This window comes from Poecilia mexicana, unplaced genomic scaffold, assembly GCF_051168715.1.
Source record: "Poecilia mexicana isolate PSO_F unplaced genomic scaffold, ASM5116871v1 scaffold_10, whole genome shotgun sequence".
NCBI classification, from domain to species: Eukaryota; Metazoa; Chordata; class Actinopteri; order Cyprinodontiformes; family Poeciliidae; genus Poecilia; species Poecilia mexicana.
The window spans coordinates 20806720-21092513 of record NW_028263379.1 but is presented as its reverse complement, the minus strand read 5'-3'; the positions used below and the strand labels follow the sequence as shown (position 1 = coordinate 21092513).

The following is a 285794-nucleotide window of genomic DNA, read 5'->3' as shown; positions in this document are numbered from 1 at the left end:
CTTAGAAATGACTTTGAAAACATTTCCAAGGCTGATTGATTTCAATGACTTTGCTTCTCATCTATTTTTCCATTTCTTTAGACTGCAGCAGGATGTCTTGTATTTTAGAGATCTGTAATAATCAGGCCCTGGTGTGGCTTTTGAAATTAAACTGGAAAACATTTAAAAAGTTCGTTTTAGGCAAACGTGGGGAAGTCAAAGTTAATTTATGATTAAATTAGTAGGACCTAGTTGTATTATTATTTTTTTCTCTTCTAATGATTGCTTTTCATATTTAAATATTAGGACCTGGTAGTAAAATTATTTTCATGAATTGAAATATTTAGGTGTGACAACATTTTTAGTTTGTGTGTTGCTCTGTGACAGGTTTGGCCCGACTGTTGTGCACCAAGCAGTGCAGCAGGACACCAGCACTGGGCAACAAACTACGCACTGGAGTTCTTGTTTTCCTTGACTCTTTTTCAAAGAGGCAGGGCAAAACAGAAGCGGAAAGAAACTGGAAAAACAGCTCCATCTTTGCAGTTTTCTTGCTCCGTATTCTGTCATTATTTCTACCAATGTCTCGGTTTTTCTTCCACGTTGTTGCTCTACAAACTAAGTGTTGAAAACATCTCAACTTTGGTTTTTCTTTCCCAATTTTTTAAAATATCTGTGTTGGTGGATGTCAGGGCTCTTCGCTCAAAAGGGAAAATTAACAACCAACTCTGCACTTTTGAAGTTTTAATATGAGTATTAAATTGTTGAAAGTGTTTTCAAAAGGGGGTTTTGATCTATTTTAGAACTTCAACATATCTCAAAGAACTTTGACAGTCATAAGAAAATGTCACATTTGGTGAAGCTCCTTTCTCTGGTTCAGGTAAATTTAGTTGATGCTGCTCTGAAAATAAGCACAACCTGTTAAAAACGGTTTCTTCTTTATTATTTATTTATATATTATAAAAAAGCATCAAAGTACTTCTTATTTATAGAGATAATTTCATTTTTAAGTGCTTTTTGAAGTGATTTACCTTATGAGAACCTTCCGGTCTTAATGAATAATTTCTGAACTCATACTGAGCTGCGTACCATGACCTCCCTTCAAAGTGTGCGCTTTTCCACATTTATGCCCAGAAAAGATGAACAGTTCTCACAATAATGGTGCAATTTAAAACATAAATGTATGGAAGGTTAAAATGGTGATTAAGTCCCTGTGCATGGGTTTGATTTAAATTCAGGACGACCTCTGACACTTATTATTATTCCCAGTAGCAGGGGACATGAGAGGTGACCCTAACTGTAGTAGTTCACTTCAGATTTCACCTTATTCTCCTGCATTCTCCATGTTTCTCTCAGGCTTTAGCTGTTGAGGTAACTCTCTGCCACATTTTAAAAGGCTTTTAGTCACTCCTCCTTAGTCAGTGAGGTCTGATTCTCTGTTAGTAGGCATGAAGATCAAAATTGTGGACAGCTAAGAGACTAAAAACAAAGATTCTCATTCAAATGCAGCTTCACGATTCAATTTAGCATGGCCACACCTCTGTCGTTAGGAAAATCAACTAATTTAGAACAATGTGGAGGATAAACCAACTGTTTTAGTTGCATATTTGATCCATGATAGTCATAAAAACAAAAACAACGCATTTTTGCCATCATTATTGGAAGTCAAACCTGTCTGAAACGAGATGATCCAGAGGGATTTTACTGCATATTCCCATCTTTATTATGGTAGAAGGGCCCAAAATATCTCACTACAGAGCTTTTCTGTTTCAGAAATAGCTTCTCTGGATGATCATTTAGATTAAGAATCTCGCGGTCTCTCTGAGAATGTGTTCAAAAGCTAGCGCAGCAAGAAATAGCTGTGGCTGGAATATTGCTGAATCAGTCCCTGGGTAGTGAAAATGAAAATGCTTCCCAGGCAAAATCTGTTGGCGTTGGTGTTGAAAGGGTTTATAAAGTTAGTATGTGAAGAATGTGGCTTTACTAAAACCTTGTTCAAACCAGACTGGGCTCAAATAGCAGGGAAAAGAATGGCTACTATATTTATGGGGGGAAAAGAAACTGATGAGATTGCACACGCTAATGCTCAGAGACGGAGGCTGGATGTGACAGATTGCAGGCTCACAGGAAGCACATTGACATCTGTAAAAAAAAAAATAATCAAAACATTTCCATCTATTCTAAGAAATTGCTGCATTTAATAAGTGAGGACAAAATGTAAAAAAGTAACATCAATTAGCTAAAAATAGTTTCTGGCCGGTTCAGTCATTGGGACTCAGGATGTTGTATTTATCAGTATCCCTTTATTACTTTCGCCACAGGAGAAAAACATATAAACCCAGAGACAATCACGCTACAACACTGACGAAAGAGTAAATATAAGTTGTAGAAACATGTGTGTAAAACAAGCAGACCAAAATGACAAACAATCAAGTCCAATTACATTTTATATTTATCTGAATAACGGCCTGAGGAACAAAAATTTATCCATCTGTTGGTCCTTAATTTAGGCCGTCTGGATATCTTTCCAGATGAAAGGAGTTATGATTGGGAAAGCAGAGAATAGAACGAGCCACTGGAAAAATGTAAAGAGGAAACAAAATCAACCTAAAGATGGATCCATGAGGAACTCCAAGACGACGAGGCGCTGCTGAAGAAGAGAAATTGACCATTCAAACACAGTGAGAGATACTAGCAGAAAGTGAATCACTGAAGGATAACACACTTTCTCCTCAACCAGACCTCCAGAGATGACATATTAGGATGGCGTGATCAACCTTCTCAAAACCTGCTGTGAGATCTAACAAAATCACAGTTGCAGAAGTGCCACTGTTTGAGGACAGGAAAAGGTTACTGTAGATCCTTTTTGTTTGTTTGTTTGTTTTTTTGCTGCAGTGACAGGTGCGGTTGCCGCACAATTTCTCCATAATAATATCATACTTAAAAAATACAGATGTATGCATAAACATTTTTCTTTCTGATTTTAGAAAAATGGCAGCTTAGAGACTGACATCGTTATTTTTTTGACCAGTGTTTTTTTTGTGTTTTTCTGTATTATCCATTTAGTGTAGAGCCAATGATTACCAGCTGGCCGTGCACAGTGACATTGTGCAATTATTATAACGAGGTCCCAAAAAACACAACTATCTACTGTGAGATAAAAATGATGTAAAAATCCTCAACATGGACATTTCTGTTTGTTTGTTTTGTAAATTTAGATTATTTTATGTCATTAATATTGAGCTCTCGTGTGACACTAATCATTCATATGTATTTTACACAACCTATTGAACATCATTTTGGAGTAAAAATATGAAGACAATTAAGCAGTGCATAAAAAAGATGCATTTAGGAAGTGTAAAGGAAATAAGAGGGAAAAGTCTGATATGAAGAAGCTTAATAAAACAGTCATCGATCCTCTTCCAACTTTAATTTGTTGTCAGCATGACAAGACAAACTGAAGTACTTAGAGAGGTGAAAAGTCTCACAAAAAAAAGAGAGAATCGTGTTTATGTAAGCAAATGTTATCGGTTTAGGTTTACTTTTTTTTATCTATTTCCCCAATTCCTCTTAGCCGTTTATTAGTCAAAACTAAAAGTGAGTTTGACTCAAGTCTGTCGTTATTTTTACAGACTATTGCTGAGCTGCTGAAATTCAAGTGACGTGAGAATGTTGCTGCAGCAGCATATTTCTGTCCTGCAGATGATGCTCCGGGATGGGATTCTGCTGCATGTGCAATCCTAATGATGATCAGTTCCTGGTCTAAAATAGAATGTGTTGCATTCAGTATCAACAGCAGCAAGCCGCTGTCGTTCAGTGATAAGCCGCTCGACACAACTTGAACTTTCCTCCTTTTTTTCATTTGCTCACAGTACAACAAAATCAAATTTCTAATCTGAATTTCAGGCTAACAATGAAGAGAAGCTGAAATTAAATCACACAAAGGCGGATGTTGTTTTCCAGGTACAATTGGTCACACTAAATCTTATTAAAGGGCATCTCCACTTATCGATTATCCACTTTTTTTTGTGCTGTCTCCCACACATAACCCCCTCACCCCAAAAACAATCCAAAAAAAAACACACACACACATTTAAGCCCGTGGTTGCATTTTTGACAAACTGTGAAAAAGTCTTCTGAATACTTTTACGAGGTGCTATACCGTACATGACAATTTTTTAACATTCCTAAGTGTTGAAATATCCAAAACATGTTTGAAGAAAATTTGTGTATCTTTCAGCCTTTTCAGTGTTCACAAAGACAACGCAGTGTTGATGACCAGATGGCTATAAATAAAAATCATATGCTTTCAACTATTGCCTGCATTATTTATTTATGTATTCTAGCTGTGAAAGAAAAATGCTTTTGAAATCAAATTTTCTCTCTGGTCAGCATGTTTCTTTTTTATTTTTTTTTCTTGTGAAATGTTTTACTATGAAAATTTCAATAGATCACTATAAATATTTCATCAACCTCCTGCTAGAACTGTGCAATCGCTCTACCGGCTCCCAAAATCCGGACATTGCCATCGAATTTTCACACAGACAATTCGGTCGCCGGTAGTAAAGCAACACTTGTCTGTGGGAAATGATTTGCGTCAACGTTAACATTTTGCTGTACGGTTAGTGTTTTGTCACTGGACCAGTTGGACCAGCTTCGTGGCTGAAGACTCACTGCAAACGAGAGTTGTCGACTTTTCTGAAACACATGATCAATTGTTAGTCTGCAAACGAGAACAAAGCACAAATTCACACATTCTGCGACGCCTCCCAAATGAAATGGGCACACTCGCCCACTCTGTGAGCACACACAAGCGCAGCCAAAAGACACAGACTGCAGCACAGGACACACGGACGACATCATTCATGTGAAGATGCTCTTCGGTTCCTTTTAGCAGCTGTGTAAATCCATTCACCCAGAAATAACCTCAGATGCAGATCAAATTTGAACAGACAGCTTACATCATCACAGCCTTTCATAAGCTCCATATTATGGTAATTGCACCTAGTTTTGTTTTTTGTTTGTTTGTTTGTTTGTTTGTTTTTTCTCGACAGATCTATTGCTGAACTGTTGTAAATAAAAATTAATTAGGAGAAAAATTACAGAACGATTCAGAACCCGTATGAATACAATAACTTGTGAACGTCACTCACGTACAAGAACAGAAAAATAAACGATAGATTTGTTAATTGCTACATGTTAAACGTCAACGTTTAGCTGTAATAATAGAAAACATGGCATAACGGACTCGTTCACTACAGTGACTGATACATTTCAGTTCCTTGATCCCCACTCAGTCGGTTTCACACCACTTATTTCAGCTTGCTTGCTCACTCCAACGCTTCCTGGTGCAGGTATTTCTCTGTTTCTTTACCTCAGCGAGTAAATCAGGAGGCCAGGTGCTAAGCCCTCAGCTGCACATCTTCTAGCATCTGTTTTTCTCTTACTGAGTCCATCTGGTGATTTTTCTCGAGTTTTATCTGGAGATCATTTGATAAAAAATTGAATTTCCAGTATGTGTATTTGGTAGTGCTACCAGTTGAGCAAGCAGCCAAGGCATGGAACACAAAGATCTTTTTTGCAGCCGTCCCTAATTTGCATCCTGGCCTCATCACCCTTTGATGGATGTCACTTCTGTCTCTTTGAACTTGCATGTCTCTCACCTCTCAAATTAAATCCATAGAGGCTCCTAAATTAACGGAAAAAATAGTGTTCCTTCGCTGTTGTCGCACGTACTAATTGAGAGGAAATCTTTGTAACATTTCAGGTCTATAAAACAAATAAAACAGAATTTGAATCATTGCAAAAAATTTTGTTCATTTCAAGTTGTGTTTTATTTGATCATGAAAACGGACAGTGCCTAAGTACTCAGTTCTTTATTGAGAAATGTTGACATTTCTGTTTCTAATCTTAAATCATCTCTGAAAAAAAAAATCGCTATAATTAAAAGGTAAAAGATTATAATGTTTTACTCATTTGTTTCATCGTAAGATAAACACAAATGTGTTTTCTTCAGGGGGGGAAAGTTAGGACACCCTACACCCTATCGGTAAGTGTCGCCCCCTATAGCAAGTGAGAGAAACTGCACATCAATTATTCAGCAAATAAATATAATCTGAAAAATCTTTTACAGATATTTGTCATATTGGATATTTTTGATGGCTTTAATCCTCCTAAACATGCTGAGAAAGCATAGAAAAGGCAACTTTAGCATCTGTCTAAATAACAGTTTAATATGGTTGAAATATGCCTCTTGATGTCTAAATGTGGTTGAAAAATTTGTTAGGGCCACTGAAATGGCCAGTTCTGGCTAAATTTAGATTGATCACAATGGGCCGGGAGAGCCTAATATTCTTGACAGCTTCACGACTGAAGTGGACATTTAAACATAATAATCTGCATTTGAATAGATTGAAGACTCCACCTTTTAAATATATCACAGCTGAAACAAGCTGAGGCAAGATAACATTTCATACTGACTATTGTTTGACTTCAGAAAAAAAAGAAAGCTTCTATTGTTCCTCCTTGTTTGTTACAAATTCGAGATTTCCAAAGGACAGTACAAAATGCAGTTTGTTCTTAGTCCAACTACAGTGGAGTACTGTTGCACCTCTCCAAGCCTTTTAATTTGAAAACCGGCACACCTGGTCTGATCTCTTCCAAGCAGTCCAGAACCGGGTTATTATAAGCCAGCTGTTCTTTCCTCTGGGACGAACCGGACTCGTCCTGTGTTCTGACAGACGTTGCGTGCGGTGAGATCGGCTCTTCGTCCTCCTTCTCTTCGTTCTGACCTGCCTCGCAAGTGAAACTGCAGCAGACAGTTGCCTTCGTTATCAAGCGGTCAAGAGGTTTGAGAGAGTGCATCCACTTGGGCAGGAAGTCCCAGGTTCGGAGTTTGGTGGGCAGATGCCGGGGGCTGTGAGCCTGCATCGTATTTACTACAGCAATGAAGAGAGTGATGCCCAAAAACGGACCCCCAACTCCAGCCATCACCTGCCAGCCAGCCAGGGAAAGGCCCAGCACCAGGGATGGAAGGAGCAGGAAACACAAGAGAAGGTACAGGATGGCAAACCAGCGGTATTTGGCCGTGCGTTCCCCCAGAACGTAAGCCATCCTGATGGGCAGACGCATGAACGGAACAGGATACCACAGCAGGATGCCAAAAACGTTGAAGAGGAGGTGACACAGAGCAATCTAGGTGGAATAAAGGCAAACAGTTGAAAAGCAAGGGACCAGACGTTTCCTCTTTCTTTACATACATGTGAAATAAAATCCTACGGTCGTATAATTTTTGTTTTGTTTAGTTGTCTCTAATAAAACAGAAGCGAACCTGGATGGAAGCTACTATCTTGTTCCCAGGACTGGCCAGAGCTGCCAGTAAGGCGGTGGCAGTGGTGCCGATGTTGGAGCCCAGTGTGAGCGGATAGGCCCGCTCCAGACTGATGACACCAATTCCTACCAGATAGGACAATAAAACATGTAAAGACAGAAAAAATAAAAAAATAAAAAACACCGCAGAAATTGTGTCAGTGATGCCTCATTGCTCTTCATTTGCCCGTTCGGTTTTATTACATAATTCCGCATCGCGTTAGACAGTGATTTCACTGGGATCTGAAATCCAATATGCAGGACAAGCAGAAATCTATGTTTGTATTAAAAGCTGTATCTTCTTATTCTTTTTGCCTTTTCATTTTATGCTTGGTTAATTACCTCTGTTGGATGTGGGGATTATTCTGATCTCATATTTATCACTGTGTTGCAGGCTGATGACTCAGTCATCACTGATTTTATATGGTTCCTTTAGCCGTCCGCAGACTGCGCTGCTGATGAAAGGTGCTCTTGCAGATTTCATCAGACTCTGTCAGCGGATGTATGCAGTCATATGTGTTTATATTTATCTACAAATCAAACATAAAATAAAATAAAAAAAAAAAATCTGATATTTTCTTTCTCAAAAATAACTACATATTTCACAGGTAGTAAAAACAATAAACCTGTATGTTGGCAATTTATTGCTTTAAATGTCCTTTTAGAGGCCATGGCGTTAAAATGTATATATATGTACAGGAAGCTTTGGCCTTGGAAGCAAAAGCTCAGTTTATGGGCTGTTATATTTCAGTATATACTTCAAATCCAAATTACTTTAGGAACCTCTGTGCCTTTATGTTGTTGATGTTCTACCTATTTAATCTTTTAATAGATCAAAGGTGTGCTACATTGTTTTTTGTCTCTTACAGGGGAGACGATTTCATAATGGAGTACATGCTCAAAAAGTTGTAAGAGTATAGGTTCTTTAATTAATTACTATATTTTTGCAAGTTGTAAAGAAAATGCTGAGTAGGAAAAGAAGATGTATTTAAAAAAAAAAAAAAAAAAATAATAATAATAATAATAATAATAATAATAATAATAATAATAAAGATAGAGATTAAAGAGATATAATAATCTTGACTCAGTGTACAAACCAGCCTTGATGTAACTGTGAACAATTTTAGTCAAAAACAGCTTCGCTTGGGGGCAGGGTAGCTCCAGTTTTGAGGTCTACGTGGGAGGAATATGAAAACATATCATATGCTCTAATATCTTATGGGTTAGGAGCACATATGCAGCAGGGCAAAAGAAAAAACAGAGTTAGCAGGAAGAATAAGAGTGAAAAACATATATTTCGGACAGATTTGACCTCATAAAAACATTTTTTTTGCTGGATGAGTGGTAAAATTATTGCGTATGTCAGTGGTACATAATATAAAAGGTGTGGTGTGGGTCTCGGTTTGCTGAGCTCTTCAGAAAGTAAATAGGAGTTTGGTGTAGATGTGATGTTATTCCAGCCCACACCGTCTAAAAAAGCCTGCTTAGGTGCTCTCTCATGTCGTTTTTTTATTGCATCACATGGAAATTTGCTGCATTTCTTATCTGACGCTCCAAATTCATTTCCCATGCTTCCACTAAATTATAAAACCATATCCTTCTGAGTGTGCTTTATGTAATCGCAGCAACAACAACAACAAAAAAATACAAAGGGTTTTTGATTATTAGCCTTTAAATAAGTATCTGCCATTTCTTTTCGCATTTATTCATTTCTGATTCATGATGTGCAGACGTCTCACTTTAAGTCCTGCGTTGCTAAGCACATCACACGTCCGTTTCCATAATTTCTATCATTTTACATTCCCAGTAAATTTATGCAAAAGTAACCTCGGGGGTGATTGAGAGCGACTTCAGCATCTTGAACTGACATAGACGTTGCATTTTCTTCTATTTGTAATGCAAAGTCATTCCAGTTCACAAAGGAAGATACATTAATTTGATGTCCCCTTGATAAGAGCATGCAAATAAAGCTCACCAACTAGAGGAGTCATAGCTGAGGTGAAGACGGAGCTGCTCTGGACGACAAACGTAACCCCGGCGCCTACAGACATGGCGATGTACCCCGACAGCCATCCGAATGGATGTGGCAGGTCTGGCCGCAGAAAAGCGAGAAAAATTAAATGCACAAAAAATTACAGCCGTCAAGAGTTGCAATCTTCTAAAGGATGAGTTACACTCAAATCTGCCTGTAGGTTAACACAGCCTATAGATCAACAATGAAGCCAAACTGGAATAGAAAACCCAATCTACCTTGTATCGTTAGAAAAATGTCATTGTTTTTTCCATTAACAGCATGAATACAGCAACATATGAAAGCCTGCAGAGTGAGCCCACCTGTATTAATGACTTTATGGATGACCTTTGCCATTTGACCTTGAAGCAGAGAATTGAGCAGCTTGACCAGAAGCAGCAGACATGTGCAGAGGACGGCCAGAGAGGCTGCTAGGAGAATTAGCCCCACCGTGAGGTCTGACAGTTCTGTAGAAGCAAACAAATGTCGGCCTGCAAAGAGACGGATCCCACAAACTTTAGGGTGTTTTATTGTCCTGAATTTCATTTTCATATATAGATATATATTAAATAAATAATAATGTGTTACAGCAAAACTACAAACCCACACTTGACATGTGTTGAGGATAAGTGAGAGCCGAGACCACAGTCTTCAGCACTTTTATTGGCAGCAGACTGCAGAAAGAAAGACGGAGCTTTACGAAAGCCACACTTAAACCACAGAGTGTATCAAACTAGTCATTACCAAGGCTGTGTCGGCCCGGCACCACTGTTTCACCAGGCTCCGGTTCCTCAGGACCTCATCTCCCATGGCGATCCCTGTGATCACACATTTGTCCAGCTGATGGGAAAAGGATACTTTTTTTTTTTTTCAGCACATTTCAGGGCAGTAAGGTTAAAGAATGGGAAAAAAATTTTTTTTATAACATCTACTGCTTTAAGAAGTCAGTTTGAGTTCATGTTGCTGTCAATGAAAACGTTGATGTGTCTGCTAGGTAAGTATCACCATCTTTTTGATGAAACAGTTTTCCTCTTTGGGAATATCCAACAGTTAACTCCAAAATTTGGAATATGTATGTTAGTGTGGGATACTAAACATTGATCTAACAAAGTCCAATCTAGACAGAAAAGATTTATTTAAATGGTTATTTGGTACAACTATTCAATACTTAAAAAAATTAAATAAAATAAGAGCAAATTCCTGTCTGGAAAAACCTGTTACAGTCGTACTTTATCACTTGTGAATTGATTGTCAAAGTGCGTTGGAAGTTTGAGTTTAAACACAGAAAAGATAAAAAGAAAATCAGAATAAACTGGAGCAGAACAGAGAGTATAATGATGTGCATCACAGACTCATCCTGGCTCCAATGAGGGTTTGTGCTGCCCCCCTATTGTGTGCTGCCCTGGGTAGAGAATCATATGATTCTATATGATTTTATATTCCATGTATTTGCAGAAAAACAGGGGGGAACTCAGGTAAATTTCGTTTGAGATTTTGGTGTAGAAAATTTGGTATAAACCCGCAAACCAAATTTTCATCCTGCAATGAGTGACGTGTTGAAAGGTTTTTCTGTTAGTAATGTGTAACGATATAGCGAGACAAAAAAAAAAAAGACAATCATTTTACCAAAGAACGATGTCTTTAACAGTCATCTCTCTGCGCTCCATTTCTCTGGTGATCTATTACAGCTACCACTGAGTGAAGAACATCCTGATGCTTATTTGTGAGCATCAGGATGTTCCCTACTTTCGTCCTCTTAATATCTCAACACTTTTTGCAAAAAAAACAAACACAAAAACACTCAACTAATGAAGGACGACGTGGCACCAACTGTTTATTGGACAGGATATTTGCAAACGCGAGCAAGCGAAGGTTTTTTTTTTTTTACCTGTATAATGAGCTTGGTGACCGGCTCAGTGATGACCTTCAGCAGCTCAGGTGCTTCCTCCCCAGGCTGCAGTCTGAAGACACTGACCAGCCACTGGGACAGATGGGTAATGACCCCGCTCGCCACCTCCAAGGGCAACAGCACCAGCACCGACAGCCAGTTGAAGCAGTCGTGGACTGTTGCTCCGGCGAAGGCCCTGCCGAGGGTCGCAGTCATTAACTCTGCTCACCAAGGTCACCCAGCATCAGGCTGACCATCTCACTTTGAACAATAGCTTGTTAATCTGATTTTTTTTTTTTTTTTTTTTACAGAAGCATGTCTGTTTTGACTGTGACGTTGTTTATTGCAAAATGTTGGCATAAATAATTATTTAATCATGCAGATAAAATAATACGCCATCTGTTCGGCATGTTATCATTTCATAGCAGATTTTTTTGCCGGGGTAGAATTAGACTGGATGCATGCCATCATTGTCACTTTCCCACTGAAATGGAGCTTATAACGCAGCAAGCAGCTGCCAGCGCTTCCTCTTCCACCTCCTCTGCTTTCGTCCGGGCAGTTTTCTCCTTTATACCCCCCTAATATAATCATTACTTGTCTTTTTTCAGTTTCCTCCTCCCTGCTCCTTGTGTTTCCTTCACTCTTTGACTCACTGCGTTTGCTCACTCACCGTTGAAACTCGTTTCTCTCTGCGGCCTGCATCATGGCTACGATGGTGTTTGTGACAGAGGTTCCGATATTCGTGCCCATGATGACTGGAACGGCCAACTTCACTTTCAACACTGCGAGAGAGGGGAGACAGAATAGAGGTTTTGTCACGATCTGCGTCAAGGTCATTACGACGCAGCGCCTCACACACGCACAACAGGTTTTGCCGCGAAACGTCCAAGTTATCAAGGGGAGCCATTTACGGCAGCAATAATTATGCGATACATGACCCACTACTTTAATGGTGATGAGAGATGGCAGTGATTTCCAAGTGAGAGGAGGCAGCTTTATGGGAGAGGTTAATGCGGAGAGCATCTTTAAACAGAACAGAGGGGACACACTTCATGCAGGCACACATCCTCTAAGTTTGGTCATTATCAGCAATCTTATTTATTATTATTTTTTTTTTCTATCTTTTAAAAGGGGCAGAGAGCCAACTTCTGTAGCGTGATGTCACTGATTTTTACAGACTGAATGTGGAGCCTGAGAGCAAGAAACCCTGGACTGAATGAAAGAGAGAAAACTCACAGTTGGCATAGTGCGACCTGACATCATGCAGAGCCACTTTTTCACATTCTCTCACCTTGTAACCACAAGCAACATATCTTTTGGGGACTGTAAGTAGTAGACCGACACAAAATACTATATTTTTGTGATGCAGTAGAAAATCTATAAATTTAGTACTTTTTTCAAAGGCTTTTTAATAATAAAATTGAGGCAGGCAGTATTGATGCAATACTTTTTGCTGTATTTACATCAGTAAGTCTGTTTTTTTATATATATATATCTCTGCAGCTTTGCACTTCTACTCAAATGCTTGGTTGGAGACATGAGTGAGCAACAGTTTTCAGATTTTTAAATTGATTTAGGTCTGGACTTTAACTAGGCCATGGATATATATCTTGATGCAAATCACTCCAGCTGCAAGGCCAATCTACGGCCGGGTCATTTGTAACCTCCAACAGGTTTACTTCCAGGGTGGGCTGCATGATGCTGCCACCAGCATATTTCAGGTGTGTCTGTTCTGCGTTAGTTTTGATGCCCACACACTCCAAATAACATCCTTCAAAAAGTTCTGAAATCCTTGGTCTTTATCTTCGTCCACCCTGACAAACTTTTACCTGGACTTCATGTCTTTCACAGAGAGGAGAATTTTATTCCTCCCTCTTGTCTCCTGTTGTTTCGTTGTCATCATACAGGAGTTGCACTTCCAGCTGCTACGTTCAACAGCGGAGAGCCTGCTGGAGGTCCTGTTATGACATTTTATTGATTTTGGAGACTTTTAGTATTTGGCCGTTTTCTTTCAGGGTGGATTTGCTTTGACAGCCAAACCCGTGTTCTTTTGACAGCTGTTTTGAATGTCCTCCACTTGTGAACTATTTTCCAAACAGAGGGATGACTGATTTCAAATCCTTTAGAGACATCTTTAAACCTCTCTTACCTTGCTATTCACTTTCACTTCAATAGTCAAGAAAACACCAAACTAAATATCTAAGGTTTAAAAAAGGTAAACCTCGCTTTTTCATTACAGAAAATATATATGAGATAATTTTTTTTTTAAATCCATTCTGTTTTTCTTTTATTATTATTATAGTTTATTTACATTGTTTCCTCAGCATTGTTAGAATTCATTGTAAATGTTCATTATGTCCAAACTTGCAAGAAAAACACATAACTATAAATGTTTCGTAAACCTATGTTGACTGGTAGAAATTAGTTTCTGCTATCAGACCAATTCTCACATCTTTTTTTTTTTTCTCTGAGTTTTTTTTCTCTGTATAAGGTTACTGGATTTGTTAGAAAACATTTCTTAGTGTGAACCTATGTAAATAATCAGAAAGTTTGGTACAGGTATGCAGTTAATGCTCTTACACTCACACAGCTTCAACTCAGACAGATTTGATCAAAGCTAATCAAAGTTTAATAAAGGTGCTAAAAATGTTCAAGTGATTGAGAAAATAGAGATTTACTTGCCAGTTTATGTCCTCGGTTATTTTTCAAGATAGAAAATGTAATTGGCTCTGCATCTGCTTAACACCTACTTGTAGCACTGCATTCATATAAATGTGAACAGAATCTAATCTACCTCTTTCACCTCATACATATTTTAATGCGGGCTGATTTCGCTAAATTAATCTAGATTCCATTATCTATGCCAATAGCAAATCAGACAACGTAATGCGTCGCCTGCAGTCAGTTGGGTTTCGAAGTCGATTTCTGAGAAGCTCTATTGTCGAAAGTGTACAAAGGAAGTTTCCAATTCCCAGGGTTCTTTGCTGTATGAATATTGGTCCATTTATTGTAATATGTATGCATGCAAAGTAAACACGTAATATATTAATATATATATATATATATATATATATATATATATACACACCAGGCCGGTTATCTTTCTCTGTTCCCTCCATTTCAAAATCTTATTTTTCAGTTTAAACCAGCTCGTCTTCCGACACACAAACATTTACACAGGTTTTTGTGCGCCTACTCACATCCCGAGGCCACCAGACTGACAACAATGGAGGTGGAGGTGGACGAGCTCTGAACGAGGACGGTGACCAGGATCCCCACCACCAGTCCTGCCACGGGGTTGGACAGCACGACATTGTCCTGGAAAATGTCCCCCGCCACTTTACCTGGTTAAATATCCCACCCACGTACACAGAGGGGAAAGATACAAACACAGACAAAAAAAAACAACAACAAAAAAACACAAAATTGATTACTCTGAGGAATGACATATGGGAGCTGTGCAACACTCGCACTGCTTATTTCCTCTTCTTCCTCAAGAAGGTCACCAGATGATGGCTTGGCAGTAAATGATACAGTAGGACGGTGAATTGTCCCTCACTGAGTCACTCTTTTGTCACACATCAGCTAGCTGAGTCACAGTCAGCCCGCAGCGAGGGCTATACTTACCCCCTGCTAACTGGAAGGCAGAGCTCAGCGTGTCCAACGAGCAAATGAAGAGGAAGAGGAGGATGAAAAGGAGAGGGAACTTTGATAGATTGATAAGACGCTGCTTGATCTTGCCTGGACTCAAAGCTGTGGTGTGCGGAGAGTTTTCTGTTGGAAACAAAGAGCAAGGGAAAGGTTTAGACTTGCATCAGGGCATAAATAGCTTAAGACTGACCTATTTTACCCATAAGAAGAAAAAAAAAAAACAGACAAAATGCAAGTTTCAAGCTTGCGCATCTCCTTTTCATGTGAAATCTGGCTCCTGAATATAAAAATGTAGTACTTGTATGAGAACCAGGCTTTCAAATGTACAACATACACAGTGAAGCTGAGTTACCGGGGAGACAGAAAATCCCATTGGCATTTTCCCTCTGTCTTGTACATGTTCCTTATCTACAAGCATTCCCCTTTCTAAGGAAATCAAACCAGCCTCCACACCAAGAGATGAAAGTGTTGATCTCCTCTTGATGCCTATACCTTTTTCTCTGTGTTCACTGCCTGTGTTTATCGACAGTACAGTCGGGAGGCGATTGGGACGTTCATTGTAGCACTCAGAGCTGCCAGTGAGGTCAAGAGTGGATCCGATGCCAGACTCCCTGTCCTCCTCCAGAGAGAGTTTGGGCAGGGAGGAAAGCTGAGCCGCGTGCATGTTCAAGCCTGAGGGAACACGGAGATCACATTTAGGTTCCTAGTGGTGACATTAAAGCTTTTCAAAAATATGTACCAATCAGAATCATATACACACTCACTATGAACATGGACGTTGTCTTCAGTTTAGAGTTGTTTTATTATTATTTTAACCATTCTTTTTTCCCAGAAGGAAAGTAAACAAATTGCATTTCAAGTGATTTTTGGGAACAGTAATTTATACACAGGTTTTAATTTATAATTTTTTTTTCTTTCAATCCAGACATGGTCAAAATTAAACATACATCCTTAAATACAGACAGTAATTTGCATCTTGATGACACACGTTTGCAGCCATCACCACTTTTGTGGCTGGACATTGATGTTAACCTGCGTGACTTCCTGGCGTGTTTCCACAGCTAGCTAACGTGTGTTTTTGGGGACCATTGTCCAGCAGGAACATCCAAAAGGACTGTAATCGTTGCATGAAAGAAAACAGGTTTAAATCTTCAGGAACAACCAAGAGCCACAAATCCTTGACACAATGACAACTGGAAAATACTGGAGCACCATTGTTATTGTCCACAGTGAAGAAAGTTTAACATCAACATAAACTGGGAGCATGCTACCAGGAATGAAGCTCCTGCTCCAAAACTGATACCTTTGAGCAAACATAAATTTTACAGCTGCCACGTGGATCTACTAAATGCTGGAGAAAGTTTTTATGGTCACACAGGACAAGGATTGCTTGCTGTTAGCTATGATGATCAAACAATACAATATCAAGCATAGAAATATTTATGAGTTTTGTCAAAATCAAAAATTATGAACAAAGCATTATCGGTGCTCAGCTCAATTGGTTGAAGTAGGTGGTACAAATCAGTTTTCCATTTTAGTCAGAAGATAATATTCCCTTCAGTGAAGTTGGAGAAAATTACATAAAGGTTGGTGGAAGCTGAAGGTTTCGCCAACATCAAAATCCAACATGGCTGCTTCCTTACACAGGCAGCCAAAAACTGTCTATTTGCACCCCTGCTGGTTTATTTCTCATTAAATCATTCAGACATCTTCAAAACATTACAACCACCTTTAGTAAACATGTTGCTACAGTGTTTGAACACAAACACAAACATTATCAGCTCGAATTGCTAACACCAGGTAGCGATATCGTTGACAACTTCAGTTAACATGGTTTGGTTCGATGTCATTTCCAGACCCAGGTTCTCACATTAGAGGTTTATAAAAGGTGGGCACTTGTTTTCCATCGTTCACTACGTGAAAGTAAATCTGATAAATAACTAAAGCCAAAAATCCTTCCACCATGGAAGTATATTATGGTCTTCTTGTCCATGATGAGTGTATGTAAAACTGGAAAAAGGCTTGAATGTTTCCACGGTGAGTGAGACCTGTGCCCCGTCCACAGGGCTCTGCAGCTGAGGAGGGAGGAAACATGTGGCACTCTGAGAGCCGTGTAAAGATGCTCAAGTAATTAAAATCACAGGATGGCACCACTGCAGAGGAAACAGATGAGAGTGAATGTGTTTATCAGCCACCTGCAGCAGTAAAAAGAAATCAGTGGAGACCAGCATTTCTCGTATATGAGCCCATCTCTCACAGAGGCGCCGAGACCGGCAGCAGACAAGCAATTACAAAAGAACAAAAGCCACCCACATTGTTTCTAAGTGGCACCTTTTTCTTGATTTGAGGTCAGATTGAGTGCCACACCTCCTGGCAAACGAAAGCGTTTTCAGAATTGGTGAGAAAACATCGGCATCAGTGTAACTTGTCCCCTGTTTCTACTTTCTCAAAGGCACCCTTCACCTCTCAAAGAGCTACGTCTGCCTTTAAAGAATTTCCTATTTTAAGCTTAGAGTGCCTGCTTTTCCCTTTTTACACATCAGCTGTATTTTAGAGCCTTCGAGGCAGAGAAAAAAAAAAAAACACAAAAATCTAAACGTGTCCCTTAAAAGCAAAGAGGATGGAAGTAATTACAGCAGGCAAAATCACAGTAATTACAGTCACTGCATCATTAGCATTGTATGCGACATCTTCCAGCAGTTCCTAATGGGTGGAGAGGCCTTGTTAGCATATGTACATGTATATCTGTATGTGGGAGGGGGTGAAGCAGCTTCTACGGATCACAGCTAAATAGTCTCTGGTAATATTTTGTGTTGGTAAACGAAATACTGAATGTTACCTGGCAGTTCGCCACTCGATGTTTTTCATCCGCTGGCAAGTTTTTCTTTAAATCTGGTCAGAGAAAAGCATCGAAATTTCAAAGGTCTTCCTGCAGCAGGGATGCTACAGATTTGCTCGTTGAAAGACAAATAATGAGGTACGGCAAGTTTTAGGCCCGTACAAGTGTTGCTATAAAAACTTAACAACTTATGTCTAATCTGAACTGATGGGACATGAGTTGTAAAATTGTGAGCAGCAACAAAAAGCATTGTATGGACACTGTATCACTTCTTCTGCTTCTTCTGGACATTGGACAACCACACACTTTGCTCTGAACCAGAAAGTCCTGAAGAGGAATGTCTGCTCATCACTCACTGACCTCGAGTTCAAGCACACATGGATTATTCTGCAAGACAATGATTAAAAGCACCCCAGCAAGTCCACCTCTGAGTGGTTTCCAAAAAGGAAGTAGTTGTCTTGTCTAACTCTGAAATAAGTTCAATTAAGATGCTGTGTCGTTGCTTTAAATAGGCCATCAATGCACGCTCTGATGGGGCTTAATTCCTCCTCGATGATAAAGAACATATTGCTAATTATTCCAAATGTTTGATGGCACAATAAGTTACTATTTATAACTTCAATTACATTGTCACAGATTGGTTTGAGTAGATATTTCCCTTAGTAAGTGAAATCATTTGAAAACCTCATTTGCATTAAAATCTGCACATTTGAGTGCAACCAAAACAGCAAAAGTAAGGAATATGTAAGGAAGCAAAACATTTTCTTTCACACCGCTCCACGTGAAAAAAATAAAATAAAAATAGGTAAATCAAACTTGACACAAAGATCATATTTATTGATATTGTTTCTGAAGAGCAGCCTCTTACCTGGTGTCAAACAGCGTCTGTGTGAGACCTGCAAAGCAAAGCATCGAGCTGGGGAGTAAATCATCTTTAAATACGCTCTCAGACCTGGAAGTGTTGAGAAGGGCACCTGCTCCTTTGGTGATTAACTTGAGACAACACTGTTAATCAATAACACAAAGAGATAAGTTAATGATGCATTAGTAAAAAAAAAAAAAAGATGGGTAAGTAGTGAACTCTGTAATGATTGATGCTCTCTCAGACTGTCTAATTTTCACTTGATTCGGTGCCAGATAAGGGGATTTAAAGACGAAGCTGCCAGTGTGATTTGCTCCAACATGAGAACACTGAGAGAAACCTGACCCCTAGTGGTGAATCTGGAGGAATGCCGCTGGCTGTTTTGGTCCTCACGTTCTCACACAGCCGTTTTCATCCTCCTGTGGAAAACAGCGAAGATTGGAGACGGTGTATTAGCTGACTGTTTCTTTTTCAAGATAAGCCAGTGAAAGTAATTCAAATGTTTGGAGAGCAATGTGCTCTCAGCTGGTACAGGTACTCCCCTCAACCCTGGGCGCTTAAGTTTTAAGTATGTTTTGATTGGACAAGAGCTATCAGGGGGATTTTTTATTTTTTATTTTATTTTATTTTTTGACAGCCTCACACACAGCCCTTACACTCCACCGCTCACAGACGGTGTGTTCTTCTCAGAAACAGAGTTGGCCTATGTAACAGGGTGAGATAATTATTAATAATTAGTTCAGCTTGAGTTTTCCCCCTGTCAGCAGTTCTCCTAACCAGATCTGGCGAACCTGCTGACCTCATGCCTGCATCCACAAACCCAGTGGAGCAGAACTCAACAACACCCTCAGCAACGCTTTCACTTGCCAAATGATGATGAGAGCAGGGACAAAAAAAAATAAAAAAAGCAAGGAGACACATGAGACAAGCTCTGTTGTTGGTGTTTTTCAGCCATTTGTTGACTACAGGGGTGAAATCCTTCAGATCTGGTAACACTGCAGGCCGAGAAAGAGTGAAACACGGATATCCACTCACACGCAGTCACTTCTAAAGCCACACGCCCGGCTAAAGCTGTGCAACAGCTCTGAGGCCCTTTGGTTAGAAAGCCCTCCATACTGCAGTTAATCCCCTCTCCAAATGCAGAAGTCGTTGAGAGGATGCTGCCACCTGTCATCCCGGGGATAAACAAACCGAAGCGACAGCGTCTTCATCCTGCCATTCTGCACACACCTGTCGGTCGGCCATCAGTCCAGCTCTAAGCTCGCTCTAAAGAAGGCCAGATAAGGCTTTAGCAAAGCGCACAGCCCTTTTTTTTTTTTTTTTTTTTGTCTGCAGAGGAGTGATTTGCCGTGTGGGATACTTTGCAGCATAACAGGACATGGCATTGCTTTGGCTAATAATTCATTGTGGATTGAAGAAGCTAAACAGATTGCTCAAGTGCTTCTCTTTTTTTTCATCCTGAAAAATAACTCAAGTTTAATAACAAATGAGACCCATTAGTCAGAAGCAACACTCTGGAAAAGTTTTGCTCTAAACTGTTGACATCTGCATTGCAAAATAAGCTAGATTTATTGTAATTTATTAAGTATTCTTAAAGTTTATCATCTTCCATCCATACAATGTTTCAACAAATAAAAATCTTAAAAGTCCTGCATCGAGCCCCTCTTCTTTGATGCCCTTAAATAAAAACCCAGCATAATTATTTGTCTTCAGAAATCATATAATTTCAATTTAAATAATAGGTTGGAACAAGAACAGGTGATAAAGTTCTATCTTGTCATAGATTTTCAAGAGCCTGGGCTTTGACTGGGCCATCCCAGTTTAGTCCATTGTAGTTCTGGCTTCATGTTTGGAGTTGCTGTACTGCTGGGAGAACCACCTTCTCATAATCAGTTGTTTTGAATCAAAGAATTCCCACAGCATGATGCCGACATCTCCATGTTTCATGTGCGGATGGCGCTTTCATGGTGTTGGTTTTCCGACACACAAGGAATTTTGCTTTCGATAAAGTTCAGCTTTGGACTCACCTGTTGAGAATCCCTTCTTCCGTGTTTTTCTTGTCCCATGTATGACCTTCCCTTCATCGTATTTGCAGATTTTCCAGCTGATGGAAGATCACTTTTATTTACACACAAAAAGTTCACTGTTCTTGCCCAGCTCCCGTAATACTGCACCAAGAGTTTTATCATAGATCCCCGAATTAAGTCCCCGAATCGTTAAATTTAAATGTATTTGTACCCTGCAAGACTCAGCTGTCGCAGTGAATAAAAACAGAAAGAAAAAGCATTCATCCAACAACATCGCTTTACTTTTACTACACACATATACATCAGTCACAGCACAATGACACAGCTTCATCAGATGTGGACTTTCGATAAGGTGGAGTCAGCATGAAATTCACAGCTTGAGTAGATTCTAGCCATCTATGATCATAAATGTTCAGCACTTTCTTTGTTGACACATTTTATATGCGTAACTTTGTGGCTCGACGTTGACGCCGTTTGTCACTTCAGCTCTTCTGTGGAGGACGAAGGCGTGTCGGAGCCATCGGGACGCTCCTGCAAAACCAGCAGAGAATTACCGACGTATCAGAATAAATGTTAATTACCATTGCAGTGGTAATTAAGACACTGTAATGGTAGAAAAGAGCAAGTGAACAAATACCACACAGGAAAACAAAACCTACCTTCACTTTCTCCAGATCAGGCCTGCCTGGCAGTGACTTTTGTGAGGAAAATGCCTGTTAAAGAAGATAAAAAAAAAAAAAAAGTAAGATCAGCTCTAACCAGAGACCAAACCTTAACGCGTCCAGCTGCTGCTCACCTTCCTGGACTGCTGCATCTCCTCTGTGGATTTAGACCTGTTCTTCATGTGCTTCTGCGGAGAGGTAGAGGTGGGACACTATACAGAGGAAGGATCTGGTTAAGACCAGGTCTGCATAACAAAATGCTGTAAGTCTTTTTTTTTTTTCTTACATACCTCATTTGTCTTCTGCTCCATGGCTGAGTGGAGATTGTTCTTCCAGCTCAGTGCTAAAGAGTGGCCTTGTGCTTTTGAAAAGTCTTCTTGTAATGCTGAAAGAAAAAAAAACAAACATTTTTTATTTATCTATTTATTTGATTTTATTTCCTGTACTGTAAGAAGTGATTAAATGCTCAATCAAACGATCTATAAGCAAGATGCTGAGTGTGTAGTTGCAGGTTCTTGCCACTAGATGGCCTTTCTGACTCAGTTTTTCATTGCCACACTCATTTTAATCACTGAAGCATTACCAAATGAATTATTTCCGGTTTTTAATGCTCACAGTCACGATGGGAAGCGAACAGATTTTGCCTATATTCTTACTTTCACTTCATTTTTTGTAAGCAAAATTAATGCACACTTTATATTACTCATTGAAATAGGTTTTCAATTTAAAAAGACATTCTTTTATGTGTTCTGAGTGATGCTTGTAGCTTATAATATGTGAAATGTCTACAGATTTACAAACAGCAGCATTTGAAAACACAGGTATAAATTTAAAGTCTAACCCAAATGCTGCGTTTAATGTGCATGGGAATCTTCATCTTGAGAGAGCACAATCACCATCCTGATTACAGCCAATAATTAAATTCATACATTTTATATACTAATCCAGCCTTTTTTTCAGGACAATGAATTCTGCCCTGGTTTCAACATTCTGCAGAGGAACAGTAAACAACATGCAGACGCTGCAGTTCCTCTTGATGTTTCAGCAGGGAACGCCGACCTCGACGATTCAGGTCCAACTCGTTCACACGGAAACCTCACTGATGCATAAATCGTATCATTTAAACTTTCACACCCAGATGACATGATGCATCATTTCCAGGGCTCTCTACAACTACTGGACTCGAGTTAAGATGTGTAAAAGGAAAAAAAAACTAAATACATTTGTTTTGCAGGAGCAAAATCTGACACAGAAAAATCAAACATTTATTTGAAGCATCCGAGTGAAAGATATGTTAAGCAAAAACATTTTTTTTTTTTAATAAAAACTGGATGGAAGGGGAGGTTTGTGGTTGTGGAGACGATCGTCTCTTTCAACGTTTCACAAAGCTTCCTCACCACATTGAACAACTTTCCCTCCCAGCTCACTGGAAAAACTCGTCTCCAGCATGTCTGAACACTTTTTTTTTTTTTTTTTTTTTTCCCCCCCCCAAGTAATCATCAAAAGCCTCGGGGCGGTTCGCTAACTAGGACATTTCTCTGACACTTTTATTACTGCTATGGATGTTTGATCACTTTACTAAAAACCTGTTTGAGTTTAAATGTTTTCAGTGAATTGTCCAATATGCTCTTTTGTCTCTTGCTCCTCTTTCTTCGACTTTTTCAAACTATTTCATCAACATAAGAGACAAAGAACTAGACATCCAGGCCCCATATTGTTTTCTCAGCAAAGACACTGCTGCTCGTTGGTTTTGCCCAGAGGCTCAAAATGAGTTGGTTTTTCCAAAACACATGACAGAAGACAGACCAGGTGGAGCAAAACCTCCAAGTTTTTGCTTACAGGTACCAAGGTAATGGAAACATCTGACCACATTTAGTTTACTCTTTTAAAAAGTTTCAAACTGTCTTGTTCAGTAAGATTTTTTTCTAGGGAATCATATTGATTTGAATCTTTTAAGACCCATTTTTTTTATTTTTTTTTTATTGTGTGCTACGTTATCGTCTCTCTTTTTTACCGTTATGGCACTTTTGCTTTTATTTATAGCTACAGTGATTTGTGACAAATTTCTCAGTGAAAAGCATGTAATAATAAATGTGTTGCTTAACTTATTTTTGCATTCTGAAGTTGTACTCAGAACCAGTTTTCTACCCAGCAGCATGAATTGCAAACACTTGTGATTTTTTTCCCTTAGTCTGAAGATTTTCCTCTATTGCTTTTAATGATCTTTTGTTTTATGGCAGATGTGCATAAAAAAAAATCAATCTTAGTCTCATATAGGTTAAAGTTTGTATTTTTCTAAATGTTTCAGTTTGTGCCTTTACTACAGCAATTAAATATGAACTAGATTTAAAATTTTAATCGCTGTAAATTTCATTTACAGCGATTAAATTTAATTGCTGAGATTTTTTTTTTAACAAAAAAATGTTCAGGGGTTTTAACAACTGTAATAAGTTTCTGTAATAATTCACAGCTTATAACTTAATTTTAATAGATTTGTGTTATTATGGGACCAAAAAAAAAAAACACAAAAATACTTTGTTTTACTTTTAGCTAAATGGCAATCTTATTTAATACGTTCAGATAAAAAGACATCACTACTTCTATGTTTTCCTGTGAGCTCATGAACGCTAAAACTATCTGAACACTGCACCATCCCAGCTGGATTTTTGAACTGTTGAGATTAAAAGGTTTTTGAAGGGGAACATTTAAGATTCAACACACTGAACTGAAACAATCTGAGCAGCGGCTGCAGCAACTTAAAGGCAGAATACTAAGCACCGTAATTTGTTCCAAAGTTACAGAGGACAGAATATAATGAATGGATTAATCACGCATTCAACTTTCCAATTGTGTCTGTAAATGAAAGTTTACAATAATGCTCACGTTTAGTTTAATTACCTCATTAAAAACCTGAAATCATTATGCAAGACATTATGCAAATAGGGAATAGAAATTCTTGAGATGCAGATTATAATGATTTTATTTGCTTTGGAGACATTTGAAAGGAGGAAAGGTTTTCTAAAGGGGGGAGGGGGGGGGGAGAACATTCACTCATGCACACCAATGCAGCACAAACAATGAGTCCCAGAAAAGCCGAAGTCTACAGTGAATACAAAGCAACAGTCACAGCCAGAGGCACAGCTGGCGTCAGGAGCCCTGCTGCCAAGGGACTAAACACCTTGGGGTTTAGGTCACGGTGTGAGAGACGGCTTCTTTACTTCAAAAAAAACAAAACAGACCGACAGTCTCTGTTCTCTCCGTCAGTGCCCGCAAGGTCCATCTAAAACGCATGGGTGAAATGTTATTGGCAGGTCAGAGTTCACACTTGAAGATGTGGTTTATTGCAGACGTCTACAGCATCTAGATCCGTCTGACATAAGGAACCTGTCAAAGTAAAAAAAACTTCCAGTAGGTCTGTATTTCTACAGCTTTTCATTTCAACGTAGGACCAATATTAGCAGATTAAGAATAGCTTCTGAGCTCAGGTTCTCTGCAAAGCTGCTTTGGTTGGGGGAAAAAAAAAAGCTAACATTTTAGCATTCCTATAAAAGTACAAATAATGCCTTTTTCCATCAAGGTGAACTATAAAGTTTTACGAGAAATGAGCACAATTTGTGCTCGCATTTAGAGCACTTAACAGTAAATCTGTCATTTATTAGGTGCATAAAGTTTTATGGAATAGATGCAACTCTTTAAGTGAGACCTCAGAAGAACATTATCGGAATAAAAAGGGAAAGGATTTGACTAAAACCCAACCATCACCCTGCTGCTCTGTTCAGGAGCTTATAAAAAATGAATGGCGACCGATCGACAGGAGTCCCTTCACCCACTGTGACGACTGACGTCAGTGGTCACAGCCGGTTAGCATTCGATGCTGCAGGGAACTCTCCAACACAAAGGCATTATGAAGTGGAATATACACGGATTGGACCTGCCTGCCATCTAAAACATGCCAACACAAGTGACTCAGTGGAGTGCTCTGACTATTTTTTTTCCCCCCCACACAGGCTTCAGTTAGCACACCCAGGGGTAAGAAACCAGCAGCTGAGCTCTGCACACTTCCTCTAAATGTGCATTACGGGGCTTTGAAGGAGGCAGAGGAGAATAACTTCAGCCTTGATGGAAGGGCAGGCATTCAGTAAGTCCTAAGTGCCGTCTCTGGCCAGCTCACTCAGGGAGATGACCTAAATAAAAACGATTTGTTGGCTTGTTTCACTTTCCGTTTGTCTCCATAAAGAAATTATCCATTGTATATGCAAAGTAAACATACACAGAGGTTGGACTGAGGGAAGGAAAGTTCTCATTTTCAAAGAGGTACAGAAACATATTGAGAAACATGTCACTGATGAAAGCTTTTGAGCAAAGTGCAAACATTTAATAGTCGCCATTAGCTTAGGAAGGGATAAAAATTCAAGCAATGGTCTGCAAAAGTAAGTAGACATCTAATAATGTCGCATTATAGACACTTCTTACAGCTGTTATTTACATCAATAGACTTTTATGCGACAACAAAAATCAGAGCATAATTTTGAAGTGGAAATAATTACACTGTTTTTGAAGATTTGTTGTTGCAAATAGTCTAAAAACAAATTATTTCAATTAACCCCATTTATTTTGATTGCTCTAAAAAAATCCCCTTCACAAGTCATCTAATCCACCATCTCTACCACAAGTTTCATGTATCATATATTTTAAACCAACTGAATATTTAAAGTGGCAACACAAAGGCGCAAATGGGAGCAATGGTGCTTTGCAGCAACAAGGTAAGGAGTTTGAATCCCAGTCTGAGGTCTTTCTGTATGGAGTCCACTCTCCAGTCGCATCCTTTAGCTTAATTGGTGTGTGTGTGTGTGTGGGGGGGGGGGGGTGTGTGTGTGTGTGTGGAGGGATGGATGCATTTGTGTTGCTCTCGCATGTACCCTGGCTCCTGCCTGATGAAGGAGACCCTACAAGGACAAGCCAGTGCAGACAATGGCTGGATGGAATATTTACAGCTTACCCTTTGATAAAAAATGCTGTACAACTTTTACACAGAAGCTGCAGATGAACTGTGAGGATATGGAAACGCTATGGCCTCTAAGAGCCAAATATCTGAAATCAAACATCACTTTGATGTATTGCACTCTATTGTCCAAGACAAACCCAGAAAGCTTCATGCTGTCCTTGGAGCGTCTTTTCTGAGAATTAATCGGAAACCGTTTTTCTCAGTCAAGAAATGTTTCCAAAATTTGACTTCTGCTGTCAAAAGCTGAAGATGATCGTCAACGCCTCTTTATGACTGTGTCTTAATTGTTGCGACAACCTCTTTAAGTGACTGAAAAGTCGTAACCGTCTCCAGTGACTGCAGAATGAAGCTGCAAGGCTTTTCACCAACAAAACGAGAGAGACTCCTATTTTACTCTTCTCACATTGGCTATCATGATATTTTAGGACTTATTTTATAATCTTAGTTCTCACTTTTAGAGTGAATCTATAGCTAATATCTCTTGCTTTTTAGAGCTCCACACCTCCTCTCAGTCTCAGATGTTCTGGGAAGAGGATCTTAGTGGTTACACACACATATTTGGAGACAAGAGGAGATAAGTCTTGTAGAGCAGTGGCTCCAAGCTCATGGAATGAATTGCATTCATCTTTCTGCCTGTGAAGAAGCAGCTAAAGACTCATTTATCCAGACTGGCTTTTAAGCAGATTGGGGCTGTATCCTTTTTTTTCCCTGTTTTTGTATATACTGATTTACCTTTGCACCCTTCTGTTTTATTTTCCTCAGAAAATAAAACAGAAGAAGACCTTTTTCTTTTTTTAAATCGCCATTATTATTCTTTTAAGGATGCTATGCTAACTGCTATTCTATGGTGGCCTCAAAGGTTTATTTTCCACAGCTTGTGGATTACTGTTCAATCCATCATAAAATGAAAAGAGTGTGGCAAAAATGGCATCCAGGTCATTACCGTCGACCTTTACTGACAAGGCGTTCAAGGAAAGCGTTAATTAGAGAAGCAAACAGGAGCATTTCAGGGTGAGAGAATGTGTTAACAGGATATTTTGGAAAATGGCAAAACGTGCAGCCACAAAGGGAGCAGCGGACAAACAAGGCGCCCTGGTTAGGCAAGACTGAAACATTCAAAACTTTGTATTGGAAAAACTACTGCACACACAGTGAAAGATGGTGGTGGCGGCGGCGCGATGCTGTGGGGATGCTCTTGAGCAGAGATACTGTTGGTGGGGATGGAGTGGTGGAAGGGTTTAGATTGACAAAATTTGTGTTCAGAAAAAATAAATCATTTCAATCTGAGCACGAAATAGCTCTGAGAAGAATTAAAAGGTAAAACGTTTTTAAGCCGAGCCCGTATGTCCTTTTCCTCCCGCTTCAAAATTCTGCACAGGGTTGTTTCATTACATGAAATCCCAATAGTTTATGGTCTTGACAGGTAAAATTTGTAGATGTTCAGAGTGAGCATTTCTTTAGTGGCACCAAATGTTAGAAGACAGCAGTCTTTCTGGTTAAACACTTCCTCCTACCAACACCACTTCTTCAGAGACAGTTTGAGGAAGATAAAACTAAAAACAAAGTAGAAGCTTTAAGACTCTTAATAAAATACTCGTAGGATCAAATTTAAATGAAAACCTAAGCTGTTCCAGAGATATTGCCCTGTTTTTTTTTTTTAAAAAGAGTGAGGTCAGCAGGAATTAACTCCCCGGCCAAGAATTAAAATACGAAGGAAGTGGTTGAGCTTGAAATGAGTGATTAGCTTCCTGTAGTCATAAAACTCTATATTATAGCTCCTGGCGGCATGGAGTAACTTTCCCTTAAATCATTTTTCTCATGGCGCCTTTGAATAAAAGTGTCCCAACATCCAGACTTCTTCATACCCAACCAGCCAGAGTTCATTTTATTAATTAAAAATTAGCTTTAGAGGAAACTGTCAAGACAAAGAGCTCCCAACCTCAGTCTGACATCACTACCTTACAGCGCACAGAGATGATCGAGCTCCAAGGTCAGAAGGCGGCCAGTAATTCTGACAACACTGTGAGAAGACAGAAACCGATCGTAACCAGACATTTGTTTTCCCACGTTCAGGTGAGCACTCAGCACCCTGACCTCGCACCCCAACAGGATGAATTTAGTCAGTCGCCCAGCACAGCTGCTCCCTGTCCCACTAACATCTGGGCCACGTGACTTTCACCCGAGAACTGCTGAACTGCTAAAAAGAATATGAAATGATTTTAATCAGTCGGGCATCCGTCACTAAGTGCAGAACAGATTTCTCTTCATTGAAAGCCCTTCTTCATCCATCATTAATACTTTTAAGTATTAAGAGTTTCAAATTCAATCAAATAAACCAAGCGATAAACTCCATCCCAATGAAGTCGTGAACAACAGAACAACAAAAAAAAAAGAGAAATGACAAACCATGATGAGGTTCGTCAGATAGGATAAATGCATTTCATCAAGCTCAGTTATGTGCTGTGTGACAGACAGGCAAGAAGGATGAGAGATGGTAGTGACAAGGACAAACACACATACACTCTGCAAAAGCAACCTCTAGAAATCCTGTTAGAAAGTAAGAAGTAAAAACAATCATTCTGGGGGAAAACTCAAAACGCTCACCTCCTTCTCTCCCCCTTTGTCTTCTTTCCTCTCAGCAGCACAGCAGACATGCAGTGGAGTAGATGGCACTCCTCATCCCAGAGCTGTGACGGTGTGTGTGTGTGTGAGAGAGAGAGAGAGAACACCCCACTCTGCCCATTCATAGCTCCACCGACGCAGCACTCACGCACGACTAGACGTGCAAACACACAAACACGCAAACGCCAGGTGTGCCACTGTGTCTGAACACTTTGCACACTAATGTGGTGCCGTTCATTCTCTCCAGCTTAATTACGACCATAACAATTGCATGCAACGGTCTAAACAAGCATGATAGATGGGATGCATTCCAAAACCACGTGCTGCCACATACTATGAAATATATACACTGCTGACGTCATCCAGGGGGATGAGATCATCCATGAGTCATTCAGTAGGTTTTGTAACTCGCATAATGCCTGCCCATCACAGAAAAATGGCAAACCTCCATCCAGCAACAAGTCTTGGGAAATATAAAGCAGTTCATTGGCTACAAACCTCTCCAAGGGTCCAATCGTAACTCTGCAAAGATCATCATCACTGACGTTACATGAACGAGGAAGTTTTCCTTTATCAGGATAAACCAAAAAAAAAATGGATGTACAAAAAGAGTTTGCAGGTATTCACATGTATTGTTGTGAATGACTCATCCAGTCACTCCACTGAGCTCGAGTCGTCTTACAGCACACTGAATGTATAATTTAAACCAAAATCACGAACCATTTCTTTCAGGCAGAAACAGACCTCGGATTTATTGAAAAATAAAACGCCTTTCATAGCAAACAAATTAACAGAGTCGGTTAAAAGTTTTTGCTAGGTAACATAACACTGAGTCTGTCACCCTAACAACACTAATAATCCCAAAATGCAATCAGAGGTTGGCAGGGAACGAGGCATGACCAGCGCTTCACAAAGTGCCTTCACAACAAACCATGCAAAAAAAAAAACAACACAGATCACAAATAAACAAGTGCGCACACCAGAAAACACATATTTCAAGTAATAAAAGCTCATCTTCATAAAATATTTAGAAATCATAAGACACAGACATGCAAGGCACGTTTCAATGGGCTACTCAGAACAGTCCATGCTTCCTCTGCAGACATACACTCATGCTTTAGAGTCAACGTTAAAACACGACTGCAGGTTCAAAGGTGAATTAATCTGTACAGCAACATGTTTCAGGGTGCAATTTCAAGGTTAAACGTTTTATGCATGTATGGGTGCAGAATAGATTCGTAGCAAACATTCTCCAATGAAGATCTGTAGTGTTTTAAAAATTACACAAATGCTTGCCATAATGTTTTCACCCATCCATCTAGACTTGCCTTCGAAAACCCATTTGATGAAAGGCTGAGGCCAAAGAAAATACTGCTGAGTGTGAGCTTATTCGTTAAAGAAAGTGCATCTGGACCAACAACCATCTGTTTACATAAATCAGATCACATTTCTGTTAGATATTCAATTGGGTTTTAAGACTTTGTCTTTCCACACAATTCTGCATCAAACTGTTGTTTCCCTCAAGTCTTTAGATTCAGATTTAGGAGCATCAGAACTTTCCTCAGATTTATTGGCTGGAGCTGGATCTGGAACTGGAGCTGGATCTGGAGCATCCGAGTTGTCCCCTGACTCTGGTTTGGAGTCGGTAGTGGAAGAGCTGGTTGCACTGGAATCGTCTGTATTCTGTCCCTGGTCTGAAGAAAGCTGCAGGAATGAAGGGATCTCTAGCTGTTCTTTGGTCAGAAGGCCTCGCTGGTCATCTACTCTGCAGCACTGAGCTCTGGTCAGCATGTCCAGAAATCCTGAGGCAAATCAAGACAATCATGTTAATTTTGGAGGTTATTTGTCAGAATCGGTGTTGAGAAATGTGCATCAGAATCATCATTTGGCAAGATGTAAGTGATGTAAGTGGCAAAGCACTCTGCAAAAGTATTCTATTTATAGCTTAGGCGATGGACAAACAGAACATAGTTCAAGATTTTGACTTGGGGGTCAGGGGGTAAAATTAATTCAAAAATGTTTTACAAATAAAATTCCAAAGTGTGCTAAATTGTACTTGCTTTCTAAAATGGCCGCTTTAATTACAGCTGCAACAGTTTTGAGATGCAACATTACCAACTTTCATGACAAGAGATTTTTTATCTTTTGTTGCTACTCATCACCTCATCCATACAGTAAAAAACTGGTAGAAAAACCAGCAGGAATCATTGATTCCAGAAAAAAGATGGGATGTACTGCACACCACACCTTTCTTATTTCTAGTTGCACTAGATTTTGACAAAACATAATTTGCCCACATGCTCTACTTCATGTCGATCAATGTTTTTAGCTGTAATGAGAATTAAAACTTCTGTTATCCACCCTCACGGTTTCTTTTCACTGGATCTCATCTTGACCTGACTTTGATTTAATAAAGACAGTAAAAATCACTAGCATAACATGAACCTGTCTATAAATGAGCTCCAGTGATCCAGGTGTGAAATCATCTAACAGCATGTGGTGTGATACCCAGCTACACCAGACCCTGGTGATGTGCCTTACCGTCCATGTCGCGGTTCTTACTGGGTCTGTGCTGCGTCCTGACTCTGTCGGTCTGAGTCGACAATTGAGGCTCCAGGCCTCCACTCCCTGCTCCTGGCTGAGGACAAAAGCAGATCCGAGAGACATGATGCCCTTTTCACTTAAAGAAAAATTTATATCCAAGAAGAATACACGAGCATCACATTTACATCGCTCTAGGCGTAAATTAAAAAAAATAAAAACAACAAATGAACATCTGAACAAGACGTGACCGAGCTTTACAATTAAGGATGTGGTTCCAAGAAAACAGCTTTACAGTCTAGCTAAATATTATTAAAACAACAACGGCTTTGTGTCCAGTGGACAGATGGACCTGAGATCTTGTCTAGTTTTAATTAACAATGAGGAAGAAGATAAGGGATTGTTTTTTATTTATTATTTTAAAGCTCGCTGTTGGGGAACTGCTGAACAGCATTGTGGGTCCCCAAACAACAGTTTGTGTTGCTTAGAGACAGCTTGACCCATATTTACTGGGATGTTCAATAATTGTGGCGGAAACAAATAATTTGCTCCATCAATCAGCAGCCATGGTTCCTAAAACTAATCAGACCTTTCACCCACAACAAAGTAATAATCTGCAGTGGAGGACAAAAAGTGATTTAGTCTTCCAATTTACAAATGCATTAAAGCTCTGATAAAATGGTAATAATTGCATTAATGTCAGTCTCACCTGTGCATTAGGAGAAGAACTCCCTCCTCTGGAAATAATGGCCTGATCTTTACCTATTTTCAAAGAAAGATAAAAATTTGTAACACCACTTCGACGTAAAATCTCTTTGCTCTCCCTGAACGCAGGGAAAGGAGCTGAAGCACAGACCGCGGCTCTGATGTGATGTTGGAAAATGAGATGAGAAAACTGAAAATGACACGGCGTTAAACAAACCAAATTCACTGCGACACATCAAACCCATAGAAAAGAGCAGAGAAAAATCTCAGCAAGTAGTCAGCGTAAAGAGAAAGGGACATGTAGAAAGGAATTTAGAGAAACCAGGACAGTAAGTTACTCTACTATGTTCAAAGAATGAGAGGCATAAAAAAACACCAGAGAAATAAAAGAAAAATAAAGTATCACAAGTTAGAGGAAAGAGCATAACATGATGTGTGTTACCAATAGCGTATGGAGAGCAGCGTTTAATTATCACTTTGAAATAAGGTTCCTCGACTACACAGGCTTGTTTTCTTCACTGTTTTTCAGGAAGCTGAGAAGTCTACTGTTTAAATTATTGTAAACAGTCCATTTTGAAGCAAAATGATTGGATTTTCTAAAAGTAAAGCCCAGCATGTTTACCTTTTGCCTTTTCCAACCGCAGCGTCTTATTGGCTAGTTTATACACAGAGCAGTTCAGGTTCACAGGCACGTCACTTCCAACCTGAAACAGAAAAAAAGAAACGGAGCCTGTTGAACTGAGTCCGACAGTCAGTACTAGCAACCTCAACATATGCAGTGATAGTAAATTAGAATATCAATGAAAGGTGGAGTCATTGCAGTAACTCAATTCACTAAATAGAAGATAATTACATTTTGAAACCTTGACTTTTTTTTTTAGTTAGGGTGGTTAAAGATATGACTTTAATCATCCTAACTAAATGGCTGAAGATGTCACATTTAAAATCTGAATATTACACCAGACGAAAAAATAAGTAAAAATATTTGGAAACGCAGAAATACGGACTTATAAAAATGAACTACTTATAAATTAGTTACAATTCTAAATAAATAATTTATAAAATAAACAGTATAAAACATTATTATGAATTAAAACTAGAATATATTTAAAAAATATAATTTCATTCAAGACTTATTCAGTTATTCGTTTCATTTTCTTATTTACTTATTTCATAATGGTCTTTTATTTAGTGACACTTATTTTGTAAAGCTACTTCGTGTATTTCATGGACGTATTTCTTAGCTCCGTTTTTATTTCAGGCTCTTTCACATTCTTATAGTTAAATCAGAGGCCGGAGTTTGCTCAGGCTCAGGTCAGAGTGAAGCGAGTTGAGAAACGGCGAATTTGAAAAAAACATCTCAATGAAGGGACAGTCGTTACAAGAATGTCTCTTTGCATCTTATAAAAATAAAAAAAACTCTTGAGATCTGAAGTAAGAGGCATGAAATATGTTGAACTATTTGTCACCAAAAAAACTGTTTTAAAGAAATACATTATTGTAAATGTCCTTTTGACATTTAAGTTTATTATGTATACGTAAGCTTCCAACTTCAAGCTGGACAATACTGAAAGAGCAGACTAAACAAATGCATTTGACAGAGCCAGAAAAACTGTGATACTGTTTCTCAAAATTGAGATGACAATATTAATTACAATTAATCCAAATTTTCCAGGCTTTTTTCTTTGTCTTTTCATATATACAATGTTCCTACCTCTCAATAAGTTTTTGCATTTTTACCACTATTACTGCACACCCAATGTGGCCACTAAGGGCAATTTATCACATCTTCATACTTTGCAGAGCATGAAATTTTAAGTACCAAATATTGTGGTGTATTGCAAAGCACTGCTTATATTTCAATGGCAGTTATGACTCAACAAAAGTAAAACTGCAAGTTTAATTGGCATAAGTGTAAATTATGTTCTGACAACTGCAGGGGGAAGTGTGTACTGCTAATTCTAGCAGGTATCTATTCATGTTGAAGTTTTTAACACATTTAAAGATAAAAAAAAAACAAGTTAATTGAGATTGTTAAGCACAAGTAACCGCTCCTAAGTAAAAGACTGCTTTATATATATATATATATTAAGGTGTCAGACATAACCACTTACCATGGTTACCACCGTCTCTTGCGGCTTTAGATTATGTTTCTGCATCACTGAACAAAGGGCGTCCTGCAGTGTTTTACTGGACTTCGCCATGATTCCCACTGTTTTACCAGTAAAGGCATTCTCCAACCTGTGACATGATTGCATTTTCAATAATAGCCCACACAAATCCTACTGAAAACAATGCTGATAGATAAAATGAAAGTCAACACCTAATGACCTCTTCACAAGAAACGGAAATTTGACCTAATTTGGTCATGCGTTTGAAGAAATCTTAACTAGAAGGCAGATGATGTGTCCCAACATCAGGATTTCCCCCAAATATGGTGAGATGTGACATGCTGTGTGGTGGCATAGTGGGTGTGAAAGTCTGCTAATGGTGACTAAAATGGCAGACAAAAAAAAGAACAAAAAGGAAGTGACTAAGATGACTCACGCAAACGTCACCCTGAGCTCAAGAGAGACCTGTTGATCTCTCAGCACGGAGCAGTCCTGGTCCAGCGACAAGGGCTGCCAAAGAGAGAGAGAACAGCATGAGACAGGAAGAAACACCAGTGATTTTTTTTTGTCTTTTAACAACAACATTAGTTTCAACAAAAGGTTTCGGAAACGAAAGGCCGAGATGAGACAGAGGATGTTGGAACAGGAAGAGGTTAATCGTCTCACATGTTACCAAACATGGTTAAAGGCTGGCACTGCAGCTGGTATCTTTATCTGAAACAGCAAGTGCTGCAGCACACAGAGGAGAAGCTCTCACCTTGTCCTTGCCATGAAGGTAAATCATGACATCTTTTAATGGGAAGCCCCTTTTCTCACACAGGCTGGCCAGCATGTCCTTGATGGGCTGCCCATTACGTGTAGGGGCCAGGGAGGCGCTGCCGTCGGGCAGGTAGACACAGCAGTATCCCCCCTCCATCCCCAAGCGGCTCACGATGCCAGCAGCCTGATCGCGGGAGGTGGGACCCGGCCGGCCGTTCTACGCAACAGATAGGAGAGCAAAATGGGAATATTCAGACGGATTTCCCAGCTTCTGGTCTACATTTTATTATTGTGTGCGTTTAACCACTATCTTACGTAATTAATAATTTATATGATCTGCAACATTCCCAGAATGTTTGTCACAAATGTACTGACCTCCATCTGTCTGCAGAGGGAGCCAAGCTCCACACTGCTGGTTGATTTGATCGACATGTTTGACTGCTTCAGAGGACCTGAGCCTTGGCCGTTAGATGCATCTATGAGTCAAGACAAAAAGAGAAAAACTGAAAATACACAATTAAAAAAAAAGAGAAAGAAACGATTTGACATATGACCACTACTACCTCCCCAGGATCCTCTTTTCTGTCGCTGTTTCTCTGAGACACTTTTACCACTTGGTAGACTATTAGAGTCGGACTTCCTGTTCTGTTTGACAGATTTAAAGAGATAAATCAAGGATTAAAAGGAATAATGGGCTTCCATTGCCTTGTCCTTTATGCTATTCACCTTCTTGTCACTCGAGGGGCTCTTGTTGGCCATGTCGTCCCATGACCCCATGCGGACGGGCTCCGTCGAGAGCTGAGGTAGAAGTTTACCTTCTACACTTGCCAAGGTGCATCGCTGATAGAGAGGAGAGCGCACAAAGCGCCGGTAGCTGTCCATCTTCATCAATTTAAAAATCTGATGCAAGAGAAGCAGTAGAGCTGGACTCAGAGTTAAGCAATAAGTACATGTACCAGTGATTACATGGGAGCGTAAACGTTCTGCTAACCTGAGCCTGAGCTTTGCTAAACATGTCGGGAGTGGGTTGCTCCAGATCCTTCTCCTCTGTCTTGGCAGTGTCATCGATGTTCACACTGTAGGGAGCGCAGTCAGACAGGTAGGTGTCGTAGATGGAGCGAGCTGCTGCTTTCAACTAAAAAGAACAGGTATGCCACAATGAATCAATGGAGATTAGACACACATCATTTGTCACTTAATGTATTTAAGCTGTTGAATATGGAAATAAATGTTTTCTACTTTGTAAAATACAGTAGAACCAAAACATTTTCAGTGGTTTTACCTGGCAGAGAAACAGTAAAGCTTAATCAACTGCAAAGAAAATGTCATTCTCAAAGTTTTCACAAATAAAAATCTGAAAACAAGCATGACGTGCATTTGCAGAATGCTTACTTCACTTTAATATCCCAAAGGATCTTCCAGTCTAACCAGTTGCCTTCAGAAGCAATTAGTAATAAGTATACAGTGCAGCTGTACATAATGTAACCTGTGCATAAACAGAGGTGTCCTGTGACGGCCTCAGAGGCTTGTTCATGTGTTATGAATGTTAGGGCACACCCCAGTTCAGGGAGACGTTGCGGAGAAGTATTAAGAATATAAATTGCAGAAAAACTCATGATAAGGTCTGTTTGTCGTTTCTCACAAGCTCTATGTAGGACACAGTAAACATGCTGAGGAAGGTTGGATGGACAAATGAGATGAAAAGCTCAATTTTGGTCTCATCCTCTGGTCATGCCACTATGGGGATGTTTTTCTTTAACAGTGGCATAGAAACTGACAAGGGTGGATGAGGAGGTGGGCGGAGCTAAATGAAGGACTGGTGGAGGTTCAACTTCCAGCAGGACATCAACCCTTAGCATATAGCCATGTGTACACCTGTGTCTGAGTCCAGTCCTCGAGGACTACCACTTTGCAATGCATCACTTCTCCATGAATCAAATGAATGGCACACTACCAGGCCTCTATCTGACATTTGATTCAGGTGAGTTGGAGAAGAGACGCAGCTAAAAATTGCAGGATTGTAGATCTAGAGGACAGGACTTGTGCATTCCTGACCTAAATGATGTAGCAAGTTTCTAAAAAAGATGCTTACCATCCATCTTTGCTATATTTGACAAATCTTGACCATTGTTTAGACCATTGATTAGATTGCTCTCTGGATGTAAAAGGTTGATAAAGACATACTTTAGAGGCATGTAGCTGTAAGTAAAGTGAAACATGATCATGTAAAGCAGGGGTCCCCAAACGTTTTCCTGTGAGGGCCACATAATTTTTCCCTTCTCTGGTGGGGTCCGGAGTCAGTTTGTAACAGAAAAAGTGTGACGTTTGCAGGAATGCCCAAATGTAAAAATTAACTGTTTTCCAGAAAACACAATCAAATAACATTCTGTGGGTTCTTCACAGAAAAAAAATCCAGGAAATAACACTATTTATGAAATAAATACTGTATTTTCTGGACTATAAGCCGCACCCCCAAAGTTTTTTAAAAAAAAAAACAGTAAACATACACATATAAGCCGCAGATATCTCTGCCGCTCCAGGTTTTCCACAAAGATGCAGCAACAGCAGAGGGGGGCGGACACCCAAAATTTGAGTCATAACAGGTCAATTGAATATTACATTTATTATGGTTGAAAAATAAAAAGTTGCCAAGTTTAGATTTAACAGAACTGATGATGGTAGTTTCCGAACGGTAACTGTAACAGTGAAAGTGCTGATCCTTCGTGTCTGCTACTAGCATGTGCTAAATAAAACAAAAAATCTTATTTTCCCCCTCAATGCTATTTAACTGATCAACAACATTCTCAAATTTCAATTCCTTATTAAAACCTAATTCTATTTTAATGGGCGCTTTCTTCTTTTATTTCCAATTTTGACTTCCAATGATTCACTTCCTGCTAAAGAGCCCCCTGGTGGTTGAAGAAAAATCTTCATATAAACCGCACTGGACTATAAACAGCAAGGTTCAAAGCTTATGAAAAAAAGTAGTGGTTTATAGTCCGGAAAATACAGTATATGAAAAAAAAATCTAAATGTTCTCTGGTATTGTTCAGAGGGCCGGATCAAATGTGGCCGTAGTTTGGGGACCACTGATGTAAAGTATTTACTTAGGGGGACTGAAAACAACAAATACACAATTTTGGTTTTTTTGTATATATTTTTTTTAACCCAATCATTTTTTTTCCCCACAGCAGTAATTATATATTACTCGAAAACAGCCAAACCCACAAAAACTGAATAAAAATCAGATGTTTGCGATTGTCAATTGACAAGGTCAGCAAAAATGCTTAAGGGTTATAACTACTTTTGCAAGGCAGTGCAACAGCCGAAGGCCATTTCCTGTTCATTTTAAAATGAACCACCAAAACTTTAAAGGTGAAACCAGAGGCTTCTATAAATAAGCTGTGTTTTACTAAGAGACTTAAGCTTCCACAAAAGCAAAAACTTGTGATTTTACTTACCAATTCATTAAATGCATTTCTCTTTGAGTTTTTTTGTTTTTGTTTTGTTTTTTATCCGATTAATCCACCTGAACAATTCTTTTCCAACATTGAAATACTATACTTAGCATTATGTGTGTTATTTTCCAAAGCTGTCTGCTTGGCTTGTTAAAGTGAATATAAAATATACATATTAGAAAACAGAGAAGTACACACTAAAAGAAATGACTCAAATACATTCAGTGGCTAAAGAGTGGCACCATACCCGATCCAAAGATGTGGCTGGAATCTTCCTGAACTTTTCACATTCTTGCCAGAATAAAATGTTCTCTGCACTCACTTCGGACTTCAGAAAGGCCTGCAGAGAAGCGAGAAAGAAACATGAACAAACACGCCTAGCTTAGCAAGAATACCTTCAAAAAACACCAGTGAATAGCCAAAGCGTTACTATCCCAATAGTCCGTCTCACCGTAAAGTAACTGACCCCATGGGGGTCTTCCAACAGCTTCTCAAAAGAGACGGCCCAGCTCAGGACACTGTTGGCGGAGTTGACGTCCCCTCCTGGGGTCCCTGGAAGGCTGGAGCTGCTGCCTCCGCAGCCCCGCGCAGTCATGTTCAGCTCTAAAAACACAATCACACCTACTTTATGAGAGCTAAACAGAAAGCGGGAGCTTGAGACTTAATCAGATCTTTTCATGCTCAAACATGTTGAGATACGTAAAAGGATGGTCATGTGCATGCTTACCTCCATCTGACACTGCCTGACTCTGGGAACAAATAGAGAAGTAAGTCAGGAGGCGTTATAAAGCAAACAAAATGTAGGAAAGAATATTTTACTGCAAATCAATTTTGCTGATCCTTTCTTAGACTTACAATCTGTTCAAAAACAATTTCTGAAATGAGCCTTTAAAAAAATGTGGCTCCAATTAATATTATACTTATTGTCTAATCATAGGAGAAAGCTTAGACAAAAATCAACATTTCTGCAACACCTATAAAGTGCATTCAACCACATACAATAGACACATTTACAAAAGGAAATGTGAACAACAGCTGCATGTTTTTTCTGCATGTTCTGTCAGTGTAGCGCAATCAGCCAGGACAATTTTCACAGGAAGTGGTTGCAACACTGATGACAACAGCTCTCATTCAGCTTTCAGAGCACACAAAAAATTCATATCTTGCAAAAGTTCTCCCACAGTAGCTGACAGACAAGAGTTTTGTGAAACTCCAGAATGAAGAAAACAAAGATTTGGCTAAGAAATTACTTTTAAATTTTATAAAATTGTATTTCTATTTTTAAAAAATAAAAAAGATGAGGGGGATTTGTGAGAGGCATTTATGTTTTCCTGCCTGGGTTTCCTAATGTGGGGGCTCTGTTTCCTCCCACAATCTACACATGTACAGGTTGGTAAATTAAAATTACTGAGGTGTGATTGTAGCCATGTCTACTCGTCTGTACAGGATATCACTCTAACAAAATAAAAATAATTCTAAAAAAACTTCCCCACCGACTATAAAGGTTAATGTTCTAGTTTATAAATACACTGATATAATTACCATAGATTATATCTCACTCTCAGTTCCCCATCATTGTTTGCTAGTAGTCAAAGCTAAAAAGCTCAAACTGCACAATCTCAAGAAAAGATGTTCTGGTTGCATTGTTTTAACATTTGCTTTCATTTTTTATATCTTCCATTCACTTTAATTTTTAGGCTTAGATTTACACCAAGCAGCCACTTTTTAAAAACACCTCAGTAGTTACAGATTAGACCCCTTTCAGACATTTAAAAGTGCCTCAATTCTTCAAGAAAACAATTCACCACGACTCTCAGATGAGATGTCATGGTGGTGAATAGTTTTCCAATTACTCCTCTGAGAATTTGCTTAATCTTGAAATTATAGTATCATGCAAATCCTGGAGATTCCACACCAGTTTGAGATAATTTTTGTGTCATTTTGCATTTCATTTTAAGATACGTACACTGTGGTAATGAAGGGATGTAGCTCCCCAGCAGCATGATGCTAATGCTGTGGTATTAGCATCAGTGACATTCGTCCCAAAACATTCAAAACTCTGACCCCATCATCTGAATGTTTCAGCTAAAACAGAGCCTTGCTGAATGTTTTTCAATATACTATTCTTTAGTTTTGATGAGCTTGTGTATGTTGCAGCCTGAGTTATCCGTCCTTAGCTCCCAGGAGTGTCTGCTACTGTACACCATCTGTTCCAAGGTTTGATGTGTTGTATGTTCAGAGCTGGTATTCAATACACTTTGGTTGTAACGAATGGTTATGTGAGCTACAACTCCCAATATCCTTCTCATCCAAAAAATAATTACCATTCAGTAGACATTTTCTCCTTTTTCTGACCAGTCTGTGTGTGAAAAATCCCCATAGATGAGCAGTTTATAAAATTCTAGAAATTCATTGTCACCTAAATCCATCCATTAACCAACAGGCTCATCCTTGCGGGATCACGAGACATGCTGGTCCCCATCTCCAGCAGCCCACAGGCGAGAAGCGAGGCACACCATAGACAGGTCGCCAGTCCATTGAAGGGCAACACAGAGTCAAGCAACCATGCACACACACATTCACGGCTACGGAGAATTCAGAGAGACCACAGTCATGCTTTTGGACTGTGGGAGCAAGCCGGAGTACCTGGAGAGATGCAGAAAGACCCCAGGGTGGGACTCGAACGTAGGGCCGTCTTGCTGCAACACAACAATGCTACCAACTGTGCCACTGTGAGCCTAAATCCCTTGCTCTGAATTTCATTAAATCACCATGTTTGGTTGATTAAATGCACCGAGTTGTTGCCATGTGATTAGCCAATTCACCATTTGTGTTGAGCAACTGAACTGTTGTAAATGTTTCACTTCACAGTGGTCACATAAAATGACCACTGCGAATTTTTTTCCTTAAAAAGACAATTTTAACCATTAATGTAACTGTGGTTTAGCATCCTTAGTTCATGATGAATGAAGCTGGCTGAACACGGTTGTGTTTAATTTGAATAATTATCAATCATGATTCTAATAGTAAAAGATTAAGCTAGGTGTGGGAGGAATTCCTTAAATTACAGCATTGTGCATTTTGTATCTTCAGTTGTTTATTTCAATAAAACAAAAAGCAGCTTCTTATATTAGTCTAAATTAAGTCTCTTGTCAATAAATAAAAGGCTACAAAAAAGCAGAAGGGTTGAAACCAGTTTCAATCCAATGGATTTAACAGGACATATTGCATGTAAGATGTGATCTAAATCACTTTTTGTGTCAGATCAAACTACCAATAGAACTAATCACAATGTGTCTGAGCTATTCAATTGCTTCTAAGAGCATTTTTCAACAGTAACGTGCTGACTTTTGCTGCAACCTCACTCCTCGTTGACTTCCCCATTAAAATTTTTGTCCTTTTTTTGTCTGTCTGATCTGAAAAGCCACCAGTCGGCTTTTTGGCAGAAGGAAGTCAAGAATAAAAGTCAAACAAACGTCAATAAATTAAATCAAATAAAGTGACATTATCTGGTTTGCACACATTGTGTTTTCTGAACTTAAGCAGAAACAGGAATGCAAACATAGAAGGGAGTTGCCAAATTAGAAATAGAAATTCTTACATTTAATGCAAAGCGGTAATTTGTGATAAACATTCAAGACATTCGAGGGCATCTACAAAAAGACACTTATTCAAGAGCTGAGCCATTTCAGGAAATGGAGAGTGAATTCAAGCCAACTCAGCCTACACAGGACAGATTGGACCACATGCATGACTCGCTTTATGCTTCTGGCTCACAAAGACCGGCCTGTCTTCAGCGGCGACCAACTGTAGCCACACAGCCTTATTGGCACTGGCTTTGCATGGAAGGGAAGTCAGGCAACACAAGCCAACATGGGACAACTGTTCATCAACCCGCTAAATGTCGACTGACACTGGTATCAGGAAGTATTAAAATGAAGGTTAGCACTTAAAACGATGAAACCTACAGATTAATGGGTGCAAAGCGCAAAAAAATCCACGACACAGATAAAATCCACAGAAACCTGTTTAAACCTAAAAACAGTGGTACACGCTTACCATGTGGGCAAGAGGAATCCCTAAAGAATTGCAGTTCTTCGCCATTATGGCCTGGATAACTGATTAAAAAACACCAAAAACCTCTGTCCTCTCCGTCAAAGGGATACAGCGAAGTGCTCCACCCAAACTTGATGAGTCCTCTTCATAACAAACACTCAGACATCACTTGGGTCTTCCTGTCACTTCCTGCCTTGAAGGGAAGTCTCGCCATAGCAACAAGCCACAGAAGAGGAAGTATGGTTACTATGATCAAACTGTTCTCAACCTACATCTTGAGAAACTCTGTGATGTGGGCTCATAAGCAGACTCACTATGCTTTTAATGCAGCTCAGCTGCTGTGCACTTGGAGATGCATGCAGTCGAGTTTTAGTTTTGACGTATGTCACAGTTTCCCACAAGGCTGTTGTGTGTTTTTGCGAAATATGTCACTTCAAAAAGTCTGCATACAATGTAAATGCAAACAAATGCATACAAGCAAACGATCCCAGTTAAAATAAAATAAAAATATGTAGTTTATATTATCCAGGTATATTTTTATCTAAATATCAAATTCGTTTTAGATTAATAAAACCAAGACATTTTTTATGACAAGCTTCACAAATAAGCGGTCAAATTTCACCTGCTTTCTGGGTTCTTTTAATAAAGCTAAGCTCATGTAAGAAAAGTTAATGAGTACAAATAAAGATGAGGCAAATTAATCACAACATATAGGGGCACCTGTAATTAACTCACCTTTCTCCCCTCTCTGTTGCAACGGGATAAGATGTGCAATTTCTTGTGTTGCTTCAGAGAAACGTTTTTTGCCAGGCGGGAAAACTTGTGAAAAAATCCACTGAGAGCCACCATTTTTGGAGAGAGGAAGAGGAAAATGTTTAACGAAACCACAAAGATGACAACATCCAGCACCTCCTCGGGACAACACCTATTCTCAAGTGCGCAACAAAACTACGCAGGTGTCACTGGCTAGTATTAATTAATGGCGGACAATTTAGTCTCGCACTCAGAGAACAGTTTATTTATTTTTCTTTCCACAACATTGGAGTCGATGCTGTAAATATGTGGCACCAGGAGATAAACTTATTTTCAATTATGCTTATTATTTCAGAAATATCTGTTCTTAAAACTGAAACCTGGAAAAGGAATACCTGCACACAATGAGCTGCGATCCAGTTACCCCGAGAGTCAGAACTCGGAGTTGGGTTTAGCGTCACACCAGACATAACAGCGTAACGGAGATAGAAAAGTACGTATTTCAACATGGCGACGCTCGTAGATGTGGCAGTATCTTTGGAATATCATGGAAACATAGTTTTGAGATTTAATTTCCATAAACAAACACCACTTTTAACTTATTCTGTTTAGACTTGTGGGTGGTGCGAGTAACTTTGATTTTAGATAAACTCTTACATGTGTGTCTTGTAAAATAAATACATTTGCCCCACAGGTTTTTTAATTTTGATATGAGGAGCGGCCATGTTGAAATGCAAAGTCGGTCTTGCAAGCTGTAACTGGGATTAGTCCAGTGGTTCCCAAACTTTTCTTCTGCGCCCCCCCAGTGGTTTCCAAACATTTTCTGCGCCCCCCTATGGATTACAAATGGCTGTCTGGTTGAAAGACGCGTGTCGGGGGGAGAATCGACTTTTTGGGGCAAAATGAATGTAAGTAGCTGAAAATAGACACCAACATCGGTAGCCTACAAGGTACTTGTTAAGCTTAAGGTTCTGTATTGATATTAGCTAGTCATCTTTTAGCTAACATTACCTGCATCCAACAGCTTTACTCAACTCAGTCGGTTAGTTTGGAGGGAAAAACTGTGAAAAGTTCTTTGTGTTTTGCTGGTTTGCTGCCGTGATCCTAACACACCTGTAGCTCCGCACAGCAGCAGCAGGTCTCCTTCACAGGTGGAAACCCAGCGCGAGCGTCCTAGCGCTCATGTTGCGTTTAAAGGCGGCTCGGAAAAACAGGTTACAACATGTTAACAACAGATTAAACAGTTTTAACTGCTGATAAAAGTGACAGGGCACAGATATGGGAAGTGTGGAAGCCTCTACTGTATCAAATTGACATAGGAATAACAGAGAGTTGGCCATTCTAAGGTAAAAACCCAGCGCATACAGTGTTCATGTTTTGTTTTGTTTTTTTCATCCAGACGGCTTCCCGAGCCCCCCCTGCAATGACACGGCGCCCCCCCCCCCCTAGGGGGCGCGCCCCACAGTTTGGGAACCTCTGGATTAGTCAGAGTTGCTTTCCCAGTGGGAAATTCCAGTTCGGAGGACATTTCAATTGATTTTTTTCCAACTGGAACTCAGCAACAGATGTGGGCCTCTGTGTTACTAAATGTAAACAAAACGTTGTCTAAATAATTAAAATTACACATTTTATAATTTCTTTAAGGCAAAAGAAAGAAATGTCTTCAAACTAAAAAAGATTGGCAATAGAGGACTTTTGGACTGATCCAGGCAGAAAGCTCATTATAATGAAGCAGATAATGCTTCAAAGAATAAAATTAACACAAATTGCGGGGTTTATTTTACATCTGTGACTCGTTTGGGATCATGCAAATATGAGGAAACAAATAAGGAAAGAACTGGAATGAAACTTCAAAATATAACTGGACACAACACAATTACACTCAAAGATTCTCAGTGACACAAAATAAAATGCTTACACAATAAACCCCAAAACAACATGCATGGTAAGAAAGGTCCTAGCAGCCAACCTGTTCCCTATGCTGTGTGTCAGAACCAACTCCCAAATGGGGCACTTAGATCATTGTAATGAGTGAAATGAGCAGGATTAAAGGTCCCTCATAAGCAGCTAAAATGACTGTAATTAACAGAAAGCTATTTCAAAGCTTGTAGAGGCCTGTGCTGTCTCGATTCACTCCATAAAGACTGACAGCAGCTCCTGATGTAGTTATTCCTCAACCCCACTCATTGTTTCAGCGACTCATTTTTCCCCGTTGCAGTATGGAAGATGATTATGAAATCTGACATAGAAAAGTTTCTTTTTAACCAGCTTAGATGTAGAAAGAAGTAAAGCATCACACTTTCGTAAAAAGCAGGTTCCCTCTTTTCTGTGCTTCCTTATGTTGTGGGCTTGTTGCTGGTGAAAAGACATGGATCGTGCTGGTGTCTGACATGAGTTGTCACTGGATTAGATTTTTGCTTTCATTTTAAAATGTCAGAGCACATAAACTAAAGAGGAAATGGCAGCAGAGTGCAGCATGTATTCAACATGATTTTCATCACATGGACCAAAGTGTGGAGATGTGACTCGCATGCAAATTAAAACACACAAAGACATGTCTGTTAGTTTCTGCATGGTCACCTTCTCCGTGTGTTGTTTCTTTAAAACAATCTGGTGCTTAAATTGCATTTCAGTGAATTTTTGCTTCATTTCCACTTTTTTGAAGCTGTCTCTGTCTCTACTGTGCATAGTTAAAAGAGCTCCAGAATCCCATCCACTCAAAGAAGTAACAAGGAAACAAAAGATGATCTACAGCACTCTCTAGTGGCCGCTCTATAAATAGATGTCTGACTGTGAAGACCAAGTATGTCTTTACTGAGTGTGTGTACTTAAAATTAAGTTATCTTTTGTTAATGCATGTATTTCTAAGTAGGAGTATCCTTGATGCGAGTCTCTTTGTATGCTATGTACTCAAGGGAATAGGCCTTTGCATAGAAAAACATTTTTTTCTGATAACAGGCTGTGCTTATGTACTCCTCTGTGAGTGCATGTCTCACTTGACCTCACATTTGTCTTTTTTTTTGTTAAAAAGAAATATACCATACAAAACGTAAAATATTTGAACAAATTTGCATTAATCAGCACCCATACTGCGATGGCTGGCTGTCATCTCTGCCTTGGAAACAGATAAACAGTGGCAGTGTTTGTGATGCCAAGTTCCAGGAATGAAATAATTTGCATCCCTATCTGTGTTTATAATCCGTTCTTCCAAACTTTTTCTATTGCAGAGACCTTTAGGCTAAGCAAAGCAGAGGAGATCAATGCATGGGTCTGTGCCTTGAGCGACAAACCAGGTAAAATCAAGACATTTAAGCTTTATAATAATGTAATCGTGGGCAATATTGGATTATTTATGTCATTGTATCGTAAGTATAAAATTCACTGGATGTTCTTTGCACTTAAGTCTTAAATTGATCACTTTTGGTTGACAGAGAATGATCAAAACAGGGAGAGAGCTTTTGCTTGGACTTCTTCTGGGTAAAAACTTACTATATTTGATTATTCACTATTTTGGCAGTCTGGGTATCAAGTATTTCTATTTGATTCTGTTTAATCTCCTCCGTGTTCTATTTTTTTGTAGTTTGTGTCTTCTCTTCCTCGGTTGCTGCTGACTGTAAGGGATGTAATATTACAAAAGGTAAAAATAAAAGTTACTTATGGCCAGAATTTCATCAAAATATGACAGAAGTGTTCTAAATAAGTGTTTTTCAATTATTATTTCTCTGTAGCTTGCTGTGAGGGGAAACATAACGTCACTGAGTGTTCTAATGGTATATCTACTCTTTCTTACTTGTTTATTTTAAGATAAGAGCTGGGAGTTTTACATATGATTGCAAATGCTGTAGCTTTAATGTCGTAAGATCAGCAAAGTCAAACAGAGGTCATCAAAAACGTGGTAGACTCAAAACATTAACTAAAAATGTGTAACTGTTGATATTCCTTATAAATATTGACCACATAGACAAGGAATGAGCTGAATAGCTAAATGTCTAGAATATATGAATATCTAGATGTTACTATAAACTGATAATCAGAAGTAATATCATTAACATCCAGAAGTAAGATCCTAAACTAAACTCTTTTTCTTCCCAACAGACTTCAAAGCAGAGGTCAATAGTTCTGTAACCGCCATAAAAGAGGGCGATGACGTAACTCTAGAATGCTCCCACAACATCCCTGCTCTGAACCTGAGCTATGGATGGTTCAAGGACGACACAAATATTGATGGCAATAACAAAACAATTACTTTTAAACGCGTCCTTTCAAGCAGTAATGGCAAATACAAATGCTGTGTGAAGACCTCATGTGGCAACTGTGAATCCGTCGCATTTGATTTCAATGTAGAGAGTAAGTAGACGTCATGATTCTACAATGGCTCTCAATTTTTATTTTTTATTTTTGTAGGAAAACAAGGTCAAAGGTTTTAACTTTTGATATTTTTCTTGTTTTTGTTCCCTGTGACTCTCCATGTCATTCAGACAACTCAATCGTGATCCTCATTGTCTGTGGAGTTTCAGCTTTGGCCCTTGTCCTAATAATGGGGGTGGCTATGAAGGTTAAGCTTCAAATGGACAAGAGTAAGAGCTTTATTTGGATTGTTTAATTCTCTTCTTTCTTTTTAAAACGTTAAACTGACTGAAGGAGCAGTAGTCTTGTTTCAAGAAACACAACCAGTCAGCAGTTGCTTAGCATAACAGCACAAAGACTAAAACATGGGTAAACACCTACACTCCCTCCATGCAAACATAGTAAAATTCCTGGCGGCTTGTTAACAAAGTTCTTTTAATAAATTTCTGATGAATGGTGTGTATTGGATTTACAGAGCCATGTGGATTCATATGACTACAGCCATGCAAATCTGAAAACAACCCCTTACTCTCTGACAGTATTTAAAACTTTATCTAAAATAAATTAATTTCATATAAAAGAGACTAAATTACATGGAATTTGAATGTTGCACAAAAATTGATACAAATTTAGATGTTAACAAATTAGCAACATCAGTGCCTAAATATGTTAAATAATGAATATTGCTACATAGAGCTTTTAAACTGAGTTATAACATGTTCCTCTTTTTTTTTTTAATTCATTCTGGTCTGTAAAAGAATTTCAAGTACAGCTTTAGAATAGAAAACCACAACTGAGAGTTGTTCAGACTTTGGCCACCAGATGGCAAGAGTTTCTATTATGACCCAGTGTTGACCCGGTTCATCGTTAGCAAGAACTAGTTCTTATTGTAGTTCATTCACGTTAAAATACACACATCGTAAAAACAAACAAACAAAAAAAAAACACCTAGATATTTTTAACTGAGCTCCTACACAAACTAGTTCTTGTTCATTTGTCGTATTTTGATGTGTTGAAAAAAAATATTGGTAGATTATATCATTAAGAAATAAGCAAATGGGTTATCCCACTGCCTCACACCTGTTTTATTCTGTCTTATTTTCTTTGCTCTCCTCCACATTATTTTATTATTGCTAAATTTCCAAAATGACTGACATCACTTACAAAAATAGAGACATAGTCATATTCCACCAACTTAAAATAATACTGATGCTGCTTTGGAAAGCTAATGTAAGCAAGCAAAGTTGATGTGTTTTTTTTTTTTGTTGTTGTTTTTTCATGACCTCGAACATTTGACCAACGATTTTCTTTTTAAGCTTCAGATTATTTATTTTACTGTTAATGTTATCTTTTTACTACATTTTGATTGCATTTAAATAAGATACCTCTTAGTTATTTTAAGCCATACCCCAGACTCCTTAAAGCGTTCCCCGTAAACATTATTTCTCAACGCACAGTGTTTCATCTGTGTTGTTTTTCATCCTTATCAGTTGGTGAGCAAACATGCTTTTCATCATAAGCAGCGTGAGAAGATTTATGACATTTTGGAGTTAACACTCATTTGTCTTTTCGCCTAGAGCTGCATTGTAAGATAAGGGTTTCAATCAGATTTGCACATGTTTTAAACATTAAACTGTAACAAGACCAAACAAACTAGATATGATGTGACAGTCTGATGCGTTTAAAGGTCTGGTTGATTAATTCCTTTAGTTTTGGTCTGACTCAGCTCTGCTGTTTCCTGCCTTTGTGAGCATTTGTATTTATTTAGAAGAGATGCATGTTATAATGATGTTTGCAGATCTTAAAGCTACATATTATGAACCTGCTCAGTGCTTATTAATCAGCGTTACCCTATACCTATTGGCAGATCAACACAAGGAGAGGATGAGGCAGAGGGCAGAGCAGAGGGCACAAGAAGCACAGAATGCCGGTCCGATCCCATTTGCCCGAGGATACTGAAGAAAATGACCTATTCCACATAACTGTGATGAATGAATGCTAAGCTTCCTGTTATAATGTACTCCTACTGTTCCTTTATGTAAATAAAACGCATCCAGTTTCTGTTTGTGTCTCTGTTGGCAAATAAGAAATTCAAAGTTGAAGAATATATCTGGGTTTTTTTTTGTTTTTTAGATTTTTTTTCTCAGGTTATATATTTCTGAAGAGGTTACTGTCAACATCCCCACTAGATGTTTGCAAAAACCCCAGTAATGAACTAAAATTTGGTTTACAATGTTAATGTGAATTAAAATAACGTAAAGTTCAAATACTCAATGCAAGAGATGTAAATATAAATAATAAAAAAGCTAAAAATCTAACTGGAATCTGTCAAAACTTATTTTGATCTGTGTAACGTAATGTCATCTGGTTTAGTCCCCAAAAAAAAAAAGGTGTCTCATTGTCATGGTAACCCCCACAAGCAACCATGTCACTGAGAGTAATAACAGGCTCTCAACACCTTCACAATGTCATAGTTGCAAAACATACTGATGTCTTTTGTTAGACACACTTCTGAACTTCTGATTGTTTCAGTCAGCGCTGTCGTGGTCATAATCCAGAAGTGGGAATATCTTTTTACCATAACCTTTCCCAACTCTTGCAGCGAGAATCAAACTAATGTTTTCAAAGTTGTGTTGTTTTGGGTTTTTTTCTCAAAACGCACAATTAGTTCACTCAACCACATTGCTGTGGATGTAGACTAACTGTGCAGAAATCCGCAGCTGAAGAAAATGTTTGTTGCATCTTGTTTAAAGTTATCAGCAGAAGATTTGGACAAACCAGTAAAGCACAGAAAAAATAACACATCAAAAATGTCGTACCATCAGTGATGTTTGGAGGTGAAGGCATCATGTTCAGGGGTTATTTTTCAGTAAATGGTAATGTCAGACTTTTAACTGGAGGGAGGACAACTGGAGAAACGTAATCAAACATGTATGACGGAAATCCAATCCCAAATACTCTGCGAAGAAAACAGCCTGTTAGCATCAGAGAAAGAAAGCTAGATCGATTGAGTCAGTCAACTGACCTGAATCTGCTTGAAAATCTGCGGACAAAGTCAAAATTCAGCGTATTGGCGAGTTGTCCGCAAAATGTTTAAGATTTGAATTACAGCTTGTGTGGAAAAAATGGACAAAATAACTCCTGACCAATACATCCCAACTAGATGAAGCCATCATTGATTAAAAAAAAAAGAAAAAATGAAGGATAATAATTGTGTTTAACTAAGGTTGTTCAATCTGCTAATAACATTCCACTGTTCCAATATATATATCTTGATCTCTGTGGGTTACATGGGTTTGTTTGTGGGCCCATTTGAAACGCATAAAAAGTCGATGTGTTAAATACATATTTTCCCCACTGTATGAATATTTTTCATGGCGTAACCCTCCTTCCACGTCGCCCTGTTTAGTTGAGGAAAAAGAGCCTAGAAATGTTTTAATCCAAATACAGGACAGAGATTCCCACTAATCCTCCTGGATGCTCTATTCACAGAAGCACACTCTACACAGAGCAGCTTAACAGTGGCTAGCCTGTAATGGATATATTGAACAATAAATCCATCCAGTCCCCCTCTAAAAGGCAACCATGTGAGGAATCAGACTAAAGAAAGCAGAAACAGTCTCCTGGTTCAACGCTCTGATTTAACCCTCGAATATTTACATGTTAACCTTGTTCACATTAAGAGTGTTTTGCATCAGCAGCAGTCATATGGGTGATCATTTTTTTAATTTTTTTTAAATTATTTTTTTCCAATCTGTGTATGTGAATGGGTTGGGAAGAGCTGTTTATTTAGCTGCCTCCTACAGCAGGTGGCAAACGGATAATCCAGGTAAAGCCACTGCAAAGTGGAGAGGGAGGGATGGACCAAGGTGCCGGGGGGGCAGGGAGGAAGGGAGGAGGATGGAGCGGCCTCTGCTTGGACGGCCAGGGCTAATTCTGGCCTCCTAATCCTAGTCCCCATCCACCCTCCCCCTCTTCCTGCTCACAGTGGCACTAAGGAGCTGTTGACGCCCAGGTAGACATTATCACATACACACATAACACTTAACCTAGACAAGTTTTCAGAGAAGGGGAGAGGGTAAAAAAAAAAAAGAAAGAAAGCAGCGTTTGCAGGTTAATTGTCTGGATAGATACTCTGCGTGATCTGGATTGCTTACACACCCGTGTGAGTGTCACTGGAGAATGTAGCTGCAGCCTGCTAGCCAGGCCACAGGACACACACCAACATGGGAGAAGCTCAGAAGGTAGGTGATCTTGATCTGCCACCACAGCAGGACACAGAAAGTCAAATGTGAGCTTACATGTATTTGTTTCTTTAGTTTGGTTCTGACTCCTAAAGGATGAACCAGTCAGGATTTTAATTTTTTTTTTCCCTCTCACTCTGTGTTATTCTCAGTCAGAATGGATTATCCAAATTCCTCAGGTTGTGTCAGTTCAACTCTGATTGTACCGTTACATTTGTCTCTTTGATGAGGAGTAAATCACCACAAGCGTCGTCTTAAGTGTTGAACTCTTGGTGCAAAACTGTCAGCATATGTGGCGGTCCTGCTACGCCAAATAAACTGTTGCGCAACCTTTCAGACTAATCACATTAAACAAGGTTCTATTATATGAATGGAGCGTCTGATGCCAGCGCTTTTCTACATGCAGCATCAGATCATTTTTTTCTCAGGATGGGGGGTTAGGGAGGGGTGGTAGTCACAACAAAACCGTTAACATGAGTTGGAAGAAAAGCTTTAACCACAAATCAGAGAGAGGTCAGGGAGGGTTTATTAGTTTACTGATAGAAGTCATGTTTGGGTTTTTTTCCATTAGCTGTTCAAGCAGTTTCTGCTCCTTGACTCCCATTACAAGTATAAAAAAAAAAAAAAAAGACCTGCTGTCGTGTTACGGGTGTAAACGCAGTTCACTCCTTGCCGTGTTTTTTTTTTTTTTTTTTTTTTTTCTTTTTCTGTCTGACCTCCTGCCCCTGACACTCACCACCTTGCAGGGCTTACTCTCTGTCATAGAGAAACTGAAAGGATCCACAGAGCAGGAGGTCAGGATAGTGCTGCTGGGTTTGGACAACGCAGGCAAGACAACGCTGCTGAAAAGCCTCGCCTCGGAAGACGTGAACACCATCACACCAACGCAGGTACGAGGGAACGATTAAGAGATAACAGCGTGCAGAGTGCATGGCCTGCTTTCTTATAACAGAATCAGACTTTTTCATTGTATGTAGTAAAAGTATGACACATAGATGTCATCTTTACATCCTTTAAATAACATTTCATAAGAACATAAACCATGTTTTGATTTGGATCTCCCCAGCACGCTTTCTTGCAAGATATACAAAACTGAAGCAGAATTCTCCTTTTTTTTTTTTTTTTTTCCCTATCGTCTCGCTCTGATGCAATTATCTAATCTCTAATGTCATTATCTGATGCCCTTATCTGACTCTTCCAAGAAAATATTAAATGTACTGCCAGGTCCTGGACCATTGTGACATCTCTGCGGGCAGGGAGGATGTCAACCAGTAAGACGCAGCGACAGTGGCCGTGAAAGTAAATCAGACTTGACACATCAGCCCATACTCTTGGCTTGATCCTTCTGGTCTTATCCTCAGATTTGCTCCTCGGCTGCCCCTCAGGATAACGTTGTTACACAACTTTGCCAAGTGAAACACGGGGAGAGATGTTATGAAAATCAGCTTGCAGATTAACACGCCGGACGTGTCTTTCTGAAGCACGCGTCGCTTTCTCACCGACGCATAACGTGTTTGTAGCTAAGAATGACAAAGCAAAGAATACTTTATTAGTGATGTGTTTCAGGAGGCTTCCGCTCCGCTTTCAATAATAGGTTGTGACACTTTGCTCCCTGCGGTTTCTTCCAGGGCTTCAATATAAAGAGCGTGGCCTCTCATGGCATGAAACTAAATGTTTGGGACATTGGAGGACAGAGGAAGATCAGACCATTTTGGAAGAAGTACCTGGAAAACACAGACCTCTTGGTGAGCAATGTTGATTTAACTCAACCCATTCTTACATGTTTCCAACATCCAACAGGTTGTACATATTTACTTACAAAAATATCATAATGTCCAAATGAAAAACAGTGTGTGCTTTGTTGATTTACAATATTATGATCAATGGTAAAGCTAGCAGAAAGGGAAATCCACCAGCAGATTGAAATATTTCAGCAATGAATCCTGCATATAGCACATTCTAGTTTCTTAGAGACAATAAAATTCATGGTGATGCTGTTAAGAGAATAGACTATTTTTTATGTTTTCTTCTCTTTTTTTTAGATTTATGTTATTGACAGCGCAGACAAGAAGAGGTTTGAGGAGACGGGATTGGTGAGCTTGGAAATTCATTTTGATTCCCACCCCACAAAACAGAAAAAAAAGAAGCATCACAGTGTCTTAAGATATCACGTTTGACTTTTTATGTGTATTTAAAATTCCTTGTTGATTTTCAAGCGGTTTCTGCAAAACCCGAGTAAGATAATCATCTCAGTTTGCTTAGTGAGTTGCCCATATTTTTAACTGAAATCTTGAGAAACCTGAAATACAGAAAAGAATATCAACACAGTATTGTCTTCTCTTAATCTATGATGTCCTCCTAATTTATTGATAAGGATGATAAGGAATGGGGGGAAAAAATCAAAGGTTTACTGTTAGAAAACCTGCAGCAAAACTGTTCATTGTGAGATCATGCTACTGCACTGAATAAGGAAAGGTGGAAGATGCTGCTATTGTAATAATTACACCGACTTGAAAGCATCTGCTGGGATGTTTTGAACTCTTAAAACTTACAATGACAGAACGATTTCAGAAAGCAATATTTCAGTCATTCTCTGACTACAAAACTATGTCATGTCTGATTATATAAAATTATCTTGCCATTTTCATGCATACCCCGTTTTGTTTGCTGTCTTACAACACGAAGTCTGACTTATCCGTCGTTGAAAACTGTATATTTGTTCTGGCAGCTTAAGGTACTTTTCTAATTATATACCAGGATGAAAGCTAGCATAACTTTCATCCCTAACCAAGGAACTAAAGATAGTTATCTGTGTTTAATTTACCACTTTGGGATCGGTGATGTCCTTTCAGTATCCTACATCAAACATTTTACTTTGACAGTCTGCATGACTCACAAAAGCTGTTTGTGCAGGAGCTGTCTGAGCTGATCGATGAAGAAAATTTGAAGGGCGTTCCGGTGCTCATCTTCGCTAATAAGCAAGATCTGGCCACAGCATCACCGGCTAGCGAGATTGCTGAGGGGCTCAACCTGCACACATACCGGGACCGCGAGTGGCAAATTCAGGCATGTTCGGCCATTTCTGGGGAGGGAGTTCAGGTAAGGAGCAACAGCTGATTATTTAGTTTTTTTTTTTTTGTTTTTTTTTTTGACACATTACAACCATAAATATTTCTTATCTCATCAGGATTTTATGGGACATAAAGTCCAAAACATAAAGAAGTGAATATTTGTAAAGTGGAATTAAAATAGCACACAGTTTTCATAATTACGCACAAATTCGAATCAGGGTTAGGTTACAAGTCAATGTCAATAGCATTGAACTTACTACTGAGTTCTTTTCAACCCATCATATGAAAACATGAAGAGTCTCTGCAAAAGCACAAACACATGAAATATCACCTAAACTCAGAGACTGGACAGGGAGGGCATTAATCAGAGAGGCATTTGTATAGAAGAATAAAGTGTTGTGCTCAGATGAGACCAAAGCAGAACTTTTTTGACGTGGAACACGGTGGAGGCTGCGTCATAATGTGGGAATACGTCAGCAGAGTTATTTGGAGGATTATAGGGCAACTCTAGAAGGAACCCTGCTACTGGAAAATGAGGTGAAGGTTTCCCTTCTAGCAGCAGCAATTTAAAACTGTTAGGACTAAAGCAAACTTTAGACCTCAGTGATATTAGAAGTTTGTGATTAGGCATGATAATCTATGTTGACAGCGGCTTCCTGTGACGTCTGACAGCAAATCTTAATTTGCAGAGTATGATGAGCAAAAAAAATATATATATATCTTTAGATGTGCAAAGCTGGTTAACACATTCCTAAAGAGATGCTTAGCTGATAGCAGCAACAGATGGCTCTGCAAAGTATTGACTAAAACAAGGATGAAATCAAATATGTGCCACGGTTTTCAGATTTCTATTTGTAAAACTATTTTGTTTTGAAAACTGTTTTATTTTCCTTCTACATGCCAATTTTGAGCCACTTTCTATTGGGCAGTTATGGAATATCCATGCTAGATATATCAAAGTTTGCGATTGCGGTGTTGCAAAATGCATAAAAGGCATGACTACTTTTGCAAATAATTTTTGAATAAACATCTACTGAAAAATCAAGACAACTCTGTTTACTTGCATGAGAGTAATTTGAACACACACAATTACTGTCTTAATTTTGCCAACAGGACGGCATGAACTGGATTTGCAACAACATTGTGAACAAGAAGAAGTGAAGACCAGTCCCAAAATAACACTGACCAGAATGAACCAGCGCACCAGCGTCACAGAATGTGATTCATATCTTTCACTTCATCTAATTATGATGCATTCAGCTGACCTCATAGATTGGAATGATTCTGTTTTTATGAATTTTTATTTTTATGAATGTTTTACAAAGGTAGTCGACATAAAGAAGAACCTAGTTCTAATAAGTATCAGTGTTTTAAGTATTAACATTGTTTGGAAATTAAACATTTTGGTTTCATCCCAAAAAGGTTTGGTTGAATCTGTCTGAGTTCCTTAATGCTGCAATTACCAAGGAAAGTGTGTAGCATTGCAGTAGCAGTTTTTGCGTGGGTGTGTGTAACGTGCACATTTTGACAATAAAATTAGTCATTTCTGCTGTGTTGTTACTTGTTTTCAGATTAAAGCCGTCCCTATGTAATCAAAGTGTCTTTACATTCACTTAGCACAATACAGAGAGAGGAGGTACAATCCCGTAAAAAAAAACAAAAAAAAAAAAACAACTGTCACTGATGGACAGAAACTGCATTAATGTCAATGTACATACTTCATTGTGAGACAACTACAAGTTAATCTGACAAGTGCTAACATTTTGCTGTGAGATGGAGACAAACTGAGCAACAAGACTTGCAGAAGAGACAGCTTAAAATTACACACTTATGTGGCATAGCAAACAAGATATCAAATCTTAATGGCATAGCAGAGCAAACAGTGCAGGAAATTACACACAGAGCGAGACTGAGTAATTTCGGCATAGGCTCTTTTCCATGAAACGTTTTATATGTTAATTTTGGAACCATTACATCGCAGACTGCCCGTCTTGCAGCACCGTTTCTGTCTGTCATCATCGGCTTTGCCACACGACGCCTCTCGCTTCCAGCTGTGAATGCTGTTTGTTCCTCAAGCGGAAATGCAAATCCTCTAACAAAATCTGAGCAACTGGGACGGAGAAAACCTGTTTTTTACATTCTTTGTAAGATGCGGTCAGACCATTGATTTTTTTTTTCAGAGCTCTGTCTTTGTCAGCTGTCTCTCCTGGGAGGATAGCCGTCAGAGACCCTCCAGGCATTAGGGCCCACACACTCCTGTGATTATTCTGATGTTGTGTTTTGTTTGACTGACCTTGGTGTGTGCTAAATCCTTCATTCATGCTCCCCCCTTTTTTTTTTTTGGCTCTTCCTAACTGCATTTGGATGTAATGGATCCTTTGTTTCTATTGTGTAAAGCTGCAATTAACCACCTGAAGCCACTCTGAAATTAACAGCTAGCGAGGTCCATTGTGTGCTTTTACACATTAAATTGTGCTAATGAATACTTTTATCATTTTTGTTGTTGTTGTTGTTATTTCTTGAATCTTTTGACGGAGAGCTTTAGGTTTCTCAATAGATGTTCATGAATTTAATGATTTTCTTCTTGCAGATTTTAATCTGAGGCAAGACTGAACATTTTTAGTCCTCAGTTGCCTTTGAGCACCCCCTGGTACTTCACCGGGGGGGGGGGGGTGGCGCACCAATTACAAGTTGTGAAAAATGGATCATTATGGTAGTTTGAAGGAGGCAGACAGCGAAGGCCCTGGGGGAGGGGAGGTAAGCTGGTATTTTGCAATGTGCATTGAGGGTTGTTTTTTTTTTAAACTAACAGGTGGCTGCACCAAAGGGTCTGAATAATCTCTTAGCCACCAAGGAATCTGCTTGCTTTTATCCTGGACCTTCTGGTCAGGCAAAGCCTTAATTCCTGACAGTGTGTCAATAAATTATAGGCTTCACTGAAGGCCACATTGTTTTAGCTTTCACTTTGTTTGTGCTTTAACTATACTCCTCTTTCTTTTGTTAAAAATTATCTGCACATAGATATAACTGTATATCATGAATGACAGCACGTTGAGGGGATGTGATGTCACTGTCACACAGGCGGCCCCTAAGTCTGCGTTGCCATGGCAGCCCTCTCTATTATTCCTGGTCCTCCAGCCACCTCTCATCTCCATTGCTCTCCAGCCCTCCCTCTCGTTTTTTATGATACTTCCCGACCTGTGCTCACCAAAAGCAAACCAAGAATCCTGTAACGGAAAGACTGAGTACGGCGGTACGGCTCCTGAACGCAACAGGTAAGCACAAAAGACAAAGTCAGTGCAGTGTTTTATGCAATGAATAAAAAAAATGTTCTAAAATGAATAGTGTTAAGCTTTACATAGTAAAGTATGTCAAATGGATAAGGGTGGCATAAAATAGTCTTATGCAGATTATCAGCACTTTAACATGCTTATCTTGCTATCAGACTCAATGTTTATGGTGTTTTGCTTGAAGCTGCACATTCCTTGGGCTTCATCCTTTTCTGTGGTGTGAGAAGGATCGAGCAACTGAGCAAAGGCTATACAAGTGGCAACAAAAATTACTGCCCACTTAGCTATCAGCTATAGCTCTAGCAATGAAGCTCAGCTAGCTTTAGAAGAAGAAGTTAGAAAAGTATCAGTTCAAAAGTGTGAATGAGTTATTTCTTCATACATCATGGTGTTGTTTATAATTGTTTTCATTGCTTTGTGCCAATCATTACTTGGATTGTTGTTTTAGTAACACAATTCTGTACAACCATCTACAGACTGTGCGCAGGGATATTTCATTGTTCATAATTTGGTGTTCAAAGTGGGCTTTATTATTGCCAAATTAAACCAATACCCTTCTGCAGCAACCAGACTCTTCACTGCCCTGTCCACTTTGCTTAAAAGACCAGATTTTATTATTTAAAGTGGACAAAATGGACTCAGCTCATCCAATCTTCCTCGATGTTTGTCTCTGAGAATATTGAAAGTTTTTCTTACGTTTCAGACTCCATTATTTTGTATGTACAAAAACAGTCTGCAGCATAAAGGATGATAATCATTGGGTTTCTGTTTGATTAACACTATCCATAATCAAGTTAGGTGCAATACTGAATTAAATGCTTTTTCCCCCCCAATAAATAATCTTCTTGTTCTCCTTTGTAAATGCAGTTTTTTAACTTCCTCAAGAGGTCAATAATTAATCTTCAGCTGAATTAACCTTATTGATAATCAATGTGATTGACTGGGTTCTGGACAGAAAGTGAGACTGGTTGGTGTCTGGATATTAAGGCCATTTAAAGGACCTGGTAGTTATTACAGTCCACACACCACTGAGTTACTTAATAATGTGCCTGTTTGAAAGTGACTTCAGGTAGTTGGGACTTGATTCTGCACTGAATTATGTGTGTTTTCTTTTTAAGGTATCATCAAGCCTGCCCAGCCTACAAAAGAAGCACCCCTTCTCATCATGTCAGTAGTCACACACTTTACATCCGTGGAGTCGTGGTTTCCCAGTTTCAATGCTACCCCAGCAGCGTTGAGCCTCATGACCCCGGCCACACTTCTCCCTGAGGAGAGGCACCACATGGAAATACAGACCATTGTGATTATTGTCATTTTCTGTGTCGTCTGCTTCCTTCTCCTGCTGGCCTTCTTTTATGCCTCCTGCTTCCACTTTTCCATCGGTTCATCTCGGAAGGAGTCACGGCCGGCTAACGGATGCAGCCTAGAGCCAGAGGACACCACATACAGGCGCAGCTCATTTGAAATCCAGTCAGTGCAAAACGTAGTCTGACTGATAAGAACAGTAAAAGTAATAACTATAGGCTTTCTTGTCATTTTGACTAAAAGCTACGCCAAAAGAAAACTTTGCGATAAATAAAAAGGCACAGGCTTGATGAATTACAGAGCTGAAAGAAAATTACACACAAAGAAGTGTTGTGAAAATTTTCAATAAAATTAACTTCACTTTGTCCCTGTGTACATATACAACATTTATTTAATATTAATCTATAGCTGAGTATAAAAATGCAAAATAAAAGATATAAATCATATGAAAATGAAAACATGAGTGAATTATGTCGTCGAGGATCAAGAAAAAAATAAATGTGTCTGCACAGGGATTCATTTCAGCCTCCGATATCCTCAGTGAAGTGACAAATGATTTCCTCTTATGAGTGGAAGGACGAGCTTTTGAATAATACAGACATATGAAAGACAAGGAACAGAGATGGAGAGGAGAGATCCATAATGATGAAATGATGGCATCCACGCGGTGCAACAGAGCAAACAATAACATATTATTATTTGTGCTGTGCAGCTACATTACAGGAGCATATCAGGACAGTGTAATAAGTATTATCTAAAGGAAGAAATGTGTAAAACAAATCTGAATCAGTCCAAGTATCATAAAACCCAGTTTTGCAGCAAACGGATCTAGGATTCTTTAAAAAAAGAGCAGACTATTACTTGCACTGTTCACATTGCTTTCATCACGTTTCTAGAAATTGCCAACATGCTGTCTGGTAGTTTTTCAGGGTAAGTTGTTTTTCCCCATATAAATTGAAGCCAATCACACAACAGCTGCTCATAAATGGTTTGACCCATTTGACCAAACAATTTCCGAGGGTTGAGGCTGGGATACAGGGTTGGCCGTGACAAAGCTAAGAGCACGCCGTCAGTCTCTTTCATTGCTAAGTGGGTTTCTCCTGTCCTTGGTGGTTGTTGAGGTCCATTTTAATCAGGCGAGGCATGTTTGAGGATTAGTTCCTACAGTTTTTTTTTTGTTTTTTTTGTGACACTGCAGGATGTGAAACTTCATCGGTTTTGCTTGAAGTGATTCACCTACAATACACTCACTGTTTATTCCACACGCTATATGGCTCTCAGATTATAAAGTAATGATTTATCTGTTGAGTTGAGTCTGATGTTACACATCACCAACCTTTTCTGTGAGGATGTTGTTTGACGTTCGGCTCAAAAAGTTGCTTTTTTTTTTTTTTTTTTTTTTTTTACCCATGAAGCTGTAGTCGAATGCCCTGAAGCCCTGTTCTAGTTTTCAGCTGAGTCTTTCCAGGTCCCCTAGTGTGGACTTTCATCCAGGCCTCCTTCAGGCATTTCTGCACTGCTTTTACAGAAACTATGTTAAGTCATAGGTGTTTTATTAATATAAACAGTCTGGAGGGGGAAAAAATTTACCATCTATTACCCAGACTAGATGAGGAAGTTTACTCTTTCTAGGAAGTTTCTCTGGGCTTCACATCATACAACGTCTTAAACTGTATATATAAGGTGATCTAAGTGATGATACACATATTTCTAAGTGTTACCGAAATATGCCCTCTTACATATTTCGGTAACACTTTATTTGACTGGGTGTGCATAAGACTGATGTGACTGTCATGAACATGACCTAACACCTGTCATGAACATGAAAGAGTCTTTATGATTGTCTATGACATGTCATGAAGTGTCATTCGGTAAATAATGGCACGTTAAATGCAAAGTTGCCTTAAAAGTTGCATTAAAAGTCTATTAAAAGTGCCAACTTTGCTTAATTTTGTAAATAATGACAATCTAATGCAAAGTTGGCACTTTTAATGGACTTTTTGTTTCTTTTCCCCCACGTAGTTGTTTGTGAACGTCAAACAAATTTCAATTTCAGACAAAGGTAACCTACACTCACCAAGCAGCTTTCAAAATGTAATTTTATTTGTTGAAGAGGAAAAGCAATTCAATCTAACCATCATTAGCTGGCAACGACTGCCATGTAGCATTTGTAAGCGGACAATTACTTTTTACGACACCGTGGGAGGATTTGACCTCTTCTTTTTGCTTTCTTCACTTTTCTAAATTTTCAGAATTTGTGGATAATGGTTCTCACTTTAGTTCTCACCATGTCGTTCCAAACCATTAAAACCATTAAAACTGCATTTGGTACTTATTCAGTTTGTCTGTCTGGTATTAAAATCGATCTAAAGCATTTTAGGGGTGAATACTTTTTGACCGTATGCATCTGAACATAGACTATCAGTTATAATTTGATACAGAAAATAATATGCAATTACGTTAAATGGCACGTCAGATTTCAGCATTTCCTTGATTATTGGCCTCCTAGTAAAAATACATTATCACCAAGAGAAATATAAATTGCTGTGCACACTTAACTAAAGGGCCATGAAATGGACTGTTTAGAGGAGCAAAGCACGCCAGGTTGAAATGGAAACACCTGGGTAGAAAATGAAGGCTAGAACTGGCCAAGGGGCAAAGTGACCTGGAGCCAAAGCCAGCTGTTGTGAGGTAGAGCATAATCAACTCGTGATGAAACTGGTACTCAAAGCAGCAATCTCCAGATCCTGTCATGGAGACTGTCCAAATTTTGGTGGGATTTGTGGAAGCAAAAGATGCAAAGATGTGTCATCTTGCCACAGTAATCTGTCAAGAGTGACAATGAAAGTTAACTGTAATTTTAGCAAAGCGGACATGCTATAGACTATTTTTCTAGATTTACGAAAAGAGATTTCTTTCACATTAAACTCTGCTTCAAGTTTCTTCAGAAAATTGAATATATTCTCCATTTTTGATATGATATGTTTCTCTTTATTGGTGTCTTGATCAGACAGAGGGAACCTCAAGCAATCAGAGATTTTAAAAAGTTGACATTAGGTCAAGCGAGATTGTTTGCGGCTCAGGGATATCTCACTTGTAGCAATCATTTACATTATATAGCAGTAGGACCTTAGAAAAAGACATTATTGATGAACTAGGTTTAGAGACTGAACATAATTTGGACAGTATTTTTTACTTCTGTTCCTTACAAACCGCTTATCATGCAGTGCATATAAATACACAAGCTTAGATGCGAAACGCAGCATTCGCTTTTCTATTCCCTGACGACAGATGGATCACTCTGGTGTTTTCTAAGATTGGCACCTGCAATCAGCTACCTCCAACACCTTCGGGAGTCGCTTTGCTGTTATCGCTGAATGTACAGTCACAGGCAGAGTCAGGCCTGCTGATAAAATGTCACACTGACAACCAAGCTGCTCACACAAGCAAAGAATTTTAAGTGAACAGGGACAAAAGATATCTAAATATTGACTTTAAAGATTAGGTTAGATTCTGTCTGCAGATATGATGAAAAACAACATAAAGTCTGAGTCATGGAATCATCCTGAAAATGTTTTTTCTAAAAATGTTACTAGTAAGGAGAAATATGCACCAATGTCCATGTTTTAAATATGTCCAACTGTGCATTTAATGATGTGTTTAACTAATTTATTAGGTTCCTTGATAGAAACTGAAAATGGTTTTACTTTTAACAGAAATCATTAATATTCCAGCAGCAAAGCAAAAAAAAATGTAAACATGAAAGAATCTGCATACAAAATAAAGCTCAATATATAAAAATATCACTCATGTTAAACAAATAATACAAAATCTTGAGTCAGAGATCATTGATTGTAGTCATAAAAAGCACGAATCAATATCTTCAATGATGGTGATTAATCATGGCTCTGTTTCAAGGATGCACTGCCTTCCTTGGGAGTGCTGCTGAGCAAAATGTTCATCTGAATAAGATCAGGTCTGCCACACAACTACTCACATTAGAAACACGTCTCACCAAATTAGAATTTCATCAAAAAGCTAAATCATTTCGTCAACACAGTTGAAAAAGACAAACGTCAATTCACGAAACGCGCGGTGACATTCAAAGCATTTATCTTAGCAAATGTTGACGCTTATGGCTATGCTCATAAAAATGCAAACGTTCCACTTCTCAGAAAGTTAAAATACAGCCTCAAACACACAGTCATGGGGAAGACTGCTGACGTCTCAGCTGTCCTGCAGACAGTTACTGAGTCCCCCACAGAGAGAAAAACTATGTTTCTAAAGCTTGCTTTTTTACAGTATCCATGTATACTAATTGTCAAGTGGATAGATGGATGGATGGATGGATGGATGGATGGATGGATGGATGGATGGATGGATGGATGGATGGATGGATGGATGGATGGATGGATGGATGGATGGATGGATGGATGGATGGATGGATGGATGGATGGATGGATGGATCCAGAGACAATGTCAGAGGAGCCTTACTTGGCATAAGGAGAAGAAAACGGATTACAACATCGCTCAGTGGTCCAATATAACTTCTCTTGCTAATTTTGCTTTGAATCGATCTCCCGTAGTCTGGAAGAAGAGTAGAAAGTCACAGAATCCACCTCGTTTAAAGTGCAGTGTGAAGTTTCCACTGTCAGCGATGATTTTGAAGAGCAATGTCCTCTGCTGGTGTTGGTCCACTGTGCTCTGGTCAAAGTCAGCGCTGCCATCTACCTGGAAACATCAGAGCTGACGACTTTATGCTTCCCTCTTTATGCTAGTTTCATTTTTAAAAACTTGCTCAACTCACGGTTTATTCCACATCTCTGGTGTTTTCTTATGCTCATTTTTAGGATTGTTTCTTCTTCCCTATGTCTCTCTGTGGTCCTCCAGTGCTGTTTCTTTTTAATAAGGATAAAGATACAACGCAAAACATTTAGATAGTCACATGACGTATTTACCTTTGGCACTGTTAAGCAAAATTAGCAGATCCAAACAACAAAAGTGTCATCACGGCAACTATGCTCCTGTCTTCACGACAGACATGACTTGTCTTTGATCTGGCTTTCTGTTAGAATTACTTTGGGCCAATTAAAGTCAACCATATGGGGGACGACGATGTGCCTTTAATATTTTAGGCAAGAAAACTTGAGTCCAATGAAGACGATATGAGAAGAATGTTAGAAATTGCAACTTTGATCCAGATTATCTATTATTAATGACTGCAGACTTCTGAAAAAAAAATCTTCAAGAACACTGCACAATAGATATACTTAGAAAAAAAAAGCCAAGGAACTTGGTTTGGAAAAAAATTCCAGCAAGAGTATGAAAAAAGCACAGCATGCAATTCAGACCGTACAAGCGTTGACAGAGAGTTCTCCTTTGCATGACTTTTTATCCAATTTCACAGAAATCATCCTGGACTGGACTTTAACCAGATCTTTACATCTTTCATTTCAACAGTTATGTTATGTACCCAGAATGAATGGTGGAACAACAAATCATGAACTCGGATCTACGGGATTTTGGACTGCAAACAACCACAGACACATGGCATAAAAAGCAAATCTAGGCTGCCAAATGGGCTGATCAGACATCAGAAACAGCACACAGTGTGCGGACACGCAGTTTAGCCACATTCCTTTTTACGTCTCTCCTGAAGCCATGTATGAGCAGGTTATTGATGTTCAGGCTGGTCTTTAACACTTCAGAGAGCTTAGACCCTACTGTCTCACATGAGAGAGCACAACGAGATAAATCGATCATAAATAACTCAATTTTATAAGAAAGGATCAGGCAAGTAGAAATCTAATATAACAACACAAGCTCTGCCCACAGCATGTAATGTGTAAAAGGACAGATATGACTGGCTACGTCCCGTTTGGCATGCTGCAGCATCGATAATGTCAAAAAATAAATAAATAAAATAAAATGCATGCCGCTGTTAACATTTCTGTAGCCTGGTCCATAACAGCCTTCAGAGCAGCAGAGATTTTTTGCTTGCATAAGAAAATGTTTTCAAAGAGGAAGGAGATGTTTTGGTAATGCACTCTGAGGAAAACACTCTCACTTGCAAATGGGTTCCCATTAGGCTCACAAGAGCTGCACTGTTTGATTACAAGCTAATTAGCAGCTCATTTCATGCATGGTAAGTGCTGCTAGAATGGGGCCCTGATTTGATTCGCTGCCCAGGCTTTTATTTCCCTGCTCCTAATTCATTTTAGCTCTTGCTGCATTTTTAGAATGTTTTACTTTTCAGCCATGGCCTTTTTAATAAAGATCTGTATCACTATAGTGTTTGTGTGTGCGTGCGTGCGCTCGCGTGCGTGTTCATGTGGACCGTTCAGACAGTCGTTTCCAAGAAGATGATGGGTTCCCACTCTGGTATGTATCTCATTTGTCCTTTTCGTTTGAAGCCGTGGCTCCACTCGTCCCAGCTCTTCTGGATTTGGAGCTTTTACAGGAGCAAGCGAATGCAAACAGGACAATACTTTATGAAGTGTGCTTTTTAGATTTTAGCAGGTCACAATAATTGGATTGTGTTAATGGAGCTTTCGCAGTGAATTTAGCTTTTTTTAAAATGGATGAACTGTTGCTCAGTAGCTGGGAGCAGCTGCTCATTGGGATAGCTTAGTGTAAAAAAAACAAAAAACATTTAAATAGCTGGAGAGGCTAAATCAAACTGCAATAAATATCTTACAGCATCTGAAACTTCCGAATCAAATGTATGCAATGAATTTAAAAAAGTTTGATCAATTTTGGAATGTAGTCAATTCTCATAATGAATATGCAGCATAAAAAACATTATTGCTAAAATGAGGATCAAGGATCAATTAAATGGGTTAAGCAGATATTGAGTATAGAGAACACAGACATGCTGAAATTGATTTCTATACATCGAAGGAGATGCAGCTACCTATTGTAGCCCCGCACAAGCACACCCAATAATATCAAGCGCGCGCAGTGGAATCCTGTCGATCTATTGGCTGGGACGGTTGCTAGGCGACGACGGCACTCCTTGATCGCGAAGGGGCAGAAAAATAATTTGCAAGCGAGCAGTGGGGTTTGCGAGCGCAGATTTAATCCGCGCAGAGAGAAAGTTTGCGCACGAGGAGAAATTCTGAGGGAGAACAACAGAGAATATTTGAAAGACAGCAGATGCTTTTAGTGGAAACATTGCAAGTTTTGAGAGCAGAGACGACATCCGACTTTCAAACTGAAAAGGTAACATTTCCCTATAAATATGTACCAAAATCTCAATATTTTGGTACATAGATTCAACATTGCGTTGAATCTGTGTCATTAAGAATTACACTAAATGCTAAAGAGAATCAAAACCCAAATGCAGTAGAAACAAGAAACACGGCAGATAAGTTAATCTTAAGGCTTTTATTTATTTTTTTACCATGGATGCCAATAATCATGTAATGTGCTGCAGATCCTTTGACCACCAGGAGTCAAGGTTGGAGAACCATAACAATTTTCACCCAGTGAGAATGTTCCCTGGCAGATAAAAGTAGAGGCAACTGGATCCTTCAACCCAGGAGGGTAAACAGTTTGAATGGTCGGTAAAAAAAAAAAAAAAAAAAAAAAAAAAAAAAAACTACAGGGAAACAAACTTGAACTGTCTCCTCCTTTGACAGCAACTCCGTATCATTTGGTTTGGAAGGAAAAAAAATATTTTAGCTCCTCATCAATTTTTTTTAAATGCATTTATTTATTTACATACTTTCTTTATGGTTCCTTCACTTCCTGCACACTTCTCATGTTAAATTAATTCTCAAAAGAGTAGACACAAGGAGCCCGTTTGCAGAATCGCCTGCTGTAAAACCATTTTGACGTTTTCATTCACGTTGACTTCTTTTTAATGTATGTAGCGCACGTTTAGAAAGCACTGAACATTTCCCCCCCTTTTTTTTCAACCTTCTGGATCATTTTTAAAGCAAACTTTCCTTTTAACCCGAGGAATCCGATTCAGCGGGAGTTCATTAGCTGCACTGCAGAGTCTCTAACGCGGCTGCCTTCGTGTTGCTGGAAATCAAACAGGTTTTGTGCACCTGCGGAGGAAAACACTTTGAAAACCAGCCTCTTTTCATTGAAAGAGTAAAATGAAAGTTAAGAAGTTGCCGTGCCACGCCGGGCTGTAGACACACATCGGAGAGATTCATATTCCATGCGTGTACATTATGCCGTTTCTCATTGTGAACGTTTTACCTGGTAGGTACCTACTCACTCTCTCTCTCTCTCTCTCTCTCTCTCTCTCTGACAAGCATGCAGACATCATCGCTGTGTGACTCCTTGATGAGACTCTCACGCAGCGGTTCGGCTCTAAATTGAAGCTCAAACTGAGCGCCGTCAAGCCGACTCCCCATCTGATTGACTTCCAGCCGATCTCCCAAAGGCAGTGAGGAAAAAGTTCAGAGTGTGATGACTTCTTCGGTGCTGCAAAATGAATTTTAATGAGTTTAGCTCTCAATGCGTAAGAGATAAAAGGCCCACTTAATTTCTCAGCTTTTGCTCTCTCTCTCTCTCTCTCTCTCTCCCGCTCTCAAAGCAGCCAATAAGGTCTTATCTCATGGCCAGCAGGGCAAATCCTTTTAAAGGTGGTCTTATTGCAGACGCTTCGGTCTCATTGTTCTTGTGTCAGATGTCGGTGCCCGGTGGCTTTTCACTGCTCGCTATGGGACATGAACACAGAATCCTATTCATTTTCTATATGCTTATTCTCTGACATCAAACACGTTGGCTTTCTCCACTAAACGCTGTATGTGCTTGGGTTTTTTTTTTCTTTCCAGAGATAAACTGAAAAGCATAAGCTCTTTATTCTTTTTTTTTTGTGTGTGTGTGAATAAATTTTATGCTAAACAGATGCAAATTTATTCAGAAACAAACTCTGTATTATTTATTTTATCCTCTTGTGAGAAAACATTGCAAATTCTCATCTCTAACAATTACGACCATATTTAGATGTCGGCCAAGAAAAGACCAATTCTTTACAGAGCCTCGCTTTTGCAGTATTCTGTGTGATTTTTTTTTCCTTCTCGTTGTCTCATCACAACCACAACTGTCAGTGGATTTTATTTGCAATTTATGCGATTGAACCAAACAAACAAAAAAAATTGGAAGAAGAATAATTTTCTTCTTATTTTCCATCTGTCCACCCAACAGCTCCACTGTCTAAACCCGCGGGTCCAGGCAGGTTGCAGGGGGGCTGGTGCCTCTCTCCAGTGGGACGGGGAACCAGTCCATCACTGGACAAGATAGAGACCCAAACCCACAGACACACATAAATATGTTTATCCATAAGGTGGTTTTATTAGTTTTTAATTGACGTTTTCATATCAAATGTGGGGTTGAATAAAATCCAAGATATAGATTTTATTTGCAAAAAAATAACTAAACCTCACTCATTTTACAATGGTGCTGCTTTGTGTTGGTCATTCCAATAGAAGGCACTAAGAAATCCACAATCTCTTCTCAGCCGGCTATGCTTTGGTCTACGCAGTTCCTCCAAACGTCAGCCTTGAGTTTCTGCCAGTTCCGTTCCCAGAACCGCGGTGCGTGTGGGCTCCAGTGTCAACAAAGTGCCTTTTTATAGCGTGCAGCGCGATGGTCAAGCTACATATCTGTTAGAGGCTGTCAGTAAGCTGCCCCTCATCCAGGGAAACAAGGAGCCTCCGCTGTCATATTTAGCATGACTGGCGTGGGGAATGTCTATAAATCCAGCACTCATCGCCGTCATCATCTTGGTTATTCCATGCTTCACTGAGGCCCCGTGCAATATTTTGGCACAAATGCGATCGTAAATATTTTAGTCTATAAACACAGAAGGAAATGTTTTTTTGAAGCAACTCGTCCTATTTTGTTTAATTGTTACTTTGCATTTGTGTTGGCAATTATTAAGCCCTAATAAAGTCATAATTGAAGGTTTAAAGAATAGTGGCAAGCAAGACATCAAAGCTAATTTCTTAATCTTTTTTAATGTTGATTTTTGTTTCCTGTTAGTCAAAATTAAAGTCAGACTTTAAAAAAAAAAAGAGTGTGAGATTATACCACTATAATAAAATGTTAATTTATTTTAAGGCTTCACATATTTATCAGGAATGGGAACGAAATGTTTACGTGCCCAATTTGTGACGCCTGAGGTCGGTGAAATAATGAAATATTATGAAATATTTAGTTTTATAGAGCCTCATAAATGCATTGGAACCCACACAGCGATTAGAAGAATGCATGTTTTATTTTCCTCTGGTTATCCCCTCACTGTCCTTCTCAGAAGTCGCTTTCTCAAACACTGGAAATTCAACAGTGATTTGTCGTGAATGCGATAACTCCACGTGTCACAAACCGCTAAGCAGTGAGTCTGAATAAGCTGAAGGGGAAGTGACTGATTCAGTTTGATCACAAAGGCGGAGCTGCACAGAAGCTGGGACGTTCTTTGGCAAAATGCTTCCTCTACGAAACAATTCTCCTTAATAAACCATTAAAGAGCAGCAGCATCAGCAGATGAATATTTGTGACTAAGAATGACTTAACGTTTACTTTCCGAGGCCAGGAGGCTTCCCACTGGGAGACGGAGGCAGGCCAGGGCAAAATCAATTTCCAATCTCAGCAGAGATAAAGACAAAGTTTTTTTCCCCCCACTAGGCTTCTGCTGAGTTCAGGGAATCAATTTGTGAGAAAATACAACGTGATAAAAAAACAAAAAAAAAACTCACTTGAGTTTAAACAGGGCAACCAAATTTAGAAGTCATTACTTAAAAGGTGAAGCTAAAGCAAATTTGGAGTTAATCTGCATTTGTTACATGGCGGCCTGAACAACTGAGAGCTGTGTAATCCCAATAGCTCAGGGTGGGAAAGGTCAGAAAATGGAGGACCAACCTGCCTAAACAAGAAAACACAGCAATGATGATGATGATGATGATGATAGCTACCTCATCAATTTCAAAGGTGCCTCCACAAAATCACTTGTGTGTTTGTTTGCATCTATGTTTGCAGTGGATGCTTGGCCTTCCTGTGATAGTGTCTGGACAAAGTTGCTGCAAGCTCACACAAGCACACGCGCGCACGCAGAGGAGATTCGGTTTTTACAATCAAAGCAGCCCGAGGTCAGGATGTAAATCTTTGCACTTGCCCCCACCACCCTAATCACCTTTTTATAACCCCACAAAAACACCCCCTCATTTTGTCCTTACTGCCTTAGCTCTCTGCTAAAATAAACCCAGTGAGGTAAGTGCCGGAGGCATCCTGAGATGAGTTTTATACAGTCTGTTCCTTCAGGGCTGAGGAGTGTCCGAGCTGAGCGGAGAAGCATCCCAGATCCGTAGTGGGACGAGGAACAAAACCCAGAAGAAAACGAGAAGGAAACACAGGTAAGGCTGCAAATAAAGGCTTTCTAATCATTTGTGCGCTTTGACATGAGGCACGATTAGACTTAACAGAGTGAAATGTATCCAGGGACACCGTGTGTAATTTTTGACGCTATCTGGTCAGAGAAATGTTAGCGAACAACATGCATATGTCATTAAATAAAATTAAAACCGATATACAACTTCATACCTGAGGCAAGTGTTTGGCACCAACAATAACGTCATTCTTCTTGAAACTGTTAAAGAGATTTGCTCTATTATTCAGTATTTATGTAACACAAATCCCATTTTAAAAAGTTTAATTTGCTCAAATTATGTTTAAGGCGTCAAATAAACAAACTGTTACCCGAGCACATACGGAACATGTTTTTGTAAGAGAAGGAGGATATAACTTAAGGGGTTACTCAAACTTAAGGGTTCGTAATATTCACACAACAGGAAGGAGCTTTTGCATTTCAATTCATGGTGTGAAACTATGGAACAAATTAAATGAGGAGTTAAAACTTAGACATATGTAAACCCAGATAAAATGGAAAATTAATTAACCGATGTTTATTTGTTTCATTTTTATTTGATTTAATAACGAGGGTCCATCTGAAAATATGGTATGAGTTTATGGAGTAAGGAGTTCATAAGTTTCTGACCTCGACCTCCTTTTCGAGCAAGTTAAGATTATTGTGGTACAAAAATGTGTGTCTTTTGCATTTTTTTTATTCATGTGTGTGATTTTATACTTCTATCATCTTCAAAATACATAAATAAACAAATGAATATTGATTATACAGCCTGATCATGATTAAGTCAAAACCACTGGAGATGCATTCTGGAGTGGATGGCTTGACGAGGCAGAGGATGCTGCAAGCCAAAGCGCTGTCTCAGGAGGCCAGAGGAGGTAAGAACTTAAAGGACCGACACAAGGGATTTATGTTCACTGTTGGGTTTTTGGGACAATATGGCCAGGAGGGCAGCAGAAGCACATAAAACACAGAGAAGTCCTCTCTCTGTTGCAGCTCAAACAACTTTTTTAAGACCTTATGTCCACGTCAGGTCAGTAGGAATATGTTATGTTATGCAGTTTAAAAACTTTCCAAACTGTGAGGGTACCTGGCTCTACACCACAGCTGGCTACGATGATGTTGCTACTGGAGCTTAATTAATTAATGTAAAATTACTTATTTTTTATAGAGACTGAACTGCATATGGTCAGCGTCGATTCAAAAAATAAAATAAAAATACATAAACTCGTCTGTCTCTGTCCTGAAGATTACTTTTTTTTTTGTAAATCTAAAGAGGAAAAGCCGGAACAGGTCAACGCTGTTCAGCGAACGCAACGATGGGACTTGAGGCACAGCTGCCTGTGAGCACATATGACCACTTAGCACTGAAAAGGCTACAATTCATTTAACTCCTTGTTCTGTCAGACATAAAGTGAGATCACAGCTGGGTGTGTCAGGTGTAACCGAACCAAACATCAAAGGGTGTAGCTTCTCTTCTTGGAAACAAGTGGACACTGATACTCTGAAATCCTCGGAGTGGTAACGCCTGCATGGCCAGCTGGGACTATCCCAGCTGGGCTGCTTGCTACTCCGGTCCCGTCCGCTAGTAAGGCTTTGAAAATTATTCTCCTAAACTCAGCAAAACGTGACTCCCACCGCTGAATTATACACAGGCTGATCAAAGGCAGCTCCTCTAGGGTGGCATGGGCCCAGACTTCTCCCAACACTTATCATGTGCGAGTAAAAAGGACCATCTGCTCTGACACAAGTCTTTCATCCAAAGATCCTATTTATATGCCCAGTTTCCCATTTAACTCTGGAGCACAACAAACATTACACACCACTTGACATCATCTCGAGGCTATTTCAGGCCATCCATCATGCCGCCATACAACCTAAGAAGGGACCCCCTGAGCAAAAACTGCATGGATACTTAGTGACGGCACACATGCTTTGGCTTTTAAATATCAGTCCAGCTCAGCTGTTTCATGTTGACAGAAACAAGAAGAGCACTTGGGACTTCATGACTTGCCAAGTGTCCTTTTTTTTCCCCCCTTTCTGCTTTCCCTGTCTTTGTAAATTGTTGGAGTTAAAGCTGATTCAAATTTATGAATTGAAATGTGGAAGTACTTGTGTTATGAGAAAAGTCTGACTTTTTCAAAGCTTTAAATGATTTCAGACAGCAGGAAAAAAGTCATTTTAAATCCTGTCGTTTGATTTGTAAATAAAAAAAAAAAAAGCTGTTTTGCATTTAAGACAAGCAAAGCCCTCCAAGAAAGGATAAGGCAAGAAATACTCTACTCAAACTGAGTAGTAAAAAAAAATCTGTTTTCTGAGAACAAAATGAACAGGGAATCTTCAACATATGAGTGGATAAATAAATAATGATACAAAAACAACATGAATAAAAAAACTGAACAGGGTTTCTATATATGTATTACTGTACAATGAATATAAGTACAACGCTGAAGGAATCTGGATGCGCAAATAGAGGATGACTGAACTTAAAACCATTAGTTTTCAGCCCCATAACAAATAATGCATTACAATTATATTTATTGTTGCCTCTTTATAAAAGGCAACAATAAAGACATAGATTTACATTAACTACCATAGATTTAATTTTAAAAAAGCACATGTTCACCTTATAGCCAAAGAATTAATTCTGATGCACGAGGGATGGATGAACCATTAGATGAAGTTTAAAATATGCCATGCTTGTTGTTATGAGTTATATGCCCACTTACTGTTTGGGTTAGAGATTGCTTTTAGATCTTATAAGCTCTTGCAAAGGACTGAACATGATCATTTCTATTCATTTGTGGCAACCTAAAAGCCACAAATAAATTAATGTATGCACTGCTACTTGCTTCTGACAGATCTGAACCTGGGGAAGAAGATCAGCGTACCAAAAGACGTGATGATGGAAGAGCTGAACCTTTCCTCCAATCGAGGCTCTCGCATGTTTCAGGAGAGACAGAGGAGAGCCGAGAAGTTTACGCTAGAGAACGCTGCCAATGGACCTTCCGACACAAACGTAAGAAATAGAAAACAACAGACGCATTGTAAAATGCTAAAGTATTCTTTTTTTTTTTCCTGAGTTTATGTGATAAACTACGCAAAGAGTATTATTATTATTGTGATTTGAGAGAAAAACAACACATAGTTTTCATTCTTTTTGCTCAAGATAATCAATTTTAAGAGTTTGTTGTTCACTCCATGAATCTGGTCTTTATGGGAGAGGAGGAAGAAGACTAAAAGAATGGATAAAATATTTATTTCATTTATTTCCTTCGGCCAAAAGGTGAGGTATAAATTTGCCATTATTTCAAAAAACGTTTTAATATTGTTTTGGGGTACATTTCTTGTTCTGCACACTATGTGACCAGTTTTGAATTTGACATAAATTCACCTGTATCCTACCCCGTAAACTATCTGTTTTGCTGTTTTGTTCAAAGTGGGTGATGTGTTTCTCCAAATCTGCACACATTTAAAGTTAAATATAATGAAACCAATGAACCTGATGCGTGGCTCAGAAGAAAACCATTATTCCTGTCTCAGCTTGTAGCGCGTTATGTCAGGACACAGCAAGCCCCAGTACTCCAGTCAAATTAGACCAAAATAGAACATTGTGGTCAAAATGCTATTTATGGTAGGAAAATAAGTCTGTCCATCACCCCCGCCATGGTGATGGCTACGACACACTGTGGGTATTTTTTTGTCACAGTAGGGACAGTGAAGCTGATCAGAGTTGATGGGAAATGGGTGGAAGAAAGAGCCTGCAAATGATTTAAGGGTGGAGGTTCGCCTGAAAATGATTAGATTAAAGCTTAGTCGTGTGTTAGTTTAGTCCAGTCAAGTCCGGACATAAGTCCAATAGAGAATCTGTAATAAGACGGCACAAATGAATTCCAAGGTGATCTTTAGCAATTTCATGCACTGGAGTGAAAACCATGTGCCATTTTCCTTTCACTTCACAATTGCAACCTACTTTGTATCGCATTATCCCATGAGGCTCTACATTTTTTTTTTTGGTGTCTTATTAACAAAGCAGATTTTTTTTTAGCTATGTTCCAATCAAATATTCAAATAATAAAAAAAAATGTATACAAATATACATTAAACTCAGGTCTGCATTAGTTAGTATTTAATGAGTGGACGTCTTTGGTAGGCGTATCGTATTCCTGAGGTTAAACATTTGATAAGCTTTCCCACGGTTGCTGTTTCAAGCAGAGTAGCATCACTGTTACAGCCAAAGCATAAAGCCAGTCTTGTATACATTTACAGGAACCCTAATCAGTGTGTATCCTGTAGGCTCATCTTGAACTCAGTCCCCCCCTGCAGTCAGTCTCCATGCCGCAGGGAGGAAAAGAGAACCAGGCTTTCTCCATCCCCGGTAAGCACAGCCTGGTCATGAACCTTCAGAAGACTGTAGCAAAGAAGGGCAATCCCAGTGTCCTGGCTCCAGGTAAATGGTAACACGCTGCGGAAAAAAAAAAAAAAAAAGGACAAGCTCAGACTGCGCTTTCAGCATTCCCGGCGCTTGAGGAATATGCATGGACACTGTTGCACCACGACATGCCAGAACTCACCTTTCCAATCGCACTCCCAGCACATTAATTTGTTTTATTATAATCAGAGCCAGGGGAGCTGGCAGTTTGTGGAAAGCAATTATCTTGTGAGCATCTTTGCTGAGGGCTGTTGTATATTTGGCCTGGCAGAAAGCACTGCTTCCAGTCTGACTGATGAGCAACTAAGCTCCGTTTATTATCAGGGATTCACACTGAGGTCTCATTACTGTCATTCCTATTGCTGACAGGAGTGACATCAGAGAGATTTGTATGTAAATTTTTATCCCCATGCGCTTCGAAACAGCATGTTATTTTTATTCAGGGTGTGGGGGTTGAATTTAATTGAACAGTTTCTCAACTGAAAGTACTCGAAATTACTCAAACACATCCTTGGCTTTACTTTGGGTTGGATCCTGCTTCACTGCTATCACGTTTTCTTTTTTTTTTTCTTGGCCAGGCTACTCTGGGCCCCTAAAGGAAATTCCACATGAGAAGTTCAACACAACGGTAATCCCCAAATCCTACTGCTCCCCATGGAGGGAAGCTTTGGGAGGCAGCGAAGAGCTTCTGAATACGCTCAACACCCAGCTGCCACAGCCCCCACAAAGACTACAGCCTGCTAACTACAGGTGCTTCAACAGGTAAATCCTTCCCTCCATCACCTGATAGGTCTCTGCGAGTGAATCAAACACATAAGTTTTTTTGAAGCACGGACGCCGAGGCCCATCCGTCTCCAAATAGACCCACGGATGACCTAACCAAAGAGATCCATTATCATCTGTTCCCCCGGCTCCGGTCCATGTTTCCACAGGTTGAAAATGAATCCAGTGTCTGGCTTTCAGCTCCTTGGACTGTGGCAGCATGGTGGTTATTTTCATCTCTGGGCCTTGACAGATGATCCACAGGAAGGAGGGGAGAGCGGGGGTCTACAAGCTTTCATGACCCAATAAGACATATAGCACACGGAAAGGGAATCGTCTTTCACATGACATGCGTGCAAGACAGAGCAAATGTGAAGCCAAGGCAGATGGGGAGATGAGGCCGGCAGGCGAGACAAACTGAAAGAAACGCTGTCAGTCAAACTGATTCAGTCAGCCTGTGAGGAGGAACTGCACCCCCTGTGGAGAGATCCTCTTACATCCTTAAGATTATTATGAAATTACAGCGTCTTAAAGCTGAACTCTATTCGTCGGGAAGAGAGGTTGAGTTCAGGGCGCACCCAGTTTTACTGGTGTTAAACCCTGGTGGGTTTAAAAAAAAAAATAAAAATCTAGTTTGAAGCAGTGCATATCATGTGTCATGTAAAAGATTTTCCCTGTTACCTCAAGCAGAGCTACTTGATATAACCCTCTTTTATCCACCTCCCTCCCCCCCACCATTTTCACAGAACTCCGATGCCATTTGGCGGCACAACGGCCAGCAAGAGAGTCATCCCAGTTATTGGCTTTGAGGCCGTGGAGCCCCAGAAGCTTCCCGGCGTCGCCCTAGACCGCATGTGTCGACGGCCAAACTTCAACAGAGCGCCGAGGGGATGGGGTCTAGACTACAGCCCTGAATCTAATGAGCTATGAGTGACTTAAGCACAAGCCTCTCTCCTCGAAACGGTCCCTCTGTTGATTGCAACAATTGAAAGGAGAAGTTGGAAGAAAAGAAAATAAGACTCCAGCATAATAGTGGTTTGCTACCAATGAGTGTTGTGAGCATACAGAGGCAGGCGATGATGGGCAGAGTCACAGGTTCACAGTGCCTTGCAGAAGTATTCACCTTCACCAGGGATAGGTTGTAAAACTAAATCCCATGTTTTTGTACGTCCAACAGAGCTCTTACATTCTGAAAATGTAAGAGGAGCTCTATCAAGACAATGCCGTCTACCTAACCCAACAGGCCATAAGAGAGGAGTACGATTCAGAGAAGCAGCAAGGAGTCTCATAGTAACTCTGGAAGCGCTGCAGAGGTGATGCCTATGGTGAAAGAAACTATTCACGGTGCAACTGTGGGTCGTGCATTGCACGTATGGCCTTTAAGGAAGAGCAGCAGGAAGGGGAGCTAAAGAATCCAAGTAGTGAATAAAGGAAACGTGTGGAAGACCATGCTCTGGTCAGATCAGGCACGGAATATTTTTTCACCTACAATCAAAAAAGCTATTTTCGGTGGAAACCTAACCACCAATCCCATGCTGAGACAAAGCTATTTTTATCTGGGATACAGAAACCTGATGCATCCTAAATATTTAGTTTTAATGGTTTAGATTAAAGCAAATTCATGTGTTTATAACAGTCTAGTCGATGCTCAGGCCTGGATCTAGTTAACACTCTGTGGAAAAATTTGAATATTGCCATCTGCAGATAGTTTCCATCTACTTTGACTGAGCTGCAAAGAGTAGGCAAAGTATCAATATCAAGATGTGCAAAGCTAGTTTCTGTCATTGCAGTACAAGGTGGTCGATCAGAAACACATGCTCCATTTTTCAGATTTTATTTGTAAAAAGACTTTAAAACCATTTATCAACCTCCTTCCGTCTCACACACATGAAGTGTGTGAGATGGTGTGTAAAAACTGCATTACAACAAAGTTCATAGTTGTGACAAAATGTAAACATGTTCAAGGGAAATGAATACTTTTGCAAGGTACTGCATGAAGTGATCCCAACATATTTTGACTCATCAAAACCCATCTGCCTCTCTAAACGGTATGTAGTAATAAATGTACGAGAAGATAATTATTGACAAGGGCGTCATTTTAATGAGAAGTGAAAATATGTAAAGAAAATTTTACAATAAAGTCAATATGATGTTCAAAATGAGATGGTGTCCAATAAAAAAAAAAAAAAAATCAAACTAGATGAAAATGAACAGATTTAAAAATACTTCTCAGTATTCAACTCCAGGTGAAAAAAAAAAAAAAAAAAGCAAAATGAGACGGAAACAAATTTACTCCAAAGACTAAATTCTTATATGTACAATGGTTCCATGTGGTCCTGGTCATATCGGCCTCATGCCCAGAGGCTGTTTTAACTGTTTGCTATTCGTTAATATTCCATAGTGCGACCAAAGTCGTCAAGTTAAACCCTGTCACCTCTCATGGCACAGAATTCATTTGCAGCTCTGTAGGTTGTATTAACAGGAGATAACTAATTCCTGTGCAGCGTGTTTTTTTTTTCTGGAAGCAGTCCTGTGGCCCGTAGAAGCCTTGAACATGCACACAACCAACCAGGTTTGACATGAGAAACGCCAGAGAAATCTAAATCACAGCCCAACGTCACTCCGCGTTGGTGGCTATTCGGTGTGGCGTGAGCCGTGTGCCGAGTGGGCACCCATGCGCTGGGGATCCTGGGACGGGTAATGGATTGTACCAGGGGGTCTCATTGTCAAGGGAGGGGGGACAGGTGGGGCCATGGGACCCATGGGGTGAAACATCGGAGGGCCATAACCTGAGGAAAAATAAACAGTTTACCATCTTAGGCATCTGCATTCACTCTGCATCAGTGACACTGATCATGATCTCCTTCTACCTGGTGGAGGGGGGTTTATGCCTGGAGGTGGCGGTATAGCAATGTTCATGATGGCAGGTGAGGAGCTCGGGTCAAGGTTGAAATAGTTTGCTGGAGCCTCTTCATCGAGAGCTGGTGGTGGAGGAAGTGCTGACAGAAAGAGGGGAAACAAAGCCTGTCACGGTCTACATGTATTAGGGCTGTATCTTACGATTGCTTCAGTAATCGAGTATTAACGATTAATCTGGAAAGAAAATTGCCACATTTTGTACAATATTAGAAATATTTTAAAAGATCCAAATAAACAAACTCCTTATTTAAACAAGATGCCAAAACATAGCCTTCCACAAGTGTATTCTAGATCATTTGTAGCAAAGGATGCATCTGAAACTAAATAAATACTTCTACCATCAACGTGTGAAAAACTCAGCCCTTTCTGCTTGATTTATTAATACAGTGTAGGGCAAATCTAATTATTATTTTTGGATTAACTTATCAATAATCTCAAAGGAAAAAAATTATTAGTAGAAGACTTTTTCTTTTCTTTTTGCAGAATTTGAACCGGATAAAGCAAAACCTGTGCCACCTGAGTTCTGGGTAGAATATGTTTACAGACAAAGTTTTTTTTTTTTTTTTTAATTCCAAAATGTGCATATTTTTGTAGTTTTGACTTAGTTACTGCTCTGAGTAAGTTGCTTTTTCAGCAAATGGCCTTTTTAGAGTTTGTATACTTTAGTTAATGATTAATTTATTACTAAATTAGTTGACGATTACTTCAATAATTGATTCATCACGATTAATCGTTTGAGTCGTACGTGTATATTGAAACTCTTCCGGTGGCTGCACTCACCTCCGGGCAGGCCAGGTACAGGATCCAGTATGGTTCCCATTTCACTCACTCCCTCCTTTCCATCCTTTCCTCTGGCTGCCTGAGACCTAAGGAGTCACACCATCTGCATTAGACGTCCGTTCATTAAACACAGGGTAGCAGCTGAAAGCAGCATTCGCCACAGACAATCTTCGTCTCCAGCCAACTCTCACTGCGTCAGTAATAGTCACCTTTTAACAGCCCTGTAGTTACCAATTTACTGACACTTGTAACAGCAATGCTGGGATTAGCTCAGGCTGCTACACTCATTCTCCTTGAAAAGCACCTGGCATTTAACAAGCACATTATAGCACATCCCTCAAAGTGGCTCTGCTTGGTGCGGCTGCACGGGAGTTCAGAAGCGACTTACCTTCCCCACTTGACAGTGAGCCTCCGTCCATTAATGATTAGTTTGTTAAAGGACTTTTCTGCAGCCATCTCTGCTGCCTGCCGAGTGGCGAATTGGATGAAGGCACACTGCTGCCTTTGGACTATAGTAATGGTGCGAATTTCTCCAAATTGGTAGAAGTGACCCCTGTAGTGATAAAGAAACAGTTTGCTTAACAAAAGATAATGTCACCTAAAGACTATGAATATAAAATTCACTATCTGAAGTTGCAACAGCGCTTGCAATAAAATACTGACTTGAGATCCCCGTCTGTTACTGTATCTCCCAGGCCTCCTATGTAAAGAGTGCTGATGGACTTGTCCTCTGGTGGGTCCAGTCGGGGCATAGTTGAAGCCCGCTTCAATAACTTGTCAGCAACTGGGTCATTGATGCCGTAATAACGATCTTTAATGTTCTGGTCAGCCAGAGGGTCATCAGGATCTGTAGGCTTCTCGTGCCTGCAGGTAAAAAAAAAAAAAAACAAGAAAAGAAAAGAAAGAGGAATATATCACAAAAATAGAAAATAAATGTCAGACTGAACACTACACACACAAAAAAACGTGTATTAAACCTTTTATACAATGCTGACACAACAAAAAAATATTACAAACAAAACAGGACACACACCCCTCAAATGAGTGGTCAAGTTAAAAATAAAACTAAAAAATGGACAAAAATTAGTTAAAAATGATAAAAGTAATGTACTCAAGTAAGCTGATAATTTTATATGTGAACATGGTTGAAAATAGTCAACATAGGATTGCCATAAAAAAGACCAAGTAAAAATGTACATAGCAATATTATAAAGTGAAAATATAGAAATAAAAATTATTTATTTCGAATTATTGTTTAATTATTTGTTTCGAATTGACTAAGAATAACAGATATAGAGAAAAAAGTAAATAAATAAATGCATGTTATTTTATTCAGAAAAACTACAACACTTTAATCCATTCTTATGTCTTCAGGAAGGTCATTCAAAGGCCTATAGATCAACAAATGGTAAACAGATGTCTCCCTGTTTTAGTTTGGAGTTTTGAAATATTTAAACACATGCTACCCGAAGAAAGGATTGTTCTGGAGGGCTCATGCAAAAATAAAAGAAAAAAATCTGACAAACAAAATAAACTAGCTAAGACCACTGAGAGCTTTGTAAACAAGCAAAATGACTTTAAAATCGTCAACTTACCAAGTAGCAAAATAGGTTTCATTTATGACAATTCTACAATTCTTTGTGATTGTAGTTAATCACAAAGACAGCCTAATTGACTACTCAAAATAGTCCAAAAAAAAAAAAAAAAAGATTTAGTCATAAAGCCCACCTATAGGGACACTCTTCTCCTCTCTTACACTCCCCCTTCACCCAGAAGGAGCAAATATGAGGCCGGTTCCTCTTGTAATACGGCGTAGTTCGGGCCAATTTGAGTAACATGTCGCTGGAGCTTGGAGCCTTACCAAGCTGGCCTACCGGTCGAGTGCCATCAGAATTGGCTATCTGTAAACACATATTTAAACAGAATCAATGACTGAGAACTGAAAAGTCAGCAAAGCAAACGACAAATTGGAGAATAAAGCAATTTTGACAAATTACATTCACAGGAAAATCATTATTGAACTGATCCTCTGAAGTGTTTCTGGTAGCTGGAAAGGAAATTATTAAAAAAAATGCTGATACTACGTGGTAAACTATGTGCAAAAATTAGCAGAAAATAAATGTTTTGCTTAATTATAATTACTGCATGTATAAAAACTTGTTTTAAAGAGCAGTTATTTTGCAAGGTTACCTCTCTCTCCATGTTCTGTGTGTAGTACTCTTTGTTCACATCAGACCTGGGAATGTCGTCTTTAACAGTGAGGCCGGTGTCTCTGACCTGGATAGGCAAACCTGCCAACCACAAGATAAAACAGGAGGGTTAAAACCAACTTATGTTGTGTAAAACATGTCACACTGGTCAAACTTAGAGCAGGCAATCAAAGACTCACCATACTCCAGGTCAAGAAGGCATGTCTGACAAACGTTCTTCATTTTACTGCAGGTCTGACAGACCTCCGTCTTCTTAAAACGCATCCGTGTGCCCGGGCACCATCTGAACACGGTGAAGGGCCGAGCACAGATCTGATGGTCGAAAATGAAAACCTCAGGCATGTTCTTACAATCAAAATGTTGCATTATGAAGATTTCTCATTACATAGTGTAATCCAAGGTCAGGGTTGCAAAACATACCTTGCATTCTTTTCCATATTTCTCCTTGGTCTGTAAAATGAAGCAGGAACATGTTTACACCCCTAGAGCTATAAGCATGAGTTCAGTTAGCACAACATCCAGAACATAAAATCTTACCATACGGATGTAAGGATTCTCCCCTAAACATGTCTGGCACAGAATTGGGAAATCCTGGAACAGAAAAATCACAATGGGTCTTCCTTATGCAAGAAAACAACCACATTTTCTATTTTTATCTCTACTATGGACCAGGATTCTGTGTATTTAGCAAAGCTAGAATTAATGTGTACGTTTTCACCTGCTGATTTATTCACATTTTGTGAGTACTCTCAAGCTCACTTTTTGCTTCAGTATTGAGGCATATTCAAATGTGTGAACAGAACGAGTCCTGAGTCAAGCTCTCTCTCACTTTGCCATCTGTTGAAGGATGCTGTTTCAGTCAAAGTGCTTGCAGCTGAACATGACCAGGATTTAATCCATCCATTTCACACCATCAGCCAAACATCTAAATATAAGCGGCTCTGGTGATTTAAAACGTCAACTACATATTCTAAGGTTACAACCTTAATAGTCTGGTGTTTTAAAAAAAAAAAAAAAACTAAGATCAAACACCTTGTCGCTAAAAACAACGTATTTACAGCTGTATCAAGTACTGCAACAAGCGGGCAAAAAGTACTGTTGTGTTTTATGTCCTAAACTAGCTGTAACAGACTTAAACTCGAGATCTTGCTTAGCTGCTTTATATGAAAAGTTGGTGCTAATGTCAAACTGTTAGCTTAGGTATTTCCCTCTGAGGGCCACGCGGATACTATATTTACATTTCTAAGTTAAAATTATTAATTCATCTGATTAAATTGTAATACCACTGCAAAGTTGTGAGGTCAGTATTTTAAATACAAATTCTGAATGTAATATTTTACCGGACTGCGATTATTTTAGCCCTGTCAGCCTCCTAGCTAACCTTTTTAGCTTAAGTAGCTAGCTCTAATATAGCCCGTGTTCATATGAAATTCCAAGATAATTCTTTAGAGATCGACCTGGGAAGTTATTACTTCGCTCGTTTATCACTGAGACAATAGAGCGGTTTTCATCTATATTCAGTTAATATTCGCACAGCAGCCAACCGCGACATACAGATAGATGCTAACCTATAGCAGCCACGCTACAATAGCTAGCCGACAATGGCTAACGGAAACTACTACTCAAACTGAAGTAGTTTTAAGAGCTACTAAGTGTTGAGTTTTGGCTGCTACATATTTCATTCATTCCTACTCACTGTCGTAGAAAAACATAACATTGATTCGACATACCGCGTCTTCCCAGTTCTGCCTGTTGTAGGTGTTAGAGCCTAGGGAGGTCGCCATTTTGGAAAGTGTAAGCCAAACTTCTCAGCTAAACAGCTCAAAGCTAGAGAAATTACAGCCGCAGTACCTAACTTTGCCTTCAGGTGTCGCTCTGGTTCCAAAATAATTGAACAAATATGGCTTTTTGAAATGTTGAATTAAAATCACATTACATGTCAATTTTTATAAGCACGAATTTATAAACGCAACCTTATCCGTTATTATAAAAATGTAATACAAATAGGAAAAATTACTAATTCTAATAATTGTTCCTATCTCTCTGTCTACATATTAAAGAGAGAGAATGAATGAGACAATTTATTGCTGTGTTAGTGAAATAAACATTTCAAGACAAACACAAATAACTAAAATACAACATGACAGGAGTAATTTACATTGACACAACAGTTTGCTTAGACCAAGAATGTGAAAGATATACGATTATGTTGTTCTTCAGTTGCAACATCACAGGTATATATTTTACGTAGTTTTGCCTGCATTAGGTAAATGCAGGAGAAATACATTTAGCAAAGTCAAAACTAACATCCTATTGTACAGTTTTACATATCATTTGAGGCTTCTTTTTCCTTTCATCCAGCATGCAACTGCTGACTCAACTTTCATGTAAGTGACGAACAAGAGGAAGAGATGGATTCACAGATCCCTCAGAGGTAATGTCGTCTATTTGTAATTTATCCATCCACTTGCCATTGATTCGTCCACCTGGCTCAATTCAGGACAGGGTGTCTTTATTGTGTAAACCTCAGATTAGAGGGGCAAATGATGTCAAAGATTACAGCCGCAGGGCATTAAATCCTGGAAGTTTACTTAAGTTTAGAGGAAGGTTGTCGAGTCAAAGGGCAGAGATTATTAGATACAAACCCAGGGAGCTGCCATAGTCTTCTCTCTTTCAAACAGAGACCTGACATAGTATTATTTACTGTAATAATACTATGATGACACAGAATAAATAGAAAAACAATTTCGGTCTCATTTTATTATGGCGCCAAAATAAAAGTCCTGGGAATCGCCTTCTCCAAAAGTCATGTGACTCTCTTAAAGTGTCATGTGACATGGACGAGACAGCCAGAGCTGTTTTCAAGGAAGACTTTGTCTGGGATTTAATCTCTTAGTAATGAAAAACACACACCTCTTTAGTCACAAGGTTTGTTGTTTAGGTATGTTAGAACCTTGTGTTCATCTTCTTTAAGTGAGGTTTATTTGTATGACACATTTCAGCAATAGGGCTTTACCTATAAAAACAGACCATGTACAAACAAACAAAAAAAAATCACTACATTACAGTAGCAAAATAAGGAAGAGCGACAAAAAAATAAGTAGCTCCTACTTATAGGAACTCAGAGTTCAGCAGTTTTGCAGTTTTCTTTAAGTTTGTTCCAGAATATTGGAGCATAAAGGCTAAATGCTGCTTCTTCGAGTATAGGTCCGATTCTGGGGATGCAGAGTATAGACTTGAATCAGAAATCAGAAGTCCTGAGTGGTCTGGAAGGTCGATATATTGACAACAGGTCTTTAATGCATTTTGGTGGCAAGCCATTCAGTGATTTTAAAGTCTATTTTCTGAGCTACAGGGAGCCAGTGTAAGGACTTTAGAAATGGGACAGTGTTCCCAGCTGTCCGATCGACCTTTCAGGCAGACTTATGAAGACAAATTTTGGGCCTGTTCAATAATAGCTGTAATAACTGCAACTGTGCACTGTCTCTTGCTTGTTCCTCTTTAGGTCCAAAAATAATCATTCCAGTTTTGTTTCTGTTCAGCTGAAAATTGCTATGATCTGAAGGAACCCCCCCCACCCCCCCGAAAAACACTTATTTTTTCCTTTTTCGGATCAGAATATTCTCTGTCATTATTTTTTAATGGTGAATTCATATTCTGCAGTCATGAATGTGAACTTTCATCTGAATAAAAGCACTATTCATTGTAATTAAACAACATTCATTCTAATCCTATGAAAATGGACCAAAACCCACTTTTTGAGGTGGTCTTGGTTCGCTTCCAAATAAACTCCGGTGTGGTATGCAGTGAATACACACTGAAACATCTGCAGGAAAAATAAAACTATGGTGAAAAGAGGAGCCCTTCAGTGTTGCTAGCACTACTACTGCATGACCTGGTTGTGCTGAAATCGTACCTCATCCTCGGTTTTCTGCTTAGCGATGCTGCTGCCAGCATGTTGTGGGTCAGGGCACGCAGAGCATCTCGTCTCATTCAGCTTGCAGAACATATTTCCTGGCACTGTTCCAACGTTAGATATATCACATTGCAAAGCCTGTACTTGAGCTGCTCTTGACATTCAGAATGGTATTGCAGTTGTAATTACAGCACACATGTGGATAACAGAAATTCAGACTTCCAGAGTTTGTTTTGTCCGGGTATGTGCTCTCCCCCGCACCCCTCATTTCTGTCCCGAAGAAGCAATGGTCGTCACACCGCATGGTTTTGTTTACAAATTATAGTCTGCTTGCAAAAAAGTACAATGTGAAAACAAAATGCAACAAACAAACAAAAACTGATATAAAGTTACATCGACAAACTAGCTTTATGAAAATTTTGCTGACATACAAAGTATTGGTAGCCCCCTTTGAAACTTTCTGGTGGCGCCCTTGACTTAGTCTGTATATTAACGCACTTTCAAGAAACACAAATGTAAAAAAAAACAAACAAAAAAAAAACGTTGGGGGTAATTCCAGCATCCATTTGCGATAAATGCTTTCCCACAATAGTAGGACACACAGCACGTCCAGGCCCCAATAATCTGAGCAGTGACGAGGAGCGGATGCAGATAAGCCACTGCTCCTGAGGACTTCAGTGTGCTTGCATGCGCATATGAAAGGAAAAAATGTGCCGCGCTGGCGCCTCCTGAAGACAGTTATGGGCTACTGCCGGTGCTCAGAGCTGCAGAAAGAGAGGGGCTTTCTCACATTTCCCGATCTCTCCCGGCCGAGACCGCCACTGTGCCGCTTCCACAACACAGCCGACAGCGAGCCGAAGCGACGACCTGCACCCAGCGTGCTCTAAAGCCGTATTCAACCAAGCCAGCTCCGGCCCGGAGCAAAAATCTACTTAAGCAAGGTGAGTACATCGACACACAAGGCGAGCCCGATCGGGGTTGCTCCTGTTTGGCTGCTACAGCACGGAGAAGCTCCGCCGCTTGGTCTCAGAGGCCGGGGCTCGTGTCTGGCGCAGACGGAGATGAGGCCAGCCTTTTTCGGCCCGACTCTCCCGGCTGGAAACACAAAGCCCCGGCGGCACGGTGGAGGCTTGGCGCGGCTTTCGGTTTGCCTCGTCGGGCAGCGTGATCCGGGGGGGAAGCTAGCGTTATCGTTGACGCTTTCGTCGGGTCGAAGTGTCTGTGCCCCGGGATAGAGCTGCGTGTCCGGCTGCTGTGCTCTGTGATTTATCGTCGGAATTCCTTTATGGAGTCGAGTCCCCGTAGTGCAGCCCGGGCAAAGCAAAGCGACACCCGAGCAACTTGTTTTTGTAACTTTGTAGCAGCCTGGATGTGTACAGCGTTATCTGCTCGACTCAAGTTATTGCTAGGAATCCGAGACATAGTGTAACCGTATAGGTGGGGAAACTGCTTTGTGTTCACATTAACATCCAGTTAGCCTGCAAATGAAAGAGGTGGACAAAAGATTAGAAAAGGAATGCAATGAGTGCTGTAACTTTCCATTAGGCTGGGAATGATCTGGGGGACTTAGCTCAATTATCATCTATGATAACAGAAGGGATGTTGGCTGCATTTTTAACAGGGTCTTATGTCAGAGCACAATATTTAATTCAAAGGATTATCATAACTCCCAAATAATACCAAGATCATACAATCCAACACTTCAAGATAATCATCAATTTGCAGTATTGCCTTTCAAATTAGTGTTTGATTGTTTGTTTTGTAAAACAGCACCGCTTATAAATCAGGTGTTTTTCTTCTTCTAAGGATTATGACATCTACAACGAGGAAAAAAAATATCCTGCAGATTATGTGACATATGAGATATTAGCTTTGGGTCTAACCACTAACTATGGAATTATAATATTAGATTGATTAGAGTATCAATCTTTGTTTTTACCACACACTAGAAACAAATAAATAGACAGACATTGAGGTATTGTTGGTGGTGGATGTGTTTATTGACTAAACATACTGGAGTTTTTAATGCATTTAATGAAAGTGAAAAAAAAAAAAACATGATTAGAGCTAAAATGCGCTTGCATATCAATTTTTTTTTCTTTTTTGTGGAGATGTGTTGATTTGAGTTTCCCGGTCGATACCATTTACAGATTTCTTTTTAAAACTCTGTGATAAATAAATGGGAGGAGAATGTGCTGCAGGTTTTTTTTTTTTTTTTTGATTGAGAAAATTTTCGATCCCACAGAAAAGGAAGGAATTACAAGCATGAGAGCATGTGTCTCTAATCTGCATCAGGCAACACGGGGTTGATTAATGTATTCATTAACTGAAAATGCCTCCAGTTGTTAGTTTTAATGCATTTAATGAATAGGAAGCAAAATATCAGATTTTTCAGGACCTGATTTTTTTGGCCAGGATTGTGTTGGGGCGGGGGAGGGGGGAGGTGACAAGGAATTTCTGATTTCAGTTTCACGTGCTCACATAATACAGACATTAGTTATAAATACATACACTAAAAATGTAAAAAGAAAAAGCAGACTGATTGGTGTATCTCTAATTTCTATTAGTACAACAATGAACAAACTATGGGATTACTCCTGGAATAAGTTGTGGATTACAACGTACCTGAAGACCAACTCTGTGCTGCTGAATAATCTTATAGATGAATTATGAACTTTGAGAACTTTTACACATTTATTACCTAAGATTATAATCACTGAGATGGAGTTTCAGTTAAATTCCCCGAATATGAGCAAGGCAAAATCAGACATAAATACTGTTTGTAGAACATCATTCCCCTTCATGAGTTTTCCTTCTTTTTTTTTTTTAAAGTAATGTTGTTTCTCAAAAATAAAAATCCAGTTTTAGTATGTTTATTGCAGTCTCTTTCTGTCTGTGTCTCTACAGGTTGATAAATACCTGCAGTATGGCTTTTTTGTGGTCTAAAATAGGAGCAAATGTTTGCCTCCACCTAGAGCTGCATCTATTAAACACTACAAACACTTGACTCTGCTCTGTAGGAGGAAAAAAAAAAAATAAAAAAAAAAGGGCCATCCAGACCTGCTTGAAATCTTTTGCCTTGGGGGTGTATGCGCATGCAAACGCGCGCACCCAAGTGAGTAAGAGATTACTGAAGAAGAATGACTCACGCTCAAAATGTATTTGGCAAAGTCACAAGGACTTTTCCCTGCGTTTTCGCCCTCAGCTGCAGAGCAAATTCTTGCAACCGCAACGTGCTCGTCCCTCTGGTTTCATAAGATTTATTATTTGATCAGTGTTTCACATTACTGTTATCCTCCAGCCATGTGTCGTATATCACATGCTCCTCCCTGTATTTGTTAGTGTTGTGGCTGGAGGGGGGACGGAGCGGGAGGGAGGGAGATGTGGTGGTGGTGGTGGGGGGAGGGTGCATGTGGGCTTATTCCATTTGGAGATTACTGTCATTCGTTTGTCAAATTTGCAGAGAGCCGAATCTCAAGTTGTGGTCTGTTTATTTGTGCCAACTGTTTGTCTGGTCGTTCTAAACCTCCATCTGACTGCTCCCGCTGGCTGCCAAGCATGCTGTGGTCTGGCGCTATTCGTCGATGAAGGCTGCCACTGCCGCTGCTGCAAGCATTCGCTCATATATCGGCATGTTTTTTTTTTTTTACTTGGATAGATGTGATGCAATCGAGTTGCACCGACTTACCTAAACATACAGGTTGTCAGACTCTATAGGCTTGACAAGAAATTGATGTTTTGTTGCAGCTGAAAGGGAAGCAGAGTAAAAAAAAAAAAAATGTCTGTCATTGTTATCTCCACATCAGGATGTCAGTTTAATCGTGTGCAGGTGCAGTAATTCTACCATCACATTTAATGCTAAGCAGAGTAATTGTTGGGAGCTACAGGGCCCACAACATGCCAGCTCTTGTATTTTTCCATGTCACTGCCCCTTGTAGGCACTCTTAGTGTGTGGGGAGCAGACCTCTCTACAGAGTGCGGCTCAAGCCAGGCATCTTTCCAAAACTCGAACCCCCTCCTCCGTCTTCTCTGCTGGGTATAAGCGCGGCTTTGTGCCTTGCTACTCCTCTCCGATGGGTCTTATTCATATACTACTACAACACTTCTTGCTCCGCTAGATAGTAGTATCTACAACTGGAAGCTCTCCCAAAATATCCCGCTGTTTTGACAGACAAACTCAGATGTTTCCTCATTAAAAATCAAACTCTTGGATTCATCTACCAGAATGCAAGAGGGCAGGCTGTAATATTGTTCCCCGTGAAGCAGCTTGTCTTTCGGTTCCTGAGCATGGGCTTAACAGTCGTGAGGGGTGCAGAGGAGTAAATACATTTCAAACAGCTCAGCAAAACCCAGTATTAGCCAATGATCCGATAGCATCTGTAATCCTCAGGAAAACCTGGAGAGTTGTCTTTTTTTTTTTTTTTTTTTTTTTTGAATGGTGCTAGCCTCCACTAGACAGTTGGCAGGCACTAAGGGGGGAGGGAGGCAGGGGGGGGCCCACATGTGTGACCGGCTGGCCAGGCTAACGGCGAGGCTGAACGCCGCAGTATGCGGGCAGATCAGATTACCGAACGATTAGCTGTGGCCTCCTATCCGTGGCCCAGGGAAATGATTTTCCACTGTCATAATTCCCTAGACTGAATTACGCAGGCCAGTGACTCACAGATACTCCATACTATGGGCCAGACTACAGCGTGGCATAACTGTTGCTCTCTGGAGAAGGGGAGATATGCGCTGCCATTGTTGCACCAGAGAGCAAAGTAGTTTTCAATCATTGTGAGCCTCCTTCAGCAGATGAGCAGAGGGTACATTTTAGCGCTGGAGCGACTAATCACAACTTTAAGTAAAAATGCATTGATATTTACACAAAGGTATAAAACAAGAATGTGTTATATTGTGTGATTAAATTGAATTGAAACATAAAGTCTACGATTATTCGTACTGTTAATGAGAGATGCACTGTTCAGAATCCTGTGGCCATTTTCTGATGATCTGGTTTCTCGTAAAGCTGTGACCTGCTGTTACAGATTTTAGCCGATTCTGGAGCCGTAAGAAGATTTGCATTTAGAATAATTTTTTTTCCCGTAGCCTTCATGCTGTGAGTGCTCATTAATTATTTGCGTTGGCAGCAAAGGCATTCTCACACTGTGTGTGTGTATTGCTGAAATATGATTTATCATTACAGTGGTTGCTGAGTTGACTTGTTTTAAACTGGCTTTGGCATCTAATCGTTGTTATTATTTCAGTTTTGATTGCTAGAACAACAATCTCTGTGTGTAGATGCAGGAGGACTCAGCTCCTTAACTGGAAATCCAGCGTTCTTCATGACAGCAGTTAAAAAGTCAAAAGAATAAAACAAAAAAACAAGTTTGCTGTTCGTAGGTCTGTCACGATAACCAATTTTGCTGGACGATAAATTGTCTCAGAAGTTATTGTGATAAATAATAATGTTGTTATTTTGAGATCAGTTTCAAGTAACGTAATGGTGATGGCATATTAATGCATGTACACCCTCTCAAAGGTCGACTCAGTTGAATTTCCAATGAAAATTTAACATTGGAACTGGAAGATATTTTAAACATTCAAAATGAATAAACAAAACAGCACATAAAGTGGATACTGAAGTCCCTGTAAACAAACATGGACTAGTTGAGATCAATGCACCAGACAGAAATTTTTTGTCATCCAGTCTTTGACAGAGAGACACACAAGGAAAAACAATCATGCAAATGGAAATTATTGAGCTGGTTTTAATTCATCATACGATCAGTTGATTTATTGCTTGTTGTGACAGACCTAGCTGTACTCTCCTTAGCCTTCCTGTTATCCACCCGAAAGTCATGCTTGCTCTCATTCTCTCAAAGCTTGCATAAACTAAACTTCTCATGTCTTAGAAAATACAGTTTAGTTTCCTTTTAAAGAGCTTCTTCTTCTTCTTCGTCCTCCTCGTCCTCCTCCAAACTTGCCTTTCTTTTTCTCCCCCTGCCAGCTAACCGGCAGTGCGCAGCAAGATCCGGGAAAGCGACGACAGTGTGGTACTTCATGGTGAAAACTCTGGCCACTCTAGCAGTTTTTGTGGCATCATATTAAAGGGACTTTTAAACCAAACGAATGGCATAGTGTTAACGTTTCAGCAGCTTTGCCGTAACATTAAGGATGGAGAAGAAGAACGAAAAAAAAAAAAAACATGACAATGAGGCAGATTAAATCTAGCTGCCCTGTGGTGTCATTTTGGTGAATGGAAGCAAGACAGAAAGAGGTGTGGATTTTGACAGGCTAGCTGTTGGAGATGGGACCATGTTTCCAAGGTGCATATCCCCTCCCCGAGGCAGGAATCTGATACATTCCACGGGCTCCTGTATCCAGACCAATAATGGTGACCGGGGTGTAGCGTTTCATCAGGTGCCACATGACTGGAGCTTAAGTGCTGGGAAAGTAAGCACTATGTCATGGGGGTTCACAATTGGCCAGCTCTGGTTGCTTCACAGATCAGGAAATGTGCCAGGAGAGGTTATGTGAGATATGGATTAATGTTTGTCAGAAGAGGATCTGGTGAATACAGCAGCTCATCTTATCACATCCATTCCCCCCTCAGCTTTGTTAGGTGCATTATGTCACCCATTAAAGGTGCTCTATTTTCAATATTTCTTTACCGCATTAGCCTCCATTTTGTTTTAATGAGGCCCTTAGTGGCAGCCACATTGATCAGTAATTCTCCAGCCAGTGATGTCAGGTGAATAACAAAAAGAAAGCCACGTCACTGCACTTTATAGCTTCACCTGGTTTTATGTCACCATTTCACATATAATTCTGTGCTTTGAGCTGAGTTTTCTTTGCTCTCAAGCTCTTGAGCTAAAGGCTATTTTTACAGCGAGGCAGAAAAAAAAAAAAAGAAGAAAAAAAAAAGAAACGCCCCATTTTATTTAGCGGTCAAAAAAACAAGCTGTCGGGTGTTAATGGACTTCACCTCAGCCATTCCAACAGACCCTCGGGCTACTGCGCGTTCATGAGCTCGGCTAGGGAGCTCTCGGCTGTGAGCCCTGTTAATGAAGCCATTTTCAGAGATGGAGAGATGCGGTAATGGGAACACACCACTCCACTGCAGGATATTCTAACCCCGTCCTCATCGTAAGTGCCATCATTCATTGGATCCGATTAGATTCTTCTTCTTCTTCTTCTTTTTTTTTTTCCTTTGTCCTTTTAGCTGTTTGGGAGGGTCTTTTTATCAGAGACCCAGAGTCGGAGATGTTTATCTGAGAGATGCTTGAGTAAAGAATAAAGATTTGCCTAGCTCTTATTTTGGCGAGCATTAAACAAGGCGCATTTTGGGTGCAGATTTTCCACTTTGTGGGAAAGGAAGCGTTGATGATGCCGTTGTAGCAGTGGATGAGCAAATATTTTCCTCCACTGCGTGTTGGACTTGAACCTCGTATTATTAGACCTAAAGTTCAGTGAACTGAACATGGGGAGAAGATCGGTGGAGGGGCCTTTGTGAGTTTATGCAGTTGTCTGGTGGCCTCGGCTGAGTGCAAATACCACACGTGTTCTTCAGACTGTGTGCAACCTTTCCTGTCCATTGCCTCAAGCTGAATGCGGTGTTATTTCAAATAGAACGTTGGAAAAGCACATAAATGCGATCCTGCACACGCGAGATCAGAGTTTAAAAACAAGTGAGTTTTAACTAAACTAAAGTAATCTGGATGTAGTTTTTAATTGTATTAATGTTGATCCACCAATCAGCTTTGAGTTGAGTTTTCAACCTGTCTGTTGTGAAAAATTTATGGTTTGAAAATGTTGGCAGGTTTTTGAAATCTCAGAAGTAAAGAATCTACATTCTCTGGCGGATACACATGAAAAGTGCAATTTTAGTTACTCTAGCCATGCAGATTGCTAAGATAAGATGACTACCAGTGTCAAATGTCAACAATTTTGTTATCTTTGAAAAACATATCTGCAACACCTGGGAGGCAAGGAGTTTGAAAGTGCAGCAGCGTCCTTATAATTTTACATCGGTTCACCTTTTAATGCTTTCGGACAATTAGTTCATGAGCCATTCCTCTTGTATTCAGAAAAAGAGGGTCTCGCATGTTCAGTGAGCAACTGGATATAAAAATGTTCAAAGGCACACTGAGGAGTATGTGATAAAATATTTACAATGCTTTTATTTTACATGGTACTTTGAATAAAATCAATAACGAACAATGTGTTGTGTCCAAGGTTGGACTTCATCAGCTCCTTTATCCGCTGCGGTGTACACTCCTGCTCTGCTGCACCTTAAGAGGCTTACTAGAGAATTAACCCTTCAACAAATATCACATTTGATTATGGTCTGGAGGAAAAAAACAAACAAACAAAAAAAGACAGAAAATCAGAAAAATCACACAGATTTGGTGAGGCAGGAAGGCTAATCTCAAATTTTAGTACAAGGAAATTATGCACTAATTTCTTTGTAGATTGCCATGAAGAGCCAATATACAGTTTTATGATTGATGCAGTTTAGATATATTTGTGGTAGTCATTGTTTTTTTTGTTTGTTTTTTTTGCTTTATAATGTTTTTTTTTAGGTTGATAAAGATGTGAAATACATGTTTTATTTAAAGGGGAAAAAAATCTGGTTCAGTGTAACTGGACTGTTCATTGTAGAGTATACCAATGGATTTTTTTTTAGAATAAATATTTCCTAGTAAAGAGGAAATAAATCCTGCAACATGCTCTGTATTTAGAGATTCTCTAATAAAGGCATGGAAAAAAATGGTGTCTCAATATGCCACAAAAAAAAAAAAAGAAAGCTGCAAAAAAATACAGTTTCTTTTTAAGGAAGTTCAACTTTTATGGCTTCATCAATGAAGAAAATGTATAAAGAACTACCAGCGCATCTTATTACGGTATTCATGTTTACACGTCTTTATCAAAAAGCAAAATAGATTATTTTTCCCTCCTTTTCTTAATAACTTGTAATGTGGCTGAAACTCTTGTATTGTATTCTTGTACACCAAGAAGTGCTTTGTTACGCCGTTTTAACCTCTGTGATTTTAATGGATTGGGTCAAACATTGTTCTTAGGGATTACCCAGCACCGCAAAATGCAGCTGCTGAATTTAACTTTTTGTTATAATCTTCAATAGCCTCAACGGCACACTGTGGAGTATGTGATAAAAAGGATGCATTTGAGTGTTTGCAAAGTTATTGGATTCCAAGAACTGTACCTGGTTTAGTGAGAAGCGAGAGTGTGACCAGTCTTCCTATTTTGCAGTTTTGCATTGTTTGACTCTTTATCCCGAGGCTTTTAAAGAGCTCTCCGACATGAACGGATGCTGCCTTGGTGGAAATTGGCGCTCAGTGTTTACCTGGCAGTTAGTTCGCAGTGAGACTCAGAAGAAAGCCAGGAGCGGACGCCTACGCAAAGGTCAAGCAGGGGTTTCGGATTTCCTTTGTTAGCCTGCGATGACAGAAACTGATTGTCTGCAGGACAACTGTGCTTGTTTAAAAACATGCATGTCTCTGACCTCACTCAGTCTCTCATCTGCGAGCGTTTTTACGGTCCCACCAGAGCCGTAAATATGTAGCTGAATTTCTCTCACTCACCCTTTCTTCCCCTCTCCAAAGCCTCTCTGGGCCAAAGCACCAGCTAGCCGGTTGACGTCCGGTCGACTGCCGTTTCTGAGCGACGTTGGTTTGTGAACAGTGGGAGTCGTCCTGGGATACAAATGGACATTAATACATATGAAGAGCTCAGCCTTCAATCTAACCTAATTGTTGTGTTGCAAAGATAAGTGCTTAGCCAGAGATATGGATCATCTCCATTTTAGATTAGTGCATGTCACGCGCAAATGGACCTAAGCTGATGACATACCCGCCTTCTAGCTCGAGTTGCTGGGGTGGAAAGAAGTGCAGACCCTAGGATGGAGGTTCTGGCAGCTTCAAGCGCACCCCTCCAGTGATCCGCAACAATGCTGTCTCATCCAGCCTGGGTGGTACTGGTGTGTGTGTGTGTGTGTGTGTGAGTGTGAGTGTGAGTGTGTGTGCTAATGTTTGTGCAGCGCTTGCCCCTGTCTCTGCGGGACAGGTGCTGGCAACCTGCAGGTCAGCACAGGCGCAGATGGGGCAGAAGGAAGACTGGAGACTTTGAAAGACAACAGCAGGATGAATGAGGGTTGCTTTGCCAGGTTTTGAACACTTTTATTCAGAGGGGCAGCTACAAGTGGGGTCCGTCGTGACAGTCGGGTGGTTCGACAGCCGGCTGCCCCCGAGCGGAAGAACTCAACTGCAGAATCTTTCTGTCCTTACAGAGGAGTTCTTAGGCCGTGCAAAGCTTAACTAGAGGAACTTCAGTGAGCAGTACAAGCCTGCAAACACAAACAGCAGTCTGCCCCCTCTGTGAAGTGTTAAGTGGCCGGATATAAGCGGTGAATGGAACACAGGTGTCTGGACCAGGCTGTGTGAGCCCAGCCAAAGGTCTGTTGTTTGTTTTCTCTTGGTAATGGCCCCCCAACTCTGAGCTGCGGCCCAACCTGGGCTTATTGGATCTCAGTGGGCTGAGGTGAAGCTGTGGAAGTGATTCAGAGATCTGATAAATTAATTCATTCTGCAATCCCACGACCTAACTCTGTGGCTATTTGAGGTGGGTAATTATTAGATTGTTTATTGTTACAAGGCGGGGAGGGGGGGGGGGGAAATAACTTTTGTGATTACATTTTTACCAATAACAGTTTAGATGGTTTTAATTCAAGTTTAAGAACAATGAGAAAGTAGCTACAGGGGACGCAGTTGCAACAAAAAAAGCTGAGTTCTTTCTGCTCGCCTGTTCTCCCTGGCTCTCTCCAGATTCCTCACACAGTCCAAAAACGCTACCGTCGGGCACCGCGCCTCTGACCCAATGACCACTGCAGATAGACACCAGCAAACGTGCAGCTCCGTTCTCAAGTCTAAACCCGACACTGAAATTCATGTTAATATTCCACAACGCATTGCTATAGCGATAGCGGTTTTTTTTTTCTTTTAACATTCCTCTTTCTTCTTTTCTTCCTTTATTCTGCTTTGCTGCTCATCTACCGCAGTAAAGCAGCCTTTTGAAGTCGGAAAGACTGTGGCTTTACTGTTTTAGTTCTCCGAGTGCTTGTGTGACAGGTAGTGAAAAGCTAGAGGCGAGTAATGGGACTCGAATATAATCCACGACTGTCTCTATAGTCGACGCCCTTGCTTCTTTCTTTTCTCCCCAATAGAGGCCTCTGTGCTGCCGTCCATCCGCTAAGCTCCTCTTTGTCAACTAACAGCCCGAAGGTGCGCTGTGGGGTTTGAAGGACCAACAGAGCTCCATCCTGCGCCTCCCCCCTCGCCCCCTTCTGGGAGAGCAACAGGGTGAAGTAATGGCTTGTTAACCCCCCAGCTACCTCTCAGTTTGATCGTTGCATTGTGAGGAGTGGCGACTGTCCTCCACGCTGATGTGATTGTTTGAACAACCCCATGGCCTCCCCAGATGGCCGGGCCTCAGAACCGGTTTATGATAACCACGCGGTTAATATCCGACCTACATAACCGTCCTCCTACCTACTTACCCCCCCACCCCCCCACCCCTCTTAAACTCCGCTCTCATTTCTCCCAGCCACCCTCTGCGCCATTGTCTCCAAGTGCCCCTGTTTTTATTTCCCTGTTTCGCTCAACTTTTTCTTTCTTTTTTAAATTCCAGAATCTATTTCTTTTCGGGCCCCCAGGCGTAGTGGGTGATAGCTAGAGACAGTGTAGCAAATTAAATTTCGTCTCACCCCCCTCCCTATTTTCTTTCGCTCCCTATGGACTTTGGCACGATGGATCAGTGGAAGGAGAATGGGAGTGTGCAAAGAAAGAGGAAAAAGCCCATTTCCACTGCATTACTGTCTCATTCCTCAGGGTCTAGAGTCGAGCTACACCAACACTTCTATTGCTTTTCTCTCCCTCTTTAATTTTCCTTTACTAGCTCTATCTCGCTGCTGCTGCTGTTCTTCACACGCGGCCCTAACCTGAAGGTCTCTGCGCATTCGCTACCACTGCCAACACACAGTCTGACCCACTTTATTAGTTTGGCTCTAGTGAATCATTAATCGAGGTTATCTAACTGTTCCTGTAATGATTCTGCAGCGACTCCCGTGTCAGCCGCTCTGTGTTCTTAACCAATCAAGCCGTACCCCGGCATGCTTCCCCATCTGCACATTTGTACTCCATCATAATATCTCGCAGGAAAAAAAGGAAAAAAAAAAAAAGCATTGTTCCTCATGCTAGAGTATATGTTTAATAGGTGTGCCATGCACTGTAATATGTCATTGTGTCAGAACACAATACGAGGACTAAGTGCCCTGAATGCAAATTAATCTTGCGGGATGGCAGCGGCTGAATGGAGTGTGGTTTTTGGGGGCGATGAGGAGAGAGAGAGAAGGGAGGGACAGAAGGAGGGCTAATAGTGGCGACAGGGAAGCGAGGAAGAGAAAAGAGCATGTGAGGAGGAGGAGGTGGATAGAGGAGGGAGGGTGATGTGTGGGATGTAGTCATGCCAGGCCCATTCATCATGCAGGGCCTGCTGGGATGCGCTGGGGTCAGTCCCGCACAACACAATTACAGCCTGTTCTGGTGTGTTGTGCTCGGCACCGCTGTGTTCTCACTGTGTTCTGTTGCCTTTGTCAGGGGTTCTCTCTTCTAGCTCTGTTGTCCCCCCATTTGCATGTTTTCTCCTTTGCTCCACTTTGTTTGTGACCATTATTCTACCTTCTCATGTTTTCCTGAGCTCAAGTTATCGTTGAAGCACGTCTTTGAACTAAATGTCTCAATTAGCTGCACGTTTGTTTCTTTTTTTTTTTTTCTTTCCTCTCTTCAGTGTTCCTCGTGCTCCACTTTCTTCTCGAAGAAAGTTAGTTTTTTCTTTTGGCTCATGGACTTCCTGCAACTTGCACCATGCAACGCTGGGTCCTCTTTGATCCACAACCACAACCTTGTGATTTATGCATTACACGGGCTCTGGTTATGGAGGTTTGAGATGCTTGTAAGCATGTTGTTTATCCTTCCTCCCCGACAATCCTCCACAAATCCACAGATGTTTCCAGAAGGCTGTACGTGTCTGCTGTGCGCTTTAATGTTAGTTGACGGCGTATCCCGATCCCGAGGATGTCTTTCCCTTTCCCCTCCATGTCTGTTATGAGAGCAGTGAAAGGGTTTTCTCCTGGTGGTAGCCTTCAGGTGGTCTGGAGGTCTGAATGAAAACATCCCGGAAAGATCCGAGCGAGAAAATAAAAATCTTGAAGGCTGTTTTACACGTCTTTGTTAACGCTGTGCGGAGCAGAACTTTGTTTTACTGCACTGTCAGTCTTCGTTTGCTGAAAACAAAAGCAGAAAAGAGCACAGACTTGGTGTGACAGTTAGATCATCTGGCTCTGTGGGTTTTTTTTTAAGCATGTCTGTACATAATTGGTTATACTGTACAGTTGTGCTCATTCAATCTTTCTTCTTTTTTTTTTTTAAATTCATGACATGTTAGTTTTGAATGCTTATTGTAGCCTCAGCTTAAAGATTTCAGGTCAATTATTTTTCCACTGATGCTCTTTTAATCCCCAGTACTGTTTCCCAATTGTCCTACAGTCACGTTTGCTCCGGCTTCGTATCACACAAAGCAAGAAAATGCTAGAAAATTCTTGACCAATATAGACGTACGCAAATAATTTGTTTTAGATTGATTTTTTTCCCCATCATGCATTCTGTAACGCTCTGACCCGCTGATGATGATTTTTAACAAATCCAATCATTCAATCTTTCAACTTTCTTGACAAATTGAGAATGTAACTGCTATAACAATGAGATGTTTTTGCAGATAAAACAATTTTCCTCCAAACAGCCCAAGGTTACAGAGCTGTCTCTGCATCACTGAAAATCTGCTGCTACACTAAAACCCTCCAGGTTGTGGAACAGAGGGATCTGTGCAAATAAAACTCAGCAAAGAGAATTCTAGTAAATCTCCTTTTCTCATAAACACTTTTTTTATTTATTTTTTTTCCCATAAACATGGACCAGTTCCTACAAGGGTCGTTCGTAGTAACACGTGTTTAAAACAGTATTTGAAAGGAAGAAAAGCTCTGATTTTTTTTCAGGAGCCTGAAGAACTCTTTGTGTCATAAATTATTGTTTTTGCTGGAAGCAGAATAGACATCCTTACATTGTGCGAGAGCAGTCGGTGTTACACATTTCTTCAATTTATCATGATTTCATTTTCATTTCAAAATAAACATGTAATGATTATAAGGCAGATGGTTTAAACCATCTCTAGCACTTAATACTGGCATTGTGCGTTTCATAGAAAATGTGCTCCGTGTCCACCATTGCTGGTGGATTTCATAAAGACTGCCAACATTTCCACATCCAGCATGTCCCATTGGGCTCCATCACAGCTGTCTGTATCTATGTGCAGCATGTGAACTGCGTTTCAGGGTGCAAGCAAATCACCACACTCTGCTGAGGTTTTGCACAGAACTTCTATGACGTTTGTTGAACAGCTGTAGGGATGAAAACTGTTCACAACATACCTTGGATCCTGTTTGGATTCTCAGCCTTATGTGTCATTGAATTGCCACAAAATGACAAAATCCTCACTCCGGAGATGTGTTCACTGTCTTAGAAGAAACAGCCAGGTTTTGCTATAAAGTCGTGCAGTTTGAAGATTGTATTTTATTTCTGGTGGTGTTTTTTCAGGCATTTGATACAGAGCGTAAACTGTGGTTCAGCGGTCCTTTTTCTTTTTCTTTTTTAAATACAAGACAAAAGTACCCAAAGTTTCCAGTGGTGTAGTCAGAAATGCATTGGGTGGTGGCTTGGCAGATGAGAACTAATAGGAAGCCCAAAGATCGAAAGAATGGCAAAATAGGGCCAAAATATGCAAGGCGACTGAGCATCTGGAAGCAATTTGAAACTATGGATTGTTTTCAGCGGGATCCGTATCAAAATACATTATTGCCTCTCATTTCTGACTCGTTTAGGTTTTGTCCTACTCTTTCAAACATCGGAAAGTCTTCCTCAGACTATTACTTATTTTAATTGGCTTTTTTTAAAATTAATTTTCCAATCACTGAGTCTTGGTCGTAGTTAAACTTGATTGGGTCATAGACTTGGCCGCGCCCATTTTTCTATAAGCTGCCGAATCTTCCTGAAGTACTCCAGCAGTCTAAGGTATTCAGTAACTCCCTGGATAGCCGTCGATTGTTGCATTAAAGATGCACCGCATGCTCCACCCGCGCCCCCCACTCAAATTCCATCAGGGAACATGTCGACCTAAACAAACGATAAAAAGGTAAAGGCTTGGGTTTGAGATTCATGATATTGGAGTAAAAGGCTTCCTGTTCCATATTGACCTACCAGTGCATTAGACTCATCAGATGCCAGCTGGCAAACTTTCCGGCTGCTGATCCAATCCGGAGATGGTTTTGTAGCAGAAGTGGAGGGAAGCTGGTGACGAAACACAATTCATTGTTTTTCCTTTCTTCTGTGTAATTTGCCACTTCTGCCTCACTGCTTTGTTGTTTTTTTTGTTTTACATTTTGCTAACATATTCAGGTTTTTGCTTGCACCGTAATCCTTTAATTTTAGACCTCTGATGGTAAGTTTGTAATGGTGATAAAAGCCCCATTGTGTTCTTGTATTGAAGAATTAGGCTTGCACAATTTACAGAGGTTCTGTTATTAAAATCACTTCAAAGGGATAGACTAGAAATGTTGATGTGAAGCTATGTGAAGTAACCATTGCCCGTCTCCTCGCCTTTTAGTAAAAATAGGTGAGTTTGTAGAAAGTAAAGAGATCCTCGGAGCAGTAGGCTTTCTAGCCAAATGGACTCCCCTTTTTAAGCTGTTTTGCCAGCTTATAGCAAACTAACCACAAAAGCTTTGGCAAAAGACTGTCGGTAAGCTGGAAGCTGTTTTCTTGAGCCCCAATCATCTGATTGTTAGTCTGTTTGGATAATTACCAAAGAACTATGAGACTATGCCTCAGCAAGAATGAAAGCCTGGCACAAAATTTAAATGTTTACCCTGTTCGACTTGAAAGAATCTGGATATGGAAAACGTCTTTTTGACTTTCAGAGCCTTGATTGAGGCAAAACGTGACAGAACACGCTCTCAACCGACAGCCTGTGCTCTTGTATCAAGAAACAGCGTTTTTGTGAAGACAAAACCAGTGGGTGTAAAACCAGTTGTTAAAGTGGACTGATGAGTTGCAGCTGATTATGTAGATTCATACAGCCAGCAGCGTAACATTGTGCAATAATGCCGACCTTGTGTGGCTGAAAAAGTAGATACAAACTTAGCTGGAAATGTTTAATATTCAATAATACTGCAGTTTGCCCCACATATTGGAATAATTTCACTTTGAGTGGGTTTAAATGCTTAAAATCCACCATGTCCATAGTCTTCCTCTGCTCTGAAGACTTGTTTATTTGACTAATTTGACTATAGCCTAACTGTGACATGATGTCTTTCTATTACAAGTAAGTGATCCATCACTGATTTAACACTTCATAGAAACTATATATAGTGAATTTTGACCAGGAAGTTAACACAAATTTATCATAATTGTAACTTGCTCGCTTAAGGCTAACGACAAATTCAATGCAGTTTTTAAAGACTGCACATAAAGCACTAATGTTGCATTGTTGGGACACCCTAAATAAACTCTATTATTGTCCAGACCTACTGGATGGAAAAACCTTTCGTTTATGGTGGTAGACATTATGATGCCACTGAGGTCTAACCGCTGGTAAACAAAGCCAAACATTGTCTGCGTCTGACATTAACAGGTCATTCTGCTCCTTTTTGTAACCCCTGCAGTCAACAATAAGCCCAGTGGTATTGTAGTATCTAGGACAAGCTCTACCTAGGTTCCATGGTAACTGGTTTGCTAAGTACACCTGCTAAGGCTCCTCCCAAATCTGCACACACAGCATCCCGTCTGTCATCTTCTTGTCTTTTTGTGAGCCCTAATGAAGCTCTTGAGATGTGACGACGTGCCTCTCATTTCTCTCCATGCCTAATTGTGTTGATTTGGATGCTGACTTTTTTTTTCTTTTTTTTTTTGTGTGTGTGATGGTGGCTCACCTTCTACATTTAAGGATGCAAGAGTTTTTGATGGATACAACACAGATCAGAGGTGACCGGGATTGTTGTCTTCCAAGGTATGGTTGGGGTGTGGTGATATCTTTGGAAAAAATACAGTGAAAGAAATTACTTTTTTTTTTCTTTATGTACAATTTTTGCAAAGCGGTAGAGAAAGTAATTTCAGATTCTAGTCTTGAATGTGCCATGTGTTTAATCAAACCATCCGTTTCTGACAGAAAACACAATGGGAAACCCCAGCATTCATTACCACCCTACATGCTCCCTTCTCAGCAAATTACCATTCTGAAAAATCTGAAATTAAAGTCATCTGAACTTGAGCTAATTGCCTTATAACTCCTTTTCTATTATTATTTCAACACCCTCCAAAAAAAAAAAAAGCTGTATTTGGGCGTTCACTGATCTCGAGTGCTCTGGTTCTAAAGTTCAGCTAAAAACAAAAGCTCCAACCCTTGCTTCTGGAAATTTCTTGGCAATGAATTAATGATAAAGGTTTTAAAGGCAACACCATTAGAGAAGCTGTTAGCAGTGGGCGGGCTGCTTCTTCATTGCATTTTGCAGAGCAGGTAATTTGATGTGCCAAAAAAGTGAAATGCATTGCACTCACTCCCCGTCCTCTCATTTTCTTCTTTCTCCTTCCCTCTGGCTACCAGTAACAGTAATATTAACCTCATCACCGCTTCGCTGTCCTCACATGACCCGAATGTCATCTCATATGAGAAGTGGTCAAAATGTTTTACTGCTCAGGGTCTTCAGCCTCACTGGAGTTCTTAATGCATTATGGCTCCATTACTCGGGGGCGGGTGGATCAAATAATATATTAATATCGTGTTGTGAGCTGTCACACCCCACTTGGGTTGAAAAGTACTATGCCAGCAAAATTTTCTGCAGAGTAATACCCTGATAGACTTTTTTTTTTTTTTTTTTTTGTTCAAAGTCAGCCCTAGGGCTTGTTTGATTTTATTTCAGATTCCACTCCATTGCCAGTGACATCCACACCACTCATCCCAAACGCTGACCGCCATCAGCACACACAGTTCCCATACTCATCCATCTGACAGAGCCATCCTGACGGCCTGCGCTCGTCGCTGTCGCCAAGTGGAGCGCGGACTTGTCACCTGAGGGATAAACTGTATGATGGAAACTTGTATCCTCTGCGGTATGCGGGAGACGCTCAGGCCCCACGTTGCCTCGGCCGACGGCTCCTGTGCAGACAATAAACCCAAAAGCACGTCTCTGTTACTGGAGGAGTTATGTGGCCGGGAAGGACGCTTACTGTTCGCGCAGAGCTTTTTATACCTCTTTAAATCTAAATTTGGTTTCTGGTGGTTCGCTCACAGAGGCAGTTTAATGTCACTGTATGTAAATGTGTTTGCATATACAATTATCCAATTTAAATCCAGAGCTTGTATCTCCTGTGGAAAAAAAAAACGGTGGTGGGGGGAAGAGCTCATCTTCAAACTCTTGCATTTTTTTTTTAAAGTCGTTGGTTAGTGGTCATGGTTTTAATGACTATGGCAGCTTGTCTGAGGTCAGCCTCTTTGTAATGTTTATGGCTGGGTGTCAGTTTTTTTTCCCCCCCCTTACTCCCTGAAACTCTAGGCTTGAATTTCTTGAGCGTAGGATCCAGTCGAGTGCATTGCAGTTGACACAAAACATCACATAAATATACATTCTGTTTGTTGTGCCAGCATTTTCTTTGGCCAGTCTCCACGATGGGGGGATCTGCCAATAAGTGTCATTTATGATTGCACAGATATAGATACAATTATGTTAGTCAGATTTACAAACTAACCACAAAGTAGTTACATCATATGCACAGCCAGACAGGCTGCAGCCTACCAGCCAAAGTCTACTGGCAGCATTAGCCCCCAGACAGAGAAAAGACGGTCAATATATGCTTTTACAGTAGGTTTTATGAGCCAGTAAATTGTTTACTTTCATGCATCTATAGCTCAGATCAGGTATTAAGTATAATCTGAAATCTGAAGCCTGCAGATTTACTGTCACTGAACCATAATCTGCAACTGTAGGTTTGGTTGAAAACCAAACAGTCACTGAAATGCAGCTGGGGGATCAACTACAAATCCCCATTGTTTTTTATTTTATAAATTGATTAATTTCTCAAAAAAATCACAAACTATGTTTTAAAGAATCTGCTATGGAAAAAGTTGAATTCCAGTTTGAGTTATACATAATTTTCTTCTTATGAAGCTGGATCTCTGGCAGAGAAAAAGAAAAGAACATTTCTTAATTTGTCCTGGAATTGAGTCTAAAGCGTTTTGGTTATTAGTGGAGCGTGTTTGGCTTCCCTGCCCTTGCATCACAGCCTGACCAGTGTGTTGCACTGCGGTCTGTGTAGGTCATGTTGATCTTCAGTTTGCAGTTTTATCAAACACTGTGGCAGTGAAAGTCTTGTTCCTCATTTAGAACAAATCCCTGTGACGAGATGTACATACTTACCTTGAACTCTCCTTCCCAACTGTGCAAAGCTTACTGTTGGAATTACAGGAACTATCTGTAAGCACAGCTGACGATAAGGTGACGATTAGGTCCACTGGCACGCGTTGCGGTCCATGTTAGTGGACACACTGCACAGGCATGTGCTCATTATAAATTAGAGAGCTGTGTATATTAAGTTCAAAATCAAAAAATAATAAACGTACAACTTTTCTTGCATGAGTTATTTGCCAGTTAAATGTTTTTTTTTATTATTATTATTTTTATAGATTTTGTGATATTTTGTATCTTGACAAATTTCAATGTTAGGTGATTCTGTTAAACTGGTAAAACGTTTTCTTCTGCAAAACGGCATGCGTTACAAATCTGCTCTGATGCATTAAGAATCAAAATAAACTCCACATTTTTAGTTTCATACTTGCAATTTAAACTTCCCACTATTTATCTCCAAAAAAAGAAGATAACTTTATAACTGACTGAACTTTTTTGTCTTCTTTGTCGTAATTTATCTGCAAATTGACAGGATTTTATTTTTAATTCCAGCAAAACATCTGCAGTCACAAACATCACCAGAAAAGGAAACTTTGCTGTGTGAGAAGCGAAACATCTGCAGTCACAAACATCACCAGAAAAGGAAACTTTGCTGTGTGAGAAGCAAAGAATTACTTCTTCTTTTTTTTTTTTTTTTTTTTAACTTAAATAAAAAGAGACACATTTCTCTGTGCTGTTAAAGCTCAGGAAGAGGGTCCGAAATGCTATCAGTTGTACGGAAATTAGCTCATCAACAACTAGTTGGCATTTCCTATCAGATAGTCTCATTGTTTTCTGTGTCATCAACCGCAAGAGAGCAATCAGTAAAACCTCAGAGGGAACACACTGGTTGTGGGTTCTGGCAAAAGTCAGAACTCCCTATCTGGTATCTCAGTTCACAAATTTCACAAACGGTCAAATTCTATTTATCAGACAAAGTTTCCTCTGAACATAACATGCTCCTGGTACACCCAGTTCTAACAGCACTTATTCCGGCCATAGAGCTGAGATATGGTGGCGTAATCACATCAGCATGTTAGAAGTTACTCTTAGCTCTTCACCTTACATAAATTATGTAAAATAAAGTTTTTTTTTTTTTTTCTGTTGCTTTGAATATATTTGTATTCAGATTTTAGAACTAAAACACGTCATTGATGACTCACAGCTTAACTTAAGGTGTATAGAGAAGACATATTTTTGGAAAAATAATTGATACAGTATTTTATCATCCACTGTGGTACTAACATCAGAAGTCTACCAGTAAAACATTTTAACATTAGCATAATTTTACTAATTGTGTCAAGTTATGTTGCTGTTTGGTTAGCTCTTCAAACCAAATATAGCAGAAGTTCCTCCTGAACTTCTGCTATAATAATATTCCTACTGAAATTGTTGACAACTTGGATGTGAATACTTTGCAGTCTCTTAGAAATTTCAGGCATTGCCATTAATTTACTTTAATTACCATTAAGGCGATCAACTTACCTGCCCTTCTTATTCATTACCTTTTAACTTAAAAGATGTTAACAAGAGAAAAATGAATTGGAGAAAAGATTCTTAAAATTTATTTTGGAATTTCAGGAGTTAAGATTTAGTCGGTGCAAAATATCATACGTCATGCAAAGACGCTCGTTGTTCATACACGAAGAAATCCGACATGTTAAACACCAAGCTTGATAATACTTCAGGTTTGCAAGCTGGCTTTGAGTGCATGAAAGCGGCTTTTTCAGGCTTGATTCCGTATTTAAATGCTTCATCTTTCAGAAACGGTGAACACGGCAAGACGTTCTCAGTAAATAAATGAAGTCTGACTAATTTGTTGAGTCTCACTGGAGTGCAAAATACAATTAAGATGAGTGAAATGTCAGCGCAAGGCGCTCATGGTACAGTTTTCAGAGTACTTATCTTCTTCTGGGAGAAGGAGTGACAGTGAGATAAGTGGCGAGACGCAGGGCCTCTCCAGCCGCTCCGCGCAAGCAAAGTGTCACAGATGGACAGTGAACGTCACCCCGTCACTTCTCTCCACCTTTCCGCAGCCTCGGCCTTTCGGCAGATATGACTGTGACATCACCATCCACCATCCTCCATCCTCCATCTCGGCTCTCCGCTCTCATCAGCTGCTCGGCTTTAATTAGATGAGGATGATTTCAATAAAGTTACTGCCGTCCTCACTCCCATTAGTTATATTAACAGTCGGATTCCAGCTTCTCGAGTCTCCTATCCTCCGCGTTTCACCGGGGGGGCCGATCCTGCTCTTTTCATGGATCTGTGTAACCTAGTTACTGAGGCCCAGCAGGGGAGGCCAATCAATTAATGAACAAAAGGAGCCCGCTCAGTGAGCAGCAGCACAAGTCTGGATCTATAAACAGGGCGCTCCCAAAACATGGTTGCTGTCAATTCAGTGCTCATCTGATGGATGTTGTTTTGCTTTGTTATTTTCCCTGTGTGGGTGTGAGGCACGGTTTCGCTATAGTGTCTAATAAAACTGGAGAATGTATGTTACTTGAGTGCAGTGCAAAAATGAGATAAATGTGGCTCTGCTGCTCAGTTATGTAAAGAAATTAGGATCACAATTATATCGATTAGTATTGAAGTCATTGTTGTCCAGAATGGTTCCACATGGAACTGGGGGGAAAGAAAATTAAAACAAAACAATGAACAGTTACATATTTAAGCATGTTATGCAAAATTATACAAAATAAGGTTATCTTGATGCATAAAATTAAAAATATATATATAATAAACAGTAAATCAATTGTGCATGCAAATTAAGTAACTCTGCTGGAGAAGAACATTTCACTTGTCGATCCTTATGGAGTAACCTTACAGACCCTTTTTTCACTAGCACACCTCTACAGCACAGCTCGACTTGACTCAACTTTACCTCTTCATGGTTCGAGTGGTTTTTCATTACAATTGAGAAACGACACTAGCAGGTGGGGTCACGATGTAGTGGGTGGCAGCTGCCTCCGAAAAGTAGCGCAACTTAACCTGTACGCGACACAAGCGCGGCGCAACAACGGCGACTTGGAAGCTATGTTGAACCGTCTGTGGCTTTTTGTCCGACTCAAAACGGAAGAGAGCCACAAAAGACTCAGAAGTACAGGAAAGTGTGAGAGTGGCTCTTATGGCAGTCGGATGTAATACCACCGACTCCAGCCAATCATTGACGTGTTCAGCTCTTCTTGACTGAACCCCAGAGAAATAGGTTCTCAATAGAGGCTGGTACCAGGTAGTGGTACCACATAGTATTTTCTAGTGGAAAACCTCGGGCCACGCTGAGTAGGCACTATTTCTTTTTTCTTTTTTTTTCTTTTTTTTTTCCTGCAGGCAATACTTTAGTTGCATAGATTTGGAAAGAATCTCTGCGATTAAACCTTCAAGCTTCTTATTTCAAACTGATCCTGAATATAATATTAGCCTAGTTTTTGACTCCTGTGCTGCTCATATGTTTTGCCTCTTATGCTATTTGTATGGATATCCGGTCTTCAGTCTGACTCTTCTTGTCCTTTTCCATAATTAGAAATACCTACAAACGGTTGAATTTGTCCGTTTCATATTAGCGATAACTGCTGATGGTATTACTCAAAGCGCAGGCTCCCTTCATGCTGTACGCAGAGTCTAGATCTTTTCCAATAATTTTTTTTTAAAGAATTTTCAAAAGTCTGCCAACATCCAGATCTTCACGTCTGACTGAGACTTTTCCAAACAGACTCCCTGCTGTGAAGCCCAGGGTGCCTCTACTAAACACTGACTTGAAGAGGTGAATGTTTATGTAGTCTTATTCTAAGATTCACATTTTTAACTTATTTTGTAAAAAATCAGTAATTGCTTTGGTATGAAAACTTTTCATTTTGTCACAAAAGACAAACTTTGTTGACCGTGATTGATTTGTAAAATAGTAAAACATTCACATAGCTTTCTGTTTTCTTAACTCAGTAACTACATCAAAGGTGTCTTCACAAATATTAAATCAATGGTTATTTGACTTAAAGCTGCATATCAGGCCGTTCAAAACACCAGCAAGTTTCTCTAATCTACAGTAAAAAATTATTTTAAAAATTTCAGCAGTTTTAATTTTTTTTTTTCTGTTAACTTGTTAACTGTTAGGTATTGGCAGGGAGTTGATCTAAAGACACAGATGGGTGTTCACAGGTTAAATGTCTATATTAAGAAATTGCCTGAGGGCAACAGGCTCATTTTGATGGGCACCTCTCTTCTGTGTGTTATCCACCTGTGCTTGTATGTTATCTTTCACCACTTTCTCATCTTTTCTTTTTCTCAATACCTCTTTTCATACTAGTGAGTCCCATTTCTTTTTTTCCCCCTTTGCAGCGGACCTCTCTACCCCCCCCCACCATCCCTCAGGTCCACCCCATATTCTGTGCTATCTTTTGTCTCTCTAGCCTCCTGGTCTCTTTATCATCTCCTTTCTTAATCCGGCTATTCGTCCCCAGCGTCCCAGCCTCCCCCCCCCGTCCTTGGAGTTTCCAGCTCTGTCTCCTAGTGTGTGAGATCAGGGAACAAGCTGTTGTAACAAGCTGCTGAATAATGTAAGCTCAGGCTATAGGCCAGAGTTTCAGTTAACCCTTTGATCTCTGATCACACGATGTGTTAGGTAGACGCGTCACAGACGTAGCCAGACAGCAGAGGAAAGCTGCCCGGAGGACTTTTTGCTTCCTCCTGTTGGTACCAAGAGGCTAAAGTTTCCCCATCCGGTCTCTTTGTCGACGTCTTTGTAAGCAAGAACGCGCTGAGTATCCCCATCCTTTGTTATTCTAACACTGATGTATAATTAAAGGGTTAGAAAAGGCCAGGCTAAATAATTTATACCACAGCAAAGAGGCTGTGGCTTTCTGAACTTTATTGTACTATGTATTTTTACTCGAAGAGCAGATAAAAAAGTGAAATGTTTGATTTCTTTGTTTTTGTATGGTCAGCACTGATTTAATATGGAGCTGTGTTGTCATTCTTTCATTATCTTTAGTTAAGGAACATATCTCATTATTTTTATATCCTATCCCTTTTCCAATTTGGTCGGGTCACAACAATAAGAAACGGAAAATAATGGCTGAAAACTGCCTCAGAATGAAGACTGGCATCACTGGCTTAGTCCTGTGGGCTTAATGCGACGTCTCTAGCTCCAACATGAGCTCATGTAATGAAGTCTTGGCAATTGGTCCAATGAGGGGGAGGAAGTAGCATCCTGGACATCTAATATTTCTTCTGTTTAGAGGCTCATGGCATGGAAACTACAGGAACATTAGCCATTATTGTTGTTAAAGTAATGTTTTCTTGACAGTACAGTTAGTTTGCTAAGAGGTTAGGGCAGCATGTCTGTCCAGCACCTGAAGCCAGAGTTGCTATGTAAGTAGGTAGTCTGGCAAATTAACTAGCTAATATAAGCTAGCTATCAGTTTTATAATATAAAGAGCAGAATAACAAAAAAATGACAATATTCTGTGCCAAGAGCTCTAATAAAAACTTACTTCAGAATTATTCTAGTTAGTATTTTCCTTGAATTTTTCATTTGTCGTCATTTATGTCTTACACACTTCTTGTTTTGTTTAATGGCTGGCTACAAAGACATTTTGCAGTTCAAGAAGGGCATTTGAAATTATTCTTCTGTGTTGCAAAACACTAGAATTCAACTTATTATTCATTTGGTCCATTCTCTCAATATTTATAGAGTCCGTAGCTTTAAAATGTGACCATATTATATTCCAAGATTTTAGTGTTTTGCAGTAAAATCTTTAACTTTATTGGAGCCGTACACTGGTTTGTATCAATCAGCTGATCGAGTCATGCGTTTCTAGTCACAAAAGACCCCAGCTAGCACATAAGGCCTCATTAACTCTTTATAATCAATACAGATCCCCCTCTCCTTAAGTGCTCCTAGTTAGCTTTCAAGCCTCATGTCCCGTGGCTAGGGTGTATTGATCTGTCGCTCTGATTGGAAGTTTCCCCTGAAGAGGTGAAGGATGACATTGGGACAGAAGATGTCTTGGCAAGATTGGAGACTTCAGGACTGGATCGGCTTTCTTCCTCTCACCACCCGCTTCTGTCACCACACCTGTTACAGCCAGGAGGATGGGAAAAAAAAAAAAAAAAAAGTGTCACAAATCTGTCTGCCTGTGCAAGTCTGTGTGCGTGCGTGCGTGCGTGCGTGTGTGTGTGTGTGTGTGTGACAGAGTGGAAACGACTGTGCACTCACAAGAGCGAACGGCTGAGAGGCGTATCAAATGAGAAATGTGTTACATGGGGTTTATGGTGACGGCTTGCGCCTCGGCGCTTTGACTCAGGAGGCTTCCAGCCCCGTCATGGATGGCTAAGAGGAGACGGATTTCAGATTTTACAAGGCTAACCCGCGAATTAACCGTCTGCTTTAGCGATCAGGTGGTAGGACCCAAAACCATCCGCGCGCACATGCTCGCACACATACGTCTGTGGCTCTCCACACATGAGAGCACATATGCATACACACCATTAAACTGTCAGGGATGATGTGTGTCTGCACGATGCTGCTCTGCAGCATTTAATCCATAACTCTGACAGGCTGCTTCCCAGCCTTGAATGGGCTGGGAAGTGGATTGCTGTCTCTCCACACTTAAACGCAAGAAGTTTTGCCTCTTTCGTTCCCTGATTATTATTATTATTATTATTATTATTTATTTTTTTTTTTTACCAATTTGGTTCCAAAGCGTCGCAGGCCAAGCATACGTACACCAAGCATGCAACCTGGTGAGAAGTTTGACCATTTGCCCAGCCTCAAGCTAACACCCTCCTTCTGTAAACTGATACATGTGTGCGGTGTCACAGTCGGATACACAGCAGCTGTAGAGGCGGCAATGAAGAGGGGAAATGGGAATAGCCAGCACAGTAGACAGAGCCCAGATAGACCTGTCAGCTCCGTGACACCCACGCATACCTCACACTCTGGTCCCAGAGCGGCAGAACAGGAAGGGAAAGCAGGGCGGCTGGGCTCAGGTAAAGAGCTTCGGAGAGTGCTGGTGGTAAAGTTTAAAATAAAACCATGAAACAGAAAAAGGTGGGTTGAGGCAGTGCTGTTTATTTCAGGGAAGCTTGAAGGACCTATGGGAGAGGGATTTGGAGACCTGCCCTAAACAATCTCTTCAATTATTTAGCATCTTTTAGCTTTTTGTTGCTTATTGTTTGCCGCAGATTTTAAGGAGATGTTCCCTTAAAGTTTCATATTTAGTTCTAGATCTGATGGACTTGAAAGGCTGATGTAAAAACAGATCTGTCTGTGAGTCTGGACCTTCATCCTCTTTTACAAACCGCGCCACAAACACCGAAGTTGGTGGTCTCTGCTTCGTTCAGTTCACTGTTGTAGTGTAAACACTGACTAATTATTGTGCGTCGTACTGAGCTTCTCAAATATAAAAGCAGGTTAAAGTCAGGATTCTTTGGTACATTTGAAAAATACTTATGCTTGTGAAGGCAACAAACATTGCCTTCACCGGTAATATGTTTTATCATACATTTTCTTCAACCTCTGACCTTAGTTTAAAAAGGATTTCCATGGTAAGGTCTTCCATCTCAACGTATTACCAGAACAGTTATTGTTTTTGTAAGTGGTTGTGGTCTATATAAAATGTGTACTGATTGCTGGGGAAAGTATAGCATGCGTTAGCTGTGTGTCCCAATGATTTTTTTTAAGAAATAATTATTAGTTTTGTTGTGCCTTTAAGAATTGGCATCAAGCTGATGCAGACACAAAGATTGATAATTGATTGAATTTGTAAATCAGAATAAACTGCGTAACATGAAAGGACAGAAAAATAACCCACTACATTTCTTAACTATTGGACCTTACTTACCTTTGGCTCTGTGGCAAAAAGATACTACAAAGTCCGGACAACATTGCACCTAAAATTTAAATATAATTTCGTTTCACATCTGTAACACTTTGCAGAAGTTGTGAGCTAAAATAAGTTTCTTCTGTTTTTCTCTCTTCCTCATTTCAGTTCTATGATTTAAGCAATACATGTAGCTGCTCCTAATGAGGCTCGAAAATGATTTAAATCTAATCTGTGTTGCAACTAAGCTGCACACCACAGACCCTCAGCTTGTATTTCTTTATTCACCAAGGATAAAACCCCAAATGTCTAAGGAGTACTCTCAAAAAACCTAGGAAGGTAAAAAAACAAAATTGGTAAAACCACAAGATTAACTCATTTGCTGCAGGTAGACTACTTTTTGACTTAATCATTCAGTGGTTGTGTGACCAATGATAGCATTTAGTGACACAGCCAGTAAATACTAATTTTGAATCCAGTTCTCATCTCCCAACAGATTGGTGAATCACCCAGGCAGCACTTATTAAACGCTCAGTCCAGAAACCCTGTCGACTTTTGGCCTCTTCATTGCAGAGGTAATCAGGTTTTGATGATGGCCTTCTGTAAGACAGATGCTCCTCTCACTTACTGGAAAAAGGGTATAATTTAGAGATGTTCCGTGTTGCTCTTCTATATATGAACAACAAAAAAAAAGCATCAGATATTGTTTTTCAGTTATTTGTGAACTTATTTTTGCTGAATACGCCTTGTGATGTTTGGAAAATTGTTGTGATGACACTGTTGTCCCATGCTGTTAAATGTTTTTTTTGTTATGTTTTGCTAGTTTCTGGTTACAGTATTATCACAGAAAATAACAGATGTAGTGGAAAGTTGAAAAGTGAATCTGTACTGTCACCTGTAGTTTGTGAGAGAGCAGAAAAGCTTCTTTTATGGCCAAGCTTCAAAAATACACATGATTATTTGTGGGATTCATTACTGGACCTACGACTGGGATTGTAATGGTGTCACTGCAGTAGGCTAATGATGATACTGGTCCTTCCTCTGCACTTGAATTGTTTTTATGCATTAATGCCTTTGCTCTGTTTACCTCAGGCGGGGTGGGGGGGGGGGGGTTGTGTCAAGTGTGTGCTGTTTATGTAGAGCACACTGTGGATAAATTTGCACTTTCATCCGGTTATCTGTTGTTCTTGATTGTGCTTTGAAAGCGAGCCGATGATTGGGAGGAGTGTGCTGGAGGAAAACTCCTTATCTGCTTGATCGTGCAGGCAAAAATATGGGCGGCCCAACAGAATATCATTTCTTGTGTCAGCTTTTCTTCCGCGCCGGGATGTTCTCATGGGAACGCATTTCTGCTGCGCGAATCACAGACGGATCAGTGCGGGCCGTTTCTTATCTGGACATGAAAGCGGAGGAGATGGAAGAGGTAGGCGAGAAAGGGAAAAGGAGAGGAAGGGCTCCCCTGGGTATGATGGTACCTGAATTTTGCACAGCAGCCTCTTGAATCTAACTCATCATCATTTCATGAGCAGGTATTATACTTATCTGTTCTGCGAGGCAGGATCTGCCTGCATCTCTGCTGTTGTCCATCAGACTGATTGAGCAGATTAGACAATTATATTGTTTATATCGTCCCAGCAGCCTTTGCTGCAGCTTGCCTGAGGGTTTTTATAATTAGTTTAATCATTTTTAGCTATTCCTCTTGCTTCCAACAGCTGCATTTCTGATTCAAATGTGCGCTACAAATTGGCTACTGAAGCAAATGTAAGAGTTGCTCTCAAACTATGTGGAGCTCTGCACTGGTTAACCCTTGCAGGGATGCACCCATCTTAACTTTTTTCTCCAATTTCCATTACCTGGTCATTGCCAAACTTTGATCTGCCGATACAAATCTAAACAGATTCTGATTTCACTTAGAGCTCCCTTCAGATTTTATTTATACGGGATATCAGATGTCACCTCAAGGCATCTTCCAAGACAAACTGCTACAATTTTATATATAGAAATTCACAACCAATCATATCATATTCATATTTAATTACATGCATTCCAGTTTGATCCTAGTTATAATACAATTCAGTCAAGTTCAGTTTGTTATGCCAAAAATGTTTTGATTTTGCAGCAATACTTTCTCCTTAGGGAGCATGTGGCGACAGTGAAAAGAAATAACTTCTTGTTAGCAGGAAGAAACCTCCAGCAGAACCTGACTCAGTGTGAGAGGCCACCCGCTGCCAACAACTGGGGGCTGCAGCAGCTCTGATCCATGTCGAAGAAAAGGTACATATGGTTAACAGAGGCAGTAGCAGCTTTAGTGGCTTCCTTTAGAAAAGAGGCTCAGGTAGCAGATGAGACCTGAGCCAGTAGTACAATCTATAGGGTGAAAATGAGACATTTAGTTAGTTGCAGCAGTAGCTCCTCCAGTGCCTTTATTAAGGAGAGAGAACTACTCTGCAACGTTGCTGTACAATTTGGTTTATATTCTTTAGAAAGTGATTTAACCCTCACGCAGTCCTATGAGGGGTTGAGTGGATCCCATGTGAGCGTTTTACCCTGTGCGCAGTCCTCTTGAGGTCACACTGACCCTGCATGTGCTTTTATGGTTTTTTTTTTTTTTTTTGGTTGTGGTGGTTTCGGGAACTGACAGGCTGACGGGGGAAGCCCCCCCATCACTCCCCTGCTGTTTGACCGCAACATCTGCCGCTCTCTTCCTGAGTGTCGCGTTAATACTGCAGGAGAGTAAACCAGTCTTTAGCGTCACATATTATTTATTAGTTCAGCTAGCATTACATTTCTCAGAAAATGTTTCATACCAGATGGTTAAGGCTCAGAAGGATCAAACAGCAACTTTGCTGCAGTATGTGAAGCCTTGCTGCTGTTATCTCCTACAAATCCGGCTCTCTCTCGTAGCCTGGACAAACGGCAACATGACTTAACATGTTAAACATCACAGTTTCATTTCTTTAGCTTGTGTACATCGCTGCGCTTCATATGACTTCATTTTAAACATCACACCGGAACTAAAATTAACAACTTGGCATCTCCTTCAGTAACAGCCTCCACAAAGAAGAGCGTTGTTGCCATAACCCATTAACTCTTAATGTATGGTGCGTTCACTAATTAGGACAAGACAAACTTTTGGAGTTCCTGCCCAGCATGCCACTGGTTCACGCCGATTCTGGTCTTTGTCCAGTGTCTCTGTATATCTTTACACAATCCAACTAAGCTGCCATTTGGTTTGAGTGACTGCATAAAACTACTCTGACAAGTACTGCTCTTTGCCGTTGCCCCCGTCCACCCACCGCCCCCTCCCAAACGCCTACGCCAGCGCTCTCATTCACAGACAGACACGCCTTATCCGTGACCAGTTTGACTTTCACCTCTGAGTGATGTTTATTATCTACATGAGGAGGGGACCCATTATGATTCCTCTGTCCCAGTGGAGACATTGTACTGCCCGCCGTGCTCTCTTGTCCTTCAGTAGTGTCCTGAGATGACAGTGGATAAACAATGGGAGCAAACAGTCACTCCCTCCAGCATTGATCTGGCTCTCCCTCTCTCCCCCCTTGTCCCTGCTTTCACCAGCAACGCCACATTGATTCCACCTACGCTCAATTTATATGAAAGCAACCCCCTACTTCCACGCACACACTTGTTCTTCTTTCACCCCCCCCCCCCCCATTTTTACCAAGACTGACAAAAATGATAAATGACTAGCCCCTTCGTCCTGCTGCCACCACCTCCCTCTGCCTGATGCCGGCTGTCCGAGTCACTACAAACCTATTCGAGCCCCTTAGAAATCCAGTCGAGTGAGCAGCATTTTCTTTTCTCTCAGAGAAGAGTCTGAGGGGCCGCCCTGTAATCTCAACACAAACATGTCGCTGCCGTAATCTCATCCCTGCAGGACATCCATATTCATGATGTCTAACACTTTAAAGAAAAAAGACAAATGAAGGAAAAGATAATGTATTTCACTGTAGGGGTCACTCATTCTGTGGCTGCTGCCTAATGGTGCGCAGTGTCACTCAAAGATGAAGTCATGTGCACCGTTCCCAAAGCGAGGTCAATTATTTCCGTCCATTTGGCTGAATCGGTTCGTTCTTTTGTCGCGCCGTCATTATCTGCATGATTTGTCCACTGTGTAATCAAATGAATTAAACTGTTGTTAATTTAGACATCACCCTGCATAAAACAATGGTGTGACTGTACATCTTCCAATGATTTTTACTGCACACATCCAGTGTCCCCATGCTTGTAAATGGGCCACCGAGGGCCTATAAATAGAGAGACTGTTGCTGCTAGCAGACAACATGAGAATACGCAAATGTTAAATACAGCCATCGGCCATTTTCTGACGTCGAGGTATACAAGAGTTAAGAAAAAAATGTTCTTTTAGTCATCCTGCTCTTACTGCTTTGTTCTTTTTTTTTTTTTAGTTGAAGATTGACCAAAATCAGAATAAGCAGGTCAAAACCGCAAAGAAAGCCGTCAGTTGGGATCGACCAAGAAACGATTGATTGTTGCAGCTCTTCTAACGCCACAGGAAACGTTGGATTAACTGGTGTTTTCCCCAGCTGTTCATTACGTAGAGTCGTGCCGTGGTCCTCCACCTGTTGCTGTGAAAGACCTCGACATGTCCCCCTCCACTAGAAGGAAGACAAATTTAACGGTTTGTCAGAATTTCTGAACCTGCCTACTATATTTCTTAAAGAGCAGAACAGCAATCTGCGACGTTTAGTGTTATTAAGCCTTTCTTATTAAAATTAGAATGAATATAAAATATTCAACAAGTAATTGATTGAAGATCAGTGACTGGCAGGGTAAATACCATGTGTGCTTTTTTTTGTCGTCTTCTGCTGGATTCAGAAATCCTACGTCTACCAGTATAAACCAGGAAGTTTTACTTTGTTTTTCCGCTCAAAAATCCCACCATCAGCCACCAGTATATACTTTGATGCACTTTTTTGAGTTTAGAATATCGAATAAAGTGTATGGACATATGAGTTTATGATGGGATGATCCTGTAATTTTTAAAGTATTATATATTTCTTCCAACTGTGATTGCTGCACACTGCTGGCGAGCTGGCTAAAAAAAAGACTCCTATACTTTTTCCTGTAGAGGAATGTATGATTTTGTTGCTGAAGACAAAAAACACTTGAAATTATTGGTTGAGTTTTGAAACATTCTTGCAATCCTTTCAAAATGCTTAATGCTTAAAATTACATTCAAGCATTAGGTTTGTAGCAAACAGAGATTATGTTTCTTTTTTATGTTTTGAACAAAAGTAATTGGATTCAACTGTATATTTTTGTTTTAGATTTGTGTCCCTATACCACACAGACTATAGTGGACAAAACATACAAAACTTTTAAGATGCTAGGATTTAGAAAACTCAAACATGTTTCATCACATCAGTTGTACGGTTTAAAATCATTTTAATGAGAAGCCAGAAGAAGAGCCAGAGTGGCTAGTGTTTTTGTCCTTTACTCAAGGTTATCGTACTGTGAGAATCTCACACTGACCGTTAAACATGTTTCTGCATGTGGAACGGGGCGTTGATGAAGTTGCTGCTCTGCTCTCCAGTCTTTCTCCCTCCCATGTTCTCCCATGGCTCCTAATACTCATCCGTGCTGCTTTTCCCACTCCGAAATAATCCGTTCTCCACTTCCCAATGCCCTCTGATCCTTCTGTTCGGATACCACCTGCTTGAGATTTAAAGAAGACGGCAGGTTAGGGAGCCTATTCGGGATTAAAATAGCTCAGCAGCGCCATGTATATTTTATGTCCTGCCCTCCCTGTTTTTATTCATCTTGGCCCTAATCAGCCTCACATGATATGAATGTGTAGTCAAACCATTTCGCCTGAGCCCGCTCCAGCTATCTTTCCGGAGGACGATATCTACGTTGATGGATTGTGGCATGAACCCTTTAATGAAAGTCTAAAGCTAGGATCTTGCTCTGCCCTTTGCAGAAATTACAGAACAGTTGCAGTGCAAAGAAATGTCTCTAATTGCCATTGGACGCAGTTCTGCTGTCTTCCCATTCTCTTCATTATTGCTATTAGGAGAAGATTGCTCTCCCTTGTCTGTGTTTGAAGATGATTCTTTCACTCTTTGTCCCATTATTGTGTCAAAGAATAACATTGCAATCATTTCAATTACGACAGTGCTGGGATCGCGCTCTTCAAGTAGGGCCTTGAGATGTAATTGGAGGGGCTTTGGCGAATAGAAAGGCATTTCCACCCCTCCCCTCCTCCTCCTCCTGTGAAATTGCCTCAGTCCTGGGGACAGTAAATTGAGTTGCTGAAAAATGATGTGATAATTCTGCCACATGGCTCAGTTGGGCAAATTGTCTGAAAGTCACTTTCTCGAGAATTAGAAGGCAAAACAACATTTCCCTCCCGAGTCTCCTGTCCTTCACGCAGCAGCATGAAATGAATTGATGAGACAGAGAGAGAGGGAAGTGTCGCTGTAAATGTTTGCAGCTGAAATGAAGCCGCCTGCTTGTGCATTCAGATCGGGTGGGAGGCAGAAGCCAGAGTGAAGACGCGGTGCCTCTTTTCCTCGCTATTTCACAGCCTAAGCCTTTAATCACGGCAACCACAATGGGTGCATAAAATGGAATTCAAATTTCAGATTGATTGATTTTATATTGGCGATTGCCAAGGCTGGCTTAAGAGGGGAGGAAAAGAAGAAAAAAGGGAACACGACGGTGGCTTTTAAATGTACCCTCTTTAAGAAGACTAACTCTTGCTCCCTTCACGCGCTTGTTTGTCGTCTTAGATGTGCTTCAAAAGAAAAAATGAAAATTCGTGCTTTTTGAAGTTTAATCTCCCACAAGACAGGGTAAGAGTCTGAATGCAAATGAAAAATGTACTTCGGCTTTGCTTTTTTTTTTTTGCTTTTGATGGGAGCTCAGCGGTTTTAGGAGTTGCGGACTGTCGGCATCACAAAAATATAAGTTTGTCGTCTCACGTCTTATGAATGAGCAGAGTGCAGAAACAGAATTTAAAACAATCGAGGGAATTAAAAAAACTTGTTTTCAGGAACAGGCTGGTAGGAGATTGTGAGGAGTAAAAAACTTATTTTAACTTCATAGTATTCAAATAAATTAAAAAAGGAAGATGTTCACTAATATTTAATTACTTTTTTTCACAGAAACAATACAGTTTCTTTTTTTGCTGTTGTTGTTGTTGTTGTTGTTAGTAGCAATAAACCTGTTACTGCTAGGGGAAAAACAATATTTTTTCTTCTTTCTTAATGAGAAAACATTCAGTAGGTACAGATAGCTGATTGACGAATCAATACAAGAGATGAGGAAAAGGGACGCGCTATGTCCTGACTGACTGGAGAAAACCATGCTCTGCCTCTGTTATTGCGTTAAAATACAGTTTACACATCAGAACTGGTGTGACTTAAAATGTTTGTATTTTCGATATTTATAAATGAAACTATGGCTTCTCAGGACTTTGAAAACCAGCACCAGCCCATGCCTAGTTTTGTTCAATCTGCGCCCTTCAAGTCATCTTCCACACTAGCAGCAGAGCTAGCATAAGAACGTTTAGCACCGTTTGCAGTGTCGACATTAACAGGATTACAGATTAGGGATTACATCTGCATCTTTCTTTTCCATTTAACCTTGTCCTTTGCCCCGCTGAAACATTTCAATTGTCAAACTAAACTCATTACCATCTTTATTTTTTTTTTTTTAAAGCCCTAAGCGTTTGAACGAATTCTCAGGAATAAACAAAAACAAGCAGACCTTCAACTAATGAGTCTCCCAGGTCTGTCTCTTTTGCAGTCAAGCCACTTTGGTACATCCACATCAATACACAGAGACAGAAAAGTGATAACGGCACCAGCAGCCTTTTGATGAGTGTCCTATGGATTACTGCCCCCTTTCTGTGCCGTTTCCATCCGTCTGATCACGACGCATCTCCAGAGTTTCCATGGAGAACGTGTGGTTGCCAAGGCCTGTGGCGGCTGATCACAGAGGGTCATCGTTTATTTCTGTCAGTCAGCAGCAAGGGGAACAGATTGGCAAGGAGAGATGACAGAAAGGAGGGGCCGGGGGAGGGGCGAGGGCGCTGGCGGATCCTGAGGGGGCAGTGAGGGTCCGGCTCTCCTTTAGAAGTTTATTTGTCCAGGGGATCACCAGCATGTAGTCCGATGGTGTTAATGTACTGACTCTCCTCGCAAATCCCCCGTGCCACTTAGTCTTATTCACACTTTAAACAAAGTGCAGCAGCGGTGCAGAGGTGGGAGGGAGGTGAAGTAGGGAGCAGGACGCGCGAGGAGGCTACATATGGCCAACTGCTGCGTTGTTTATTCCAAGAGTTGTTACAGCTGAGGAGCAGCCTCAGTCTCCCGGCTCCTCTTCATCTCTCATTAATCTAACAGTATGGTTCTGGCCCGCTGCCTGTGCTGTTGAGCGAGCAGGCTTGGAGTGACCACCCACTCCGAAGAAAAGCATTATTCCGTCTTCTCGTCCGTCACCTGCTATTGTTTATTCTCTCCGCGTTTCTCAGCTGCCATAAAATAATGAGGGGAACATTTGAATTTTTCAGATTGATGGTCGCCCTCGGGGGTCATTCTTCTTCTTTATTTCCTCCCCTAAATTAGATTTTCCGTCTTTTTGCTCACTGTTTTTCATTCCCTGTCCTTTACTGTTTTCCTTCTTTTCATCTTGTGGTTCTTTTCCCCTCTCTCTCCCTCCCTCTCTCTCTGTATCTCTCTCTCTCCCTCCTGCCGCCCCTCCTGCCAGACTTCTAGTCCACGTGTGCAATTACATAGCTCACATTCAGTCAGGGCTCTTTCCATCACAGAGAATGAAAAGGTTTGTTAACACACGCGTTCCTCTTCCTCTCCTTCTTTATGCATGAGTTAAGACTGACTTTCTTTGGCAGTCTGAAACACTCTGTTGTGTTGAAACCTTTTGGCTGGTTCTTACCTCCCCAATATGGCTGCCGGCTATACCTCTCATTGGCTTCTGCAAAAAAAAAAAACACAAAAAAAAAAACATGAAATATTCATGCTCCCCTTTTCTCCTCTCTCTCCGTTCGTGAATCAATTATTTTGTAGAAAGGGGATCTCAGACTTTCACGTGGCTTTTCCGAAGGTACCTGCGGAGGGTAAAGTGGAAGACGCATTAGGTGAGATGGGCATGCAGACATTTGAGATCCATTAGCCATTATTTTGTGCAGGTGATCCAATATTCTCATCATGTCCTAAAGTATTCTGCTCTCTATTTAGCCTTCCTAATATCACTGCCTCGCTCTCTGGGCCTTGAGGTTTCCATTAATTTATCCCCGCGGCTCTCACCCTCCCGTCTCGTGCCATCGCCCTCCATCTCTCACACCGTCTTCGTCCTTTTCTTTCAGCTGCACATCACTTTCTGAAGGTCAGCATCGGGAGGCAGTCATGTCTGCTGAGAACTGGGCAAAGAAGCGAGGCATCGGCTCTCGGCGTGTGTTTTGTCACCATTAAGCCTGCTCCCAAGTCATGTCAGCAGGGTCATTAGAGTCGCAGTGGAGCTTATTGGGTCCCTGCGGACGTCGGCCAAAGATAGCACATCTTGGGCCTGATTACTCATTAACAAAATATAAATAAATTAGAGCCTTTTTTTTTCTAATCAGCCGAAACAGGAAATGAAGAAACTACTTAAAAAAAAAGAAAAAAGAAAAGAAAAAAAAAGATGTGTTTTACGTTTTATTAAATAGTTAGACATGGTATGTTTTTAAATGTCTTTGTGGACAAATAATTGATTTTTAAAGAAAGAGTTTCAGGTTACTGTAGCTTATCCTCTCTCATAGACATTGATCTCCAGCTTGTTGCAAAAAGCAATATGACCCTCACTTCCATACTATAAATTTGTAAAACGGACACAAAACTACTAATTGATATGCAAACATCAGATGTCAGAGTAAAGGTTTCTGAACTGTCCTCATAATGCATAATATTAAATATGATTTTTTTTTTTTTGGTATTTTGTTTTAATGGGCAACTTAAAAAGAGTTGTTTTTTAATTATTCTGTTGTGTACTTTTAAGGTAAGGTAATTTTATTTATGTAGCACATTTTCAGCAACAAGGCAATTCAAAGTGCTTTACATGAGTTAAAAGGAAATACAAACAAAATAACAAACCAAAGGAAAGGGGGAAAAAAATATTACTTTGCTGAAAGATGGCGATGGTCTTTAACAAGTTGAGGGCGGATTGTCGGTATCAGACAATGACGAGGTTTCAAAGAGTTATGATTTCGAAATGTGTAATATCTTTTATCATATATTTTCTACAGTTTAAAGTCCTTAAACTGTAATACCAGTGGAAGTGACCAGAGTTTTCCCTCTAAGGAGCATGAAGCAGGACTGCTTTCCGTGGTAGTTGTTGAGCACTGCTGTTCAGCAGGCTGAAAGGAGGTTGGTGCGTTTCCTATGTACTCAAAAGAACACAAGGAAATGCGGGTTGCACCTCCCTTTCTTCCAAAACTTAATTATTATGACTTGCAACCTAAAAGAGTTCCATTCATCTGTAACATTATGACAAAAGTAGATTTTAAAGTTACACTTGCAAAGCTGTGAGTTCTCAGTCTGTTCAGTAGCTGACTACAGGCTAGCGAAGTAATCAGAACAACTAAATTACTAAAGCCATCTGTTGTCGCTCTATAAAATGCAAAAAGCTTCAAAACATATGTGTGGAAATGCACCAAACAGGATTTTGTGGCTAGTTCGTAAAGCTATGAGCTCCTGACATCAATTACTTCTTGAAAACTACGATTCAAGAAGACTAATCTTCCTCTATATATTCCGGAAAATGCAGCTCCTGATGTTGACTGTGATTTTCCCATAAATGGGTGCCAACATTTCCAAAGCCAACATGTTCCATGACAGACAGATTTAGAGCATCAGATGATGAAATAGAGCCGCATTGCTGTACTCTTTTCTGTTATCTACTGAAATCCTGGATCTCTCACAACATGATTAGTCCACAGACACGCGTAGATGTATTGAACACATGGCTCGCTTTAAAATTCTCATTTATTCTACAGCTTTACTTTAGACCATTGCTAAAAGTGGTTCGTCTAGTAGCAGTCTTTTTCTCTCTGTAAAAGTGAACCACACCAAAGAGTGTGTTATTGTCATACCACCTTGATATAGTTACTTGAGTATGTTATATGTTTTCTCTTTTAAAATCTTCATGCAAATACAGTGAAACTGGTATTTTTTTTTATTATTTATTTATTGATTTATTTTTACCTAACGTTAAATCCGAAAGCAACCCGTGCTTTTTCTTTTGCTGCTCTCTCTCATTTTTACAGCTGTATGAGTTTTGGTTTCCTTTAAGTAGATTCAAGCCCTCTCGCCGGAGAGGTCTGAAGAAAACCCCTCCTCGGCTTGTGTGTCGTGTGAAGTCGTCACTCTCGCGTGGCCGTCTGCTTCGCCGTTTCCAGCAGGAGTCGCTTCCTGCGGCTAAACATACTTTGATATGCCGTGGCACGAACCTCGGCTCCCTTAGAAATGAACAAACAAGGCACCCCGGGAGATCTCGAGGCGACCGGAGCTGTTGTTTTTTTTTTTTTTTTTTGTCTGTTGCGCCACGATACGTCCTCTGAACACCCACCTATTTTTTTTCTTTTCACGGTCTCTCTCTTTACATTAGTCTCTGTATCTCTGTGAAGAGGAAAGTTGGACCCCAGTCAGAGAAACAGAAGTGTGATTCCTGCCTTTCCACTCGCAGCGAGATTTAGCGCGTCTTGTTAATCTTAGCTGGAAGCACGGAGGCCATAGAGAAATGCCAGAACGAGTCTCGGCTGCGTCAGACGTACACAACCGTTTCCTCTCCTCACGTCCTGCTGCGTCTGTTTTGAATGATTATTTTGGTAATCAAAATGGATTATCCTTAAGGAGTTATGTTGTGCTGAGCAAACTTATATGCTTCATGTTATTCACCTTTAATTAAACCAGAACGCCATTATCGCATCCTTTTCATGTCCGTTTGTGTCGGTCGAGATGAGTTTTGGTGGTCAGCGTTTATTGCCTCGGAGTTGAGAAGGATGCGACTCTAATGCGGTGTCGAGGGCTTTATAAAGAGGAGGCGTAGCACCACAATAGCTCTCCAACTTAATGGTCAGAGGATTTTCTATGCAAAGGTAATGATGCTCCGTCGCGTTTCTCCCACCAGCACTCTAAATGGACAAAAGATGTTTTTCTAAGTGCCGAGCTTTACACTGGTCTCACGCCGCATCCTGGGTCTTTCACACTTGGCTTGATAGAGATAGTCTAAAAGGCTGAGGTATTATGCTCGGTCTGCAGAGAGTATGGAAATGTATATCGAGTGCGCTGGAGGATTTTTGCTACAAAGGAGAGGGTCTGATTGTTGCCAGGTTTGTCTGTCACTGTTCTCCACGCCTCTGCGCTCCGATTGCTTCCCCTCCTTCGGCTTTTTTTTTTTTTTTTTTGTGGTGCTGGTTCTGTGTGGGGTTTTTAGGGCCTGATGGCTTCACTCATGTGCTGTCGCACGTTTTCACTGGATTGAACTGTGAACAAGCTCGTGCTGCATCTTTCTTTCTCTCATTCCTCCTATGAATTGTGTTGTGTCTGTAAGACCTGGAATCTTTGCTTTATTTGTGTTTTATTTGCAGACACAGAGGCTGCAGCGCCTTGCAGGATTCTGTAGTAAAAGTGTAGGAGCTGCAGAGAACCACAGCTCAGGTGGAAATATCTGGTATCTAGTAATGGTGAACTCCTCAAATCTGTCCTTTGTGGAGGAGTGGCTAGAAGAAAAAAAGTCATGTTATTAATTGGTCACACACACCATCTCCCATTGAAACATGGTGGTGGCAGCAACATGGTGATGCTTTTCTCAACTTGTGCACATCCTTCTTCAGCAACTTTTCTTCCTTTTATCTTCCCCTGTGTTTACTTCCTTCCTTTCTTTTGTCCCACATTCTCTATCTCGTCTCTAATTCCTGCATTTGTTCTTTTTCTCCGTCTTTAGCTTCATTTTTACTTTCCGTCCTTTTTTGTGTCTTCCTTCGTTCACATTCTTCTTTGTCCTTAAGGTCTTGTCCTTCCCTTTCCCCCTGCCTTCAATCCTCACTAGTGTCCATTCTTCTTTTCGTTTTGTCCTACATTATGTCCCTCCACCCATTCATCCCTGTGTCCTTCCTTCTTGTTTTTTCTTTTTTTCTTTGCTTTTTTCATTCTTTCCTCATAACATTATTTCATCTGGTCTGTTTTATTTTTGTTTGTTTTTTTGCAGGTTTCATAAACTACTTTTATAATATAAAAGTTCAGTTAAATTGACTGAAAAGGGATCAGATTTCTTTTAAAAAAATGTGTAGGAACTGTGATTGAAGTACATTGGTTGTTGTCGTGACGAGACAAAAAGAGAGAAGCTGTAAGGGTGTAAAATACTTTAGGTATGCGTGCGTGTAGGGTGAATCTGGCAGCTGTTTCTTTGAGTAGGATTACTTCGGAGTGAACTTTCTGATAATACACGCGCATCTCCCACACGCCGTCGAACCCACATGGCAGCCGAACGCAGCCTGCTGTTTGTCCTATAGGAGCTGCTATCGTGCTGCTGGATTTCAACTGAACTTTTTTCTCTTTTTCTTTTGTCTTTTTCCTAGGAGTGGAGTGTGTACCCTGAGGGAGCGATGCTGCTCTGATGACCTGCTCGGCCTCGGCTTCCTCTAGAGATTATTCTGCAGTCAGAAGAGCGGGGCAAATTGTCGACAGGATATGGTTGGAGGATTCGCGTGATGGATAGGTGATGGAGTCCTCCACCGCCCGTCTCTGCCGGTGACTCGCCCTCTCCTGCAGCTCGCGCTCCGGCACGAGTGTGTACCGGCGGCCCACGAACCCTCCACTTCTTTGCCATGGTGACATAAGCGGCACTGCAACATGAGGGAGCGCCAACGTGACCATCTTGTTTCCTTTCCCAGTAGCTGTTGTTGCTGCTACCTCCATGCTTAGCTCTGTAACAATTCGGACTCTGCTGTGAGAAACTTCTGCCCGTCTCTTTGTTTCTTTTTTTTTGTTTTTTTGTTTTGTTTTTGGTTTTCTCTGCCTGCGCTGAGAGGAACTGTCCCCTCGGCGTGTTGCTGGGCCGGTGGGGCGGAGCAGTGCGGCGAGAGACGATGCTGGGATGCGTGACACGCCTCCGTCGGCTGGTCCGCCTCCTTCCCCTGCAGACCTCCCTGCTCATCCTCTTCCTGTTCTGCACCGTCAGCGTCTTCATCTTCTCCTACTTCCTCTATGGCGTCAAGCGAGAGCCGGAGCCTTCGGCGGTGGGCTTGTCCGGCCCCGACGGAGCCTCCGCGGACTCAGACTACCCGAGGGTGGTCCCGTCCCGGCTGCTGCCCGTGCGGAGCGTCCCGGGGGCGTCCGGGGTGGACCTCGGAGGGACCAGGACAGATCCTGTGGTTCTGGTGTTTGTGGAAAGCCAATATTCTCAACTGGGGCAGGAGATCGTGGCCATCCTGGAGTCCGGCCGGTTCAAGTACCGGACTGAGATCTCTCCCGGGAAGGGGGACATGCCCACCCTGACGGACAAGGAGAGGGGGCGTTTCACGCTGGTGATTTACGAAAACATTCTCAAGTATGTGAACTTGGACGCTTGGAACCGAGAGCTGCTGGATAAATACTGCGTGGAGTACGGAGTGGGCATCATCGGCTTCTTCAAGGTTAGGACAACAGCACACTCCCTGTGCCTCTCTCACCTCCCTCCCCCCGCTCCCTCACACCTTCTGCCCTGTCCATCTGGCTCCCACCATCTCCAAGGAGATGGGATTTACAGAGTTGGAAAGACCTGCCTTGTTCAATATCACTCAGCTGCTTTGCTCTATCCTACGTTTCTCTTCTGGTTTCTTTATATCCGTTTCTTTCTCTTTTTCTGCAATCTGGCCTCCTTTGCTCCTCTCCAGCAGTCTGTTAATTCTTGTTTTCTACACTTTGTCTTTGTAGTGTCTCTTGCCTTTCTCTCCTCTATTTATGTCTCGGTCTATAACTCTTATTCCCGCGTTCTTGCTCTCTGAGTTATCCCCAGAGGCCTCTGTTTGCCTGAGGCCATCTTTCAGGTCTTATGGTTTTAATCACCCTTTCTGAGCCATGGAGAGAATATAGAAGCGCGGAGGCATGGATGGAGATGTTTGGGGGGCGGCAGATGAAAGTTAGCCTGGTGGGATTTTACTGCCTGTTGAGAAAGAACAAGGATGTGCATCTTAATGGATCTGTCACATAAAAGATGTGCTTTCTGAATTGTTTGCACAGAAACATTTCCTGTCACATTTATAAAACATGAGTCTATATATATTTTTTTTTTTTTTTTACAGATCTAGACTGCAAAACCTCTGGATCACCATGTAATATATAGAGGCCGATTGGTAACAACATCTTTAAAGATTATTTAGACAATTTAACCCACATTTGACAGAAATGCCAACTATACCCGTTAGATTGCATATGGCGGAGTGCAAATGTTTAAAACAAGCCCTCTTTTCTTCACGCTTTCTTCTAGCCGCCAGACTTTCTTCTAATCTTTTGAAGTTGTTTTGATCAATATTTCTCCAGGCTTTCTGAAAGTCTGTCTTTTCTCTCATTTCTACTTTTTTTTTATTTTAGACACTTCCCTCTGACCTATGAGTCATTCATGCATAAAAAGCCTTCTAAACTGAAAAGGGTGTCATCAGCACCGAACAGACAACTTGACAACCAGCAGTCTACCGCGCAGACACAAACCGGTCTCAATACTTTGGATTAATCCGTGAAAAGTACCACGGACTTCACAGTTTGGCAGACAAAGATGTGTGGAGCTCCTTCTCCGGTTTTTGATCTGAATTCTCGTATTTTAGTGGAATATCTTACGTGACAGACCGACACAAAGCAGTGGGTGATTGTGAAGTAGAAGGGAAATAACACTGTTTTCAAAAGTTTGACGGCTTTGACCGTTCTTGGCCAAAGCTTGGTAAGATTAGATGCAGAGCGTCCGTAAACATCCATCAATAAGAAGACCAGTGTTGAAAATATTTTCCTCTAGTCTTTCCGCTGCCATAGTTCTTCATGTCGGGAGCAGAGGTGATGTCAAGCTGCACGGGAAGGAGAGAGAAGTTGTTGTCAAATAGGGTTTCACAAATATTAAAAGCTTATATAATTAGAAACATCGCAAAGCTCAACTCTCAAATTTTATTCCGTTTTTTTTTTATATTATTCCCATGTTTTATCTACCCGTCATTGGATTTCTCTGGTCTGTTCCACCTGGAGGTTGTACATCTTTAATTCTGTGACTTAACAAAACACTGCAAACATTTTCAAATCCAATTTCATAGAGAGGTTGAGAGCCGACCGAGCCGGCAATCGTCGGAGGCTGATTTCTCTGTGCATCTCTAGATATAACGTTTCAGAAATGCCGAGCTGAAAACGGGGCTTACAATAGATGGTCATCTGAAACACTGGGTCCTATTTCAGGTCTCTGCTGGGTTGTTTTCCTGTTTATTAAACACAGGGCTACCCGAGATCCATTCAAACATTTGTTCTGATACCAATCTGAAACCTATTAGATTAGACACCGAATCCCATACGAATGCTAAATTAAAGGTACTAAAATTTGAATGTTTATTATTACTATTCTTAAAGCGTTTAAAAGTTTTGCACAGGGTTATTTTTGCATCCCCTCTCAGATCAGGTTCCCCTCTGCCTGCTCACAGTTATGCTGAACATAAAGCTGTTGTTAAGTTTTGGCTGTCATTTATCTCTCATAGGAATCCGATATGCTTCAGGAGCCTCCTGTTGAGGCGCAGGCATCGTCTCTGTTCAAGGTGTCAGACTCGAGCTGTAAAACTAAGCGAAGGCTCATTGCCTTTTGTTGCTTTAATTTGGTTGTGCAAAACTCCTCTACGCTTTTCATTGTTTCAAAATCATTTGTGAAAGTTGTTACTTTTCAACCGTTTCAATCTGCAAATAGATATGAATTGAAAAGGTGCTGTTTGAAAGAGAATCGGTTTGGTTCAGATGTTAACATCAAGATTAAGACGGTGATTTCAGCACTGATTTTCATATTTAGTGTCACTTCAACCTATGAGGGTCTAATCTACACATCTTGGTAGATAAACAACAGTAACTTCCAGCTTCATCCTACAACAACCACATAGGGTGTGGAGGTTCTGGCTGTGCCTTGCTGACAGTTATAATACTTAAATCTTTACACATTCAGTCACTTTACAACTGAATGCAAAGCAGTGCGATTGTGAAAAAGCAATTTGGACAGCTTTTTAGTCAAATAGCTGAAGCTTAGTAATATTGTTTGTGAAAATCAATTTTCTAGTCCTTCTAGAAATCCTCAAATGGATTGACATCTGGACTCTAACGATGAATTTGTTTAAAGCTAAACATGTTCGGGTTGTGCGTTTTGTTGTTGTCCTGCTGGAAGACGAACCTTCATCCCGGTTCTGCAGCCCCAAGCAGAGATCATCCAGCATTGCCTGATAGTTGGCTCCATCCATCTTCCCATTAACTCTGAGCAGCCTCTCTGTCGCCACCACCGTGTTTCATCATGACGATGGTGTGTTCAGGGTTGGTTTCCATCGCCTTCATGGCTTCTTCTCTGATTATTGCTCTTCTTGCCCGTCCTGTCAACAAAAGCCCCAGAAACCTCCACAGAGCAGCTGTATTCATATCGTACTGAGGTTAAATCACACACTTGAACTCGGCTTATTGGGTGACTTTCTGAAAGGTTTCACTGGATTTTATTCAGAATAATCAGAGCGAAGGAGGATGAAAACAAACACATCATTCAGTGTGTTTGCATATAAGCCCTGTCGCGATGGCACATTTTGCTGTTTGCTAAATTGTTCCAGGAATGATTGTGATGAATAATAACAACATTGTTGTTTTGAGACCATTTCCAAGTAATATATTGACAAATGCATAATGTTGCGAGTTTGCCCTCTCAAAGACAAATAAGCTTTTAATTTAGTGAAGAACGCTGGAAAGAGAAGATATTTACAATATCAAAATGAATGCACAACTGAAAGCAACAGATTAAAGAGAAATAAAAACACTAAATAAAATGGATTGCGACGTCGGCAATCGCGGTAGCTCTTCAAAAGACATTAACTATCAGAACAGAGACGCTCGAGCTCGTTTTAATTTATCATGATGCAAAGACTTGATCTCAAGTCTTTGAAAAACATTCATCATTTTCCTTACGTACGACTTTGTTTTGAGTTGTCAAATGAAATCCGAATAAAATTTATTTTTTAATTATGTGATGAAATATTGACACAACGAAGGGCTGAGAGTCTTTACATGACGCACTGCAAGTCGCACAAAAAGAGCGAATGTAAAGAAAAGACAACAGTCAGAGAATGATTTGTTGTCACCGATGCGTCAATCTGAGAGCAGCTTTTTCGCTGTAGCACAGCAGATTGAGCGTTAGCAGGTTGGAACCGCTTAATGCCTTCGCCGTTGAGTCGGCCTGACACGCCTTGCCTCACACACGCGACTAAAGAAAATAGGGAGTTATTTGCAATCTGTATGATTAATTGTTGTCATTTCTGTCTTGCCTCTCTCTGCGTCGATCAGGCCAACGAAAACAGCCTGCTGAGCGCGCAACTCAAAGGCTTCCCCCTCTTTCTGCACTCCAACTTGGGGTTGAAGGACTGTATGGTCAACCCCAAGTCGCCGCTCCTCCTAATCACCCGGGCGGGCCAGACGCTGCCCGGTCCCCTGCCGGGGGACGACTGGACCGTGTTCCAGTCCAACCACTCCACCTACGAGCCCGTGCTGATGGCGAAGACCCAGTCGGCCGAGAGCGTGGCGTCGCTGGGGCAGAACGCGGCCATGCTGCCCTCGGTGGTGCAGGACCTGGGGCTTCACGACGGCATCCAGAGGGTCCTGTTTGGCAATAATTTGAACTTTTGGCTGCACAAGCTGGTGTTTGTGGACGCCGTGGCTTTCCTCACCGGGAAGAGGCTCTCGCTGTCCCTGGAGCGCTACATCCTGGTGGATATAGATGACATCTTTGTGGGCAAGGAAGGCACCCGCATGAAGGTGCCTGATGTGAAGGTGAGTCGCAAAACAAGCCTCGCTTATCTCCTCATCTGGCTGTGTTTTCAACAGCGCTTTGCTATGATTCAAAAATAAAATGGCCTCACACAAAGCATGTCCTATCCTCTGCCAGTCACACAGAAACCCCTTCTTCTCTCTCCTCTTTTCGTTTCTGAATGGATCCATCCCAGCAGGCTGCTCAAAGCTGACAGGCCCCGCCGCTCGCGCTGTCACAAAAACCTCTGCGACGATGAATATTTCAGGGGCTCGGAGGCATACAAAGAATGTCGAAAAGCTTCTTGCTTTCGTCCCCTCAGAGCAGAAAAGCCTCCCCTCGCATGCAGAGACGGCGGGTGGAAGGGGGGGGGGGGAAAAAAGTTACGGTGGAGGCTTCAAGGCCTCCGCAGCGGCAAGGTTTTAGGAACGAATCCCACTCCCCAACAAGATTGAGAAGTTTGAAAGCGGGTTGTGGCGGAGGGGGGAGTCGTGTTGCGTGCGGGGAGCCTCATCCAGCATTTAGATCAAATGAAACAAACACCCGAATCAGAGGGAAGCGAAATATCAAACGGAATGGGGGAGCGGCGAGGCGGCAGCTGGGAGTGGATGTTGGATGTTTACCGAGAGAAACTCGCAGAATTAAAGATATATGTGGGCACGCGTTACTCATTAACGTACTCACGCGCCAGTTTGAGCTCATCATCTGTTGACTCATTCTTCTTCCCCTCCCACCGTTTCAGGCCCTGCTGGAGACGCAGAGGGAGCTGCGCACCCATGTGCCCAACTTCACCTTCAATCTGGGCTTCTCAGGGAAATTCTTTCACGCTGGTAAGAGATGCTAGTTAGCGCACGCAGAGCCCGAAAGCATCCCAAACCGAAACACTTTTTAAGGCTTTTTCTGCTGTTGCTCTTTGCCGTCCTTTAACCTTTGATTTCTTTCCTCCTCGCTGTTGCTCATCCTTCACTCTGATACGTGAACGTCTCTTCCTTTTGCTTCGCTGACTTTCATTTCCTCCCTTTTTCCATCGCTGCTCCCACTTTACCTTTGTCTCAACTCGTCTTGCTTTATTTTTATCTCTTCAATTTCCTCCTAAATCCGCCTTTTCCTGCCGACCCCTTTGGCTTGTTTCAATCTCTTGTCTTCCTCCCCCCGCGGCCCCGACTCTCTGACCCACACAGGATCGGACGAGGAGGACCTGGGAGATGACCTGCTGCTGTCCCATGTGAAGGATTTCTGGTGGTTTCCTCACATGTGGAGCCACATGCAGCCCCATTTATTCCACAACCAGTCGGTGCTGGCCGAGCAGATGTTGCTCAACAAGAAATTTGCCATGGTGAGTCATGATGGGGGGGGAGAAGGGAGGGCAAAGGTCACAGCTTTGACTGAAGGCTGTGAATCAGAGGCATCCTTGTTTATCCCTTTGTGCTGGAAGTTTCTTTGATTTTTTGTTTAAATGAAAAGCGAATCTGTTCCAGTTGAGTTTTAGCTGTGTTCATCACTATGAGAGGAATTATGATTTTAATTGTAGCAGTTATGCTACTAGCTTGTCCATCAAACTAATGCTGATTGATCAGATTTATTAGTAACATTCTTGTGTGGTCTTAAAAAGTACTTACATTTATGCATCTCACTTTCATCCCATAAAAGATTTTCAATAATGGGTTGCAGAATCGTATTTATTTTCATTTTAAATGTGTACATTCATTCCTTTGTTTTTGCTATTTGAGAATTGCACTGAAAACTTTCATTTATTTAGTTTCAAGTAGTTTTGGCCGAATAATTCAGCCGTTTCATGCTGCAGCAAAACTCCAGAACTAATTCAGCCTTTGAAATTGTCCCTTTTATGTTTAGGGAACGAACGATTCTGTTTTTCCTAGTGTTGCATAGTATTTGTTAATTAAATTAGTTTTTAAGTCAACATAGGTTTTTATTGGTTTTAAATTCTTGTAGATCTTGTGTTCAAATCATAGTTTATAATTACAAAAATATCTCAAATTTAACCAAGTGAAATTTGCTCACACCCAGTCTTTTTTCCGTGTATGCTGGCTCCAAGAACCTTAATATTCTCAACAAAGAATAAGTGTGGATTATTCGCTCATTAATGGTCTGTGAATAATAGTAGCTTTGGATAATTTAGCATTCAACTGGCCATAAAGATCCAACCTCACCACCAAAAGGCAAATCTTTAAAAATACCAGGGAAAACATGCAAGATGCAGTTAAGAAAGTTACTAATCGTTTAGACACGCAGTTGTAAAACAATTTGTTGATCAAAAATGCCACGGGTATGAATAATCTGGCCTTAGCTGCAGGTTTACCTAAGATTAAATGGTCAAAGCCTATGTTTTCACTGTCTGAAGCAAATAAACAACAAATGTTGGCTTCATTTTCTGAAGCTGAAACATTTCCTTTTTCAACTCGAGTTTTGCAGCGCTGCTTTTCGTAGTTAGGCACAACCTGATTAAAAACAGATGCAGAAACGAGGAGGAAAATGCTACATTTTGCGGTGGAGAACATCAGCTTCTAATATAACAAACATCTATTACTATGTACATGGTCTTTTTTTGACACCCATGGCTCCGTGGTAATAAAGAAATACTACACCCTCTTTTATTTGCAGAGCTTTATGCGCTCAGATTTTTTTCCAAGGTCTGAATGTATTCAAATTTAACCTCATTGCTGCAAAAATACACACCAGATTCCACGCTGTCGTTATTTATTAACCTGAAATGAAGAGAAATCGGAAAAAGTGGTGTGTGAAAACTGAGCACAATGTTGCTGCTTTCATTGGACTTAAAGGGGGAAAAGTAGCTGCCCGGTGCTGCTAATCAGATGTGGATGATTTGGTTAACATCGGTAGCTTGTGGCCGTCTCTTTACAACCAGGAGGTTTGGCTGTGTGTTGCTGCAAAGCATGAACGTTTGCCCCGCATAACGTCGAAATGTACTAACCGTGACTTTAAGCCGAGTCATTGACCTTGAGAAAGGAAATCTTTTGTTGGAAAATAACTAAGACTGCACAAAGGAAAAGTATTAAACTGAAATTCAGTTTTTATCAGACACTTATTTCTTTCTCATTATAAAAAAATTTCCACCTTTATGAACTTCTCACCTACTAAAGATTCACACTTTTTTTTTTCTTTGAAGAGTCCGGCCCTAATAATAGTAATAATAATAATAATAATAATAATGGTAGATTTAACACCCGCAACTTGACGTTCCATAAAGTTTCCGAGGCAATTCCACTGCTCATATTCTCTTGCATTTTCCATATTGAGAAACACTTGTTGCCTATTGACAGGAAAATGACAGAAACACCGTTTCCAAAACAATTTCAAGTCAGTATTTCCAGTAGAAACATTATTCATAAATGAAAAACATTCAAGGTAGCTTTATGCTAATCACCGTAGGTTCGGAAGTCTTTGCAAAATCACCCAAAGGTGACGCTGTGCAATGCTCAGAAAAACTGCAACACACACAGGAGGAGCACCTCCACAGACTCAGCAGGCCTCAGTCAACGAGTTAAACGTTGCAGTTCTTCACCGGGGCGTTGGCAAAAGACCAAACCAGTTCGGCTTGTTGGCTTGAGTGTTGCCAGGAGAAAAAGTCTCTTGTATCTCAAAGCAAAATGACCGCACGACTTGTGTTTATGAAGCTGCATCTGAATAAACCACACGACTTCGAGATATAAACAGGAGCATGAAAAGGCTAGAGAACTGAACACGGCTCTTCAGCAAGAAAGCATCCAGCCGTCTGTCCAGCTTGGCGGTGGAGGGTTGATGATTTGGGTTTGTTTTACAGCCACGGGAGCCGGGCACATGGTCCTCTCCTCCTTCTTCTCATCGTCACTCGCATCTTTGAGTTGAGGTCTGGAAAAAGCCAGTGGGTTCAGCGATTTAAAGTTTTCTCCCTATGCAATCAAATAACCTTTAAACAATTAAACATGCATGTATTTTCTCTGTAAGCCTCAAGTCGTCATTTTAAAGTCGTGTTTCCACACTCCAGTATAAGTGTCGGCTACTTTATTAAACAACTGGGGATTTATCTGATTAAAACTCAGAAATGCCGTTTCTTGTCTTGTTAATCCCCAGCAGAAAAAAGAAAGAAAGAAAGAAAGAAAATCCCAGAACAAACTTCCAAGTTCATTTGTCCTGAATTAATTCTGTCTGCGCACACAGCAGCTTCAACCTGCGATTCGCTTTACTGCTTCTCTGTGATGGCTTTCAAACATGAAAAAGGAAAGAAGGAGACGTGGGTGTGAGCGTTAAATATAAAGCCGTAGCCCCCCAAAGCCTTAAATGTCACAATATTCCTAACACTCAATGTTAAATTATATTTAGGTAATTCTTAAATCTGCATATTTTTTTTTCTTTGCTGGCATTGTTTTATTTTTGGGACTCATCTGTTGTATCACTTGAAGCTCTGCGTGAGGAATACAGCATTTATGAAACTGTTGCTGGGAAGCAATGAAGCATTTATCTTTCAATGCAAACAAATTGTACACCTTGAGCTGACCTGTTATATGTTTCAACTGTCTATTTACTCAGGCTTGACTTGAAGATAAAAGATTCGACTAACCCGCTGGTTGGCTGTTTAATGAAATATATTGGTGTCAAATTTAGCTGTAAAAGCTCTTGAGTCTCATGCTGAAAAACCCCAAAGTCTGGCGAGACTGAAATTGAACATATTAAGTAAATAGCGTAATTTTTAGTCATAAAGGTGCTGCATTTAAAGTTTTGATGCATTCCTGAAGATTTTCTTGCCCGTTGCTTAGTAAAGACGACAAACTCGTTCACTTCTTCTGTAATGAGCTCCTGATTTGGTTAAAAGTAGGAATTCAAGGCAGCTGTGTTTTATGTGTTTTGCTAAAGTAGCCAGTTGACAGAAGTTTATCTTGTATATATATATATTTTTTTTTTTTTTATGTTTTAGGAATGCTGTTAAATTCCTTCATTCTTGGACGGCAACACACAAGTACAACTAGAGTGAAAAGCGGGAATGTTGTAAACACTCCACATCCCAGCTGAATCTTTTTCTTTACTCTTCTTTCAGACCGGGTCGTGTCATCTCACATCACTCACTTTCTAATGATGGTATTACCGACTCTGTGTTATGAAGGCAGCATGAAAGCGAACGAAACGCTAATACTCGGTTTTCTTGCATTACCTCTCTTTCTCACTGACGATGTCCAAATAAACGTTTTGGTTATCTTCGCTCAGACGACGTTCTCTGAATTACACGCCTCAGCGTGTTTCTCGGAACGTCTCATGCACGTTTAGGTGGCGCGTATCCAGCTGATGATTAAATGTCTGCCGTTTGCTTTGGAGAAAAATAGGAGTTTCTAATTTTAACTCGGACACAATCTGGAAAAGTCTGGAAATAGATGGAAAAAATTGTTTTTGAAAAGAAAAAAATGTGTATCTCTACAGTTTGTTCCTCATCTATGCCTATTCTGTATTCATCCATCTGTCTGCCAGTTATCTAACCATCGATCCTCAGTCCTTCTATTTCTGTCCCTGCTGTCTATACAACCATCATTATCTGCCAATTTATCCCATGGGTTTGTCTGGGTATCTATCCACACCTCAGTCAGTTTTGTATTTAAAGCCTGCCCTCCATCGAAACATCTGCAGAGAATTCAAGTACAACTTTTGCATTATCTTTGGAAATGTAACTCTGTGCAGGAACTCTAGATGCATCATGTACTCACCTACTCATGCAATTTCTTCCTCAGGAGCACGGGATTCCCACGAATATGGGCTACGCAGTGGCCCCTCACCACTCCGGGGTCTATCCTGTACACATGCAGCTGTATGACGCCTGGAAGAAGGTTTGGGGCATCAAAGTGACCAGCACAGAGGAGTACCCTCACCTAAAACCCGCTCGCTTCCGGCGGGGATTCATCCACAGCGGCATCAGCGTAAGACCACTTTAAACGCCATTATGTTTTTGAGCAAACAAACGTCCTGTGTGGGGTTCTGCAAGAATTTGTTCTCGGGCCACTTTTATTCAACATCTATATTTTCAAGAGCACCTGTTGTGACTTTTTTACACTTATGTTGTTCAGTATATTTGCATGATAAGTGACTGATTACAATTATATGTTAAGCATAATTTACATGATGATTATTATTATTATATTGAATATGATTGTATACAATTACAAAGGCGAAGTGAAATATATTTCAGTGTAAGACATGATTTATTTGAATAGAGGAAGTCTTTTATTTTGAAGAATGCTTAAGGATCTGTTACTGTTTAGTCACTATCTTGCTTTGTTGATTTTATTGCTTGGTTACGAGCAGTTGTTGTTGCTGTTGTTCTGTTTTTATCGGCTGAAGCCCTTTTTTTCCTCTTCAATAAATACTGAACAAAAGGGTTCAGTAAAGGAAATACGAGCCTCCGTCTTGTTTGAGAAGAAGCTTTACTCCGCTACAGCACCTCCTATTATATCTACTTTTTGTTGCAATATGGTGATATTACACGCTGTTACTGTCACCTACTCAGTGTGTCCCCAATATTAACAAGTTTTAAAGCCAAATAAAAGCTGTAGTGTTTTGCTTTTCTCCGTCAGCTGTGTCTTTTTGCTCTCCTGTTTTAACCATCGTTTAATACACTAATAGGCGAATAAGAAAACATCTCAACTGGGTTGCTTTCTGTTCCAGTCCCCGTTCGAACTTTTTGTTCCTCGTTTTCTTGAAGCATCTCAAGTCAACTGGCAGAATCGTGTTTTCTTTTACCGAAAAGCAACAGACTTCCCCTTAATTAATAGGCAGTCCATCCATCCATCTGTGTTGTTGGGTTTTGCCTCCTTCCACTGAGCGGGAGATGACAACGTGGTCAAAAGAACCGGCGTTGCACGAGACACCGGCAGGCAGGCCTCGGCAGCAGAATGAAGACTGACATCAGAAAGCAAGTGTCTGGGGACCAAAAGTGAAATGTCAACAGCCGACTAAAAAGATCAGGCTTTGTTGGTTTTCAAATAACTTGGTAAATAAGGTAAAAACGGATTTGAATATATTCAGCAGGTTCAGAAGAAAACATATCTATTTCTTCTCAAGTTGACCTTCGGTGCCGATAAGCCTCAGTCCGCTCTCTTTGTTGCGCCTGTGTGCGGTCGGCCCGGGCGGTCTCAGAACTCCCTTCCCGTCCTTGAGATATGGCAGCCCGAATGGACAGCGCTCACCACGGAACCGATGATTGATATTCGGCTCCCCAGACGCCCCTCACTGTACATGCATTTCCATGAATTACCATATAGACTCGGAGCGAACGAGAGGTTTGCTTTGGCTTGATGAGCTGAATAATAACAACATTATTGTGAACAAACAATGTGTGTGGGGGGGTAAACCGCCCGGAGGAGCGGCGGCTCAGCGGAGAGAGCCGGCGTCGCGTTTGCGTCGGTGCTTCCAACTTATTTTATTTTTTTGTGATCCTCTCCGTGTGTGCTCTCATCGCAGGTGTTGCCCCGGCAGACCTGTGGTCTTTTCACGCACACCATCTTCTACAAAGACTACCCAGGCAGCCCGAACGAACTGGACAAGCTCATCAATGGGGGGGAACTCTTCCTCACCGTTCTGCTGAACCCTGTGAGTCAGCCGCTCTCCCACACAGAGCGTTTGCCTTTGTCTTGCGCACTTTGAAGCCCATTTAGATGCCGGCGCAAATTGAAATTTAAACAGGGTGCGGGGAAAATGACTCAGATATGTTTTTCATTTCACTCCCAACAAAAACCGCTTTTAATAGAGCCGGGACACAATGGCGCAAATGCCTCCTGTTCTTCACGTACTTTTGTTTGAGACTGCAGAAAAAGGTCACAGCTGTGGCCGTCTCTGCATAGACTGCAGACTATTTTATTCACATTACTGCGACTTTGCCCAAACGAAAACGGCGCGGGTTGTTTCTGCAGTGGTTTTTATTATTGTTTGATCCTAATTACTCTGAGTCGGCTCGTCTCTAAGTAGGTTGCACAAAACTGCTTCTGCTTTTATCTTTTGGCGAAAGGACAGCGCTTTAAAGTTGTTCATTCATTATTGATCGATGGGCTTGTTTTTACGTGATTTAATGCAATTGAATCTGGGCCTAAGCTTACTATAATATAAATAAAAGCACAAATTTTCTTTTAAGAAAGCAAACCCCTGAAATCTTGGGCATTTTCAACGGAAGATCGCAACTGTTTAATCAGCTAATTGTACATTTCAGTCAAGGCAGACTGTTGGCTGCTCGTCGCGGCGACGAGCAGCCAACAGTCTCCCAGATTTCCTCGTCCTTTCTTCTGTTTCAGTAAACTTCTCTCTGCTCGGCATTTCCGTTCGCAGATCAGTATTTTCATGACCCACCTGTCCAACTATGGGAACGACCGTCTCGGTCTGTACACCTTCAAAAGCTTGGTGATGTTTGTGAAGACGTGGACCAACCTGAAGATGCAGACTCTGCCGCCTATCCAGCTGGCTCAGAAGTACTTCAGCCTGTTTCCATCTGAGAGAGATCCCCTCTGGCAGGTGAGGTCAAGGTTTTACACCACCTGTATTTATTTTCTTTTTTTTTTTTTTTTTTTTTCCTACCGCCTATTAGCCTGGAACCGTCTCCACACATTCCTTGAATATTCTGAACGAACGATGTACTGAAAGTCAGGTCTTTGTGGAAATCTTTGCTGTTAATTGATTATATAGGTTTTATGAAACAAAGAGAGACAGAACTAAAGTGTGGGAAAGCAAAGAATGTGGGCATAAGAAATATGTAGAAGCCCTGTACATTGTTTTTCTGTGGGTTCAGATGGACGTCATCGTCATCATCTAACTCATCTGCATTTTCTTTTGATTTCTACACATTAAAGTGAAGTCTAATTAATCCCGCTTACGGCTCTGTATCTGTGTTTTTGTGTGACTAAAGGATCCTTGTGAGGATAAAAGACACAAGGACATCTGGTCCAAAGAGAAAACATGTGACCGCTTCCCAAAGCTGCTTGTCATCGGGCCTCAGAAGACAGGTGAGTCACGGCTCTACAGCGCCCTCTGCAGGCCAAGTCAGAAATGATATTACTAAGAGTTTGCCCCGTTCAGAGCAGACCTCTTCCTCTGAATTGTAGCTCTGTTTTTATCCTTTCATTGCTACACTTTGGATTATAACTGTTGCTGTTTGGTGGAGTATATTTATTAGGACATTTCCATAAAGTTTTTTTTTGTTTGTTTGTTTTTTTATCTCTTCCCTTCCTCCAGGAACAACAGCACTTTACCTATTTCTTGGCATGCATCCTGACTTGACCAGCAACTATCCCAGCAAGGAGACGTTTGAGGAGATCCAGTTCTTCAATGGACACAACTATCACAGAGGCATTGACTGGTGAGACACGTGTTGAGATGTTTAGTCTCCGACCCCCACCTGCTGCCTCCACTCACTTCCTGTAGCTAATGCCGAGTTGGTTAACATTATGCTCGCTTTAGAGGTGTCTGGTTTGTCTGCTTCACTTGTTTAACAGAGAAGTTAGATTGATTTATTGGCCAAATATCATGAATGATTAAAGTGCTTCGTATTGGTCGATATCGATCATTATTTATTAGTTTTTTTTAAGTATCTCAAATACTTCCAAACTGGTGGCACAACCGTTCCTCTTTTTTTTTCACAGTTTTCACTCCACACCATTGTTGTTGTTTTTTTTTGTTTGTTTTTTTTCTTTTTAAGCACTTATAAGGCACGCTTGTGAAACCTTAAACTGCTGCTGCGCAAGTTACTCAACAGGTTGTTGCTAGGCAACCGAAGAGCGACTGAGTTAGTTGAACCTTTCTCAGCTGGCCATGAGAAGTTGAGGGGCTGAAATCTTTCCTCTCCCTACATCCCCCAGAATCCTTTGTGGTTCTGGATCGGAGTTCAATTAAATTATTGAAAATTCTATCAAATGTATCATCTATTAATACTGATCACGTGTCTGTATGTATGTATTGTTATTGATTTATTGTCCAATCTCCTACAGGCAGATTATCATGACTACAGCAGTTGTCTTGAAATATTGTTTTGGTCTGTAGAAAGTCCCAGTCTTCTCTTGGTGTGCTCTGGTCTTCATTTCTACTACATCTTTGGGTTATGTGGTCTTGATTACAACAGCAGGCTACTGGGCAGTATAAACACCCAACACTTGAAATAAATGCATCAATGCTGCAAATCATCACTTAGTGTAGAAAATTCACTCTGGAGCTCAAGCAACTTGGGATTCTGTGCCTCTCCACTCTTCCTCCACACTCTGGGACCTTTAGTTGTATTTAAAGGATAAAGGGGATTTTGGACCACTGAGCAGCAGTTCAGTCCCTTTTCTCTTTAGCCAGATAAGACACTTCTGACGCTGTCTGCTCAGGAGTGTCTTAACACTAGGTCTGTGACGGTTGTAGCCCATGTAGTTGGACACAGCTCTCTGTGAACCCCGTCGACGTATTTCACAATGAGTTTTCCTGCGAAAAGTTTCAGTAACTGTCTGCTGGACAGCCGTCAAGCCAGCAGTCTTCCCAGCGACTGCCGAGGCTGTAACAGAAGTTATTTGTATTAAAAGTCCTCTATTCGTCGCTCTTATGTATTATTCTGCTTTTCTGAGAAACTGAATTTTGGGTTTTCATTAGCTGCTAGCTATAATTGTCAAAACTAACAGAAATAAACCCTTCATTTACATATTGCTGTTTGTGTAATGACTCTTAGCATGAGTTTTACTTTTTGACGTCAAATTACAGAAATGAACAAACTGCATAATGACCTTTTAATTTGTTGTGATGCACAAGAAAAAAAATGCTTAGAATGGCAGGTCTGCAAATCTATAACCTTTTTTTTTTTTTAGACCAACATTTCTACAAAAGAAGTGGATTTATTCAAGTTTTATTTATGTTTAGCTTTAATTTCTTTCAAGTTGAATAAACATATAAACATAAGGCATTAAAAAAATACAACAGTGATTTGTTTTGTTGCTAATGGCTCTGCATAACATCACACAATGTCGGCTGTTTTTCCACCAAGAACCCGCTTGATCAGAAGTCGTGGCTGATTCAAATCCTTCGTTTTGTATTTGTTGTTTGCTAGGTACATGGAGTACTTCCCTCTGCCCTCCAACACCAGTTCAGACTACTACTTTGAGAAGAGTGCCAACTACTTTGACTCTGAGGTGGCTGCTCAGAGGGCTGCCGCTCTTCTGCCTAAAGCGAAGATCATCACCATCCTCATCAACCCAGCGGACAGAGCTTACTCCTGGTACCAGGTCTGTCTTGGTCAGCCTGCAGCCCATCACTTCATCTTTCAGATTTTTTTTTTTTTTTTTTACGTTACTTAAACCCGAGTCGCTCTCCCACAGCACCAAAGAGCTCATGACGACCCAGTGGCGCTGAAGTACTCCTTCAACGAAGTCATCACTGCGGCCCGCGACGCTCCAATCAAACTACGGGTTCTCCAGAATCGGTGCCTGGTGCCGGGTTGGTACGCTGTCCACCTGGAGCGCTGGCTGAATCACTATCATTCCAGCCAGGTAGTTTGTTTTCCACGTACAAAGTGGCGATCAGTGTGTAATCAGCGAGCAAGCACAAGACGACGAGTTTCCTTAGTTACTGAAGTCTTTCTTGAGATTCCCTGCAGGGAGTTGGCGGTGAGGGGGATTATTCTCGCCTTTGCATTCCTTGAAGAGAGTATTCTAAATCCAGCTGACCTCCGTGGATGAGAGCTGACCTTTACGAACACTCGCAGAGGAAAATTTAACCTTTCGCGCTCCAGTGTGTCTAGATTCACAAGCTGTACGAGCAAGCGGTGATAAGCTGTGGGTTCAGCGTTACGAAGAAAGATTCATAGTAATACCGTGTTCTCTTTAAGTTAAATGAACCAAGTTAAGTTCTCGGTTCATGCAGCCTGATTTCTGCTTTCAAAGCTAAGCCGTCCACAACATGTGCACAGGGTCGAAGTCTTTATACTGGCAGGATGTGTCCATCTTCAAACACACTGGTGGTTTTAGAAGCTTTTTGGGGGGTTTCTGTTTTTCACTCTCTCACAGAAGTGTGCAAAAAAAAAAGGAAAAATACACACACACAAAAAAAAACAAACAAAAAAAACCACCCCAGTGGAGAGAGAGCAATTGAAGGCAGAGAAGTCATAGACAGTTTTGGAAAATCCATAATTTTTTTAATAGTATTTCTTGGCAAGAAATTAGCAATTAAAATTTTAAAACCAGGACAGTCAGCCATTGAACATCTGGAGGACAGACTCCTCAAATAAATTTGTGAATCAGTGATTTATATTTCAAGACCTATACCACAGAAATAATCAATGATGCAATGGTGGGAAGTATTGACTACTTGTTATTTTACTCCCCAATGGGTTTTATTGATTCATTTACCAGGGCTTGCACAAATTCCAGGGGATTTCTGTCAGCAGTTTCCACAGTTCAACAAAGATGGATGTGAAGACCTTAGGACTGCGGTTTAGCTACCTAATGAGCTGGTTCTACAAGCAAGACTCTAAAACTATTTATAGACAAACTTACAGTTACTGTGTTTAGTGCGAGAGTTAATATCTCGCCTACATTTACTACATGTTGCTCTCTCTCATTAATTGTTGACACCCCCATTTAAGGATTGCTTCCGACTTGAGTGCTTTAGGGGAATTGGTCTGAATTTAATTATAGAAAAGTTTTTAAAAAAAAAAAAAAAAAAGGAAAGAAAACAGAGGAAGATCATGTCGGCGTAACTTATTTTCTTATGTTGCACTGTTGTATGCACAGCTGCTCCTCTTCTAATGCCTGGCTTCCTGTCTTCTTCCAGTTGTTGGTTTTGGATGGACAGATGCTGAAGACGGAGCCCGCCTCGGTCATGGATAAAATCCAGAAGTTTCTCGGCCTCCCCAACGTCATCAACTACCACAAGATCTTGGCGTAAGTTTCCCCTCTTTCACTTCAGATCCTTTTCTTTTCAAATGCCAAGATTACAACCTAGTCTGCTTCCTCATAGTGTGTTTTTTAAACTGAAAAGAGCCTTAAATCTTCAAAGGTTTAAACTGATGATGTTGTTCTGCTCTCTCTCACAGCCCAATAAAACCACAGATGTCTTAAAATGTGACAAGAACGTCCTTATCTCCTTTAAAAAAAAAACTTCCTACAGCTTTATGCTTCCTCGGTTAACATCTCGCATACACTCGACATATCTAACTTCTTTACTTGGCAGCAGCGTCCACATTGAAGAATGTTTGTCAGCCTGATCGTTTGATCCGATCAGAATGGTTTTCTGTAAAAGCGTTTGAGTCTTGAGTGTGTAGCATTCATCTAAATCACTTAAACCTACAACCTATTTATAAGGGTAACTGTTTCTGATTTTATTAGGCACAAAATGACCTTCACAGCGAAAGCCTCATTAACTCTTTATTCTTTTTTTTAATTTTTTTTATCTTGCGCCCACTGACTCTGATTGGGCAAAAAGAGCAAATTGTGATGTTCAGCTTTTATTGAAGAGCAGTCGGACATGTGGAGTGGAAAACCTGCTTTATCTTCCTCAGTTCAAACCCTCAGTTTCATTTATGTCATTTCAAATGTTTTCATTGAGTAGAAAACAAAACAAAACAAAAAAAAAAATCTGCATCTACGTTTAACTTTGTTCTGCAGTAGTTCCTGTAATTGTGCATTTGATTTTACTTTTGTCTTTATTGAGTATTGCAATATAATGTGACACAACTGTATCGAAATGTATCAAATGGGTAACCCGATCAAACGTTTTACAACAAACAGGAATCAGCCTGAGATGCTCTTAATTTGAGTTTGATGCTCCTTTTTGATTTGATTTGTTTGAAACCTGAGACACGCATGTCGTACCTCAAACGTGAGGTCGGATTTTGACGTTCAGGATTTTCTGTGTCCATCATGTGTAGATTTGACCCCAAGAAAGGCTTCTGGTGTCAGCTGCTGGAGGGAGGAAAGACCAAGTGTCTGGGAAAGAGTAAAGGACGCAGGTACCCTGACATGGACCCCGAGGTAGGATCTTTCTCTCCCAGAAAGAGCTGTGGTAGCAACAGGTCAGCTTGCTGTGAGTCGCCTACATTTAGTTTCCTCCTGTTTCTTTCAGTCCCAGGAGTTCCTCAGGGAGTACTATCGAGACCACAACATCGAGCTGTCTAAGCTGCTCTACAGGATGGGTCAGCCGCTGCCCAGCTGGCTGAGAGAGGAGCTGGTCCACACCAGGTAGCAGCACCGCCGCAGGGGAAAACCACAGCTCCACGTTCCGAAACACGGCTCCACCCTGCAGGGCTCGCCGATCTGACAGAGACCCGAAAGGCTGGAGCTCGGGCCTTGAGATGTACCGAACATCACTCGAAGCTTAACTCTGATCTTCTTGGCGGAGAGCAGACTGGCTTCAGGGCTGCCCTGAAACTGTGTCCTGAGGATTTCAGTAAGGAAAGACTCTGTGGTGCACAGGGGAGTGTGGGGGAGGGAGAGGAGGAGATTCCTCCGGTGTTCGATAATCCCGGTCCCGTCGATCGAAGTGGTCATCGCATAAACTTTGTTGCCTGAGACTGAAAAAAGAAAAAAGAAACACAAATGAACTCTGAGCAGTTTTTCCTGTCGGTTCTATAAACGGGCAACAAATGTAAACACTATCACGTGTCCTCTGCGATAAGGCGTGATGTTTGGACAGCGGAGTAGGACAGTATTGTCTCAGCAAACGGCAGCATGTCGGACGTGTCCAGTCAAACTACTTTTGATAGGAGTTATATGAGCAGTAAGTGAGGACATGAGGAGTCCTGACTCGGGGCTGCATCTTGTAGCCTTCCTCAGTAGGCCTTGGTAGAATCTAGTTATTGCATTTACAAGTGCCAGGACAGAATCATCAACAAACTATCAACCCCTTGGATCTCTGAGGGATTCTTCCTTCCTTCTTTTTTTTTTTTCTTCTCTCTTTTGTTTCAATCAGCTCTTGTTTTGTTTTCTTCTGTCTGACTTAACATTTCTGTAGTGCTGATGGAAATGCATATTTTGTTAGAATGTACCAAAACTAAACCTGTTAGAGGTTGTCGTTCTCGCCCAAGCGGGATGAGCAGCGCTGTTGTCGGCCCGGCCTGCAGCGTCGTGACGCCCCGAGCCGGCCGGGGCGCGAACAGGACGGACGGACGGACGGAAGGACGGACGGACGCGGAAAGCACAACGGCACTCGAACGAGCGTCGACCCTGATCATACAGGTTAACTGGAAAGCACACAGAGTTTCATGGCTCCTACTACAATCTGTGAAGAAGATCATAAGCTAGCTACTGTATGCATGGTCCTACAGATTCAGATTGTGTACAGAAGAAAAAAAAAAGTGCATTTCAAGATGTTATTAGCGTTTTTATTTGTTAAAATGGTATATTTTTTTGTGTTTTATGTTTTAATTTCATTTACAAGAGAGTATAGACCTGGGAAGAATAGAGAAAAAAAAACAAAACAAAAAAACAACAGACCAACTGTGCGCCAGGTGTTTTAATACGGATGTTTGGGTGTAGGTCAAGGTGTTACCATTGCAACTAGGTGTTCATCGGTAACAAAAAGCTGCTTTTACTGCAATAGTTTTGTACGTTGTTCGGATGTAATTACAACGCACACGACGGTTTGTCACTTCCTGACTTTGTAATGTACATAAAAAACCCTTCTGTAGACCTAAATTATTGAATGTGTTTGGGTTTTGCTCTCCCATCAGCCTGTTTGTCGTAGCGTTTAAAAACGTCAGTGCTGCGCTGAGGGGGAGTTTGGATCCTTTCATCATGCAGAAGTGTTTCCTCTCACATCCTCTCACTGCCAACTGTTGTACAAAAGTGCAGAGTTTCTCCGTATATAAAGTATTAAACGCATAACAGCAACGATGGTACTAATCTCCTGGACTGTATGATACAGATTTGTAATTGTTGTCAATAATTTTTACAGTGTAACTAATATTGTCGGTGCTTTTTAATTTGCAAATAAAACACCACTGTATTTTTCATTAGTTTGGATCTTTGCTGCCTCACTTTCTTATGCGAGTTTCTGCACTTGGGCTTGGAAATACAAAGCCGCCCACATTCACTGTCATGGCCAGTGAAGATCTGTAAAAAAAAAAAAAACTCTGAATAACTTGCAAAAAGTCAGAAATATCCAGCATTTAGTATTTTATTTAGTCTGAGAAAATCTTGCAAGCATTTTGATATCTCTTGAACAGGATGTTGAATTGCCACCACAAGCTGTATTTTAATGGTATTTTTCATCAGAAGCCTCCAATCAGCAGTGTATAATTGTGAAGTGGATGATAAATATATAAAAAAAGTGTGGCATGCATTTGTATGTAGCTCCCCTGAGTAAAGAACCACTTTAGCTGCAATTACATTGTGTCCACAATGATTAACCAAGTCTTATTTTTGATTTTAATAATCACCAGCTACAGTGTCCTCAGTTAAAGCTTAAATTTTTTATTTTTATTTTACATATTTGCTGAGGCTGTCGCTAGGTTACAGCAGTATTAAAAGAGTAAGATAATCAGTGAAAAACGGAGTTCCTCTACTGTGGTCCTACTTGTCTGCGGAAATGCACAACTTGGTCAGAAACAACCAATCAGAGCCAGGAGGGGCGTTTTAGCGCCGTCAATCGCCCAGGTTTGTTTAATACTGGCCTTCAGCTCGTCCTCACTATTGGGTCCAGAGTCATTTTTCTTCAGTCAATTCTCTTGTGGACTTCTTGATGTTTTATTTTATTTATTTTTTTCATGGATTCTGTGCCTCACCGCTCTCCATCCTGACATTGCAACCTTGATTTCCAAATGAAATACAAACTTGACCTTCAGTTGAAATCAAAATTTTGAACGACTGGGCCACAGTTTTTTATCTACAATTTTTTTTATTTATTTATTTTCATAGTACCAGTAAGATGTTTCTGAGAGCGATTTAACACAAGCAGTGTAGCAGTTTTAGTCCATCTCTGACATGTATCTGTGTGTGGTGGCTATTTATATACTGGCTCCAGATCCAAACAAAGGCTTGGGAATTTCTTTTAAATCAGTCAATGGGCTTTGCTGACATTTAAACCCGCTACTTTTGCATTTTTCCTTCCACTTAATTTTGCATTAAAATGATTGAAGCGGCTCTTTGAAGAGTTAGCTTTTTGAGAAGTTAACCTTAATGGTTCACCCTCCACAAGTGGTGTGAGTCATAAAGAGGGTAATGAGCACACAAAGTTCAAATTCAAAGTGTGATTTTAAAGGAGGGTTGTTCGCCAGAGCTCAGCAATTGTCCAAGGTAGAACTTATTTTTAATGTGGAGATCATTGTAGTTCATAAATCAAATGTAATTAAACAGTTCTTGCATCTATGTGCCAGAGTAAACCTTAATTTCCTGTTAAGTTGAGATATTCCACAAATCACTATGAGTACTAGACATTAAAAAAAACACACACACAAATGCTCGAATTCAAATTTAGCACTAAATCTCAATTCATGCCACGATTCCCTTGCTCACAGCAGAAATAACAGAAAACGACACAACAAACTAAAGCTGGCAACACATCAGAGGGCGAGAGTAAAGGACTGTGAACATGAAAAGTATTTTAAATCATTTTTCAAATTAATTTTTAACCTCTGATGCTGCCTAAAGAGCGAATCCCTTCACAGAGATTTATAAACTATTTATTTCCAGTTGGATGAGAATCAATCTTGTGAAAGCCTTGACTCTATTTTACACTAGTGTTTATTATAAAACTAGAATTTTATTTTGGTAAACAGATTCAATAACAGCTGTGACAAATATATTATCTTAGATGTCACGACATATGAAGTTAAAGCAGGCAGGGCAGGTACGACTGCACACAGGGGGAGATATTTCTTGTATCTTGACGGCTGGTTTAAAGGAAATGTAGTTTATTTTTTGTTTTCAGATGACTTCAGGAAGTAGAAACAACTCATTTCCTCAAAATCACACAAGAGACGTCAACACCAGACAACGCAAATTAGCATCTTATATTTCGAAGTTTTTGTATGGCCTCACCACCGTAAACGGACTGCAGGAAGTTCACACTCTGTAAGTCTGATTCCTTTTTCAGGGAAAATCCCGAAAGCAGGCAAAAGCAGAACAGTGACATGAAAACATTTAGTCAGCCAGGAAGTCAATGTACATACGATCACTTTTTTGAAAGAGAGCCATCACAAATGGCTTCATGCAAAACCAACAAAACTGCAATACTGTGCAAAACGTTTAAATCACCGCTGATTACTTTTTTTTTTCTTTGCTTCCAACGAGTAAGGCTTTTATGTAATCTTTTAGAGCGGCCTGCATCACTGGTTCTGATTTTCTGAAAACCTTCCATAATTTTCTGTAGATCTTTCCTGCTTTTTCCACTCAATTTTTTTCTAAACAGTCCCCAGTGATGCATTTATATTATGCAGATCTTTTTTCCTTGAAAGTACAAAAGAAGGCAAGTGAAGAACAAACAAAAAGGTAAAAATAGATAAACAAAAATAAATTTCCGTAAAAATAAATTTACAGAACGCAAGTAGTTCCTGAAAGTCACAGCTTTATGAAGTTAGAATATAAAAATGAGGCTAAGACGTGACACAGGACCTGAAAGAAACCTCATCCACGCACCGAGATTCTCAAAAAGTGAAACAACTTCCTGTGGTGGTTAATTGGATTCCATTTCGTGGTAACCAGAGATTATACTAACAATATTCGTATCAAAAGGATATGAATGTTGATATCCGTAGTTGCTGAACTACTATTTTAAACTAAAGTAGAGGCTTTGTTGGAACTTATTTACAAATAATCTCAAAATTATTCATTTCAGTGGAAGAATTAGGCTGAAGTAATTTATTAATTTTCCCCGAAATGTTTCTTCTGACTGGAAGAATATCAGAGTTTTGGAGAGACCAACTCTGAGTCTTGAAGCCATGTTGTCAAAAAACAGTGCTAATTGTTCTAGTATTTCAGTAACAAAGTAACTAATGCTGGCAATCTAAGTTAAAACACAGCCCATCGTTTCACATTTTATGTATTTAGAATACAGTGCATTGCATATGAGCAATTTAGTGAGACACAAACAGTCAGAGGTGCACTAAGCAGTTTGTTTCTGCACCTTCGACTAAGTTTTAGAGCCATTCATATTGAATTGAATTTACATATTGGGATTGGTGAGAACCATCCAACTTTCCCACATAGAAATCAGATGATATTCATGTTCACTGGACCCTGACGACCCTGCAGAATTCTAATAGAAAGTGGAACATTTTTTATTTATGTTTTTTTTATGTCAGAAACTGCTGGAAAAAGTTTCCAAGTTTATAAGAAAAACTTTAAACAGCTTCGGATAGTCTAAGAAACTGTATGAAAACCTCTTCAAAGGATTAATAGGAAGTCTGGCTGCATGGTAGAAAAGTATAAAGGCATCAAGCATGACTGTGGACTTGTACACATAATGTTGGTTTCCAAAAATTGCACTATGCCTTCGTTTCTAATACAGAGCGCTAGTTTTGATAGCAAAGTGCCATAGTTGTTATGATATTGTCATATTGCAGGCATAGTTTCATTTTTATTTGCTCTTTGCTTCCTTTTCTTTTGAACATTCATAAATTTATGAATACAAATAAAAGGAGTAAGTACATCATACAAAACGTCACACATCTCATAATTTTTCCACTATTCAAATGACATTCACAACACTAAGCTATTCTATAAAACTAAAAACTCTAAAACCACTGCATGTAATAAGAAGTAATAGAAAGCTCTAGATCTGAACACAAAACCACCGTCTACTCTCTGTTTTCTGCCTCTAACAACTGGTGATGATATGATGAACGACCAATCAGAGCTCACCCCACTGATCCATCCCACAAGTTTTTATTTTATTTTATTTTTTTTCAACAGTGGCACTTTCTTACCTTCACTGGAACCCATTTAGTCCTCCTTCCTCATTCTGAGGGCAATTTATACTTTAGAGTGCCTGGATAAATCTTCAGATTGATCCTTTGACGGAGCCGAGACAGAGAGGATGGCCGACAATCAAGAAGATGCTCCCCTGGCCAGAGGAAGTGTTTCTGGCAGCCACGAAGTCCTGGTTAACAATGCAGGGCCCCGAGGGTGAGAGGAACTAATCATGCATTCGTTTTTATTTACAACACAAAATCTTTTTTTGGGGAAAAAAAAAAAAATCTTATTAATATCGTATTTAGTTGAAAGGGGTATTTGTTCATTTATCTAAACTGGGAGAATTTATTCTATAATATAACAATGAAGATCCCAGTCTGCACATTTCCCTTTAATTTAGAGGGTTGCATGCAACAGCTGCAACATGTTTCCCTTAATTTAGCGGAGTAATCAACTGATTTATATTGTATGACTACTAAATAAAAAGTGTATCTTTCTGATTTCTATTTCAGATCTTAAAAAAACAAAGAAGCCCCTATAGCTCTGTTTACATTCATATTCTGGAAAAATCTGTATGTTTTAAAAATCTTTATTTTAGTAGTACCAAGAATGATCTTTACTGAAGGTTTCTTCGATGTGCGAAGAGATCCGAGTTCTACCAAGTAACTAGTGACGCTATCACTTGGATTGGCAAGACTCTCTTTTTTCACTGTTAATATTTATATTTTAAAGGGATTATTTGAACATGTAAAATAAAATTATTGTCAAATTTAATAAATGTTAAGAATATTTGTTAAAAAAAACAAAAAACAACTCCTATCCGTCTGAAGTAGACCTTCAGAAATGCTTACATAAACTTCCGCTTTGTGCCGGAGAAGGAAATCTGCCTAGCAACTACTGATGGTCACTTGCTATTGGCGGAGCGTGAATACAGACAAACGAAACAGATCCCCTACATTTTCGTTTTTCTTTTGTTCATTTTTGTTTTTATTGTATATAAACCACAATATTGGTAATAGTAACGGTTTTCCTGTTCATTGTTTATTTAGTTATTATTTAGATCGAGAAGGTGCTCTTCAATAAACATCACTTTTTTTTTTATGTAGAGCAGTAGAATGGAATAATGTACAAACTAATGTACAAATTAAACCACTAAATATACCCATAATCTAAACAAATGTAAGAATAACAGAGGTAAATCACAGAACTAATTAAAAGTGTATTTTTGGGTTATTTGTTTATTTCATTTTTAAACAGTTTTTAAAACTTCTGAACTTTACTTAAAGTTGCTTTGCTTGTATTTTATTTATTTACTTACATTTAATATACATTTCTCTCCTAAAGTTAACAAAGAAAAAGCTACAGTCACATGAAAAAAAAATAGAATAAGAAAAAAAGTTTGGCTGACTCATGCAATGGGTTTTTTCTATGTATTCTGGACGGTCCAAAGTTCTAATATATCTCTTGTGAAAGTGTCTTTTCATCTCCCCAAAACTCAGACCACTCTTTCGGAAATTCCTTTGAGTCACTTTGTTAATATGTGGGTGGTTAAAATACACCTTGTTTTTTTAAATGTATTTATTTCCTGTTAATTCTTCTGTCATGGTGTGATCCTTTTTAAATGATCAATATTTTATCTTTTATTTTTTCTTTTTTTTTTGCAGAGGCTCCAACAGCCGTGCCCTGAAAATCGCTGGCCTGACCACGCTGGCATGCCTGCTGCTGGCCAGCCAGGTCTTCACCGCTTACATGGTGTTTGACCAGAAGCAGCAGATCCACACCCTGAAGAAGAGCAGTGAGAGGATGAGCAAACAGGTGACTCGAGTTTCTCAAGGAGGTAGGAAATGACTGTGAATTTTCTTATAATCAGACAGAGTTAGGAGTCAACAGCTGGAAAGGGAAGTGAGAACTTTATCTGGAAAGGTGTTTTATTATTATTATTTTTTTTACTATGTCACAAATAAAATTGGTGTGATGATTCGTGAAGGGGAAAAACCAACTGCGCTGTAAGCCGAGTCATTTCATATTTGATGCTATGCTGACACTTTTTTCAGCTGTTCTAGGTAAAAGTCGTTCATTTGTAGTTAATAGGAAGACTCATAAAGAAAGGCTGCAAAGCCTTTCTTTCTTCATTTTATTCATATTTATCTTCTGATTTCCATGTGAAGTCTGCAGTATCTAAGATTGTGTTCTGGGTTTGGTTTTTTTTTTGTGACCCCCTGGAGTTTTAAATGCCTTTTTAAAGAAGGTTTGATAGGCTGACCACTCCACTGTTCTATGTTTCCCTTATTTATGTATAATGACTCTCAATGTGGTTCATTGTAGCCCCAAATCCTTAAAATGTCTTTGTAACTCTTCTGACAGACAGACAGACGAGAACAACCTTGTTTCTTATTTATACTTAATTTTTTTCAGAACAGATTGCAAGTTTTTACAATTTGAGCCCTTCTAGCCTACTTCGTGTGGTCAAAACCGGTTCCATTAAACTGATTTTATCTAAAAAGTATTTGTGGTCTTTGCTCTAACTGGAATGGTTTTGTCTTGGCTGTTCCTCAGGTGTTGCCCCCGCCAGGATGGCCATGCCCATGAACAGCCTGCCTCTGCTGGCGGATTTCACTGAAGACGACACATCTTCCAAGACACCCTTGACTGTGAGTTCACGCCAACATTTCAGAAAAAAACAAAAAGAAAACAAAACAAAAAAAAACATGTTAAATGTGACAGAAAATACAGCTATTAGACACTTGAGTTTTAAACGCGGACCGTTATTCCCCACAGAAGGTGGAGGACGTTGCCATCGTCAGTGTGGAGAAACAAGTCATGGATATGATGAAGGTACGTTGCACTCAGAATCTTGTGGTTCCTCTCACTGTTTTAGGTGCATTTTTAAGCACATATCTGTTTTGAGCAGGACGTCAGCCTGCCACAGTTCAACGAGACCTTCCTGGCCAACCTGAGGAGCCTGCAGCAGCAGATCAACGAGAGCGAGTGGAAGGTGAGGCTTCCTGCTTGCCTAAGGGGAAGCCACCCCCAAAAATTGTGGTTATTTAAATTAAAACAAACTTTTCATCATGCATTTTGGATGTGCTGTCCTCTGCAGAACTTCGAATCCTGGATGCGTTACTGGCTGATCTTCCAGATGGCCCAGCAGAAGCCTGCAGGCCCCACCCCTCAGCCAGGTTACTGCAGCTTTCTTCCATTCAGTATCTACCCAAACATCCATGCAACCCACAGTTTTTAATACTCTCTTTTTTTTTTTTTTTTGCAATGTTTGGACAGCCTCTCTGATCAAGACCAAATGCCAGATGGAGGCCACACCTGGAGTGGGAAAGATCGGCGCATACAAGCCCCAGTGTGACGAGCAGGGCCACTACAAGCCCATGCAGTGCTGGCACGCTACCGGCTTCTGCTGGTGTGTGGATCAGTCCGGCAACCCCATCCAGGGCACCACAATGCGCGGCCGCCCTGACTGCAGCCGAGGTAGCAAACTCAGATCAAAGGTCATATTCGTATGTGGTAATTTCGAAAGATGACATATTGATTACCTCCTCTTTTCATAAACATAGGTGCCGGATTTCGTCGCATGATGGTCGCACCAAGGATGATGCAGAAGACCTTCCTTGAAGAGGGTGCGGTGCTTTGATGACGTTGTTTTATCTAGTCACCCTAATGTTTTGCGAGAATGTTTGGTTGTAATAAACTGTGTATTTTTTGTCTTTCAGAGGGAAAAGTGAATTAAGAGAAAGCTGGAAGCAAAGCATTTCTTCTTACTAGGCCTATCTTTGCAGACTGATGAAACTGGTTATTTAAAATTGGACGCTATTTTCCGAATCGTAGAAGTTTAACTTCAAAACGAGCTTCCTTTCCACTTAACCACTTCATGCTATACATTTTACTATCTGCTTGGAATAAAATCAGTAGAGGCCCGTTACATTAATGCTTTTAATATCTTTTTCTTGGGTGCCTTGATTTACACTGCATAAGATTGATCAAATCCTGTGAAATGTTAATATGTATTTGTTTGAGATTAATGGTTAAATGGTTGGTTCACCCAAATTAAAAACATAAAAATAAATGAACATATTTGATTTATAGTTCCAGTTTCACCTGCCTAGCTCTGAGTCAAACTGTGGTTTTTCAACTGCAAAAATGTTTAGTTCTCATAATTTCGGTGAACCCGCCCTTTAAAGAATGGAAACATGCGAGGAAGTGGTTTTTTTTTTCTTTTAAATGTAAAAGAAGTGGCAATAAAGATTTTCCTCTACAACAATCACATTATTTGTCCCAATGTCTTTAGATCATACAGCTGTTAAAGGTATTAATGAAATAAGGCCTGAATAAACATATTAGTGATTAGATGCAATTGCATTGCTACCTCCTGGATTCTGTGTTGTCTGTTTGTAGTTTCTATGTTGCTTTCAGCTCACTTAAAACTTAACATTGCTCAACTGACATTATGCAACAAACATCTATCCATTAAATCTGCATTTCAACCTGGAAAGACTCACACACACACACACACACACTCACAGAAAGAGAGAGAGAGAGAGGTATTAGAAAGTTTAATTGACAAATGAAAGTCTTTGGCGCTCGGACCCAGGAGGAAGACGTTGCACTGGTAACTAACCGCTGTCAGAGAGAATGAGCCTGTGAGGGTTCTCACATTAACCAGCCAGAGAGACGCTGAATGGGATTCAAAAATAATCTTAATTTATTACAAAAAAGTTCAAAAATAATCAAACAATGAAGAATTGGGCCCAAAACTGAGGTCAACATAACAAACTACAACTCAGGTGTTAACACAAAGAACTCAAGCACAAAACTGACCTAACTAACAAGACATGAGGGGAACTTAAATAGTGGCTGATCAGACCACTGCTGACACACAAGGGGTAATTTAAACATACAAAAACTTAAATAAATACAATACCAAATCTTTAAATTAAACAAACATTAGACTGAAACTACCTAATAGAAAAAGCATTAAATAAATGGTCAAATTATATTAAAGAAAACCAAATTTCCCCATTCCCTGGCAAACAAATGGAACGGCCCGCTGAGGAGGTTTGCCAGCCATATAAGGACGTCAATTAGCTGGAGTTGGTCTGTGACTCTCCAGGAGCAGCTCCAAAGGAAACTGGGAACTCAAAACAAATAAATTAATTTGTTGCTTTCAACAAAAATATAAAGAACTGACAAATAAGGTTAACTAAATGTGTGCACTCGAAACAGTTAACCAAAAAAGTCAGACTAATGAAAATAATTAACAAAAATCTAAACTATTCACTAATTAATGTCTAAATTAATGTAAAGGATAAAACAAACAAAATGATTACCATTCAGGTCAGTGTGACAGTAGGGTCAGCTGTCACAGAGCCGCTGTGTTTGAAGATGAGAGACGTCTTTCCCCACCTTGGGCCCGGACGCTGGTGGTGGAGAGGATGCTGAAGGATGCTGAAGACTGAATTGATGTTGAGGAAGGCTGAAGCTCAGCCAAAGAGCGGAAGCAGGTGAACAGCTGGACCTTATCAAGGGAGCGACGCTTGATGATTGGAGGAGAACATCACAGATAGGTTGGGATCGAGGCGCATGACGAGATGCTTGGCTGAGCAGGTGCGATGAATAGAGTCTTCCAGTTTGAATTTACGCTTCACCAACTACCATTTCTCTGAATATGCAAATGAAACCGTTTCCTGTGTCACTTGGCCGGAGCTTCCTCTGCTGTCGGCTAAAAGAAGACTGTTGAGCTGCTGAATGAATGCTCACATTTCATCTCCAAACAAGTTCTTTGTCCTCAATTGTAGTGATTTTTACTGACGTCTTGAGCAGTGCTTCAAAAATACTTTTTGAGTTTACAATGTTTCAGTTGTCTATAGTGGGGAGAGAAGCTCCAGGGTCAACAGACGCAAGAGAAACAGAAAATAAAACAGACCAGCTTTGTTTCCCCAATGAGTTGACATGTTTTGCAATGACTAAAGGCTGAATGAACTCTGATATTTTAGTCAACTTTAGTTTAAAAACAAATAAGCTCAGTCCTTATCTGTGCTAGAAAATATAGAGATTAAACTGCATTTGTTTTAGTCTTCTTGATACTTATTGCACACATGGGACCATTTTCAGGATTGTCCAAAATAATGTAAGCGTATGAAGAGGAGAATTTCTTAATGTTAGCACCGACCTTTGATTTGACTTAAGGTAGGAGTTTGTAGCTCATTAAAACTCCCACTCCTTCCTAAACCTACACTTTAAAAATGAATTTTGTGAGGCATTAAATTCTAGCCGCTACAAGTAATAAATTGCACACAAGCATACTAGACTGTAAATGTAAAGTTCAATAGCAAATACATTCTAACAACAATAATTACTTTTTGTAACAAATCCTATTTAAATATTTTAATTATAAATCAATGTTTACAAGATTTTACTCAAATTTGTCTTAATAAAATGTCTGGAAATTGTTAAATCAGTTTGTTTTGTCAGTGTCTCCAAGAGCTAATTTATCTTGTGTTTTGATTCATTTTTATTTTATGTTTTTCTTCCGACACACAAGATGAAAGTATAATATTCTCTCTGATTCAACGTTTAGGTGAAAGCAAATCTTAAGCTTTCAGCAAATTAACAAGATCTCAACACCAAACTGCTATTATCAAAAGATGTTGAATACATCTTGTGTTTTGATTCATTTGTTTTGATCCATCTGCTGAAAGATTTTCCATCTTTCAGCAGATGGAAAATCTGCTGAAAGTCAGCCACACCTAGAAACTGCTGTCCATATCCTTACAGTGTTTCATTTATTCTATATATACTAACTCAGAAAATATTTAGCTCTCTCTTAGAGTATCTCATATATTTAACACAAAACAAGCATTGATATTTCAAAATGTCAAAGTTTTCTGCCCCACTGCACACAAAGCATCAAGAAAAAAAAAAAAAAAGATTAGGCAAGAAGAAATTATAACTGAAAGAAATAACAATAGGATTTAAAGATGTAAACACTACAACAGTTTGGATGTTTCCCATGCTGAGAGCTGCACCTATTAGTGAAAAAAACCCATCAGGTTTGTGGACAGAGCATATGCTTAGTCTGTGGAAGGTTTGCCAAAAGACTTTGGGTTATATCATGTAGTTAAGATCAAATGTATTCAGGACTGGCATATTTTATATACCGTATTTTCCGCACTATAAGGCGCACATAAAAACCTTCAATTTCCTCAAAAGCCGAAGGTGCGCCTTATAATCTGGTGCGCCTTATATATGGACCAATATTGAGCCACAACAGGTCTAGCAACTACGGTAAGCAGCCGCAGACTTCATTTTTGCAGTGTATGCTGGGACAATCGTCAGAACGCTGGTTTGTTAATAAAGTTTGACTGACCTATCTACCTACCACGTCTAGAATCAGGTCGTCTGCAGGTTATTTAGCACCATGTTCTCCACGAACATGCTGTGCGCGAACAGAGAAGGGTGACCATCGTCCGGCCACGCCTCTCCTCACCGACCGGAGTCGGACTGTTTCATCCTTTACTGCAGCTCCATCTAGTGGATGCATAACGTAACTCCAGCCTCTACTGTAGCATCTATTCTATGCGTCTTATAATGCGGTGCGCCTATGAAAAAAAGTTTTAAAATAGGCCATTTATTGAAGGTGCGCCTTATAATCCGGTGTGCCTTATAGTGCGGAAAATGCTGTATTTATAAAACATTTTGATTCATCCAAGAAGTTTAATTCTCATATGAAATAAGACACACCGGTACACCTCTCTACAGATAATGAAATAAAGTGAAAGGGGTATCAGAACAAATGATCTGTTTCACTGATAAAAATGGCATAGCTAAAATAATTTACACCTTCTCAATAATAAGTAGAACAATCATTTTTAGCATTAGATCAAACATACCATTTTAAAAATAGATAAACCAAATTTTTGCAGGTTTTCTCTGGTATTGTGATGATTCACCTTTGATGCTGAGCTGATTTGAGGTTGGAGGGCCCCCAACTGTTTGGCTACCTTCACAGTTTGGATATTAGATTCAAGTAAATATTAACATTGCTTCTATTCAGAAGAAACCTGTTTGTAAAATTAAAAGATTACTTTCAATCTATGTCTGTCAGGGTATGGATAATTTTGTGCATAACTGTGTACTAAATCTGACTTCTGCTATAAATAAATATAAATAATGAAATTATTTTTCTTTTCAAGAAAATAAATACTATATATATATATATATATATATAAATGACACATTCCTGCCCAATCTCAAAATTCATAAGTGACCTTAAAAATGTATCGTTTGAAACTGCAGTCCCATGATTTAAGCCAGTGAAAGTAGATTCTGTCTCATTAATAATTCACCCTGCTGTAATACAATCCAGGTCAGAAAGTGGCTGTGCAAAGCCACACGTTCAGGATGGCCACAGCAATCATAAACACACCTGTAAGTATATACAGTACTTACTTTAATAAATTGTATAATTTCTCCAGAGGCATAGAGATGTTTAAGATGAGTAAAGACTGTATTGACTTGTGCTGGTTGAATTGCTACTCATCTCCATCCACTGTTAGACGTGTGGGGGAGCAGAGACGGTGAGAGTGGGAGTTGTACTCACGACAAGCCCAGGTAAGTAAACTACTGGAATATGTGAATTTATTTGGTTTTGAGTGCTGAGTTGAAGAAAGTTCACATGTTCTTGGACACACAGAACATAAAGGCTGTGCCGCTTTAGCAGTCGAAGGATGTGAAATTAACCACAAATCTGCTACGAATGAGGTAAACCTATTCCTGCACCGTGATATTTCAGATGTTCTCTGGAAGGTGCCACAAATATCAGACGTGTTTTTTTAGGAACCAAAGTCCTTCACATTTGATCAGGTTGTAACAGCCGACTGTGTAGAGGTAAAACACTTCCTACTCCGTTTTCACGCACTTTCTGTTTGCTATTAAATATTGCAAATCTCAGAAACTAACAATCTGAACCGAAACATGCAGAGTCTTCACTCTGAGCTCCTGCGGCCTCTGACCGAGGCCGTATCAAAATGCTATAGCGTAGCACTGCTGATGTGTGGAACTCCCACGGAGATGGTCGGAGCCGTGACGGACAAAAGCATCCTCAGACAGGTGGACAGTAACAATTTTACTCTGTGCATTAGAGGATGTTCTGTTCTTGCTTTGACCGGATTCTGAGACTCTGACCTTGTTTCAGGTCCTGACGAGTCTGTTTAGCTGCGCAACATCAGAGGAAAAAGCAGAGTCCTTCACCTCTGTATCATTTCTTCAGGTCTGTCCTTGTGTTGAAAGGTAGAACCCCAAAGCAGCTTCGACGTGACATGACTTGGAATATTGTTTCTCTGACAGTTTTATCCAGACGGGAGCGCGTTGGATCTCCTCAGCCTCAATAAAGAAACTTTACAGCTCGTAACCCATCCTGTACTCGGAAGGTATATTAATATTATGTATTTACGTACCGCGTTAATTTAGATTTTGAAAAGAAAGTCTAATATTTAGTTTCCAACTGGTCAAACCTTCTTGGTATTATTTAAAGCTGCCTTGATCAACAGATCTTGCCTCTGGGATAAGAACGTTTTGTGTTTCCATCAGTGATTTTTTTTATCTCCTTTTCTGCTGACTTCCCGTGGGGGGAGTCCCACAGGGTTTCGTTTTACACCTTTTTTTGTCATAGTACTTGATGCCTCTTGGGCACTGTTTATGTAGTAGGTTGTCATCTTTATTTCCCACTGAAGCACACTGGAGAATGTTCTGTCCTGAAGTCCTTTTGTCGATTTCAGGAGACAGATGGCACAAAATGTTCAAAATTCTAGTGAGAATAAGAAAAAATGTTTTGCTGTGTAGACACAACGACACCAACAAGATCACTTTTTTTACTCTCTCAACTTTCTGTTCCGCATGAGAAAATCGTGCTTACATTTGAAAATTGACTCTCATCCTAAAGATATACACCCAATTAAGGTTAAGAGCAAAACATTGGACTATTCTGAACTGGCCCTCTATGAGTCCTGATCTAATATTGAACATAGGATACAATTCTTTAATAAAAAAAGATTTATTTAATGAATTCTACTCTTTCTAGGCCGTTCTCCAGACAGTCTGGAGACATCCTTCAAACCTGAGACAAGTGGAGAAGTTTGTTCACAAAGAGTTAGCCAAAGTACCTGCGGCAGGTGCAGCAGAGTAATAATTCTTTGATAATCAAAAGAATCGCTTGATTGCAGTGATTTACTCAAATCTTATATTATAGCACTTTGAATTGCCTTGTTGCTGAAAATGTGCTATATAAATAAAATTACCTTACCTTATAGAAACCATCATTTTTGTCCAGGCCTGTTTACGTTCTGTTAACCCTCATTTCAAAATCAATGTCTGATTTCCATTGGTTAAATTGTATTATATTTTTATTTATTATTTCTTTTTGTCGGTTTCAAGTTCTGTCACTGACCACTGTGGCCTTTTCGGTAATTAACAGAAGTTTGCCAACAACTTTGTTCACATGTGTAATAGTTTTGTAAAAACAAAAAACAGAAAAATCAGATTTTTTCCCCCACGGTCTAAACAGATTATATTATATCGTCAAAAGGCAACCTTGAGAAGCTAAGACATGCTTTAATCGCCTTTCGCTTTGAATGATTTAACCTTCCAACAGGTACAAGCAAACAAGAACACATTTTTTTTTTCCAATTTTGAATTCCTTTTACAAATAGCTTTTAAAAAATGTTTTAATCACTTTTACATTCTCTCAGTAGTTACGCTGCATTTCACCTGCCTGACTTTTTGTAATGTTGCTTTGTCTCAGGTCAATATGCCAGATGATTTTACCTGCTCCAAAAGCTTGAGGCGAAATTTGAGCGTTTGTTGTCCCAGACTTAAAACCGCGGAATGCTTCCTCACTGCCTCGGGCAGATTTATCTTTTTATATTAAGGAAACCTTTTTGAACCCACTGCACGTCATGGTCAAGGGACATGAAAAAGCTAAAAAAAAAAAAAAAAAGACCTTCAGACAGTGTGGTGAAAAATCGATCATCACCACTTTAAAAAATTGCAAGAAATTTTGGCCTGATGAAAGCAAAACTTTATCAAATTAGCGGTTGCTATATATAGCAACCACTATTTTTTTCGCTATATACTGAGGTACAACCATGATTTTAAAAATCCTTTTATCTGAGGCTTTAGTGTATTTGTTCTGCTCTTTACCAAATCTTAAAGTGGTTCAAATCTAACATCAGATGTACAAAAGCACAAGTGACAGATTCCTTCGCCATTTATTGAACAAGATAGAGGCAAGGAAATAATAAAGTGCTCCCTAAATAATCATATCTACAAAATATATAAAGCCCAAGAATATAAAAAGATGCAAGTTTAAAAAAACAACTAATGCCTATGTGGCTGACACATAAACCTCTCTGTTTTGTTTCTCAGTGTCGTAGAAGGTTTATCTGAGGTGTGTGTGTGTTCAGCGGAGGAAGCCTGTGATGTTTTTAAAGCCTGCAGGGAGTCAATGAAAACCAACGGAGGAAGCATTTCCAGCCGGTAGGTCGTGTTTCATCAATGCGCTCCGAAAAGGCTTAAAACACACAGGACAGGACCAAACATCTTGCAATCTCAGTGAGAGAACTCTCTTTCTCTCCGAGACATCTGAATAAATAAACGTGCTTGTTGTCCGTGTCACGTGTTTTCCTCAGATGCAGCTCCCTGTTCTCGGTGACAGCTGAGTGGAAACTCCATCCGGAGCAGGCGGAGTCGGATGTCTGCCGCAGCAAACTGCAGCTGTTCAGCCTCGCAGGAGGAGCCAGCAGGACTGACCTCAGAGGGTCGGTGACATGCAAGCCGAACAGATCAGTTACACGAGTCTGAGTGGCTGATCAAATATTTACCTACCAATGCTCACCGAACTGCAACAACCTGTCCAGAATGCATGTGGCATATTAATGTTTGCCTCAGTTCGTACTTTAATATCTCCACATTGCAATCCAATTTATGCAGCTAAACTGCATCTCTTATAAAATGTATAATTTCTATTGTAAATTGAATCTGAGATATAATAAACATTTAGTCTAAACTAAGAAGACAGTGCACTGAAAACCATGTACATAATTTTATGCTTGAGTTCTCCCCAAAATTAATAACCCTTTTGATTGAAACTGCAGCTTTCAGTCTTACTGAATTAATTTCTCAGAGATTTCTTAGCTTTATTATATATATTCAGTGGCTCATTGCCATCTGTCCAAGAGCAGAGTGTGTATTTACATAAAATGACAACGAAGTAAGTGACATAAATCAAGACAATGTGTTAACAGCGTGAGCTTTCGTGTAAGAAAACCCTCCTGGCTTGTTTCTCCCATAAGGCCTGTCATGTTCCTGCAGCGACTCCCAGATATGTCATTGTCTCTGACAATCATACCTCTTCTTTAAGCTTCATTCTTATATCCATTTTCAAAACAACCGGCACAGGGATGAAAATCTTCAGAAGAAGCAGCCATCTGCCATGTTGGGGGGTTTGGGAGAACAAGAGTATTTTTATGGGGAAGGTAAAGAAGGAGGCGGGGAGTTAATGACAGAGTCGGTCTTTGACTAGAAGAGAAAAATTCCTGAACAAGAAAATTGTCTCTATGTAGAAAAACAGAACATACAGAATTTAACCCTTTCATGCATGAATTATGATCCTTTGTGTCAGGATTTTTTTCCAATGTTTTTTTTAATTTTCTTAAGGCATAAAAAAAGGTAGGAAGAATTATTATTATTATTATTATTATTATTATTATTATTATTATTATTATTATTATTATTATTTTAGGTGATCAATTGTAATTTTCTCCAAATACAAAGTTATTTGAAAAATAATGCTGTTCCTTATTTTCACAACATAAGTATTTTTTTTTGTTCCCAGAGTCATCCCGCTGTTGAAGGTCGTAGACCAGACACTAAACTCTCCTCCTGTAGTCAGTGACAGCCTCCTTCACCAACTACTTAAAGATGCACTTACAGGAAGCAACAGGACATTTCTCATCTACTGCATCAACCCTCAAGGTAAGTGAGAGGAACATATAAGCGGGAGGTGGTTGAATTAAATCTGACTCTGGGTATTACTTCTTCTCAGGTTTCCTTGATGATGAAACTCAATCTGCTTTACGTTTGGCTCAGAAAGTGAGAGGATTAGTTACTAAACCCACTTCTGTTTGCTGGAATCCGAGGACAACTGAGAGAGAGCTTCGTGAAAGGATCGTGGAGCTACAAAATGTGGTACTGCTAGGGGAGAGCGAGGTGCAGAGCATTTACAAGTTAGCTCAGCTGACTCAGAATCTGAAGGTAAATAAAACAAAATCAAAGCTACAGCGTTCGATACAGCAGCATGAGAGTGCAATAAAAATGTATTCTGCCATCTCTAAAACAGATAGTGAAACGTCAGTCGTGGGAGAAGAGGAGAGAGGAGTCAGAGAGAATAAAAACCAAAATTAAGGTCTGGTGGTTTTCCACCAAAATATAATGTAGCTAAATCATCGAGTTTAATATTTGCTTTCTAACGTAACAGAAATCATCAACCAGCAGCCACCAGCTTTCTGTAGATTGCCTCATCAAAGAGAAAGCAAGTACAGAGACAGCTAAATATCTGCAGGAAAAGTTGAGACAAGAAATGGAGGAACACATCAGAGGTAACAGGATAAATTTCACAGTGCAGTCGATAAAGCTATTCCTGATTGAGTATTCGGTGTGTCTCTGGTGTTTCCAGAAGGTAAAGGCAGCGCGGAAAAGGTCCAGGAGCGGGTAACCAGAATCCAACAGCTGAAGGAAGCTCTGAGAGAAGAGACACTGAAGAATGGGAATGTTTCAGCAAAGTCCCAATTCTGTCAACAAGTAATGAACATTGCCTCAAATATTGCTTTATGTTGTCCACTGATCAAGCTGAGATGCTCAATTTCTATTTCCAGTTTAGACGGATTGTGCCATTTATCTTAAAGCTAGAAACATGAACGGAAAACCAGAAATTTGCCATTTTCAGTGACTATTTTTGATCTATTCTTGATTTCTTTCAGGAAAAATATAACACATTTTCGCTGTTGTTAGTCAAAGGTTTCTGCTGAGAACATGTATGTACTTTTGCCACAATAACAACAATTTACAACCTCACTAACTTTTCTGTCTGACTTTTATGCCTGGTCTTTATAGCATCAAGCTTTAAAAACTAAAAACCTACATATTACAGGACATTTCTAACATTAAGAAGCATAAAATGGCGACACATTTTCCTGGAGTCTTAGTAAAGCAGATGTCCTTGTGAGCAGGCTACCTCACAGCATGACATCACCAGCTCTACCATAATGGAGTACCACTATGGTTCTGACAAAATAATCTTTTTCTGGTGTAAGGGTTCTTTCAGTATGGTCTGACAAACTTTTTACCTGGTGCATCATTAACCTGTTGGTCTCAGGTTGTCATTCACAATGACAGGGGTGTCAAACTCCAGTCCTCAAGGGCCGCTGTCCTGCAGTGTTTAGATGTGCCACAGGTAAAAAACAGTGGAATGAAATGGCTTAATTACCTCCTCCCTGTGTAGATCGGTTCTCCTGAGCCTTGCTAATGACCTAATTATTCTTTTCAGGTGTGGTGCAGCAGAGGCACATCTAAAAGTTGCAGGACAGAGGCCCTTGAGGACTGGAGTTTGACACCCCTGTCACGAGAGGACCCAAATTTGGGTCCTCTAGTGACAGACAGGTTAAGAATACCTTCCATATGGCCACTTTGTCACATAGTCTAATTTTAGAGGAAGGGATCCTTTTTGGGTCTTACTCAAAAAGGTAAGGCCGACTCATAAATCGTTTAGTCTGGTTTTAAGACGCCTACAGTGATCATTGCTCAACACTGTTTCACTGTGACGGCTTAGATAACGTTGTAGTTGTCTTATTGATTACTTATTTTCTTCTTTTACCTGGAGTGTCTGCGCCTTACCGTTAGCTAAGCTGATTGGGGAAATTTTATTTTCTTACGGGGGCTGGGGTCTCTCCTGAAAATAGTTCTTAATGCCCCAAACTTTCACATTTGAGTTAATATTTTCCCCCATACACAGCTTAATTCTTCGATAAGAGCATTAAGGGAGAGATGGGAGAAAAATCCCTCTGAGCTCAACTTCAAATATTAACCCTGAGCAAATCTTCATTGTTTCATTTGCTCATTTCCTTTCCAACACTATTTTCTCCACTTGAGAAACTCCTAAGCCTCCCAAATGTCATCCTCGCCACTTCTGTAAGTAATACCCCTCCTGAAAGCTTTGTGAAAACCCTCCTTCAGCAGGATCTTGTTAGAAATCCACTGAGAAATCTTTTAGAAAGTGCTGCAATTATTGCCTCCTAGGGTAACTCTTTGCAGAAAGCTTTGCGTACGCGACCGCTGGTTTGACAACACATTTACAAAGCTTAGTCCAGTCTTTTCAACATCTAAACAAGATTTATGCTTGGATTAGTGGGCAACACGCACTAAGACGTTAATTTTGCCATTTTAATGATTAGTCTCAGTTGGAATACAATGAAGCGCAGGAGCGGAGGAGGCAACTTAAGGAGGATCACACAAGATTAATTCAGGAGGAGGTGGAGAAGATGGAGAGAGACTTGGCGCAGGAGCAGCCGCCGGTGAGATAATGAGATACCCTGTTGTTTAACATTCTGTTTGTGATCCATCTCAGCCGAGAGTGCTGAGTCAGTTTGGCTAAGTGCAAGGCTGAATTTATGGTGGGCAGAAATGGCCTGCACTTCCATATTAACACCGGGATTTCCTTGAACTTTTTTTTTCCCATTTTAACCTCTTGTTTTTATTCATTGCTCCGTCAGACAGAAAGCCCTCAGAGGGAGCTGCTGGTGCTGAGCAGAGAGAGGCAGGTCCTGGTGATGCAAATGGAGGCGCTTCGTGCTGAGGCCCAGCAGGCAGAAAGCGACCTTCAGGATCAGCATCACAGACACCAAACGGAGCTGCATTGTTTGAGGGAAGAGAGCCTACAGGTGGGAATTAATTGGCTTTAAATCCACACAAAATATAGCTTCTTGGTTTGGAAAAAGATTTGCATTAAAAAAAAGAGAGAGCACAAAAAACATCTTAGGCTGAGAGAGAAGCTAGTTGCATAGTTTAGGAAAAACAAAAAAAAAAACACAGAGCTGTTACAATGCAGAGTAACATTGAACTCTTTTTTTCCTCAGGATGTGCATGAAATTGAACCTAAGAATCAAAAAGAGGCCTTAGTTAGAATGTTGTAAACTCTACCTTTAAATTATTTTCTTAAGGCTTTTCTTTAAGAAAGTTCACGTCTTTGAACTTTCAGAAAGGTTCAAAGGCGTGCCTTTCAAGATAAATTGATTGTGAATATGTTGTGGTTAAAACTACTACCAGTCTCCTCATTGTCTTAGAGAAGGGAAACAATCTTGGGTGCATGTTACTAAACCTAATCTTAGCCATTATTGTCCATAACAGGCTCCAACTCTTGCAATTTTGCCCTTACTATACTGTATTTATTCAGTTGAAGGCCCCAATATGAGCCGACCAAAGCGTGCCTGGTTGTCATTTCTCCTTATTGTGAATAGAGTTTATTACTGTCATAGCTGAGTAGATTACTTGTATTAAAATCTAAAAAAATAAACAAGCATAGGCCAACCCCAATGTTATTGTTTGTAGGCTTGTGAAGGGCCTAGTAACGGAATAATTTTACAGTCAAGAATCCAATTGACCCAACCCACATCTAACTGCATCACCCAAACATGCTTGTTATCAGTATTCCTTCTCTGCAGGTGTTCAGGGCGTTTCGTCAAGTTAGCGAGGAGCAGAGGAAGATCTCGGAGGGAAGATACAGGAGCGTGTTGCTGGAAGCTGTGCAGGATGCCATCTACCTGTCGGCTCAGAACCAGCAGCTGCAAGCAGAAAACAAGGAACTTCGAAAAGGTCAGCGTTTAACCAGCAAGCTGGTCACATAACTGGAAAGACCCTTCACAATGTTCTCATGTTTCTCTAACTCTGCAGCACTGGGGGAGATTAAAGACGCTCTTGTTGTGCGAGGAGATCCTGTGACTGACCTGATAAACCAGCATCAATGAGTCTCATACTTTGCTTAAATCAAGAAAACGCGTGTTGGTAAACGGCTCAGAAACTTTATTGGTCATAAACGCAACATGTAACATTTTATCCCTGATGTGCTTTAAAGAGGATTTGGTGTATGATTATGGATCCTTGCAGGATGTCTCTGCAACAATGTAACTGTGTAGCAAAACAAAAACAAAAAATCAACATTTGATTAATTTTGTCAGCTCGTTCTTTGACACACTGTTAACACTTCTGCATCTGAAGTAAATAAAGTAAAGGACTAAAGGAGTTCAGTTTTAGAAGGCAGATAACACAAAGGCAAAAAACACAAACCAGACAACGTCCTGCAAAAGTGCGAATATCCCTTAAGATTCTCCACATTTTGTCACACTTCAGCTTCAATGTCTGTAGTTTAAGCAATGGACCAACCTCAGTGTGGAGATTAAAGTTTTGGAAGTTTGATGAGGCAGAACTTTGATCAGAAAAGCAGTCAAGAATCCCATTGTAACTCTGGAGGAGCTGCAGGGATCCATAGCTCAGATGCAACAACCTATTAAAAGGATTTGCCATGCACTTCACAAATTAGGCCACAAATCAGAAAGACAGTCATTGTTGAAATAAAGTTATAAGAAGTTTAACATAAGCCACTTGGGAGAGACAGCAAACATGTTTAAGGTGTTTACTCAATTTAATTAAATTGGAAGTTTGACCAATTTAATTAAATTGGTTAAATTAAATTATTTGACAAACACCATGATTGCACATCAGCTTCAAAACAAGATCCCCATGGTAACCCACAATGATGGTGATGCTTTAGTAGGAGCAGGGATGCTGGTTAGAGTTTATGTGAAAATTAAATGGCACTAGATGACGACCAGGCCTGTCACAGGCTTTACAATACCTGAAACTGAAGAGGAGGTTCCCAGCTGGACTGTAACCTCAAACCTACGCATAACACTGTCCTACAAATGTGTACAACGGTCCAGTCAAAGTCCAGACCTGATTTGTGTCAAGCTCTGCTTCTGATCTGAGCGAGTTTCAACTAGAGAAGAGTAAAAGTGTTTCTAGATGTAGCACTGCTTGATAACCCCAAAAGATCTGAAGCCCCAAAACGTGATTCATTTATTGAATCACGTTTCAAACAAAAGTCCTACCTTTCAGATTTTACGTGTATAACAACATTACATCGAAATGTGTTTGAGAGAAATGGATACTTTTCCATTGCACAGTACCAGTAATATAATCTCAAATGTTAAGGACCACAACTGGCAGCTTTTGTTTGAAGCTCCTCTGGACCCAAACGGGCAGGTCTCTAACGAACCCTCTGCTATCTGTAATAAAGGTAAGCTGCCAATCCAATCAGTGCACAAGGCAGAGGAAACAAAGGAGTGAGCTGTAATCCTAAGATGGCCCAGGACAGCAGCGCATTAACCAGCATGGAGCAGGAAATGACAAAGAGTCTGGTGATGCCGCTACCGTGTTTGAGCACCACAGACATCAGAAGTCCATTGGCTGCCTGTCCTGCGATGATGCCCCACACCACCCCCGAGTAGCCTTCCAGAAACCCTTGGTCGCTTCCTAAGGAGGAGAGAGAGGACAGCCCGTTGATTGCCACTCCAAACATATAGAGGTAGAGGTTCTGTACGCTGAGGGGCAACCTTTGGCTCTTCAGCACCCTCTCTGTGTACACTGCTGCCAGCCCCGACACACTGGCGTAAACCAGCACGAGGAAAAGCCCCCAAGCAGTGATGTGAAGCCTGGGACCCTCATCGACGTCGATCCTCTCAGGGCCTTGTAGATCCAGGCTGCTGTAGCTGTGGAAGCCCCCCGCAGCCATGAGGAGCCCCAGGGCGAACCACTGCTCAGACCGCAGCCTCTTCCCCAGGCAGGCGGAGTACAGCAGGGCGGTCGAAGCTATTTTCAGATTGGAGAGTATTTGAAATGAGCTTGGGTCCATGTAGGCCTGCATGACGACAACCAGGTTGTTGTTTAAGGTGTACAGCACGGCGGGGATCGCGTAAGGGGCGACGAGACGCGGAGGAGACCGCGGTATTGACGTGGCGCCTGTGAAAACCAGGCTGAGCAGGGAGGCGAGCAGCTTGGCCAGCTCGATCATGAGGACGCAGGAGGAGGCGTTGAATGGGACTTGACCGTCTACCTTGGTGAGAGTGATAAGCGGCGCATGAGAGCCATAGATGAGCACCATCAGGCCCAACAGGAAGCCCCACTTGATCCGGTTCGCCCACCGTCTCTCAGTCCCGGCCGGGGTTTGAGGCCCCACGTTCTCGATTACAATCATTCTAAATGACGCAAAACAAACACCAGCTCCGACAAGTACAAAGGATAACTTCAGTGCAAAAAAACAAACAAAAAAATTCAATCGGTTTTCTTTAACTATTATTTCCAACACATTCTAAGATTAAATTGTGATTATTTTTTGAACAGTAAAGTTGTGAGGTTACATGAGGTGGGTAAAGTTTCTGCCCGTTTTCCATATTAAAATCCAAAGGCCTTAATATAAATATAGCTGCTTTAGTTAAGCCCTAAGCCTCGTAGGCACAACGTCCTGCAGGTGCGACGTGTCAACAGTGGACAGATAAAAGTAGAAATTAAAGCAGGATCGAACTGATTCCAAAGCAACAGCAAAAGCGAATAAAGTTTCTCTCTTTAGGTCCCCAGTGGAATTCCAGTCAAAAGAATGCATCCATAAATCCTCCTTACTCAGAAAAGTTCAACTCCAGTCTGCCGTGGACCAGTACCTCCAAGAGCACTTCTTCGTTTAGTGAGCGTCAGCCCAATTCACTTTGGTCCCTTTTTCATTGTGCTCATGTAATCTTTAACGGTCCTTTCAATGTTAGGCACCTGATAGCTCTGGGCTGCGTAAATGCCGGTGGCAGTTCCCAGCAGCAATCCCAGGAAGGCCGAGGAGCGCAGCTTGGCCACCACATAGCCGGCCAAAAAGCCCTTCAGGAAGGGCGATCCCAGCACCGTGCTTCCCTACAGAAGGAAAAGAGACGCAAAGAAATTGATTAAAATTCAGCTTTAGCTGATTTTACTTTGTCGTTCAAGGGTTTTCTGTTTCTTTTTCTTAAAAAAAAAAAAAAAAGCCAAATTTGGTTGATCAAAATTCTTTTGCAAAAGCAATAAAAAGTGTAAAACATCCCAGGGGGTGAATACGTAATAGTTGTAATGCTACCATTACAAATTTTGCGACACTACTTGACAATTAGAGATACAGGTGCTGGTCATAAAATTAGAATATTGTGATAAAGTTCATTATTTTCCATAATGTCATGATAAAAATTAAATTGTCATATATTTTAGATTCATTGCACACCAACTGAAATATTTCAGGTCTTTTATTGTTTTAATTTTGATGATTTTGGCAAACAGCTCTTGAAAACCCAAAATCCCTGTCTCAAAAAATTAGAATATCATGAAAAGGTTCTCTGAACGATCAATAAAAATAATCATCTGAATCAACAAAGTGACTCTAAACACCTGAAAAAGATTCCTGAGGCCTTTAAAAACTCCCAGCCTGGTTCATTACTCAAAACCGCAATCATGGGTCAGATTGCTGACCTGACTGTTGTCCAGAAGGCCATCACTGACATCCTCAAGCAAGAGGGTGAGAAACGGAAAGAAATTTCTGAACGAATCAGCTGTTTGCAGAGTGTTATATCAAGGCACCTCAGTGGGAAGTCAGTAGGAAGGAAAAAGTGTGGCAGAAAACGCTACACAACGAGAAGAGGTGACCGGACCCTGAGGAAGATTGTGGAGAAGGGCCGATTCCAGACCTTGGGGGAAGCAGCGGACTGAGTCTGGAGTAGAAACATCCAGAGCCACTGTGCACAGGCGTGTGCAGGAAATGGGCTACAGGTGCCGCATTCCCCAGGTCAAAGGTCAAGCCACTTTTGAACCAGAAACAGCGGCAGAAGCGCCTGACCTGGGCTACAGAGAAGCAGCACTTTGGACCACTGTTGTTCAGTGGTCCAAAGTACTTTTTTCGGATGAAAGCAAACTTTGCATGTCATTTGGAAATCAAAGTGCCAGACTCTGGAGGAAGACTGGGGAGAAGGAAATGCCAAAATGCCAGAAGTCCAGTGTCAAGTACCCACAGTCAGTGATGGTCTGGGTGCCATGTCAGCTGCTGGTGTTGGTCCACTGGGTTTTACCAAGGGCAGGATCAATGCAGCAGCTATCAGAAGATTTTGGAGCACTTCATGCTTCCATCTGCTGAAAAGTTTTATGGAGATGAAAATTTAATTTGGTCTGGAATCGGCCCTTCTCCACAATCTTCCTCAAGGTCCGGTCACCTCTTCTCGTTGTGCAGCGTTTTCTGCCACACTTTTTCCTTCCTACTGACTTCCCACTGAGGTGCCTTGATATAACACTCTGCAAACAGCCGATTCGTTCAGAAATTTCTTTCTGTTTCTCACCCTCTTGCTTGAGGATGTCAGTGATGGCCTTCTGGACAGCAGTCAGGTCAGCAATCTGACCCATGATTGCGGTTTTGAGTAACGAACCAGGCTGGGAGTTTTTAAAGGCCTCAGGAATCTTTTTCAGGTGTTTAGAGTTACTTTGTTGATTCAGATGATTATTTTTATTGCTCGTTCAGAGAACCTTTTCATAATATTCTAATTTTTTGAGACAGGGATTTTGGGTTTTCATGAGCTGTTTGCCAAAATCATCAAAATTAAAACAATAAAAGACCTGAAATATTTCAGTTGGTGTGCAATGAATCTAAAATATATGACAATTTAATTTTTATCATGACATTATGGAAAATAATGAACTTTATCACAATATTCTAATTTTATGACCAGCACCTGTACGCTAGGACATCAACTTGTGAATCAGACAATTATTTGCAGCCTAACAAGGGACAGGACAGTCTGAACTTCAAAAATCTAAACTATGTTAAAGTTGTGAATCCACAGAACTAAATCATAAACATTTAGACATTCTTTTGATGTCGAAGCTGATAGTAAGGAAAAGAAAGTATCAACGTTTAAACTGTATAAATAAAGTTATTTTGAGTTTTAAGGAGATGATTTAAAAGTACATAAAGTGTCATTTCAAGGTAAGTTGTATTTTCTAAAGATAGAAAACAGTCCCTGTAAAACTTTGTTTTGCAGAAACTGCTCTCACACCTGTCACTTATGAACCTAGTATAAATAAATGGCAGGCTCTGGCAATATTTTACAGACTATATAATTGTTTTTCTCAACCACTGAGATCAGTGTAAGTCGGAACAAAACTAAAGGTCGGAAATCAATCACGAATCTCCAACCCGTTTGTGACGCTGTTGATTTAGAAATTGAGGTACTGATAGTTTCAGAAATATATCTTACAGAAGAATATGTAAAACTGGACGAAGATGCCCTGCTTCAGCGCCACATGCCTACTTGATCATAGGGCACCTATATGAGCTCACCTGGGGAAATTCTGCGGATACCTCGGTCTCCACTCTCCTCTGAATGGCCTCCAGCTGATTTTTAAGCCGAGTTAGATCCTTTAACTGTCTCAGAGGATCCTGAAATAAACACATCTCATGTGAGATACATACATACACACACATATATATATATATATATATATATATATATATATATATAAAAAGAAGCATACACAAACCATAATCCACAATACGTATGTGATTTTAACAGACAGGTACAGGGAAAGTACACTAGCGGCAGTTTGCCTCATCATCACATACGTAAGTTTCTCTGAAGTTTCTTGCACGTTCACAGGGTCGGCTCCTTTATTTCCTCTCTCTGAGAGCCTCCCAAGTGATTATAACACAGAACTAACATTTTCTGTGGGATACCATATTTTTGTGCTCCTCTAACTATTGCTGTCATGAGCAGCAAAATATTCTTTATAAATTAGAAGCCAGACATCTCACTCACCTTGTCATCCGCCATTTTTTCGGTCAGTCTGCTTCTGCTTGAAAAGACGCAGAAGTTGCATTAGCGCCAACTACTGGACAGGAGATTGGTAAAATAAAGGAACAGACAAAAGCAGGCTCTGTTAGCAAAATCGAAATTACGACTGAATCAGTCTTTGGAAACAGCGCCTCCATGTGACTGCAATGACAACGATATTCGGGACGCAAGAGTCATTTTCACGTGTCAAAAACGTCTTACGTGATTGGATCGGACATATCTATCGCGAAATCTGATTGGACGAAGCCCATAGCAACAAATCGCCATGTTTCTTCTCGTCAGTCGTTTTGTCAAGCTAGGACTATTGAGCTTTTACAGTCATTTATACGTGGTAAATCTTTGCTGGAGCATAAAAATGAACATAGAGGTGTTCCTCACCATTTATGCAATGACGGGCTTCTCCCAGTAGACCCTTGGAGCAGTTTCTTAAAGGTCGGAAGATAATAGGTAAGGCTTCAACAAGACGGCATTTCATTGGATAGTTGACTAGGCGTGCAGGCAGTATGAACACACGCCATTAAACCAGTGAGTTTCACATGCACGTTTTTTCAGTGTAGTTAAGTTGGCTATACTTTTTTTCTGCAGAGCTATGTTCAGTGTTTCGTCCCAATTATGAGTCTGGGCTTATTTGTTCTGCATCATTTCTTTCCTTTTTGCAAGCAAGTGCATGGCAAATGCACTATAAAACATTGCATAAACAGATCAAAATGCATTCTGAATGTTTAAGCAATTAAGCTGTAGTTTCATTATTCTATTGTAATTGTCGGTAGAGGGAGGTAAAGTTGCACAATTATCCTGCAAATAAAGCATCTATTTGAATATTTGGTAAACTAAACCCATGCGTTTTATTAGCAGTGTCCTTGATCCATGGAAGACATGGACAATGTGGAGGTGTTAGAGGTTGTGAAAGTAACTGAAGAAGTTGAAGATGTGTACAGCCAAGTGGAGATGACGTCCCCCAAAAAGAAGAGGGGCAAGGCTGATGAAAACAGCCATGAAAGACCCAAGAAGCCCCGGTAATGTAATGTGGATAACTTGAAGTGTCTTTTTGGACCTGGAGTAATTCCTTTTATGTATTAATTTGTATGTGTAATTCATCATTTGTCCCAGATCTGCCTACCTGCTGTACTACTTCGATGTTCACCAGGTTATGCAACTCGGAACCCCGAATCTGCCTCAGTCTGAAGTCAACAAACGAATCAGTGAGAGCTGGAGGAGACTGAGTGTAGCTGAGAAGAGCTACTATCTGGAGAGAGCCAAGTTGGAAAAGGATGGGATAGACACAGTAAGTCAGATGTATTAACAAATGAATGGTTTACAAGCTAATTTAATCTTGTGGAACTTTCAGGACTGAAAATTTATACACATACATATAAATTGAAGGTCTTCTTTTAATGTGAATGGCATCACAAGAAGGAATAATTTGGAATGGTTGGTTTTAAAGCGGCTTTAAATAAATATTATTTCTTTATGCCCCTTTGATTCAGTGTTCAGTCTTTGTGAGTTATCACCCATCCACCATTTTACCGAATCATTAATCTGACATAAACTTTCAGATGCTCTTGTGAGACACATGTCTCTGTGAAAAGCCCTAGCACTATATATGCCTACTATCTATGAATGTTTTTATATTCATAGAATATTATAAATAGCATGGGTAATCAGAATCAGAAGTCCTTTTATTGCCGTTGTGCACAAGGAAACACAACAAAATGTAAATAATAACACTAGAGAAACTGGAAATTGTTTCATAATTGATGGAAAGGCTTAATGGAAGCTGATCAGCAACGCTGCCAAAAGACCGATGGCAACTCCAAAGCAGCTGCAGAAATTTCTTGCAATCTCTGGTAGTAATCTATTTCTCCTGTATTCTCCATCTGTCTGAACTAAGGAGCAGGGTTGCAAGAGAAACCTTTTTTTTTAATAGGTTTCTCTCAAAACCTAATGGGAGAATGCTTTATGTAAGACAAAACACAACTTGAAACCACCACAAATGTAAGATGTACTTCTGGCAAAAAACAAAAAAAAACAAAAACAACACACACTATAAAGTCTGAAGTAAAACATGTCGTTGGCAGCATCATGCTCTGGATTCATCTTCATTTACCTGGAACTGCTTCCCCCCCTTTTTTTCTATGTCACCATTGATAAAGTCACAAATAGTTCCGAATACAATCTCCCAAGCCAGAATCCTTAACTGGACCCAGTGGATATTCTGTGGTTTCTTCCAAGGAGGGCATTGAACAAAATATGTATTGATAACCTGTTTTATTAAAGAAAATCAGGTAGCAATCCCCTAATCTCCTAGTCCCCCCCCACAAGTCCTTTAAAAAAAAATCAAATTTCTTTGTTTTCATATTTCTTCTAGAAATATATCTTGAAAGTATTTGAAAAACTTTTGTAGTTTTTGACAAACCAAGAGACATTACATTCCAGTTGTCTTTGAATTAAGTTCTTAAAACTAAGCAGATACTAGGGGGAGTTTTTTTTTTCTCTGATTCTTGAGGCAGATCATTATTGTGTCAAGTATTTAGGGAAAGCCACTTTTCACAAGTTTTGTCTTGATATATATATATATATATATCTATATATATATATATATATATAGATATATATATATATATATATATATATGTATGTATAGAGAGAGAGATCTTAAGTTTGCTACCAGTTGAACGAATGAGACTAAACAGATTTTTTTTCTCATCTTTTTCTCTGATGTGCTTTCCGAAGCCTTTAACAACTTCCTTACTTGTGATTTTTTTTTTTTTCCTCAGACATCTCAAAGCTCCAGTAAACACCTGCCGGGCTTCCGCAAAATCCTCCCCAGAGCCAACTGCTTCCTGGTGCCCAACAGCGCCTCCCCTAATTATCAAGCTGTAGGCTCTCAGTCAGAAGTGTGCATCGAATCGATTGATTTTTCGGCTGAAGGAAGCTTGTGCTCGGTCGCCCTCAGGGTCCCCAAGTCCAAGGTAGCGCCTGTTGACTTGGCCGCAGAGGTGGAGATTTCAGAGCCCCCCACTGTTCCCAATGATACAGCAGAGGAAACGGTGGTGTCTTCTCCCCAAAGAACTTCACCATGGTCTTCATCCAAAACCCTGACCTCCACAGATGTCCAGGGCTCGCAGGGTTCTGTTGATGAGATGCTGAATGATGTCTCACTGAACACAAAAGCCGGTGGAGTAGCAGTGCAAATGATGCAACGAGAAGCTACGCAGATGGTGACCATCGTGCCCTCTCAGGTGAGATCTTTATGTAAATGATTTACGACAGGAATTTAAACGTTAAAACGGAAATAAAATGTTTCAGCTAAGCAGTTTATTTTCAGTAAGTGTTTCTCCCAATTATCCTTCTTTCAAGAGTCAACTGGAGCCTCAGCCTTTAGCAGGCATTAGTTCCCTGCAGCCAGTCATGATGATATCTGTAGGGGCCAAATCAGACCAGATTCCCAAACCTTCTTATAAAATGGTAAAAACCCATTTTTATTAAGGCAGAATTTATTCTAAAATAAATTTTGAAAAAAAAAAAAGTGAGTTATTTCTTCTTTACTGCAGTCTGTAAAGACATACACAAGGAGAGGTCGGGGGAGGTGTCTGAATCCTGGCTGCTCTTTTGTTTACGTCACTCGACACAAACCACCTACCTGTCCCGAGTGTGGGAGCCACTTGGGAGGAAAATGGATACCTGCTGTAAAGGTTCAGTTGCTTTTAGCAGGCGATATTTGATATAAAGTATTCTTTACAGCTCTGACTCGGTTGACTCAGTTGGTTTTGACTGCATTTGTGTTTCTTCTAGGCTAAAAGGACACAAGATAAAGCCGGTGCTTCCAGGCTAACAACTGACAACAAGAGTGACGAAAGCCGTCAGGCTACACTGCATGTTTCTGCAGACACCAGCGAAACAACATCTGGTGGCGGTAACAAGGAAGGACAAGCTAATCGGAGCAACAGAAAACAGCCTGCACTATCAGCTGCAGCACCACCAGAGGGCAGCAGCAACACTCCTCTGCCTCAAATATGGTAAACATCAAGGTGTTGGTTGTTATTTTTCCGCAGTTTGGTATCTTTGGGATTTTTAATGGAGCTCTTTTAGTTATAAAATTAGACTTACAAAATAACAATAGTTGTAATAAATGATTTCAGGAATTTCTACTGTCCTCAAAACTGATATGAAGTGAGATAAAACTTTATCCAGGATCCAGTTACACATTGATAGTCATGTTACATATTACATATAAACAAGCTGACCCTAGGAGTAGACATTTCAAATTTATATTGAACCTTCAAACATCTTTATTGTAAGTTGTTCAAAATCTTTAGAAAAATTGTTGTTTCATTTGAACTTGAATATCTACATATTTCTGGTTATTTAAAGGAATTTAGTGAAAAAGGTATTGTTTTTTCTTTCTATCTTAGAAGAATTTAGTCAATGTAACCCACTGGACATTTCATGTTTTTTAAATGAATATCTGACTGCATTCTTTATTTTTCTCTTTTAAAGTAAACAAATAAAAGTGAATACTAAAAGCACGCATCAGAAACCAGCGAGGAGCTGCGCTGTGGTTCAGAAGAGGCCAGTGAGACCCATCCTTCCTGCCGTCTGTAACCCAGGTAACACTGGACAAACATCCCGTGGCATATACTTCAGGTAATAAGCTGTTATTACCCGGGTCAACACATTTGCTTGTGTTTGGGTTGATTCGCAGGCAGCGCTGTGATTCAGATCTTGACTGTGGCAGCCGAGAAAGAAAAACCTCAAGGCGTCTCTAAAAGCAGCCATTCGGCAGCAGGTACTTTCAACGTGATTTCCCACTTTGTGCTGCGCGAATGCGTTCACGACACGTTTGACATGCACGAAGAAGAAATGTAATTTCTAGATGTGCTAGGTGTTCATCTGACGTGGTTGTGCTTGTAGCCACAGTGCCTCAAGAGATTCTGTCGAGTCTTAAACCCAGCACTTTAAAGCAGCTTGGCCAGACCGCCCCAACGACAACAACCATCCAGGTGAAAACACACACGTCAACACTGAAAACACAGAGCGACAGTGATGAGGTCGAGTTTCTTCACTCACTGCGTCCCCCTCTGCAGGATTCCTCCATCTCAGCAGACAGGAGTAAACATGCGACTTCCACTCCTGACACAGGTGTGAATGTTTTGTCCCTAGTGCCTTTCAGACACACGGTTTCCTGTTTTGTAAGTAAACCCCGTGCTTTTCATGGAATATTTGTTTCTCTGTGGTTTCTTTTCCGTTTGTGTGACAGATGGTTTTTTTTGCGTGTCGTTTCAGGATTTGGGGCTATCCACAGCACGAGGCAGGGGCCGCTGTAAGAACCCGGCCTGCGACTACATGTATAAGAACCGTCACAAACCTGCTGTGTGCCCGAAATGTGGCAGCGAGTTGACCAGAAAGAATACCAAACCTCCAAAGGTAAGAGAAGCACAACATCCAGATTATTTTTAAAGTGTAGATGGATGGCGCACTGGTTGAATTCAAGCTCAGAGCTGTGACGGCTCAGTGACGGCTGCTTCAGTACACCAAGATGGATAACTGATTTTTTTTCTCTTTGGTCTTTCACACATTTTACATTTTTTTATGACATAGTTATTGTCCTATTTATTTATTTATTTTATCACATTTTGATGCTATAAGGTTTTGCCTCTTCTTTCCCTCAGTAACAACTTCCATACCTAAGAGTGCTGTCTATGAGTAACTGATCAACAATCAGGTTTAGTCAAGTGCTAATCATCCAATTTCACAGCACTCATCATCAAATTATTTACATGCAAACACGATTTGCTGATGCCGACTGCTGTGTGCATGAAATCCTCTCACTAACTTTCTGTTTCCGCCTCAGTCTGAGACTTTGCTGGATCCCCATCAGGACCTGAGTCCTGCTCAGAGGGACGTCCAGCGCCAGAGCACTCTGCAGCTGATCCGCAGCACCGTGCAGATTCCTGAGAGCGACACAGAGCTGCAGGAAACAATGAGCCTCATCCAGGAGCTGAACAGCGTTAAAATAGTCCTGGTTAAGAACGGTGAGGGAAGTGATGCTGAGACTGAGACGCTGTTGGAGACGGGGTGGCCTCAGTTTTATGAATCAGCAGCTACACACTGCGGCCTGTGCAGCTACCGTCTGTTGAAAGGAGAGCGGGGGTAAGGCCATGCACGACGAGCTTTCCCTCGCTTTGCCTCATCATTTTTGCAACCTTGCCTCTTTGATTTCTGATATTTAACGTAAACTTGCATACGTGGTTACAATTGGACCTTGCAGTACTGTTGCCGGGCCGGAGGACTGCTGGTTGCTCACAGAGACGCTGATGCAGACGGCGTCTCTGCAACTCAAAGTGTGTCCCAACCTTCGGTGTTTGGCCCTGCACAGCTTTGCAGATCTGCATCCAGGTAACCACACACGCTCAGCTGTTGCAGTAAAGCAGATTTGTATAATTCTGAGCATCATTTGTTTTAATTTCAAGGAAAAACTGTTTTAAAATGTACTTTTTGTGTAATCGCCTGTTGGAATAGGGCCAGCCTGGTTTAAACTCTGGACTAGTTGTGGATGTTTCTTATTCACGCTGTTTTACCAATTGGCCTCAAGAGGGCGCTATAGCACAACATAATCTGTTTCACAAACTAATTGGATACCAGTAGTATAATTGGCCTTTCTACCTTTTTTTTCTCTGAGAAAAGAAAGTGAGTGTCTTACCAAAATCTTCATCATGTTTAATAGTCTGGTTATTATTACATAATAAAGGACTTTGCATCTCCATTTATCTATTATCCCTATTTGAGCTTCTTTTTTTAGTTTTAGAAGCAGATCAGTGGATAATAAACAACACTGCTGCTTCATATTGTTTGATAGAAAAGAAAATGTTTTATGTCTAAGCAACATATGTTTCTGTCTTCAGTTATTTTTTTCTCTCTGAAATCTGGCTCTAGTTGTCTAATTTTTATGAATTACAGTTTCTAAGAAACACTTTAAGTAGATTCCTTTAAAACTCAATCATTATCTGAGGATCCCGGCCAACAGGACAACCTGAGAGGAGCTTTTATTTCGCCTGGCAGCGTTGCCCTCAACTCACATGATTAAATGGATATTGTATTAACTGAAGGTCTCTCTGTCTGTGTCTTGGCATATTTAGCTTTTTTATTTTTCTTCCTATTTCATGGCATCCATGGAGAACGAGCCACATGCTGCGTCCGTACAGGAACCCAACATAACATGTAATGCTGTGTTAGAATAGTCAATCATTTCTGTCTAATAATTTGTTTTCTGGTTTGTTCAGGTTTGTTCAATGTTGGGAATCGACTCCTTGTGAGTCTCGACTTATTTCTGAAGATCAGAGCCAACATCAAACTGGGCCAGACACCACCTCTCGCCGCTCAGTCTGTGTTTGACCAAATCCAAAATCATCCAAGTAAAGTCCAGTTTACCTCGACATGCATTTATTCAACAGTAGATTTATTTATTTATTTATTATCAGCCTTTTGATGCGTTTACTCTTACATTAGTCCATAGTCTTACTGCAGAGGAATCATCTCACGTTCAGGAGCTTTTCCTGAGCGGCTACTGGGCTTTTGAGTGTCTGACGATGCGGGATTACAACGACATGATCTGTGGCATTTGTGGCGTTGCCCCGAAAGTTGAGATTGCGCAAAGACACAGAAACGACGTACTGGAGCTGAAGAACGTGGAGGTGACAGACTGTCGATGTAATCGGTAACATGCTTGTAATTTTTCAGCTGATTTGGGAAGGTCATGCGCCTTTTTATCCTGCAGTTCACCTGGCCGGAGTGTTCGGTCTCAGACGAAGTTCATGTAGACGACTTCTGGCTGACCATGGAGGGGGAAGCGATCGAGCAAGCGGCTTTCCCCGCAGACATCCCCATCACGCGGGTGGATGCTTCCATCATCGCTCCTTTCGCGCCGCCTTTGATGAGGAGCCCCACTGTCATCAACACGGAGAAAGACAAGCTCATGCCACCAATACAGCAGCCTGCAGGTACACACACCTGCCGAATCATGTTGCTTACCCTTACAACAGCCTCAGACTTGAGAAATAAACAAATGTGTCAATATCGCAATAGCCATTTCCTTTATTTACAGATTAAAAACAAATGGATTGCGTGTTTCTGCTTATGGGATCTTTCTTTCAGTGGGTTGGTTTGTTGGCTATCAGATCATTTTCTGATGTTTTCAGGAGATCCGTCAGTTTTGGTTCGTCTCATCCATGACGGTCAGCTCAGACTCGACAGGGTCGAAGATCACAGCGAGGATGAGTTGAGAGCCATACTGGATAGCTGTGGAGTGGACCTCACGCCTGGCTCCACGAAGGTGTGTGTTTGTCTGGGAACGAAACAAATGAGCCACAACAAAGACCAGAGAGCCTTTTGCCAGGGTTTACCGTAGCCTTTGAACAAAACGGTTTACACCCTTTGAACTGTTTCATATTTTCCTTCCTAACTGCCACAAATTTCAGTTTTTGTAGGGATTTTATCTGATAGACTCACATAATGTAGTACTTCTGAACTGGAAGGAAAATAACAATTCTTTTACAAATATATGCATTTATATTCAGCGTGCTTTTACTTTGACACCCTAAAATAATACCCAGTGAAATCAGTTGCCCTAGAAGATGAAGTTCAGTAATATTATTTCAAACAATATCAAAACTATAACTTTTACCGTTGCAGTTAATACACACTAATCAATTCCTCTCTCTCTAAATAGACAAAATCTTTCATCCAACATCTCCATCTTTGGGCTTTCTGGGTTAAATCTCCTCTTCACATGCTCATTTGTAATTTGGATTTTTAATTATTCTTTTAAAATGAATGTTCTTGTTGCAGTAAGTCATGTTTTCTGTGTCTCACTGCTAGAACGAGCTTCTGGCCTCCCTGGTCAACCTGTACACACATGTCCACAGTGGCCTTCCCACGGCTCCACAGCCACCATCCCATCTCACCGCTGGCAAGCTGTCCAAGATGTGCCCCCACAAGGTGAAACACTGGTCCTCTTATCTGTGCATCTTTTGCATATTTCTGCCCCACTTTCATTCTTTATTTGTATTACAAGTCCCCTCTCTGTAATAAATGCTGGATGTGAAGTTGGGATGAGCTACATAAGGCAGGTCAGCTTGAGTGAATTTGGGTTCTGACAATCTACTGCTAAGACGATAAATTCAGTTGCCATCGTTGTTGTATTTTTTTTCCCCTTTGCTGTTCAGCCACTAAATTAGTTTCAGTGAAACTCAAAATGGCTATGATTAAAACAAGCCCATAAATGTTATCATATTCCTGGAAAAAAATAAATTAAATCAATCAATGCTCCAACTGCAGCCATTATGACATTTTAAGCCTCCAATACAATCCATTGTATACACATGATCCATAAGCAGTCTGGAATAATCTTCTACGTCTGGATAGGCACTATGTCCATCCACCCATGACACATTCACTGCTTCATTAGTTCCTCCATCCAACTATCAGTCCATTCAGAGCTTGCTATGTTTTTTTTTTTTTTGTGATTGTTGTGGGCTGAAATTACAGATTTTTGTGGTACCTTTTTCTAAAAGTTGCACATTTCTTAGATTATTTGCCATATTTGAAATAACACCTTTAATGCAAATAAAATCCCATCCTGAGGAGTCGTCAGAGACAGTAATTCTCCTTGTTGGGAGTTGGTGTTTCCAGACTCGGAGTAGATAAATGTAAAGTTTGAGATCATGAGCAGAAGAACAAAAAACGGCGACACTTGTATTAAAGAAACAATGGTTAGAGGACATCTGCTGTTTTCCCCAGTGTGGACAGTTGTTTTATGGACAGAAAGGGTACTAATCAGCATTAATAGCAAGAAAACGGTCATTGTTTTTAGGTCATTTCCTTTATCTCCTCTTCTGAGTATGTAGTGTATAAAGTAAACTAGTGCATCATCACTTCCTAAGAGGTTATTGTCAGAACTATTTTCTTTAACTGGATCATGGTTGTGTACTCGCTCGCATGAAGACAGAGCGGTGAAAACGTTACGCTCTTTGTTTTTTTTTTCAGGTTTTACATTTAAAGTCTGACCTTGATGGAATGATCTGCTATTGATTCAATTTAAAAGTGGAGAAAGAGTTCAATTAATTCAATTCAATTCAATTAATTGACTTGTTGACTATTGCAATAGGCTTCATCGCATAATGATTTTCACATTTCTGGCTTATTTCTGGTTGTGCGTTACGGTTCTAGAACGCTAGATGTTGTTTGCTCAAACCGCCTGTAGGTGGTGTGTTCCTCCAAGTACTTGGTGAGAGGAGAGACGGCTCGAGACCACGTCGATCTGCTCCTCTCCTCCCGTTACTGGCCTCCGGTTTACGTCTGCGACTGTCCTCGTCAAGTGGCGCTTTGCACCGATCTGCAGTATCCAGAGTTGGCAACGCAGATGTGGGGCAGAAACCAGGGCTGCTTCTCTGACCCCTTTGAAAAGCCAGAAGTAAGTGTCTCCAGAAAGTCTACAAACCGAGAAACTTTTATTCGATTGGCATTTATTAAATTAAGTCGATAAATTTACAGGGATACAAATAAAAGAAGAGGCGTAGAAAGACTAACCAATGTTCCACACTGACGACACAGACAAAAGCATCATCTATTTGTTGATTGAATGCACAGCTCAGCTAGATGCAGATTTGATCTAAATCCAGTAAATGAAACTTTTTTTTTCTGCGACTCTGTTTTCAGTAAGTTTCTGCCCAGGCAAACTTTAGTTTCTGTTTCAGTTTGTGACATGCCCTGAGCTGCAGGACCAGCCGTACGCCGCTGACCTTTCCTTGGTAGCAGAGAACCAGCTGGTTCACCCCATCACAAAATCCCCCTCTTGCTGGCTGGTTTATCCTCCAGGGGCAGCGCAGGACGCTCCTGCTCAGGAGCACCACCGCATGATCCGCTGCAGAGATCTGGAGCCGTACATCAACCTGCTAACAGAGCTGGACTTAAAGAAAGAGGAGCATCACAAAGAGGAAAACATAAAGGAGCAGACCGACATACCGGAGAACGACTCTTTAAAAGAACCAGAAGACGATGTGAACACAAAGCCCATGATTTTCAACAACACGGCTTATTACTACCTGTACAACCGACTTGTAGACTTCCTCAGCAGCAGAGACATAGTGAACCAGCAGATCAGCCAGGTTGTGAAGGCTTGTCAGCCTGGAGAGGTGGTCATCAGAGACTCTCTGTACCGACTCGGAGTGGCGCAGATAAACACAGACGGAGATGAAGGAACGAGATTAGACGCACAGACGGAGGAAGAAGGAGAGAAACAATTAATGGTTCTAAGCAATTAAAAAATAAAATCTTTGTTGGACTTTATGATGCCTTAAAAAGAGACTCGGGGGGGGGGGGGGGGGGGCAAGGATTTTGGAAGCAGTGCAGGTCTAGAAATAACTTTTGTATTACAGAGGAGATAGAATACAAAAAAAAAATACATTTGATACGGTGCTGGTCACATGTTGAAGGGTGGATTGAAATCTGTGGAAGTGAAAGCTGTCACAGACTGCAGTGATTACTGTTAATATATTGAGTTTTATAAAGTTTTTTAAGCGTATGGAATGCTTCCCAATGTTTTTTCAAGCATAAACAATAATACTACTGAAGACTTTAAAAATGGACGCTTTGATGCTATTTATGAAACTGTCAGTTGTAAATGATAAAGAGTGTAATTTTGGTTTCATGCCAGGATGTTTATGGAATAAGTTCATATACTGACAAATCCAAGGCCCAAGTTTTGACATCAGCTGATTGTAGATTCCTATCGTTTCATAAAGCTGCTTTGCTTTCACTTTTTTTTTTTTTTTACACAAAAATATAAAACACGATCTGCTTTTGTCTTAAATGTAAAAGTAGCAATTTCTTCTGCTTCCAAAATAATGCATATTACATGTAATATTGGTCATTACATGTAAAGTTTATTTTATATTACACAGTTGTTTTGCAAGCATAGACATAGCAATTATATATTTTGATACAAGCAGAAAATATAAACCTTTTGTCATTTTTCACAGTATATGGTCCTTAATCTTCAATGTCATGACAGTTTTTTTTATTTTTATTATTATTTCAGAATCGACTGAATTTGTTGTACTTGTTGCAGGAACAGTGATGTAGCTTTCTTTCAGTCAGCTGATCGTTTGCAGAGAAAACTCTTTGGTCGTTTCCCTGACATCTCAGTGAAAGGACTTTGAATTATAGAAACTGTATGACGGAGAAATCGTAACTTTGAAACATTGGTACAGTATACTGTGGTACCACTAATCGGTCTCCTTCTGACTAAAAGAATGTAAACTGAACTAATGCAAACCATGTTCTGCATCGTTCTCCATGTGCCATATTTATAGCATTTTTTAAAATATCAAGACATTTCTGCTTTGTGTTTTACAGGCTTACCTCTCTATAACCTTGTGAGCAGATTTTTACAGATATATTGCGTATCTGCTACTTTCCACTGGGTTATTATATAAAAATGGACCTCAGAGAGTAGTGTTTAAATTGCATGGTATTATTTTGTGAAAAATATATATTTAATGTCGGCTGCTGTGTGAATTGATTTAATCTGTATGAATCCATTGGCCTTTAAGAAACAACAAAAGTTATGTGTACTTTTTCAGATATTCTACTTGGTGCTTATTAAAGCAGAGCAAACATAAATTTAGCTGCCTTAGCTTGTTGATGTTTGTACACCTGTGTGTCAAAAAAAAAAATCTTCCGGTCATTGACCTGCCTCGTAGTTCTGTGCTTTCTCAGGAGCTTTGATGCTCCATAAGGTGAAAGGCCACAGTCCTGGCTGGTTGGTTGGTGACTAAATGCTTATTTCATGCATAAAAAGTTTAATTTATTAGATAAAAATCATACAATGTGATTATCGGATTTTATTTTCTACATTCTCTGCCTCACGATCGAGGTGTACTTAAGAAGAAAATTACAGACCAGTGGTGCATTTCTCTCTGTCTCTTTGAGTCTATATATATATATATATATATATATATATATATATATATATATATATATATTATTTAGATATTTGTTTTGGACATAAGTCAGTTAGAATAAATGAATCTGCAAATGATGAGTGACTTGTTAGTTTTAGTCCCTAGTAAAGCAAAATAAGCAAATGGTTGAACTACTTTAAAGTCTGAAAATGTTGTGGGGGGGGGGGGGTTAAATCTAGAACATCATTTAGATTTTTAGATACGTCTATCAACACAATTTCAGAGTTTGGCAATATTCGGAGTTATTGTGGGAAACGTTCCAGAGGAAATTCAGGTTGGATCAAATCCAACTGAAAAGAGGAAGTGGGGAGAGAGGAAGACAAAGGCCACACAGTTTCTGTCTGCACAGGAAATAAAAAAAAAAACAAAACTGCAAAGTTCTTCCGAGGTTTACCGAAGTGGAAGCTGGACTTTTATTGGTAAGATTTTATTCAACAACTGCATCTGCACTGATTTAAACAAACAAACAAAAAAACACACACTGAAATACCGATGTGCTACAATCTACAACATTCCAGTGAAAACAAAGATAACTTGAGTTTGTCTCATACACTATGAGACACCTCGTTCAGACGCGAACACGTACAAAATGCCTGACATCGCACAAATTTTCCGTCTGTATCGCTCGCATAGCTTATGAATCATTCTAAAAATCATCATACAGTTGGCAGTGTAGGCTGACTGCTACATACAGACATTAGTGAAACATTCATCTAATGCCGGGGAATGAAAAGATCCAGTTGTCACGTACAAAATGTACATTAAAAAAAAAAAAAAAACATAAGAAGTTCACATTGTCAGACACGAAAAAGGCCCAGAATACATCCAGAGATTCTTTCTGCTTCTAAACTACACCGCTAAATTAATTAAAGTGAAGCAGAACAATCACATGTTACTAACCACTGACGAGCACTGCAAAGAAAACGAGCCATGACCGAGGCACCGAGAAAACAACACGGTCATTCTTTTGCCTTCTCGTTTCAGTTGCTTTACCATGTACAGATTAGGAAGGAACATGTTTTCCAACCTGACTAACTTTGAGAAAATCATAAATCGAGCCGTTTTAGTCCAGTGTTCGCAGTTGTTATTGCGCATGCAGTACACGCAAGCTCATATTGCACGTGCTGGCAATAAAAACCATTAAAAAAAGGAAGTGATCCTGCTGATTTCAACCTCCACAAAAAAAAACAAGACTGTCACCTTGTTACAGTAAGCAATGTAATAAAGACGATGTACAGCAGATAACCGATAAAATAAACATGTTATGCAAGACGAAAGACTGATGAACGGTCCACCAGTGGCGATGTTTTCAATATAATAACAGCTCTGGAGAGCTTGCATGCTTGTTGACATGATTCCTCCCTTCGTGTCTTGCAGTCGAGGTTGGAATTGGCAGTTTCTAGTCATGGTCTGCACAGAAGCGAGTCACATGCTTTCGCTGCAGCAGGTCGTCTGTCTGGCGAACAGGCACAACGGAGCAAAAAAATAGCCGAGAGGGTAACAGTCTGCACTGCCGCAAAAAAAAAAAAAAAGAATAAAAGGACTCAGTCTTGAGCTGCAGCAGTTTATATTTTTTTTGAATCATATTATTTTTTTTAATGTTCTGTGATTTTTTTTTATTTTTTATTTTTTACAAATGTATTGTTGTTTGGGACTCTTTCAACAAAACTGATAGTTGTTTGTCTTCATCAGAGGCTGCTCCTCTTCGTCGTGGTCACAAGACTGGTCACAGGGGCCATCGTGACACTTAGGCTTGTCATACGCATCAGCCTCTGTGACCTCCTGCTGCATATTCTGGTAGATTACCTGAGGAAGGAAGCATTTAATGGTTTGATAGGTGCAAAATACTTCTGCTGGTTCCATGTTTCGTCTGTGACAGAGACCTTTCTTAGATTGTGATGTCCTCCAAGTCTAATTTAAGTCCTCTTCAAACTATGATGCGAAAGTACCACCAGTGGATGTTAGTCTGCTTTTGGTGGTACTGAGACAAACTGGACAAACCCCAACTAACCTAAAAGATGACCGCTTTAGGCACATTGATCTGTGCTTCCAGCAGATGCTATCAGATACTTTCAGTGGAGCAGATTTTAAGAGCACCTGCCGGATTTCTTCCGATTTTACTTCTTTGGTATTTAAAGGTTTCAGACAATCAAACTAATCTCAAACATCAAAGAGAATCAGAATTTGTTTTTCCAAATTATAGAACGTATTTGAGGAAGAAAACTGTCCAAACCAGCTGTACCTATGTAGAAACAATCCATTTTTAAATCTAATAACTAAGTGCGTATGGTGGCCATAGAGGCTATCAGGGATTTACGTCGCTATGGAACTATTTTTACCGCATGCTTCATTGTTTAATTGTTTGAGTAAGAGATCCTGGAGAGGTTTTGAGCATGATTGATGCAGGATATAAATATTTAATTTCATTTAATGGATTAATAACTAAGTTTTATTGAGTGGAGCCCATTATCCAGATCTGGAATCAGTAAAATAGCCCATAAATATCACTTTGCATGATTTTGTAAATTATGATAATTTAATGCAAAGTTGGCATTTTTTATGGACTTTCAATGCAACTTTTAGAGCAACTTTGCATTAAAAGTGTCGTTATTTACTGAGTGACACTTCATGACAACTGTCATAAACATTCATAAAGACTTCTTCATGTTCATGACTGGTGTTATGTCATGTTTATGACAGTGCCATGTCAGTCTTATGCACACCCCTTCACATCAAGTGTTACCGTATTTTCTGTTTATCTTTGAAATTTTGTTTGAAACTTCATCTAGAAACTTTAGTTGTTGAATTGAATTGTTCAAGTGTTAAAAAATCTGCGAAGGGAAACAAAACCATGTGACGCTCCAGACCAAATGTGTTTACTTTAATTTCATTTTCGCAGAGACAAAAGATTTGCTCTTTAGCCTAGTTGATTTATTTTTCTTTTTTTTTAAAAAAGGACAAACAGAGGAAATTTGTAAAGGGGACATCATGCATATGTAAAGATTTAGAGAGACTCAAATGATTGTAATGTAAATAAATTGCTTGTTTCTCCAGGTATCACTGAATTTCAAACACACCAAGTAGCAGTTTGGGTTGGTACGAAACAAACTATCTTTTCTTTTAGAAATTCTGGGTCTGGTTTAGATGGTCTCCTTGTTCTTTTTTTTCTTCCGTCTTTAAAATTCCAAAATTTACTTCAAACACGTAGCACAAATGAATAAGAACGTTCCCAGTATAACTCCTGTTACATTACCAGTTTAAAATGACAGCTTATTGGTACTTGGACCATTTGCATTTATTGGAGTGATACTTGATGAAAAAAGGTTTGTGAACCGCAAACGTAATCAATTAGGCTAGAGAGCAAACTCTTTTGTCTCTGTGAAAACGAAGTTAAAGTAAACACGTTTGGTCTGGAGCGTCACATGGTTGTGTTCCTTTCACAGATTTGATCAGTCCAGCCTGGAATCACACTAACTCACCTGCTCGTCCTCCAGGTGGCCCCCCAGTAGCTTTTCTATCATTTGTCCGATTTTGCTAAAGGTCGGACGCTTTGTGGGTTCCAGGTTCCAGCACATTTTCATGATGACGTACCTGGAACAGAGCAGAAAGCGGGGTCTCAGTGTGGCACAAGCTAAACCATAAAACACAACTCCGGCAACACGCTCGGCGTGGCCAGACAAGGTAGTGACGCAGTTCAATAAGAGAGGCTTGTTCATAAGAATCATCGGCCCTTGAGTCCCATTTTGAGGCCGTGAAATAGCAAGTTACACGGCTTCCTGGCGCTGCGATCATGTGGCTAACAGGCAGAACCAAGGCCTGACTCACAACAGGACAACAGATGATCAGGCCCTGACTCTGATTCAGTCCCTTCCATTCCCACAGCTCAGCGATTCCGACTCGTGTGACGACGGTGCTAAATTGGTGTACACAGATGCTGCGGCCCCTCCAACCACGGGACACAGAGCAGAAAGCCTTGAGTTTTTCCACTCCGTCTCTTTGCAGTTTAAGCTCGCTGAATTTGAGAACGAGTGAAGTAAAATCCGACATAATGGAAGCTCTTCATCCAGCTATCTACTGGATCAGTAATTTCAGATATGAGATAGGCCCGAAGACATCAGAACGGAAAGAAAAAAGCCTCTTTGTTTTTGTCGCGATAAGCATTTGTGCAGCTGGCTGCTTCGTCTGTGTGATGCTGTACTCGACTTAGAATTAATCATCAGCATTAATGTTGTCATCTTAAGTCACTTGCATGTTATTTCATCAGCTACGTCCAAGCCAGCAACAAAATACTATCATCACAGCTCATGCGCCGATGAGCTGGGTGGTGGGAGGCAAATATCATGTCTGAGTTAATTGTAAAAACCCTGCTGATAGTCACCTGATGTCCCACTCAAACCCATCTGATAATGGGGTAGTGCTCGGCAGAGCTTTATCATTAGAAATTGTAAAAGAGGGGCTGAGCCGGTTGCTATGAGCAGAATCCTGCAGAGAGGGTGCAAGAGCTTACATATCTAGTGGAGCAAAGTCAGGCTGGGACATCTGATAGCCGCGCTTCACCATCTTGTAGAACCTGGTGTCCACAGCCATGCTGGGATATGGACTCTGGCCTGAAAGAAAAGCCAAAAAGCTTGACGAGGTTATGCAGGTGGATCATGACTGGATAGGTGAATACGAGGTGAGCTCTGAGATTATTACTACCTAAAGAGAAAATCTCCCATAAGAGGATGCCGTAGGACCAGACGTCACTCTGCACAGTGTAGACACAGTCAAAGATGCTCTCTGGGGCCATCCACTTCACAGGCAGACGGGCCTTCACACACACAACCATATATGTTAAATCAAACAACTCGGAATGAATAATGACTCTTACAAGTGAAAACAGATATGAAAAGACACAAACAGTTTTTTTATTTTTTTGTCTGACATGATGGAACTTGTCTTAGTTCAGATAATTTAGGAAAACAGCTGTTTTCATTTGCTAAATGCCAGAATAATGAGATATTACGTCACTTTCTTGCAATTCAGCAGTTCACAGAGATTGGTGTAATAATGTAGTGACTTTGTAAGTTTCAGATTAATTTTCAAACTTTAAAACAGCATGAGGATGTCAGGCCCTTATAACTATTCTGGAAGGAGACAAATTCTGAGTCCTAGAGATGAACATGTTTTGGAGTGAAATGTAAATATCAATCACAAATCAAAAGCCACTTTGAAGATGCTGGCTGAAGCCAGTGTCAATATCCACATGGGAAGAAAAGCCACTCAGTGACAAAGAAGGCATTACTCCAAAAGCCACACAGACCGCTAGAAGACAGTCATTAAACACTTCAATATTTAGATGCATATAATGTGATGAAACTTAAAAACAGGCATCATAGACATGTTTGTGTATGATGACAAACATGAACAAAGTCAAAGATCTGACTCTGTTCCATCAGTTCTGTCAGAAGGAATGGGCCACATTTCTAGAAAGCTATCGTAAGAAACGTGTCAACTAACATGCAAAACATCTGACTCAAATCATACACTTTAAAAGTTATTGAACACTAAGGAAATGTACGGTAACTTCTGAGAATAAAAGTAAAAAAAAAATCAGATTTTTTTTTCTTGTTCAGAAATAGTTTGGTAATCCTGAATGACCATTAACGGGATCTTTTATGAGGCTATATTGGCTCCAGTGGCCTTTATTTTAAAGCGGTCATACAGGAAGTGGGCAATGAGAGAGACATACGGCAAATCTCACGTCTGATCGAGAACTAAGGTTCCTGCACCACCACAGCATCAATACACGGGAGATGTTTAGTCTGATTTAATGTTAGTAAGACAAAAAAGGTTTTGAGTCACTTATGCTTATAATAAATGTCTACTGATATAATTAAATACACGTTAAATGCTAAAACATCTGTTAACATTTCAGTTTGCGCAATTTACTTAGGAACTCAAGATTATAGTGAAGTTTTTTTTTTTTTGACCCAATCTAAAAATAGTAAGTTATTTGATCTTATTCAAAAGAGCTAATCCGACTTTAGTCATAATTAATGATCACTACAGAACGTTTTTGAAAGCCACATATTAAATAAACATCTCTAAGATTTTTGATAAAATTAAGATTAGCTTATTTCAACAATTTCTTTAGCCTGCAAGTTATTATAAATTACATTTTTATAAATGTTTAGTACATCTCAACTAATGTTTCCAGGAAAGGTTGGCCTCATTTACTCATAATTGTAGTTTTTTTTTTTTACTCAAAGTTTATAAAATTTACTCAGTTATTTTATATGATAATTTTTTTTTACTATAAGTCTTTCAGGAACTCTTTACAAGTTGCTTCACTCTGCTGGTAAGCTGCCTGGAATGAAAGTACTTTCTACTGTTTTTGTCTGTCCTGAAATAAATCAGGTATTTAAAAAAAAAAAAAAAAAAAAAATTAAACAGTATTCTTATGAAAACTAACATTTAGCCAAGACTGGCATGTCTGCTAAGCAGTGGACTGCAAAATCAACTCTATGAAGTCTAGTATGCCGACAGGAAATACTCACAAATCATTCTTGATTCAATGTGTTGAAATGAAAATAAAACCGGATAAATGTGTTAGGCAACATGACTGATGCAACACATTTTTGTTGAGCATTTTGATGAAAGGTGTGACACCATCGGACTTTTGCATTTTTGATTAACATTATAATGTGAGACTCTCACTGCCTGGGACAAGGTTAGGTAGGGTTATGGTTAGTCAGAGTCAGCAGTCATCCACTCAAGCACTTACATTGCCCTTCACAACATAGTTGGAGTCATTCATGATGTCTCGCGCCAAGCCAAAGTCACAAATCTTTGCCTCTCTGCGGCTGGTCAGGAGGACGTTCCTGGCAGCAACGTCTCTGTGGATACACTGAAGAAAAACAAAGCCACACAGTTTGTGTCTTGTTATAACGTCTTGCAACATACAAAGCAATCGGCTTAGTGTTTCCTTAATATAGCAGCAACTGCATAATGAAAGGCTTCAAACTATTACCAGTAAATGGATGTAAGAAATGCAAAGAGGGAAATTCCCACTCTTAGCACCCAGCGAATGATTTCACAGGCTTCCGTTTACAGTGGAACTGTCATCAGTGTCTGTGACCCTGTCCAGGAATGGAAACGGAGCTGCTCCTATTTATATTTTACAGAAGTGTCTCAGAAATTTTCTATGTTCTTACATTTTTAGCGGCAAGAAAGTCAAGGCCCTGCGCGACTTGAAGGGAGAATCTCAGGAGGTCGTCAATGTCCAGTGGCCAGTCGCCAGTCTCCTCGCAGTCCGACTCTGAACGAGAATCAGAGAAAGGTGGTGTTGAGTGAGTTGTTCTCGCTATGCTATTGTTTGGATACAATCTCTGGAGCCGCTCGTACCTCGAGATTGTTCTGCATTTGGCAGCTGAGTGGGTCTCATCTCCAAGTAGCTGCTTGAGGCGAAGCTGGAGATCCCGCTGTCACTGTGAATCAATCGTCACGATAAGTGGGTTTTTCTTTGAATTCGTCCTACGCTATTAGGTCCCATGTTTGGTGACGAACCTTCTGATGAACTGCTTCTGAATGCAAATGTTTTTGTAATCGTTCGAGTACTCGCCGATCTCGGGAATGTTCATGACGAAGTTCACAAAAGTCTCTGCTTTCTGGCGAAGGAAGTTCAGCAGGTCACCGAGGCTGCAGTACTCAGTGATCACAAGCACTGGTCCTGGAGAGGAAACACAGTTTAAAAGTGTTTTCATGCAATTTACTTTGTAACACTTGATTTTCCATGGAGTCAACAAAGTTTCATAAGCATTTTTTTTATGCCATCTGACCTCCATAAGTGCAGGCCCCAAGCAGATTGACTATGTGTTTGTGATGCCCCAGGTGACTTAGGATCTTCAGTTCAGACATTAGAGCCTCCCTCTCATCTGAATGGGCACTGGCTGCAGATAAACAGTATGGACCATAAAAAAAATTTAAATTTTAGTGGTATTTAATCTTTACAGAGGTTTACTTGGAGTAAAATACTGTGTCTCTGAGATATTAGCAGATCTAACCTTTTAACATTTTCACAGCCACGCGCATGACATTGTCCTCCTTCCCCAAACCGTAAGCTGTTGCTTCAACAACTTTTCCAAATGCACCCGCACCCAAAATCTTTCCTGTTGAGAGACAAAGAACACAAGGCGGATCATTTCTAATCCACTTTGCTCTGGTATTCATGGTTTTACAGCATTAATTTTTATTTTCTACTCCAATGACTATCCATCCTATTGCTATAGGCTAGGTTGGGTGTTTCAGATGATTATTTACTCCAAGTCTGAAAGGTCTTGTTATAAGGGAGTCATTCCTCCCTACTGTCACCATGTTTACTCAAGTGAATGACTCAGTGTAATCAGCTGAGCTGCTTTTTTGTAGTGCCTCATGATGACACTTGTTCTAACTTGTTGCTTTATCAGTACGCTTATTTCAAGTGAATTGAGTTGAATCTAATCAAAAATAAACATTTATAATTACGCGTTCAAATAAAAATGGGCACTTAGGTAACCTAGTTTTAGCTTGTCTCTTGGGAACTCCCACTTCTCGTTGTATGGCAGCTGTGTGGGGTCGATGAAAGTGTAATTGTTGCCATCCCTCGCTTCTATGATCTTCCAACGGATTTCGTAGCGGGGTTTCTGCAAATTAAAGTCAGAAAACACCTCTTTGGTTCAACTAAATCTGTAAACTTTCCCACAGTCCATAATTCAGGATGAAAACCAGTCGCCATGTGGAGCTTTCAGTATACCTGCTTGTATTTGTAAAGCAGAATGGCCAGCAGCACCAGGAGGATTGCTAGAATTCCTGCAGCTCCACTCAGGGTTGTAGTGAAGAGCTTGTCTGTCCGATTAGAGAACAAACAATCAAAATGAGAAACCGCGATTGCAATCTGTGAGATCTAGAAGAAAAGTCACATCCTCACCAGACACCTCCATGGCGAGTGTGTCTCTGCTCACACCAATGAGGTTGAAGGCTACGCACTCCACCGTCATCCTCTGGCTGGACGGTCCAACAGTGAGGACGCTCTCCACCTCCACAGCCCCGTACTCTTCCCTCTGGACTTCCACAGTGGGAGCCTGGAGAGGGATGGCCAGCTGCAACCCTGACGTATTTTCATTACACCTAAGCCACAGCAAAGCATTAAGAATTTTAATGTGTAATGTTAGGATAAACTTAGTGACAACTTACTAGTCGTCGCAGTCAGGTTGGACTCACGTGGGTCGTATCCCCAGACACTGATACCAGATGATCCTCGGAGCCGGATAACCAAACGAGGTACAAGTCAGAGTAGTTACATTTTCCCATCTGACGACTGCATTAGGTCTCTCTGGCATATATATATAAAAGAAAAAAAAAACACTGCAGTTTTACACATTGGCTTTAAAGCGATCCCTTGGGTGACAATGGATACAATAAAAAAGTTGTGGTCATGGCATTTCACTGTGGTGCATTTTTTGGCACTTTTGCCTTGCAGCAAAGTGTCATGGGTTCAAGTCCTGGCTTTGCCTTTGATTGTTCTCTCCATGCATGGGTGGATTCTCTCAGAGGACACAAGTCTTATCCCATGATCAAAAAACATTACTGTGAGGTTAATTGGTCTCTCTGAAACTGCCCTCAGGACTGAGTGTGCACATGCATTTCTTTGTTCTTTTTTTTTTTTTTTTTTTGTTCATCCGGTCGATATGTTTTCCTGTAATGGACTAGCCTGCAAGGAAAATTGTGAATAGACAGTTGGAGGATGGAAGATCCTGAGTGTGAGATCTCACAAAATATTTGTACAAAATCAAATCCTTAACTATTTTTCTTAAGATCCTCCAGACATTTTGTGATATTCCACAAATTCTTGTAGGATTTCGACTTATCTGAGATCTCCACATCATTCTGACAAGAAATACAACACATCTATCGACATTTATTTATATTTCTTGTCATTTGCATATAGTCTTTGCGAGCTCCACTGTCACCTACCAGTGGGTATTGCTGCCCTTGGCTGCTGTTATGCTATTTTTGACATTTTTATTGGACCTCACGAATCCTTTGAGGTCTTTAAAACCTTTGCAGACTCTCCTGAACGTATTTCAATCTGTAGAGACTCAGAGGGAGAGAGAAACAGCAGTTAAACTATTTTATTAGACCGAGAATTTGACGCTCGGACACCGGCATAACACGTGCAAGCTGAGACTCGCTGCGAGAGCTTAAGTGATCGGCTCGAGCAAAGTTCAGGTAAGTCTGAGACTCGCTGCGAGAGCTTAAGTGATCGGCTCGAGTAAAGTTCAGGTAAGTCTGAGACTCGCTGCGAGAGCTTAAGTGATCGGCTCGAGTAAAGTTCAGGTAAGTCTTCCCCGGGCCTGGTCACTGGTGGTGGAGCTTGGAGGGGAGTCTTGATAGGACCCGAGGTTTCCAGGAGGCTGATGGTGGACATGGGGAGGAGGTGGGTTGAAGCACGACTAAAGACATCTTGAAGCACAGCTGAAGCGGGTGGACCTGTGGCTGCTTCGCCTTTTAAAGGAGCTCTTGCTGGATGATTGGACCGAAGGGGAGCAGCGGAGCGTCCTGGTTGGCTGCAGCGAAGGCGTGGTGATAGATGACGCCGGTTAAGGAGAATAGTCTCACAGGTTGAATTTACGTCTAGGCTTCATTTTTTAAATCAAAATTATCCAGCGTCACTTGCAGGGTTCAGTAACTTTAAGATCTATCAGGCAGTCAAGGACATATTTTTACAATAATAAAAAAAAAAACTGAGTTTACTTTAATTTGTGTCACTTACGATACATTTGGACTTGAAATGAGATGGATGCGTTGGTCAAGTCACTCTTTGCGTAGAAAGTGTATTGTCCTTGCTCCTGTATGTTCATCCTCTTCAGCTGCAGAGTTGCAACGTATCTAACACAGAACGAAAACAAAACAACAACAAAAAGGATATTTTAACTGAAAAACAGAAACATTTTTGGAGTAAGAAGAAGTGACTAATTCTGCGGTTTGTATTCAGACAGTTCCCATGTATCACTCCTTTGTAAGTCCACATTTTAAAAAACAGAACTTTGTTCTTCCCTTTAGCAGTTTTTTTGACCTGAGTGGAGATATGATGACCTTCATGTTCCTGGTCAAATTTACACAAAATGCACCGACAGCATTTCAGAACAATTTCCTCCTCTGCTGTTCTGTCTAGCAGTTGGACAAAGCTTTTTTTTATTTTTATTTTTATATCTCCAGGCTTTGCACCTGTTGTTGTATCGGATGAACTTGCGCTCCTGTGTGGATGTGTTGGGCGGTGTCGGAGTCAGCCATCCTTGCTCGGTTATATGAGGGTAGGCTTCAATGAGTAAGCTGAGCTCCAGGTCTTCTCCCTCTTTCACCACAACAGAGAGACCATTGAGGGTCAGTGTTGGTGAGAGCTGGGGCAGCAGCCTGATGTAGGGCTTATCTGAAAAAAAAAAAAAGAAAGTTCAGAAAATCAGCAACTTTTGTGCATGATAAAGGTGAAACACAGGAGATGAAGCTGTTTTGTTTCTTACCCACAACCAGCAGGTACGTAGTTGTGCTGTTCACTCCGGCTTCGTTAGTTCCGATGCAGGAGATGTTTCCAGTGTCTGCAAGGTCCACGGCAGAGATTGTCAGGATGCTCTGGATGTCCAGACGATTTTCTCCATTTGAGCGAACTGTCTCTTCTATTCTTGGGTTCTAAAATGAGAAGCACAAATCTGAGCCGAGATCCAGACGAATGCTTCAGACGAGACTTCAAGGACGCCTCCCACTGACCGATTTGGTGGTGTATTTCCATGTGACGTTGTAGTTAAAGTTTGGATTGTGTGTTGTGCAGCGAATCTTAATTTCTTCCCCAACTATCCGTACATATTCATCTGTCTCCAAGAAGACATACGGAGGGAAGCGAAGCTCTACAGCGAAAGAAAAAAAAAATAATAATAATAATACATTTGTGAGTGCTTGACATTTAGAAGGTTTTAGTCAATCGGTTTTGCACGGCCAAGTGATCTCACTCTGAATGACGTTGATGGAAAACGCCTTGGAGGTTCTTTCCACTCCATTGATCTTGGCGGTGCAGACGTAGTCAGCGTTGAAGCTCGGGTGGAGGCTGTGGATGAGGATGCCACGGTGCCGGTCCACGGTGAAGTTCATTCCAGGTGGCACAGTGGTGCCGTTGTCCATGCGGAGGCCCAGATCGGTGGCTGAGGGGTCTGTTAGCAGGCAGGGCAGTAGGAAGTCATCACCCTCCTTCCTCACCACACGCAGAGATGTGCTGCTTGTCCAAAACACTCGCTGTGGGTCTGAAATGGGGATGAAAATGGACGTGATCAGCCTTAATAACTACTGTAACACAATCACACAACGATTCTCAGCTGATCTCACTCACCTTTCACATAGACATGCAGTGAGGAGGTCAGATTATTGAAACTGGGTTTAGCAGTGTAGAAGCACTTGTACGTTCCAGTGAATTCTGCCGAGGAGCGTTCCACCTTTAAGACGCGGACGTTCCCGTTGCCCCTGGATACATAACGCCTGTGTTTGGCCAGCCTGAGTTGCCAGTTCACAGGTCCGTCGCCTTCACACCTCAGATCCAAAGGCCTCCCGGCCCTAACCACCACCTCGGGGCCCGTCACCACCTTGGAATTGACTTTGATTATCGGCTTCCATTCCTCTGTTGCAGCAAGATAACACATTTTTCTTTAGATCAATCAAGCTTTAGTACCTTTTTTTTATTATTATTTTTTAGTTTGTTCGTTCTCTTGTCAGATTGATGAGTCAGAGTTATTTTAGAATTTCAACCTCCTTTCTGCAAAATCCTCACTTCTGTTTTCCATAGTCTGGGAACCAATAAATATATATAAGTACCTATTCAACAAGCAAAGAACACAAGAAGCACATTTAAGGGATTGATACATTAAACAAAAGCCTAACAGCTATATTTAGATAATTGTGAGCCAGTAGGTGTTAAAAGAGACCATGCTCAATGAATTGTTTCTGTCTTTAAGAACAATCATGTCTTGTACTTCAATATTAAGGAGTTTGTTGATGATTATGAATCTAAAGAGGGCTCATTTTAGAAAGACTAAGTCACTTCTATTCTGGGTTTTTCTTTCAGTGTCCGTACTTTCAGTATGGTGGCAAAAGTTTCCCTTTAGAACGCTGCGTTATGAATCTCGAAGGAGAACTGAGATTCCACGTTCAGCATTTCTCTATTCACCGCAATATTTCTCACAGTAACTGGGATTCAAATGTTGTTTCATGGCAATCAGCAGTTCTGCGCTTAATTTGCGTGTCTGTAAACAGCTGCCTCTCCATCCCTTTTGTCTAAGTGAGTGAACTTTTCATCCAAGCTGAAAATAACCCCAATTAGATCTCACGAAGTGATCCAAGAGCAAGCAGAGTTAATCCGTTCAGCTCCCAATCAGACCAAAATTAGAGGATTTCACATGTTCAAATTTAAATACTTTAAACTGCAAAATAATAGCTAGTGGGTGATAACCATTTATCACAGTCAAAGCTGTGTTGAAATGCAGCAGGGGAAAAAAAGACAAACAATCTCAAGAATGGCCCCACAAACAACTCATGATTTTCTTGTCAATTGTTCTGCTCGTTAGACTCAGTATTGTGTACAATTTCTACAAACCACGAGCGAATGCAAAGAAAAATACAAAAAACGGTTCTCAAAGAGAAGTCTGTCATTTTGCATTTTATAAAGTTGTGGAGCAAATGAACATGTTCAATCTGGATTTGACTAACTGGTTTACAGCTTTATGCACTAATCTACAGTATCAAACGAGTACCGCCAATTTAAATTGTGGATTACACAACAAAGCTTCAGCAGACAGGAACAGAAATAGGACAGCAAAAAATATTGTCAAATTTATCTTGGCAGCGTTTGTCCCGTCTTACCTGAAGATGCAGAGGCCACAAGCACCAGCAACAGCGTGAGGTAGGACTGCATCATGGACGAACTCCAGACCTGCTGGTTAAAACACCGGCTGCTAAATAGTCCACATTTGACTTATGGGAAAGAGAAAGATGAAGAAATCAGAAAACTGTCTAGGAAGTTAGGTTATCGCTGCATCCCTTCTTTTACTTCTCTTTTCTAGCCACTCAGAGCAGCTTTGTTGGTAAGAAAGCATTTTATAACTTAGCAAATTGAAAAAAGCTACATTTGACATTATTGAATGTTAGCTTATGTGAAATATTCTCACCTCTTCTTCAGCTTGAAGGAGGGATGGAATAACTTCCCTGGATTTTTGGAAGTTTCCAGCATCCAAGCATGGGCATGAGAGTCCCTTCCTCCCTCTTCCTTTGTCTGTGCCCTTATTCCTCCTTTCTGCTTGTTTACAGCCACACAGCAAACATCAGTGAGTGAGGGCTGGAGGGTGGAGGGAAATTGTGCATGTGTCAAGGAGAAGGCGGTTCAACTTATCATGCTTGACAAATTAATGAGGCATTTCAAATTTGACAGAGAGAGTCCCAGTAAAGGAGAGGTGGGACTTTTCATCTGTGTCTGTGCTAACCGGTGGCTATAAGGCTGGCAGCAAATGGGCAGATATGATTGGGTCAGATTGCAGACTCTTAAAACATTTAGAAATAAAACAAAAAAGGTGATCCTGTAGAAAATCCTGTTCAATGAAATTTACGTGATGCTAATTCACAACAACTTCCTTCGCAATGCAAGTTGAATCTGCAGTAAGCTATATTCAACTTGAATCAAATTCAAGTCCAAACTGTAGTTAAATTAATCAAATGTGTCCAGCACAATGGAATCTTATAGGTGGATTTATAGTCAGTCCAATCTAATCTGAACTGTCAAATAGACAACCAAGAATGCCAAACAATCTATAGTTAGTGCTGTACTGAAGAGGCGAGTCAGGCATGACATCCAGAGCCTTCAACCCCTCTTTCTGTACTCTTTCTGCTTCCTTCCTGGGGAGAATTTTGACCATCACCTGCATTCTCCCACTTCATTCCAACTCCAGGCTGAGTCATAAAAAAGTGCACTAGGTCTCGCTCAGGGCCAACAAAAAGTCCTTCTCAGTTGCCTTTCCAAATTCCTTTTAGACTTGTGTTGCCTCAGCAAAAGGGAAAAGTGAGGTCTTCCTCTCCATCAAATACCTGTGCATTGCTTCATGAGTCCCCAAAAACTAAAAGTTTATTTAGTCCTCAGTCCTTCCATCATCGCTGGTGTCCAACAATAGGTTCTGTAGCTGTGGTTATGACAGGCAACAATGTCGTTTTTGTCCACAGTCACTGGAAAATGGATCTGCAAAGAAGATCCCAAACGTCGTTCACCAGCACTTCAAAAAATATTCATAGGTTTTAAAAAGAGAAAAAATAGGATGTCCATAGGATAAGAAGTCCAAGTAATTAAAAACTGCTTCAAATTAGATCAGATACTTTAAGTACTCTATCAGTGACAATGATAATCATCAAAAGTTGTCTGAATTGACCAAATATTTATCCTTACAGCATTACTGAGGGCGTCACAGGAGTCTGCTTCTCTGGTCTACGTGTGTTTTAAGGATCTGGAGAAAGAGCACAACCTTGAAGCCCTAAGACATTTTATGAGAGGTTCTTTGGGAGTATGGGATAACTGGATGGCGTTTAAGGATTAGCCAATCCTATATGCTCAAAGCAAGAGTTGTGTCTGCGTTCTCGGCACAAAGTGGAGCCTGGGGTACTTTCAATGCAAAATAAAGTGATATTGTACATGAAATCCATAGTTTCGACAATGGTTTCATTCCTGAGGGGACGCAGCTTCATGTAACTAAAGGTCTATTAGAAAGACAGCAAAGCCTCACTCTTCTGTGAAAATACATTTGTTCTGTTGAGTATTTTGTTCCACTTAAAATACTCATTTTTATGTGAGGCTAGTATACTAGTACATTACTAGTATACTAGATTAATAGTATCTAAATATACTACAAAATAAGTAAAAGAAGATTCCAAAATGTTTAAATATTGTGATATCATTGATTTATTGACACATTTACAGCATACAAAAAAAACCCATATAAAAATACATTTGTAAAAGTTAACAAGAGCTTTGGTACCATAGCTTGTGACATAGTGATTGTGTGCTTTTAAACGGTCAAGAAATAAAGATGTGTTCTTTAAATGGATATGCTAAGTACAGAGATAAAATGCACTATGTAGCAAAAGTCACCCAAAGCAACAGAAAGTATTATGTTTATTTGTGCACATTAGGCTTTCATGGTACGGTGGATAAAAAAAAAAAGTCTACCCATCCCTGTTGAATGTGATGCTTTTACGACACATGAAAAAAGTAATCATGATAAATATTTTTTTTTCACCTTTAATGTGACAAGTTCTCCTTAATTTCACCAAAAAAACCCCCAACAAAATAAAATTGAAGTGATAACCTGGTTGCATAGATGTACACACTATTAAGCATCAACTTGGTCAAGGATCTTTTAATTTAATTCCGACACAGTCTTGTGTTGCCATTATTACATACTGGGAATTTAATATTTCCCCCCTTTCAGATTAAAAACTCTTAATTTTAGCTCTGAACTCTCGATAGATCATTCCAGATATTTGATTTCTTCTGGCACAGCGAGTCTTTTTGGGATTCTGACACATGCTAAAAAAAATTAATTCCATTTTATCTTGAATTATTGGTGCGTTGTACTGTTCAATATTTTTTACCCAACTTAAAAATAAGTTAAAGATCAGATTAGTTGTAACCCCAGCACATAATGCTGCCACCGCCATGTTTCACAATAAGCATGGTGCTCTTATGGTGATGCTCGATTTGTTGCTTCTGTGACACGGAAAGTGGCTAAAAGCTTTAATAGATCTATGGAGGCTGACTGAGTGCTGAAGTTTATTTTCCAGGTGTGCACAAATATGTGCAACCAGGTTATTGCAATTTCTTTAAAATCTTTTTTTTTTCTGTTTCAATTAATGGATTTGTTTGTTTTTTGGTTAAATAATCCATCCAGAGTATTTCTCACATTAAAGGTGGAAAATGTACTGAAATGATTTATCAATTTGATATTTTAACAAGAATTTATGCACTGTACATTAAAGCAACCCTTATGCAACAGCTGTGGAAAAAAAAAAAGGGTCTGTCAATAAAAAGGCACTTATGTGGGCCATCTTGTGCCAAGGCAGTGATATGCTGTTTGAGAGTTTCCTGTGCTTTCACAGATATTAGATTTGATTCAAATCAATCTAATAGTCCCAGATTTATGCTGTAGTGGCTCTATGTTGTAGCTTTCTAACATTCACTCAGTAACATAACTTTAATGCAAATATCCTCATTTTCTCTAAATAAAGTGCAACCTGATACAAAACTATGACATAAGCCTATAACGGTGAAAAACAAAACATCGGATGTTAATAAAAACTCAGGCACAAAAATACATTGAATACCACTAAAAGGAAAAAAACAAACATATTTTCAAACAGTGCACCAACGTTTCTGCATTTCTGATTCTTGAAATGAAACTTTATAAACATACTACCATGAATAAGGTTGCTTAATAGTACCCAATGCAAGAAAAAGTTAAAAATAAAAGTGAAAATTAATAATAAAGTGACTATATCATGTTTTCAAATTAGTGTTAATCACTATTGTGAGACAATAGTGTTTTAGGTTGGTCCTCATTACTTTTCTCTGTGAAAGGTAATATATATATACATACATATATAAAACCCGCTTCTCAAAAAAAAAAAAAAAAAAAAAAGAAATCACATATGCCCAGATAAGAGAGTCAAAAAGACAAACAGTTAGTGTTACCACAATAATGATGCACAATCTGAGCCGCCTAAGGCTTTGTAAGTGTCTGACAGAACTGGCAGCTACAGTGAACACCAACACGACTTTGGTTAAACTGATTGTGTAGGAATGTGACCTTATTCTTCTCCTGGCAAGCTCCCAGAAGAGTGCGAAACTTTGTACCATTTTCATTATTCTATTTGTAACTTTAGACAGAAAACGGAAACTCTCAAACGAGGAAGCAGTTTTCCAGAGCTCAGTAAAACTACAGAGATTGTTTCTCAGTCTCAGTTTTTGCTACATTTCAGTTTTAGTCGGGTTTCTTCTCAGTCTACAGAAAGGGGCTCGGTTTCCTGCGCCTTCCCACGCAGCGCTACAGGAAGCTGTCTTCTACCTCAGGCGTCCCCATGGAGCCCAGCAGTGCGTCCCTCTCGCTCGTGTTCTCCACCCGGTCTTCCTCTGGAAGAGTTTCAGCCGTGTCCCGAGATGTGGAGTCAGCCTCCTCCTCCACAGCCAGAGAGCTGAGAGTGGAGAAAAAGAAAAAAACCCCAACTCATTTAAATTTTACAGAAATATACAGTTTTGTACTGCAATAATTATTTTAACTTGGTTCAGAAAGAACAGAAACTTGTCTTTGGTTGATCTTTTTACTTCCTCTTTTAAACAGTAAGCTTTATGTATATTATATGCTGTAAACACAATTTCTAGTTACAAATATATGTCGTGTTTGCACATTTTCACTTATGGAGCAAGTACAAATATTTGTTAATAATAATAATAATAATAATAATAATAATAATAAGCGGAGCCTTTTATATAATATGTGGATGTTTTATGTCTAAACTTTGACTTTATTCTGCCGGATCAAAGTGATTTGGCAAATAAATGGGACTCTTGACCAAACATTTTTCTGATTTATTTTCGTGAGGGCCCCAACAGCCTGAAACCAAAGGCAGACCTCAAGAGCTTTTTCATAAGCAAAAAGAAATTTCAAATAATCAAAAAATGAAAACACATTCAGACCTACATCTTTGTTTGAATAGCTCTGTTTAAGTGTGCCTATTTAAATTCATAATGAAACATGACAAACGGCTATTTAAAACGGGAAATTACAAACTACTGCAAATTCATGTGGCTAAAAAATTTGCCATACAAAGCCGTTGGCTTGGCTCCGTGTTTGTATAAGCTATAAAAACACATCTCTGAATCCACCTACATAATACGACGACTGTCTGAGCTCAACATCTGGATGAGTGGGTGTGTGGTGGAAAAAAAGAACATAACACACAAGTCATTTCTCTTTGAATCTGCTCGATTCCTGCAGGAGGGGTCCGTTACCTTGCAGGGCTTTCCGACGGCACTTCGGTGAAAACTTCGTCGGGCTTTAGGTCTGGGAGAGGAATGATGTACTCGTTGTACGAAGGGATGACTTCCTGTGCGTCCGCCTCTCGCCCGCCGTCTCCAGGCCTCGGGCTCTGGCTGCGGCGTCCCGGGAAGGACTGAGTGATTGGAGAGGGAGAGCCGAAGGCCGGGTTGGCAATTGGAAATGGAGAGGAGAGGCGAGGTTTGGTGCGAGCCACGGCAGGGTGGTCGCTCTTGAGGAAGTTTTCATTCACTTGGTTGTATCTCTGTTTGAAAATGGGGGGGGAAGGATTGTCAGTCAGCCGAGTGTGGCATGATAGGAGGTTGGTGCTCATAAACAACGATATACAACATGAAGTCGATACTCGACTCTTTTGGAAACCAATCTGATGTAACGTGTCTTTTTGAAATGACGTAATTCTTGCAGTGTTACCAATTTGTCACAAGTTGCATTTGTTAGGGACTCCTAAATATTTTTCTTGTGAAAAACGGTGTTTCATTTAGCATTCGAGTACTTTGGGTTATTTTGTGTCCAGAAAAACACTCCTCAGATTTCTCATGTATTTATCTTCTGAATATAGATGCAAACCGGGAGCTTCAACATTCGACCAACACTGAGACTTTTTAACAACACTAAAGCTTTCCAGCTTTATTTTATGGGTTTCATTCATACTTTTATGAATGCTGCTATGCTGCTTTACGGTCTGGAGGTACTAGTGAAAAAAACAATACATTAGCACACCAAGAGTTAACAGAACAGCTTCACAGGACAAGGTCTCATTATGGAAATGCACTTTTTTTGTTTCTATAAATAAACTGCAGAAATCCTAGCAGTTTTCTGGCTGTCATTTAGAGTCCATCTTTTCCTTGAAACAATTTGTTGACAAGATAAGAAGTTAAAAAGAAATGACAAACGTTGGAAAGAGGCTCATGTTCTTCATGCATTCTCCGTTATGAGATCCATTTGATTCAATCACTCAAAATGACTCCACAGTCCATGACAGTTTCTCTTTAGTTAACCTTGTTTTCTTCCTATTAGGTGTTAATCATGGTTTAATTCTCTGGTATGTAAAGTTAATTCCCTTCGTAGGATTTATTAGTTTGCAGATAAACACCGACTTCCTTTACAGAAAAACATGCATTCATGCATCTTATGCCTGTAAAGTGTTTGCACAGGTTTTAGTTTTCTGCCTGGCAATGCGTTGGTTTTTTTTTTCTACCTGCTTCTTCTGCAATTTATAAAACAAACAACTGGCGTAGAAAATAAACCAGCAGGTTCTATTTGCTCTCTGTGTCACGCCTCATGACCAGTTGTAAAGTCCTGTTAAGGTCTGCAATAGAACTACAAAATATATCGAATTGCAATCATCATCATGTGAAAGGGACTGTTAGAAAGCCGTATTTGGCAGGAGATTATATTTCAAGTGCCACACTTGTAAGCTATGCATGCCATTAACTGGCATATAATCAAACACCTGAATCAAATGGCAGAACTCCCTCATCAGCATTTCTTAGCTCTGCAGAGGCCTAATACAAGCCATTTGCTTAATGCAGGTGTGCAGCAGCAGGGATCCATCTAAAAGTTGCAGGACAGTAGGCCTCCAGGATTGGACTTGACCACTCCTGCTCTACTGTTTAAGAAGTAAAATCCAGTAGAAGTTATGTACCTTTTTGTAGCTGTCCGTCAGCATGTTTCCCACATTGTGCACCAGGAGGGAGAACTCGGGCCTCTTCTCAAATTTCTCATCCCAGCACTTCTTCATGATCTCATACCTGCAACATAACCCACATGAAAAAAGGTTCAAGTCAGGAAGAAGAGGAATTTTGGGAGGAACAGCGTTAACGTAACTCACACGTCGTCAGAGGCGTGAGCAGGCTTGGCCATCCTGTAGCCTCTCTTCAAAGCACTGTAGAAGATTTCATTCATGGGCAAATCAGGGTAAGGAGTTCCTCCTGCAGGGACAGTTGAATTTAACCACCGAAAAAAAGACAGATTTAGATAGATTTAAAGAATTAAAATGAGAGTCATATTTTTATAAAACAAAATTGAATTTCTGGAACAGATGCCTGGCCAAAAACAGATCGCAAAAGTGCAGCCAAATTGAGACATGAAAGCACAGAGGATCTTTCTTTTGCACTTACAGAAGCCGGATTGTGAGCATGTTTTTTTACCAAGCAAACTGTCTCCTTTGTATTCACGGTGGCCTAAAAACTTCATGGGAAGATTGTTTAAAAAAAAAAAAAAAAAAAAAGCAAAACTAAACAAAACTGACAATACCCTGAGCGAGGAAATGCTGATTTCAACGCTTGACTGAGACTAATAAGATTTTGAACCGATACGAGTTTTCAAACAGATAGTTGTGTACATACAGTCGGACGCAGGGTTTGAGATTTGCCTCAGTTTTAATGGAGCAGGAGAATTCTGGATCTGACCAGAACTCTGACAGGTAAAACTAAAAACGTGGTTACAGATCTTTTTTCGCTTTCGCACATTCTGAGTGTGCAGAGTTATACAAAAGTCATACTGACCCAGCGTGAAAATTTCCCAAAGAAGAATGCCATATGACCAAACGTCGCTCAAGGTGGTGTACAAATTGTGAAAAATGCTTTCCGGTGCCATCCACTTAAGGGGCAGGAATGTCTAAATGAGAAGAGAGAAGAAAAAAAAAAAGAAAAAGCACACAAACACGCTTTCAGAAATTAAAGAACATTTTAAAACATGATGAAATTAGCAGGGGTAGAAAGATTTTGCTTGCCGTTTTACATTTTTCTCAGTATTATACAGTCCTGCTTAATGTATGACATTTCAGAACAGAGAAGTTTTATTTTGGTTTGCAGTTTCAAACAGAATAGGCAAAAATGTCTTGTTAGTTAAGAAATGTTTTTGACAGACATTATGAATGAATAGAAATAAACTTCTGTATGTTTTTAGAGCATAAACCAGCATAATCTGCTGTATGTTTTGTGTCAGTGTTTGTTATATTAACCTGTAGCACAAAATGTTTCAACAAATGAGTCTCCATATATCCTTAGTGAGAAAATGGGACTCAGCAGATTAGGTGCTAAATTAAAAAAAAAAATAATTGGCCAGTAAAAAACTGATCTTTAACAATAAAATTTACTCTAACTGATTAATTTGCTTCTTACGCTGCCTTTGGAGATGTAGTTGGAATCATGCATGATGTCCCTGGCCAGGCCGAAGTCACAGATCTTCACCAGCTTGCCTTCACAGATCAATACGTTCCTGGCCGCCAGGTCACGATGGACACACTGTGGTGGAAACATCAAAGTGTTTCAATCAAACCTGACCTGTCAGTACATCAAGTTTCAGGCCTTTTTTGTACTATTTAATTTGAAACATTATGTTTAACACCCTACGTTCTTTGAGGCCAGGAAGTCCATTCCCTTTGCCACCTGGTAACTGAAGCCCAGGAGATCGTCGTAGGTGAGGGTGGGAGAGTCGCCGATCACCAGATCCGTTCTGCCCCCACCTTAAGGAGGAAACGGGGAGAAACAATCAATGGGAGACCAAAGGAGACGATTCGTTTCAGGCTTTACAACGGGCTGACCTCCAGTGAGATTGTACGATGTGACGCTCATGTGCTTCTTATATTGTTTAAATCTTTTGTACGCTTGGTCCTAAATAAACCGCATTGTCTGATGTAGAAAGAAATTTCTCGACTATGACCAGCGACCGGAAGTCACCGGATAACTCCACTTCATATGGTCGTTTGTAAAATTTTTTCTTTTTGCTTTGTGCTCATGATCCAGAATTCATCATGCTTTTGTGTAACTGGAAAACAGATTCTCCCCACTACTCTCCAGAGTTGCTTTAGTGAAATCATTTACGGGACAGGCCGCAGTCACACCTTGTTCCTGGTAGAGGTCCTGCTGGTAGGGGGATTCATACGGGGACGGCTGGATGTCTGCGTATTTAATCGTGTCCAGCTGCTCCTGCATGGGCACGTAGAAGGAAGGCTCGTCTTTGCTCATGTCCATGTATCCTCCGTCGCTCTCACTTCCGAAGGACACATAACTGGAAGGAAAAAAAAAAAAAAAAAAGGCCAGTCAAGTGACACAATTAGCAGCCACCCCCATCACATGCAACAGCTGTAACAATCGCCGTCACGAGATGAGTGGGGGTGTCCCCGATCTATCTGGAGCTATATCACTTGCAACGGCAGAATTTTATGGATAATATGGAGACTGTGCAGCTCTGAATGCATTTTCTCTGCTCCTCTCACCCTTTTCTCTGGCTGAGAGGGGTACTTCCTCTGGAGATGATGCAGCCGCTGTCCTGGTTCTTCTCAGCGTAGTACTGCAGGAAGGTGTCCTTGTTCCTGTGCAGGTAGTCCACTAGGTCACCATAGCGACAGTACTCAGTAACCAGGTAGAGAGGGCCTGAGAGGCAGAAGCAGAAAGAAAGAGGTGTTGACACAATACACAAAGGAAGGCTCTTGTAATGCAGTGTCTAGTAAAAAAAACAAAACATCTTAAATCTTTTGAATCAACACAAAGTCGAGCATAGCTCTAAAGCAGAAGCAAAATGATGATCTTTTTAACATTTTTCTACAAATAAGAATCTGAAAAACAATGTGACGCCCAATGGTATTCTGTACAATCCTGCTGTTCTAAGAAGGCCTTAGAAGCCGTCTTCTGGTCTCATTAGATTCAACAGCAAACCTCTGTTCTGCACTAAGTGTATAAAAGAAAATTATGACTTCTTGCTTCTTGGTAAATTTAATGGCACTGCCTCAGAGATCGCTTAGGGAGTTACAGTGAACACAAACTAGACAATTTGTCATTTTTGAGCCATAAATTTCCACCCAATAAATTTCAAAATTGCTTCCCCCCCCCCCCACATTTACTTTATTGTTGCATAAATATATTCTGCATTATTCTGTTTCAAGTATTTTTCAGGTTCTGTGGAAAAAAGTTTTCATTAAAGCATCAGCTTTGCAACCACAAATTTAAATTTGTGATTTTATTTGACAGATAAAGTTTTTATGTGACTGTGAAGTGAAAATGAAAAGATACACACTGGGCATTTTTTTATATTAAAATCTAAAAAGTGTGGTGTGGATTTACATTAAGAACCTCAGAGCCAGTAAGCAGCGGTGAGATTCATGGGCTTTGTCTCTACCAGCTTTAAGCATCTACAGGCTTCACTTGTTTCCTGTTTTTTGCAAAACAGCTCAAGCATAATCCTGACTGTGTGCAGAGTGGCAGTGAGCATCAACTTTCAAGTCAATTGAAAAGTGCAGGGCTCTACTTATTCATGGGTTATTGTTTTGCATTTAAATCAAACAGTGCAATTCTATTTGTGAGAGAAGGACGTTTGAAAAATCCTTGAAAACCGTGTATTATTACCAATCACTCATTTCTCTTGGTTGTGTACATAAAAAAAATACACATTGAGTTTTCTGAAAGAGTATATAAAAAATGTCTACTTTTGCGAAAGCAGCGATAAAAGCTAAAGGTACCACTTTTTCTTAAAAAGAGAGCTTATTATACTCATCAAACACCTGCATAGCCTTTACAAAACAGCCAGTGTAATATAATTTTATTTGACCAGTTGTCATAGTAAAGGTCACCATGCTTGGTGCAGGCTCCGAGCAGGTTAACAATGTTGAGGTGAGGTCCCAGGTGACTCATGATCTTCAGCTCGGACATCAGGGCCTGAGTCTCACTCCTCCTGGCTGTGGCTGGATGAGAGCAGACAGGAAACAGGAGTGAAAATATGTTTAAAAGTACAGCAGTGTGAGATATGAGAACCTAGCATAGAGAGGGCAAGGGGTCGCTGTGTTTCTGCCAAACGGCCTCAAAAACCTGCGAGCTAAAACCTAAATGAGGCTGGCAGCAAAACTAAAGCTCAGCGGGCCCGCGGATCTCTCTGAGCTCACAGGAACACGGAGCTGGTGTCACATTATCTGACAGCCACACAATGCTCTCCTGTTGTAGCTCACACAAACTACGCACATGGTTCTGCACTGTTTTTTTTTAATTTTCTTTCTATTACTTTGTGTTTCTTACATTTCAGCATTTTCACTGCCACCTTTGTGCTGGAGTGGGAATGCGTGAGACCGTACGCAGTTGCCTCGACCACCCTGCCAAATGCTCCTGATCCAAGCGTGCGACCTGAAACACAAAGAAGGACTCAGTGGGACGCAGAGTGAATGGAGCACACATCGGACCAAAAGGGAAAACAAAAAAACAAACAAAAAAACCCCCCCACTTCATTATAATTTCAGCATAAGTAACTCTCTTTAAATGTTTTAAAGGAAAGTGAATTTTAAAGTGTTTATGTTGGATCAAAGAGGACTTTTCATCGTAAGTGGATGTCTGAGTGAGAAGGCTGAGCACCTCGGTTTCTAACTTTTAGAGAAAACATCCGACAAGAAAACTATTAAAAAAAAGCAGCTTAGTAGCGAAGATGGACCGACGCCAGTGAGACAGGTTTCAAAAGCTTCATTATGTATGCTGTAGCTGACTGCATGGAGAAAACCCAAACCACCAACATAACTAAAGCCTTGGAGGGACACCTCCAGTTTAAGCTGTCTGTTTTCCTTTGAGCTGCAGGAAGAATAAGAGCAGTATGTTTAGAGCAAGAAAAGGGGATGGAAATGTTTTTTTTTTGCAACCACAGAAGACGGAAACATAAGTACAACAGATTTTTCAAACAAAAAAATCAGTTTAAAACCTTTTTAGTAAACCTGACAACAATAAAACTGGGAAGAAATATTACACTTTCATTAGATTATATTGCTGTTTCTAATAAAATAGTTCAATTATAAAATAAATTATCTATGACTGTTTGTAGGTGTTCATAGTTATTATTTTAAAGGGCGTTTTTACATATTTGCTGTCTTCACTTGGATCTAATTCAATCTTAAATAATAATTTTGATGATTTTTTTTACATTTGAAATGGAGAAATGGGTCTGAAATGCATAAAAGAATACATAACATTTTAACAAAACAATCAGTATTTTGTTTTTGTTGTTTTGTAGATAGAAAAAAAATCGATTTTAGAAAATCCCTCCACTATTTTCTGAAGACCTGCTAATTTTATTTTTTTATTTATATTTTCAGAAAAGCTGAAAAAAATGGCTGATAATTGCTGCCTAAAAAGGTTTGGAGAATCTAGTTACTAATATAGTTTTTATATCACAAGCCTTTTGCTGGCTAAGATAATGAACAGAGAAAGCTACTGAGACCCGAAACCTTAAAATAAACAAACATGTTTACAAAGACCTTTAATAGATCATTTAGCTCTCAAAAAGCACCAAGTGTAAATGACACCTCCATCAAGGCTGAACATCTTTAAAAACTTTCATGTTGTGGCACGTGCCGTTATAATGCCTTGCATTACCTTAACTTATATAAATGAGTGAAATTCAACCAGTTTGGGCTTTTAGGTGAAGTGTACCGTCATGTCTAATGATTATTAAAATTAATTCATCCATACATACATCGTCAGTGTTTAAGCAGATGTAGCGCTGCAGGCAGGACTCACCCAGCACCAGGTTCTCTCTGGGCATCTCCCAGGCCAGGTCATAGGGCAGATGGATGGGGTCCACATAAATGTACTCATGTCCATCCTGGCTCACAGACTCTATCACCTTCCATCTGATTTCATAGCGAGGTTTCTGAGAGAAAGGTCAAAGACGGGGGAAAATCTCACAAATCTTTTTATAATCTCTACTATATTCTCTTTGTAAATGTGTACTCGGAATAATTATTTTCGGCATAAGTGGATTCGTGCATGTTTGTACCTTCCTCCATATAGCGATGAGGATGATTATCGACAGAATAACAATGACCACTAAGGCCAGAACAGCAGCCAGCACTGCCACCTGGGAGAACCACGCTGCAAGAGAAAAGAAGCACCAGAAACATTCGAGACAGCGCAGAAAACACTGTGATTCAAAAGTGGTAACTTTTAACAAAAGTTGGTACCAAGGGTGCCATTTCGGTGATTAACTATTGTCTTGTGTTTTATTCCAGATTTTTTTTAACGATGTACTAACTATTTAGTTACTTTAATTTAAACAAACAAACAAACATTTCCCGGGGACACCTACTGCTGGACACCAGTTTGACGTCCCTCGTGCTGACTTGCTCGGCCTGGTTGGCGGCCGCGCAGCGAACTGTGACCTGCTGAGGCTTGTGGAAGGTCACCTGGCTCTTCACCACGCTGACTTTACGCGTCTGGTTGTAGCTGACATTGGTTTGGATGCTCACCACCTCCGGCTGCGGCTTCAGCGGCTGCCATGCTGCTGTCCGGTTGCTACACCTAAAGCAGGACAGCACGGAAATCACGCCAGCTGCATCAACAAAGAGCTGAAATCAAAACAGATGCTCAGAGAGTGAGCCGCGTAAGGTCAGCCCTCTAGTGTTCGTTCCGTGACATTACAGGAGTGGTGTAGCGACTTACTTGAGCATGCTGTCACAGCTGTACCACTGTATGATCGGAGCTGGAAACCCTTCAGCGAGGCAGGTCACCACGTCACTCATCCCCGGGAGATTGTGGTCGGTCAGGTCTTTAATCTGAGCAGGGACTACACGTAAAAGGTTGAAGCAGACATTAGAAAGTCAGTAAAACACTTTTTGAAATAGTTGGATTCATTCATGAGTAAATGAACAAAAGAACGCATCAAATGCATCTCCACACCTTGGACTTCCAGGTCAAAGAGAACTTCCTTTTTGTCGTCTCCATTGGAAATGATGACCGCATAGAGGCCATTCTGCTCCGTCCTCACCCTCACCAGGCTGAGAATGGTCACATACCTGAAGCAAAACAAGCATGAAAAGAAGATGGAGGATTTCAAAGCACATCGTTGGTCTTCGCTGGTAAACGAATAGCACTGAAAGTGCAGGTGTGAGTGAATTTGTCCTGCATGACTTCATGTTGGCTTGCATTCCAGCTCCACTACGTTGACATTTAACAATTTAGGTTGAAACCAGTCTTATCAGCAGTCTTAGCAGCATGTTTCTTCTGACTGAAAATAATATTTATATTATGGAGTAGTCAAGGAATCCTGACTTAAATCTGAAAGAGAATCCATGGAGGGAGCGAATGAGGAGGATGAGCAAGAAATCCTTTCAACCTCAAAGACTCAAAGGTTTGTTCATTGTGTTGCCAATAAAGATTTTTCCATTAATTATTGAGAGGAGAAAAAAAAATATTGTTGTTTTGTATCCTTTATGCAGTATATGATTTACACATTACTGAGGTTACTTCTTCATTTGAGAGTGTATAAAGTGGGAAAAGCACAGCTCCTTGTGGGCCATTTGTCTGAAAGGCATTAGGGAGTTGTGACAGGTATTTGGTGTTTATGGTTTCTGTGTGATGACGGATGAAGTTCCTCCCTCTGGAGAGTATTGTATTTCTCTCTGAGGAGGTCTCACTGTGTGCTGACTGACAGGAGCTAGATGTGTGGATTGCTTAAATCAAACAGGATATTAAACACCTCATATCGCAGCTTTGTTGCATTTGTGTCTCTAGGAACACGGCACAGTTGCAAGCTCAGGGTGGATGTTCTACCTTATTTCATGATCCTGTCTGATGGTGATAGCTTTGTCTGCCCTGATGGTGGTCCCGTCTTTGGTCCAGCGGACCTGAGGGGGAGGGTAGGCCTCGATGTCCACTCTCAGCTCCACGTTCTCCTGGAGCTTGGCTGAAATGTTTTGCCGCTGAGCAGGTTTCACCTCCACAAAGCCGTGTTCTGATGGAAAAACAGGTAACTGAATTATTCTGCAGATATCAATTTAATCTGTTAAAGCCATCAGACATTTTGCTTGTCAGTTCATCCATTGATGGATAAACATTTGAGGAGTAGTGCCTCCACTGGTTGCAAGGCATACTCATGGCAGGTCACCAGTTCACTGGATCAATATAAGGCAAATAACTATGCATACAGATACTTACACCTAAATGCAAATTTTATTCATACCTAAAATAACATGCAAATTGCACCCAAAAAAAGCCCTCACAGGGATTTGAACCAAGGTCCTACTTGGAGAAAGCTCACATTGCTGCCTTTCAGAAAAACTTATTTGCAAGTCTTTACATTTGCAAAGTTCTGCATGCTAATATTGGGCCTTTGTGTGTGTCAGTGGCTCTCAAAGAATAAAAAAATTGAAAATACTTTACAGGTATTACTGAAAAAAATATTTAAATAATAATAGTGCAAACGTTTCTGGTTAGCAGGACAAATGGAAAGAATAATTCGATTTTAAAGCCAGTCTATCTATTAAATTATTCACAGTTGATACTATTCATACTATTTGGGCATATTTGTCATGTTACAACTAGAAACGTCAATGTATTTTATTAATATTACACATATTTGTGTAACTATTGTTTTTTCTTGTGTGTGTAAAATTCAAAGGACATACATACTTTTCAAGAGCTAGTTTGAAAATAATCATTTGGAGACCTAATGGACAACATTCACTCAAGTCTGTTTTTAGTATTTGTCAAATTCAAGGTGTACCAGCTGAATCCTTTGGTTCTGATTGGATTTTATTTTGGCTTAAAGTGCTGCTGAAGTAAATGTGTTTTTGGCCAAAGACACCTCACCATAATGTGTTACATACCAGAAAAACTCTATAGGGACAGCAACAGACTTCCATATGAGGCGTCTTTCATCTCAACAGAGCAATAAAACCAATGAAAATAACAGATCAGCTGTTTTAAGTTGGGTCTATTTCTATTTGGGTCTGTTTGTGTTTCCTTACTAAAAACAGTAGCTGGTAATATCTGTGTCCATTGCTAACTGCTGCTGTCAGGACATGGTCTTCTTTTCCATTAATGTGTCCAGTCAAAACTAAAATATGTCCTGGTCCTCTGTCTCCATCGAACCTGAAGGTTCAAGTTATTTAAAGCTTTTGTACACACCCCATGCCTCACTGCAGCTGGAGTAAGCATTCATAGACCCAAAGCGTATGCAGTGACGGTCAAGAGACGGAGTCTAGAAGAAATTGTGCAGCGTGAGAAACCTTGTTTTTACTGGCTTTCAACCTGCTGTTGTAAGTAGGTGACTTTATGTGCCTGGTTAAATACGTTTCCACCAACAGTCTATATAAAGCTGGTGTGTGCTATGATTTGCAGGTGTGTTTCTTTGTCAAAAAGTTTATTTCAGGTCCAATCCATACAAATAAATAAAAACGCTCTTTGCCTCTTTCACACACAGGTCGTCTCTCTTCTTTACCTCCCAGTGTTGATAATAACAACTATTCTTTTTGTGGTGAGTGAGGCACAATAATAATCCGTTTGTTTGAATTTTGCGTGTGTTTCTAACCGAGCACGGTGATGTTGACGCTTGAAGAAGCTGTGGCGCCCACGACCATTTCTTGGACGTGGCACACGTAGTTTCCTCTGTGCCCCACCGTGGTGCGAGGGAAGGTCAGGCTGGAGTGCATCTTTGGAGAGAAATACGTTTCTGGTTCAACCGGAACAACCTTTAAAAAGGGAGGAACAAAACAAAATACGATTGTCATTTCATTCTCATTTCCTCTCATCTAATGCCTTTTGAGCAATCATGTTCTCTACTGGAAACATAAAAGCTAGTAAACAGTTTGTTGCTGCAACTTTCACTTTGCTTCGTAAGCACAGCAGTCATTTTGGACAGTAAATCTGGGGCTCATTAAGCATCTTTGATTTTTTAAGCAAGGGTATTTGTTGTCATTCTGACTGGGAACTTGGAGAATCTAACTTTCAAGTACAAATACAATCAGCAAAAGCATTTTCCAAAAAGAAACATGATTGAAATGTGTGTGTCTTTTGTGGGCAATGACAGCAAAAGGGAATCTGTCGCACATCTGCATGAGACAACCACTTCAACCTTAAACACAATGGTTTACTAGGTAAAGCTGAAACACATACTGAAACCACAGAGCTTCCCAACATGCAACAAAATGTTGTGTGAAGAAATGATCACTTGGTCAACATTGAATGTTTTTAAAAGCAATATTACCAGAGAATCCAAACTGAGGCGTGTCGCTACATCTTGTTTCCATCTGGGCTCGGTCATGAGGCCAGAGAGAAATCGCAAAGGGGGATTTGAACAAAAGCACTTGTTCTGCTCCACTCCTACTCACCACGGTGCGTGGAATATTCCAAGAGAAAAACACCAGCTCCACTCCGTGCACCGTGCAGTTTATAGTCAGCGGCTCGCCCTGCTTCAGGACCGTCTTTGAACTGTTGATGTAAGGGTTGATGTCCTCGGCCACTGGGATTGGAAAGAGAGGTTGCGGGGCAGAGTAGGCATGATGGCAAATTGGTTCAGTCACCAAATTATTTGGTGAAGAAATTTTAATAATTAGAAATAATAAAAAAAAACAGTTAAAATGAACATCTTAACACAATATTCTCGTTTAATGATTTATGGCAGTGCTTGATCTATGGCTGCTCCTGTTTAGTTTCTTAAGATCTTAAAAAAAAAGTACACAATGACCTACAAAGGCTGATCTATTAATCTACATAATTAATGGCAGCACTTTTTTAAAATTATTATTAAAACAGCTGTAATGTTGGTATGATCTTCAATCAATGATTTGTAAAACTGTTCATATAGAATTTTTACCTAAAAAAAAAAAAACATACTATATAGACCCCAAACGCAGTGCTTCTGTGACTTTTAAGTTCAATAGTTTGGTTTTCGATTTGGACTGAATAAAATGCGAGTGTTAGTGGGCGTCTGGTAGTGGGTGGCGTTTTGAACTGCACTCCAACCTGCAATGCTGATGACGTTAAACTCCTGAGACTCTTTGACCTCCCCGTTCAGCTCTCCACGGCACACGTACGCTCTGTCCTCCAGCCGCGCCCGGTACCCCTCACTGGGTACGTAATGCCCTTTAATGGGCTTGTTTGTGTCCCTCTCATACAGGATGACAGTGATGTTTGGGTTGGTGGCCACACAGGGGACGACGCTTTCCTCACTGGTCTTCGTCACCATGCCGTGGATGCTCTTTACAAACCAAACTTCAGGATCTGAAGAAAGAGGTGACTTGTAAGTTGACAGTCGGAGTTAGTCCAAGAGGTACTAATACTAACGAGAAATGAGGCGTACCCTACCTGGGACAAAAACTGCCACTTCCTGTATCTCGTCGGCAATATCGTCAAAGCACTGATACACGCCAGTATGCATCCAACTCACACTTGTTAGGTTCAGAGCAACCGACGTGGCATCAGGTTCAAACATCTTGTATCTCGATTTCATATTCTCATCTAGCTGATTCAGGTAGTAAGTTGAATCGTCCTTCTTAAGCGCCCACTTTGCCTGGCTGGAGCCGGAGCACGTGAGGGTGAGAGACGAGCCTCGAGCCAGGACAAACTCTTTGTCATCAGGGGTGATCTCCAGGCTGCACACGTCTGGGCAGAAACGCACCAAAGCTGCAGTTTGGGCAACGAGACATGAGGTCAGTATGTAAGAGGGGGGGGTGTCAAAGAGATAGCAGAAGAAGTTCAGAGGTTAAATCAACAATGTAAGTCAGATCCTGTCCCATCTATGGCTGTTGAAGGATGTGAGTGGTCTGGAGCAGCTGAGAGGGAGGATGAAGACGACGTGTCAGAGACCGATGGATACAAAGTGAAAGAAGCATCATTTATCTTTTGCTTGAAGAATTAAAGTGTTATCAGTTCTTTAAGTTCTTTATTAATTGGGGGGAAAGGTCATAGGTTAATAAACAAATTTCACCCTACTTTTTGGCAATTTTGAATAATTTCCTTAAAGTAAGTGTAACTGAATAAATTTCATAAGTTAATGCTTTGCTTTGTAAACTGATCAGACTTTCTAGGATCTTTCTGTGATCCTGTCAGCCTGTTTCTACTCTAGAACATCTGAGGGACAGTCTGGAGAGACGAGAGTACATGAACTAATTCAAGACTTTGGAGGATCTAGATAAACTGTGCAAAGATGAATGCATAGAGATTCCTCTTTATGCTCCAGTCTTGTGAAATTATATAAAAGACTTTTAAGATTGCAGGTATTAAATGGGGCACTTATGATGAGTTGGTTAAAAAGAAGGCATCTCTGAAAACATGTTTTTGTTTTTCTCAACATTTTAGTGAAAGATCATGTTGCTGGAATAAATAATGCATATTTGAAAATTTTATAAAGGGTACCAATAAGAATTTTCTGTTTTTCACATCCCATTTATCATTTCTGAAAAAAAAAAAAACATCTGAAGAATCTTCTTGTACATTTTCAATTCTTATTTGTCAAGTGAAACTGAACACTAACCTGTTAAAGTGACCATCAGGTGGAGCACAGATGCTATCAGCCTCCTCATCGTGGCTGCCTCGTGACCCCACTATTCTGCAAAAAGAAAGATGGTGCAGTCATAAAGCGAGTCTTTATGATTCATGCCGCTCAAAGGATTGTACACAAGAAAAAACATAAATGTACATGAAATTAAAATGTGCAAAAGTAAAGCACAAAATTGACAAAATATAAGTCAAAAATACTCTTAGTAAAAAAAAAACCCAAAAAACTTTTGAAGTAATTAATGGAGTAGCTTGTACAACTTGAATAAATAGAAAGTTCCTAAGCTAAAAATGCAAAGCAACATTGAAAAATACAATAGTATCAATTGTTAAAAAGCAGCTAAAACTGGACTCATATGCCTTCTCTTTTTGGTTTGGTCAAGCAGCTTAACTACGCAGTTTTGAATAAGCTGAAATCTTCCAACAGTGTCTTTTTTAATATATATATATATATATATATATATATATAGGGAGAGAGAGTTGTAAAGAAAGCATTACCATTTACCGTTTACAAGGCGTCTTGAAACAAGGGCTTGAACACTAACACTAAGATTTTCTGCATTTGTTGCCTTTAAAAACTGAATTTAGTGATGCCATGTAATTTAGATTGAACAAATGTTTCTGACAGCTTTTGAAGGTGAAAATTTTAGGGTTAAATGTGATTCCTTTGCCACTCTCAGACAAATTATCTAAGACTTTACCCAGTAATCTCATCCACTTTTTTCCATCACTGCATCTCTTTTCAACTCTTGGTAGTAATAGTAAAATTTCAGTTTTGTTTAAAACTAAACAGAAGTTTAAAACTTCTGTTTGTTTATCACAGAGGAACAACATGTGGAAAAAGCTCTAGATGTTCTAGATGTCCGAACTGTTCACTTGACATGTTTACAGTCATTTTACCCCAAAAGCTTTTGTGTATTTATATTACGTTATTGTACATGTTCCAGAATTGCTGAATTACTGATTGCATTGTGAAGTGTTTTGGGATCCTCTGGATTTAATAATGTACTATACAAGTACAAAGTAAAAGAGCAAAGCTGGGCAACTCCAAGGAAAATATTATATTTCTCAGAGGAAGAATCACCAAGGCTGCATCAAATGTTGCACTTAATTCTTGAATAATTGAAAGAATATGTTTTATCCAAAGTTGCTGATTGTTTTCATAAAAGCAGTGGGCCTATTTTGGAAAGTAATCAGAATCTTTAACAAATATCCATCAAATTGAGCAAAGTAACAGAAAAAAAAAAACAGTTTCTGTCACATTAATGATTACACACAGCTTCACAAGCGCGACAAAACAACTTTTAAATCATGGCAACTTGACATATGCTGCTCTAGCTCAAATTAAGTGACAACACGTTTGTGAGAACACTCTGTTGCTCTTGTAAAGCTTTAAGGCGAAATGAAAGAAAGTATGTGATCCATCATGAAGCTGTTTTCTTTCTTGGCTCCTGAGCCAGTCTGGAGGTATTTGATGCCTCGCTGCACCAGGACAGAGCGACAATGTGCGTCTCCTTTTGTTCCTGCTTCGCCAACATTCTGCACCCTCACGAACCGGTCAGTGTGTGCGTATCTGCTGCAGGCTAACTGGCAACAATGCTACGTCCAAGTTATTCTGGGGTCATGCTGAGCCATTAATTGGTTTTGGTGCAAACCAAAGTGAAAATGAGGGCATTCACATACGCATCTGACAGAGGCAAACTGGCTTGGGATATCGTGTTGTACCCGGATGCATATGCAGCATCCCAGATGAACTGAAATGACTTATTACTGCTAAGGACCTTGTAACTTCACACAGCTGAGGAGGCCAGAGGATAAGGCGGGTGAGGGTGTGGAGGGGTGGTTTGTTGTTATGTTTGGGACGGGGGTTAAGGCCGGCTGCACGCACACGTCTGGAAACAGTTAAGGATGGATCACAGGCCTGTACGCAAGAGGGTGGGAAAGAAAAAGGGGGCGGAAGAGTGAGCCTTGGGAAGAGCGTTGGTGGAGGAGGAAGAGAAAGAGGGAAAAGAAATTGTGAAATCTTTCAATTTTTTTTCTTTGCTTTATGTTGCACAAAGATTTTACAGCCTCTATTTTAAGACTTTGTGCTATTTTCATCCGTTATGTAAAAACCAGCATGTTTTGACATTTTCTCAGCTGTTTAATTGATAAGTGTTTTCAGGGGTTTTTCATAGATATGCTTTCAGGTATAAAACAGCTGAAATATCCCTAACAGTTTGGCACACAGAAATAAGCCTAAAGTCAGTCTGTTACTCAAACCAGATACACGTTTGTCTCCCTAAATTAACAGCCTCTGGCACTTCCGTTCCCAAAGCGAAAAGCTCAAAGCTCTTGAGCAGTTCCAAAAAACACGGCTGGTCCATTTCCTCCCCCGCCTCCTGGTTCTAATAAAATGAGGTGAAGGAAAGGCGGATGGATAATGAGCAGAAACGTACAAACTTCTAGATTCTCATTGGCACCAAAAAATACTCGACATATGGACATGCATTAGATTGCAACACGGATGTGCTCTCACGCCAAACACGCACACACAGAGACCTTCCCTCTTTTTTCTGTTTTTGTCGCTGATGTCTGTGTACAGTTCATGTTCCCACAGCATTAATCTAAAACTTTCCCAGGACCGCCGATACACATGGGACCCTGCTTGTGATGACGGCAAGAGTGGAGGGGTCACTTTGTCCCAGGAGGCCCAGCAGCAGCAAGCTGCGAGGGTCCGTGCCGTGAGGAAGCTATTCGTCAGCGCTCAAAATAAAGCCCCTAACCTCACTGTCAGTGACGAGGGCTTTGAACGACAACAGCCAAGCGACGCCAAAGGCATGTGTTGCTTGGCACGGTCAGGGCTAACAAATCATATTTAAAATGGCAACAGTTTGACAAAATAAGCAAAACTCTTACGGTTGGAGTTTTAGAGTTCATGCCTGTACAGCTCCTTGCAAAAGTGTTGACTTTTCTAATTTTGTCACATTCAATCCACAACATTTTTTTTTATTATTATTTTATGTGACAGAGCAACAAAAAGCACCACATAATTCTGATTACGAATGTTTTGCCACAGATTCACAACTGGATTTATGTCTGAACTTTGACTGGACCATTCTGACACATGAGCCTGACTTGACCTGAACCAGAAGTTATCAAACCTTTTGGAATAAAGCTAAAAGATGAATAAACAGTCTCAGGTAAGACCAGGTTTTAGCATTTTTCAAATTGTTGTATCAGACCATTAAAAGAAATAAGTAAAAAAAAAAAAAACAAACAAACAAAAAAACACTTCCACCAACTGGATAAAATTTGATAGAAAGTCCTCCAGAAATCAGCACTCCAAGTAGGGAGTTGGAGGTTTGACACCAGCTCTGGATTAAAAATCCAATATGGCTGACTGACAAATAAAACTAAGATATTTTATAATATTTTTTTTAAATAAAATGAATGTAATAAAGTGGTTTCTGCAGCAGTAAAGAGGCTTTTGTACATTTGAAGGCTCTTAATAAATTTTTCACATTGACAGTTTTACACAACCTTCTTTAGGACACATGCCAAAGTATTTAAAGGGACAAAATGCTGCTAATGATAATTAGCTTGATTATGAAGAATCCAAAAAGGAAACCCCCATGCTTTTTAAACTTGGAATGGAAACATGGTTAGGTTAGACTGGATTTCACTCCAAGATCCAGGATCCTAATTGTAGAAGGAAGCCACCAGACCTTTTTCCTTCAACATGCTTTTATCTAAATCAGTTTGTAGCAGCTCTGGTTGTTTGGTGAGGGGTGTTATTCTGCTGGAAAGTGAAAGTCTTAAGTCTTTTTGCAGCCTTTAGCAGTGCTTTCTCAGAGGATTTAAATCATTTTATCTCCAACAATTTTCCCATCAACTCTGACCAGCTTCCTTGTTCCTACTGTGGAAACACCCCAACCGCTGTCTACCATGGGGACGGTGCGTTCAGGGTGATGTGTAGTTTTAGCTTTCTTTCACACACAGAGTTTTGAATGAAAGTCAAAGCCTTCACTTCTGAAGAGATTTGACCAAAGGCCTGTTTGTTGTGGCCCCTACAGAGCTCGTAGCACACTACAGATGGGATGTTTATCGTTTAAAAAACATGTATCAGAATCACTGCACAACTTTGCATGGGTTTATTTAATAAAATTAATGTAATATCGAGTCAAGATTGAGGCTGTTCACAAAATGTGAACGTGTTCAAGAAAAAATACATACTTTTGCCAAGTACTGTGCATCTGAGATTAAATAGTGGAGAAAAAAAAAAATCCACATTTAGCCTAAATGTGCAGACTTTTGTATTCTTTCAAAGAACCAGTCAGAGAAGCAAATCTTAAAAGATTTTGGAGCTTAATGGCATAAACAGGGGGAAAAAAATCTGCACAGAAGTCAAGCAACATGAAATGACTTCTATAAAAAAAAAATGCTTGAAAGCTGTTTGATCTCTTAACCTCGAGGATGCTTTCTGGCTGAGCCACAACAACAGAGTCATTTACAGTAAGGAATGTCCACATTGTCCACAAATAAACCAGGGTCACGTCAAATCATCTTAATATGAGATCTCGTGAAGTATCTGCAAAGCATGTCTCCAAGCCAGATGTTTATTGTTGTCGTTTAGGTCTTTGGATTGGGCCACCGCGTTCCCGCTGTAATCTTGGAGGTCTGAGGGAAAACAAACTATGTTTACTCCAGCTATGGTACAGCAATCACCAGAAGGGACACACTTCTATCCCTCCACATGAATTTTCCCACAGATGCTGGGAATTTGGCGGTTTATCGTAAACAAACTCTCTACACTCAAAGTGTCACCAGCTAACGAGAAAAGATCGCTGATGTCGACCTCAGCGGGAGGCCCGGGGCCCACGCTCTGCCTCAGGATGCGGCTAAACCTGCTCCTGGGATTAGACACATATATAGTGAGGCTGCAATGTTTTACTTAAACATCTGGCAGTGATAAAGCGGCGCTCGATAAGGTGGGAACCTTTGTCCAAAGAACATTTGCAGCCAATTGTGTGAATTAGTGCATCCCAAGAGGGGAATGCTTGCACTTGGAAGAAGTGGGGGTCTGGAGTCGGGGGAGGCAGTGTAATCCATAACAAAAGCAAAAGCAAACTCCTCACAGGCTGCAGCTGGAGGGATCCGACTTCCGGCGCTGGGAATTTTCTGGGCCCTGTGTGGGTGTGATGCATCCCTGACACAGCGCACCGTCGAAACCGCAAACCAAAGACTTACAGACAAGCAAGGACGCCACAATGAGTGGAAGACCAACAGTGATGAAACTCAAAACGTCTTCACATAGCAAAATGCACCAGAAGAGATCTTGACTCACAATCGGAGGGCCGGAGAAACAAGAAGAAGAAAACAAAGAAAAGTGGAGCGTACCATCAAATGCATGAATCGACAAACGACAGAGCATGACGAGGCAACGAAACAGCAAAAGGAATACCGCACCCTCCACCAGACTGTGGATAAAAGGAGCGAGGAACCATGACATATGGAATAATCTTTATGGGAAAGAAAAAAGTCAGAGCAGAAAAAGTGCACACAGAGTCTGAGATCACAGACACCAATGATTACACTGCTTAAGTGAGCAGGAAGCTGAGATCTGCAAAACAAACATCTCCAATTTAGCGGCTCATGCTCTTCCAAGAAAAAACAATTAAACCTCCCAGAATCTGACACAGTCTTATCAGAGACACTGATAATATCTGGACATATTTACATGTATAAGTACATGGGATATACATCTATAAAGGCTAATAAAGATAAAACATTGTAATTAATTCATGGGTATCTAATATTTTGAGAGAGCCCAGTGGCTGTGTGGGAAAAAAATCCACCAAGAGTCTTTCTTAAAACAAATCTCTTTTTTTTATCTCTCCTCCTGGACTGACTCTCCTTCCCCCAGAGGAAAACCTTTTGGTCCTTCAGCAGCAGAGCCGCAGTGCACTGTTCCCACTCCGACAGGCTGCAGGGTCTGCAAAGTGTAACAGGACTTAAACAGATTTACATTAACTTCACTGCAATAAATAATGAAACTCTGCAAGCCTGAGAACAACTAAACTATGCTGCAAACAAACTGTCAGATTAAGTGACATATAAGCAGTAGAAAACCTTTCAGGCAGCAGCTGAAAGAAAACAATGGAACTTCCTTTTCCCAAACAAAAGTTATTTGCTTCAGTTCTTTTGGGGGAAAAAAAACACACAAAAAAACGGACGATTAAAGCACACTGTATTTGTATATTGAGTATTTGAAGCAGGTAATACTAGCTCCAGATCCTTCCCACCTAAAGATCTTAATCAAAGGCAAGAATATTAAAACAACTTTGTCCTTTTGGTTGTCATATCTTAATTCATTTTCCCTGGTATGTTCCCTCCCCCCTTTCTTTTAAAATAAAGTCTAAAAAGTCTTTCACAAACTTATAAAAAAACAACCTTTTATAACACAGTTTAGTAACAGACTCATGCAATTAAATGTATATATGATATGTTTTAATGAAGAAATATCCCATTTATTAGCATTAAGTACCTACAAAAAGCCACAAAATAATTTTTTTTTCAGCAGTGGTATTCTTAGAATAAAAAAAATGATAAGTACTAGCTTTTGACTTTTTGACATTGATGAAACTGTCTAATTAGTTCATTAATCTGTTATTTTTCCCAGATTTGTTTGTTTACCAAGAAAACTGTGAAAGGCCGCTTGCATAATGACGTTTATTTGTCTCTAAATGAGATGTTTGTGGTCGATCAAATGAGCTACCAAGCCTGACTTTTCACTGTTTTTGTTTAGGCTATATTTGGATAGTCCGATTTTAGTGGACATGATTTCCTGTCCTAAATAAAGTTAAGGACAGACCAACTTTAAATAGCCATTAAAGGAAGGTTTGTGATAGTCCAGTATTTATAGGGCTTAATCTAAACTCTCCCATATCTACCATCAGAGTAATAATTACAAGGTTTACAACAAGTGAAGCTGTCCTGAGCGAGGGTTTAGCAGGAGGTCTATCCTCATGCTGCTGCCGCAGAGTCGACAACAGTAAGGGAGATCAGACATAGTCCGTTTATCTTAAGGCTGTTGCACATGTCCTCACAGGAGTGTCAACAATTGTGGAGGTGACTGCAAATACATGGTGGATATGAATGACAGGTTTGTTTTCATTACAGTACAAGAGTTTAGTGTTTAGAAAATGTGGTCTAGTAAACTCAATTTGTGTGCAGGCATAAGTAAGACAGATTGGAACCGTGTGATGCGTTAGTGATGTTTATTTATTTATTTTTTTTTTTCAGTAGTTTCTTGGTAATGATTTGATCATTTTGAGGAGAACCCAAAGGGAAACAGAGTATTTAGGCAGACATTAGATTCAAATAAGTGATGGAGCAGTCCAAAAACACTTACAGAGAACTAGGAACACAGGAAAGAGCCTGATTAGAATCAGGGGTTGATGTAAGAACCATGAGACATATATTCACACACGTGGTTAAAACAACAGCTGGAACTAATTATAGAGGAGGGAAGAGGCAGATGAGATGATGCTGAGTCCCAGTTAGAACTCAGACGTCACAACTGAAGCGTTTTAATAAAAAAAAAAAAAAAAATTAGTGTTTCAACATGTCGACACCCTTATACGGTACTCGCATTATCTCTTACAAATATCATTTTAAGGTTTATTTTCCATGAGAAAACACCTCTTTTAATTTGATTAGTTTATAGTTGACGGCGCTACATGTAACCTTCATTTTAGAAGCACTCTTAGGGGTGCGTCTTGTAAAATAATCATGTTTTCACCAAGAGCGGCCAAACTGAAACACAAAGTCACCCTTTCGAGGCGTAATTGTGGGTAGTTGGAGTTGCTCCCAGTCTCCCAGTGGGAAATATGACTTTGAAGGGTGATTCAGCTGTTTTTTTCCAACTGGAAAGTCGGACTTTTCCAGTTCCAAGTACAACTTAAATGCAGCATAATTGCCAAAGATACTAAGGAAATAATCGAGACACAAACACAGATAAAACCCAAACTGTGGCACCTCCTAGCTCTCATTTTTGTGCAGTTTCAGTTTCATGTTCAGCTAGTACTGACTCGACTTCCTGAATAATTTTGCATTCTGCACCTACTGTTTGTATTCACACCAGATCACACACCCACGTTTGATTTGTTATTTAAATCAGTCTTTATTTGCCTACAGCTTCTTTGTTGCCAGTTTGTCGTCAGAGGTCATTGTTTGAGCATCTGCCGAGTTCAGTCACTGTCATAGGAGAGCTGATGTCAGGAAACAAGCTGTTACCTTCTCAGTCCTGCAGCAGGTGCCCACGTCGCAAAATGCCAGAAATAGGTAAAGGGACGTGGCTCGATAGCTATAGTGAGAAATTTCAAATCGAGAATCACATCCTCATTGGGTTTTGCATAAAACATCTTTATTAATACAGAGTGATTTTTGGGATCATGCCAATATTTTTATCTTTCTCAAACTTTAGAACATTTTGTCACATTAAAACCACAACCTGTGAAGTATTATACTGGAATTTCAACAACAACAAAAAAATTACTATAATTGTGAATAATTAGGTGGGATATTCTGTCGAGAGGAATTGTGGGCTGCACAAATTTGGACTTTATGGAAGAGTGACAAGACAAAAGCCGTCTCTGAAAGAAAGCTGCAAGTTGTTTGCATATTGCCAAAAGTCATGCAGAAGGCACAGCACACAAAAAAGTGGCTTTGGTCAGATGAGAACAAAGCTCACATAAAATGTTACTTGTGGTTGAAAACAAATACTCTACACATGCCACTTCTGTGGTGAAATATGGTGGTGGCAACATCATGCTGTGGGGATGCTTTTCTTCAGAAGGGACAGAGAAGCTGGTCAAAACAGGCGGGAAGATGGATGGAGGTAAACATGCAAGACAATCTTGGAAAAACAAAAACAACAAACTGTCAGAAGCCAAAAAGACTTGGAAATGTGGTTCACCTTCCTGCAGGACATAAATCCCAAACATTAGTCAGAACTGCAATAAAAGGGTTTCGATTTAAGTATTTTCAAATTGTAAAAGGGCTCATTGAAAGTCTCACACCTAAATCTAATTAAGAATCTGTGGCAAGAATTAAAAAATTGATGTACACGTTACTTGAGCTTAGTTAATGCAAACATAAAATAAAACACTTGCAGCTGTTGCTGCAGCAAAACATGGTTTCTACAAAGCATCTAGTTAGGGGAGCTGAATGGAAATGCGCACCACACTTTTCAGTTTTATTTGGAAAAAAATATTGAAAACCAGCTGTTATTTTCCTTCCACTGCGCCGTTAAGTGCTACTTTGTTTTGGTCTATAACATAAAGCTGCCAGTAAAACACACGGTGGGTACAACATGAGAAAACATGATACTTTACCAGACACTGACTGGATCATTGATATATTACCTCAGTTTAAAATTCTTTTTCTCATTTGGATAAAAAATATAACATTGTTTTATTTTTTGTTTTTGTGTGTGTCAGCTCTGTTTCTAGCCTCCAGTGTTGCCTTGGGGAGATAAGTGCCTGCAGCAACAGCCACGTTCAACTCTATGGTGATAACAATGTTTTTTTCTACAATCTGATGCTGGGTAGGTAGTGTTTCTGGTAAAAACATTTGCTTGCTGTGGTCAAAAACATGCAAATATAGTAATGACGCATGAAAAACGTAAACCAAAGGGAAACCAGAATAACAAAATCTTGGCTTTACTGCACAGTCCAGGCCAAAAGAAATGAAGAGACAGGTGCTAACGCTCCTTGGGTTCAGTCCAAGCCAAAATAGCATAGCCGTTCTTCTTTCACAGAGTACAGTTATGTAGTTGCTTTTCCATCATTTTAGAACCAAAAACACACAAGTTGTGCCCCTTTGGAACATTTTCTGCCAAGTTTCAAATATTTTTGGGATGGAATGAGGCCAAAGAGGGGTCTCCGTTTGTTTTGACAGTATCAGTCTGACGGAAATGGCTGGTTGGAGATTTGTGACTGAGTTGCACTGACCCCGATTTAGATCCAAGTTACACAGCTGGACACTGAACTCCAAAAGGATCTGTTCGTGGCAAAAAAATTTGCCTGTATGTTGTAACTTAAGTGGCTGACGCTGCAGTGTGGCCCTGTCAGGTTTGCATTATCAGCACTTAAGGAAAAAGATCTACTGTTATTCCATTTTCATAATGCTATTTTCTTTTTGGTTTAATGTTTGGGTACAGAGCATGTGAGGTCCAATTTCACAAACCAAAGTGACTCTGTAGTCATGGCTAAGCAGCACATGTTTAGGAAACTGCTGATTTTGGTTTGCTCCCCTTTCAAACAGACTTGTAAATGCTGTTTGTAGTGGCAGTGGGGGGATGTTACGGGCTTTCTGCTGCAGAATGGCAGCTTCAGATGTGGCAGCTCTTAGATATCAGCTTAATGATCTCGATTTGAGTCATTCTATAACTTAAATGAAAGAATAAAGGGATAAAAAAAATAATAAACTCAATTACCTCTTTTCTATTCATTAAAATGTGGGTTTGCTACTGGAGTGGAATTGAGGTGTCTTTAGTGGTCAATTAAAAAAAAAATGTGTTTGTAAGAAATTAAATGTTACACACCAGACTGGGGTATGAATTTTTTGACATAAAAGGTACAAACTCCTTCCCAGCTTATAGGTTTTTCATTGATTATATCCAGACAATAAGACCCCTAAACATCATGAGAAGTGAAGTCCCCTTACTCAACTTGCAGTCACCCTGTACCCACACCCACCAAAGAAACAGAAACAGCTGAATACGATTAGAAATGACTGGCTTTAAGTTCCACTTAGACACTCTAAAAGAGAGAACTGGTTTCACAAGAAAAAGAAAATCTCAAATAGGTAGTGCAATTTATGTAATTGTGGTAAAAAAAATAGCTGAAGTTTGTGATTTTCTATTGTATTTCTTAGTGAGGATGGAGGTAAAACAACTCAGCAAAATCCAATTTGTGTTTTATGCTGTTCGGAAAGTGCTTGTCTTATAAAAGCAGTGCGTTGTTTTTCTTTGTCCTCTTTCCCCGTTGCTCTGCATCACCAACTCCAAAATGTTTTTGTTGGCCAGAAAATCCCCAAAGAGATTTCAGAGAAAGAAAAGAGTCTGACGGACAACAATGCTTCCTGTCTCGTTCTTCATGTACTGGATTTAGAGGAAAGCTCGATGTTTGCATGATGTTAAAACTACACAAGGTTGGCAATTTCTTCTCAAATACCAGTAAGAGGAAACAGCTGTTTTCTTCAGAAAACTTGCTTTTGCTTTTTTAGATGTTTCCTCATCAAAACCAGAGCAAAGCCGATTTCTGTCTTGTGCATCTCTGTCACAGATGGGCGTTTATTATGGTGCAGACTCACATCTACTCATATACGTCACATACTAACCTATGCAACATCATGTGAATCTGAATTTTTAATAAAAAAAAAAAGAGGTCCTACACCAATGTTTTATTTTTAAATAGAATGATCAAAAGTTCTCCATATTTGAAAATTAAACGCAGTCACTCATGCTAAGAAAATATGTTACATTATTCCAGCTTTCATTATAATTTAAAACAATTATTTCACTAACAAGGACCACGCCACAAAGATATGGAGTTAAAATGAAGGAAGGGCCTAAGGGATGCATGGATGGGATGAGGGGATGAGTCAGTAGGGGAGATGTGCGAATGGAGCCTTGGGAGCAGGAGTTAATGGGAGCAGAGAACAAGGTGGGGATGAAGGTGAGGGGATAAAGGGAAAAGAGGGAGAGGGGATGCTGAGGCGAGGGAGAGGAAGGGCGGGTTTCAAAAGCATGCAACAGACGTGGACCATCGGGTGAATTGAGTTTATATAGACAGCTGCGTAATTAAAGGGGTAGTTGAGGCGTGGTCCTTCTCCCAAATCAGAGGTAGCATATTAACTCCATTTTATTAACAGACTTTTTTCTCTTTACCTTTAGTAATGATGTGTCACAACATTTTGAGCTCAAAAATGGTGTGACTTACAGTGAGTATGTTATTTATTTCTGTATTGATTCCTGCTGAAATGTCACTCGCCCAGGAAGAAGCCGTGATTCTAAAATACATTTTTAAAAAAGCCACTTTGCAGTTTTTAAACTGCAACTTTAGTTTAGTTTTAAACTGATAGATCTTTGCCTATCAGGGACAAAGATCTCAGTTTTTTGTGCACATTGTTTGTTCTCAAAAAGCAAGTATGAAGCCCTAGAATATCATCCCAACTGTGAAGTATGGGAGGGTAGTTTCATGCTGTGTGCACAAAGTTGCACGCTGTGTGGGCATCTCACTGTAGGAGGAACTGCTACACTGCACAAGATGGGTGGCATTCTGAGGAAGAAATGTGGAGCGGCTGAAGCAATATCTGAAGATATCAGATATTGCTGATATCCGATATCATATATATAATATAACGGATATATATATGATATAACGGATGGTCACTGTCCATCCGTTGCATGGACAGTGACCGTAAACCAGGGGTCACCGGCAGGTCGACTTTGAAAGCCAGCAGCTCCAAAAACTGATAAATTCAATCCCATCTGACACTTGTGGACAAATGTCCCTTATAATTCTGGGCTTTGACAAATGATGTCTAAAACAGGAAATGCGTTTCTGATGTCTTGTCAGGCAGTATGGAAAAAAAAATGTTGCATCGTTTCATACATTGTAAGTAAACATTTGCTCAAAGGATTTTGTGTCTATTTCTTCTCAAACAACAGTGTCATAGCAAAAGAAGGGAAAGGAAGATGTAGTGAAATAAAGGCTTCCTCAAAGACTGAACTTCCTGACTGAAGATGAAATGCAGCTGCCTGTCAGCTTCCCCTGAGTTAGTGAGGTGGAGGGGGTGGTGTGGGTGGGGGGAAGCCAGATGGACAGTACAAGATTGCTGCAACCCAAAGCACTATTCATTACACTTATTCAAGTTTATCGTTTGATAGGGTCACAGAGAACCAACCACTCAGCTGAAAAATATGAAAGTTGAATCACAGCCTCCGTCATGCAGCTGACCACAAGGCTATGAGTCACAGCAAACTCATCAATCAATGCACTGATAAGCATGTGATAAGATGTCAGCTATAAAAATGTTTCCAAACTCAATATTTCATCCAGATATGAAAAGCATGACAGCGGTTTTCATATCCCGGCTGTTCAGCAGCTGCGTGCTCGGCTCTCAGAGCGATGGATAAATCACTGCAGGACAGAACGGGATCGGTATGTGTTTTAGACACTCCATGCGGAGCTCGAACCTTTACATGTCGACGCTGCGGAACACATGTGAGCCCTAAGAGAGCGCGGACATGTTTTCTGTATGGTCCTAATGCGAAGCACATTTTCTTACCGCGGATGGCATGCAGAAAGCCAGGAGAGTCAGGAAACAGCTGATGACTAAGGATTAGATCCAGGCCAAGGGGAGGAATGGGGTCGACTGTGCTGTGCAGCATCAGGGCCAGCAGAGGAGCTGTGCTGCATACCAGCGACTTGACGCAGTGGACGGAAAATCCCCGCTGTCCATGAGAGATGTATAACTTTACAACATTTTTTGAAAACCCGATATGAAGATGTGCCAGAGGAATAAGTTGTTCTGACATGCATTACAGTCTCAGACTGCTTTGGGTTAACCTACGACATGAATGCTGTTTTCCAAAGGTTTCTCTATAGAACAGATTTGGACAGCAGACTGGGACATCTACATTGTCTGACTACGTTTAAAAACTCCTTCAAATAACAGGCGGGGCGAGCTCTTTGAAAACACACATTTAATTAAAGCCACTCAGTTCAAAAAGTACACTGCCCTGTTTCCAGAGGATGGATGCGCTGTTAGTCAGACCAACAAGTTCAGGTGCAAAGCACGTGGCGGTCAAATGGAGAAGACATGAAGGAAACATGTCTTGGCCGTTAAACAGCATCACCGTAACGTCCCGCTGAGCTACAGACTCAGTTCCAGGATCAAGGGTACACTTCATTTAGACATGAATCAATGGTAAGTCAATACCCCAGATTTAGTCCTTCATCTAGCACCTTTTGTTTTGACCACATTTAGGCAGAACTGGTTTGGGCGAACGACTTAATTAATGTACTTCACACAATTAACCAAACATTTAAAAGGATAAAAAAAAAGTTTGTAAAGCATGCAGGAATGTCAGAAAGCAGTGGCTGTGTCTTTTTATTCAAGAGCTAAAGATGAATAACGGTTAAAAGGATGCCATATTTACATATTTGTACAGTAAAAGTTCTTGCCCTGAACTCCGCAACCCTTTCAAAAACTTCTGAATCCAGCCTCAACCCAATTGGCAAACATTATCATCTTGTTTTTATTCAATCTGTTTGTTGTGTGACTTTTTTTAACGTGAAACAGAATTTCCAACAGAACTGTTCACTTTAACGCACCAGCAGCGCATTACAATCTCTGAATAATCTCACTGAATCACCCTAAAAGCACCGAGATGACACAGCACTGAGAGGACGTCTCTCAGACAAGAAACGTGGACTCATTTGCATTCACTGAAAAGGAGCCTGGCAGCTAAAACAATAAATGTCTACAAAACCCGTCACGGCGACACTTAAAAGACTTCATTATGCTTTTGATTGTGGCTTAACCATGCTGAGATTTAAACTAACGATAAAGAATTTGATTGAGAAGCTGGAAAAGTTTTAAAGTTCTGACAAATGAACGACAGATCTTTAGCCTTGACATCAGTGGACACATCAGACTTAGAAGTATTTTGAGTCAGAAAAAGCTCAAAGGGAACTCATTCCTGGCAGTAAAACTCTTCTCCTCAGATAAACGCCAAGAGATTGTTCAACAGATTGCCCACTGACCCGCTCACTGGTTCACTGGAGATCTTTGAAAACAAGGGTGAAGCTGTGTTCAATTAAAGCTCGGCATGTTTCATCACTGCAAAAAGGAATGCATTTGTAGTTAAAGAGGATGCTGGAGACAGTGACGGACGCTGGGTCCGATTTCGATGCACAGCCAGGAGGTATGCAGAGAACATCGATTCTCTCAGCAGCGTTCAGTGGGAAGCATTGTTGGTTCACTTCGGGTGACTGAAGAGGGTCGTATAAACAGGCTCTTTAGCAAGTGAAACACAAAGTGGAGGGCATGCAAACAGGTTGTAAAGCCTACGATGTGTGTGTCTGTGTGTCACCAGTATGTCTTGTCAAACGTTTTCTCTCAGCGGGAAGATAAACTCTGCCGAAGAAGAGATGTGTGTGTGTGTGTGTGTGTGTGTGTGTGTGTGTGTGTGTGTGCGCAGAGATGCAAGCCCATCAACATGTTGATGTTTGAACAGGTTGCTCATATTTTCATGCTTGTGTGTACACACTGAAGCATGCGGGTAACAGACACCCCCTATTAGAGTCAGAAAAACATCAGGTATCACGCAACAAAATGGGTAAAGAAGTTGTCCTTAGTCCTTTTTAAATCTGATTAGATTAAAGAAGTCAAGAAGCCCAGATGTCTCTCCATGTCAGACATCTGTGAAATCACATCTGAACAACTTTGTTCTGCCAACATCTGCCCAAGAGCCTTGACCAGCCAATAAGAAACTCACCTTACCTTCAGAGCGCTCCTGCAGACGCGAATGAGTCTTCCCTCTCTGACCCCTCTCCTCCCCCCAAAAAAAAGCCGGCCAGCGAAGGGAAATGAGAGGAGAGTTCTCCAGCTGTAGTCCCTCCAGGGTCCACAGCTTCAAATGTCCGGTTCTCTCAGATGTTCTGAAGTTTCTCTCTGCTGTCCCAGGAGTCCGTTGGGAGGAGGTACCGCTCTGAGAATGGCTGTTTGTTTAGTCAAATCACAGCAACATGGGGGTCTCTTCTCTCTCTGTCTCTTTCTTTCTCTCTCTCCTCTCCTCTCTCACTGAACAGTCTAACACTTTGAAAGAGTGGTGTAAGTATGGAAAAAAAAAGGAAAAAAGTTCCCACTGGAAACATGCAACACACACACTCCTTCCCTGACAGCCTCACAGAGAGAGAGCAGAGCAGAGGAGTCAGTGGTCCGGCCCTCAGCGAGCAGAGAGAGAGAGAGAGAAAGAGAGAGGTGGGGGGAGAGGAGAGAGAGAAAAGCAACAGAGGCAAGTTTCACGAAAATGAAAGAAGAGGCAGACAAAACTTCAAAAACACAGATCAGGTTCTGCTTGTTGTTCTTAGGTAGCAGCTCGGAGGTCCCCCGAGCCAGAGCGATTTGTTTATGAATGGAGAGGCGAGCCTGCTGGAGGTGAACTGAGACAGTCTCTAATGGCAACGGCCGATCTGGACTGCGTCTAACCCTGCCATAAAACAACAAACACAATGAGAAGGAAAGAGGACGAAGAGTGAGAGGTTGGGGCAGAGAAGAAGTGAAAAAAAAAAGAAAAAGTTTTTTGGCAGAGCTCTTGGTGCCCTGCTATGGAAACAAACAGTTGTGTCAGTTTCTCAGGAACAGGAGAGCGTTTATATAAGTACACAGCCAGGATGAGGTGTAGAAGCCAGTAAACACAACCTGATTTCAGCTTCTTCCTTTTTCTTTTTTTTTTTTTGGTAATTGTCTTTCATTAATTACATAAACTACCTCAGCACCTTGCTCTGTTCTCATCCTTTTTTTTTTTCTCCATACCCTTTCATCCTCTCCTCTCTTGCTCACAACACGTCCTAAATATTGGCTCTCCTCCTAATTTCATCCTTTCCCAGGGCAGGAGGGGCTTGGACCCCACTGTTGATGAAGGCTTTCTTTCCTCTAACAAGCAGGCAGAGTGAGGGGAGGAGGGAACAGGGCTAAATTGGACAGTAACATGTTGTCCTCTAATTGTGAGGGTAAATCTAAAAGCCCTGTTAGATGTAATTAGAGAACTCCGGTTATTTGATAGAAGGGGAGAAACACCACACAGGGCAGATCACCGTCTAATTTTACTCGTGTAATTAACACATCCTGTTAAAACAGCTGCCCTTGAGCTGCAGCCAAATTCTGGAATATCTTTGATAATATAAAGAGTTGAAATAACTAAAAAGATATATCTGCTTGGAACACATTTTTTTACTTGATGAACTGTATGATAAAAAAGATAGAAGTGTGGCAAAAATACCTACATTTCAAGACATCATTCCTCATCCATCCATCCATCGTTATTTATTTTGCATCTACAATTTTAAAGTGAGCTGCAAAAAAAAATGCATTTGTTTGTGGAATATTCACATCAGAAATCTATAGGAAGCCTGCAAACAGGACACAGAACTGTGACTTATTTGAATTTCATTATTATATACAATTTTAGCCTGCAGTTACCATGGAGTACAGCTGGCAAGACACAAAGGGTTCATCTATCGCTCTATATTTGGCCAAAGTGGTGAGTCCGGCCTTTAACAAGCTGGACCTCCAAATATTCTGCCAAAACAATGCTGAGTCTATCTGACTGAGTAAAGGGTGTGTCCTCTCACTGTTCAGCCCATCTGACGCCACAAATCAGCTCGAAGGCCGTTTACTGGTTACTTGGTATCTGGTTAAACTCAAGTTTAGATGATGTTTCTGAGATGCAACAGGGAGGATGAAGGACGTGAGGAGGAAGGAGCTGCAAGGTGCGATTCATGCTGAGGTCTGAACCTGGAACAAACCCTCTGACGGATGGAGATAAGAGACGACAACGACGGATGGAAAACTGTTTCGTCAGGAGTCCCATCAATTTTAGCTGATGATGGTAAAAAAAAAAAATTTGAACAAACGATGACATGGAAATTAAAACCAGAAAATGAGACATGAGAATTGGACACATTCTGAAGACAAAAATGAAACACAACATTTTCTGCATGTGACAAAATAAGACTATGACATTAATCCTATTTGTAAGATGTTCAGAAAAGCTTTATAGTTATTATCTTGACCACCGACTCTTGCAGTGTAAAGACTTTGCTTCTTGACATTTAGTACATTTTTTTACTGTAGTGTTAGTGTTTAGTTTCTGAAATCTGATCATTACAGTCCTTCTAGTTTAGATATTAGCAGGACTGATATGCATTATTTAACAACTCTTTACTTGAGTTAAATAAGCAGCACGGTAGTTCAAAAACACTTCATTCCAAGTAGAATACCGATATATAAATCAGCTTCAATATGCAGGACTATTATCAGTAATCTGCAAAATCTTCTTCTCTAACTGAAGTATGCAAATTTAAATATTTTGTTTTATGTTATTACTAACACCAACAAACATCTGTGGCCAAGAAGATGTTTAGTTTTAAAGATGCTTTTCTTTCATTTTAACGTCCTGCACTTAGTTCAGTTAATGCTCCCTTTTTGTAACCAAACTCTCTGTCAGGAATCAGGCTGTTTGCTTCTCTGCGGTTTGTGTTCTCCGTTTCTGAAGCGTTAGGTCTCCACTGGAGGGCGCAGTGGGACCGGAGCTGACCTTATTTTCTTCTTCTCCACTTCAGTCATTTAAGGTTGCCCTTGAGATGAAGACAAAACTATTCAGTGTGCTTCTGGGTCGCGCATCATTACCTTCTTCCAGGACAATAACCTTTTTATCAAATTTCCAACCTCGTCCTTCTCATCCACCATGAAATCTGTCCCTGCAACAATTCCACCCCCGAATGGCCACCACGTGAGAATCCATGCTTTCTCAAACATACATAAAAGAATCGAAGCAACACTCCAGGCATAACCCAGTGTTGCTCTATTCCGGTCCTCACTGCCTTACCATTTCTGTTGCAGGTCACCTGATTCAAATGATTGCATGATCTCTTTTGCATGCACTCTGGTGCTGCAGAAGCTTGTTAATCACCCACTTATTCAACTCAGGTGTGCAGCATAAGGGAAACACCTAAAACGTGCAGGACAGTGGCCCCTCAGAACCAGGACTGAGAACCACACCAGATGGTCCCCCCACTCCACTAACTGAGGCACCCAGGGTGTGTAGGGTTCTAAAACTTCTACAATACAAAGTTATCAGCATATACTGGGATGAAAATGTGAGCTTTTACACAAATCTGAACTCTAAGATACCTGAAATTATCAGACCTTTCCTGTAAGATTTCAAATGCCAAAATGGGTTGGGAGCCTGTAGCCCTAAACTAAAGCTTAAAATCTAATTGCATTCGCAGCTGTCACAGTAGAAACACAATATAAATCTTAGTCCAAAGTCGTTATTGCAAGTATTTCCTCTCCCTGCACTCTGCTCTTCTCAGCATTTTATCTCATGCTGTATTTTACAGCCATATGGTTAACAGAAAACATGTTTGGTCAGACTGCATACAGGGCCTTGAAAAGTATTTGTACTCAAACATTTTCACATTTTTGTCACATAAACCATGCGTTTCGGTTTATGGCCAACATGGAGAACTGCATTTAATTGGGATTATAGAAGGAAGAGGAAAAATGGTTTTCAAAAATGTTTACCAATAAAAATCTGAAAGCTGTAGTGTGTGCATCAGGTTCCCTCCACCAAAAACTATTTGGCATTGGCAGAAAGGATGGATGTTTTTAAGTAGTGAAACCCACATACACGATGCGGCTAATCAACCTATGAAAGCATTTTGACACAAATCTAGCAACATATAAAGTAAAAAAATAAAATAAAATGTTCTTAATTTTTCTGTATTTTTAGGAACTTAGTTGTAACAAACATGATGAAACCACCTCTGTTTGTCAAAACAAACAGAAATCCATAAACTAATTCCACTGTGACAAAGAGTGTTGAAATATCCGTTTTTATACTGTAAACCCCTGTGTATAATACTGTTTCAATCAGTTTGTGGGTTAGAGCACCACTTAGAGGAAGACTATGGAGAATTAAGAGCCAGGACTCTGACGGCAGATCTCTGTCTGACACATGTGAGCTCAGAAGTGAACAGAAGTCTGTCATTAGTTCTCCCTCAGTGAGCTTTAATGAGAAAAAACTATGCTCAACCTACACTGTTTAAACAGAACCTCTATACATGGACCATGGCCTGAAGTAAACACTAATTTAAGTAAGCAGAGAGTGTTCCTGCAACCCACCTCTGCTCTTCGTTTACAGGAAACATCAGAAGCCATTTAGGTGGTGTCTGGATATTAAAAGCTTGTGATTTTAGTGGCAGTTTCAGGATAGAAAAGCTCAGAATTGATATACTTCTTAGTGTGCATTAACATATTCCTTAGTGTATTCTTTGAGAGGTTAAACCACATTCAACTATTTTCAGGACAGTTGGTTTCTCTGGGCAGCAACCTTTAATGTATTTCCAGCTTTTGATGGTATGTTTTTGATGTTTATATTGCACTTAATGCTTGGGTCAGCAGCATTTCCGCCTCCATTAACATAACTTCGGTTCTTGTCAACAGATCGGACATTAATGTTTTCCTCCAAGAAAATGCCATGAATCTTTTATAAATGTTTGCTCCATTCAAATGTATGTAGGCTCCAAGCATAAACTATCAAGAAATGCTTTCTGCAGAATACAATGATGTCAGCTGAATGTAGAGAAATGTAAACAAAGCAGCAGGTGATATGCAGTGCATGAAAAAAGTACGTTTGGCTTTGCTAAAAAACATAATTCATCTCAACCTGGTCCTGGCTGTGTGAAGCTGACACCCCACTCACATCAAAAAATCCAGCAAATAGTCTGAATTGTTGGTGCTCCGTTTATGCAGGTTTGTGCAGTTAACATTTTCGTTTGTGCAGCTTTAGTTTCTGAGATATTAAAAGTTATTTTTTTAGGTCATCCAGAGTTCACCATCCTCCCATCTTGTTCCAAAACAAACCAAAGTGGGCTTGTTTGTTAGTGCTCCGTTTGTGCAGGTTTGTGCCGTTGAAACTGTTTGTGCAACTTTCATCTTTGAGATATTAAAAGTTATAATTTTGGCCGATGACGTATTTCCGTTTGAATTTATGCCACATAGATTGGTTCCGGGTCCTGCTTGCTCCTATTGTTTTTAGCCAAAGCTGCAAGATCTGTACCATGAAAAAGACTCAAAACTTAAAATATCTGTGAGCTACTGGTACAACAATCGAATTTTTTGGTGTGCTGTTGTGTAAAGTAATTAGCCAGTACCATCCAGTGCTTAGTTTTTTCATTTTCCTGCTGATATAAAGGCGACAGCGGACAGTAGCCAAAACTTAGCCACTACAGCTAACACACGGTTTGTAGCTGTCTGCTATTTCAAAGCTTGAGAATATTGAAGATCCAGCGTCAGAAACGGGAAGATGGAGGTTAAAAGTTAGCTGTAGTGCTTCGTTCACTGTAATAATTTGTTGGAGGAAAATAATGCTGGTGGAAATCCACTGCTACGGGAACAGGCTGAGAACAGAGGCAGCGATTCGGCACAAGGCAAGTCAATACGTGTGTTGATGCGTTGTGATATACGGAGTATGAAATTATTTTAGGCAACTCCTTAGCTTTTGTTTATATGACAATTAATATAAAATACATGCAGTCAGAGCGCCCCTCCGATACTGAGCACGGAATTTAAGAACAGCCGAGGGCAGCAGCGCTTCAGCCCTATCCAAACCACACAAGTAGTCAGATTAAGGTCCAAAACCTTCACTTTACAGTCGTTTAAGTGGCACCGATTTACATAAAAAAAACCCACAGAACAAATGGTACAAATCACGTTATTTCCCGAATCCCGAAAATATGACATCTACCTTTGCTGTTTCATAACTATAATCTATGTTAGAGTGAATTTTTCCACTTGGCTGCTATAATCTGTTCTGGCGTTACACAACGTAATTTCTCCTTTTTTCCCCTTTGAGATTCTGCTTAGAAAATGAGGTTATGAAGTTACATTCTCCCGCTGCTTTTTGTTTTTAAAATGGTAAATTTAGGTTTGCCTCGACTTTTATAAACTAATGCCTCTTATGTGTAACAGGTGGAACCACCAGGGGTCGCTTCCTCCACATTTTGAGCTCCCATAAAAGGGAAGCTGTCAGGCTGGTGGGCAATTGTGAATCTCCTCTGTGTTCGACCAGGTGTGTTGGCCCACACGTCCCACTGTTTGCGATCAGGTTTGTGTCAGTTTTTTTTTTGTTGTAAAGAAAAAACTCTTTTAATTTGATTATATTTAGTCAGTGTTTGTGTGATGTTTTTATATAGGGCCACACTTTATGTTTTGAGCTGACGATTCCTACCTGGGTGTGTGGTTGGTCGACGCTGCAGGTAGGCTTTGTATATTTTTTAACTGGATTGAATTGAATGGTTTTATTGCAAAGATTTAATAGGCGTTTGGTAATTTTTTATTTTTGTTTTTTGCAGTTGTCGCTGCACCCTGCTGTTCTTTTAGTTTGATTTTCTTTTTCCATTGTTTTTCATTTATTTTTGTTTATCTATTGTTCTTTGCAAATACACATCCTCTTATTTTGTAATAATATTGTCTCTTTTATACTGGTTGTTTTTATTGCACTATAAGTGGTCGTAACATATGCATCATTTTTTGTATTACTGTAGGTACAGATATTAGGTGAACATTGTGCTTTGCCTGCTAGAAGTTTAAATTAATTTCAGCTGCACACTTTCAAAAGAGTATTCAGATTTTAACATGTATTTTCTTAGTATTTTAGTTAACTCTTACTCAGTAACTTAAGTGTTGTTACACCTCTGAAACATTTTTTGCAGTTTCTTTGTGATACCAGAACTATTTCACTTAATCATTTAATTTCCTGAGATATTGTCAATTTATTTTCAAGCAAAACTCTCAAAAAGAGCTGAGTATTTTAGTTTTGATTGCTTTGTGCAGCTAAATATGGACGCTTATTAGTTTTTTGTTTTTAATTTTTCAGGTTTGCATCGCAACACTTCGTGATGTGTTTCTGAGCCATGATTGAGCTGCTGTGCCAATTACCTTTCCATTGGATCCAAGCACCTGGACCTGCTGATGGCAACCATCAGTCCACGTCTGATGGTCTGCCGGATCATCACATGGACTAACTGTACTTGGTTAAACTATGATCTTGAAACTGGAGCACCAGATATGCAAAAATCTACCTGCAGACTTTGTTGGCTACCCTGACACCGCAGTCTTCCTCTCCTCCAGAGTGACGAGTTTTCATCACCAGTAAACGCATAGAAGTGTGATGTCTTATTAGCTGCTAGGAAGTATATTATATATTCACTGTTCATTTTGCTATCCTGTTTGTACCTACAATAAAATTGAATCTCATTTGTAATACTCTACATTTCACAAACCTTTTTCCCCCCCCCATTTCTCAGTGTTTACGTTATATCAAGTATTTGCATGTAGATCAGGAATTCAAGTGAGATGTTAAAATGCAACACATTTAGGTAATACCAGCAAAGAAATGTGAATATTAAGTAATATGTAGTTAGTCATATAATTTAATAAACTGAATAAGGCTGAATGTGATGACTTACAGGATTTTATTTTCATACCAGATTTGATTTTAATCGATTCCTTCCATCCTCAATTTCTATAATAAAATCACAGAAAATATTTTCAAAGAGTGCCTTTATTTCAATCATCTGTTCTGTGAGTTGTTTAAGGGAGCATTACGGTCAGGATACAAGAAATTTTAATTGCAAGAATCCAGTCATTGTTACAGCAGAATAAAGATGCAATTTTATAACAATGTCTTAAAATTACAAGAAGTCGTTTTAATGAGATTCAGATTGATCTGACATAACCAGCTCAGTCTATGTGGTTCTGACATTTGTCAGTAATCAAGAGGATGTACATTTCCACCTCAACTGACCTGGTAAGCATCAAGGTTAAAAAAAAAAAAAAAGAGCAAATACTGTATACAAAATGGAAAAAGAGCAACTGATAGAAATAGTTTCTATATAAAGAAAAGCAAAAAAGTTAATAGGAGAAAAGTTGTTGGCAACATTAGCTCAGAAAATCTCTCCCTCCAGGAAGCCACCAAACACAACTCCTGCCCAACTCCAACTATAATAAAGATAAAAAAGAAAACGTAAAGTTAAAATAACAAATAATGCTAATTTAAGCCAGCTTCAACATTGGCTGAGCTTGCTGTAAGGCTACTGCTTTTGAAGAGGTGAACCATTATTTATTTCCACAGTGGTAAGTAACTTGCAAGTCTTATAATGTGTGGCACAATCTCATTAGCTGCAGCATGTGTCCTGCTCTCCTCACAAATGTTTGACACCCATTCTCGTAGGTCAGTCTGGATGTCATCACATGGATCCACTTGATGCACTTCCTTTGTGTCTTCATCTGGGTTGATGATTAAGTCTTCTGCAATCTGGACTTTCAGGTATTGTTTGCACCTCTCTGATTCAAGAGGGGTTCCAGAACTATCATCACCTTCTGCCTCACTGAGAGCCAAAACAGTGATTGCATGGTTCAAGCTTTGTGACTGAATAAGCTTTGCTATTCCCCTGACAAAGAAGTCTTTGACACGGTGTGACTTGTTTTTCAGGCAGTCCATTTTTATGCAGTGGGCAACATCAACCCTGATGTAACAGGGAGGAAGTTTTCCAGACTGGTTCCCAAGTAGCACACGGAAGCATTCATCAATGTATGACTTCAGGTTAGAAAGAGGAGTGAAGGCCTTCACTAGAGCACCAAGAATACCCAGGGAAAAGTCACTCAGCTTCTTTTGGTACAGCTGCGCCTGCACGAAGCCATTCTGTCAGCCATGTTGCAATTGCGTTAATGTCATGCCTTTCTGATAGCATTTGTACCACTGGGACTGAGCAGTTGTCTCCTGTCAGAACACCTTGATACAAGATGTGGGCAGATCTACCATTTGGTTGTGCCAGTTTTCTGACAACTGAACCAGTTGCATCAAATCAAACTACTGAGGGACATTTTTTGGTCAGTGCCTTATAAATGTGTATCTGAGTTTGACACCAATAATGACAAAAGAATTTATCCAGACCAATATCTCTTATACTGCCACTGTTGGGTGTGCTATACTTTAATAACTGCAAAGATAGAATGGGGTCTTTGACGCCCAACTCCAAATCTTTTCTCTCCTGCTTGGCTTTTCGTAAGGTTGCCAGGTTTGGAAGGTGACTTGGCTCGGGATCTCCAATATCAATCAACTCTGATGCCTTTACTGACCTCCATACAGATGGTTCCATCTTACCCTCACACAACTCTTCTGAAATCTGTGCACGAAGGGTTCCTGACATGAATCTTTTGGAGTGGTCAGTGTGCAGGGAGATATTAGCGCCTTCGATGAACACTGGAGCACCATGGGGCAGTTGACTGTTGGCTCTCTGTCAGATGTAATTTTAACCTGACCTTGACACTCTTTACAGAAGCCTATGATATAAATCTACTTACTAGTGACATTGGATAAACTTTTGCTCTTTGGAATACAAATGTACAAGTGCTTTTCAACTTTTTCCAAACCAGATCATTAATTATATGACTCCATGTGCCAGGTTTTAAAATTGTGTACTCCCTTTTGCCAGATGATGAAAACTTGTCATTATATTCAACTTTTTCTGGTATAAATTTAATCCAATCTTCAAATGGAACTTCAAGCTGAAAATCTGAACATTGTTCAGGAGAAGTGGTGTCTGAGTCAAACTCTGTGTCTACAGGGCTTTCAGGATCACTTTCTTGATTTATTTCCAAGCATGAGCAGATGTTTTGTCTGTCTAGCTTTACAAATGTGTACAGACTTTTTGCAGATATTTTATTTCCCAACTGTTGACTCTCTCTGTCCAGACAGCGGGAGCTGGAGTGGCTATCTGGCCATTTTCTAGGATAGCCCCTTTGAGAACTGCGAAAAGTGACTGTCTACTGCTGGCTGTCGAGGCATCTAGTTAAAAAATAAAAAGGCTTTGATTAGCATTGCTTAAAATAATTCTTGCCTACATGATTTCAAATCAGCCATAAAACATTGGTATTCTAGCAGTGTCTGCACAATTACAATAGTCTTGAACTAAAAAAAAAGTAATTTCTAACATTTAAGCCAATCTAAAAAATTCAACAATACATTGTTACTAGTCTGGTGACTTGACAAGTACCTGTTAAATTTTAATTTTCCATTAGAATAAATTATTTTTGAATTTAATTCAAAAGATGTGCCCTTTATGCATATGCTTAAGTGTTAATGATTCAATATAAATGTAAAGGCTGCATGATAGTGCCTCTCTATGTTTCAATAGGTTTAAAAAGTCTGGACTTCAAATACAAATTGTGAATTTAAATAAATGCATATGTAAGCTAGCCATGCATACATCCTCTCTGCTTTTATGGGGATGGATTGCATTAAGTCAATATTTTATGTGAAACCTGAGCATTAATTTACTTACCTTGTTCAAAAATCAAAATCAGAGGGTTGGAAAAATTCCAAAAATTACTTATTCAAAACGATTTCTTTGAGACTGCTAGAATAATTTTAACAAGAGGTTGAAATTACACTTGCTCTGCCGCCCTAACAAGATCAGGGGTGGGGGGGCTCATTACAGTGTGGGTGGAGCCAATCCCAGTTGAGTGTGAGAACTATGTCAAAGTTCGCAAAAAATTTTGTGCTTTTAAAAATCCTTGAAGCCAATACACATTTAATGTCTTAATGTCAGAAATAGGATGGAATGAAAATTGTTGTATTTAAATATATTTACTAAATATTAAGTACATTACTTGGATTAACTTTGTTGAACCAGTGACGCACTTCTGGTTTACTCTGCAAAAAACTTTGCTCAAGCAACTAGCATATTAGCTATGGATTTTTAAAAATTATTATTTTTACCCATTTGCTGCATAATCATCAGAAAGTAAGTTAACAATGTGAATATAATTGTTCAGACCACCTCCGAACCCAAAGCACAGTTGAACAGGTTATACACATTACGTTAGGGTCACGGCTGCATGTCCTTTATTGGCAGGATTCAATTATTGAGGAGAGAGAACGCTATATTCGTGAGAAAACATTGCCATCTTAAAACATTTCTTGAAATGAGACAGATTTCTTCTTGTTCTAAATCTTTATTTAAATTCAAAACAAAAGAAGGTACACATTGTACAACAGCTGAAAATCTGAAGAATTTAAACGAAGTAGCCCACACTTTGGTTTGTTTTGGAGCAATATGGGGTGACGGTGACATCATCGTCCAAAGTTATAACTTTTAATATCTCAAAGATGAAAGCTGCACAAACCACAATTTTAACAGAACAAACCTGCACAAATGGAGCAACTAACGAAGTAGCCCGCGTTGGTTTGTTTTGGAGCAATATGGGGGGACGGTGAACTCTGGATGACCTAAAAAATAATTTTTAGTATCGCAGAAACCAAAGTTGCACAAACGAAAATTTTAACGGCACAAACGGAGCACTAACCATTCCAACTATTTGCTGGATTTTTTGATGTGGGTGGGGTGTCAGCTTCACACAGCTTTCTCAGTCAAGCACTTAATCTTTTTTTCGCGCTACATCATGGAAAGAGTGGAAGTATTCAGTGTGTGGAGGAGTCCTTCTCAGCCTCAGAGCCTCTAAAACATGTAAACTTTCACTTTCCCCCCTTTAAATCAGACCTTATTTCTCTGAGCTGCACACAGCTGGTGACACCTAGCAACGGTTGCTGAGCTGAGCTGACAAAGCCCTTGGATGGAATCTGGTCCTTTATGACATCACAGAGCTTTCTGAGTATTTCGTGCAACAATTCTTTCCTTCTGCCACCTTCTTTGTGAGAGACAGCTAGAGCTTGGTGAGAGACTGAGATAGTTTGCGATTTAAACAAAATTTTTGCTTTACCTTCCATTGTAAATCCAAGGAGCTATGAGCCACTTAAAGAATCCAAAGCCTGTTGCATTACCGGCTTTTACCGGGGACATGATCGCACCGATGATTGAAGAGTTTTTTGGGTCCATTTCATTGGATCAGATAATGGATTTTGCCATGGGGAAACCTGATGACGACACAAAGTCCAGCTTGAAGGATATGCTTTTAAAGTTAGTGGATAAATGTTGCACCTTTATTCTCTGCAATATCCCTAAAGAGGACATCAGATCCCAAGATGTGGACACGATCTTGGGCAATGTGCTGCTAACAACATTTGCAGACATCTTTGCGATTACGGGAAAGATTCATCCCATGAGCTTAGACAGTTTCAATGAGTTATTCATTAAATATGTCAAAGAATTGTTGAGCTCTGTCTGCTCCACGCACGATCCAGTAACTTCTGTGGTCTGCAACTCGTCTTGGTCGGAGGCCGTGGATTCCATTTTTCCACATGCACTCCAGGTGATGGAGGACTTGTTAGTGATTTACTTTCAAGAAAATAGAGAGACAGAACAAAAAGTTGCTGAATATCAGAAACAGAGAAAAGACCACCCAGGTGCCAGTTCTGATGTTGGTAATTTCCAAGCTGTGGAGAAAGAGACCGCCGGCCGCAGTGGGAAATTTAATGTAAACCTGATACCAGAAATCGTTGAGAAATTAGACTCTGAGGAGGCAACAGACGAGACGTGCAACAGAAATCTTGTTTCTGAAAATCAGGAATCAGACTTGAGGATTGTGGATGAATTCATGTTGGAGGAACTTTCAAAGATCACTCATGAAAATGATTTGATCTCTAATGAGAGGGAATCTGATATAAAGATGGTGGATGAATTTATTTCTAAAGAATTTTCAGATCTTACAAAGGCAACTCATTTTATGCTTAAGGAAAAGGAGTCATGTCTGGAAATGATGGAAGACATCATCTTTGACATGCTGCCAAAGGTCAGGGAAGTGAAAAAGTCAATCTCTGACCAACACCATCTAAACCGATGGTCTAGAGATGACGAGGCTTCTGATGTGCTAGCGGAAGAGACGCCAACCGAAAACCCAGGGTCTGCAGATGATGAGGCTTCTGATGTGCTACCGGAAGAAACGCCAACCGAAAACCGAGGGTCTACAGATGAAGAGGCTTCTGTTGTGCTACCGGAAGAGACGCCAACCGAAAACCGAGGGTCTACAGATGAAGAGGCTTCTGTTGTGCTACTGGACGAGACGCCAACCAAAAACCGAGGGTCTACAGATGAAGAGGCTTCTGTTGTGGCTCTTCCCATAGCACAACAAAAGAACAAAGCAGCTGGAGTCAAAATGAAGAAGAATCAAAATGACAGCAAAGAACAATGCGAGAGAGTTTCACCAGCACCAGGACAAAAAGAAACAACAGTTTCATCAGTGGAAAACGTCATTTCAGAGGAATCAACCCTCTCAAAAGGGAGACAGTTAGTTGATGCAGAGCAGGAGTCAGTGGTTACCACAAAGCTTGCTGAACCGCTGCCAGTGGGTTCAGACGCAGAAAAGGAGGAGCAGGAGTCATCCATCATGCTGCTTGTTAATGCAATTGTTACGAAGGCCATAACAAAATCAAGGATCACCTGCAAGTACAAACACCTCCAAGAAATCACCGAGAGGTTGTCTGAGAAAATCTGTGGCGAGGTCAAGGGGCAAGAACTAAGGGATATTCAAAGTAAACTGAACAGTCTCAGAAAAGACATATTGAGAGCAGTCTCCAAGAAAATAGGCTGCTCAATAAAAGATGTTCTCTTACTGTTGACTTTAAACAATTCAGTGATAGACAAGGCATTCATTTCTATTTGCAAAGAGAAAATAGTAAAAAAAGCCAAGAAACCCAGCCTCATCAAACATTTCTGGACCTCTATAGGCAAGACTTTCAAGTCCCTATAAATTATTTTCTTCTTTGTACGCAAGCCTACAATACAAATGTATGTTGGGGTTTACTGTGTTGCCCTGAGACAGACTGATGACCTGTTACTTATGTACTTCTAATTTGCAAAGTTTTTTGGTCAATTCAAACAAAAAGGGTTCAATTGTTAGGGGCAGCACAGTTGCCTTGCAGAAAGAAGGTCCTGGGTTCGATACCCGGGCCAGTGTCTTTCTGCATGAAGTTTGCGCGTGTGGGTTCTCTCCGGGTACTCCGGCTTCCTCCCACAGTAAAAAAAAAAAGCCTGTCAGGTTAATTGGTCTGTATAAATTATCCCCGTGTGTGTGTGTATGCATGTATGGCTTTTTGTCCAGATTGGTTAATTCAAACAAAAAGGGTACAATTGTTAGGGGCAGCACAGTTGCCTTGCAGAAAGAAGGTCCTGGGTTCGATACCCGGGCCAGTGTCTTTCTGCATGAAGTTTGCGCGTGTGGGTTCTCTCCGGGTACTCCGGCTTCCTCCCACAGTAAAAAAAAAAAAGCCTGTCAGGTTAATTGGTCTGTATAAATTATCCCTGTGTGTGTGTGTATGTATGTATGGCTTTTTGTCCAGATTGGTTAATTCAAACAAAAAGGGTACAATTGTTAGGGGCAGCACAGTTGCCTTGCAGAAAGAAGGTCCTGGGTTCGATGTCTTTCTGCATTAAGTTTGCATGCGTGGGTTCTCTCCGGGTACTCCGGCTTCCTCCCACAGTAAAAAAAAAAAAGCCTGTTATGTTAATTGGTCTGTATAAATTCTCCCTGTGTGTGTATGTATGGCTGTTTGTCCAGACAAAAAGGGTTCAATTGTTAGGGGCTGCACAGTGGCGCAGTTGGTAGAGCTGTTGCCTTGCAGCAAGAAGGACCTTGGTTCAAATCCCAGGCCAGTGTCTTTCTGCATGGAGTCTGTCTCTGTGTTGCCCTGAGACAGACTGGTGACCTGTTACTTATATAAATCTAATTTGCCCAATTTTTTTGGTCAATTCAAACAAAACCTTAAGGGGCTGCACAGCAGTGCAGTTGGTAGTGCTGTTGTTGCCTTGCAGTCCAAAAACATGACTGTCAGGTTAAATGGTCTCGCTGATACGCAGTGCCTGCAAGAGAGGGGAGTGGCGACCACTAATCAGCCGTGACTGATTAGTTTATCTAAAACACGACTTAATCAGTTAATAAATAACGCTTTTTTTTTTCTTTTCATTTTATAATGTTTCTGAAGTGTTCTGGCTTTGCTAGAGTAGGTGACAAACTGAACGCCGCCAGGACGCTGGGAACAGCACATCCTCCTCTGACTCCTAATCAAAACGTTCGTAACTTTATTAAATAACATTAAAAAAAAAAAATGTGTTCAAATTAATGACCCATCAAAAATAATAATCTCAACAAGGTAATTGTTTCAATAAGGTGTTGCGCAATTCTGTGCATTTCGGTTCCATTACCAAAATAACTAGCAGAGCAGGAGTTTAAAATTAACTAATCAACCACCGCTGTGTTCGGGGAGTTCTTATTAATAATTGGAAAATAAATATCAAGTCTGAAAACCTAATATCACAACGGACTGAATGTTATGTTTTTAAAGTAATGTCTGCTGGGCTTGCGGAGCTCAGGCAGTTGCCACGGCAACGGGTGTGCTTAAATGACAGAGAGAGAATAAAAAGGTAGGAGTGGTTTTGAGTTGATTAGTTAATATTAAACTCCTGCTCTGCTTGTCATTTTGGAAATGGAACCGAAACGCACAGAATTGAGCAACACCTTGTTGAAACAATAATTATTGAGATTAAAATTGTTGTCGGGTCATTAATTTGAAAATGTTTTTTTTTTTTGTTCTTTAATAAAGTTACTAATATTTTAATCCAGCCAGAGGAGGACCAAGCTATCATTATCAACCATTGTTTCCACAGCACGACCAAACAGCGTGAAAAATCCTCTTTGACAGTGGACCTTACCACAGGGGCTGGATTTCATTGGCTAATGCCCATTTCACGTCACAGCGCAGCTACCACGTGTATGACCGTCTCACAAACACAAGCTAGAGTAGTAAACACATGCTAATGTACATTGTGGACTAGCAGACCGGCAGAAAATTTTTGCGCCAGGACTCATAAAAGAATGGTTCTCCACTGTCAGTGGGGTATCTGTACAGGCGATGTCAGGCATCCTGATCGCATTTGTGGAACTAAAATTCACAGATTTCCAAAATCTGAAACAGAATGCCTTGCTTGGATCAAAGCTTGTGCACAACTGCATTTGCAGCTCAACCGCCATAGGATCAATAAGATATATTGTAATAATTTTGAAGTTATTTTATATTTTAAGGAGGCCTATAATGTGTGAACAATGACCCCCAAGTCTGAAAAAAGAGTCAATAATTAACACATCCATTATGAAAACCTTTTAGCTAAGTACAGCATAATGGCAGTACCGATACAACTTCTACACCTTGAAGCCTGTCTGTTACACAGTCTTACTTAGCTCAACAGATCAATATGCAATGTGTACCATATCTGACATACATTAAAGATTTTATTTTACCTGAAAAGGCTTTTTACTAAACTGTAATCGTGTTAGCCCGCTAGCACCAAGTACAGTGTCAGGTCTAGGCACACTCAAACATTTGCCAACAACAGAAATCAGTGATTCAAAAGTAACCATCAAAACCATGAATGTCCGACTTACCCAGCCTTGCAAGGACATTAGGCATCAGTGATCTTGTCCACAGCTATATTTATGCTGAGGGTGTGAGGATCTGCTGTTTTTTCCTCATCGACCGGTAGCATTTCACTGTGACAATGTTGGAGGCATCGCGTGGCTCAAACACCTTGATGTCGTCCAAAAGAGATGACATGAACTTGTTGGTTCCCCTGTCCATTGTCGTGGCTGATATTTTGTGAAAATCCGGCAGAAATGCTACACTAATCGACTCAGAAATACTCTGCAGAGAGTCAGTCGAAATTAAAGACGCCATGTTTACATAGAAACTAAGCTCCACCAGGTTTTGTTTGTGAGACATGCAGCCACATGGGATTTTCGAGGGTGTTTCTGGTTGGAGCTTGGTAAGGTCCATTATGGATCAGACTGAACATTTAGATTTTTTTGTTCATCCACAAGAAACCATTAACTAGTTTACATTAACTAGACCACTTCAGTGTTTACTGGATCTCTAGATTCTGCCGTCAGTTAGATTCCACCTATGGATTAAAAAGAAATTATTAAATTAAAAAATATTTAACTGATCCCAAAGGAAAATTAAATGGTGTAACTCCCATTACCAGCTGCCTCTTCTCATGGCTGTGTTGGAAAATGTCAGTAAGCTTTGCACATTTGGCAATACACAGTATTAATGCATATATTTTCTTTAATCTGGCTTTTTAAAAAGGACAATGTAGAACTCAAGTTTTTAAATGTTATCATTTTATGCGCTGAAAAAGTTCATTCGCATTCAGCTTTACTCGTTGCCAGCAGCTAAACTTCCTCAGTAGTAGACATGCGGACTGACGCCATGACGTTTTTTTCCTACGGCCCTCAGTGTATGAACGAAGCGGTCAGACCACAAACTCTCCTGATTGCCTGCTTATCAGTTATGTTGACTCGGTGGCTCAGGACAAGTAACATTAGGGAAAAAAGAGCAGGACACTTCACGTAGATAAATATTTCTGGTCAAGTCAAATTTTATAATAGAGGTTGAGAAATCATGAGATAATGGCGCCCACGTGCTCAAAACGAAGGAGGACGAAGCTTAGCGTGATACAAACGCACAGAAAAGGCATCAGCAACAAGTTATGTGGCTTTTTACGCTTTAACCACGAGCCTGGTCAGACTATGGCAGAAATAAGTACAGAAACTAATAACTTACCGAACAAGGTAGATCCCACTTGCTAGTGATGGGCTATCTGAATCCAGGCTTCGAGGCTTGTACCGAGTACAAAGGGGCCGTGGCCGATGAAGCCCCGCCTCGAGGCTTGTGTTGTCTTGCTGAAAACCACGTGACTGGCAACAAACGAGGCCTCGCATTGCATGGGTCACGTGACTGCTTCATTTTGCGTGTCGGTTTTCAAAATAAAAGCGCGATGAGCCTTGCTGTGTCATGGGTTGTTGTCCATTTGGTCACGCATCAGAGAATGATATTTGTCTTCAGTGGCCAAATAAAATGAACATTGACCAACATATTCGATGTGTATTCATGGCACTCATCAAATGTATTGATCATGTTGTTTTTTTTAATAACTATATTGTTGTGATTTTATGATGCAAATCTCTTTGAACTGCATTGTTGCTGAAACGTTCAACAATGCAATGAACGTTTCAGCAACGTTGCTGAAACGTTTGTGTATAAACGTTGTTTATACACAAGTTTATTTGATTGTCTGAAATGGAGCCAGCAAGAGGAAAATCTGACATCTGAGAATACTTTGAGATTATCCTCACAGTAAAATTCTTCTTAGATAACAATAATTAATCCTCCACCTCCCAATTTCTCAACTTCTGCAAAATTCCACTATTATTTGTAGTCTGATTAGCAAAGATATATCAGTCTTGCACAGCAGAAGCAGATTTAAACTTGTTACAGAACTAAAATTCAACATGTAGCCAAATATGAGGGATCAGAGCCAATTAGAAATCCAGGAAAAAGTGAACGCCCCAACAGACACTGCACTCTCAAGACATTAAAACATCAATTGTCTTTATTGTCAAATCCATCTATGACATAAAAGAAAACCCAACACAACCACTAACGTTCAACATAAACCAGGATTAGATTGGTTACAAATAATTGTAATAATTAAAACATATGACAATTAAATATGGTTTCATTGATTATCCTGTTACTAAACATGAGTTTGATGAAAACTTTGTGACAATATTGCATTTAGTAATTTTTGGAAGTTTGATCCAACTGAGTGACAAGACTGTTACAGTTTCACCAGCAGATGTCACTATAGAGCAATAAATGAAGCATCTAGTAACGAACCTTTTTGCAAAGCAAAGGGCTGGAAAGGTTCATTGCTTCATGAGGCTTCATTTGCCCATCACTATCACTTGCGTTGCTTTTTTAACTGCAGACATCCGAGTTGGGAAGTGACGTCACACTGCAGAAAATTTGGACTTTTATTTAAGCATTACTCTCCTTTGAGATACGCTTACATTACGTTTGAATAAATGCAACCTAGATTATGCAGGAAAGGAAATGAGAAAAATCGGACTTATAACCATTATTTGAATTGCGAGGATAATGTTTAGATGGGTGTGGAGCCCCCTACTGGCTAAATAAGGTATTGAAGCTAGTAACCCAATTTTTAAACGACACGCACAGACGAACAGATGACTTTCAGACAACATTCAGAGATTTTGTCAACAATATTAACCACCATAAAGGTTTTAAATATATTAAAATTTGGCGAACGTTAAGTCCGAACATTTACTTATTTATTAAGACATAGAAGAGACGTTTGCATTAGAATAACAGCAAGAGTAACAAAAAATAACCTTTTTTTTTTTTTTTTTTGCATGGAGAAATAAAGCTCTTTGTAATGCCTGCGGTTTTTGGAAGTTTTTTAAAAGCAGCATTTATAAAAACGCCCGGAAGACGTTCAAGAACGTTCAAACATTCAGCACTTTGTATAAGAAGTGAAAAATAAAAATTTGATAAAAAAAAAATAATAACAGCCATAAAAGTTTAAAAGATATAAAAACTAAATCAAGTGAAATGACAGCAAAAAAAGAAAATTAATTGAGAACGAATGATCAGAGTGAATGTTCAGACGTTTGCTGAACGTCAGGTCCAAACATTCAACGTTCGACTTTCAGACTACGTTCACGGACGTTGTGTGAACATTTGCTTGCTAGCTGGGAACGAACAAGCCCAATTTGGTTTGTTTTGGAGCAAGATGGGGTGATGGTGACGTCATCGGGCAAAATTATAACTTTTAATATCTCAAAGACGAAAGCTGCACAAACGGCAGTTTTAATGGCACAAACCTGCATAAACGGAGCACTAACAAAGTAGCCCACTTTGGTTTGTTTTGGAGCAATATGGGGGGATGGTGAACTCTGGATGACCTAAAAAATTATTTTTAATATCTCAGAAACCAAAGCTGCACAAACGTAGCACCAACCATTCAGACTATTTGCTGGATTTTTGTCCTGAATATGTATTGCTTTCTCTTTGCTGCCCTCTTGTGGATACTTTTATTCCTAGTTTCTTGATTAAATTTTAACAGCTTGACACACATTATTCATTAGGAGAACGAGAACATAGTAATTGCAAACAGTAAACAGAGAAAAAGAAACTTAAGGTAGTTTCTCCCTGAACCAAACCCTGAACACACCCTGTTCTAGGTCCAATCATGAGACAGATAACAGAGATCCTGTATCAACACACACCAACACAACATAGACTCACCCATCCACACAGAGACAGAAAATAACAAAAATACATAAGTAAATAATAATAATAAAAATAAATAAAGTAAAATGACAGGAAAATTATAATAATAAGAATATATAAAAAAGGACATGAGTACAGAAATGGATTAAAACAAAAAGGCCTACAGATAGCCTAGTTTGATTCTGTCTCTGCTTTGAAGCAGGACATTAATTGAACAACAAATTCACCTTTTAATTGGTCTTTTGTCATTAATTCACATAATGCTGGACTCTACAACAAAGTGTTCAGTCTTTTAATTTGAATGGAAACAGATTTTTTTTTACATAATTTCATTCCATTAAATGAAATAGTATGTAGAATCCATCCTAAATACCATAATTTAATCTTTGCACATTTTGAATTCTCTCCAGTAGTGGTGATAAAAAACAAAAATACAGAATCACAGTACTTTACTGTAATTAATGTGCAAATATGGAAAGATAAAAAATATATATATTTATGCACAAATATTCAGTTATTTCAGAGCAGTGGTTGCCTAATTTTGGGTAAAGACCAACTGTGGGTCTTTTAATCACTGTAAATAAACAATTTCAACCATAGTGGATGACTCTACCTTGTAATGTGGTAAAGTATGTTCATGAATTAAGGACATAGTGAATGCTTACATCTCACGTATGTTAGTATTATGAACTGAAAACATTTGATTACTTCCTGTTTTCATTTTTTTTGGTTCTGATCCCCCTTAGGGATTATGACCCATTTATAAACCAAAGTAACTATTAGCAGCCTCCTGCAGATAGATGTGATTTAATGGAGTCACATACCACATTCCCAGGGAAACGTCCCTCAGTATGGCACCTTTCCACACCTGAAAAAGTTGGTCATCCAACAATAAAAACCACAACATTTTATAAAATTCTGAAGGAAAGATGTAAAAGAAGTATTAACAATAATGATAACATCATTATTCATTTACATTTAAACCCCTTATCTGTCACTCTGAAAACACATACATGTTATCCAGAGGGTCCATGAGGACAACAGTGTCATCATGACAGTTAAGAGGTTTTAAGATACAAGCGGCATGTCAATTCTCTTATATTCTTTTCAATGATGAACGGACAAATCATAATCAGCATCACTCAGATGCTTCTTATAATTTCTTCAGTCAGAAGAAACATGTCTGTAAAATTGAAGGATTCATTTAAATCTAAATCTACTTGCTGCGTGAGTCGTTTTGGGCCAATCTGTAAATATTGTTTCTCTTTCTTACGCTGCTGAAGGAAAGAACCCGAGAGCAAAGTTAAACATTGCTGACCAACATAAAATTCAAGCCAATGCTGGCACAAAGTTTGAAGTGCCATCTCTTATGTGATGTGAAAGGATATTTTTGAAGTTTATAGTTACACGACTATAACAACGATAAAAAAACATATTTTTTATCTGTCTAGAAAGATCTCTCTGGCCTTCCAGCCATTTTTGAACACTCTTCGTTGTAGCAAATGTCCTCAGCAGTCTGCAACACCAGTGCTGTGCTGGCAAAATTATTTTCAGGCTTCCTCTTTTTTTCTCCTCACTTCTCCTCAATTTTACATTTCCAAGACAGTGTGACTTAGAAACTGTCTTGGAAACTTAAAAGTGCCAAGACAGTTGCACAAAGAGAAAATAAAGGACTAAGTTAAATTAAATCAATTATGTGTGTTTGCCATGATGACGTAGAAGATTCATGTGTATATTCTGATAAACTTGTCAGCTGCAATTATGCAATTTGGGTGACGTGTTTTCAAGAAAAGGGTGCATATATATATATATATACTGCTCAAAAAAATAAAGGGAACACTCAAATAACACATCCTAGATCTGAATGAATGAAATATTCTCATTGAATACTTTGTTCTGTACAAAGTTGAATGTGCTGACAACAAAATCACACAAAAATCATCAATGGAAATCAAATTTGTTAACCAATGGAGGCCTGGATTTGGAGCCACACACAAAATTAAAGTGAAATGTTCCCTTTATTTTTTTGAGCAGTATATATATATATATATATATATATATATATATATATATATATATATATATATATATATATATATATATATATATATATATATATATATATATATATAACGCCTCAGAAAAAAATGGAATGACTCATTTGTGGAGAACATTTTGATGGATAAAGAAAAAATAAATATTTCCAATAATTCTTCTTAAATGCTTGGTTTGAATGTGTAAAATAAGGCCTTGTGTGTAAGAAGGTGAAATGGACAGGAATTAAATGAAGCTTTCCCTCCCCTGATCTGATCCACTTTGATTTACAATCATAGTTAAAATCACGAGTTTTTTTTTTTTTTTTTTCCCTCACATACTCCTTATCTAAGGGATCTTACGGGACATGGCAGGTAGGTTATGGCCATTGTCCTGGCGTCGCCTGTACACTTAGGTGAGTCTCAGGTAAGCCGTGACGTCATTCTGATACTTTTGACCTCCTTGGCAGTAAATCCATAAAGGTGTGTATCCTCACCGCTCAGGTGCAGTCATAGCCCCGGACCTCCGACTAAAGCCTGCTGGATACAACCACACCAGCCGAACATGCGCCCCGAGGCCTGATTCACCCGAGAATCCGACCCCCTGCTGTCGAGCGAGGACTCCGGCATGTACCCCAACTCCCAGCCGGTGAGGCACCCGGCTCAGACGCTGTCCCTGCACAGCCAGTACCTTCCGCCTGCTTATGATTTCCCAGGCTACCACCACGCCGTTTCGGGGATCGGCGACCCGTCGACGACCACCTGGAACCCCGTTTACACCCCGCGGGAGGAATACCCGTTCAGCTTCCCCAGCCCCAGCGCGGGGCAGTCGAACTACATCTCCCCGGAATTCAACAACGCCCCCTCGGCCGCCGGAGGAGGGGGGTCCCTCCCCCCTTACATCTCCCAGGACCCCTTCAACTCCAGGAGGAGACCACCCGAGCCCATCAGACAGCCATTTCCAGGTAGAGCTTTATTCATTCTCAGCATGATATTAAAGGAGAAACATTTAGCAGTGTAATATTCTTAACACATTCTGAGGAAACACTCGTTTCTCTTGCACGCAATCTGACGCAGTTTAGACATGAAGTCTGTTATCTTACAGCTTATCGGGTGCCTTAAATGTCAGCCTATTAGTATAACAGGAAAAGCATCATCTTGATAAACTTTTCAGTCACACTGCAGTGCAGCAACGTAAGAAGCAACAGTTTAGCAGAGGGCACAGGCAACTGCATGCTTTTTTTTTTTTTCCTTAGACAGCAACATTATCCACTGTGAGTTAAGTCAGTCTGAGGATACATGCATTCATCACACTGTTCGGCTGTCGCTTCTGGCAGCACGCTTTCAGATGTCAGTGGAAAGCTAACAGTAAGGGCCATGAAGTCTGCACAGCTACCACTCCGCACCCTCTCTGTCCACTGGGTGGGTCCAACACGTTGACAAATCACCCTGCAGGATGGCAGAGGAAGTCGAACTGCACTTCCACTGAGCAAGTGTTCACCTTTATCTCCCTTTGTGGGTGTGTGCCCGGATCTGCCTCGATCAATGCCGTCACATGCTCAAAATGTTTCTAATCAATAACTCTTGAGTACGTGAACATTTGAATGAATGAATGGCTGCCTGTGAAAACACCAATCCAAACAGAAGTCGCAGAGATAAGGAGAAGCAGCACGGCGACGCATGGAGGAGTCTTTACATTAGTTAGTATTAGCATGATTAATAGAGCTGATGAGGATTTAAGTGGCGCCTGAGCTGAACGTTGGCTCCAGACATGTTTGGCCACTTCTGTCACCACGTGTGACTCATTGACACATTGTTTCCTGTTGCTTTTCACAAGTATGGTTAACGGAGCTTCATAGCCCTGCAGGGGACATTGTAGAAAGAAAAACACTTTAGTGGGGCAACGCAAAACTTTTGCAGGTTTCTGTAAAGTTTTTCTTCCTGTGTGACTCTGTTAACAGGAAGAAGCTTCACCAGCAGCATGTGGCCAATGCATCCATGACCAGAAACATATAATCTGTGATAACAGAAGCCTGTCCACTTCTTACAGATCCTTGCTTTTTTCACCAATTCTTATTCCATTTGTGAAGGATGCAGATATCATAAATGTTCAGATGAGTGGAACAAGTGTGAAAAATTAAATACCAAACTATATTTGCAGCAAAAGACATGCGGAAAACCTTTGTGTTCTCTTGCAAACTTTTACAAAAGTGCAGTTGCACAACAGTTTTTGGTTAAATAATTTGAATATACAAATGAATACCTAACATAACTTTTGAGCCCAGTAAGGAATATCCCTCTAAACCTTTGCAGGATCTTGCAAAAGAGTAGCTCTGGATCCCAAAGAACTCTAGCAAGAAACAGTATCAAAAGTATCTTTTGAGAGATCGCAAATTCTTTTTACTTTGATCTCAGCAGTGTTTTTATATTTTTCTAAAATTTTGTGCTGTTCAGTTGGAAAGACTCGGACAAAGGACAAGTACAGGGTGGTGTACACAGACCACCAGCGGCTGGAGCTGGAGAAGGAGTTTCAGAGCACCCGCTACATCACCATGAGGAGGAAGTCCGACTTGTCCATGGCTTTAGGACTCTCCGAGAGACAGGTGAGGATAACGAGGTGACACATTGAACAGCAGCAAATCACAGCCAAACATAAAAGAACAAACTAGGATCCAGGGAGTTTTTACAACGTGGTGTAATTAAAGGCTTTTTAGATTTTTTTTTCAGACATATTGTAAGACTGTAGTTTTAATAGCAACAGAGTTACATCATCTCAGCTTGCCTCTGCCAAATTAACTATAAAAAAAAGTGCTAGACGTGGTTACAAAAATGGATCTACATATGTATGTAAATATTTTTGCAAAAATAGTTTGTACATTTTTAGTTTTGAAGTTCAGTGATACAGAACCGTATACACCGTTCTTGCAGCATGCTTTTTTTTTTTTTGCTATTAATGAGATATTTGCTAATAAATGACAATATTATGCATATTTTGCAGCATTATGGCAACAATAACAAGTGTCCAGTTTGTGCCCTGTCATGGTTTAAAAGGAAGATACAAATATATTAAACCGGATCCCCAACAACTAATATCTGTAGTCGTGCAAGAAAAGAAGAAACCGTTTTGAATTTCGACAGAAGTTGATTTCACAAGTCTTAATTTCTTCCACAGTGTGGTTAAGACCAAAATCTACACAGACACACGAATGGCCCCGTGTTCAGTTTTTTTTTTTTAAATAGGTAGGCAGCTGTCACTAACATTTAAATGCTGGAGATAAAATGTAATTCTCAGATAGATTACATGATCCATCGTCAGTTAATCTGACTTTATGGTGTGTGCGCGTCATTCTGTTGACATTTCATTTATATTACACGACGTGCAACTTTATTTTTGAATGGTTTGTATTTTCTTTCTATTGCAGTTAAATGTGAGATTAGTACACAACAAAACTGAGTACATTAGAATACAGATACTTTTGTGACCGTGTTTAGATGTCCAGTGTTTGAAAAACTGTGAGTGTTTTGTGGCCAAATGCATCAGCAGCAACAAAAGTGCACAACTCACTCTTGCTTTCTAATGCAGCTTGTATTAATGTGTCTTTCTGCCTCCTCTTTTATTCAGCCAAAGCCACAGCTTTGTGTAATACTGGCAAAACCCAAAGCAATTCTTAGGAAACTTATCATTACTAAACTTAGCCACAAGTCAACAGGGTGGGGTAAACTGCTTTAACCACGATCCCTTGAAGTTCTCCACATTTTGCCACATCATGACAGATCTTATTTCATTTTATTGGGGTTTAATGTGACAGACAAACAAAGAGTACTGCGTATTCCTAAAGTGAAAGGAGAGCGATACTGTAAATAGTTTTCAATTGGACACAAATCCCAAAAGTGAAATCCATCCATCCAAAAATAAAGTTATAGAGAAGTTTAGAGAACGGTTAGGTTATGAAGCCACTGAAAAGTTCAGGTAAGATAAGATCCCATGCAGACCACATAGCACGATATGGAGATGATTTTCCTCAACAGTGTCAACAAATCTGGATCTAATGGAACAATGAACATAGAGGAGAAAATCTTAGAGTCTGCGAACCCTTAGGACTGGGCTGGATGATCACCTTTCAGTCTAAATATCCATCCAGAGGTGCAATTGGATGGCATAGACTATGTGTTAGAATGACATAGTCAAAGTTACTCTTGGCTCATTTCTTCTAATATGAAAATATTGTTGTTTTGAGGCTATTTTCAAGTAATATTTTGGAATGGCATAAGAATGAACAAGAACACATTCTCAAAGATCGGTGCAGTTTAAATTCTAATGAACATTTCAAACTGGATCTGCAAGTCATTTAAAATAATCAAAATAAATAATGCACCAGATTAAAGACTTTTGTCATCCAGTTTTTGATACAAAGAGAGAAAGAAAAAAAAAAGATAAATCATTTATATGGAAATTATTGAGCTCATTTTAATTAATCATGCGATTAAAATTAGATATTAATTTATAAAACTTGACAATTATGCACCACTTTGTGTTGTCCTGTCCCAAATAATCCAAATAAAATACGACGAGGTCGGTGCTGGCAGTGCGACAATTTGCCTGATTACCAATGGAAAACTACGTCTGCATCTCAGTTTGAGGTGACTGAGTGATGCTATCAAATTAGCTTTGTGGAAACACAGCTGAAAGCAAAACAGGACGTGTTGTCATATGGCATTTGCGGCCTGCTTTAAGAGATATTTTTATCGACATAAAGTAAAGTTTTCTTCTACTGTTTGCGTTTTGTCAGGTGAAGATCTGGTTTCAAAACAGACGCGCAAAAGAAAGAAAGATCAACAGGAAGAAGCTGCAACATTCCCAGCAAGCCTCCACGACGACTCCCACCCCACCTGTTCTCAGTGGCCTCACCGAAGCCCATGTTACCTCCAGCCCCGGCGCGAGCGCCAGCATGCTGTCGGACATAAAAACAGAGGAGTACTAGCTGGATTCCTGATCCGCGACAGGGAGCGTGTCCGGAATGTAAATAGTATTTTTGTTTTTTTTTATTGAGTTCAACACAGAGTGATTAATCATGTCACTGATGCCTCAAATCCATTTTTTTTTACAGTGTGAAGCTACATTGTAAAACCTGAAAAATCATTCACATTTTTGTACAAGTATGGACTGTTATTAGATCAACACATATCTGTTGTCAATTTTAGAGTCTATAATGCTGTGAAAAAAGTATTTGTCACCTTACAGCTTTTTGCTGGGTTTCTATTTGTTTTTTCTTACCGGATAATCAAACACGTTTCAATTTCCGACAAAGGCAACCTGAGTTAGGATAAACATTTATTTCCCTTTTTTTTTTTTTTTTTTTTAAATCATGATTTTATTTGTTAAGGGAAAAAAAACTATGCAAAACTTATGTGAGAAACATGACCCAATATGTTTGACCTCTGAGGAGATTTAAAACAGATAAAGTTATTAACATCCATCAAGTGTTATCATGTATGAAGTATTTTTTTTTAAGCTTTGTGACTCCATCAAACCACAGTGAACGCCTGCAACGCCTCATCCAGACTGTCAAAAAAACAAACAAAAACAAAACAGAACAACAGCTTAGCCACTGCAGACCAAACGGCATTAGATCGGGTTAGAGTCCAGGATTCAAAAATAATAATAAAAAAAATGTCGGAGGATAAATTTCAGCAGTCAGAGAGTTCTGAGACACAACAACTGCTGACTTAAAAGTGAGCTTTTTATTTTTTAAATAAATGTCCCTATGCACCTTGCATAAAATCTACATACCGTTTAAGAAAGTATTAGAATAACAGTGTTGGTAGTGTGATGGTCTGGGTTTCCTTTGTAACTTCAGGATTTGCTGGAGTTGATTGAAAAAGGAGTCCTTATCTCTCTGCCAAAAATCATGAACTCTTGAAAAATAGTTTGGGTTCTTAAGTGCAAATGCAGTTGGATTGATTTTGAAGTGCCACAATAATTTAATGCACACTTGCAACCCACCTCTGAATGATTCAACAAATAAATGAATAAAGACTTAATAAAAAATGAAGCTTTAGTCCAGTGGGTTAAATCCAAATGATACAGTGTGGCATGACCACAAACACACCGCTCATGATTGAACAATATGACTAAAATAAAAATAAAAATATTCTGCATTGAAAGTGAGCCAAAATTCATCCAGTGATAAAAAAAAGACTTGTTGCCACTTATCACACACATGTGGTAGCAGCTGCTGCCACCAATACGTTTGGTCTATTGTTCTGATGATTTGAATAGTTTTTTGTTTTTTTTTCTTTGACAAATGTATTCATAATTTTAATATATCCGGTTATCTTTGGCTGATGATCTGACACATTTAAGTGCAACAAGAAAGCAAAATCAATGCAATTTTGTGCTATAAAATATGTCGTTCCATCATTGTAATGTGCTTCTCAGTCGAGACACTAAAACATTTTCACATGTTCTGTTTGAAGGAACAAAAAATAATGAAGTTTGTTGGTTTAAGCCTGGTCTAATGTAAAATGCATGCTGCATTAAAAAGTGTCTTGTGGTCGTTTTTTTTTTTTTTTTTTAAATCTGACTTATGGAAACTGCTTACTGCGTCTTGCATGGGCATGCAACTGAAGTACAAAAATAACTAACTTAGAATTTTAGGGAAGTAATGCTTGGTTTAAGGGAAACCGAAAGAACAGAGCAGAAGGGAACCTGAGGAAAGAAGAAAAAAGAAGTTAAAGTCGGCAGCTGTGAGGAAACATTTTAAGTTTCATGTAACGTTAGCTCGAGGCACAGCAGAGCTGAATTGATATGAAAATTGTTATATTTAATAATTAATTTATATTAAGTCATTTTAGCCAACGTAACAAATGCTCTAAGGAAGCGAGGGTGTAGCTTATGAAACATTAGGCCAAGGAATGAGAAATTCAGATGAGAGTTTAGCCACATCCTGGCAGACTGACTGCTCAACCACATGCCATGTGACACACAGTCATTTTGGCTCTAAACACAGACACTGAGCTGTGCCACGAATTTGAAATTTTTAAATAAATAATGTGCTGTAAGCCTCAAGATAAACTTAGTGCATTAAAGTATACGTTCATGAAATTATCACTTGAGTTTGAGTCGTCTATTTTGTGACAAAAGAGGAAGAGCAAGTGGAAAGGAGAGCCATGCACTGACCACAGGCATGCTCTATTTATGGAAATACAAATCATACCTTCATGCATGCGATATGGACCCATTTTGTCAGTCTGAAATTATTAACCTCAAAATGTTTAATTTTAGGATAGACCAGGCTAATATGGTTGGCTAAAAATAAGTTATTATGTCCCAACATAATAGTAGAACAACACAGAAGCTGACTTTCACTCTGCCTCATTTTTTTGTGACGTTTCTGTAAAATAAAGTTTGAAAATTGCAAAACAAAAAAGTACCAACAGTACAATCCAGCATGAAGTCTAGTACAAAGCTTAGTGTTAAGTCATACTGGCGCCATGATATAAATTTATCACCAAACCAAAGCATGAAGTTAATCAGATGACATCTCGTTAACTTTTTCTTTCTTTGGTCAATTTGTAGACTAACTTTATCTCCGAATGGAAAACTGACTTACTTGAGACACAAAAGTTGGCACTGGACTTTGTTTTATAGTGGGCTAACTTTGGCATTGCACGGCAACATCACATGAGCGCGCCATGACAATCATAATCTCTTGACATTTATTGAAAACAAATGTTTAATTGCCACTGTTTGAAAAACTAGCATTTTACGGTTTTCAAAGATCCCCATTTACTGGTTCTGTGTTTTAAGTGAAAAGAGAGGAACTGACTGTTTGAGCCGCATGAAGAGATCTTAGATTGTAGTTTAAGGAGAATGCAAGTGGCTTCGATCATAAATGTACTTTATGGCCCAGTATGTCAGCTGAATGATTGTTAACCTTTAACCTCAACCAATAAAACTTAACATATCCTGTCGCTGATTAAACAGACAGAAAGTGAAAGCCAAACTTCTCAAATCTGACCAAAAGATCAAAGTATCACTAAAAATCAAAAAGTGCCAGAACAATCTTTTTAAACCTGCCTGTTTTGATTATTTACATTTTTTATATCAGTTTTAATAGAAGCACAGTGTTATAAGCACTTATGTTAGTATTGTTCATAAATGTTTTAGAAAAGAATCATCTCAGGATTTAGCTTTGAATGACTGGAGATCCAGCTTGTTGTCTGTTATTAAAAGTTTGTTGAATATATTCTTCACTTCAACGACTCAAAATGATCATCTGCTTTACTTCAGTGTATCATATTTGAATTTTATGTGATATAGACCAAAATAGAGCAGGGGATTTTGGTGAAGAAGGAAAATGAGTTTATAAAACTTTACTACAAATAGAAATCTGAAATTCGTTGTGTGCGCTTGCAGTTTGAGTTTGTAAGTCAACACAGCCACTTTAATGTCTGTTTTTAACAGCCATGGATAGAAAGTTTTGTAAGTTCTTTGTAATTAAAGCTCAAGTTCAGTCAGATTGGAGTGAAAACTAATATCAACATAACTTTTTAAGTGTTACCACAGAACCTCAGTTGGATTTAGGTCTAGACTTTGACTGGGCCATCCTCACATATGACTATGTCTCCAACTTGTGACAGGCGGTTTATGTCTTCTCGAGCTCCAAACAGATTTTCTTCAAGCATTGCCTTGCATTTAGCTCAGTTCCTGTGATCTCTGACCAACTTGGATCTCTCTGCTAAAGAAACTTCCCACGTCACGATGCTGTTTTCCATCTGCAGCATTTTGAATGTAGGCCATCTGAATTTTGATCTAACTGGATCAAATTTCCTCTGTGTCCCTGTGCGGAAAACTGCAATCAGTATATTTTCATGAATTTTGTCCAACAATAGCTTTCTTTGAGCATGCATGACTGTCAGTGTTTCTGGAGCAACAGTGTTTATTGATGATGCGACTCGGTGCAGAGGCAGCCGAATTAATTCGTATTTCAGAGACTTAATGTGTGCTCACCAGATGGACAATGATCCAACACATACAGTTAAAGCAACTCAGAAGTTTAAGTAAAATACTCTTGAGTTCCCAAGTCAGTTCCACTGAGCATGCATTTCACTTGTTAAGGACTAAACCTCAAACGAAAATAATCACTAAGAAACAGCAGCCGAAAGGCGCTTAAGTAAATGCCCGTGAGAGCATTAAAATAGAGGAACTTCTTGTTTGATGTCCACAAGTTCAGCACTTCAAACTGTCATTGGCAGCAAAGCATTTTCAACAAAGTATTAGAGGTAAACATTTTAAGTTAAGTTCTCCGACATCCTTTGAGGATATGAAGGGGTTGTGAAAGAAATGCTCTTCGATTGCACCTGAGTTGTTTCATTTAAGTTCTTTGTGGTAATTCACCTAAACCAAATATGAAAAAAACCTTGTCTCTCCAAATATTTACGGGCCTGACAGTCAGTGCTATTACACTTGATCTGTGATCTTTACATTTCTGTTCACATAGAGACTTGGTAAAGTGGAAACCACACAGTCACATGACTAAATATCGAAAAGATAACCTGGGGGGTGTTGAAACGCAAACGCAACCTTCCCTCTGTTATCTGACAAGCTGTCAGATGTTGTTTCCTCAAACTGAATGTGCTGAATATTAAAAGAACGCCACATTTCCAGTTCCTCTTTTATGTGTGTGCGTGTGTGTGTGTGTGTGTGTGTGTGTGTGTGTGCTTGAGACTGTTTTCCACTGCTTTTATCTCACTGCATGAAAATTACAACTAAATTGGGAAAAGTACAAAAGTTCAGTGGTTAAAAATAAATCGATAAGATGAAATAAATAATGTTGGTTTTGCTGTGCATGGCAACACAGCTGCAGTATAATGTGATTCTTTATTTTGTTAAGAGAGGCAGTGTGCATTAAAGAACATTTTGAACCACCCAGTGCACCCAATACGACCAAAGCTGAAAACCATTAAGTCCATACGAGAATTTAAGAATTTAAATTATCTCTAAGAGAGTCTTAGAGATAATTTGTGTCATGGAAACTTTTTTTTTTTTTTTTTACTATAAAGCTCCCTAGAGATAAAGTTTCTCTCGTTTCTCTATCTACTCTAGAGCCACACGGAGATAAGATCACTGATGCCGACAGCAAGTCCCAAACAAGCTGCAAATGTACAACTGATTTGAGCTGAGGTTAATTTATGTAAATTATGATAAAAAGGATTAATGAATAATTTACAAACACATTAATCATTTAGTTATCCAGAAGTGTTTTTTTTTTTTTTAATTCTGGTTAATGTCAACAAATAATAATAGGTGAAACTATACACTCCACTCGTTAAACTGGTATTCATCAAACATATTTTAATTTGATAAACATCACATGCAGCTTTTTGTAACAGTATTACAGCTTTTTGAGTACAATAACATATTTAGGAAGAACACTTCTAAATTAAAGACATCTAAAACATATCTTCAAGTGTTATAAGGTTTTGCTCACCAAGCTGACTTTACGCTATCGAGAAGCAAGCGTCACGTTTAATAAGTTAAAACTGTAATAATAAATGAACTTCTAAAAAATAAGCAGCACAATAAACCTTAGCTGTTATGACTTGATATTTTAAACAATTTTGCGGCACTATTTTCTTTTATTCAGCATCGTAGTAAACAGGAACAGGGGGAATTTACAGGCAGACAGTGAATGACCCACGCTGGGAGTTCAAGCCAGGCAGCTGCAGTAATCTCCATAAAAGGACAATTACACAAAATAAAAGCCTTTTTCACTTTACATCATCTCTCTCTCTCTCTCTCTCTCTCTCTCTCTCTCTCTCTCTCTCTCTCTCTCTCTCTCTCTCTCTCTATCAGCCTTTCATAGCGTCGTTTTTGTAGATGTGTCAAAATAAGCCCGTTAGACATTACACATCACCTGCCTTTTCGTACTTGTGCATACACGGTATCATCCACTGTCGGGTTAGTTTGAGATATTCTTGGTTTCTTTGAAAACTTGACCTGGCCGTACTCCACGTCAGCCTCCTCACTTTTCTCCACTCTTCTCCCCTGCTTTTTCACAATCCTGACATCAGCATAGGTCATTTCCTGGTCATCCTCCTCCTTCTCCACTGCAGAGAAGCAGGAAGAACAGAAATGATGTCACCCTACTGACTTTACGAGGGGTCATTTTGAGTTAGTTATTGAGAAAGCTGTGTTATTTACCTTTTGTGTTTTTCTTTTTCTTGTGGACACAGATGAATGCTATGCTGGCTATCAAGACAATTACGAGCGCTGCTAAAACACCACCCATTACTGGCAACAGCCCTGTTTGAAAACATAATAAAATAAGACAAACACGGGTCTTTAAGGTCAGCATTACTCTGTGGTATATATGCAGACTGGTAGGAATGGAAAAATTATTGATTTTATTGAATCTAGCACAACAGAGTTTATCTTCACTTACTAATGTACCAAGGATGACCATTGTCGTTAGGGCTGCTAGCAGAAGTATTTGACTGTGTCTTCTTACCCACAGTAGTATATTTAGTTGTTGGAGGGACTGTTGTTGGTTCAACACACAGGGTGTTGTTTTCTTTATACACCCACTTAGCTATTTGAGTCCCATTGGAAGTGCAGTTAATAAAGCCTAGAAGCAAACAATATTATAAATCATGTAAGGATCATGATAAAAAATATGATTTATCTTTTCTCACTCACCACAGCCAGCTAAGTTCATCTCTTTGGAGGAGTTACTGACTTGATTCCTGACTGAGCAGACCAGATGTCCTGAGATGTTTTGTCTCAGAACGATGATGTTGGTCTCAGTATTTCTAGAGAAGAGCTCAGAGTCGGTCAGTGTGCGTCCATCCAGAGTCCAGCTGTACTGAGGACTGTCGCCCTGAGACACACAGGACACCTTCATCTGTCCCTGAGACAAACAGTCAGGGACCAGCTGGACAGAGGACACAGGAGCTGAGAGAGAAACACATGAAAAATGAATGACAGGACATAAGTCTTTATTAATTCTGGTGGAAAACTGTAAAGTACAGAAGACAAACTGAAGTATGTTGTAAGATGTTTTTATTTAATCTAAGTAAAATGTATAACTATACTACTTCATGCTGAGAAATGAAACAATGCAAAAGAGTGAAATATGCAAAAAAATATAGAAGAGAAATACCTGATTACCTTTAACCAATAGCTGCAGAGTTCTCCATCCTGTTCCCTTTCCATCTTCATCAAACATTTCAAGTTTATATTCACCGCTGTCGTTCCTTCTCAGGTCATTGATCCTGACTGATCCATTAATGGGGAAAAAGGGAATTCTGTCGTCCTTTGGAGGAACAACTGCGTTATTCCTCCAAATGAGTATCACATAATCGTTCCTTTTCCATTGAAATTTGTGTATTTCTGACACGTCCATCAGTTGAACGTCTACTGCTCCTCCCAAAACTCCAAAACACTGAGTTCCATTTTTTCTGCCATCACAGGAAGGTTTCACAGCTTAAAGGAAGAACAAGAATAATGATAAATAGTTTATTTACTTATTTTTATATTGTTAATTAAAGGATTCTATTAGCCACTTTAACATTTATAATATGAGGCACTGCATTTCTCACACATCACTATGACTTTAAGTGTTTAGTATCAAACAGCAGAGTTTGAAACAACAAAAAGGTAAACTGACTTAAAGCAGCTTTCTCTTTAAACAGAGGCCAAGCAACAAATAATATTTAATATGATGTCTTCAAAACTATACATACTAAAAAGACAATTCATCATTCATTCAAAAATCAAAGTTTCTTCAGTTCATTACCAATAGTAGGTGATGGAAAACCTACTGATTTTTTACATTTTTGTTTGGTTAAGACAAATGAATTTTGTTTTTTCAAGGATCGTCAAATCGTGTGATCATAGTAAAATGTTTTTTTTCAAGCTTTTGCTTGTTGCAGATATTCATAAAGCTGATAAGAATTCATGTTTCATTTGATATTGTTTGCAAAAAACAATAATAAAAAATAACTTTCAAAGATTAAATAAACTCAACAAATATATGTACTAAATTAACTAGATTTAGCCTCTGAAAACTCAAATAAATTTTAAGTGCAATTATGTAATGTTTTGACTTAAAGTTTTATGCTAAATTTTTAATAAATAAAATGAATAGTAAAAATCATCTATGTAGTTTTACAAAATAACCATTATATTTCTTTCCTTTTATCAACCAATTCACATTCTGCTAACAAGCCTGAGCTGAAACACTTCAACATATTTTAATCATATAACAAGTTTGGAAATTTTCTGTTTTTATTTTAAGTGTATATTTTCCCACGAAATTATACTAATTTGATTAACAAGCCATGCAATCAAAATTTATGGAGTGTCGTGAAACCTGGTTGGGCCTGATTGAGATCTTATCAGGACACACAGAAAACGGGTCACAGAAGCCAGGAGACAACAAGTAATCTGGTATTATGATTTAATGTTGATTAAAGTTTATGTAATCTTGGTTTAAAGGCACTATGGATTAATGTTGATTATGAGTTATGTGATTTTGGTTTGAAAGTAATAAGGAATCTTGACTTAATGAGAAAAATCATAAATGGATAAACGTAATGACTACAAGTTAAGCGTAAATCACATAATGTAAGTATTTTACCACGTCATTCATATATAACAGAATAAAATTGGTGCCCGGTGAAAAGTTAAAAAACTCACCATGAGCGACTTGGAGCGACATCAGTAAGAATCCAACGACGGCTCTCATCTTTACCCACAGATTCACTCAGCTGCTGCCAGATTTTGTGATATTTTATCCAGAATGTAACATTTACATTTTATCCTGAACAACCTGCTGTGTGTCCTGTTAGTGATCAGCAACAGAGGAGAACTGGCAAAAACCTTGTTTATATCAAACAACTGTACTGCATGTTTTTAACTCACTGAGACGAGGAAAGGAAGTGATGTGAGTCTTACTTCCCCTTTTAACCAACAACAAGTCTTTGCTTGTGTGTTGAAGTGAGAGGAAGAAAAAGAAAATGTTCAAACGGGTTTTGAGAAAAAATTTTATTCAGGTTTCTTTATAGTAAAGCTTTGATGAATTGAAAAAAAATTAAAAAGGAGTATCCATTCAAATGTTGTTATTGTAACTGTATAAAAGCCACAAATAATATTATAACACAATTAATGACGATAATTTTGAATCAACATTTGATAAATATCTTCTCTGGCTTTAGGACCCATGGGAAGTCGTCTGATTCCTTATAATTTGTAACTCTTGTGCCTGTAATTAAGGACAAAATTAGCAAAGTTGGTAGCCTTAATGACTACAAAGCAATAGCGTTAGCTAGTGTGATATCTAAAGTGTTATTAGTCGTCCCAATCATCTTATTAGTACAACAGATAATCAATTTGGTTTCAAAGCCAAGTTGGGAAACAGATTTTTATATTTATGACCTGAAAGAGGCAGTAAAAGCATATCTAAGAAAAATTAATCTGTTTTAATCGGGTTTATTGATTCCTCTGAGGCTTTTGATCGGGTCAATCAACACAAGTTGTTTGATAAATTAAAACAGAGAAATGTTCCAGATGTTATTATAAGAATATTAGTTTACTGGTATTCTAACCAGAAGATGCATGTAAAATGGGGCAATGACGTCTCTGCCTCTTTTGATGTGATGTGTGTCAGGATGGGCTTCTTTCACCTTCCCTGTTTAACTTGTACATGGATGACCTGTCAAAAGAAATGAACCTCTGTAAAACTGGATGTATGACTGGTGATCCTCTGGTCAGTCACTTTATGTGTGCTGATGCCCTGGCTGCCCTCTGACTCAGCAGTGTAGGTTTCCAGCAGTTACTGAATATCTGCTCTGATTATGGGTTAAGATATGATGTGCAGTACAATGCTAAGAAAACTGTTGTGCTAATATGTAGGATTAAAACAGATGAAGAACTTTGTTTTCTTGATTTTCTTCTGTGGAGACAAAAGTTAAACGTTTTCTCCAAAACTAAACACCTGGGTCACTACATCACAGACCAGCCCTGTAATGATGACGATGATGGTGACATTTATCGGCAGTGTCGGATATTTTGTGCCCAGACAAACATTCTGCAGAGGAAATTTCATATGTGTACCGATAAAGTAAAAATAAGTCTCTTCAAAGCTTACTGTACATTCCCTTCATGGTGCACATTTTAAAAAGTTAGCATGCAGAAGTTTAAGGTTGCTAATAATGACTCCCTGAGAGTCATGATAAACAATCTGTGATATAGAACAATCTTATTGTAATGCTGTCACAGCCTCCTGTCTGGTAATGTGCTGCGATAGCTGTCATCTTTGTGGAAACATTGGTGTGCAAATTTTTATAATATTTTTTTATGTGATGTGTATCATGTCTTTGTTCTTTTTTTATGTCTATGTGGACCATGAGTCTGTTGAATAAAGCAATCATCAGTCAATCTTCTTTAACAAAAAAATTATATTTATTTACTATCAGAATTAGAATTTCTTTATAAAAACAAAGGTTATTTAAAAATATTTTTGCTTTAAACAACTGTTGCAGTTTTTCAATTTATTTGATGGAAATGCTGAAATTCTACTGTATGAAATTGTATTTATTGAAAAAAAAAAGGATTCAAATAAATATTTATTAGTTTCAACTCTGATATTTAGTTTCTGTGTTGTTGAAACAATTGTTGATAAACTTCCCGACTCCTCCAAAACTGATTAAACAACTGAAAATGCAGAATCTGTATTCTTCCATTAAATAGGATTTCTTATCTGTGCTTATATCGTACAGTCAATATATTCAACAATTTTGCATTCACATCTATGCACACATTCATACATTAATACACAGATTAGTATTGAATCCAGGGTTTAGTGCCTTGCTCCTGGCGGTTTGATATGTGGAGGAAAATGAAGTCGAACCAAAAACCTTCAGGGTGTAGGAATCGATTTTTGTCTTAATTTTAAGGAAATCAAGCAATGAAAATCTAAAAATGATGAGTTTACTAATGATGTCAATAGAGTTTTATAACCAGTGACATCATTAAATGAAATCAGTATAATATAACTAATATAACACAATATTGGACTTTTTTTGTCACAACAGATGAACAAAGCAAGAAAGAAAAAAACGAACACTTGCAGCTGGTTGTCACAAAGACTTGAGAACAGGAGAATAATAAGTGGGTACAGTCCTGAATGAGTGTTTTCTCCAATTTGAGGTTGATATTTTACTCTTTTCCCTATAGGGGAGGTCTACAGATCCAAGGGGAGGTTTGGGACTTGAGGTCCTCTTGTGGGAACTTTATTGATGTGGGTTCTTTTACAGAAAAAGTAAATTTTTTCATTCAAAAACTAATAACTGAAATATCATTGTAATGAATATGCTGATCTGTTGATAAAGCTGTGAGTTGATTGGGTTTCCAAAGGTTTCTGAGTTACAGATGCCAGATATTACAGCAGAAAAGAGAGAAACTGAGTGAACAGGATGCCATCACCACCATTTGAAAGAAAAAAAAGATACTTGCGTTTTATGAAAGTCCCACAATATGTTCTGAAAAGCTAGCAAAGATTAGTGAAACATTGTCACCATATTTTCGGCTTTTTAATAAACCTCTTGTTTATTAAAAAGAGGTTCAAAGCTGCTTTAGTTCTCGAAGGAAGTAAAAGTTGCGCAAGTCTAAAAATCTAGATTCCTGTAACGTGTAGCTTAATTATTGTGCAAAGATTTGAAAAGTCCCAGTAGCCAAAAAGCATCAAGAAAAAGAAAAACAGCTTCCATGTTTGTACGGTTAACCGTTTTCTCTGAGGCTACAAGGTTCCTTTATTACATTTTAGCTGGCACCATTTTTGCGGAGTTTGTATTTTCCTCTGCTGGTTTTGTACGACTACTACGGTTCCAACACATGTAAGACAAGTTAGTCTAAGTGAAGTGTGAGAAACATGCGAATAAAAAGCATAAAATCAGGAAGCGGACAAATACTTTTTCACACCATTGTATGTCATTAGAAGCTCATGGTACAATTCAACATTAATTGAATGCTAATTCATCGAAAGTAGAATAAAATTGGAAAATACATTAAAAAAAACACGCTTAACCTCTAGAGACAAAATGTTTACAATATATAACACAAGAAAGAAATTAAACTAAAACTTTCACTTTAACATAATAGAAAAATGACACTTTGAAATGTTGCACAATAAAACACTCATGAAACATGGCAACCAATCCTAGAAATTTCTACATGCTTAAATTTGTGAGCTTATGTTGAATTTTCACAAATTACAGTCATGATGTCATCCACCTAAGGTGCAGAGCTCAGCTGAACCATCAGAACTGAGTTCTCTGGATTCTCCTCTGTGGGTGGGATGGCAGAGGATTTGGCTTTTTCATATTTCTTTTGCTTCCAAGTGAAGTAGAGACAAAGGGCAATTAGAGGAAGAGCCACAACAATACCACGCAATCCCAAAATGAGCCAGGAGGACAGACCTGCTTAAAGACAAAAAACTTCATTAGTTCAGTTAAACTGATGAGTTTTCACCGTAGACTGTATTTATTGTTGGATGAACTCCAGCAGTTCTCACACTAGAGGACGGGGTAATCTACAAGATTTTTTTAGTAATTTTCACTTGCTAATGTATCAAGCTTGATCATTGTCATTAGCAGAAGTATTTGACTGTCTTCTTACACACACTAGTATATTTAGTTGTTGGAGGGACTGTTGTTGGTTCAACACACAGGGTGTTGTTTTCTTTATACACCCACTTAGCTATTTGAGTCCCATTGGAAGTGCAGTTAATAAAACCTAGAAGCAAACAATATTATAAATCATGTAAGGATCATCATCAAGACCTACGTATTTATCTTTTCTTACTCACCACAGCCAGCTAAGTTAATCTCTTTGGAGGAGTTACTGACTTCATTGATTAAAGACACTAATTGAATAAATGAACTAGATAAGCAACAACTAGATGTATCATCTGAACACTGGATTTGAACTTAAATTAATATTACATGTAATTCTTGAATTGGCTTGTCTTTAACATTTTGTTTTGACTTAAGGGTCATATAAAGTTATTATTAACTAAGAAAGGAATAGAAAAAAATCAAATATGCTTTTTTTTATAAAGTAATCATTACATTTCTTTACTTTTATCACCAAATTTACATTTTCCCATGAGAAAATATCAAAAATTAAAACCAAATGAGCCCGAGCTGAAACGCTTCCACAAATTCTGATGATGTGTAACAAGTTTTAACATTTCTTATAGACCCACTTAGCCATTTAAGTCCCAAATGAAGTGCAGTTAATGAACATGTAACTTAGAAGCAAACAAATTATGAACTCCTAAGATAAACTAATTATTTATCTTTTCTCACTCACCACAGCCAGCTAAGTTCATCTCTTTGGAGGAGTTACTGACTTGATTCCTGGCTGAACAGACCAGATGTCCTGAGATGTTTTGTCTCAGAACGATGATGTTGGTCTCATTATTTCCAGAGAAGAGCTCAGAGTCGGTCAGTGTGTGTCCATCCAGAGTCCAGCTGTACTGAAGACTGTCGCCTTGAGACACACAGGACACCTTCATCTGTCCCTGAGACAAACAGTCATGGGACAGCTGGACAGAGGACACAGGAGCTGAGAGAGAAACACATGAAAAAAATAATTACAGAAAATAATTATTTTTTTTAATTCTGGTTGAAAACTGTAAAATACACAATACAATACTGAAGCATGTTGTAAGATATTTGAGTTTTACAAAGGTAAAATCTGTATTTCATGGTGTGAAATGAAACAATGTAAAAGAGCAAAAAATGGAAGAAAATTAGAAGAGAAATACTTGATTACCTTGAACAAACAGTTGCAGAGTTTTCCATCCTGTGTTTATTCCATTTCTATCAAACATTTCAATTTTATATTCACGGCTGTCATTCCTTCTCAGGTCATTGATCCTGACTGATCCATTACTGGGGAAAAAGGGAATTCTGTCGTCCTTTGGAGTAATAACTCTGTTATTCCTCCAATAAAGTATCACAGAGTTGTTCCTTGTCCATGTGAATCTGGGTATTTGTAACACGTTGTCCATCAGCTGAACGTCTACTGCTCCTCCCAAAACTCCAAAACACTGAGCTCCATTTTGTCTGCCATCACAGGAAGGTTTCACCGCTTAAAGGAATCACAAAATTAGAATGACGAATAAAAATAGATAGTGTATTGATTTTTTGTTCTTGACTGTGTCTTCTTACCCACAGTAGTATATTTAGTTGTTGGAGGGACTGTTGTTGGTTCAACACACAGGGTGTTGTTTTCTTTATACACCCACTTAGCTATTTGAGTCCCATTGGAAGTGCAGTTAATAAAACCTAGAAGCAAACAATATTATAAATCATGTAAGAATCATAATAAATATATGATTTATCTTTTCTCACTCACCACAGCCAGCTAAGTTCATCTCTTTGGAGGAGTTACTGACTTGATTCCTGACTGAACAGACCAGATGTCCTGAGATGTTTTGTCTCAGAACGATGATGTTGGTCTCAGTATTTCTAGAGAAGAGCTCAGAGTCGGTCAGTGTGTGTCCATCCAGAGTCCAGCTGTACTGAGGACTGTCGCCTTGAGACACACAGGACACCTTCATCTGTCCCTGAGACAAACACTCATGGACCAGCTGGAGAGAGGACACAGGAGCTGAGAGAGAAACACATGAAAAATGAATGACAGAAAATAGCTCTTTTAAATTTTGGTGGAAAATTGGAAAGTATAGAAGACAAACTGAAGTATGTTGTAAAATATTTGTATTTTACATAAGTATAATGTGTATTTCATGGTGTGAAATGAAACAATGTCAAAGAGCAAAAAATGGAAGACAATTAGAAAAGAAATACCTGATTACCTTTAACCAATAGTTGCAGAGTTCTCCATCCTGTTCCCTTTCCATTTCCATCAAACATATCAAGTTTATATTCACGGCTGTCGTTCCTTCTCAGGTCATTGATCCTGACTGATCCATTACTGGGGAAAAAGATAATTCTGTCGTCCTTTGAAGTAATAACTCTGTTATTCCTCCAAATGAGTATCACAGAGTTGTTCCTTTTCCATGTGAATCTGGGTATTTCTGACACGTTGTCCATCAGCTGAATGTCTACTGCTCCTCCCAAAACTCCAAAACACTGAGATCCATTTTGTCTGCCATCACAGGAAGGTTTCACCGCTTAAAGGAATCACAAAATTAGAATGACGAATAAAAATAAATAGTGTATTAATTTTTTGTTCTTTTTTTTTTTTTTTACAAAATGAAGAGATTCTATTAGCCACTGGAACATTTCTAATATGAGGCACTATGAATTTCTCACACATCACAATGACTAAGTGTTTAGTGTCAAACTGCTGAGCAACACAACAATAATGATCAACATATTTTCTTCAAACAGAGGACAAGCAACAAATAATATTTTAATGTGATGCCATTACAACTACAAATATTAAAAATAAAATTAATCATTGCAATATTTTGTTCATTTGTTTTAGATCAGGGATCTGTTATTTTTGATTCATTGTGATATTTGAATCACAACATTTTAACAAAAATCACACAAAATGACTCCTCACCTCAATCCTGCCCATTTCTTTTTACATTTCTGATTAGGTTAAGATAAGTAAATAATATTTTTCAAGGATCATCAAGTTATTTGATCATAGCAAAATGTTTTTGTCAAGCATTTGTTGCAGGAATACATGAAGTAGATTTACATCATGAAAACAGTCAAAATATGAACTACTAGATCTTTCGTCTGAACACTGGATACTATTCATATTTTTCTCACTCACCACAGCCAGCTAAGTTCATCTCTTTGGAGGAGTTACTGACTTGATTCCTGACTGAACAGACCAGATGTCCTGAGATGTTTTGTCTCAGAACGATGATGTTGGTCTCAGTATTTCCAGAGAAGAGCTCAGAGTCGGTCAGTGTGTGTCCATCCAGAGTCCAGCTGTACTGAGGACTGTCACCTTGAGACACACAGGACACCTTCATCTGTCCCTGAGACAAACAGTCATGGACCAGCTGGACAGAGGACACAGGAGCTGAGAGAGAAACACATGAAAAATGAATGACAGAAAATAGCTCTTTTAAATTTTGGTTGAAAATTGGAAAGTATGGAAGACAAACTGAAGTATGTTGTAAAATATTTGTATTTTACATAAGTATAATGTGTATTTCATGGTGTGAAATGAAACAATGTCAAAGACAAAAAATGGAAGACAATTAGAAAAGAAATAGTTGATTACCTTTAACCAATAGCTGCAGAGTTCTCCATCCTGTTTCTTTTCCATTTCCATCAAACATTTCAAGTTTATATTCATCGCTGTCATTCCTTCTCAGGTCATTGATCCTGACTGATCCATTAATGGGGAAAAAGGAAATTCTGTCGTCCATTGGAGGAACAACTTCGTTATTCCTCCAAATGAATATCACGGGCTCGTTCTTTTTCCATTTGAATCTGGGTATTTCTGACACGTTGTCCATCAGCTGAATGTCTACTGCTCCTCCCAAAACTCCAAAACACTGAGCTCCATTTTTTCTGCCATCACAGGAAGGTTCAAGTGCTTTAAAAAAAGATTATTATTATTAATTATTATTATTATTATTATTATTATTATTATTATTATTATTATTATTATTATTATTATTATTATTATTATTATTATTATTATTATTATTATAAGAAGAGCATTAACTTTTTCTCTATGAGTATTTTATGTTCACAAGAGAAAATAATATTATAAAAATAATCCATCCATCTATTGATCCTTTATCAATATACTATATCAATTTACTAGAACAGAGGTGGGGTACACTCTGGACACAAGACACACAATGCTACACACACAAACTCATGTCTAAGTCTGATTTATAGAGATGAGTTGACCTGAAATGTTTTCAAATTTTGGGATGTGGCTGGAGAGAACTGACAAAAGTAAATTATATGCAGAAACACAAAATATGTCATTATTTTAGCAGTGAAATACTCAAACATGAACAATTAAACTATTAATAAATGTGTTGCTTTAGTTTCAGGGATCTGTTGTTGTGTCTCAATACCATATTTAAATTTCTCACTTGAAAAATATTCATGAGGGCAAAGTAATTAATCTTTCAAAATGTTCTATTTACAAAATGAGCTGCAGATCCAGTTAAACCTCATCGCAACAAACAGGTTGCAGCTCCTATGTCAACAATTACACTTTTCTTTGAATGAAATGTCTTATTGGTACTTTAAGGCAATCAAAATCTCCTAATTAACATGTTTGTTTATAACATGTGACAGGTAGTGAAAAGTCTTTGAGATTTTGCTTCACCAGTTATGGAAAGTCTTGATTTGTATCAATCATGCCGGAGACGTGACAAATCAGAATAAAGTATGTTTAAAGCTGTCTTGAAACAGAAAATGAGTTTAGTTGATTTGTCAGTTGATTTAGTCGATTATTTACTATGGAGTAGAGGACAAATAAAGCCATCACCTGTTGATGTTGTCTGATACATACAGGAAGCCAAAAATATCATCAAGCTCAAGTAGTTTCTTCAAAATAGTTGGTACAATATCATTACTCCTAACAGGTTTTTTTTTTCAAATTGTTTCTGAAGTAAATGTAACTGAGTGAGAAAATGCAAGAAGTTACTACTTGCCTCAAACTACACATAAAACATCGCATTGCAAACACTTTACTGCCCTCTAGCGTCTGAGTGACGCTAGAGCTGAATGACTCTTAAGTCATCCAGACATTAAGGGGTTAAAAGTCAGGCCTGTTCCCGGAAATTAACAGCTTTAAATAAGCTTGATAATTTCTGAGAAAGAGATATCAAATAAATATATACCTTGCTGATGGCGATGAAGACATTTTTCTAAGTAATATCAGGAAGTGTATGCAACTATTTAATCTAGTAGGTAGAATTTAGAACAAATTTGGACAAGAGTAAATTCACACAAAATTTTATCTACTGAATTATTAGTTTTAAACCTTGTTTAAGTTAATTCCACACCAAAAAGAAAGGGTTAAAAGCAACATATACATACAAGATATGCTAAGGATGACTGACACTGATGCAAATAATGCATACCAAGTTTATGTTTTTAAAAGTTCGGGCTATTTTAGAAAATAAGACAAAAAACACAACAATCAATTAGATATGTGAAAAATTGTGAGCCACTCACCACTACAGACTCCTATCAGGATCAACTGCAGCTTAATCACAGCTTTCATGTCTCTATTCACCCGAGTCTTTGTTGATCAGTGACTGTTAAAAACATAAATGCATGCAACAGCTGATGTATGTCCTGTTAATGATTAGCTTCAGAAGAAAAATTGTGCAAATACTTTTCAGTTAGCGGTGAAATAAGGAAGGAAGTTCAGCAAACCTAAAAAAACAATAAGAGGAAGAAGAAATAAGAAGATTACAGTTTGCTGTAAGCCATTCTCCTACTAGCTCTGTGATGATGGAGCATCAAAAACCAGGCTTCCAGGCTATACGGAGTTAAAAGGGTGTGTATCAGATGAAGTCCCGCTTTGATGCGTGTGTATTGCTGAAACACACAACCGATGACGAACAATGCCTCACATTACACTGGACACGTCACTGCTATATTGTGTGTGTCAGTGTTCAGGACAAAAAGGCTACAAACCATCTTGCTTTGTGGGTTGTTGTCAGTAGCTAAGTTAAGCATGAGAAAGCAGAACATTTTTCATCAACAGTGGATGAAATAGAGCCAATAAAAAAGGACAAAAACTTTCATTTGGAAATAATTTGAGATCACTGTTCACAATATAATTCTTTAATTAACTCCCACCTTCCAGAAATGTCATAGAAATTTCCAAAAACATAAAAATAAAACGTTTATTAATAATAATAATAATAATAATAATAATAAACTCTGTATTTGTGTATTACGTGAACAAAAGGTTTTATAAGCAGTAGGATAGGCAAAGCTGAGACGTATTGAACTTGTATGATACGTCATGAAGGTATCAGGTAGATTTCATAAACCTCCAGAAATTACAAGAAATTTTTTTTGAAAAAGATAAGAGATTTATCTGCCAGCTGATTTATTGGTGCCAATTTCCTTAATTTTGGGAGGTCGGTGATCGGCCGATTTTTACATGTGAAACCGATCTTATCAACCGATCTTATCTACCTTGGCAAAGGTCTAAAAATCAGACATTGTTCTCTTTTGTTCTTCTGTTAAAAAAGGTTTGACTGATAGATCAGCGAGCCAGGTCATGTTTGCACATTTATAGTTAACCATAGTGATCTCACTGTTGCCAGTTCAGCAACTTTATTGGTATTTTGAGCAAAATTTCAGACAACAAAAAAAAAAATGGTATTGGCCAAAATCGGAATCGGCAAGTCGAGCTTTTTAAAAGTTTGATCATTGGTGTTCGGTCAGAAAACTGCAATCGGTGCACTCCTAAAGATAATCTGAGTAGGGCAGTACGATGATATTGCAATACAGCAACCAGCTTGATGAACAGATTGGAAAATCACTTTGCAGTGACGCTACTACTTAATATCCATCCATCTCATCCTCTGAAAGCAGTTAGTTACTCTCTCATCCTTACTGATAACTTTGCCTGTGAGTTATTTTTAAAGTCACAGTTTTTATAGTTATATTTACATTACCAACATCATAACTGGATTACTTCAAACCTAAGAACTGGGGGATTTTCTTTTATTTTCACCTTACTTTTCTTCACCTCCAAGTTGAACCGGGGCAAAATGCCTCCGGTCGACCCCGGGGACATTAGCAGTATTATACAACGACTTCAGTCTATAGAAATGAAGATTCAATGGCTGGAGGTGAACTTTGAGATGAACGCTACCTGTGGAAATGAAACAACTCAAATCAACGGAAAGGCCGTACGCCCCGCACCAAGCAGCTCACCCTGGATCGCTCATGGTGCCAAGCCGAAACAAAAGTCTCACACTGCGGATCCCATGAGGCGACTAACAGGGAGAACCCCTCACCTGGACGAATCAGCGTGGCCGGCTCTGAGCCGAAACCCACCTTCAACTTCAACACCTGCTCCGCCAAAGAAAAATAAACAAGCAGCTGGAACCAAAACGGCTCCACCGAAGACGCTCCCGAGGACAAAGCGACCAGCTCAAGCCTCAAAACATTCTGACTGTGTGGGAATCCCACTGAAAAAAAGATTTTCTGCACTTCAGCCTGAGCCTCTGAGTGAAATCTTCAAACATCAACAATGAGGTAAGACCAACACATTCACCCCCAAATACAGTAGTCTTAATTCAAACCTCAGACTGATCTGCCGCCTAAAGGAACCTCAGACTGAAGAACTATTGGTCACCAACTCACTTAAACTAACTCTTTTAAATACCAGATCTCTCTGTGCCAAAACTCTATTAATTAATGCTTTCATCACGGAGCATAATGTTGATGTTATGTTTCTGACCCAAAAATGGTTGACTGACAATAATGAACCCATCGTACTAATTGAATCAGCGCCTCCTACAATTTTTAAAGTGAGAATAGAAAACTCTGTGACTGATGTTGCCGTGTTGGATAACTTTGCTGTTACCTCTGAAAGTTCTTCACCTGTTAACCCACTTGGACAAACAGCTCCTGTCACAAAACGTTCTTTGACAGAAAACACAGCAGAAACATTTAATCAAATCAACTCTTCTTCCAAGCCCTTAAGCTTTAATGATGTAGATAAGTTGGTAGATGATTTTGAGTCTAAAGTTTCAGATATCATTGATTACATGGCCCCCATTAAAGTGAAGGTTGTGTCTGGTAGGTAGGAAGAAATCTCCATGGAGAAATGCACAAACAGTTCAATCTGATGTGGGACTGAATTAAAATGCCGTAAAACTCAACTTCACGTTTATTATGAAATCTATAAAGAAAGACTACGTAACTATCACTTAACACTAAAACATGCAAGGGAGGCTTTCTTTGCAGATGTCATAAACAAAAGCATTAACAAAGCTCAAGCTTCGTTTGCAACAGTTGAAAGCCTCACAAACCACCTGAATTTCAATCTAATGCCGCCTGCAACAAGTTTTCTAGCTTCTTTTCAGAGAAAATAAAATAAAAATAAAAAAAATCA

The 285794-nt window shown here is 39.7% G+C and overlaps 16 protein-coding genes across 27 annotated transcripts; 7 read left to right on the top strand and 9 right to left on the bottom strand.

Annotated features, from left to right (window-relative positions):
• Positions 1-5796: 5796 nt before the first annotated feature.
• On the bottom strand, positions 5797-16065 carry slc34a1b (solute carrier family 34 member 1b). Of its 2 annotated transcripts, none has more exons than XM_088009633.1 (11): positions 15427-16065; positions 14871-15051; positions 14444-14587; positions 11914-12025; positions 11244-11439; positions 10100-10195; positions 9963-10029; positions 9679-9846; positions 9320-9436; positions 7307-7431; positions 5797-7170 (listed from the first exon to the last, which is right to left on the bottom strand). In XM_088009633.1, exons 1-11 carry the CDS (start codon positions 15556-15558, stop codon positions 6565-6567), a joined length of 1944 nt encoding a protein of 647 aa, XP_087865759.1. In that variant the 5' UTR covers positions 15559-16065; the 3' UTR covers positions 5797-6564. The 2 variants fall into 2 exon arrangements, with proteins under 2 accessions (XP_087865759.1, XP_014825283.2); XM_014969797.2 differs by having other exon boundaries at positions 14871-15017; positions 15387-15563.
• A 4816-nt stretch (positions 16066-20881) lies between these two features.
• rgs14b (regulator of G protein signaling 14b) lies at positions 20882-42700 on the bottom strand. Its single transcript, XM_014969794.2, has 19 exons — positions 42545-42700; positions 39213-39234; positions 38937-39088; positions 38733-38825; positions 36019-36162; positions 35754-35927; positions 35591-35672; positions 35403-35503; positions 35026-35244; positions 34705-34778; positions 34272-34398; positions 32780-32861; positions 32162-32214; positions 31453-31549; positions 28894-30713; positions 21575-21669; positions 21419-21496; positions 21282-21335; positions 20882-21153 (listed from the first exon to the last, which is right to left on the bottom strand). Exons 1-15 carry the CDS (start codon positions 42587-42589, stop codon positions 30415-30417), a joined length of 1764 nt encoding a protein of 587 aa, XP_014825280.2. The 5' UTR covers positions 42590-42700; the 3' UTR covers positions 20882-21153; positions 21282-21335; positions 21419-21496; positions 21575-21669; positions 28894-30414.
• Positions 42701-46436: 3736 nt separating this feature from the next.
• arl3l1 (ADP ribosylation factor like GTPase 3, like 1) lies at positions 46437-56508 on the top strand. Of its 2 annotated transcripts, XM_014969796.2 has the most exons (12): positions 46437-46587; positions 46726-46771; positions 46875-46931; positions 47023-47064; positions 47390-47641; positions 47773-47871; positions 49509-51885; positions 52632-52775; positions 53514-53630; positions 53928-53978; positions 54799-54984; positions 56070-56508. In XM_014969796.2, the coding sequence occupies exons 7-12, from the start codon at positions 51868-51870 to the stop codon at positions 56115-56117; spliced, it is 564 nt and encodes a 187-aa protein (XP_014825282.1). In that variant the 5' UTR covers positions 46437-46587; positions 46726-46771; positions 46875-46931; positions 47023-47064; positions 47390-47641; positions 47773-47871; positions 49509-51867; the 3' UTR covers positions 56118-56508. The 2 variants fall into 2 exon arrangements, with proteins under 2 accessions (XP_014825282.1, XP_087865758.1); XM_088009632.1 differs by lacking the exons at positions 52632-52775; positions 53514-53630; positions 53928-53978; positions 54799-54984; positions 56070-56508 and having other exon boundaries at positions 46496-46587; positions 49509-49959.
• A 14190-nt stretch (positions 56509-70698) lies between these two features.
• On the top strand, positions 70699-78284 carry LOC106905156 (myozenin-2). Of its 2 annotated transcripts, none has more exons than XM_014969789.2 (6): positions 70699-70920; positions 71703-71809; positions 73793-73950; positions 75228-75381; positions 75942-76125; positions 76872-78284. In XM_014969789.2, the coding sequence occupies exons 2-6, from the start codon at positions 71710-71712 to the stop codon at positions 77053-77055; spliced, it is 780 nt and encodes a 259-aa protein (XP_014825275.2). In that variant the 5' UTR covers positions 70699-70920; positions 71703-71709; the 3' UTR covers positions 77056-78284. The 2 variants fall into 2 exon arrangements, with proteins under 2 accessions (XP_014825275.2, XP_014825277.2); XM_014969791.2 differs by having other exon boundaries at positions 70736-70920; positions 75228-75309.
• Positions 78204-83864, bottom strand: rbm22 (RNA binding motif protein 22). Its single transcript, XM_014969788.2, has 11 exons — positions 83765-83864; positions 82572-82625; positions 82455-82484; positions 82214-82346; positions 82015-82115; positions 81553-81725; positions 80488-80688; positions 80213-80377; positions 79825-79910; positions 78996-79124; positions 78204-78914 (listed from the first exon to the last, which is right to left on the bottom strand). Exons 1-11 carry the CDS (start codon positions 83816-83818, stop codon positions 78760-78762), a joined length of 1281 nt encoding a protein of 426 aa, XP_014825274.1. The 5' UTR covers positions 83819-83864; the 3' UTR covers positions 78204-78759.
• A 2824-nt stretch (positions 83865-86688) lies between these two features.
• Positions 86689-148366, top strand: ndst1a (N-deacetylase/N-sulfotransferase (heparan glucosaminyl) 1a). Its single transcript, XM_088009630.1, has 15 exons — positions 86689-86891; positions 126995-128050; positions 131946-132428; positions 133148-133235; positions 133587-133741; positions 138141-138326; positions 139867-139995; positions 140725-140907; positions 141299-141395; positions 141625-141748; positions 143465-143639; positions 143733-143903; positions 145186-145295; positions 146282-146384; positions 146476-148366. Exons 2-15 carry the CDS (start codon positions 127505-127507, stop codon positions 146593-146595), a joined length of 2670 nt encoding a protein of 889 aa, XP_087865756.1. The 5' UTR covers positions 86689-86891; positions 126995-127504; the 3' UTR covers positions 146596-148366.
• A 3898-nt stretch (positions 148367-152264) lies between these two features.
• Positions 152265-156534, top strand: cd74a (CD74 molecule, major histocompatibility complex, class II invariant chain a). Its single transcript, XM_014972808.2, has 9 exons — positions 152265-152474; positions 153926-154098; positions 154818-154912; positions 155040-155096; positions 155173-155256; positions 155362-155440; positions 155541-155741; positions 155828-155890; positions 155984-156534. Exons 1-9 carry the CDS (start codon positions 152386-152388, stop codon positions 155998-156000), a joined length of 858 nt encoding a protein of 285 aa, XP_014828294.1. The 5' UTR covers positions 152265-152385; the 3' UTR covers positions 156001-156534.
• A 4136-nt stretch (positions 156535-160670) lies between these two features.
• Positions 160671-169539, top strand: LOC106907214 (uncharacterized). Of its 2 annotated transcripts, none has more exons than XM_088009628.1 (18): positions 160671-160697; positions 160826-160880; positions 160963-161030; positions 161106-161156; positions 161250-161378; positions 161464-161538; positions 161616-161698; positions 163692-163802; positions 163955-164083; positions 165160-165299; positions 165370-165578; positions 165664-165729; positions 165802-165922; positions 166000-166124; positions 167780-167893; positions 168092-168259; positions 169040-169190; positions 169269-169539. In XM_088009628.1, exons 1-18 carry the CDS (start codon positions 160671-160673, stop codon positions 169340-169342), a joined length of 1896 nt encoding a protein of 631 aa, XP_087865754.1. In that variant the 3' UTR covers positions 169343-169539. The 2 variants fall into 2 exon arrangements, with proteins under 2 accessions (XP_087865754.1, XP_087865753.1); XM_088009627.1 differs by having other exon boundaries at positions 167774-167893.
• On the bottom strand, positions 169377-171627 carry LOC106907224 (putative UDP-sugar transporter protein SLC35A4). The gene has a single exon (XM_014972821.2). The coding sequence runs from the start codon at positions 171625-171627 to the stop codon at positions 170656-170658; it is 972 nt and encodes a 323-aa protein (XP_014828307.2). The 3' UTR covers positions 169377-170655.
• An 81-nt stretch (positions 171628-171708) lies between these two features.
• On the bottom strand, positions 171709-175345 carry LOC148157103 (SLC35A4 upstream open reading frame protein-like). The gene is made up of 3 exons (XM_088009629.1): positions 175241-175345; positions 174766-174864; positions 171709-172325 (listed from the first exon to the last, which is right to left on the bottom strand). The coding sequence occupies exons 1-3, from the start codon at positions 175253-175255 to the stop codon at positions 172128-172130; spliced, it is 312 nt and encodes a 103-aa protein (XP_087865755.1). The 5' UTR covers positions 175256-175345; the 3' UTR covers positions 171709-172127.
• A 170-nt stretch (positions 175346-175515) lies between these two features.
• hmgxb3 (HMG box domain containing 3) lies at positions 175516-187957 on the top strand. Of its 3 annotated transcripts, XM_014972820.2 has the most exons (21): positions 175518-175723; positions 176129-176292; positions 176387-176561; positions 178054-178518; positions 178637-178744; positions 178831-178971; positions 179072-179295; positions 179777-179886; positions 179982-180065; positions 180191-180279; positions 180364-180468; positions 180563-180703; positions 181131-181429; positions 181548-181675; positions 182560-182691; positions 182786-182970; positions 183054-183276; positions 183475-183608; positions 184154-184273; positions 185538-185747; positions 186031-187957. In XM_014972820.2, the coding sequence occupies exons 2-21, from the start codon at positions 176144-176146 to the stop codon at positions 186595-186597; spliced, it is 3789 nt and encodes a 1262-aa protein (XP_014828306.2). In that variant the 5' UTR covers positions 175518-175723; positions 176129-176143; the 3' UTR covers positions 186598-187957. The 3 variants fall into 3 exon arrangements, with proteins under 3 accessions (XP_014828303.2, XP_014828301.2, XP_014828306.2); XM_014972817.2 differs by having other exon boundaries at positions 175516-175723; positions 176132-176292; positions 180191-180468; XM_014972815.2 differs by having other exon boundaries at positions 175516-175723; positions 180191-180468.
• A 752-nt stretch (positions 187958-188709) lies between these two features.
• Positions 188710-202681, bottom strand: csf1ra (colony stimulating factor 1 receptor, a). 3 transcript variants are annotated; one of them, XM_014972812.2, is made up of 22 exons: positions 202524-202681; positions 202219-202291; positions 200696-200980; positions 200322-200609; positions 200083-200219; positions 199839-200004; positions 199546-199747; positions 199091-199206; positions 197539-197650; positions 197246-197445; positions 197072-197163; positions 196835-196961; positions 196344-196448; positions 196119-196229; positions 195847-196009; positions 195685-195767; positions 195495-195598; positions 195065-195187; positions 192997-193108; positions 192806-192905; positions 191778-191889; positions 188710-190104 (listed from the first exon to the last, which is right to left on the bottom strand). In XM_014972812.2, exons 2-22 carry the CDS (start codon positions 202271-202273, stop codon positions 189958-189960), a joined length of 2940 nt encoding a protein of 979 aa, XP_014828298.2. In that variant the 5' UTR covers positions 202274-202291; positions 202524-202681; the 3' UTR covers positions 188710-189957. The 3 variants fall into 3 exon arrangements, with proteins under 3 accessions (XP_014828298.2, XP_014828299.2, XP_014828297.2); XM_014972813.2 differs by having other exon boundaries at positions 202219-202329; positions 202524-202675; XM_014972811.2 differs by having other exon boundaries at positions 202219-202288; positions 202524-202675.
• A 1596-nt stretch (positions 202682-204277) lies between these two features.
• Positions 204278-238596, bottom strand: pdgfrb (platelet-derived growth factor receptor, beta polypeptide). 2 transcript variants are annotated; one of them, XM_088009626.1, is made up of 23 exons: positions 237249-238596; positions 221673-221747; positions 220505-220822; positions 220163-220420; positions 219529-219659; positions 218730-218889; positions 216971-217151; positions 216098-216213; positions 215861-215984; positions 215508-215719; positions 215199-215293; positions 214940-215072; positions 213458-213562; positions 213019-213129; positions 211669-211825; positions 211294-211460; positions 210803-210915; positions 210572-210694; positions 209954-210065; positions 209278-209377; positions 209092-209197; positions 207401-207690; positions 204278-206583 (listed from the first exon to the last, which is right to left on the bottom strand). In XM_088009626.1, exons 2-23 carry the CDS (start codon positions 221719-221721, stop codon positions 206436-206438), a joined length of 3309 nt encoding a protein of 1102 aa, XP_087865752.1. In that variant the 5' UTR covers positions 221722-221747; positions 237249-238596; the 3' UTR covers positions 204278-206435. The 2 variants fall into 2 exon arrangements, with proteins under 2 accessions (XP_087865752.1, XP_014828295.2); XM_014972809.2 differs by having other exon boundaries at positions 237254-238595.
• Positions 238597-259816: 21220 nt separating this feature from the next.
• On the top strand, positions 259817-266496 carry cdx1a (caudal type homeobox 1a). The gene is made up of 3 exons (XM_014972827.2): positions 259817-260643; positions 262133-262281; positions 264469-266496. The coding sequence occupies exons 1-3, from the start codon at positions 260307-260309 to the stop codon at positions 264658-264660; spliced, it is 678 nt and encodes a 225-aa protein (XP_014828313.1). The 5' UTR covers positions 259817-260306; the 3' UTR covers positions 264661-266496.
• A 3519-nt stretch (positions 266497-270015) lies between these two features.
• LOC106907225 (uncharacterized) lies at positions 270016-273627 on the bottom strand. Of its 2 annotated transcripts, none has more exons than XM_088009625.1 (6): positions 273381-273627; positions 271851-272165; positions 271380-271634; positions 271192-271308; positions 270885-270986; positions 270016-270790 (listed from the first exon to the last, which is right to left on the bottom strand). In XM_088009625.1, exons 1-6 carry the CDS (start codon positions 273427-273429, stop codon positions 270594-270596), a joined length of 1035 nt encoding a protein of 344 aa, XP_087865751.1. In that variant the 5' UTR covers positions 273430-273627; the 3' UTR covers positions 270016-270593. The 2 variants fall into 2 exon arrangements, with proteins under 2 accessions (XP_087865751.1, XP_087865750.1); XM_088009624.1 differs by having other exon boundaries at positions 271126-271308; positions 273381-273625.
• A 1668-nt stretch (positions 273628-275295) lies between these two features.
• Positions 275296-283264, bottom strand: LOC148157102 (uncharacterized). 2 transcript variants are annotated; one of them, XM_088009621.1, is made up of 9 exons: positions 282884-283264; positions 280959-281276; positions 280500-280754; positions 279565-279882; positions 279105-279359; positions 278918-279034; positions 278520-278837; positions 278055-278309; positions 275296-277159 (listed from the first exon to the last, which is right to left on the bottom strand). In XM_088009621.1, the coding sequence occupies exons 1-9, from the start codon at positions 282930-282932 to the stop codon at positions 276975-276977; spliced, it is 2070 nt and encodes a 689-aa protein (XP_087865747.1). In that variant the 5' UTR covers positions 282933-283264; the 3' UTR covers positions 275296-276974. The 2 variants fall into 2 exon arrangements, with proteins under 2 accessions (XP_087865747.1, XP_087865749.1); XM_088009623.1 differs by lacking the exon at positions 275296-277159 and adding an exon at positions 277166-277475.
• Between the last annotated feature and the right edge of the window lie 2530 nt (positions 283265-285794).

Coding starts and splice junctions, on each gene's coding strand:
- slc34a1b (XM_014969797.2), bottom strand. CDS start 15,558: ATGCACGCGGCTCAGCTTTCCTCCCTGCCCAAACTCTCTCTGGAGGAG. Junction 9,847..9,962: donor ATCCTCAACACATGTCAAGT/GTGGGTTTGTAG, acceptor GTCTCTTTGCAG/GCCGACATTTGTTTGCTTCT. Junction 7,171..7,306: donor AGATAGTAGCTTCCATCCAG/GTTCGCTTCTGT, acceptor TATTCCACCTAG/ATTGCTCTGTGTCACCTCCT.
- rgs14b (XM_014969794.2), bottom strand. CDS start 42,589: ATGGCGAAGAACTGCAATTCTTTAGGGATTCCTCTTGCCCACATG. Junction 34,399..34,704: donor GAGCTCAGGGTGACGTTTGC/GTGAGTCATCTT, acceptor ATCATGTCACAG/GTTGGAGAATGCCTTTACTG. Junction 30,714..31,452: donor TAAGAACCGCGACATGGACG/GTAAGGCACATC, acceptor GATTTGCCTCAG/GATTTCTGGACATGCTGACC.
- arl3l1 (XM_088009632.1), top strand. CDS start 46,729: ATGATCAAAACAGGGAGAGAGCTTTTGCTTGGACTTCTTCTGG. Junction 46,932..47,022: donor GGGATGTAATATTACAAAAG/GTAAAAATAAAA, acceptor ATTTCTCTGTAG/CTTGCTGTGAGGGGAAACAT. Junction 47,065..47,389: donor CGTCACTGAGTGTTCTAATG/GTATATCTACTC, acceptor TCTTCCCAACAG/ACTTCAAAGCAGAGGTCAAT.
- LOC106905156 (XM_014969789.2), top strand. CDS start 71,710: ATGATTAAGTCAAAACCACTGGAGATGCATTCTGGAGTGGATGGCTTG. Junction 73,951..75,227: donor ATGGACCTTCCGACACAAAC/GTAAGAAATAGA, acceptor TGTATCCTGTAG/GCTCATCTTGAACTCAGTCC. Junction 75,382..75,941: donor TCCCAGTGTCCTGGCTCCAG/GTAAATGGTAAC, acceptor TTTCTTGGCCAG/GCTACTCTGGGCCCCTAAAG.
- rbm22 (XM_014969788.2), bottom strand. CDS start 83,818: ATGGCGACCTCCCTAGGCTCTAACACCTACAACAGGCAGAACTGGGAA. Junction 82,485..82,571: donor AGAATCCTTACATCCGTATG/GTAAGATTTTAT, acceptor TTCATTTTACAG/ACCAAGGAGAAATATGGAAA. Junction 82,116..82,213: donor CCTTCTTGACCTGGAGTATG/GTGAGTCTTTGA, acceptor TGTGGTTGGCAG/GTTTGCCTATCCAGGTCAGA.
- ndst1a (XM_088009630.1), top strand. CDS start 127,505: ATGCTGGGATGCGTGACACGCCTCCGTCGGCTGGTCCGCCTCCTTCCC. Junction 141,396..141,624: donor CATCGGGCCTCAGAAGACAG/GTGAGTCACGGC, acceptor CCCTTCCTCCAG/GAACAACAGCACTTTACCTA. Junction 146,385..146,475: donor ACCCTGACATGGACCCCGAG/GTAGGATCTTTC, acceptor TGTTTCTTTCAG/TCCCAGGAGTTCCTCAGGGA.
- cd74a (XM_014972808.2), top strand. CDS start 152,386: ATGGCCGACAATCAAGAAGATGCTCCCCTGGCCAGAGGAAGTGTTTCT. Junction 154,099..154,817: donor GACTCGAGTTTCTCAAGGAG/GTAGGAAATGAC, acceptor GCTGTTCCTCAG/GTGTTGCCCCCGCCAGGATG. Junction 155,257..155,361: donor TCAACGAGAGCGAGTGGAAG/GTGAGGCTTCCT, acceptor TGTCCTCTGCAG/AACTTCGAATCCTGGATGCG.
- LOC106907214 (XM_088009627.1), top strand. CDS start 160,671: ATGGCCACAGCAATCATAAACACACCT. Junction 160,881..160,962: donor TGTACTCACGACAAGCCCAG/GTAAGTAAACTA, acceptor TTGGACACACAG/AACATAAAGGCTGTGCCGCT. Junction 169,191..169,268: donor AAACAAGGAACTTCGAAAAG/GTCAGCGTTTAA, acceptor CTAACTCTGCAG/CACTGGGGGAGATTAAAGAC.
- LOC106907224 (XM_014972821.2), bottom strand. CDS start 171,627: ATGATTGTAATCGAGAACGTGGGGCCTCAAACCCCGGCCGGGACTGAG.
- LOC148157103 (XM_088009629.1), bottom strand. Junction 172,326..174,765: donor TATCCGCAGAATTTCCCCAG/GTGAGCTCATAT, acceptor TTCCTTCTGTAG/GGAAGCACGGTGCTGGGATC.
- hmgxb3 (XM_014972817.2), top strand. CDS start 176,144: ATGGAAGACATGGACAATGTGGAGGTGTTAGAGGTTGTGAAAGTAACT. Junction 180,469..180,562: donor GACACACGGTTTCCTGTTTT/GTAAGTAAACCC, acceptor GTGTCGTTTCAG/GATTTGGGGCTATCCACAGC. Junction 182,971..183,053: donor TGGAGCTGAAGAACGTGGAG/GTGACAGACTGT, acceptor TTTATCCTGCAG/TTCACCTGGCCGGAGTGTTC.
- csf1ra (XM_014972812.2), bottom strand. CDS start 202,273: ATGATGCAGTCCTACCTCACGCTGTTGCTGGTGCTTGTGGCCTCTGCA. Junction 199,207..199,545: donor TTCATCCGATACAACAACAG/GTGCAAAGCCTG, acceptor GTTCTGTGTTAG/ATACGTTGCAACTCTGCAGC. Junction 193,109..195,064: donor ACTATGTTGTGAAGGGCAAT/GTAAGTGCTTGA, acceptor GTGTGTGTGAAG/GCCCGTCTGCCTGTGAAGTG.
- pdgfrb (XM_088009626.1), bottom strand. CDS start 221,721: ATGAGGAGGCTGATAGCATCTGTGCTCCACCTGATGGTCACTTTAACA. Junction 219,660..220,162: donor TAACGTCATCAGCATTGCAG/GTTGGAGTGCAG, acceptor TTCCAATCCCAG/TGGCCGAGGACATCAACCCT. Junction 211,461..211,668: donor CCTCTCAGCCAGAGAAAAGG/GTGAGAGGAGCA, acceptor TTTTCCTTCCAG/TTATGTGTCCTTCGGAAGTG.
- cdx1a (XM_014972827.2), top strand. CDS start 260,307: ATGTACCCCAACTCCCAGCCGGTGAGGCACCCGGCTCAGACGCTGTCC. Junction 260,644..262,132: donor CATCAGACAGCCATTTCCAG/GTAGAGCTTTAT, acceptor TGTGCTGTTCAG/TTGGAAAGACTCGGACAAAG. Junction 262,282..264,468: donor TAGGACTCTCCGAGAGACAG/GTGAGGATAACG, acceptor GCGTTTTGTCAG/GTGAAGATCTGGTTTCAAAA.
- LOC106907225 (XM_088009624.1), bottom strand. CDS start 273,429: ATGAGAGCCGTCGTTGGATTCTTACTGATGTCGCTCCAAGTCGCTCAT. Junction 272,166..273,380: donor GTCGCTCCAAGTCGCTCATG/GTGAGTTTTTTA, acceptor TCTTCCTTTAAG/CTGTGAAACCTTCCTGTGAT. Junction 270,791..270,884: donor GAAAAAGAAAAACACAAAAG/GTAAATAACACA, acceptor GCTTCTCTGCAG/TGGAGAAGGAGGAGGATGAC.
- LOC148157102 (XM_088009621.1), bottom strand. CDS start 282,932: ATGAAAGCTGTGATTAAGCTGCAGTTGATCCTGATAGGAGTCTGTAGT. Junction 279,360..279,564: donor TCTGCAACTATTGGTTAAAG/GTAATCAGGTAT, acceptor TTTCTCTCTCAG/CTCCTGTGTCCTCTCTCCAG. Junction 278,838..278,917: donor AACTAAATATACTACTGTGG/GTAAGAAGACAC, acceptor GATTCCTTTAAG/CGGTGAAACCTTCCTGTGAT.